Source organism: Taudactylus pleione, unplaced genomic scaffold, assembly GCF_031769625.1.
Source record: "Taudactylus pleione unplaced genomic scaffold, aTauple2 ptg000978l, whole genome shotgun sequence".
Classification (NCBI taxonomy): domain Eukaryota; kingdom Metazoa; phylum Chordata; class Amphibia; order Anura; family Myobatrachidae; genus Taudactylus; species Taudactylus pleione.
The window spans coordinates 1,320,402-1,608,759 of NW_028285379.1; the positions used below are offsets into that span (position 1 = coordinate 1,320,402).

The following is a 288,358-nucleotide window of genomic DNA, read 5'->3' on the forward strand; positions in this document are numbered from 1 at the left end:
TGCACAGTATTCCCTGTACTATACACATACTGTACTGTATTCCCTGTACTATACACATACTGTACTGTATTCCCTGTACTATACACATACTGTACTGTATTCCCTGTACTATACACATACTGTACACACCACTGCTCTGTATTCTGCAGGTATAAACCAAGAAAAATAATTTAGGGTGAAAAACAAATACAAATATATAACGCTGCAAAGTTTGCTCCATCTGGCCGTGCTATGTACATACATGAAAACGCACATATAATGACTACACCGTCACACTCCCCCCAAATACAGACATAGGGGATATTAACTCCTCCATTCCAGCAATTCGTGTAACACCTAATAATACAGTTCAGTGATCAGTGTGATCGCAGATCTCTGGGTCTTCAAATATATCTGTCAAGTTTGTATCCAGCTTTAGTGAGGGGGAGATCATTCACACATAAGCACATTGTGGCTTCTTACCGCAATATAGGATACATCCTCTGGGGCTGAGGAGAAGGCGACTTCGGCCCACAACTGCGTTCCTGTAACAGCTCATTCCTCAGCAAACACCTCCTAACATAGCTATATAAAGCCAGACCCCCCCCCAGAGATGACCCCTTCCACCAGGTACACAATGCTCTGGTCCTGGACTTCCCACCTCATTTATGATTGCAGTCACCTGTGTTCTACTAGTTAAATGATGAATTGTGTTTAAACACAGGTGAGGGCACTGATACATCAGCTGGGAGCAGAGCGTAGTGATACCTGGTGGAAGGGGTCATGTTGGAGGGTGTGTGAAGGTGGCAGCGCCATATTGTGGGGATACTTTTCCTCAGTGGTAGAAGTGAATTATCAGTGGACGGGGCAAAATGCGGGGAGACAGTGCAGGACGACCTGCGTCAGTGCTAGAAAACTAATGGTGCATCCACGCGTAAATCTGGGTACACACGTAAAGATTATCTGTCCAACCGTCCAACTAGCTGATTGGTTGGAATGAGAATCTGGTAATGTATGGGAGTAACTGATGATCAGCGATTTGCTCCTAAATGCCAGAAAACAGATGAAAATGGCGTCAGACAAGTTTGTTAAACAATAGTAAATAACACAGGGAAAAGACAGTCAGCGCTCACATGGAAGGGACAGTTAATACCACTAGATGCTTTCCCGGAAGGTGTCCTAAACTCCCCCAATAGCAGAAAATACAAGAAAAAAGAGAAAAGCGCTCCGTGGTAAAAGGGGAATATAGATGTAAAGATGTGTAAAGGATTTATGGTCTGGGTATTGTGATCTTATTAACCGTAGTGTTTAGTGTGAGTGGACAGTCTAAATTTTATGATAAATATTAGGGGTGTGCACCGGCCACTTTTCGTGTTTTGTGTTTTGGTTTTGGATCTGGATCTTTCTTCGTGTTTTGGATCTGGATTGGTTTTGCCAAAACCACCCTTCCGTGTTTTGGGTTCTGGGTTTTGGGTTTTGGATCTGTATTTTTTTGAAAAAAAGCATAAAAACAGCTAAAATCACAGAATTTGTAGGTTTTTCTGCTCCTATGCTATTATTAACCTCAATAACCTTAATTTCCACTCATTTCCAGTCTATTCTGAACACCTCACACCTCACAATAGTGTTTTTATGTCCAAAAGGTTGCACCGAGGTAGCTGGATGACTATGCTAAGCGACACGAGTGGGCGGCACAAACACGTGACCCATCTAGGAGTGACACTGCAGTGGCAGGCAGGATGGCAGTTAGAAAAACTAGGCCCCAAACTGTACATAATGCAAAGAAAAAAAGAGGTGCAAGATGGAATTGTCCTTGGGCCCTCCCACCCACCCTTATGTTGTATAAACAGGACATGCACACTTTAACAAATCAATCATTTCAGCGCCAGGGTCTGCCACACAACTGTGGCTGAAATGATTGGTTCGTTTGGGCCCCCACAAAACAAGCTGGCAATTAATGTGTCCCTGCACAAACTGGCTCTACGGAGGCAAGATGTCATCCTCATCCTCCTCATCCACCGATTCCTCACCCTCTTCAGTGTGTACATCCTCATCCTCACAAAGTATTAACTCGTCCCCACTTGAATCCACCACCACAGGTCCCTCTGTACCTTCTGGAGGCTGGTCTCCCTGGAAGAGCTGATAATTCATTTTGATGAACATCATCTTCTCCACATTCTGTGGAAGCAACCTCCTACGCCTTTCGCTGACAAGGTTCCCGGCTGCACTAAACACTCTTTCGGAGTACACACTGGAGGGGGGGCAACTCAGGTAAAATAGAGCCAGTTTGTACAGGGGCCTCCAAATTGCCTCTTTTTCCTGCCAGTACAGGTATGGACTGTCTGACATGCCTACTTGGATGCTGTCACCGATGTAATCCTCCACCATTCTGTCAATGGTGACAGTATCATATGCAGTGACAGTAGACATGTCAGAAATTGTTGCCAGGTCCTTCAGTCCGGACCAGATGTCCAAACTTGGTCCTGCCTGCCCTGCATCACCGCCAGCGGGTTGCTTAGGATACCTAAGTTTTTTCCTGGCAGCCCCAGTTGCGGGAGAAAATGAAGAAGGAGCCGTTGACGTGTCACGTTCCGCTTCAGCTGACAGTGTGTTCACCAGCAGGTCTTTGCACCTCTGCAGGCTTGTGTCGGCCGGAAAGAGAGACACCACATAGGCTTTAAACCTAGGATCGAGCACGGTGGCCAAAATGTAGTGGTCTGATTTCAACAGATTGACCACCCTGGAATCCTGGCAAAGCGAATGAAGGGCTTCATCCACAAGTCCCACATGCCGAGCGGAATCGCTCCGTCTTAGCTCCTCCTTCACTTTCTCCAGCTGCTTCTGCAAAAGCCTGATGAGGGGAATGACCTGACTCAAGCTGGCAGTGTCTGAACTGACTTCACGTGTGGCAAGTTCGAAGGGCTGAAGAACCTTGCACAACACGGAAATCATTCTCCACTGCGCTTGAGTCAGGTGCATACCCCCTCCTTTGCCTATGTCATAGGTGGATGTATAGGCTTGTATGGCCTTTTGCTGCTCCTCCATCCTCTGAAGCATATAGAGGGTTGAGTTCCACCGCGTCACAACCTCTTGCTTCAGGTGATGGCGGGGCAGGTTCAAGAGTGTTTGCTGGCGCTCCAGTCTTCGGCACGCAGTCGCTGAATGGCGAAAGTGGCCAGAAATTTTTCGGGCCACCCAAAGCGTCTCCTGCACGCCCCTGTCGCTTTTCAGAAAATTCTGCACCACCAAGTTTATTGTGTGAGCAAAACATGGGACGTGCTGGAATTTGCCCAGATGTAATGCCCGCACAATATTGGTGGCGTTGTCAGATATCACAAATCCCCAGGAGAGTCTAAGTGGGGTAAGCCACTGGGCGATGATTTCCCTCAGTTTCTCTAAGAGGTTGTCGGCGGTGTGCCTCTTACTGAAACCGGTGATACACAGCGTAGCCTGCCTTGTAACGAGCTGGCGTTTCTGAGATGCTGCTACTGGTGACGCTGCTGCTGTTGCTGCGTAAGGTGATACATCTACCCAGTGGGCTGTCACAGTCATATAGTCCTTAGTCTGCCCTGTTCCACTTGTCCACATGTCCGTGGTTAAGTGGACATTGTGTACAACGGCATTTTTCAGGACACTGAGGACACTTTTTCTGACGTTTCTGTACAGTCTCGGTATCGCCTGCCTAGTGAAGTGGAATCTAGACGGGATTTGGAACCGGGGACACACTACCTCCATCAATTGTCTAAATCCCACTGCACTAATGGCGGATACCGGACGCACGTCTAACACCAACATAGCAGTCAAGGCCTCAGTTATACGTTTTGCTTCAGGATGACTGCTGTCGTACTTCATCCTCCTCGCTAAGGACTGTTGGAGGGTCAATTGTTTAGTAAAAGTAGTGGTGTTCCTACTTCCTCTCTGGGATGATGAACGACTCCCAGCAGCAGCAGCAACAGCAGCAGCGGCAGCAGTAGGCGTAGCAATGCAGGATCCTCCGGAGGAATCCCGGATAGGAGAGTCAGTCATGCCAGTGATATGGCCTGCAGGACTACTTCCGATCCTGACTAAGGAGGAAATTGACGAGGAGGGAGTTGACGGTGTGGTTTGCAGGCGCTTGGATACAACAGGACAACGGGATTTAGGTGTCCCTGGACTGCTTACGGTCTGAGCCAAAGTTTCTGAACTTGACAGTAACTTTTTATGAACGCGCTGCAGGTGCCGTATAAGGGAGGATGTTCCTAGGTGGTTGACGTCCCTACCCCTACTTATTTCACCTTTACATATGGTACATATGGCAAGACAGTTGTTGTCCGGATTTGGATAGAAATATTGCCAGACCAAAGAGGTGGAATGTTTGGTCTTCTGCCCAGGCATGACCGTGATGGGCTTTTTCATCCCACGGACAACAACTGTCTCCCCCGGAGCCTGATTTAAACAAACCACATCACCATCAGAATCCTCCTCACCAACTTCCTCCTCAGCGCCAGCTACACCAGTATCCTCATCCTGTTGTACTTCAACAGTGACATCTTCAATTTGCATATCAGCAAGTGGACTGTGGGTGCTCCTTTCAGCACTTGCAGGGGGCGTGCAAATGGTGGAAAGAGCCACCTCTTCCCGTCCAGTGCTGGGAAGGTCAGGCATCGCAACCACCACCACACTTGGACTCTCTTTGGGGATTTGTGATATCTTCTTAGAAAGCACAGTTCTTCGCTGTGCTTTTGCCAGCTTAACTCTTTTGATTTTTTTAGTGGGAGGAGGGCTTCCATCGTCATGTGAAGCTGAACCACTAGTCATGAACATACTAGGGATCGACCTTAGCCGTTCCTTGCCACTCCGTGTCGTAAATGGCATATTGGCAAGTTTACGTTTCTCTTCAGCTGATTTAAATGTCTTTTTCAAGGTCATTTTCCTGAACTTTGCCATTTGGGATTGTATGTGCCCTCTACTATGACATTGGGCATCGGCCTTGGCAGACGACGTTGATGGCATGTTATCGTCTATGTCATGACTAGTGGCAGCAGCTTCAGCACTAGGAGGAAGTGGTTCTTGATCTTTCTCTATTTTATTTTTATCGGAGAAAGTTTGGTCCTCCATTTATGTTATATCGATTTGATATATACGTGCGGCTAAACACAGAAAATAAATTTTTTTTTGGTTCGGACTGGAGTGTACTTTGTGGGTTACAGCACCCTTTAACGGTCAAGCCAGCCGGCCCTTTACTTATGACACAGGCGCACTCTTGGCACTACTTTGTTGATGCACGTGCGGCTACTGCGCACACAATTCACAAACACAGAAAATAATTTTTTTTTTGGTTTGGACTGGAGTGTACTTTCGGGGGTTACAGCACCCTTAACGGTCAAGCCAGCCGGCCCTTTACTTATGACACAGGCGAACGCTTGACACTACTTTGTTGATGCACGTGCGGCTACTGCGCACACAATTCACAAACACAGAAAATAATTTTTTTTTGGTTTGGACTGGAGTGTACTTTCAGGGGTTACAGCACCCTTTAACGGTCAAGCCAGCCGGCCCTTTACTTATGACACAGGCGCACGCTTGGCACTACTTTGTTGATGCACGTGCGGCTACTGCGCACACAATTCACAAACACAGAAAATAATTTTTTTTTGGTTTGGACTGGAGTGTACTTTCGGGGGTTACAGCACCCTTTAACGGTCAAGCCAGCCGGCCCTTTACTTATGACACAGGGGCACTCTTGGCACTACTTTGTTGATGCACGTGCGGCTACTGCGCACACAATTCACAAACACAGAAAATAATTTTTTTTTAGGTTTGGACTGGAGTGTACTTTCGGGGGTTACAGCACCCTTAACGGTCAAGCCAGCCGGCCCTTTACTTATGACACAGGCGCACGCTTGGCACTACTTTGTTGATGCACGTGCGGCTACTGCGCACACAATTAACAAACACAGAAAATAATTTTTTTTTGGTTTGGACTGGAGTGTACTTTCGGGGGTTACAGCACCCTTTAACGGTCAAGCCAGCCGGCCCTTTACTTATGACACAGGCGCACGCTTGGCACTACTTTGTTGATGCACGTGCGGCTACTGCGCACACAATTCACAAACACAGAAAATAATTTTTTTTTAGGTTTGGACTGGAGTGTACTTTCGGGGGTTACAGCACCCTTAACGGTCAAGCCAGCCGGCCCTTTACTTATGACACAGGCGAACGCTTGACACTACTTTGTTGATGCACGTGCGGCTACTGCGCACACAATTCACAAACACAGAAAATAATTTTTTTTTGGTTTGGACTGGAGTGTACTTTCAGGGGTTACAGCACCCTTTAACGGTCAAGCCAGCCGGCCCTTTACTTATGACACAGGCGCACGCTTGGCACTACTTTGTTGATGCACGTGCGGCTACTGCGCACACAATTCACAAACACAGAAAATAATTTTTTTTTGGTTTGGACTGGAGTGTACTTTCGGGGGTTACAGCACCCTTTAACGGTCAAGCCAGCCGGCCCTTTACTTATGACACAGGGGCACTCTTGGCACTACTTTGTTGATGCACGTGCGGCTACTGCGCACACAATTCACAAACACAGAAAATAATTTTTTTTTAGGTTTGGACTGGAGTGTACTTTCGGGGGTTACAGCACCCTTAACGGTCAAGCCAGCCGGCCCTTTACTTATGACACAGGCGCACGCTTGGCACTACTTTGTTGATGCACGTGCGGCTACTGCGCACACAATTAACAAACACAGAAAATAATTTTTTTTTGGTTTGGACTGGAGTGTACTTTCGGGGGTTACAGCACCCTTTAACGGTCAAGCCAGCCGGCCCTTTACTTATGACACAGGCGCACGCTTGGCACTACTTTGTTGATGCACGTGCGGCTACTGCGCACACAATTCACAAACACAGAAAATAATTTTTTTTTAGGTTTGGACTGGAGTGTACTTTCGGGGGTTACAGCACCCTTAACGGTCAAGCCAGCCGGCCCTTTACTTATGACACAGGCGCACGCTTGGCACTACTTTGTTGATGCACGTGCGGCTACTGCGCACACAATTCACAAACACAGAAAATAATTTTTTTTTTGGTTTGGACTGGAGTGTACTTTCGGGGGTTACAGCACCCTTAACGGTCAAGCCAGCCGGCCCTTTACTTATGACACAGGCGCACGCTTGGCACTACTTTGTTGATGCACGTGCGGCTACTGCGCACACAATTCACAAACACAGAAAATATATTATTTTTTTAGCACTTGGGGGGAGCACCCCTGATGGACAGAGCACCCCCTGGACAACACTACAGCACCCCTTTAGGACTGGGACACTGCACAGGACTTTGGAACTGACTGCACAACACAGTCCAGCCAGCCCCTATGGACTTTGAAGTAGTGGACACAGCCCCTATTAACAACAGCAGCACAGCACAACACAGCCAGCCCATATGGACTTTGAAGTAGTGGACAACAGCAGCACTACACTACACTACACTACACAGCACTAACTCCCACCCTCCCTCTTCACTGTCCACAGCCGAGTGAGAAAATGGCGCCGACGCGGGTACCTTATATAGGATCCAAAACCCGCGAGACTCGGAAGGCGGGATGATGACGTTTTGCCTCGATGTCAGATCCGAGTCAGGCGGGAAAAGTCGAGCCTGACTCGGATCGGACTCGGATCGGGGGGGCTCGGGGGGGTTCGGATTTCAGAAATCCGAACCCGCTCACCCCTAATAAATATACACAAATATATACACACACACACACACACACACACACACACACACACACACACACACACACACACACACACACACACACACACATATATATATATATATATATATACAGCTATCATCATAATATTATTACTGTAACATCCAGCCTACAGATTCTGTCTACCTGTATAGCCGGATAGATTGGTAGTATTATATATCAAATACATAAGGTCAGATGGTCCCATTCTCTGGCATTTTATAAGGCCTCTAGTATATCATCCTTTAATTTATAACACCCAGCCTCCAGTTGTTGCCCACCTGTCAGAATCAGAGAGACTGGGCGCTTTAACTATAAGACATTATTCACAATTATCATTGGACAAATTCCTAATTATTTTGTCAACTCCCAGCCTCAAGTTATTGCCCACCTGACGTCATACATCTATTTTTTGGAAGAGAACTATATATATATATATGTGTGTGTTTGTATGTATGTATATATATATATATATATGTGTATGCTTGTGTGTGTATGTATGTATGTATGTATATATATATATATTTGTGTATATTTATCATAAAATTTAGATTGTCCACTCACACTAAACACTACGGTTAATAAGATTACAATACCCAGACCATAAATCCTTACACATCTTTACATCTATATTCCCCTTTTACCACGGAGCGCTTTTCTCTTTTTTCTTGTAAGTTTGTTAAACGTTTGATCTAAACTATTTGTTCAAACAACAGTTTTTCTCCTTTTTCCGGCGTTTGGGAGCAAATTGCTGATCATCAGTTACTCCCATACGTTACCAGATTTTCATTCCAACCTATCACCTAGTTGGCTGGTTGGACAGATAATCTTCACATGTGTACCCAGCTTAATGGGGGGTATCCACTTAAACAAGCGACTGCACGATAACTATGTCGTTATCTTGCAAATCGCGCATGTTTTGGACGGATGCGACCCGCTATGCGAGTGCCCGCAGGTCGCTTCTGACATCGACCGTACATGCAGGTCAACCTGACGATCTCGGATGAGGGATGTGCCGGGACTGAACGAGTGAACATTCAGTCCTAGCACATCACTAGCTATACAAACGACAGCACTATTGCAATGTCGCAATCGTGCGCTCGTTTGTATATCGCTAAGTGGATACCCCCCATAAGGCTTGGGAAAAAGTTCACTTTTCAGCAGGACAATGATCTGAAGGCCAGAGCAACACTGACGTGTGTATAACAAAGAGGTGAGTACGGCCCTATCTGTGTGGAGTTTGTATAGTCTCTCTGTGCTTGCGTGGGTTTCCTCTGGGTGTTCTGGTTTCCTCCAACACTCCAAAAATATACTGGTAGGTTAATTGGGTCCTAACATGTGTGTAAGCATGTGATAGGGAATATAGAGTGTAAGCTCCACTGGGGCAGGGACTGATGTGAATGGCCAAATATTCTCTGTACAGCGCTGTAGAATATGTGTGTGCTATATAAGTAACTGGTAATAAATAAATAGTAAATCACTTGTGAATAGCTTAGTGACCCGGCTTTGTGTCTCTGTATCTTTGTGCAGCCGACACGCCATCCTCATTTCTGATGAGCCCCAATCTCTCCACGGCCCTGGTTGGCGGTTCTCTCCGGGAAGGAAACCATTTTACCACCTGCGTGACATGGGGAGGGTTCCACTTCCGCACTTTTGATGGGAAACACTTTAATTTCCATGGAAACTGCTTGTATAACCTGGCCTCCTCTACCGATGCCAACTGGGCTGTTTATATCTCTGGAGAGCCCTGTTCCAGAGCCGGCTCCTGCCCCAAGGTGAGTACTGGGAGCGTTTACTGACGTGGAGCCACAGGTGTAATAAGTAATACTGAGATATATACAGTATATACCTTGCTGTGTCCCCAGGCTCTCAGGATGGTGTTTGGCTTGGACCAGCTTGTAGTGAAGAGAAGATCGGTGACGGTGAATGATGTTGTTATACCAGATGGAGACCCACATCTGCAGAATGGTGAGCGGCTTTACAGCATATAATAACATTCGTAATAAAACAGTGATATATATAACTATAGAAGTTCTATGTGTTCTTGTAGTCTATAGCAATACAGTTACTGCATAAAATAATATATTTACTGCAGATCCCCAGAGAATACTCCCTTTCTCTGGAGTCCACATCCGTCCCTGTGCCAGGACATATCGGCCAGGCTATACCTGGGCCTCCTGCCCTGGTGGTAGGTGTGAGGACTGGCAGATTACAGCCACATCCATCCCTGTGCCAGGACATATCGGCCAGGCTATACCTGGGCCTCCTGCCCTGGTGGTAGGTGTGAGGACTGCCAGATTACAGCCACATCCATCCCTGTGCCAGGACATATCAGCCAGGCTATACCTGGGCCTCCTGCACTGGTGGTAGGTGTGAGGACTGGCAGATTACAGCCACATCCATCCCTGTGCCAGGACATATCGGCCAGGCTATACCTGGGTCTCCTGCAATGGTGGTAGGTGTGAGGGCTGGCAGATTACAGCCACAGACAGCCCTGTGCCAGGACATATCGGCCAGGCTATACCTGGGCCTCCTGCACTGGTGGTAGGTGTGAGGACTGGCAGATTACAGCCACATCCATCCCTGTGCCAGGACATATCGGCCAGGCTATACCTGGGTCTCCTGCACTGGTGGTAGGTGTGAGGACTGGCAGATTACATCCACATCCATCCCTGTGCCAGGACATATCGGCCAGGCTATACCTGGGCCTCCTGCACTGGTGGTAGGTGTGAGGACTGGCAGATTACAGCCACAGACAGCCCTGTGCCAGGACATATCGGCCAGGCTATACCTGGGCCTCCTGCACTAGTGGTAGGTGTGAGGACTGGCAGATTACATCCACATCCATTCCTGTGCCAGGGCATATCGGCCAGGCTATACCTGGGCCTCCTGCACTGGTGGTAGGTGTGAGGTCTGGCAGATTACAGCCACATCCATCCCTGTGCCAGGACATATCGGCCAGGCTATACCTGGGCCTCCTGCACTGGTGGTAGGTGTGAGGACTTGCAGATTACAGCCACAGACATCCCTGTGCCAGGACATATCGGCCAGGCTATACCTAGGCCTCCTGCACTGGTGGTAGGTGTGAGGACTGGCAGATTACAGTCACATCCATCCCTGTGCCAGGACATATCGGCCAGGCTATACCTGGGTCTCCTGCACTGGTGGTAGGTGTGAGGACTGGCAGATTACATCCACATCCATCCCTGTGCCAGGACATATCGGCCAGGCTATACCTGGGCCTCCTGCACTGGTGGTAGGTGTGAGGACTGGCAGATTACATCCATCCCTGTGCCAGGACATATCGGCCAGGGTATACCTGGGCCTCCTGCACTGGTGGTAGGTGTGAGGACTGGCAGATTACAGCCACATCCATCCCTGTGCCAGGACATATCGGCCAGGCTATACCTGGGTCTCCTGCACTGGTGGTAGGTGTGAGGACTGGCAGATTACATCCACATCCATCCCTGTGCCACGACATATCGGCCAGGCTATACCTGGGCCTCCTGCACTGGTGGTAGGTGTGAGGACTGGCAGATTACAGCCACATCCATCCCTGTGCCAGGACATATCGGCCAGGCTATACCTGGGCCTCCTGCACTGGTGGTAGGTGTGAGGACTGGCAGATTACAGCCTCAGACAGCCCTGTGCCAGGACATATCGGCCAGCCTATACCTGGGCCTCCTGCACTGGTGGTAGGTGTGAGGACTGGCAGATTACAGCCACATCCATCCCTGTGCCAGGACATATCGGCCAGGCTATACCTGGGTCTCCTGCACTGGTGGTAGGTGTGAGGGCTGGCAGATTACAGCCACAGACAGCCCTGTGCCAGGACATATCGGCCAGGCTATACCTGGGCCTCCTGCACTGGTGGTAGGTGTGAGGACTGGCAGATTACAGCCACATCCATCCCTGTGCCAGGACATATCGGCCAGGGTATACCTGGGTCTCCTGCACTGGTGGTAGGTGTGAGGACTGGCAGATTACATCCATCCCTGTGCCAGGACATATCGGCCAGGCTATACCTGGGTCTCCTGCACTGGTGGTAGGTGTGAGGACTGGCAGATTACATCCATCCCTGTGCCAGGACATATCGGCCAGGCTATACCTGGGCCTCCTGCACTGGTGGTAGGTGTGAGGACTGGCAGATTACAGCCACATCCATCCCTGTGCCAGGACATATCGGCCAGGCTATACCTGGGCCTCCTGCACTGGTGGTAGGTGTGAGGACTGGCAGATTACAGCCACAGACATCCCTGTGCCAGGACATATCGGCCAGGCTATACCTAGGCCTCCTGCACTGGTGGTAGGTGTGAGGACTGGCAGATTACAGCCACATCCATCCCTGTGCCAGGACATATCGGCCAGGCTATACCTGGGTCTCCTGCACTGGTGGTAGATGTGAGGACTGGCAGATTACATCCATCCCTGTGCCAGGACATATCGGCCAGGTTATACCTGGGTCTCCTGCACTGGTGGTAGGTGTGAGGACTGGCAGATTACATCCATCCCTGTGCCAGGACATATCGGCCAAGCTATACCTGGGCCTCCTGCACTGGTGGTAGGTGTGAGGACTGGCAGATTACATCCGTCCCTGTGCCAGGACATATTGGCCAGGCTATACCTGGGTCTCCTGCACTGGTGGTAGGTGTGAGGACTGGCAGATTACATCCATCCCTGTGCCACGACATATCGGCCAGGCTATACCTGGGTCTCCTGCACTGGTGGTAGGTGTGAGGACTGGCAGATTACAGCCACATCCATCCCTGTGCCAGGACATATCGGCCAGGCTATACCTGGGTCTCCTGCACTGGTGGTAGGTGTGAGGACAGGCAGATTACAGCCACATCCATCCCTGTGCCAGGACATATCGGCCGGGCTATACCTGGGCCTCCTGCACTGGTGGTAGGTGTGAGGACTGGCAGATTACAGCCACATCCATCCCTGTGCCAGGACATATCGGCCGGGCTATACCTGGGTCTCCGGCACTGGTGGTAGTTGTGAGGACTGGCAGATTACAGCCACATCCATCCCTGTGCCAGGACATATCGGCCAGGCTATACCTGGGCCTCCTGCACTGGTGGTAGGTGTGAGGACTGGCAGATTATAGCCACAGACAGCCCTGTGCCAGGACTTATCGGCCAGACTATACCTGGGTCTCCTGCACTGGTGGTAGGTGTGAAAACTGGCAGATTACAGCCACATCCATCCCTGTGCCAGGACATATCGGCCAGGCTATACCTGGGCCTCCTGCACTGGTGGTAGGTGTGAGGACTGGCAGATTACATCCATCCCTCTGCCAGGACATATCGGCCAGGCTATACCTGGGCCTCCTGCACTGGTGGTAGGTGTGAGGACTGGCAGATTACATCCATCCCTGTGCCAGGACATATCGGCCAGGCTATACCTGGGCCTCCTGCACTGGTGGTAGGTGTGAGGACTGGCAGATTACAGCCATATCCATCCCTGTGCCAGGACATATCGGCTAGGCTATACCTGGGTCTCCTGCACTGGTGGTAGGTGTGAGGACTGGCAGATTACAGCCACATCCATCCCTGTGCCAGGACATATCGGCCAGGCTATACCTGGGCCTCCTGCACTGGTGGTAGGTGTGAGGACTGGCAGATTATAGCCACAGACAGCCCTGTGCCAGGACTTATCGGCCAGGCTATACCTGGGTCTCCTGCACTGGTGGTAGGTGTGAGAACTGGCAGATTACAGCCACATCCATCCCTCTGCCAGGACATATCGGCCAGGCTATACCTGGGTCTCCTGCACTGGTGGTAGGTGTGAGGACTGGCAGATTACAGCCACAGATCCCTGTGCCAGGACATATCGGCCAGGCTATACCTCGGTCTCCTGCACTGGTGGTAGGTGTGAGGACTGGCAGATTACAGCCACATCCATCCCTGTGCCAGGACATATCGGCCAGGCTATAACTGGGTCTCCTGCACTGGTGGTAGGTGTGAGGACTGGCAGATTACATCCATATCCATCCCTGTGCCAGGACATATCGGCCAGGCTATACCTAGGTCTCCTGCACTGGTGGTAGGTGTGAGGACAGGCAGATTACAGCCACAGACAGCCCTGTGCCAGGACATATCGGCCAGGCTATACCTGGGCCTCCTGCACTGGTGGTAGGTGTGAGGACTGGCAGATTACATCCATCCCAGTGCCAGGACATATCGGCCAAGCTATACCTGGGCCTCCTGCACTGGTGGTAGGTGTGAGGACTGGCAGAATACATCCGTCCCTGTGCCAGGACATATTGGCCAGGCTATACCTGGGTCTCCTGCACTGGTGGTAGGTGTGAGGACTGGCAGATTACATCCATCCCTGTGCCACGACATATCGGCCAGGCTATACCTGGGTCTCCTGCACTGGTGGTAGGTGTGAGGACTGGCAGATTACAGCCACATCCATCCCTGTGCCAGGACATATCGGCCAGGCTATACCTGGGTCTCCTGCACTGGTGGTAGGTGTGAGGACAGGCAGATTACAGCCACATCCATCCCTGTGCCAGGACATATCGGCCGGGCTATACCTGGGCCTCCTGCACTGGTGGTAGGTGTGAGGACTGGCAGATTACAGCCACATCCATCCCTGTGCCAGGACATATCGGCCGGGCTATACCTGGGTCTCCGGCACTGGTGGTAGTTGTGAGGACTGGCAGATTACAGCCACATCCATCCCTGTGCCAGGACATATCGGCCAGGCTATACCTGGGCCTCCTGCACTGGTGGTAGGTGTGAGGACTGGCAGATTATAGCCACAGACAGCCCTGTGCCAGGACTTATCGGCCAGACTATACCTGGGTCTCCTGCACTGGTGGTAGGTGTGAAAACTGGCAGATTACAGCCACATCCATCCCTGTGCCAGGACATATCGGCCAGGCTATACCTGGGCCTCCTGCACTGGTGGTAGGTGTGAGGACTGGCAGATTACATCCATCCCTCTGCCAGGACATATCGGCCAGGCTATACCTGGGCCTCCTGCACTGGTGGTAGGTGTGAGGACTGGCAGATTACATCCATCCCTGTGCCAGGACATATCGGCCAGGCTATACCTGGGCCTCCTGCACTGGTGGTAGGTGTGAGGACTGGCAGATTACAGCCATATCCATCCCTGTGCCAGGACATATCGGCTAGGCTATACCTGGGTCTCCTGCACTGGTGGTAGGTGTGAGGACTGGCAGATTACAGCCACATCCATCCCTGTGCCAGGACATATCGGCCAGGCTATACCTGGGCCTCCTGCACTGGTGGTAGGTGTGAGGACTGGCAGATTATAGCCACAGACAGCCCTGTGCCAGGACTTATCGGCCAGGCTATACCTGGGTCTCCTGCACTGGTGGTAGGTGTGAGAACTGGCAGATTACAGCCACATCCATCCCTCTGCCAGGACATATCGGCCAGGCTATACCTGGGTCTCCTGCACTGGTGGTAGGTGTGAGGACTGGCAGATTACAGCCACAGATCCCTGTGCCAGGACATATCGGCCAGGCTATACCTCGGTCTCCTGCACTGGTGGTAGGTGTGAGGACTGGCAGATTACAGCCACATCCATCCCTGTGCCAGGACATATCGGCCAGGCTATAACTGGGTCTCCTGCACTGGTGGTAGGTGTGAGGACTGGCAGATTACATCCATATCCATCCCTGTGCCAGGACATATCGGCCAGGCTATACCTAGGTCTCCTGCACTGGTGGTAGGTGTGAGGACAGGCAGATTACAGCCACAGACAGCCCTGTGCCAGGACATATCGGCCAGGCTATACCTGGGCCTCCTGCACTGGTGGTAGGTGTGAGGACTGGCAGATTACATCCGTCCCTGTGCCAGGACATATTGGCCAGGCTATACCTGGGTCTCCTGCACTGGTGGTAGGTGTGAGGACTGGCAGATTACATCCATCCCTGTGCCAGGACATATCGGCCAAGCTATACCTGGGCCTCCTGCACTGGTGGTAGGTGTGAGGACTGGCAGATTACATCCGTCCCTGTGCCAGGACATATTGGCCAGGCTATACCTGGGTCTCCTGCACTGGTGGTAGGTGTGAGGACTGGCAGATTACATCCATCCCTGTGCCACGACATATCGGCCAGGCTATACCTGGGTCTCCTGCACTGGTGGTAGGTGTGAGGACTGGCAGATTACAGCCACATCCATCCCTGTGCCAGGACATATCGGCCAGGCTATACCTGGGTCTCCTGCACTGGTGGTAGGTGTGAGGACTGGCAGATTACAGCCACATCCATCCCTGTGCCAGGACATATCGGCCGGGCTATACCTGGGCCTCCTGCACTGGTGGTAGGTGTGAGGACTGGCAGATTACAGCCACATCCATCCCTGTGCCAGGACATATCGGCCGGGCTATACCTGGGTCTCCGGCACTGGTGGTAGTTGTGAGGACTGGCAGATTACAGCCACATCCATCCCTGTGCCAGGACATATCGGCCAGGCTATACCTGGGCCTCCTGCACTGGTGGTAGGTGTGAGGACTGGCAGATTATAGCCACAGACAGCCCTGTGCCAGGACTTATCGGCCAGACTATACCTGGGTCTCCTGCACTGGTGGTAGGTGTGAAAACTGGCAGATTACAGCCACATCCATCCCTGTGCCAGGACATATCGGCCAGGCTATACCTGGGCCTCCTGCACTGGTGGTAGGTGTGAGGACTGGCAGATTACATCCATCCCTCTGCCAGGACATATCGGCCAGGCTATACCTGGGCCTCCTGCACTGGTGGTAGGTGTGAGGACTGGCAGATTACATCCATCCCTGTGCCAGGACATATCGGCCAGGCTATACCTGGGCCTCCTGCACTGGTGGTAGGTGTGAGGACTGGCAGATTACAGCCATATCCATCCCTGTGCCAGGACATATCGGCTAGGCTATACCTGGGTCTCCTGCACTGGTGGTAGGTGTGAGGACTGGCAGATTACAGCCACATCCATCCCTGTGCCAGGACATATCGGCCAGGCTATACCTGGGCCTCCTGCACTGGTGGTAGGTGTGAGGACTGGCAGATTATAGCCACAGACAGCCCTGTGCCAGGACATATCGGCCAGGCTATACCTCGGTCTCCTGCACTGGTGGTAGGTGTGAGGACTGGCAGATTACAGCCACATCCATCCCTGTGCCAGGACATATCGGCCAGGCTATAACTGGGTCTCCTGCACTGGTGGTAGGTGTGAGGACTGGCAGATTACATCCACATCCATCCCTGTGCCAGGACATATCGGCCAGGCTATACCTGGGCCTCCTGCACTGGTGGTAGGTGTGAGGACTGGCAGATTACAGCCACATCCATCCCTGTGCCAGGACATATCGGCCAGGCTATACCTGGGCCTCCTGCACTGGTGGTAGGTGTGAGGACTGGCAGATTACAGCCTCAGACAGCCCTGTGCCAGGACATATCGGCCAGCCTATACCTGGGCCTCCTGCACTGGTGGTAGGTGTGAGGACTGGCAGATTACAGCCACATCCATCCCTGTGCCAGAACATATCGGCCAGGCTATACCTGGGTCTCCTGCACTGGTGGTAGGTGTGAGGGCTGGCAGATTACAGCCACAGACAGCCCTGTGCCAGGACATATCGGCCAGGCTATACCTGGGCCTCCTGCACTGGTGGTAGGTGTGAGGACTGGCAGATTACAGCCACATCCATCCCTGTGCCAGGACATATCGGCCAGGGTATACCTGGGTCTCCTGCACTGGTGGTAGGTGTGAGGACTGGCAGATTACATCCATCCCTGTGCCAGGACATATCGGCCAGGCTATACCTGGGTCTCCTGCACTGGTGGTAGGTGTGAGGACTGGCAGATTACATAAATCCCTGTGCCAGGACATATCGACCAGGCTATACCTGGGCCTCCTGCACTGGTGGTAGGTGTGAGGACTGGCAGATTACAGCCACATCCATCCCTGTGCCAGGACATATCGGCCAGGCTATACCTGGGCCTCCTGCACTGGTGGTAGGTGTGAGGACTGGCAGATTACAGCCACAGACATCCCTGTGCCAGGACATATCGGCCAGGCTATACCTAGGCCTCCTGCACTGGTGGTAGGTGTGAGGACTGGCAGATTACAGCCACATCCATCCCTGTGCCAGGACATATCGGCCAGGCTATACCTGGGTCTCCTGCACTGGTGGTAGATGTGAGGACTGGCAGATTACATCCATCCCTGTGCCAGGACATATCGGCCAGGTTATACCTGGGTCTCCTGCACTGGTGGTAGGTGTGAGGACTGGCAGATTACATCCATCCCTGTGCCAGGACATATCGGCCAAGCTATACCTGGGCCTCCTGCACTGGTGGTAGGTGTGAGGACTGGCAGATTACATCCGTCCCTGTGCCAGGACATATTGGCCAGGCTATACCTGGGTCTCCTGCACTGGTGGTAGGTGTGAGGACTGGCAGATTACATCCATCCCTGTGCCACGACATATCGGCCAGGCTATACCTGGGTCTCCTGCACTGGTGGTAGGTGTGAGGACTGGCAGATTACAGCCACATCCATCCCTGTGCCAGGACATATCGGCCAGGCTATACCTGGGTCTCCTGCACTGGTGGTAGGTGTGAGGACTGGCAGATTACAGCCACATCCATCCCTGTGCCAGGACATATCGGCCGGGCTATACCTGGGCCTCCTGCACTGGTGGTAGGTGTGAGGACTGGCAGATTACAGCCACATCCATCCCTGTGCCAGGACATATCGGCCGGGCTATACCTGGGTCTCCGGCACTGGTGGTAGTTGTGAGGACTGGCAGATTACAGCCACATCCATCCCTGTGCCAGGACATATCGGCCAGGCTATACCTGGGCCTCCTGCACTGGTGGTAGGTGTGAGGACTGGCAGATTATAGCCACAGACAGCCCTGTGCCAGGACTTATCGGCCAGACTATACCTGGGTCTCCTGCACTGGTGGTAGGTGTGAAAACTGGCAGATTACAGCCACATCCATCCCTGTGCCAGGACATATCGGCCAGGCTATACCTGGGCCTCCTGCACTGGTGGTAGGTGTGAGGACTGGCAGATTACATCCATCCCTGTGCCAGGACATATCGGCCAGGCTATACCTGGGCCTCCTGCACTGGTGGTAGGTGTGAGGACTGGCAGATTACAGCCATATCCATCCCTGTGCCAGGACATATCGGCTAGGCTATACCTGGGTCTCCTGCACTGGTGGTAGGTGTGAGGACTGGCAGATTACAGCCACATCCATCCCTGTGCCAGGACATATCGGCCAGGCTATACCTGGGCCTCCTGCACTGGTGGTAGGTGTGAGGACTGGCAGATTATAGCCACAGACAGCCCTGTGCCAGGACTTATCGGCCAGGCTATACCTGGGTCTCCTGCACTGGTGGTAGGTGTGAGAACTGGCAGATTACAGCCACATCCATCCCTCTGCCAGGACATATCGGCCAGGCTATACCTGGGTCTCCTGCACTGGTGGTAGGTGTGAGGACTGGCAGATTACAGCCACAGATCCCTGTGCCAGGACATATCGGCCAGGCTATACCTCGGTCTCCTGCACTGGTGGTAGGTGTGAGGACTGGCAGATTACAGCCACATCCATCCCTGTGCCAGGACATATCGGCCAGGCTATAACTGGGTCTCCTGCACTGGTGGTAGGTGTGAGGACTGGCAGATTACATCCATATCCATCCCTGTGCCAGGACATATCGGCCAGGCTATACCTAGGTCTCCTGCACTGGTGGTAGGTGTGAGGACAGGCAGATTACAGCCACAGACAGCCCTGTGCCAGGACATATCGGCCAGGCTATACCTCGGTCTCCTGCACTGGTGGTAGGTGTGAGGACTGGCAGATTACAGCCACATCCATCCCTGTGCCAGGACATATCGGCCAGGCTATAACTGGGTCTCCTGCACTGGTGGTAGGTGTGAGGACTGGCAGATTACATCCATATCCATCCCTGTGCCAGGACATATCGGCCAGGCTATACCTAGGTCTCCTGCACTGGTGGTAGGTGTGAGGACAGGCAGATTACAGCCACAGACAGCCCTGTGCCAGGACATATCGGCCAGGCTATACCTGGGCCTCCTGCACTGGTGGTAGGTGTGAGGACTGGCAGATTACATCCGTCCCTGTGCCAGGACATATTGGCCAGGCTATACCTGGGTCTCCTGCACTGGTGGTAGGTGTGAGGACTGGCAGATTACAGCCACATCCATCCCTGTGCCAGGACATATCGGCCAGGCTATACCTGGGTCTCCTGCACTGGTGGTAGGTGTGAGGACAGGCAGATTACAGCTACAGACAGCCCTGTGCCAGGACATATCGGCCAGGCTATACCTGGGTCTCCTGCACTGGTGGTAGGTGTGAGGACCGGCAGATTACAGCCACATCCATCCCTGTGCCAGGACATATTGGCCAGGCTATACCTGGGTCTCCTGCACTGGTGGTAGGTGTGAGGACTGGCAGATTACATCCATCCCTGTGCCAGGACATATCGGCAAGGCTATACCTGGGCCTCCTGCACTGGTGGTAGGTGTGCGGACTGGCAGATTACAGCCACAGACAGCCCTGTACCAGGACATATCGGCCAGGCTATACCTGGGCCTCCTGCACTGGTGGTAGGTGTGAGGACTGGCAGATTACATCTAGCCCTGTGCCAGGACATATCGGCCAGGCTATACCTGGGTCTCCTGCACTGGTGGTAGGTGTGAGGACTGGCAGATTACAGCCACATCCATCCCTGTGCCAGGACATATCGGCCAGGCTATACCTGGGCCTCCTGCACTGGTGGTAGGTGTGAGGACTGGCAGATTACATCCATCCCTGTGCCAGGACATATCGGCCAGGCTATACCTGGGTCTCCTGCACTGGTGGTAGGTGTGAGGACTGGCAGATTACATCCATCCCTGTGCCAGGACATATCGGCCAGGCTATACCTGGGTCTCCTGCACTGGTGGTAGGTGTGAGGTCTGGCAGATTACAGCCACATCCATCCCTGTGCCAGGACATATCGGCCAGGCTCTACCTGGGCCTCCTGCACTGGTGGTAGGTGTGAGGACTGGCAGATTACAGCCACATCCATCCCTGTGCCAGGACATATCGGCCAGGCTATACCTGGGCCTCCTGCACTGGTGGTAGGTGTGAGGACTGGCAGATTACATCCATCTCTGTGACAGGACATATCGGCCAGGCTATACCAGGGTCTCCTGCACTGGTGGTAGGTGTGAGGACTGGCAGATTACATCGATCCCTGTGCCAGGACATATCGGCCAGGTTATACCTGGGCCTCCTGCACTGGTGGTAGGTGTGAGGACTGGCAGATTACATCCATCCCTGTGCCAGGACATATCGGCCAGGCTATACCTGGGCCTCCTGCACTGGTGGTAGGTGTGAGGACTGGCAGATTACAGCCACAGACAGCCCTGTGCCAGGACATATCGGCCAGGCTATACCTGGGCTTCCTGCACTGGTGGTAGGTGTGAGGACTGGCAGATTACAACCACATCCATCCCTGTGCCAGGACATATCGGCATGGCTATACCTGGGCTTCCTGCACTGGTCGTAGGTGTGAGGACTGGCAGATTACAGCCACATCCATCCCTGTGCCAGGACATATCGGCATGGCTATACCTGGGCCTCCTGCACTGGTGGTAGGTGTGAGGACTGGCAGATTACAGCCACATCCATCCCTGTGCCAGGACATATCGGCAGGGCTGTACTTGGGCCTCCTGCACTGGTGGTAGGTGTGAGGACTGGCAGATTACAGCCACATAAAGCCCTTTGCCAGGACATATCGGCGAAGCTATACCTGGGTCTCCTGCACTGGTGGTAGGTGTGAGGACTGGCAGATTACAGCCACAGCCATCCCTGTGCCAGGACATATCGGCCAGGCTATACCTGGGTCTCCTGCACTGGTGGTAGGTGTGAGGACTGGCAGATTACAGCCACATCCATCCCTGTGCCAGGAAATATCGGCCACGCTATACCTGGGTCTCCTGCACTGGTGGTAGGTGTGAGGACTGGCAGATTACATCCATCCCTGTGCCAGGACATATTGGCCAGGCTGTACCTGGGTCTCCTGCACTGGTGGTAGGTGTGAGGACTGGCAGATTACAGCCATATCCAGCCCTGTGCCAGGACATATCAGCCAGGCTATACCTGGGTCTCCTGCACTGGTGGTAGGTGTGAGGACTGGCAGATTACAGCCATATCCATCCCTGTGCCAGGACATATCGGCCAGGCTATACCTGGGTCTCCTGCACTGGTGGTAGGTGTGAGGTCTGGCAGATTACAGCCACATCCATCCCTGTGCCAGGACATATCGGCCAGGCTATACCTGGTTCTCCTGCACTGGTGGTAGGTGTGAGGACTGGCAGATTACATCCATCCCTGTGCCATGACATATCGGCCAGGCTGTACCTGGGTCTCCTGCACTGGTGGTATGTGGGAGGACTGGCAGATTACAGCCACATCCATCCCTGTGCCAGGACATATCGGCCAGGCTATACCTGGGTCTCCTGCACTGGTGGTTGGTGTGAGGACTGGCAGATTACAGCCACAGACAGCCCTGTGCCAGGACATATCGGCCAGGCTATACCTGGGCCTCCTGCACTGGTGGTAGCTGTGAGGACTGGCAGATTACAGCCACATCCATCCCTGTGCCAGGACATATCGGCCAGGGTATACCTGGGTCTCCTGCACTGGTGGTAGGTGTGAGGACTGGCAGATTACATCCATCCCTGTGCCAGGACATATCGGCCAGGCTATACCTGGGTCTCCTGCTCTGGTGGTAGGTGTGAGGACTGGCAGATTAAATCCGTCCCTGTGCCAGGACATATCGGCAAGGCTATACCTTGGTCTCCTGCACTGGTGGTATGTGTGAGGACTGGCAGATTACAGCCACATCCATCCCTGTGCCAGGACATATCGGCCAGGCTATACCTGGGTCTCCTGCACTGGTGGTAGGTGTGAGGACTGGCAGATTACAGCCACATCCATCCCTGTGCCAGGACATATCGGCCAGGCTATACCTTGGCCTCCTGCACTGGTGGTAGGTGTGAGGACTGGCAGATTACAGCCACATCCATCCCTGTGCCAGGACATATCGGCCAGGCTATACCTGGGCCTCCTGCACTGGTGGTAGGTGTGAGGACTGGCAGATTACATCCATCCCTGTGCCAGGACATATCGGCCAGGCTATACCTGGGCCTCCTGCACTGGTGGTAGGTGTGAGGACTGGCAGATTACAGCCATAGACAGCCCTGTGCCAGGACATATCGGCCAGGCTATACCTGGGCCTCCTGCACTGGTGGTAGGTGTGAGGACTGGCAGATTACAGCCACATCCATCCCTGTGCCAGGACATATCGGCCAGGCTATACCTGGGCCTCCTGCACTGGTGGTATGTGTGAGGACTGGCAGATTACAGCCACATCCATCCCTGTGCCAGGACATATCGGCCAGGCTATACCTCGGTCTCCTGCACTGGTGGTAGGTGTGAGGACTGGCAGATTACATCCATCCCTGTGCCATGACATATCGGCCAGGCTATACCTGGGTCTCCTGCTCTGGAGGTAGGTGTGAGGACTGGCAGATTAAATCCGTCCCTGTGCCAGGACATATCGGCAAGGCTATACCTTGGTCTCCTGCACTGGTGGTAGGTGTGAAAACTGGCAGATTACAGCCACATCCATCCCTGTGCCAGGACATATCTGCCAGGCTATACCTGGGCCTCCTGCACTGGTGGAAGGTGTAAGGACTGGCAGATTACATCCATCCTTCTGCCAGGACATATCGGCCAGGCTATACCTGGGCCTCCTGCACTGGTGGTAGGTGTGAGGACTGGCAGATTACATCCATCCCTGTGCCAGGACATATCGGCCAGGCTATACCTGGGCCTCCTGCACTGGTGGTAGGTGTGAGGACTGGCAGATTACAGCCATATCCATCCCTGTGCCAGGACATATCGGCTAGGCTATACCTGGGTCTCCTGCACTGGTGGTAGGTGTGAGGACTGGCAGATTACCGCCACATCCATCCCTGTGCCAGGACATATCGGCCACGCTATACCTGGGTCTCCTGCACTGGTGGTAGTTGTGAGGACTGGCAGATTACAGCCACATCCATCCCTGTGCCAGGACATATCGGCCAGGCTATACCTGGGCCTCCTGCACTGGTGGTAGGTGTGAGGACTGGCAGATTATAGCCACAGACAGCCCTGTGCCAGGACTTATCGGCCAGGCTATACCTGGGTCTCCTGCACTGGTGGTAGGTGTGAGATCTGGCAGATTACAGCCACATCCATCCCTCTGCCAGGACATATCGGCCAGGCTATACCTGGGTCTACTGCACTGGTGGTAGGTGTGAGGTCTGGCAGATTACAGCCACAGATCCCTGTGCCAGGACATATCGGCCAGGCTATACCTCGGTCTCCTGCACTGGTGGTAGGTGTGAGGACTGGCAGATTACAGCCACATCCATCCCTGTGCCAGGACATATCGGCCAGGCTATAACTGGGTCTCCTGCACTGGTGGTAGGTGTGAGGACTGGCAGATTACATCCATATCCATCCCTGTGCCAGGACATATCGGCCAGGCTATACCTAGGTCTCCTGCACTGGTGGTAGGTGTGAGGACAGGCAGATTACAGCCACAGACAGCCCTGTGCCAGGACATATCGGCCAGGCTATACCTGGGCCTCCTGCACTGGTGGTAGGTGTGAGGACTGGCAGATTACATCCATCCCTGTGCCAGGACATATCGGCCAGGCTATACCTGGGCCTCCTGCACTGGTGGTAGGTGTGAGGACTGGCAGATTACAGCCATATCCATCCCTGTGCCAGGACATATCGGCTAGGCTATACCTGGGTCTCCTGCACTGGTGGTAGGTGTGAGGACTGGCAGATTACCGCCACATCCATCCCTGTGCCAGGACATATCGGCCACGCTATACCTGGGTCTCCTGCACTGGTGGTAGTTGTGAGGACTGGCAGATTACAGCCACATCCATCCCTGTGCCAGGACATATCGGCCAGGCTATACCTGGGCCTCCTGCACTGGTGGTAGGTGTGAGGACTGGCAGATTATAGCCACAGACAGCCCTGTGCCAGGACGTATCGGCCAGGCTATACCTGGGTCTCCTGCACTGGTGGTAGGTGTGAGAACTGGCAGATTACAGCCACATCCATCCCTCTGCCAGGATATATCGGCCAGGCTATACCTGGGTCTACTGCACTGGTGGTAGGTGTGAGGACTGGCAGATTACAGCCACAGATCCCTGTGCCAGGACATATCGGCCAGGCTATACCTCGGTCTCCTGCACTGGTGGTAGGTGTGAGGACTGGCAGATTACAGCCACATCCATCCCTGTGCCAGGACATATCGGCCAGGCTATAACTGGGTCTCCTGCACTGGTGGTAGGTGTGAGGACTGGCAGATTACATCCATATCCATCCCTGTGCCAGGACATATCGGCCAGGCTATACCTAGGTCTCCTGCACTGGTGGTAGGTGTGAGGACAGGCAGATTACAGCCACAGACAGCCCTGTGCCAGGACATATCGGCCAGGCTATACCTGGGCCTCCTGCACTGGTGGTAGGTGTGAGGACTGGCAGATTACATCCGTCCCTGTGCCAGGACATATTGGCCAGGCTATACCTGGGTCTCCTGCACTGGTGGTAGGTGTGAGGACTGGCAGATTACAGCCACATCCATCCCTGTGCCAGGACATATCGGCCAGGCTATACCTGGGTCTCCTGCACTGGTGGTAGGTGTGAGGACAGGCAGATTACAGCTACAGACAGCCCTGTGCCAGAACATATCGGCCAGGCTATACCTGGGTCTCCTGCACTGGTGGTAGGTGTGAGGACTGGCAGATTACAGCCACATCCATCCCTGTGCCAGGACATATTGGCCAGGCTATACCTGGGTCTCCTGCACTGGTGGTAGGTGTGAGGACTGGCAGATTACATCCATCCCTGTGCCAGGACATATCGGCAAGGCTATACCTGGGCCTCCTGCACTGGTGGTAGGTGTGAGGACTGGCAGATTACAGCCACAGACAGCCCTGTACCAGGACATATCGGCCAGGCTATACCTGGGCCTCCTGCACTGGTGGTAGGTGTGAGGACTGGCAGATTACATCTATCCCTGTGCCAGGACATATCGGCCAGGCTATACCTGGGTCTCCTGCACTGGTGGTAGGTGTGAGGACTGGCAGATTACAGCCACATCCATCCCTGTGCCAGGACATATCGGCCAGGCTATACCTGGGCCTCCTGCACTGGTGGTAGGTGTGAGGACTGGCAGATTACAGCCACAGACAGCCCTGTGCCAGGACATATCGGCCAGGCTATACCTGGGCCTCCTGCACTGGTGGTAGGTGTGAGGACTGGCAGATTACATCCATCCCTGTGCCAGGACATATCGGCCAGGCTATACCTGGGTCTCCTGCACTGGTGGTAGGTGTGAGGACTGGCAGATTACATCCATCCCTGTGCCAGGACATATCGGCCAGGCTATACCTGGGTCTCCTGCACTGGTGGTAGGTGTGAGGTCTGGCAGATTACAGCCACATCCATCCCTGTGCCAGGACATATCGGCCAGGCTCTACCTGGGCCTCCTGCACTGGTGGTAGGTGTGAGGACTGGCAGATTACAGCCACATCCATCCCTGTGCCAGGACATATCGGCCAGGTTATACCTGGGCCTCCTGCACTGGTGGTAGGTGTGAGGACTGGCAGATTACATCCATCTCTGTGCCAGGACATATCGGCCAGGCTATACCAGGGTCTCCTGCACTGGTGGTAGGTGTGAGGACTGGCAGATTACATCGATCCCTGTGCCAGGACATATCGGCCAGGTTATACCTGGGCCTCCTGCACTGGTGGTAGGTGTGAGGACTGGCAGATTACATCCATCCCTGTGCCAGGACATATCGGCCAGGCTATACCTGGGCCTCCTGCACTGGTGGTAGGTGTGAGGACTGGCAGATTACAGCCACAGACAGCCCTGTGCCAGGACATATCGGCCAGGCTATACCTGGGCTTCTTGCACTGGTGGTAGGTGTGAGGACTGGCAGATTACAGCCACATCCATCCCTGTGCCAGGACATATCGGCCAGGCTATACCTGGGCCTCCTGCACTGGTGGTAGGTGTGAGGACTGGCAGATTACAGCCACATCCATCCCTGTGCCAGGACATATTGGCCAGGCTGTACTTGGGCTTCCTGCGCTGGTGGTAGGTGTGAGGACTGGCAGATTACAGCCACATCCATCCCTGTGCCAGGACATATCGGCCAGGCTGTACCTGGGCCTCCTGCACTGGTGGTAGGTGTGAGGACTGGCAGATTACAGCCACATAAAGCCCTTGCCAGGACATATCGGCGAAGCTATACCTGGGTCTCCTGCACTGGTGGTAGGTGTGAGGACTGGCAGATTACAGCCACATCCATCCCGGTGCCAGGACATATCGGCCAGGCTATACCTGGGCCTCCTGCACTGGTGGTAGGTGTGAGGACTGGCAGATTACAGCCACATCCATCCCTGTGCCAGGACATATCGGCCAGGCTGTACCTGGGCCTCCTGCGCTGGTGGTAGGTGTGAGGACTGGCAGATTACAGCCACATCCATCCCTGTGCCAGGACATATCGGCCAGGCTGTACCTGGGCCTCCTGCACTGGTGGTAGGTGTGAGGACCTGCAGATTACAGCCACATCCATCCCTGTGCCAGGACATATCGGCCAGGCTATACCTGGGCCTCCTGCACTGGTGGTAGGTGTGAGGACTGGCAGATTACAGCCACATACATCCCTGTGCCAGGACATATCGGCCAGGCTATACCTGGGTCTCCTGCACTGGTGGTAGGTGTGAGGACTGGCAGATTACAGCCACAGCCATCCCTGTGCCAGGACATATTGGCCAGGCTATACCTGGGTCTCCTGCACAGGTGGTAGGTGTGAGGACTGGCAGATTACAGCCACATCCATCCCTGTGCCAGGACATATCGGCCAGGCTATACCTGGGCCTCCTGCAGTGGTGGTAGGTGTGAGGACTGGAAGATTACAGCCACATCCATCCCTGTGCCAGGACATATCGGCCAGGCTATACCTGGGCCTCCTGCACTGGTGGTAGGTGTGAGGACAGGCAGATTACAGCCACAGACTACCCTGTGCCAGGACATATCGGCCAGGCTATACCTGGGGCTCCTGCACTGGTGGTAGGTGTGAGGACTGGCAAATTACAGCCACAAACAGCCCTGTGCCAGGACATATCGGCCAGGCTATACCTGGGTCTCCTGCACTGGTGGTAGGTGTGTGGACTGGCAGATTACATCCATCCCTGTGCCAGGACATATCGGCCAGGCTGTACCTGGGTCTCCTGCACTGGTGGTAGGTGTGAGGACTGGCAGATTACAGCCATATCCAGCCCTGTGCGAGGACATATCAGCCAGGCTATACCTGGGTCTCCTGCACTGGTGGTAGGTGTGAGGACTGGCAGATTACAGCCATATCCATCCCTGTGCCAGGACATATCGGCCAGGCTATACCTGGGTCTCCTGCACTGGTGGTAGGTGTGAGGACTGGCAGATTACAGCCACATCCATCCCTGTGCCTGGACATATCGGCCAGGCTATACCTGGTTCTCCTGCACTGGTGGTAGGTGTGAGGACTGGCAGATTACATCCATCCCTGTGCCATGACATATCAGCCAGGCTGTACCTGGGTCTCCTGCACTGGTGGTATGTGTGAGGACTGGCAGATTACAGCCACATCCATCCCTGTGCCAGGACATATCGGCCAGGCTATACCTGGGTCTCCTGCACTGGTGGTAGGTGTGAGGACTGGCAGATTACAGCCACAGACAGCCCTGTGCCAGGACATATCGGCCAGGCTATACCTGGGCCTCCTGCACTGGTGGTATGTGTGAGAACTGGCAGATTACAGCCACATCCATCCCTGTGCCAGGACATATCGGCCAGGGTATACCTGGGTCTCCTGCACTGGTGGTAGGTGTGAGGACTGGCAGATTACATCCATCCCTGTGCCAGGACATATCGGCCAGGCTATACCTCGGTCTCCTGCACTGGTGGTAGGTGTGAGGACTGGCAGATTACATCCATCCCTGTGGCAGGACATATCGGCCAGGCTATACCTGGGTCTCCTGCTCTGGTGGTAGGTGTGAGGACTGGCAGATTAAATCCGTCCCTGTGCCAGGACATATCGGCAAGGCTATACCTTGGTCTCCTGCACTGGTGGTATGTCTGAGGACTGGCAGATTACAGCCACATCCATCCCTGTGCCAGGACATATCGGCCAGGCTATACCTGAGTCTCCTGCACTGGTGGTAGGTGTGAGGACTGGCAGATTACAGCCACATCCATCCCTGTGCCAGGACATATCGGCCAGGCTATACCTTGGCCTCCTGCACTGGTGGTAGGTGTGAGGACTGGCAGATTACAGCCACATCCATCCCTGTGCCAGGACATATCGGCCAGGCTATACCTGGGCCTCCTGCACTGGTGGTAGGTGTGAGGACTGGCAGATTACATCCATCCCTGTGCCATGACATATCGGCCAGGCTATACCTGGGCCTCCTGCACTGGTGGTAGGTGTGAGGACTGGCAGATTACAGCCATAGACAGCCCTGTGCCAGGACATATCGGCCAGGCTATACCTGGGCCTCCTGCACTGGTGGTAGGTGTGAGGACTGGCAGATTACAGCCACATCCATCCCTGTGCCAGGACATATCGGCCAGGCTATACCTGGGCCTCCTGCACTGGTGGTATGTGTGAGGACTGGCAGATTACAGCCACATCTATCCCTGTGCCAGGACATATCGGCCAGGCTATACCTCGGTCTCCTGCACTGGTGGTAGGTGTGAGGACTGGCAGATTACATCCATCCCTGTGCCAGGACATATCGGCCAGGCTATACCTCGGTCTCCTGCTCTGGTGGTAGGTGTGAGGACTGGCAGATTAAATCCGTCCCTGTGCCAGGACATATCGGCAAGTCTATACCTTGGTCTCCTGCACTGGTTGTATGTGTGAGGACTGGCAGATTACAGCCACATCCATCACTGTGCCAGGACATATCGGCCAGGTTATACCTGGGTCTCCTGCACTGGTGGTAGGTGTGAGGACTGGCAGATTACAGCCACATCCATCCCTGTGCCAGGACATATCGGCCAGGCTATACCTTGGCCTAATGCACTGGTGGTAGGTGTGAGGACTGGCAGATTACAGCCACATCCATCCCTGTGCCAGGACATATCGGCCAGGCTATACCTGGGCCTCCTGCACTGGTGGTAGGTGTGAGGACTGGCAGATTACATCCATCCCTGTGCCAGGACATATTGGCCAGGCTATACCTGGGCCTCCTGCACAGGTGGTAGGTGTGAGGACTGGCAGATTACAGCCATAGACAGCCTTGTGCCAGGACATATCGGCCAGGCTATACCTGGGCCTCCTGCACTGGTGGTAGGTGTGAGGACTGGCAGATTACAGCCACATCCATCCCTGTGCCAGGACATATCGGCCAGGCTATACCTGGGCCTCCTGCACTGGTGGTATGTGTGAGGACTGGCAGATTACAGCCACATCCATCCCTGTGCCAGGACATATCGGCCAGGCTATACCTGGGCCTCCTGCACTGGTGGTAGGTGTGAGGACTGGCAGATTACAGCCACATCCATCCCTGTGCCAGGACATATCGGCCAGGCTATACCTGGGTCTCCTGCACTGGTGGTAGGTGTGAGGACTGGCAGATTACAGCCACATCCATCCCTGTGCCAGGACATATCGGCCAGGCTATACCTGGGCCTCCTGCACTTGTGGTAAGTGTGAGGACTGGCAGATTACAGCCACAGACAGCCCTGTGCCAGGACATATCGGCCAGGGTATACCTGGGCCTCCTGCACTGGTGGTAGGTGTGAGGACTGGCAGATTATAGCCACATCCATCCCTGTGCCAGGACATATCGGCCAGGCTATACCTGGGCCTCCTGCACTGGTGGTAGGTGTGAGGACTGGCAGATTACAGCCACAGACAGCCCTGTGCCAGGACATTTTGGCCAGGCTATACCTGGGCCTCCTGCACTGGTGGTAGGTGTGAGGACTGGCAGATTACAGCCACATACATCCCTGTGCCAGGACATATTGGCCAGGCTATACCTGGGTCTCCTGCACTCGTGGTAGGTGTGAAGACTGGCAGATTACAGCCACAGACTGCCCTGTGCCAGGACATATCGGCCAGGCTATACCTGGGTCTACTGCACTGGTGGTAGGTTTGAGGACTGGCAGATTACAGCCATATCCATCCCTGTGCCAGGACATACCGGCCAGGGTATACCTGGGTCTCCTGCACTGGTGGTAGGTGTGAGGACTGGCAGATTACATCCATCCCTGTGCCAGGACATATCGGCCAGGCTATACCTCGGTCTCCTGCACTGGTGGTAGGTGTGAGGACTGGCAGATTACATCCATCCCTGTGGCAGGACATATCGGCCAGGCTATACCTGGGTCTCCTGCTCTGGTGGTAGGTGTGAGGACTGGCAGATTAAATCCGTCCCTGTGCCAGGACATATCGGCAAGGCTATACCTTGGTCTCCTGCACTGGTGGTATGTCTGAGGACTGGCAGATTACAGCCACATCCATCCCTGTGCCAGGACATATCGGCCAGGCTATACCTGAGTCTCCTGCACTGGTGGTAGGTGTGAGGACTGGCAGATTACAGCCACATCCATCCCTGTGCCAGGACATATCGGCCAGGCTATACCTTGGCCTCCTGCACTGGTGGTAGGTGTGAGGACTGGCAGATTACAGCCACATCCATCCCTGTGCCAGGACATATCGGCCAGGCTATACCTGGGCCTCCTGCACTGGTGGTAGGTGTGAGGACTGGCAGATTACATCCATCCCTGTGCCATGACATATCGGCCAGGCTATACCTGGGCCTCCTGCACTGGTGGTAGGTGTGAGGACTGGCAGATTACAGCCATAGACAGCCCTGTGCCAGGACATATCGGCCAGGCTATACCTGGGCCTCCTGCACTGGTGGTAGGTGTGAGGACTGGCAGATTACAGCCACATCCATCCCTGTGCCAGGACATATCGGCCAGGCTATACCTGGGCCTCCTGCACTGGTGGTATGTGTGAGGACTGGCAGATTACAGCCACATCTATCCCTGTGCCAGGACATATCGGCCAGGCTATACCTCGGTCTCCTGCACTGGTGGTAGGTGTGAGGACTGGCAGATTACATCCATCCCTGTGCCAGGACATATCGGCCAGGCTATACCTGGGTCTCCTGCTCTGGTGGTAGGTGTGAGGACTGGCAGATTAAATCCGTCCCTGTGCCAGGACATATCGGCAAGTCTATACCTTGGTCTCCTGCACTGGTGGTATGTGTGAGGACTGGCAGATTACAGCCACATCCATCACTGTGCCAGGACATATCGGCCAGGTTATACCTGGGTCTCCTGCACTGGTGGTAGGTGTGAGGACTGGCAGATTACAGCCACATCCATCCCTGTGCCAGGACATATCGGCCAGGCTATACCTTGGCCTAATGCACTGGTGGTAGGTGTGAGGACTGGCAGATTACAGCCACATCCATCCCTGTGCCAGGACATATCGGCCAGGCTATACCTGGGCCTCCTGCACTGGTGGTAGGTGTGAGGACTGGCAGATTACATCCATCCCTGTGCCAGGACATATTGGCCAGGCTATACCTGGGCCTCCTGCACAGGTGGTAGGTGTGAGGACTGGCAGATTACAGCCATAGACAGCCTTGTGCCAGGACATATCGGCCAGGCTATACCTGGGCCTCCTGCACTGGTGGTAGGTGTGAGGACTGGCAGATTACAGCCACATCCATCCCTGTGCCAGGACATATCGGCCAGGCTATACCTGGGCCTCCTGCACTGGTGGTATGTGTGAGGACTGGCAGATTACAGCCACATCCATCCCTGTGCCAGGACATATCGGCCAGGCTATACCTGGGCCTCCTGCACTGGTGGTAGGTGTGAGGACTGGCAGATTACAGCCACATCCATCCCTGTGCCAGGACATATCGGCCAGGCTATACCTGGGTCTCCTGCACTGGTGGTAGGTGTGAGGACTGGCAGATTACAGCCACATCCATCCCTGTGCCAGGACATATCGGCCAGGCTATACCTGGGCCTCCTGCACTTGTGGTAAGTGTGAGGACTGGCAGATTACAGCCACAGACAGCCCTGTGCCAGGACATATCGGCCAGGGTATACCTGGGCCTCCTGCACTGGTGGTAGGTGTGAGGACTGGCAGATTATAGCCACATCCATCCCTGTGCCAGGACATATCGGCCAGGCTATACCTGGGCCTCCTGCACTGGTGGTAGGTGTGAGGACTGGCAGATTACAGCCACAGACAGCCCTGTGCCAGGACATTTTGGCCAGGCTATACCTGGGCCTCCTGCACTGGTGGTAGGTGTGAGGACTGGCAGATTACAGCCACATACATCCCTGTGCCAGGACATATTGGCCAGGCTATACCTGGGTCTCCTGCACTCGTGGTAGGTGTGAAGACTGGCAGATTACAGCCACAGACTGCCCTGTGCCAGGACATATCGGCCACGCTATACCTGGGTCTACTGCACTGGTGGTAGGTTTGAGGACTGGCAGATTACAGCCATATCCATCCCTGTGCCAGGACATACCGGCCAGGGTATACCTGGGTCTCCTGCACTGGTGGTAGGTGTGAGGACTGGCAGATTACATCCATCCCTGTGCCAGGACATATCGGCCAGGCTATACCTCGGTCTCCTGCACTGGTGGTAGGTGTGAGGACTGGCAGATTACATCCATCCCTGTGGCAGGACATATCGGCCAGGCTATACCTGGGTCTCCTGCTCTGGTGGTAGGTGTGAGGACTGGCAGATTAAATCCGTCCCTGTGCCAGGACATATCGGCAAGGCTATACCTTGGTCTCCTGCACTGGTGGTATGTCTGAGGACTGCCAGATTACAGCCACATCCATCCCTGTGCCAGGACATATCGGCCAGGCTATACCTGAGTCTCCTGCACTGGTGGTAGGTGTGAGGACTGGCAGATTACAGCCACATCCATCCCTGTGCCAGGACATATCGGCCAGGCTATACCTGGGCCTCCTGCACTGGTGGTAGGTGTGAGGACTGGCAGATTACAGCCATAGACAGCCCTGTGCCAGGACATATCGGCCAGGCTATACCTGGGCCTCCTGCACTGGTGGTAGGTGTGAGGACTGGCAGATTACAGCCACATCCATCCCTGTGCCAGGACATATCGGCCAGGCTATACCTGGGCCTCCTGCACTGGTGGTATGTGTGAGGACTGGCAGATTACAGCCACATCTATCCCTGTGCCAGGACATATCGGCCAGGCTATACCTCGGTCTCCTGCACTGGTGGTAGGTGTGAGGACTGGCAGATTACATCCATCCCTGTGCCAGGACATATCGGCCAGGCTATACCTGGGTCTCCTGCTCTGGTGGTAGGTGTGAGGACTGGCAGATTAAATCCGTCCCTGTGCCAGGACATATCGGCAAGTCTATACCTTGGTCTCCTGCACTGGTGGTATGTGTGAGGACTGGCAGATTACAGCCACATCCATCACTGTGCCAGGACATATCGGCCAGGTTATACCTGGGTCTCCTGCACTGGTGGTAGGTGTGAGGACTGGCAGATTACAGCCACATCCATCCCTGTGCCAGGACATATCGGCCAGGCTATACCTTGGCCTAATGCACTGGTGGTAGGTGTGAGGACTGGCAGATTACAGCCACATCCATCCCTGTGCCAGGACATATCGGCCAGGCTATACCTGGGCCTCCTGCACTGGTGGTAGGTGTGAGGACTGGCAGATTACATCCATCCCTGTGCCAGGACATATTGGCCAGGCTATACCTGGGCCTCCTGCACAGGTGGTAGGTGTGAGGACTGGCAGATTACAGCCATAGACAGCCTTGTGCCAGGACATATCGGCCAGGCTATACCTGGGCCTCCTGCACTGGTGGTAGGTGTGAGGACTGGCAGATTACAGCCACATCCATCCCTGTGCCAGGACATATCAGCCAGGCTATACCTGGGCCTCCTGCACTGGTGGTATGTGTGAGGACTGGCAGATTACAGCCACATCCATCCCTGTGCCAGGACATATCGGCCAGGCTATACCTGGGCCTCCTGCACTGGTGGTAGGTGTGAGGACTGGCAGATTACAGCCACATCCATCCCTGTGCCAGGACATATCGGCCAGGCTATACCTGGGTCTCCTGCACTGGTGGTAGGTGTGAGGACTGGCAGATTACAGCCACATCCATCCCTGTGCCAGGACATATCGGCCAGGCTATACCTGGGCCTCCTGCACTTGTGGTAAGTGTGCGGACTGGCAGATTACAGCCACAGACAGCCCTGTGCCAGGACATATCGGCCAGGGTATACCTGGGCGTCCTGCACTGGTGGTAGGTGTGAGGACTGGCAGATTATAGCCACATCCATCCCTGTGCCAGGACATATCGGCCAGGCTATACCTGGGCCTCCTGCACTGGTGGTAGGTGTGAGGACTGGCAGATTACAGCCACAGACAGCCCTGTGCCAGGACATTTTGGCCAGGCTATACCTGGGCCTCCTGCACTGGTGGTAGGTGTGAGGACTGGCAGATTACAGCCACATACATCCCTGTGCCAGGACATATTGGCCAGGCTATACCTGGGTCTCCTGCACTCGTGGTAGGTGTGAAGACTGGCAGATTACAGCCACAGACTGCCCTGTGCCAGGACATATCGGCCAGGCTATACCTGGGTCTACTGCACTGGTGGTAGGTTTGAGGACTGGCAGATTACAGCCATATCCATCCCTGTGCCAGGACATACCGGCCAGGGTATACCTGGGTCTCCTGCACTGGTGGTAGGTGTGAGGACTGGCAGATTACATCCATCCCTGTGCCAGGACATATCGGCCAGGCTATACCTCGGTCTCCTGCACTGGTGGTAGGTGTGAGGACTGGCAGATTACATCCATCCCTGTGGCAGGACATATCGGCCAGGCTATACCTGGGTCTCCTGCTCTGGTGGTAGGTGTGAGGACTGGCAGATTAAATCCGTCCCTGTGCCAGGACATATCGGCAAGGCTATACCTTGGTCTCCTGCACTGGTGGTATGTGTGAGGACTGGCAGATTACAGCCACATCCATCCCTGTGCCAGGACATATCGGCCAGGTTATACCTGGGTCTCCTGCACTGGTGGTAGGTGTGAGGACTGGCAGATTACAGCCACATCCATCCCTGTGCCAGGACATATCGGCCAGGCTATACCTTGGCCTCCTGCACTGGTGGTAGGTGTGAGGACTGGCAGATTACAGCCACATCCATCCCTGTGCCAGGACATATCGGCCAGGCTATACCTGGGCCTCCTGCACTGGTGGTAGGTGTGAGGACTGGCAGATTACATCCATCCCTGTGCCATGACATATCGGCCAGGCTATACCTGGGCCTCCTGCACTGGTGGTAGGTGTGAGGACTGGCAGATTACAGCCATAGACAGCCCTGTGCCAGGACATATCGGCCAGGCTATACCTGGGCCTCCTGCACTGGTGGTAGGTGTGAGGACTGGCAGATTACAGCCACATCCATCCCTGTGCCAGGACATATCGGCCAGGCTATACCTTGGCCTCCTGCACTGGTGGTATGTGTGAGGACTGGCAGATTACAGCCACATCTATCCCTGTGCCAGGACATATCGGCCAGGCTATACCTCGGTCTCCTGCACTGGTGGTAGGTGTGAGGACTGGCAGATTACATCCATCCCTGTGCCAGGACATATCGGCCAGGCTATACCTGGGTCTCCTGCTCTGGTGGTAGGTGTGAGGACTGGCAGATTAAATCCGTCCCTGTGCCAGGACATATCGGCAAGTCTATACCTTGGTCTCCTGCACTGGTGGTATGTGTGAGGACTGGCAGATTACAGCCACATCCATCACTGTGCCAGGACATATCGGCCAGGCTATACCTGGGTCTCCTGCACTGGTGGTAGGTGTGAGGACTGGCAGATTACAGCCACATCCATCCCTGTGCCAGGACATATCGGCCAGGCTATACCTTGGCCTCCTGCACTGGTGGTAGGTGTGAGGACTGGCAGATTACAGCCACATCCATCCCTGTGCCAGGACATATCGGCCAGGCTATACCTGGGCCTCCTGCACTGGTGGTATGTGTGAGGACTGGCAGATTACAGCCACATCCATCCCTGTGCCAGGACATATCGGCCAGGCTATACCTGGGCCTCCTGCACTGGTGGTAGGTGTGAGGACTGGCAGATTACAGCCACATCCATCCCTGTGCCAGGACATATCGGCCAGGCTATACCTGGGTCTCCTGCACTGGTGGTAGGTGTGAGGACTGGCAGATTACAGCCACATCCATCCCTGTGCCAGGACATATCGGCCAGGCTATACCTGGGCCTCCTGCACTTGTGGTAAGTGTGAGGACTGGCAGATTACAGCCACAGACAGCCCTGTGCCAGGACATATCGGCCAGGGTATACCTGGGCCTCCTGCACTGGTGGTAGGTGTGAGGACTGGCAGATTATAGCCACATCCATCCCTGTGCCAGGACATATCGGCCAGGCTATACCTGGGCCTCCTGCACTGGTGGTAGGTGTGAGGACTGGCAGATTACAGCCACAGACAGCCCTGTGCCAGGACATTTTGGCCAGGCTATACCTGGGCCTCCTGCACTGGTGGTAGGTGTGAGGACTGGCAGATTACAGCCACATACATCCCTGTGCCAGGACATATTGGCCAGGCTATACCTGGGTCTCCTGCACTCGTGGTAGGTGTGAGGACTGGCAGATTACAGCCACAGACTGCCCTGTGCCAGGACATATCGGCCAGGCTATACCTGGGTCTCCTGCACTGGTGGTAGGTTTGAGGACTGGCAGATTACAGCCATATCCATCCCTGTGCCAGGACATACCGGCCAGGCTATACCTGGGTCTCCTGCATTGGTGGTAGGTGTGAGGACTGGCAGATTACAGCCATCCCTGTGCCAGGACATATCGGCCAGGCTATACCTGGGTCTCCTGCACTTGTGGTAGGTGTGAGGACTGGCAGATTACAGCCACAGACAGCCCTGTGCCAGGACATATCGGCCTGGTTATACCTGGGTCTCCTGCACTGGTGGTAAGTGTGAGGGCTGGCAGATTACAGCCACATCTATCCCTGTGCCAGGACATATTGGCCAGGCTATACCTGGGTCTCCTGCACTGGTGGTAGGTGTGAGGACTGGCAGATTACAGCCACATCCATCCCTGTGCCAGGACATATCGGCCAGGCTATACCTGGGCCTCCTGCACTGGTGGTAGGTGTGAGGACTGGCAGATTACAGCCATATCCATCCCTGTGCCAGGACATATCGGCTAGGCTATACCTGGGTCTCCTGCACTGGTGGTAGGTGTGAGGACTGGCAGATTACCGCCACATCCATCCCTGTGCCAGGACATATCGGCCACGCTATACCTGGGTCTCCTGCACTGGTGGTAGTTGTGAGGACTGGCAGATTACAGCCACATCCATCCCTGTGCCAGGACATATCGGCCAGGCTATACCTGGGCCTCCTGCACTGGTGGTAGGTGTGAGGACTGGCAGATTATAGCCACAGACAGCCCTGTGCCAGGATTTATCGGCCAGGCTATACCTGGGTCTCCTGCACTGGTGGTAGGTGTGAGAACTGGCAGATTACAGCCACATCCATCCCTCTGCCAGGACATATCGGCCAGGCTATACCTGGGTCTACTGCACTGGAGGTAGGTGTGAGGACTGGCAGATTACAGCCACAGATCCCTGTGCCAGGACATATCGGCCAGGCTATACCTCGGTCTCCTGCACTGGTGGTAGGTGTGAGGACTGGCAGATTACAGCCACATCCATCCCTGTGCCAGGACATATCGGCCAGGCTATAACTGGGTCTCCTGCACTGGTGGTAGGTGTGAGGACTGGCAGATTACATCCATATCCATCCCTGTGCCAGGACATATCGGCCAGGCTATACCTAGGTCTCCTGCACTGGTGGTAGGTGTGAGGACAGGCAGATTACAGCCACAGACAGCCCTGTGCCAGGACATATCGGCCAGGCTATACCTGGGCCTCCTGCACTGGTGGTAGGTGTGAGGACTGGCAGATTACATCCGTCCCTGTGCCAGGACATATTGGCCAGGCTATACCTGGGTCTCCTGCACTGGTGGTAGGTGTGAGGACTGGCAGATTACAGCCACATCCATCCCTGTGCCAGGACATATCGGCCAGGCTATACCTGGGTCTCCTGCACTGGTGGTAGGTGTGAGGACAGGCAGATTACAGCTACAGACAGCCCTGTGCCAGAACATATCGGCCAGGCTATACCTGGGTCTCCTGCACTGGTGGTAGGTGTGAGGATTGGCAGATTACAGCCACATCCATCCCTGTGCCAGGACATATTGGCCAGGCTATACCTGGGTCTCCTGCACTGGTGGTAGGTGTGAGGACTGGCAGATTACATCCATCCCTGTGCCAGGACATATCGGCAAGGCTATACCTGGGCCTCCTGCACTGGTGGTAGGTGTGAGGACTGGCAGATTACAGCCACAGACAGCCCTGTACCAGGACATATCGGCCAGGCTATACCTGGGCCTCCTGCACTGGTGGTAGGTGTGAGGACTGGCAGATTACATCTATCCCTGTGCCAGGACATATCGGCCAGGCTATACCTGGGTCTCCTGCACTGGTGGTAGGTGTGAGGACTGGCAGATTACAGCCACATCCATCCCTGTGCCAGGACATATCGGCCAGGCTATACCTGGGCCTCCTGCACTGGTGGTAGGTGTGAGGACTGGCAGATTACAGCCACAGACAGCCCTGTGCCAGGACATATCGGCCAGGCTATACCTGGGCCTCCTGCACTGGTGGTAGGTGTGAGGACTGGCAGATTACATCCATCCCTGTGCCAGGACATATCGGCCAGGCTATACCTGGGTCTCCTGCACTGGTGGTAGGTGTGAGGACTGGCAGATTACATCCATCCCTGTGCCAGGACATATCGGCCAGGCTATACCTGGGTCTCCTGCACTGGTGGTAGGTGTGAGGTCTGGCAGATTACAGCCACATCCATCCCTGTGCCAGGACATATCGGCCAGGCTCTACCTGGGCCTCCTGCACTGGTGGTAGGTGTGAGGACTGGCAGATTACAGCCACATCCATCCCTGTGCCAGGACATATCGGCCAGGCTATACCTGGGCCTCCTGCACTGGTGGTAGGTGTGAGGACTGGCAGATTACATCCATCTCTGTGCCAGGACATATCGGCCAGGCTATACCAGGGTCTCCTGCACTGGTGGTAGGTGTGAGGACTGGCAGATTACATCGATCCCTGTGCCAGGACATAGCGGCCAGGTTATACCTGGGCCTCCTGCACTGGTGGTAGGTGTAAGGACTGGCAGATTACATCCATCCCTGTGCCAGGACATATCGGCCAGGCTATACCTGGGCCTCCTGCACTGGTGGTAGGTGTGAGGACTGGCAGATTACAGCCACAGACAGCCCTGTGCCAGGACATATCGGCCAGGCTATACCTGGGCTTCTTGCACTGGTGGTAGGTGTGAGGACTGGCAGATTACAGCCACATCCATCCCTGTGCCAGGACATATCGGCCAGGCTATACCTGGGCCTCCTGCACTGGTGGTAGGTGTGAGGACTGGCAGATTACAGCCACATCCATCCCTGTGCCAGGACATATCGGCCAGGCTGTACTTGGGCTTCCTGCGCTGGTGGTAGGTGTGAGGACTGGCAGATTACAGCCACATCCATCCCTGTGCCAGGACATATCGGCCAGGCTGTACCTGGGCCTCCTGCACTGGTGGTAGGTGTGAGGACTGGCAGATTACAGCCACATAAAGCCCTTGCCAGGACATATCGGCGAAGCTATACCTGGGTCTCCTGCACTGGTGGTAGGTGTGAGGACTGGCAGATTACAGCCACATCCATCCCGGTGCCAGGACATATCGGCCAGGCTATACCTGGGCCTCCTGCACTGGTGGTAGGTGTGAGGACTGGCAGATTACAGCCACATCCATCCCTGTGCCAGGACATATCGGCCAGGCTGTACCTGGGCCTCCTGCGCTGGTGGTAGGTGTGAGGACTGGCAGATTACAGCCACATCCATCCCTGTGCCAGGACATATCGGCCAGGCTGTACCTGGGCCTCCTGCACTGGTGGTAGGTGTGAGGACCTGCAGATTACAGCCACAGACAGCCCTGTGCCAGGACATATCGGCCAGGCTATACCTGGGCCTCCTGCACTGGTGGTAGGTGTGAGGACTGGCAGATTACAGCCACATACATCCCTGTGCCAGGACATATCGGCCAGGCTATACCTGGGTCTCCTGCACTGGTGGTAGGTGTGAGGACTGGCAGATTACAGCCACAGCCATCCCTGTGCCAGGACATATTGGCCAGGCTATACCTGGGTCTCCTGCACAGGTGGTAGGTGTGAGGACTGGCAGATTACAGCCACATCCATCCCTGTGCCAGGACATATCGGCCAGGCTATACCTGGGCCTCCTGCAGTGGTGGTAGGTGTGAGGACTGGAAGATTACAGCCACATCCATCCCTGTGCCAGGACATATCGGCCAGGCTATACCTGGGCCTCCTGCACTGGTGGTAGGTGTGAGGACAGGCAGATTACAGCCACAGACTGCCCTGTGCCAGGACATATCGGCCAGGCTATACCTGGGGCTCCTGCACTGGTGGTAGGTGTGAGGACTGGCAAATTACAGCCACAAACAGCCCTGTGCCAGGACATATCGGCCAGGCTATACCTGGGTCTCCTGCACTGGTGGTAGGTGTGAGGACTGGCAGATTACAGCCACATCCATCCCTGTGCCAGGAAATATCGGCCAGGCTATACCTGGGTCTCCTGCACTGGTGGTAGGTGTGAGGACTGGCAGATTACATCCATCCCTGTGCCAGGACATATCGGCCAGGCTATACCTCGGTCTCCTGCACTGGTGGTAGGTGTGAGGACTGGCAGATTACATCCATCCCTGTGGCAGGACATATCGGCCAGGCTATACCTGGGTCTCCTCCTCTGGTGGTAGGTGTGAGGACTGGCAGATTAAATCCGTCCCTGTGCCAGGACATATCGGCAAGGCTATACCTTGGTCTCCTGCACTGGTGGTATGTGTGAGGACTGGCAGATTACAGCCACATCCATCCCTGTGCCAGGACATATCGGCCAGGCTATACCTGGGTCTCCTGCACTGCTGGTAGGTGTGAGGACTGGCAGATTACAGCCACATCCATCCCTGTGCCAGGACATATCGGCCAGGCTATACCTTGGCCTCCTGCACTGGTGGTAGGTGTGAGGACTGGCAGATTACAGCCACATCCATCCCTGTGCCAGGACATATTGGCCAGGCTATACCTGGGCCTCCTGCACTGGTGGTAGGTGTGAGGACTGGCAGATTACATCCATCCCTGTGCCATGACATATGGGCCAGGCTATACCTGGGCCTCCTGCACTGGTGGTAGGTGTGAGGACTGGCAGATTACAGCCATAGACAGCCCTGTGCCAGGACATATCGGCCAGGCTATACCTGGGCCTCCTGCACTGGTGGTAGGTGTGAGGACTGGCAGATTACAGCCACATCCATCCCTGTGCCAGGACATATCGGCCAGGCTATACCTGGGCCTCCTGCACTGGTGGTATGTGTGAGGACTGGCAGATTACAGCCACATCTATCCCTGTGCCAGGACATATCGGCCAGGCTATACCTCGGTCTCCTGCACTGGTGGTAGGTGTGAGGACTGGCAGATTACATCCATCCCTGTGCCAGGACATATCGGCCAGGCTATACCTTGGCCTCCTGCACTGGTGGTAGGTGTGAGGACTGGCAGATTACAGCCACATCCATCCCTGTGCCAGGACATATCGGCCAGGCTATACCTGGGCCTCCTGCACTGGTGGTAGGTGTGAGGACTGGCAGATTACATCCATCCCTGTGCCAGGACATATTGGCCAGGCTATACCTGGGCCTCCTGCACTGGTGGTAGGTGTGAGGACTGGCAGATTACAGCCATAGACAGCCTTGTGCCAGGACATATCGGCCAGGCTATACCTGGGCCTCCTGCTCTGGTGGTAGGTGTGAGGACTGGCAGATTACAGCCACATCCATCCCTGTGCCAGGACATATCGGCCAGGCTATACCTGGGCCTCCTGCACTGGTGGTATGTGTGAGGACTGGCAGATTACAGCCACATCCATCCCTGTGCCAGGACATATCGGCCAGGCTATACCTGGGCCTCCTGCACTGGTGGTAGGTGTGAGGACTGGCAGATTACAGCCACATCCATCCCTGTGCCAGGACATATCGGCCAGGCTATACCTGGGTCTCCTGCACTGGTGGTAGGTGTGAGGACTGGCAGATTACAGCCACATCCATCCCTGTGCCAGGACATATCGGCCAGGCTATACCTGGGCCTCCTGCACTTGTGGTAAGTGTGAGGACTGGCAGATTACAGCCACAGACAGACCTGTGCCAGGACATATCGGCCAGGGTATACCTGGGCCTCTTGCACTGGTGGTAGGTGTGAGGACTGGCAGATTATAGCCACATCCATCCCTGTGCCAGGACATATCGGCCAGGCTATACCTGGGCCTCCTGCACTGGTGGTAGGTGTGAGGACTGGCAGATTACAGCCACAGACAGCCCTGTGCCAGGACATTTTGGCCAGGCTATACCTGGGCCTCCTGCACTGGTGGTAGGTGTGAGGACTGGCAGATTACCGCCACATACATCCCTGTGCCAGGACATATTGGCCAGGCTATACCTGGGTCTCCTGCACTCGTGGTAGGTGTGAGGACTGGCAGATTACAGCCACAGACTGCCCTGTGCCAGGACATATCGGCCAGGCTATACCTGGGTCTCCTGCACTGGTGGTAGGTTTGAGGACTGGCAGATTACAGCCATATCCATCCCTGTGCCAGGACATACCGGCCAGGCTATACCTGGGTCTCCTGCACTGGTGGTTGGTGTGAGGACTGGCAGATTACAGCCATCCCTGTGCCAGGACATATCGGCCAGGCTATACCTGGGTCTCCTGCACTTGTGGTAGGTGTGATGACTGGCAGATTACAGCCACAGACAGCCCTGTGCCAGGACATATCGGCCTGGTTATACCTGGGTCTCCTGCACTGGTGGTAAGTGTGAGGGCTGGCAGATTACAGCCACATCTCTCCCTGTGCCAGGACATATTGGCCAGGCTATACCTGGGTCTCCTGCACTGGTGGTAGGTGTGAGGACTGGCAGATTACAGCCACATCCATCCCTGTGCCAGGACATATCGGCCAGGCTATACCTGGGCCTCCTGCACTGGTGGTAGGTGTGAGGACTGGCAGATTACAGCCACATCCATCCCTGTGCCAGGACATATCGGCCAGGCTATACCTGGGTCTCCTGCACTGGTGGTAGGTGTGAGGACTGGCAGATTACAGCCACATCCATCCCTGTGCCAGGACATATCGGCTAGGCTATACCTGGGCCTCCTGCACTTGTGGTAAGTGTGAGGACTGGCAGATTACAGCCACAGACAGCCCTGTGCCAGGACATATCGGCCAGGGAATACCTGGGCCTCCTGCACTGGTGGTAGGTGTGAGGACTGGCAGATTATAGCCACATCCATCCCTGTGCCAGGACATATCGGCCAGGCTATACCTGGGCCTCCTGCACTGGTGGTAGGTGTGAGGACTGGCAGATTACAGCCACAGACAGCCCTGTGCCAGGACATATTGGCAAGGCTATACCTGGGCCTCCTGCACTGGTGGTAGGTGTGAGGACTGGCAGATTACAGCCACATACATCCCTGTGCCAGGACATATTGGCCAGGCTATACCTGGGTCTCCTGCACTCATGCTGGTGTGAGGACTGGCAGATTACAGCCACAGACAGCCCTGTGCCAGGACATATCGGCCAGGCTATACCTGGGTCTCCTGCACTGGTGGTAGGTGTGAGGACTGGCAGATTACAGCCATATCCATCCCTGTGCCAGGACATATCGGCCAGGCTATACCTGGGTCTCCTGCACTGGTGGTAGGTGTGAGGACTGGCAGATTACAGCCATCCCTGTGCCAGGACATATCGGCCAGGCTATACCTGGGTCTCCTGCACTTGTGGTAGGTGTGAGGACTGGCAGATTACAGCCACAGACAGCCCTGTGCCAGGACATATCGGCCAGGTTATACCTGGGTCTCCTGCACTGGTGGTAAGTGTGAGGGCTGGCAGATTACAGCCACATCTATCCCTGTGCCAGGACATATCGGCCAGGCTATACCTGGGCCTCCAGCACTGGTGGTAGGTGTGAGGGCTTGCAGATTACAGTCACATACAGCCCTGTGCCAGGACATATTGGCCAGGCTATACCTGGGCCTCCTGCACTGGTGATAGGTGTGAGGACTGGCAGATTACATCCATCCCTGTGCCAGGACATATCGGCCAGGCTATACCTGTGTCTCCTGCACTGGTGGTAGGTGTGAGGACTCGCAGATTACAGCCACATCCATCCCTGTGCCAGGACATATCGGCCAGGCTATACCTGGGCCTCCTGCACTGGTGGTAGGTGTGAGGACTGGTAGATTACAGCCATAGACAGCCCTGTGCCAGGACATATCGGCCAGGCTCTACCTGGGCCTCCTGCACTGGTGGTAGGTGTGAGGACTGGCAGATTACAGCCACATCCATCCCTGTGCCAGGACATATCGGCCAGGCTATACCTGGGCCTCCTGCACTGGTGGTAGGTGTGAGGACTGGCAGATTACAGCCACAGACAGCCCTGTGCCAGAACATATCGGCCAGGCTATACCTGGGCCTCCTGCACTGGTGGTAGGTGTGAGGACTGGCAGATTACAGCCACAGACAGCCCTGTGCCAGGACATATCGGCCAGGCTATACCTGGGCCTCCTGCACTGGTGGTAGGTGTGAGGACAGGCAGATTACAGCCACAGACTGCCCTGTGCCAGGACATATCGGCCAGGCTATACCTGGGCATCCTGCACTGGTGGTAGGTGTGAGGACTGGCAAATTACAGCCACAAACAGCCCTGTGCCAGGATATATCGGCCAGGCTATACCTGGGTCTCCTGCACTGGTGGTAGGTGTGAGGACTGGCAGATTACAGCCACATCCATCCCTGTACCAGGACATATCGGCCAGGCTATACCTGGGTCTCCTGCACTGTTGGTAGGTGTGAGGACTGGCAGATTACATCCATCCCTGGGCCAGGACATATCGGCCAGGCTGTACCTGGGTCTCCTGCACTGGTGGTAGGTGTGAGGACTGGCAGATTACAGCCATATCCAGCCCTGTGCCAGGACATATCGGCCAGGCTATACCTGGGTCTCCTGCACTGGTGGTAGGTGTGAGGACTGGCAGATTACAGCCATATCCATCCCTGTGCCAGGACATATCGGCCAGGCTATACCTGGGTCTCCTGCACTGGTGGTAGGTGTGAGGACTGGCAGATTACAGCCACATCCATCCCTGTGCCAGGACATATCGGCCAGGCTATACCTGGGTCTCCTGCACTGGTGGTAGGTGTGAGGACTGGCAGATTACATCCATCCCTGTGCCAGGACATATCGGCCAGGCTGTACCTGGGTCTCCTGCACTGGTGGTATGTGTGAGGACTGGCAGATTACAGACACATCGATCCCTGTGCCAGGACATATCGGCCAGGCTATACCTGGGTCTCCTGCACTGGTGGTAGGTGTGAGGACTGGCAGATTACAGCCACAGACAGCCCTGTGCCAGGACATATCGGCCAGGCTATACCTGGGCCTCCTGCACTGGTGGTATGTGTGAGGACTGGCAGATTACAGCCACATCCATCCCTGTGCCAGGACATATCGGCCAGGGTATACCTGGGTCTCCTCCACTGGTGGTAGGTGTGAGGACTGGCAGATTACATCCATCCCTGTGCCAGGACATATCGGCCAGGCAATACCTGGGTCTCCTGCACTGCTGGTAGGTGTGAGGACTGGCAGATTAAATCTGTCCCTGTGCCAGGACATATCGGCAAGGCTATACCTTGGTCTCCTGCACTGGTGGTATGTGTGAGGACTGGCAGATTACAGCCACATCCATCCCTGTGCCAGGACATATCGGCCAGGCTATACCTGGGTCTCCTGCACTGGTGGTAGTTGTGAGGACTGGCAGATTACAGCCACATCCATCCCTGTGCCAGGACATATCGGCCAGGCTCTACCTGGGCCTCCTGCACTGGTGGTAGGTGTGAGGACTGGCAGATTACAGCCACATCCATCCCTGTGCCAGGACATATCGGCCAGGCTATACCTGGGCCTCCTGCACTGGTGGTAGGTGTGAGGACTGGCAGATTACATCCATCCCTGTGCCAGGACATATCGGCCAGGCTATACCTGGGCCTCCTGCACTGGTGGTAGGTGTGAGGACTGGCAGATTACAGCCATAGACAGCCCTGTGCCAGGACATATTGGCCAGGCTATACCTGGGTCTCCTGCACTCGTGGTAGGTGTGAGGACTGGCAGATTACAGCCACAGACAGCCCTGTGCCAGGACATATCGGCCAGGCTATAGCTGGGTCTCCTGCACTGGTGGTAGGTGTGAGGACTGGCAGATTACAGCCATATCCATCCCTGTGCCAGGACATATCGGCCAGGCTATACCTGGGTCTCCTGCACTGGTGGTAGGTGTGAGGACTGGCAGATTACAGCCATCCCTGTGCCAGGACATATCGGCCAGGCTATACCTGGGTCTCCTGCACTTGTGGTAGGTGTGAGGACTGGCAGATTACAGCCACATCCATCCCTGTGCCAGGACATATCGGCCAGGCTATACCTGCTCCTCCTGCACTGGTGATAGGTGTGAGGACTGGCAGATTACAGCCACATCCATCCCTGTGCCAGGACATATCGGCCAGGCTATACCTGGGTCTCCTGCACTGGTGGTAGGTGTGAGGACTGGCAGATTACAGCCACATCCATCCCTGTGCCAGGACATATCGGCCAGGCTATACCTGGGCCTCCTGCACTTGTGGTAGGTGTGAGGACTGGCAGATTACAGCCATCCCTGTGCCAGGACATATCGGCCAGGCTATACCTGGGTCTCCTGCACTGGTGGTATGTGTGAGGACTGGCAGATTACAGCCACATCCATCCCTGTGCCAGGACATATCGGCCAGGCTATACCTGGGTCTCCTGCACTGGTGGTAGGTGTGAGGACTGGCAGATTACAGCCACATCCATCCCTGTGCCAGGACATATCGGCCAGGCTATACCTGGGCCTCCTGGTGGTAGGTGTGAGGACTGGCAGATTACAGCCACATACATCCCTGTGCCAGGACATATTGGCCAGGCTATACCTGGGTCTCCTGCACTCGTGGTAGGTGTGAGGACTGGTAGATTACAGCCATAGACAGCCCTGTGCCAGGACATATCGGCCAGGCTCTACCTGGGCCTCCTGCACTGGTGGTAGGTGTGAGGACTGGCAGATTACAGCCACATCCATCCCTGTGCCAGGACATATCGGCCAGGCTATACCTGTGTCTCCTGCACTGGTGGTAGGTGTGAGGACTGGCAGATTACAGCCACATCCATCCCTGTGCCAGGACATATCGGCCAGGCTATACCTGGGCCTCCTGCACTGGTGGTAGGTGTGAGGACTGGTAGATTACAGCCATAGACAGCCCTGTGCCAGGACATATCGGCCAGGCTCTACCTGGGCCTCCTGCACTGGTGGTAGGTGTGAGGACTGGCAGATTACAGCCACATCCATCCCTGTGCCAGGACATATCGGCCAGGCTATACCTGGGCCTCCTGCACTGGTGGTAGGTGTGAGGACTGGCAGATTACAGCCACAGACAGCCCTGTGCCAGAACATATCGGCCAGGCTATACCTGGGCCTCCTGCACTGGTGGTAGGTGTGAGGACTGGCAGATTACAGCCACAGACAGCCCTGTGCCAGGACATATCGGCCAGGCTATACCTGGGCCTCCTGCACTGGTGGTAGGTGTGAGGACAGGCAGATTACAGCCACAGACTGCCCTGTGCCAGGACATATCGGCCAGGCTATACCTGGGCATCCTGCACTGGTGGTAGGTGTGAGGACTGGCAAATTACAGCCACAAACAGCCCTGTGCCAGGATATATCGGCCAGGCTATACCTGGGTCTCCTGCACTGGTGGTAGGTGTGAGGACTGGCAGATTACAGCCACATCCATCCCTGTACCAGGACATATCGGCCAGGCTATACCTGGGTCTCCTGCACTGTTGGTAGGTGTGAGGACTGGCAGATTACATCCATCCCTGGGCCAGGACATATCGGCCAGGCTGTACCTGGGTCTCCTGCACTGGTGGTAGGTGTGAGGACTGGCAGATTACAGCCATATCCAGCCCTGTGCCAGGACATATCGGCCAGGCTATACCTGGGTCTCCTGCACTGGTGGTAGGTGTGAGGACTGGCAGATTACAGCCATATCCATCCCTGTGCCAGGACATATCGGCCAGGCTATACCTGGGTCTCCTGCACTGGTGGTAGGTGTGAGGACTGGCAGATTACAGCCACATCCATCCCTGTGCCAGGACATATCGGCCAGGCTATACCTGGGTCTCCTGCACTGGTGGTAGGTGTGAGGACTGGCAGATTACATCCATCCCTGTGCCAGGACATATCGGCCAGGCTGTACCTGGGTCTCCTGCACTGGTGGTATGTGTGAGGACTGGCAGATTACAGACACATCGATCCCTGTGCCAGGACATATCGGCCAGGCTATACCTGGGTCTCCTGCACTGGTGGTAGGTGTGAGGACTGGCAGATTACAGCCACAGACAGCCCTGTGCCAGGACATATCGGCCAGGCTATACCTGGGCCTCCTGCACTGGTGGTATGTGTGAGGACTGGCAGATTACAGCCACATCCATCCCTGTGCCAGGACATATCGGCCAGGGTATACCTGGGTCTCCTCCACTGGTGGTAGGTGTGAGGACTGGCAGATTACATCCATCCCTGTGCCAGGACATATCGGCCAGGCAATACCTGGGTCTCCTGCACTGCTGGTAGGTGTGAGGACTGGCAGATTAAATCTGTCCCTGTGCCAGGACATATCGGCAAGGCTATACCTTGGTCTCCTGCACTGGTGGTATGTGTGAGGACTGGCAGATTACAGCCACATCCATCCCTGTGCCAGGACATATCGGCCAGGCTATACCTGGGTCTCCTGCACTGGTGGTAGTTGTGAGGACTGGCAGATTACAGCCACATCCATCCCTGTGCCAGGACATATCGGCCAGGCTCTACCTGGGCCTCCTGCACTGGTGGTAGGTGTGAGGACTGGCAGATTACAGCCACATCCATCCCTGTGCCAGGACATATCGGCCAGGCTATACCTGGGCCTCCTGCACTGGTGGTAGGTGTGAGGACTGGCAGATTACATCCATCCCTGTGCCAGGACATATCGGCCAGGCTATACCTGGGCCTCCTGCACTGGTGGTAGGTGTGAGGACTGGCAGATTACAGCCATAGACAGCCCTGTGCCAGGACATATTGGCCAGGCTATACCTGGGTCTCCTGCACTCGTGGTAGGTGTGAGGACTGGCAGATTACAGCCACAGACAGCCCTGTGCCAGGACATATCGGCCAGGCTATAGCTGGGTCTCCTGCACTGGTGGTAGGTGTGAGGACTGGCAGATTACAGCCATATCCATCCCTGTGCCAGGACATATCGGCCAGGCTATACCTGGGTCTCCTGCACTGGTGGTAGGTGTGAGGACTGGCAGATTACAGCCATCCCTGTGCCAGGACATATCGGCCAGGCTATACCTGGGTCTCCTGCACTTGTGGTAGGTGTGAGGACTGGCAGATTACAGCCACATCCATCCCTGTGCCAGGACATATCGGCCAGGCTATACCTGCTCCTCCTGCACTGGTGATAGGTGTGAGGACTGGCAGATTACAGCCACATCCATCCCTGTGCCAGGACATATCGGCCAGGCTATACCTGGGTCTCCTGCACTGGTGGTAGGTGTGAGGACTGGCAGATTACAGCCACATCCATCCCTGTGCCAGGACATATCGGCCAGGCTATACCTGGGCCTCCTGCACTTGTGGTAGGTGTGAGGACTGGCAGATTACAGCCATCCCTGTGCCAGGACATATCGGCCAGGCTATACCTGGGTCTCCTGCACTGGTGGTATGTGTGAGGACTGGCAGATTACAGCCACATCCATCCCTGTGCCAGGACATATCGGCCAGGCTATACCTGGGTCTCCTGCACTGGTGGTAGGTGTGAGGACTGGCAGATTACAGCCACATCCATCCCTGTGCCAGGACATATCGGCCAGGCTATACCTGGGCCTCCTGGTGGTAGGTGTGAGGACTGGCAGATTACAGCCACATACATCCCTGTGCCAGGACATATTGGCCAGGCTATACCTGGGTCTCCTGCACTCGTGGTAGGTGTGAGGACTGGCAGATTACAGCCACAGACAGCCCTGTGCCAGGACATATCGGCCAGGCTATAGCTGGGTCTCCTGCACTGGTGGTAGGTGTGAGGACTGGCAGATTACAGCCATATCCATCCCTGTGCCAGGACATATCGGCCAGGCTATACCTGGGTCTCCTGCACTGGTGGTAGGTGTGAGGACTGGCAGATTACAGCCATCCCTGTGCCAGGACATATCGGCCAGGCTATACCTGGGTCTCCTGCACTTGTGGTAGGTGTGAGGACTGGCAGATTACAGCCACAGACAGCCCTGTGCCAGGACATATCGGCCAGGTTACACCTGGGTCTCCTGCACTGGTGGTAAGTGTGAGGGCTGGCAGATTACAGCCACATCTATCCCTGTGCCAGGACATATCGGCCAGGCTATACCTGGGCCTCCTGCACTGGTGGTAGGTGTGAGGGCTGGCAGATTACAGTCACATACAGCCCTGTGCCAGGACATATTGGCCAGGCTATACCTGGGCCTCCTGCACTGGTGGTAGGTGTGAGGACTGGCAGATTACAGCCACATCCATCCCTGTGCCAGGACATATCGGCCAGGCTATACCTGGGCCTCCTGCACTGGTGGTAGGTGTGAGGACTGGCAGATTACATCCATTCCTGTGCCAGGACATATCGGCCAGGCTATACCTGGGTCTCCTGCACTGGTGGTAGGTGTGAGGACTGGCAGATTACAGCCACATCCATCCCTGTGCCAGGACATATCGGCCAGGCTATACCTGGGCCTCCTGCACTGGTGGTAGGTGTGAGGACTGGCAGATTACAGCCATAGACAGCCCTGTGCCAGGACATATCGGCCAGGGTATACCTGGGCCTCCTGCACTGGTGGTAGGTGTGAGGACTGGCAGATTACAGCCACATCCATCCCTGTGCCAGGACATATCGGGCAGGCTATACCTGGGTCTCCTACACTGGTGGTAGATGCGAGGACTGGCAGATTACAGCCACATCCATCCCTGTGCCAGGACATATCGGCCAGGCTATACCTGGGTCTCCTGCACTGGTGGTAGGTGTGAGGACTGGCAGATTACATCCATCCCTGTGCCAGGACATATCAGCCAGGCTATAACTGGGCCTCCTGCACTGGTGGTAGGTGTGAGGACTGGCAGATTACAGCCACATCCATCCCTGTGCCAGGACATATCGGCCGGGCTGTACCTGGGCCTCCTGCACTGGTGGTAGGTGTGAGGACTGGCAGATTACAGCCATAGACAGCCCTGTGCCAGGACATATCGGCCAGGGTATACCTGGGCCTCCTGCACTGGTGGTAGGTGTGAGGACTGGCAGATTACAGCCACATTCATCCCTGTGCCAGGACATATCGGCCAGACTATACCTGGGTCTTCTGCACTGGTGGTAGGTGTGAGGACTGGCAGATTACAGCCACATACAGCCCTGTGCCAGGACATATCGGCCAGGCTATACCTGGGTCTCCTGCGCTGGTGGTAGGTGTGAGGACTGGCAGATTACAGCCACATAAATCCCTGTGCCAGGACATATCGGACAGAATATACCTGGGCCTCCTGCATTGGTGGTAGGTGTGATGACTGGCAGATTACATTACAGCCATAGACAGCCCTGTGCCAGGACATATCGGCCAGGGTATACCTGGGCCTCCTGCACTGGTGGTAGGTGTGAGGACTGGCAGATTACAGCCACATTCATCCCTGTGCCAGGACATATCGGCCAGACTATACCTGGGTCTTCTGCACTGGTGGTAGGTGTGAGGACTGGCAGATTACAGCCACATACAGCCCTGTGCCAGGACATATCGGCCAGGCTATACCTGGGTCTCCTGCGCTGGTGGTAGGTGTGAGGACTGGCAGATTACAGCCACATAAATCCCTGTGCCAGGACATATCGGACAGAATATACCTGGGCCTCCTGCATTGGTGGTAGGTGTGAGGACTGGCAGATTACATCCATCCTTGTGCCAGGACATATCGGCCAGGCTACACCTGGGCCTCCTGCACTGGTGGTAGGTGTGAGGACTGGCAGATTACAGCCATAGACAGCCCTGTGCCAGGACATATCGGCCAGGCTATACCTGGGCCTCCTGCACTGGTGGTAGGTGTGAGGACTGGCAGATTACAGCCGCATCCATCCCTGTGCCAGGACATATCAGCCAGGCTATACCTGGGCCTCTTGCACTGGTGGTAGGTGTGATGACTGGCAGATTACATTACAGCCATAGACAGCCCTGTGCCAGGACATATCGGCCAGGGTATACCTGGGCCTCCTGCACTGGTGGTAGGTGTGAGGACTGGCAGATTACAGCCACATCCATCCCTGTGCCAGGACATATCGGCCAGGCTAAACCTGGGTCTCCTGCACTGGTGGTAGGTGTGAGGACTGGCAGATTACAGCCACATCCATCCCTGTGCCAGGACATATTTTCCAGGCTATACCTGGGTCTTCTGCACTGGTGGTAGGTGTGAGGACTGGCAGATTACAGCCACATCCATCCCTGTGCCAGGACATATCGGCCAGGCTATACCTGGGTCTCCTGCACTGGTGGAAGGTGTGAGGGCTGGCAGATTACAGCCACAGACAGCCCTGTGCCAGGACATATCGGCCAGACTATACCTGGGCCTCCTGCACTGGTGGTAGGTGTGAGGACTGGCAGATTACATCCATCCCTGTGCCAGGACATATTGGCCAGGCTATTCCTGGGCCTCCTGCACTGGTGGTAGGTGTGAGGACTGGTAGATTACAGCCATAGACAGCCCTGTGCCAGGACATATCGGCCAGGCTATACCTGGGCCTCCTGCACTGGTGGTAGGTGTGAGGACTGGTAGATTACAGCCATAGACAGCCCTGTGCCAGGACATATCGGCCAGGCTATACCTGGGCCTCCTGCACTGGTGGTAGGTGTGAGGACTGGCAGATTACATCCATCCCTGTGCCAGGACATATCGGCCAGGCTATACCTGGGCCTCCTGTACTGGTGGTAGGTGTGAGGACTGGCAGATTACAGCCACATCCATCCCTGTGCCAGGACATATCGGCCGGGCTGTACCTGGGCCTCCTGCACTGGTGGTAGGTGTGAGGACTGGCAGATTACAGCCATAGACAGCCCTGTGCCAGGACATATCGGCCAGGGTATACCTGGGCCTCCTGCACTGGTGGTAGGTGTGAGGACTGGCAGATTACAGCCACATTCATCCCTGTGCCAGGACATATCGGCCAGACTATACCTGGGTCTTCTGCACTGGTGGTAGGTGTGAGGACTGGCAGATTACAGCCACATACAGCCCTGTGCCAGGACATATCGGCCAGGCTATACCTGGGTCTCCTGCGCTGGTGGTAGGTGTGAGGACTGGCAGATTACAGCCATAGACAGCCCTGTGCCAGGACATATCGGCCAGGCTATACCTGGGCCTCCTGCACTGGTGGTAGGTGTGAGGACTGGCAGATTACAGCCGCATCCATCCCTGTGCCAGGACATATCAGCCAGGCTATACCTGGGCCTCTTGCACTGGTGGTAGGTGTGATGACTGGCAGATTACATTACAGCCATAGACAGCCCTGTGCCAGGACATATCGGCCAGGGTATACCTGGGCCTCCTGCACTGGTGGTAGGTGTGAGGACTGGCAGATTACAGCCACATCCATCCCTGTGCCAGGACATATCGGCCAGGCTAAACCTGGGCCTCCTGCACTGGTGGTAGGTGTGAGGACAAGCAGATTACATCCATCCCTGTGCCAGGACATATCGGCCAGGCTATACCTGGGTCTCCTGCACTGGTGGTAGGTGTGAGGACTGGCAGATTACAGCCACATCCATCCCTGTGCCAGGACATATTTTCCAGGCTATACCTGGGTCTTCTGCACTGGTGGTAGGTGTGAGGACTGGCAGATTACAGCCACATCCATCCCTGTGCCAGGACATATCGGCCAGGCTATACCTGGGTCTCCTGCACTGGTGGTAGGTGTGAGGGCTGGCAGATTACAGCCACAGACAGCCCTGTGCCAGGACATATTGGCCAGACTATACCTGGGCCTCCTGCACTGGTGGTAGGTGTGAGGACTGGCAGATTACATCCATCCCTGTGCCAGGACATATTGGCCAGGCTATTCCTGGGCCTCCTGCACTGGTGGTAGGTGTGAGGACTGGTAGATTACAGCCATAGACAGCCCTGTGCCAGGACATATCGGCCAGGCTATACCTGGGCCTCCTGCACTGGTGGTAGGTGTGAGGACTGGTAGATTACAGCCATAGACAGCCCTGTGCCAGGACATATCGGCCAGGCTATACCTGGGCCTCCTGCACTGGTGGTAGGTGTGAGGACTGGCAGATTACATCCATCCCTGTGCCAGGACATATCGGCCAGGCTATACCTGGGCCTCCTGTACTGGTGGTAGGTGTGAGGACTGGCAGATTACAGCCACATCCATCCCTGTGCCAGGACATATCGGCCGGGCTGTACCTGGGCCTCCTGCACTGGTGGTAGGTGTGAGGACTGGCAGATTACAGCCATAGACAGCCCTGTGCCAGGACATATCGGCCAGGGTATACCTGGGCCTCCTGCACTGGTGGTAGGTGTGAGGACTGGCAGATTACAGCCACATTCATCCCTGTGCCAGGACATATCGGCCAGACTATACCTGGGTCTTCTGCACTGGTGGTAGGTGTGAGGACTGGCAGATTACAGCCACATACAGCCCTGTGCCAGGACATATCGGCCAGGCTATACCTGGATCTCCTGCGCTGGTGGTAGGTGTGAGGACTGGCAGATTACAGCCATAGACAGCCCTGTGCCAGGACATATCGGCCAGGCTATACCTGGGCCTCCTGCACTGGTGGTAGGTGTGAGGACTGGCAGATTACAGCCGCATCCATCCCTGTGCCAGGACATATCAGCCAGGCTATACCTGGGCCTCTTGCACTGGTGGTAGGTGTGATGACTGGCAGATTACATTACAGCCATAGACAGCCCTGTGCCAGGACATATCGGCCAGGGTATACCTGGGCCTCCTGCACTGGTGGTAGGTGTGAGGACTGGCAGATTACAGCCACATCCATCCCTGTGCCAGGACATATCGGCCAGGCTAAACCTGGGCCTCCTGCACTGGTGGTAGGTGTGAGGACAAGCAGATTACATCCATCCCTGTGCCAGGACATATCGGCCAGGCTATACCTGGGTCTCCTGCACTGGTGGTAGGTGTGAGGACTGGCAGATTACAGCCACATCCATCCCTGTGCCAGGACATATTTTCCAGGCTATACCTGGGTCTTCTGCACTGGTGGTAGGTGTGAGGACTGGCAGATTACAGCCACATCCATCCCTGTGCCAGGACATATCGGCCAGGCTATACCTGGGTCTCCTGCACTGGTGGTAGGTGTGAGGGCTGGCAGATTACAGCCACAGACAGCCCTGTGCCAGGACATATTGGCCAGACTATACCTGGGCCTCCTGCACTGGTGGTAGGTGTGAGGACTGGCAGATTACATCCATCCCTGTGCCAGGACATATTGGCCAGGCTATTCCTGGGCCTCCTGCACTGGTGGTAGGTGTGAGGACTGGTAGATTACAGCCATAGACAGCCCTGTGCCAGGACATATCGGCCAGGCTATACCTGGGCCTCCTGCACTGGTGGTAGGTGTGAGGACTGGTAGATTACAGCCATAGACAGCCCTGTGCCAGGACATATCGGCCAGGCTATACCTGGGCCTCCTGCACTGGTGGTAGGTGTGAGGACTGGCAGATTACATCCATCCCTGTGCCAGGACATATCGGCCAGGCTATACCTGGGCCTCCTGTACTGGTGGTAGGTGTGAGGACTGGCAGATTACAGCCACAGACAGCCCTGTGCCTGGACATATCGGCCAGGCTATACCTGGGCCTCCTGCACTGGTGGTAGGTGTGATGACTGGCAGATTACAGCCACATACATCCCTGTGCCAGGACATATCGGCCAGGATATACCTGGTCCTCCTGCACTGGTGGTAGGTGTGAGGACTGGCAGATTACAGCCACATCCATCCCTGTGCAAGGACATATCGGCCAGGCTATACCTGGGTCTCCTGCACTGGTGGTAGGTGTGAGGACTGGCAGATTACAGCCACATCCATCCCTGTGCCAGGACATATCGGCCAGAAAATACCTGGGTCTCCTGCACTGGTGGTAGGTGTGAGGACTGGCAGATTACAGCCACAGACATCCCTGTGCCAGGACATATCGGCCAGGCTATACCTGGGTCTCCTGCACTGGTGGTAGGTGTGAGGACTGGCAGATTACAGCCACAGACAGCCCTGTGCCAGGAAATATTGGCCAGGCTATACCTGGGTCTCCTGCACTGGTGGTTGGTGTGAGGACTGGCAGATTACAACCACATCCATCCCTGTGCCAGGACATATCGGCCAGGCTATACCTGGGTCTCCTGCACTGGTGGTAGGTGTGAGGACTGGCAGATTACATCCATCCCTGTGCCAGGACATATCGGCCAGGCTATACCTGGGCCTCCTGCACTGGTGGTAGGTGTGAGGACTGGCAGATTACAGCCACAGACATCCCTGTGCCAGGACATATCGGCCAGGCTATACCTGGGCCTCCTGCACTGGTGGTATGTGTGAGGACTGGCAGATTACATCCATCCCTGTGCCAGGACATATCGGCCAGGCTATACCTGGGTCTCCTGCACTGGTGGTAGGTGTGAGGACTGGCAGATTACATCCATCCCTGTGCCAGGACATATCGGCCAGGCTATACCTGGGCTTCCTGCACTGGTGGTAGGTGTGAGGACTGGCAGATTACATCCATCCCTGTGCCAGGACATATCGGCCAGGCTATACCTGGGTCTCCTGTACTGGTGGTAGGTGTGAGGACTGGCAGATTACAGCCACAGACAGCCCTGTGCCTGGACATATCGGCCAGGCTATACCTGGGCCTCCTGCACTGGTGGTAGGTGTGAGGACTGGCAGATTACATCCATCCCTGTGCCAGGACATATTGGCCAGGCTATACCTGGGCCTTCTGCACTGGTGGTAGGTTTGAGGACTGGTAGATTACAGCCATAGACAGCCCTGTGCCAGGACATATCGGCCAGGCTATACCTGGGCCTCCTGCACTGGTGGTAGGTGTGAGGACTGGTAGATTACAGCCATAGACAGCCCTGTGCCAGGACATATCAGCCAGGCTATACCTGGGCCTCCTGCACTGGTGGTAGGTGTGAGGACTGGCAGATTACATCCATCCCTGTGCCAGGACATATCGGCCAGGCTATACCTGGGCTTCCTGCACTGGTGGTAGGTGTGAGGACTGGCAGATTACATCCATCCCTGCGCCAGGACATATCGGCCAGGCTATACCTGGGTCTCCTGTACTGGTGGTAGGTGTGAGGACTGGCAGATTACAGCGACAGACAGCCCTGTGCCAGGACATATCGGCCAGGCTATACCTGGGCCTCCTGCACTGGTGGTAGGTGTGAGGACTGGCAGATTACATCCATCCCTGTGCCAGGACATATTGGCCAGGCTATACCTGGGCCTCCTGCACTGGTGGTAGGCGTGAGGACTGGTAGATTACAGCCATAGACAGCCCTGTGCCAGGACATATCGGCCAGGCTATACCTGGGCCTCCTGCACTGGTGGTAGGTGTGAGGACTGGTAGATTACAGCCATAGACAGCCCTGTGCCAGGACATATCGGCCAGGCTATACCTGGGCCTCCTGCACTGGTGGTAGGTGTGAGGACTGGCAGATTACAGCCACATCCATCCCTGTGCCAGGACATATCGGCCAGGCTATACCTAGGTCACCTGCACTGGTGGTAGGTGTGAGGACTGGCAGATTACATCCATCCCTGTGCCAGGACATATCGGCCAGGCTATACCTGGGCCTCCTGTACTGGTGGTAGGTGTGAGGACTGGCAGATTACAGCCACAGACAGCCCTGTGCCTGGACATATCGGCCAGGCTATACCGGGGCCTCCTGCACTGGTGGTAGGTGTGAGGACTGGCAGAGAACAGCCACATACATCCCTGTGCCAGGACATATCGGCCAGGGTATACCTGGGCCTCCTGCACTGGTGGTAGGTGTGAGGACTGGCAGATTACAGCCACATCCATCCCTGTGCAAGGACATATCGGCCAGGCTATACCTGGGTCTCCTGCACTGGTGGTAGGTGTGAGGACTGGCAGATTACAGCCACATCCATCCCTGTGCCAGGACATATCGGCCAGGCTATACCTGGGTCTCCTGCACTGGTGGTACATGTGAGGACTGGCAGATTACAGCCACAGACAGCCCTGTGCCAGGACATATCGGCCAGGCTATACCTGGGTCTCCTGCACTGGTGGTAGGTGTGAGGACTGGCAGATTACAGCCACAGACAGCCCTGTGCCAGGACATATTGGCCAGGCTATTCCTGGGTCTCCTGCACTGGTGGTTGGTGTGAGGACTGGCAGATTATAGCCACATCCATCCCTGTGCCAGGACATATCGGCCAGGCTTTACCTGGGTCTCCTGCACTGGTGGTAGGTGTGAGGACTGGCAGATTACATCCATCCCTGTGCCAGGACATATCGGCCAGGCTATACCTGGGCCTCCTGCACTGGTGGTAGGTGTGAGGACTGGCAGATTACAGCCACATCCATCCCTGTGCCAGGACATATCGGCCAGGCTATACCTGGGTCTCCTGCACTTGTGGTAGGTGTGAGGGCTGGCAGATTACAGCCACAGACAGCCCTGTGCCAGGACATATCGGCCAGGCTATACCTGGGCCTCTTGCACTGGTGGTAGGTGTGAGGACTGGCAGATTACAGCCACAGACAGCCCTAGTGGGGAGAAGTGGACGTACAGTAAGTGGCTCCTGGTAGGAGTAGGTGGAGAGTTAATCATTTGTGCAGAGCTCCATAGGGAGGGACCAATAATGGCTTCGCCTGGAGACGCGTCTCCCTCCATCCCCAGATGTCCATCTGGCACTTTGGGGCTCAGTCAATTTGCACAATAAAAATACTTTTGACTGTAATTCAGGAGTTTAACAACTTAAAACCAGGTTTATGTATTCTGTATATTTTGTGAGCCCCGGACCTAGGATACGGTGTAGGAGTAATTCCGGGTGACACTGCTGCTCTTTCTGCTCATCCTACAGGTATTAGCATCCTCTGGCTGGGAGACTTCGTCTTCATAGAGAGCGGGCTGGGGGTGCGGGTGAAATTTGATGGAGGAAACAATGTGTATGTGACAGTGACCTCTGACCTCCAGAGAAGAACCAATGGACTGTGCGGGACCTACAACCAGGACACGGAGGGTAACTGCGTAATGTCACGTATTGGGCACCAGGTCTATGGGCTGATTATAGTGTTATCCCCAATGATTATTTATTATACCTTCTCGCTTTTAACCTCTCTCTCTCTCCCTCCTCTCCTCTACTTCCGAAGGCCACCATCACTAAGCGTAACATTGAGGCTATCAATGCCGTTTCTTTATCTTCCCTGCTTGACTCTCTTCTCTCCCATATCCTTTCTCTCTCCTGCTGAACAAGCTGCTTCCCTATACAATGCCTCCCTCACTTCTGCTCTGGACTCTGTTGCCCTGGCGATCACTACTCACCCTCGCAGATCCACACTACAACCCTGGCAATCCAAATGCACCAGATATCTGCAAAAGTGTTCAAGAACTGCCGAGCGACAGTGGAGAAGATCACGCTCTAAGGCAGATTTTCTCCACTTCAAATTTATGCTCTCATCCTACAGTGTTGCCCTTTCCCTCTCTAAACAGTCATATTTCAAGAACCTCATTTCCTCCCAGTCCTCAAATCCTCAGCGTCTCTTCACCACCTTCAACTCCCTCCTCTGTCCATCCCCTCCCCGCCTCCCCTCCTCATTCACTGCCATTGACTTTGCTACCTACTTTACATCCAAAATCGATTCCATACGTCAGGACATCACATCCCACCAGTCCCCCTGCTCTACACTTCCTTATTTCCCTGATCACCCATCTCCATCCATTTCACCGACTCTGACAGCCTTCTCCCCTGTATCTGGAGAGGAAGTCATGGCTCTCATCCGGTCCTCCCCCCTTTCTACCTCCCCCCTTGACCCTATCCCTTCACGTCTCCTCCGCTACCTCTCTCCTTGTGCCTTTTCCCATCTTGCCCACCTTCTCAATCTCTCCCTCTCATCTGGCACTGTCCCTTCTGCATTCAAACATGCGATAGTCTCCCCCATTCTTAAAAAAACCTACCCTTGATCCCAACACTCTCTCCAACTACCGTCCCATCTCTCTCCTCCCTTTTGCCTCTAAGATCCTTGAGCGTGTTGTTTACAAACGCCTTACCACCTTTCTTTCCTCCCACTCCCTCCTTGATCCTTTTCAGTCTGGCTTCCGTTCTCTCCACTCCACTGAAACTGCCCTCACAAAAGTCAGCAATGACCTCCTTGCTACCAAATCCAAGGGCCACTACTCTCTGCTTATTCTCCTTGACCTCTCTGCTGCCTTCGACACTGTTGACCACCCTCTCCTGCTGCAAATCCTTCACTCCCTTGGTTTACGTGACACTGCTCTCTCCTTGCTGTCGTCCTACCTCTCAGACCGGTCCTTCTCTGTCTCTTCTCATGACTCCTCTTCCCCACCACAGCCTCTTACAGTAGGTGTTCCCCCAAGGTTCCGTTCTTGGAACTCTACTTTTCTCCCTCTATACGTCCTCTCTAGGTGAACTCATCAGCTCATTTGACCTCCATTATCATCTCTATGCTGATGATACTCAGATCTACCTTTCCTCCCCTGACCTCTCCCCCTCTTTCCTCACTCGTATCTCCAACTGTCTCTCTGCTATTTCTTCCTGGATGTCACAGCGATTTCTTAAACTTAATATGTCTAAGACTGAGCTGATCATTTTTCCACCCTCCAACATCACCTCACTTCCTGCTATTTCTTTAACAATTGATGGCACAACTATCTCTTCTAGCCCCAAAGTGCGCTGTCTTGGAGTTATCCTGGACTCCTCCCTCTCCTACAAACCACATATCCAGAACCTTTCACAGTCCTGTCGCTTCCATCTCAAAAATATTTCCAAGATTAGACCCTTTCTCACCCAGGATGCCACCAAAACCCTCATACACTCACTGGTCATATCCAGATTGGACTACTGTAACCCTCTCCTATCTGGCCTCCCCAACTCCCATCTCTCACCTCTCCAGTCTGTCCTCAATGCTGCTGCTCGACTCATCTTCCTCTCCAAACGCTCTACATCTGCCTCCCCTCTCCTACAAGTCCTCCACTGGCTCCCCTTCCCTTTTAGAACCCAATTCAAGGTTCTCACACTTGCTTACAAAGCCCTCACTCATTCCTCTCCCATTTACATCTCTGAACTCATCTCCTTCCACTCTCCTGGCCGCCCCCTTCGATCAACCAATGCACACCGCCTCTCATGCCAACTGATTACTTCCTCCCACTCCCGCCTCCAAGATTTTGCCCGTGCTGCTCCCGACCTTTGGAACTCTCTCCCTCTCCCCGTCAGACTCTCCTCCTCTTTACAATCCTTCAAATGGGCTCTCAAGACCCACTACTTCATCATAGCCTTCCAGCTCTCATCCTAACTTGCTGCAACATGCTCCTTCCTCCGTTTAACCCATCTGTGTCACACCTGTTTGTCTGCCCCTACCGTTTAGAATGTAAGCTCTTACGAGCAGGGCCTCTACCCTATTGTGCTTCTCCTTACTTTACTTTCGCCTACTTCTTACCCCCCTCCAGGGCACCTAACACTTGGTTGCTTACGCTCTGTTGCATATCTAGGTGTTATGGTCACTTATGTATCAATGTATATTATCCATGTCCTTGTCCTATTTTGTACTGTAAGTCAGTTGTCAAATTATTTGTTTATGTACTTTGTAAGGCGCTGCGGAACAATTGTGGCGCCATATAAATAAAGGATAATAATAATAATAATAATACTGTATGTAATCTAACACCACTATATACTGTAGGTCCTAAGAGTGTAATTATATGCTAATGAGTGCTAGGACACGCCCCTTTCGCAGCTGCAGAGTGGGCCCTATATACACCCTGTGGTGGGACCATGGGCCTGATTCAGAGCTGAACGCTCTGACCAGAGCGCTCGCTCTGAATCAGGGCCCTCCTCCATGAAAATGGAGCGGCCTCCTGGACGCTCGCATAGCTGTGGGTGACCACCCACAGCATATGCGAGTGGCCAAAAAGATGGTCACAATGGTCTTGACCATCGCGACCATCGGACTTGCGACAGAGACCCTGCGGTAGGACAAAAGTGTGAGGGGATATTTATTGCTTAATAGGCCCCCGTGTCACCCCAACCAATCTCTACTCCTTACCACACTATGTACATGTTCCTATGTAACCCACACGTGTGTAGCTCGGTCATGGTCCCCATCTCTGATTGTTACATGGGGCAGTATGTATGTACTAAGGGCAAAAATGCGGCCAAAACTCAGAAAATGCAGTTTTGGCCGCCAGGGACGTGTTAAGAGAGGAGGGGGCCCGATTTCACTCCCCGTCAGGGGTCCCCTCCTCTCTACCGGCTGCCGTCAGCGAAGTGACAGCAGCGGTAGACTCCGACACTAGAGTGTGCCCAAGTCTACTGTGCATGCGCAGATCACCGGGAAAATGGCGCTGCAGACATTTTCCCGGTGATTTATTACTGCTCATGGGCAAAACTCTGGGAAAATGGCCACGACGGTCGTTTTCCAGGCATTTTTACTGTGGTGCTACTCTGTAGGATATCTGAGAAGCATAGAAAAAAAAAGTATGGGGTAGGGTGTGCGGCGTGGGCCCCACCTGGACCCATTATACATACGCCCCTGTTGGCCGCATTTCCATAAGTACCAAGCTTCGGAATACAATACATTCTGCAGCTTGGACCCGGTGGGTAACACCATCTTTAAATCGTGTTACCCAGTACAAGCCTATGGGCTTCCTTCAGCATTTTTCTCTCAGCGGGATCCAATCAGATCCCTTCCAGCACTCCAAGCGGCGCAGAGGGACTTCCGGGTAATAAACCTGGTATTCGCTCTATCACAAAGGACAGTTATTATCGGGAACGGCGATTAGAATCACAATTCTAGGTACATACTGGCGTTAACCCCGGTAGGTACCCGATAAGTGGCGGAATATAACGCATCATTGATGTGTTGCTTAGTACATCCCACCCGCTGTCTTCTACAAACATCCCACTCAATATGTATAGAGAGAAAGTACCAACCAATCAGCTCCTAACTGTCATTTTTCAAACACTGTCTATTATGGCAGTTAGGAGCTGGTTGGTAGTTTATCACTTTGCACTTTATCCCTCTCCGAGCTTTGATAAATCTCCCCCTGTGTTTCTGCATGTGCAGCACTTTGCAGGGATAAAGACTATTATTTGCTAGGGAGCCCAACACAGCGCTATTCCCTGACTCCTCCCCCCTTACCTACCTATTGGCTGCCTCCGTTTGGCCGACACGAGGGCCGGCTCCCAGCCTGGTGGTTTATTCCACCTTAGATCTCCTACTTGCTGATATTCTCACTAACCATCCTGTATGAAATCCTTTCCTGTCTAGATGACTTCACCCAGGCTCGGGGCAGTGTCTCCCCCAACGCCGCTGCATTTGGGAATTCCTGGAGGGTCCGGGATATCGGCACTGAGGTGAGCATGAAACGGCCGGACAGACCTGATGTGAGATTGATCGGACCATACAGCGACAATTACTATATGACCCCTGTATGGCCGCATAGAGGACAGAATCACCAGAACACACAGAATTAGGTGCTGGGGGCAGAAACCGTGCTGGGGGGGCAGATGGGGAATGTGCATAGAGGTTTATAGCTGGTAGAGGGTGTCCTAACATGATTCTAAATAGTAGTGTAAGAATAAAGCTGTCCAGCATTTGTGGGTTACATGCAAAAGCAGCCGGTATTTACCCTGCCCCCCTTATATTGTGGCATGGCTTGTTCTAGGCACAAATTGCCCTTTTCTAATTTGCTCTTACACCTAACTGTGAATAAGCCCCGCTGTGAGGCCACGCGTTCTGCCATGCTCACATGCCCACAAACGCAGGTAGACTGGATCTGTGCAGCATGATATGGTGGCACAAGTCACCTCCTCATTCCCTCTGTGATGGGCAATGTAGCTCTGGTGCTGCGGGTGAGATGTGGGTGAGATCATTGGCTCCCCCCGGCCAGGACCCATTTTCCTTCTCTCTTCCTGATGTCTGCTCTGTCCTCTCCCGTCCCTCACGTTCACGCTGTAACAGATTTCCTCCCCCGCTCACCCGTGAAATCCCTTAGCCATGCCCTTCCCATCTCCCACTTGGACTATTGTTACCTGCGGTGGCGCCATATGTAATAATCATGCTCTAATAAAGCTGAAATAAAGATTGTTACATAAATAATGTAAGAACTCGCTTTGTTTCTTGTGTTCTACTATATTATATTTGCGTAATGGAGGCCACAGAAGGTAACAGAGGATGACAGATTGGGTGGGGGGCTGGTATTAGAGCTCCCGCAGTGAGGTTATTGCCGGTTTCCTCTCCCCCAGCAATCCTGCCAGGATGTCCCCGAGTTGGGGCACAGCTGTGAGCAGCCCGGACAAGATGCCATCAGGATGGAGGCCGAATCCGTGTGCAGGAAGCTCCTCAGCAGCCCGTTCAGTCACTGTCACCCCAAGGTAACCTCTGGGGCTTATTCAGCATGGTGCTGGAGAGTAACGCCAGCCCACAGCCACATACCGGGCGGATGCACTAGGGATAGGATTTCCTTCGTCTGGGTGCCCAGGGTGCTGGTAACAAAACACCAGAGATTTTTTGCAACCGTGCGTATAACTCTGACATTTTCTACGGCCCAGGCAATATACACAAAGGCGCTGTTGCGATCGGGTCAGACGGTAACAATAAGGTGGTGGAAAAATGATAGGCGTTCCTGGGTGGTGACTGGGAGATAGCTAGAAACGCCCGCTAACATTGCCCGTTCAGTGGGCGTGTCAGGGGAGGGCAGTGGGCGTGTCAGGGGAGTGTAGTAGGTGTGTTAGGGGAGTGTAGTGGGCGTGTTAAGGGCATGTCAGGGAGGGTAGTTGGCGTGACGGGGAGGGTAGTGGGCGTGTCAGGGGAGGGTAGTGGGCGTGTTAAGGGCATGTCAGGGAGGGTAGTTGGCGTGACGGGGAGGGTAGTGGGCGTGTCAGGGGAGGGTAGTGGGCGTGTTAAGGGCATGTCAGGGAGGGTAGTTGGCGTGACGGGGAGGGTAGTGGGCGTGTCAGGGGAGGGTAGTGGGTGTGTCAGGGGAGGGTAGTGGGTGTGTCACTGCCAGCAGCTTACGTTCCCAGATGCACAGGAGGTAACAGTCTTATTGAGCAGCTGCACCTGCCATTGGGTGGGAACAAGTTTCGATGCCATGTTGGGGAACCATGTTCTTCTACAATGTGCGCAGTCAGACATAACAGAGAATTGAGGGCCTGATTCAGGTTGGATCGCAAGGCTGCGGACGCACGCAACCGGTTGATGTTTGCATTCTGCACATGCGTATATGCATCGCAATGCACGTGCGCAAGCCGACCACTGCGATCAGGTATGTGAACAGACAGGAAGTGCCGTTTGGGGCTGGAGAGGGGGGGTAGTGGTGGAAGGAACGCAGGCGCGCCTGTGCGATTGAACGCCGTTACAGGGCGTGCATAATTAAGCCCCTGCGATGGCATACACAGCCTGAGGTCTACATGGCGACAGGAAGTTTCGCAGTCTGTGAGTCAGGGTCAGCTCAACCACAACTGTGCATATGGGTCCGATGTTTTCGCTGACTTGCGGATGTATGTAATGGGAAGTGGGCGGCTTTATACGGTGGTGGGCGGCTTGGTCTAGCACTGCGATCGCATTAATTCGCATATTTTCACAGCGTGCGGGTGCGTGCGATTGCAGACTTGCAATCCGAGCTGAATGGGGCCCCTGTGTCTGTGGCCCTTATTTCATTTTCTGTCCTGTGCGCCTGCGATGTATAGCGAAATACTTCACTGTACTGTGCGGTAACTCCCATCATCCTCAGTTTGGGTGTCAGGGATAATTGGCGCTGTTGGTGGGTGTGAAGTCCCCGCGATATAGCTGTTCTGACCGCGCTTTACAGCTTTCCCCGCTAACTGATTCGCACCCTATCCGTCTTCCCTGCCTTATACTCTGTGCTCATGTATTTACCACATTCGTATGACTGCGTTCTCTGTCTCGCTGCCAGGTGGACCCAAGTGGCTACTATGACACATGTCTGTACACATACTGCCAGGGCACAGGGCCAACGCGTAACAGACTTTCCTCCGTCTGCCAAACATTCACCAGCTACACCCGGGAATGTGCCCAGCAGAAGATCACCATCACCTGGCGAAAGGCCGGCTTCTGCGGTCAGTATCGGGAGAGCTAATTTTGTTCGTAGGTCTTGTTACGTGTACAGTTCTTAGTAAATGTCATAATTACACATGAACGCTCTCAGATGCCCATTCCTGCTTGTGTCTGCTGATGTAATGTTGCTCAGATAATGCCAGCCCCAACGTTTCCCAGACTCCAGCCTGCTGCTGGGCCCTCAGTTACTAATAAGAGCTGTCTGGATGTAGGAGAGTTTCTGATGGTCAGTGTCCTCCCTAGAGAAGGAATGCCTAATGGGCAAGCAGTACTCAGACTGTGTGTCCGCCTGTCCGGCCAGCTGCGCCTCTGTGGGGAGCTATGAGGATGGCCAATGCCGGGATGAGTGTGTTAGCGGCTGTGAGTGCCCAGCGGGTCTGTACCTGGAGGATGGACTCTGCGTGAAGGAGGAGGACTGTCCATGTTATTACCGAAGACAAAGATACTCTCCAGGAGAGACCATCAATCAGAGATGCAACCAATGGTGAGATGTTCTCCTGCCTCATCACCTGAAAATCAGATACATCCTGAACATGAAACTTGGCATCAGTTACTATGGGCATAACTCCACTTACTGACATCTTTACATTCCCACTCTAGTGTGTGCCAGGGTGGGCATTGGCGATGCTCCCAGGAGAAATGTGCAGCTGAATGCTCCGCCGTGGGTGACTCTCACTATGTGACGTTTGATCGCAAGAGATATTCTTATCATGGGCTCTGTGATTATATCTTGGTCAAGGTAATCAATAATGGTGGTGGCTCGGTGGAACTGTGTGTATATATTGGTGGTCTGCCAGTGGTACAGTGGGTATAATCTAATGGTTGGTCAGTGGTAATATTCTGGTGGTGGGTCAGTGATACAGTGGGTATGGTCTGGTGGTGGTACAGTGGGGATAATCTAGTGGTTGGTCAGTGGTACAGTGGGTATATTCTAGTGGTTGGTCAGTGGTACAGTGGGTATGGGCTGGTGGTGGGTCAGTGCTAAAATGGGTATGGGCTGGTGGTGGGGCGGTGGTACAGTGGGTATAATCTGGTGCTGATTCTATGGTACAGTCGGAGTAATCTGGTGGTGGGTAAATGGTATAATGTCTGTGTGATCTGGTGGCTGGCCAGTGGTACAGTTTGTATAATCTGGTAGTGGGTCAGTGGTAAATTGGTATGATCTGGAGTTGGGTCAGTGGTACAGTGTGTGTGATCCGGTGGTGGGTCAGTGATGTAGTGTGTATGGTCTTGTGGTGGGTCAGTGGTACAGTTGGTATGGGGTAGTGGGAGGCTGGTGGTACAGTGGATGTAATGTGGTGGTGAGTCAGGGTGAAGTTGGTATAATCTTGTAGTGGCTGTGTGATACAGTGGGTGTAATCTAGTGGTGGTACTGTGGGTATGATCTGTTGGTTGGTGTTCAGTGGGTGTAATGTTAGTGGGTCAGTGGTACAGTTGGTATGATCTGGTGGTGAGTCAGTGGTACAGTTGGTATGATCTGGTGTTGGGTCAGTGGTACAGTGTGTGTGATCCGGTGGTGGGTCAGTGGTACAGTTGGTATGATCTGGTGTTGGGTCAGTGGTACAGTGTGTGTGATCCGGTGGTGGGTCAGTGATATAGTGTATATGGTCTTGTGGTGAGTCAGTGGTACAGTTGGTATGGGTTAGTGGGGGGCTGGTGGTACAGTGGATGTAATGTGGTGGTGAGTCAGGGTGAAGTTGGTATAATCTGGTATAATCTAGTACAGTGGCTGTAATGTGGTGGTGGGCTCGGTGGTACAGTGGGTATGATCCGGTGGTGGGTCAGTGGTACTGTCGGTATGGTCTGGTGGTGGACTGTTGGTACAGTGGGTGTAATCTGATGGTGGGTCAGTGGTACAGTCGGTATGGTCTGGTGGTGAGTCAGTGGTACAATCGGGATGATCTGGTGTTGGGTTGATGGTAAAGTTGGTATGGTCTGGTGGTGGGTTAGTTGTACAGTGGGTATGGTGGTGGGCTCAGTGATCTGGTGGTGAATCAGTTGGTATGGTCTGGTGAATTGGTGGCACAGTTGGTGTAATCTGGTAGTGGAGTCGGTGTTATAGTGGGTTTAGTCTGGTGGTGAGCTCAGTGGTACGGTGGGTAAGGCCTAGGAGAATTCTAAGTTACAGATGTAGTATGTCAGGTTACAGGAGCATGTGCAGTGACAGGAGACCCTTCTATACACAAGCTGTACATTATCACTGCTGCCCCTCAGTGTCCAGGCTCTTATTCTCCCCATCCTCTTACTTCAGGACTATGTGGATGGAAAACTCCTCATCACTGGGGAGAACGAAGCCTGTGGCAGCACGCGCTCTGTAACCTGCCTCCGAACCATCACTGTCACTGCCCACAGGACAATGGTCACACTCCGAGATACAGGTACTGCCACTGGCACCAGGAGATGTGAGCAGTAGTGTAATACCCAAAGACTTGTATATAAGGACACGTTGTATCTTCTGGTCTGATGGATCCTGTCCTCTTTATGCCATGTTGTAATTCCAGGGAAACCCACAGTGAATGGACATGAGGTGACGCTGCCCTTCCTCAGCCCTGACCTGTCTGTGAGACGTGTGTCCTCATCCTTCCTTCTTCTTCAGACCTTCGGCGCCCACGTCCTGTGGAACATGGAGTTTCCAGCAGCTTATATCACTCTGCAGCCGGCATTTGCCAACAAGGTAACCACATTTATTCACCAACCATCTCCAGTGGTAATTATAAGCAATGTTACGTATAGCTAGTAATAAACAGAGCTAGTAATAAACAGAGCTAGTAATAAAACAGAGCTAGTAATAAACAGAGCAAGTAATAAACAGAGCTAGTAATAAACAGAGCTAGTAATACATAAATACTGTAATACTAGTGAAATTAGAGACAGAACTACTATAGGTACTGTACTTACATATAGAAACATATGAGAGTACTATTTCCGCAGCAACTTACAGTAAATGTAATAATAAGTATATACTGTAGATAGTTATATCTGGTTAGTATTTTGGAAACGTTTAAACTCATGCAGCGTACACACAGAGGTGCTAGAAAGTTTATAATGGGTTCTAATTTGATCTATTGTCCCCAATTGGGTTTTGCTGTTAGAAATGTACAATTTCTATCAAATAATAATTAATTGTTTTCTGCCTGAGCCTAAATGGCAAATTTATAGCATAGTATGTTTTATAGTATTGAATGGTTTAGTGTATAGTATAGTATGTTTTATAGTATGCTTTGTAGTACTATATAGTATGTTTTATAGTATGGTTTGTCGTATAGTATGTTTTATAGTATAATATATATTTTATAGTATAATATGGTATAACATGCACTGTTTAGTAGTATAGGTGTTTTTGTAGCATATTATGTTTTATAGTATAATATGGTATAATATGCACTGTTTAGTAGTATAGGTGTGTTTGTAGCATATTATGTTTTGTAGTATAATACAGTATGTTTTATAGTATAGGATGGTTTGTAGTATGGTATGTTTTACATAGTAGTATAGAATAGTATTTGTTTGCAGTATAATATGTTTTCTAGTATATAACTATGTTTTGTTTGTAGTATGTTTTATGGTATAATATAGTATGGTTTGTAGTATAATATATGTTTTATAGTATATAATCGTATGTGTTGTATAGTATGTTTTATAGTATATATTGGTTTGTAGTATAGTATGTTGTATATAACAGTATGTTTTGTAGTTTAGTATGTTTTATAGCATAATATATTATGGTTAGTAGTTTAGTATGTTTTATAGTATAGAATAGTATGTTTTGTATAGTATAAAATAGTATGTTTTGTAGTATAATATACAGTATGATTTGTAGTATAGTATGTTTTGTTGTATAGTTTGTCATATAGTATATCATGGTATATTTTGTAGCATATTATGTTTTATAGTATAATATATATTTTATAGTATAATATGGTATAACATGCACTGTTTAGTAGTATAGGTGTTTTTGTATCATATTATGTTTTATAGTATAATATGTTATAACATGCACTGTTTAGTAGTATAGGTGTTTTGTAGTATGGTATATACTGTAGTATGGTGTGTGTTTGTAATATACAGGTAGTGTATATTGTAGCATAGTATTTGTGTATTACAGTATGTTATCTTTGTGTTTTGTAGCATAGTGTATTTTGTGGTATAGTATGTTTTGTAGTATAGGTGTTTTGTAGCATGGGGCAGTATTCAATTAGTTTCACGTTCACGATAAAGTTTCGCCTGCCGGACTTTTCGCCTACATCGCATATTTTAGCTGCGGAAACTTATCGTGTGCGTACCCGCTGTGTGCCCTATTCAGTGGTGTCAGGATCGGGGAAACCAGCATGATTCTTTCCTCCTCCCCCCCCCCCCCCCCCGAAAAAGATGCATAAACATTGGGGATCAATGCAGTAGTGCCCGATTAGCCCTAATAAAGCTATTTGGGGTACTTAAGTTCGCACAATTGCCTCTAATTAGCGTCTTTGCACAAGTGGTGAAGAATGGCATAAGGCAGGATTTTTGGAGAAAATAACTAGTCCTGTCATTGAGGTACCTGATAATGGGCGCTAGCATATTTCAATATCTCTAATGTGAAGGTTTAATGAAAGTGAAATCCCTCATACAAGCACCTGCAATCCCAAAAACACTTGGCCCCTTCTTAGTGCACCCCCAGAACCTTATTTTGCAAACTTGTCCCCCCACTTTGTGCTTCACTTTTTTTTAAGGGATTTTGGGACGCAGTTATCCTTTGGGGGGCTGTCCCAGCGGTTCTCAGAGGTTTCCCCACTTTTGCACCCCTAAATAAAAATTTGAACTTCTTTTCTCCTGCTATTCAGAGGTGAATCTTTTTTGCCTATTACATTGAGGTGACTTTACGTGAACGCGAAAAGCGGATGGAATTGAATACGGAGATAAGTTTCCGACAGGCGAAAAGTTGCAATCGTCGATACTTTCTTGCGGATCTCGGCATTTCGCTTCTAATTGAATATGGCTCATAGTACGCTTTGCAGTATGTTATGTTCTGTAGTATAGTGTGTTTTGTAGTATGGTATGTTCTGTAGTATAGTGTGTTTTGTAGTATGGTATGTTCTGTAGTATAGTATACTTTGTAGTATGGTATGTTCTGTAGTATAGTGTGTTTTGCAGTATGTTATGTTTTGTAGTATGGTGTGTTTTGTAGTATAGTATGCTTTTAGAGCATGGTATGTTGGGTAGTAAAGTGTGTTTTGTAGTATGGTATGTTCTGTAGTATAGTATGTTCTGTAGTATAGTATGCTTTGTAGCATGGTATGTTCTGTAGTATAGTGTGTTCTGTAGTATGGTGTGTTTTGTAGTATGGTATGTTGGGTAGTATAGTGTGTTTTGTAGTATGGTATGTTCTGTAGTATAGTGTGTTTCGTAGTATGGTGTGTTCTGTAGTATAGTATGCTTTGTAGTATGGTATGTTTTGTAGTATAGTGTGTTTTGTAGTATGGTATGCTTTGTAGTATGGTATGTTCTGTAGTATAGAATACTTTGTAGTATGGTATGTTCTGTAGTATAGTGTGTTTTGTAGTATAGTATGATTTGTAGTATGGTGTGTTTTGTAGTATGGTGTGCTTTGTAGTATGGTATGTTCTGTAGTATAGTGTGTTTTGTAGTATAGAGTGTTTTGTAGTATGGTGTGTTTTGTAGTATGGTATGTTGGGTAGTATACTGTGTTTTGTAGTATGGTATGGTCTGTAGTATGGTGTGTTTTGTAGTATGGTATGTTCTGTAGTATAGTATGCTTTGTAGCATGGTATGTTGGGTAGTATAGTGTCTGTTATAGCATGGTATGTTGGGTAATATAGTGTGCTTTGTAGTATGGTATGTTCTATAGTATGCTTTTTTAGCATGGTATGTTGGGTAGTATAGTGTGTTTTGTAGTATAGTATGCTTTGTAGTATGGTATGTTCTGTAGTATAGTATGCTTTGTAGCATCGTATGTTGGGTAGTATAGTGTGCTTTGTATTATGGTTTGTTCTTTTGTATAGTGTGCTTTGTAGTATGGTATGTTGGGTAGTATAGTGTGCTTTGTAGTATGGTATGTTTTGTAGTATAGTGTGTTCTGTAGTATGGTATGTTCTCTAGTATGGTGTGTTTTGTAGTAAGGTATGTTGGGTAGTATAGTGTGTCTTGTAGTATGGTATGTTCTGTAGTATGGTATGCTTTGTAGTATGGTATGTTCTGTAGCATGGTATGTTGGGTAGTATAGTGTGTTTTGTAGTATGGTATGTTCTGTAGTGTAGTGTGCTTTTAGTATGGTATGTTCTGTAGTATAGTATGCTTTTAAAGCATGGTATGTTCGGTAGTATAGTGTGTGTAGTATGGTATGTTCTGTAGTATAGTATGCTTTGTAGTATAGTATGCTTTGTAGTATGGTATGTTTTGTAGTATAGTGTGTTTTGTAGTATAGTATACTTTGTAGTATGGTATGTTGGGTAGTATAGTGTGTTTTGTAGTATAGTGTGTTTTGTAGTATAGTATACTTTGTAGTATGGTATGTTGGGTAGTATAGTGTCTGTTATAGCATGGTATGTTGGGTAATATAGTGTGCTTTGTAGTATGGTATGTTCTATAGTATGCTTTTTTAGCATGGTATGTTGGGTAGTATAGTGTGTTTTGTAGTATAGTATGCTTTGTAGTATGGTATGTTCTGTAGTATAGTATGCTTTGTAGCATCGTATGTTGGGTAGTAGTGTGCTTTGTAGTATGGTTTGTTCTTTTGTATAGTGTGCTTTGTAGTATGGTATGTTGGGTAGTATAGTGTGCTTTGTAGTATGGTATGTTTTGTAGTATAGTGTGTTCTGTAGTATGGTATGTTCTGTAGTATGGTGTGTTTTGTAGTAAGGTATGTTGGGTAGTATAGTGTGTCTTGTAGTATGGTATGTTCTGTAGTATGGTATGCTTTGTAGTATGGTATGTTCTGTAGCATGGTATGTTGGGTAGTATAGTGTGTTTTGTAGTATGGTATGTTCTGTAGTGTAGTGTGCTTTTAGTATGGTATGTTCTGTAGTATAGTATGCTTTTAAAGCATGGTATGTTCGGTAGTATAGTGTGTTTTGTAGTATGGTATGTTCTGTAGTATAGTATGCTTTGTAGTATAGTATGCTTTGTAGTATGGTATGTTTTGTAGTATAGTGTGTTTTGTAGTATAGTGTGTTTTGTAGTATAGTATACTTTGTAGTATGGTATGTTGGGTAGTATAGTGTGTTTTGTAGTATAGTGTGTTTTGTAGTATAGTATACTTTGTAGTATGGTATGTTGGGTAGTATAGTGTGTTTTGTAGTATGGTATGTTCTGTAGTATGGTATGCTTTGTAGTATGGTTTGTTCTGTAGCATGGTATGTTGGGTAGTATAGTGTGTTTTGTAGTATGGTATGTTCTGTAATATAGTATGCTTTTATAGCATGGTATGTTGGGTAGTATGGTATGTTTTGTAGTATAGTATGCTTTGTACTATGGTATGTTCTGTAGTATAGTATAGTATGCTTTGTAGCATGGTATGTTCTGTAGTATAGTATGTTCTGTCGTATAGTATGTATAGTGTTCTTTGTAGTATGGTATGTTTTGTAGTATAGTGTGTTCTGTAGTATGGTATGTTCTGTAGTATGGTGTGTTTTGTAGTATGGTATGTTCTGTAGTTTAGTGTGTTTTGTAGTGTGGCATGTTTTGTAGTATGGTATGTTCTGTAGTATAGTGTGTTTAGTAGTATAGGTGTTTTTGTAGCATATTATGTTTTATAGTATAATATGTTATAACATGCACTGTTTAGTAGTATAGGTAGTTTGTAGTATGGTATGTACTGTTGTATGGTGTGTGTTTGTAATATACAGGTAGTGTATATTGTAGCATAGTATTTGTGTATTACAGTATGTTATCTTTGTGTTTTGTAGCATAGTGTATTTTGTGGTATAGTATGTTTTGTAGTATAGGTGTTTTGTAGCATGGGGCAGTATTCAATTAGTTTCACGTTCACGATAAAGTTTCGCCTGCCGGACTTATCGCCCACATCGCATATTTTAGCTGCGGAAACTTATCGTGTGCGTCCCCCCTCGAAAAAGCTGCATAAACATTGGGGATCAATGCAGTAGTGCCCGTTTAGCCCTAATAAAGCTATTTGGGGTACTTAAGTTCGCACAATTGCCTCTAATTAGCGTCTTTGCACAAGTGGTGAAGAATGGCATAAAGCAGGATTTTTGGAGAAAATAACTAGTCCTGTCATTGAGGTACCTGATAATGGGCGCTAGCATATTTCAATATCTCTAATGTGAAAGTTTAATGAAAGTGAAATCCCTCATACAAGCACCTGCAATCCCAAAAACACTTGGCCCCTTCTTAGTGCACCCCCAGAACCTTATTTTGCAAACTTGTCCCCCCACTTTGTGCTTCACTTTTTTTTAAGGGATTTTGTGACGCAGTTATCCTTTGGGGGGCTGTCCCAGGGGTTCTCGGAGGTTTCCCCACTTTTGCACCCCTAAATAAAAATTTGCACTTCTTTTCTCCTGCTATTCAGAGGTGAATCTTTTTTGCCTATTACATTGAGGTGACTTTCCGAGAACGCGAAAAGCGGATGGAATTGAATACGGAGATAAGTTTCCGACAGGCGAAAAGTTGCAATCGTCGATACTTTCTTGCGGATCTCGGCATTTCGCTTCTAATTGAATATGGCTCATAGTACGCTTTGCAGTATGTTATGTTCTGTACTATAGTGTGTTTTGTAGTATGGTATATTCTGTAGTATAGTGTGTTTTGTAGTATGGTATGTTCTGTAGTACAGTATACTTTGTAGTATGGTATGTTCTGTAGTATAGTGTGTTTTGTAGTATGGTATGTTCTGTAGTATAGTATACTTTGTAGTATGGTATGTTCTGTAGTATAGTGTGTTTTGCAGTATGTTATGTTCTGTAGTATAGTGTGTTTTGTAGTATGGTGTGTTTTGTAGTATGGTATGCTTTGTAGTATGGTATGTTGGGTAGTATAGTGTGTTTTGTAGTATGGTATGTTCTTTAGTATAGTGTGCTTTGTAGTATGGTATTTTCTGTAGTATAGTATGCTTTTAGAGCATGGTATGTTGGGTAGTAAAGTGTGTTTTGTAGTATGGTATGTTCTGTAGTATAGTATGTTCTGTAGTATAGTATGCTTTGTAGCATGGTATGTTCTGTAGTATAGTGTGTTCTGTAGTATGGTGTGTTTTGTAGTATGGTATGTTGGGTAGTATAGTGTGTTTTGTAGTATGGTATGTTCTGTAGTATAGTGTGTTTTGTAGTATGGTGTGTTCTGTAGTATAGTATGCTTTGTAGTATGGTATGTTTTGTAGTATAGTGTGTTTTGTAGTATGGTATGCTTTGTAGTATGGTATGTTCTGTAGTATAGTGTGTTTTGTAGTATAGTATGATTTGTAGTATGGTGTGTTTTGTAGTATGGTGTGCTTTGTAGTATGGTGTGCTTTGTAGTATGGTATGTTCTGTAGTATAGTGTGTTTTTTTAGTATAGAGTGTTTTGTAGTATGGTGTGTTTTGTAGTATGGTAGTTTTGTAGTATGGTGTGTTTTGTAGTATGGTATGTTCTGTAGTATAGTGTGTTTTGTAGTATGGTATGTTCTGTAGTATAGTGTGTTTTGTAGAATGGTATGTTCTGTAGTATAGTGTGTTTTGTTGTATGGTATGTTCTGTAGTATGGTATGTTCTGTAGTATGGTGTGTTTTGTAGTATGGTAAGTTGGGTAGTATGGTAAGTTGGGTAGTATGGTATGTTCTGTAGCATGGTATGTTGGGTAGTATAGTGTGTTTTGTAGTATGGTATGTTCTTTAGTATAGTGTGCTTTGTAGTATGGTATGTTCTGTAGTATAGTATGCTTTTATAGCATGGTATGTTGGGTAGTATAGTGTGTTTTGTAGTATGGTATGTTCTGTAGTATAGTATGCTTTGTAGTATGGTACGTTTTGTAGTATAGTGTGTTTTGTAGTATGGTACGTTCTGTAGTATAGTGTGTTTTGTAGTATAGTGTGCTTTGTAATATGGTATGTTCTGTAATATAGTATGCTTTTATAGCATGGTATTTTGGGTAGTATAGTGTGCTTTGTAGTATGGTATGTTCTGTAGTATAGTATGCTTTGTAGTATGGTACGTTTTGTAGTATAGTGTGTTTTGTAGTATGGTATGTTCTGTAGTATAGTGTGTTTTGTAGTATGGTATGTTCTGTAGTATAGTGTGTTTTGTAGTATGGTATGTTCTGTAGTATAGTGTGTTTTGTTGTATGGTATGTTCTGTAGTATGGTATGTTCTGTAGTATGGTATGTTCTGTAGTATGGTATGTTCTGTAGTATGGTGTGTTTTGTAGTATGGTAAGTTGGGAAGTATGGTATGTTCTGTAGCATGGTATGTTGGGTAGTATAGTGTGTTTTGTAGTATGGTATGTTCTTTAGTATAGTGTGCTTTGTAGTATGGTATGTTCTGTAATATAGTATGCTTTTATAGCATGGTATTTTGGGTAGTATAGTGTGCTTTGTAGTATGGTATGTTCTGTAGTATAGTATGCTTTGTAGTATGGTACGTTTTGTAGTATAGTGTGTTTTGTAGTATGGTATGTTCTGTAGTATAGTGTGTTTTGTAGTATAGTGTGTTTTGTAGTATGGTATGTTCTGTAGTATAGTGTGTTTTGTAGTATGGTATGTTTTGTAGTATGGTATGTTCTGTAGTATAGTGTGCTTTGTAGTATGGTATGTTCTGTAGTATAGTATGTTTTGTAGCATGGTATGTTGGGTAGTATAGTGTGTTTTGTAGTATGGTATGTTCTGTAGAATAGTGTGTTCTGTAGCATGGTATGTTCTATAGTATAGTGTGCTTTGTAGTGTGGTATGTTCTGTAGTATAGTGTGTTTTGTAGTTTGGTATGTTTTGTAGTTTGGTATGTTTTGTAGTATGGTATGTTCTGTAGTATGGTATGCTTTGTAGTATGGTATGTTCTGTAGTATAGTGTGCTTTGTAGTATGGTATGTTCTGTAGTATAGTATGCTTTTATAGCATGGTATGTTGGGTAGTATAGAGTGCTTTGTAGTATGGTATGTTCTCTAATATGGTATGCTTTTATAGCATGGTATGTTGGGTAGTATAGTGAGCTTTGTAGTATGGTATGTTCTGTAGTATAGTATGCTTTGTAGTATGGTATGTTTTGTAGTATAGTGTGTTTTGTAGTATGGTATGTTCTGTAGTATAGTGTGTTTTGTAGTATGGTAAGTTCAGTAGTTTGGTATGATTTGTAGTATGGTATGTTCTGTAGTATAGTGTGTTCTGTAGTATAGTATGTTTTGTAGCATGGTATGTTGGGTAGTATAGTGTCTTTTGTAGTATGTTATGTTCTGTAGTCTAGTGTCTTTTGTAGTATGGTATGTTCTGTAGTATGGTATGCTTTGTAGTATTGTATGTTCTGTTGTATTGTATACTTTGTAGTATGGTATGTTCTGTAGTATAGTGTGTTTTGTAGTATGATATGTTTTGTAGTTTGGTATGTTTTGTAGTATGGTATGTTCTGTAGTATGGTATGTTCTGTAGTATGGTATGCTTTGTAGTATTGTATGTTCTGTAGTATAGTATACTTTGTAGTATGGTATGTTCTGTAGTATAGTGTGCTTTGTAGTATGGTATGTTCTGTAGTATAGTATTCTTTGTAGTATGGTATGTTCTGTAGTATAGTGTGTTTTGTAGTATGGTATGTTTTGCAGTTTAGTATGTTTTGTAGTAAGGTATGTTCTGTGGTATGGTATGTTCTGTAGTATGGTATGCTTTGTAGTATTGTATGTTCTGTAGTATAGTATACTTTGTAGTATGGTATGTTCTGTAGTATAGTGTGCTTTGTAGTATGGTATGTTCTGTAGTATGGTATGCTTTGTAGTATTGTATGTTCTGTAGTATAGTATACTTTGTAGTATGGTATGTTCTGTAGTATAGTGTGCTTTGTAGTATGGTATGTTCTGTAGTATGGTATGCTTTGTAGTATTGTATGTTCTGTAGTATAGTATACTTTGTAGTATGGTATGTTCTGTAGTATAGTGTGCTTTGTAGTATGGTATGTTCTGTAGTATGGTATGCTTTGTAGTATGGTATGTTCTGTAGTATAGTATACTTTGTAGTATGGTATGTTCTGTAGTATAGTGTGCTTTGTAGTATGGTATGTTCTGTAGTATAGTATGCTTTTATAGCATGGTATGTTGGGTAGTATAGTGTGATTTGTAGTATGGTATGTTCTGTAATATAGTATGCTTTTATAGCATGGTATTTTGGGTAGTATAGTGTGCTTTGTAGTATGGTATGTTCTGTAGTATGGTACTTTTTGTAGTATAGTGTGCTTTGTAGTGTGGTATGTTATGTAGTATAGTATGTTTTGTAGCATGGTATGTTGGGTAGTATAGTGTGTTTTGTAGTATGGTATGTTCTGTAGTATGGTGTTTTGTAGTATGGTTTTTTGGGTAGTATAGTATGCTTTGTAGTATGGTATGTTCTGTAGTATAGTGTGCTTTGTAGAGTATGGTATGTTCTGTAGTATGGTATGTTCTGTAGTATGGTATGCTTTGTAGTATTGTATGTTCTGTAGTATAGTATACTTAGTAGTATGGTATGTTCTGTAGTATAGTGTGCTTTGTAGTATGGTACGTTTTGTAGTATAGTGTGTTTTGTAGTATGGTATGTTCTGTAGCATAGTGTGTTTTGTAGTATGGTATGTTCTGTAGTATAGTGTGTTTTGTAGTATAGTGTGTTTTGTAGTATGGTATGTTCTGTAGTATAGTGTGCTTTGTAGTATGGTATGTTCTGTAGTATAGTATGTTTTGTAGCATGGTATGTTGGGTAGTATAGTGTGTTTTGTAGTATGGTATGTTCTGTAGAATAGTGTGTTCTGTAGCATGGTATGTTCTGTAGTATAGTGTCCTTTGTAGTATGGTATGTTCTGTAGTATAGTGTGTTTTGTAGTTTGGTATGTTTTGTAGTTTGGTATGTTTTGTAGTATGGTATGTTCTGTAGTATGGTATGCTTTGTAGTATGGTATGTTCTGTAGTATAGTGTGCTTTGTAGTATGGTATGTTCTGTAGTATAGTATGCTTTTATAGCATGGTATGTTGGGTAGTATAGTGTGCTTTGTAGTATGGTATGTTCTGTAATATAGTATGCTTTTATAGCATGGTATGTTGGGTAGTATAGTGTGTTTTGTAGTATAGTGTGTTATGTAGTATGGTATGTTCTGTAGTATAGTGTGCTTTGTAGTATGGTATGTTTTGTAGTATGGTATGTTTTGTAGTATGGTATGTTTTGTAGTATGGTATGTTTTGTAGTATTGTATGTTCTGTAGTATAGTGTGCTTTGTAGTATGGTATGTTCTGTAGTATAGTATGTTTTGTAGCATGGTATGTTGGGTAGTATAGTGTGTTTTGTAGTATGGTATGTTCTGTAGAATAGTGTGTTCTGTAGCATGGTATGTTCTGTAGTATAGTGTGTTTTGTAGTATGGCATGTTCTGTAGTATAGTGTGTTTTGTAGTATGGTATGTTCTGTAGTATAGAGTGTTTTGTAGTATAGAGTGTTTTGTAGTATAGGTTGTTTTGTAGTATAGGTTGTTTTGTAGTATAGTTTGCTTTGTAGTATGGTACGTTTTGTAGTATAGTGTGTTTTGTAGTATGGTATGTTCTGTAGTATAGAGTGCTTTGTAGTATGGTATGTTCTGTAGTATAGTGTGTTTTGTAGTATGGCATGTTCTGTAGTATAGTGTGTTTTGTAGTATGGTATGTTCTGTAGTATAGTATGTTTTGTAGCATGGTATGTTGGGTAGTATAGTGTGCTTTGTAGTATGGTATGTTCTGTAGTATAGTGTGTTTTGTAGTTTGGTATGTTTTGTAGTTTGGTATGTTTTGTAGTATGGTATGTTCTGTAGTATGGTATGCTTTGTAGTATGGTATGTTCTGTAGTATATAGTGTGCTTTGTAGTATGGTATGTTCTGTAGTATAGTATGCTTTTATAGCATGGTATGTTGGGTAGTATAGTGTGCTTTGTAGTATGGTATGTTCTGTAATATAGTATGCTTTTATAGCATGGTATGTTGGGTAGTATAGTGTGTTTTGTAGTATAGTGTGTTATGTAGTATGGTATGTTCTGTAGTATAGTGTGCTTTGTAGTATGGTATGTTTTGTAGTATGGTATGTTCTGTAGTATAGTGTGCTTTGTAGTATGGTATGTTCTGTAGTATAGTATGTTTTGTAGCATGGTATGTTGGGTAGTATTGTGTGTTTTGTAGTATGGTATGCTCTGTAGAATAGTGTGTTCTGTAGCATGGTATGTTCTGTAGTATAGTGTGTTCTGTAGTATAGTATGTTTTGTAGCATGGTATGTTGGGTAGTATAGTGTCTTTTGTAGTATGTTATGTTCTGTAGTCTAGTGTCTTTTGTAGTATGGTATGTTCTGTAGTATGGTATGCTTTGTAGTATTGTATGTTCTGTTGTATTGTATACTTTGTAGTATGGTATGTTCTGTAGTATAGTGTGTTTTGTAGTATGATATGTTTTGTAGTTTGGTATGTTTTGTAGTATGGTATGTTCTGTAGTATGGTATGTTCTGTAGTATGGTATGCTTTGTAGTATTGTATGTTCTGTAGTATAGTATACTTTGTAGTATGGTATGTTCTGTAGTATAGTGTGCTTTGTAGTATGGTATGTTCTGTAGTATAGTATTCTTTGTAGTATGGTATGTTCTGTAGTATAGTGTGTTTTGTAGTATGGTATGTTTTGCAGTTTAGTATGTTTTGTAGTAAGGTATGTTCTGTGGTATGGTATGTTCTGTAGTATGGTATGCTTTGTAGTATTGTATGTTCTGTAGTATAGTATACTTTGTAGTATGGTATGTTCTGTAGTATAGTGTGCTTTGTAGTATGGTATGTTCTGTAGTATGGTATGCTTTGTAGTATTGTATGTTCTGTAGTATAGTATACTTTGTAGTATGGTATGTTCTGTAGTATAGTGTGCTTTGTAGTATGGTATGTTCTGTAGTATGGTATGCTTTGTAGTATTGTATGTTCTGTAGTATAGTATACTTTGTAGTATGGTATGTTCTGTAGTATAGTGTGCTTTGTAGTATGGTATGTTCTGTAGTATGGTATGCTTTGTAGTATGGTATGTTCTGTAGTATAGTATACTTTGTAGTATGGTATGTTCTGTAGTATAGTGTGCTTTGTAGTATGGTATGTTCTGTAGTATAGTATGCTTTTATAGCATGGTATGTTGGGTAGTATAGTGTGATTTGTAGTATGGTATGTTCTGTAATATAGTATGCTTTTATAGCATGGTATTTTGGGTAGTATAGTGTGCTTTGTAGTATGGTATGTTCTGTAGTATGGTACTTTTTGTAGTATAGTGTGCTTTGTAGTGTGGTATGTTATGTAGTATAGTATGTTTTGTAGCATGGTATGTTGGGTAGTATAGTGTGTTTTGTAGTATGGTATGTTCTGTAGTATGGTGTTTTGTAGTATGGTTTTTTGGGTAGTATAGTATGCTTTGTAGTATGGTATGTTCTGTAGTATAGTGTGCTTTGTAGAGTATGGTATGTTCTGTAGTATGGTATGTTCTGTAGTATGGTATGCTTTGTAGTATTGTATGTTCTGTAGTATAGTATACTTAGTAGTATGGTATGTTCTGTAGTATAGTGTGCTTTGTAGTATGGTACGTTTTGTAGTATAGTGTGTTTTGTAGTATGGTATGTTCTGTAGCATAGTGTGTTTTGTAGTATGGTATGTTCTGTAGTATAGTGTGTTTTGTAGTATAGTGTGTTTTGTAGTATGGTATGTTCTGTAGTATAGTGTGCTTTGTAGTATGGTATGTTCTGTAGTATAGTATGTTTTGTAGCATGGTATGTTGGGTAGTATAGTGTGTTTTGTAGTATGGTATGTTCTGTAGAATAGTGTGTTCTGTAGCATGGTATGTTCTGTAGTATAGTGTCCTTTGTAGTATGGTATGTTCTGTAGTATAGTGTGTTTTGTAGTTTGGTATGTTTTGTAGTTTGGTATGTTTTGTAGTATGGTATGTTCTGTAGTATGGTATGCTTTGTAGTATGGTATGTTCTGTAGTATAGTGTGCTTTGTAGTATGGTATGTTCTGTAGTATAGTATGCTTTTATAGCATGGTATGTTGGGTAGTATAGTGTGCTTTGTAGTATGGTATGTTCTGTAATATAGTATGCTTTTATAGCATGGTATGTTGGGTAGTATAGTGTGTTTTGTAGTATAGTGTGTTATGTAGTATGGTATGTTCTGTAGTATAGTGTGCTTTGTAGTATGGTATGTTTTGTAGTATGGTATGTTTTGTAGTATGGTATGTTTTGTAGTATGGTATGTTTTGTAGTATTGTATGTTCTGTAGTATAGTGTGCTTTGTAGTATGGTATGTTCTGTAGTATAGTATGTTTTGTAGCATGGTATGTTGGGTAGTATAGTGTGTTTTGTAGTATGGTATGTTCTGTAGAATAGTGTGTTCTGTAGCATGGTATGTTCTGTAGTATAGTGTGTTTTGTAGTATGGCATGTTCTGTAGTATAGTGTGTTTTGTAGTATGGTATGTTCTGTAGTATAGAGTGTTTTGTAGTATAGAGTGTTTTGTAGTATAGGTTGTTTTGTAGTATAGGTTGTTTTGTAGTATAGTTTGCTTTGTAGTATGGTACGTTTTGTAGTATAGTGTGTTTTGTAGTATGGTATGTTCTGTAGTATAGAGTGCTTTGTAGTATGGTATGTTCTGTAGTATAGTGTGTTTTGTAGTATGGCATGTTCTGTAGTATAGTGTGTTTTGTAGTATGGTATGTTCTGTAGTATAGTATGTTTTGTAGCATGGTATGTTGGGTAGTATAGTGTGCTTTGTAGTATGGTATGTTCTGTAGTATAGTGTGTTTTGTAGTTTGGTATGTTTTGTAGTTTGGTATGTTTTGTAGTATGGTATGTTCTGTAGTATGGTATGCTTTGTAGTATGGTATGTTCTGTAGTATATAGTGTGCTTTGTAGTATGGTATGTTCTGTAGTATAGTATGCTTTTATAGCATGGTATGTTGGGTAGTATAGTGTGCTTTGTAGTATGGTATGTTCTGTAATATAGTATGCTTTTATAGCATGGTATGTTGGGTAGTATAGTGTGTTTTGTAGTATAGTGTGTTATGTAGTATGGTATGTTCTGTAGTATAGTGTGCTTTGTAGTATGGTATGTTTTGTAGTATGGTATGTTCTGTAGTATAGTGTGCTTTGTAGTATGGTATGTTCTGTAGTATAGTATGTTTTGTAGCATGGTATGTTGGGTAGTATTGTGTGTTTTGTAGTATGGTATGCTCTGTAGAATAGTGTGTTCTGTAGCATGGTATGTTCTGTAGTATAGTGTGCTTTGTAGTATGGTATGTTCTGTAGTATAGTGTGTTTTGTAGTATGGCATGTTCTGTACTATAGTGTGTTTTGTAGTATGGTATGTTCTGTAGTATAGAGTGTTTTGTAGTATAGAGTGTTTTGTAGTATAGGTTGTTTTGTAGTATAGAGTGTTTTGTAGTATAGTTTGCTTTGTAGTATGGTACGTTTTGTAGTATAGTGTGTTTTGTAGTATGGTATGTTCTGTAGTATAGTGTGCTTTGTAGTATGGTATGTTCTGTAGTATTGTATACTTTGTAGTATGGTATGTTCTGTAGTATAGTGTGTTTTGTAGTTTGGTATGTTTTGTAGTATGGTATGTTCTGTAGTATGGTATGCTTTGTAGTATGGTATGTTCTGTAGTATAGTATACTTTGTAGTATGGTATGTTCTGTAGTATAGTATGCTTTGTAGTATGGTACGTTTTGTAGTATAGTGTGTTTTGTAGTATGGTATGTTCTGTAGTATAGTGTGTTTTGTAGTATAGTGTGTTTTGTAGTATGGTATGTTCTGTAGTATAGTGTGTTTTGTAGTATGGTATGTTTTGTAGTATGGTATGTTCTGTAGTATAGTGTGCTTTGTAGTATGGTATGTTCTGTAGTATAGTGTGTTTTGTAGCATGGTATGTTGGGTAGTATAGTGTGTTTTGTAGTATGGTATGTTCTGTAGTATAGTATGTTTTGTAGCATGGTATGTTGGGTAGTATAGTGTGTTTTGTAGTATGGTATGTTCTGTAGAATAGTGTGTTCTGTAGCATGGTATGTTCTGTAGTATAGTGTCCTTTGTAGTATGGTATGTTCTGTAGTATAGTGTGTTTTGTAGTTTGGTATGTTTTGTAGTTTGGTATGTTTTGTAGTATGGTATGTTCTGTAGTATGGTATGCTTTGTAGTATGGTATGTTCTGTAGTATAGTGTGCTTTGTAGTATGGTATGTTCTGTAGTATAGTATGCTTTTATAGCATGGTATGTTGGGTAGTATAGTGTGCTTTGTAGTATGGTATGTTCTGTAATATAGTATGCTTTTATAGCATGGTATGTTGGGTAGTATAGTGTGTTTTGTAGTATAGTGTGTTATGTAGTATGGTATGTTCTGTAGTATAGTGTGCTTTGTAGTATGGTATGTTTTGTAGTATGGTATGTTTTGTAGTATGGTATGTTTTGTAGTATGGTATGTTTTGTAGTATTGTATGTTCTGTAGTATAGTGTGCTTTGTAGTATGGTATGTTCTGTAGTATAGTATGTTTTGTAGCATGGTATGTTGGGTAGTATAGTGTGTTTTGTAGTATGGTATGTTCTGTAGAATAGTGTGTTCTGTAGCATGGTATGTTCTGTAGTATAGTGTGTTTTGTAGTATGGCATGTTCTGTAGTATAGTGTGTTTTGTAGTATGGTATGTTCTGTAGTATAGAGTGTTTTGTAGTATAGAGTGTTTTGTAGTATAGGTTGTTTTGTAGTATAGGTTGTTTTGTAGTATAGTTTGCTTTGTAGTATGGTACGTTTTGTAGTATAGTGTGTGTTGTAGTATGGTATGTTCTGTAGTATAGAGTGCTTTGTAGTATGGTATGTTCTGTAGTATAGTGTGTTTTGTAGTATGGCATGTTCTGTAGTATAGTGTGCTTTGTAGTATGGTATGTTCTGTAGTATAGTATGTTTTGTAGCATGGTATGTTGGGTAGTATTGTGTGTTTTGTAGTATGGTATGCTCTGTAGAATAGTGTGTTCTGTAGCATGGTATGTTCTGTAGTATAGTGTGCTTTGTAGTATGGTATGTTCTGTAGTATAGTGTGTTTTGTAGTATGGCATGTTCTGTACTATAGTGTGTTTTGTAGTATGGTATGTTCTGTAGTATAGAGTGTTTTGTAGTATAGAGTGTTTTGTAGTATAGGTTGTTTTGTAGTATAGAGTGTTTTGTAGTATAGTTTGCTTTGTAGTATGGTACGTTTTGTAGTATAGTGTGTTTTGTAGTATGGTATGTTCTGTAGTATAGTGTGCTTTGTAGTATGGTATGTTCTGTAGTATTGTATACTTTGTAGTATGGTATGTTCTGTAGTATAGTGTGTTTTGTAGTTTGGTATGTTTTGTAGTATGGTATGTTCTGTAGTATGGTATGCTTTGTAGTATGGTATGTTCTGTAGTATAGTATACTTTGTAGTATGGTATGTTCTGTAGTATAGTGTGCTTTGTTGTATGGTATGTTCTGTAGTATAGTATACTTTGTAGTATGGTACGTTTTGTAGTATAGTGTGTTTTGTAGTATGGTATGTTCTGTAGTATAGTGTGTTCTGTAGTATGGTATGTTGGGTAGAATGGTATGTTCTGTAGTATAGTATACTTTGTAGTATGGTATGTTCTGTAGTATAGTGTGCTTTGTTGTATGGTATGTTCTGTAGTATAGTATACTTTGTAGTATGGTACGTTTTGTAGTATAGTGTGTTTTGTAGTATGGTATGTTCTGTAGTATAGTGTGTTTTGTAGTATGGTATGTTCTGTAGTATAGTGTGCTTTGTAGTATGGTATGTTTTGTAGTATGGTATGTTTTGTAGTATGATATGTTCTGTAGTATAGTATGTTTTGTAGCATGGTATGTTGGGTAGTATAGTGTTTTGTAGTATGGTATGTTCTGTAGTATGGTGTGTTTTGTAGTATGGTATTTTGGGTAGTATAGTGTCTTTTGTAGTATGTTATGTTCTGTAGTCTAGTGTGTTTTGTAGTATGGTATGTTCTGTTGTATTTGTATACTTTGTAGTATGGTATGTTCTGTAGTATAGTGTGCTTTGTAGTATGGTATGTTCTGTAGTATTGTGTGTTTTGTAGTATTGTATGTTTTGTAGTTTGGTATGTTCTCTAGTATGGTATGCTTTGTAGTATGGTATGTTCTGTAGTATAGTATGCTTTTATAGCATGGTATGTTGGGTAGTATAGTGTGCTTTGTTGTATGGTATGTTCTGTAATATAGTATGCTTTTATAGCATGGTATTTTGGGTAGTATAGTGTGCTTTGTAGTATGGTATGTTCTGTAGTATGGTACCTTTTGTAGTATAGTGTGTTTTGTAGTATGGTATGTTCTGTAGAATAGTGTGTTCTGTAGCATGGTATGTTCTGTAGTATAGTGTGCTTTGTAGTATGGTATGTTCTGTAGTATAGTGTGTTTTGTAGTATGGTATGTTCTGTAGTATAGAGTGTTTTGTAGTATAGATTGTTTTGTAGTATAGAGTGTTTTGTAGTATAGAGTGTTTTGTAGTATAGTTTGCTTTGTAGTATGGTATGTTTTGCAGCATGGTATGCTTTGTAGTATAGAGTGTTTTGTAGTGTAGTATGCTTTGTAGTATAGTATGCTTTGTAGTATAGAGTGTTTTGTAGTATAGTATGTTTTGTAGCATGGTATGCTTTGTAGTATACTGTGTTTTCTAGTGTAGTGTTTTTTTTTGTAGTATAGTATGCTTTCTTGTATAGTGTGTTTTGTAGTATAGTTTTATACAGTATTATAGTATTTTTACATCCGTGCTGCTATGGGCTCTTGATGTATTTATATCAGCAGAGCAGATTTGTGTCAGATACAAGGGCACAGAAATGAGCAATAGACATTGCAGAAGGATAACAATGTAATTAATGAAGGTTGCAGAGGGATATGATGAAGCCAGTGAATAAATGCCCTAATTTAGTGGTCAGGTGTGAGGGCCTGGCATCCCGGGGTACCAGATTCGCTGGACCTGGAGAGCAGAAAGTTGTGAATAATGAAGAAGTTGCTGTAACGTACTATGAGAACAATAACGGATTTCGGTTTGTATATGACCTGTAATCTCCCATAAATTCAGGTACGGGGTCTTTGTGGGACTTATAACTGGAACCAGAATGATGATTTCACTACGCCCGAGGGCGACGTTGAGACCAGCTCCTCCGCTTTCTCTAATGCGTTCAAGGCATCTGGAGATTGTCCGGAAGGGGGAGGCCTGACCTCTGACCCCTGTGGGACATACACGCAGCGGAGAGGTTTCGCAGAGGATGTCTGCGCTGTGCTCGCCAGCTCTGTGTTTCAGGTACGCGCTCCTTGGTTCCTTAGATGTAATAACTGTGGTTTACATAATATTTTACCAAGAAATTCTATAAAAACCTGAAGCTAGAGAAGAAATATAAATGTTTAATGTTCTATTTAGTGATTGATAAATTCATTTAATAACGATTTGTTAATGGATTTGCTGAGTATAGATGTACAGTATTGCTCCCATGCTGTAAATCATTCCATGAGCTGAACTGAGGAATACCTGTCACAGAGGGGGCGCAGTCAGGAAGCCGACGGTCGAAATGCCAACTGCCGGATCCCTCACAGAGACCAATTGACCATTATAGTCTGTATGTTAGGGAGCTCCAAGTGGAAGGGACAGGTACGAAGTAATGGGGAGTGTTCAAAGAGGTCACCATGGCGTGGCCACGCCCCCTTCTGCATCACACTGCATTGTAGGGGCCCAGAATTCACAATTTAGCCTGGCCACACCTCCACACAGTGTGGACACTCCCCATCAGCATTATACTGCCTTGTAGGAGCCTAGAATTCATAATGTGGCCTGGCCACACCTCCATATAGTGTGGCCACGCCCCTTCAGCATTGTACTGCATTATTCACGATGTGGCCTGGCCACACCTCCACACAGTGTAGTCACACCCCCCTCATACTGGGGCCCAGCATTTCTCTTGGCGGCCTTGTGTATATTTCACATATTACTGTCAATTCGTCTCTGGATAGCCCAGTGTCATACACTGCTGTCCTCCAGCTTCCACCCTACAGACACCTCTATAATAACATGACAGCTGCGATCAGTTATGAGACCAATCTTTTCCCTTCCTCCCTGAGTAGACTTCACTTTCCAATGTTCCTGTGTGCGTTATATTTGCCTGTTCCCCTCAGTTGTGCCATGACGCGGTGGAGTGGGAGCCGTTTCACCAGGTCTGCCTGTACGACCTCTGCAGCTGTCCATCAGGGCAGGACTGTCGTTGTAGTGCTATGGCAGCCTATGCCAGGCAATGTGCCCAAGAGGGAGCCGTGGTGTCCTGGAGGAATGAGTCTTTATGCCGTAAGTCTCACACTCAACCAGCAATGTCCTTTCCCTATTGTGCTCTGGTCCCTCATTGGTCTGCAGACGTATAAATCCTTGTTTTCCTCCCCAGCTGCTCAGTGCACAGGAGGACAGGTGTACATGGAGTGTTCTGCTCCCTGCAAGAACACATGTGCCGATCTACGCTTAGCAGAAGCCGGATCCTGCCGCGAGCTGGGGGGCTGTGTGGCTGGGTGCAATTGTCCAGAGAACCTGGTGCTGGATGACAGTGGACAATGTGTCCCCCCTACAATGTGTCCATGCTATCATGGAGGACAGACGTATCAGCCGGGGAGCACAATAAAACAGAAATGTAAAAACTGGTAAGTTGCACATGATTGGTGATAAATAACCTGGTGACGATTGCACATCTAGTGCTCAGCTCCGCAGATTCCTGCCCCTGGATGTGGTGGTGGAAGATGTCTAATGATAAAATCCTATAACCAAAAGACATCTGGGCTGCTGATATATATTTATGGGACCCCCTACCCATGGATGTGGTGATGGGAGATGTCTAATGAAACCACCCTATGACCCAGAGACGTCTCAGCTGCTGGATCATATCTCAGGAACCTCCTGCCCATAGATGTGGTGGTGGGAGATGTCTGATGAAATCGCCCTATGACCCAGAGACATCTCAGCTGCCGGATCATATCTGGAACCTCCTGCCCATGGATGGGGTGGTGGGAGATGTCTGATGAAACCACCCTATGACCAATAGACATCTCGACCTCCAGATTGCATATCTGGAACCTCCTGCCCATGGATGTGGTGGTGGGAGATGTCTGATGAGACATCTCGACCTCCAGATTGCATATAAGGAAACTCCTACCCATGGATATGGTGGTGGGAGATATCTGATGAAACCACCCTATGACCCAGAGCCATCTCAACCTCCAGATTGCATATCTGGAACCTCTTACCCATGGATGTGGTTGTGGGAGATGTCTGATGAAACCACCCTATGACCAAGAGACATCTCAGCTGCTGGATCATATCTGGAACCTCCTGCCCATGGATGGGGTGGTGGGAGATGTCTGATGAAACCACCCTATGACCAAGAGACATCGCGACCTCCAGATTGCATATCTGGAACCTCCTGCCCATGGATGTGGTGGTGGGAGATGTCTGATGAAATCACCCTATGACCTGTTTCATCTGCCTCACAGGATAGGTTGATTTCATTGAATGTCTTGACCACGTGACAACTTCTAATAGGCTGAAATACCCCACATGACCTCAGCAGACAGCACATAAATGGGGATAGTCTACTCTTCCAAACTGTGGACACGTACTCTCTGGCCCAGCCAGAAACAGTGTAGTGATAGCCACTGAATAGCTGCAATGCAGTTTGTAGTAATTCTGGCCTGGGACATACAGCTCTCATTATATATAAGTAATGAGATTGATCATTGCCTTATCTTACAGCCGTGTTAGGTAATGTGTCCATCTTGTGATATTGTCCAGAGGATTAACTACCAGCCTCATGTGTTTCTCTCTTGTATCAGTGTCTGTGTGAATGGCGTATGGAACTGTACGGAGAACAGCTGCCCGGAAGAGGCATTTTGTCCCGGTGATCTGGTTTATAAGATTGGTACCTGTCTGCTCACCTGCGACAACTTGGAGCTAAACGAGACCTGCTCTGACACTGAGGATGGCTGTGTGTGTCCGGCGGGCACCGTCCTTCTGGTCAGTCTGTGGTTATTCAGAGTCACACATAGATAGGAATCCATGTTCCTGCTGTAATGACACATGTATTCCTGTAACAGAAGGACCGATGCGTCCCCCCAGAGGAGTGTCCTTGTCATCACCATGGGAGACACTATCACCCAAACCAGACCATTGCCAAAGATTGCAACACCTGGTAAGAAGAGCCAGAAACATCCGCAGGGCACTTTATATGATGGGAACTCCATCCAGAATGTTAAATGAAATAGCAGGTGGAGGTCGCTAAGATAAATGGCATTGTACCTGGGGGAATGATTCCTCGGGTCAGATTGGTGCCCACAGCATCCAGTGCCTTAGCATTGATAGAGTTGGCCTGATTGAAACAAGTAGAGGCGCTGTCAATGCTTTGCCCTCATCTGTGCTCAGCTGGCACACATTGGGAAGCCCCCAGTGCCAGCGGTATTATATAAGGGATCTCCATCCAATCGAGTCTAAGGGGCCTTTCTAAAGTAACATGGGGCTTTGCCAAAAAGCAACACTGTGCAAGTGCAAGAAATGGGGGGTGACCGGTGCAACCGGGTTATGGAGGAAAATGGGAGTTTTCATTCATCAGAGGGCGCAGTCTAATACATCTAGCATAAGAGCCCCATAAATACACAACACTCAGGGTATGAGACAGGGAGGAGGATTGTATGGGCACAAGTGTGACGTTAATCCTGCCTCATGTTACTACATGAGAGTCAGGGACAGGCCCAGCATGTGTCAGGGGGCACTCCTATCTCTGAGTGTAGGTATTGCTGCATGTGTCAGGGGGCACTCCTATATCTGAGTGTAGTTATTGCTGCATATCTGTGTGTTCCTATAGCTGTTGCTCCTATCTGTGTGCTCCTATAGCTGTTGCTCCTATCTGTGTGCTCCTATAGCTGTTGCTCCTATCTATCTCTGTGTGCTCCTATCTCTGTGTGCTCCTGTAGATGTGTGCTCCTGTAGATGTGTGCTCCTGTAGATGTGTGCTCCTGTCTCTGTGTGCTCCTGTCTCTGTGTGCTCCTATCTCTGTGTGCTCCTGTAGCTGTTGCTCCTGTAGCTGTTGCTGTTCTCTTGCAGTGTGTGTAAGGAGCGGAGGTGGCACTGCACCGATCAGCAGTGTGCCGGGATCTGCACAGCCACCGGGGACCCTCATTACATCACCTTTGATGGTCGCTCCTTCACCTTCCTAGGAGATTGCCAGTATGTTGTATCCAGAGAGAACACCGGGCTATTCACCGTCACCGCTGAGAATGTGCCTTGCGGTAGCAGCGGGATCACCTGCACCAAGTCTGTTGTGGTGATGATCGGAAACACGATTGTTCATCTGCTGAGAGGTCGGTGAGAGTGAGGGGTCCTGGGGGGAACCATAAGGCATAGTGCTGAGGGGCTATGCTGGTTGTACCAGGGCTATGTGACGTCACATGTGGGTGGCAGTGATGTGTGGGCAGGGGGGCAGAGACTTTCCTCTCATATGGTCAGCCCTCTGAAGTAATAAGTATATGGGAGGTGAGGCGCTGCCTCCCGTCTACATTCTCCGCACATCACTGATCCAAAACTCACCAAATTACCAGCACTATATACTGCTGCACCTGTGTATAATGCCCACATGTAACCTCGGGTTCATATATGTATGTGTATATCTGGCTGTGATACTAACCAGTGGCCACACCCTGTGCACATGACTGATTGACCTTACATGTTGGTGCCCATCCCCCTGGCACTGTGATTGACCGCACACGTTGGTGCCCATCCCCCTGGCACTGTGACTGATTGACCTCACATGTTGGTGCCCATCCCCCTGGCACTGTGATTGACCCCACACGTTGGTGCCCTTCCCCCTGGCACTGTGACTGATTGACCCCACACATTGGTGCCCATCCCCCTGGCACTGTGACTGATTGACCCCACACGTTGGTGCCCATCCTTCTGGCACTGTGACTGATTGACCCCACACGTTGGTGCCCATCCCCCTGGCACTGTGACTGATTGAACTGACACATGGGTGCCCATCCTCCTGGCACTGTGACCGTTACCCTAGGCAGGATACTGGATCAGGGTCACCCTTACCCTCAGTCTGCTTTTGTCAGTAATAGAGTTTTTCCTCAATGATAAATCTGCCTCTGGCTCTGCGATGAGGGATCCCTGTGCGGCATTTGGTGCCCGTTCAGCTGGTGAATAAGACACATATAATATACTGTCATGTGTTCTGTTCCTTCTCCCATTCTCACTGAGCTACTGAATAGGAAACAAGGAGAGAGGGAAAGTGGTTGGTGAGAGTAGAAGAGCAAAGTAATATGATAAGTGTGGTGAAGAGAGGCAGACAGACAAAGGGGAGAAAGACAGGACAGACCCCCCCCCCACAATACTGAGATGGGGGGAAGGGGGGGCAAAGAAAGACCGAGGTGCACATACAAATATAAGGACAGACACACAGAGAGGGACGGATAGACACACACACATATGGGGGAGAGAGATGTACACAGGGAAAACTCACTGACAATAGCTGAGGAATAAAAAAGTCGCTAAAGATTTATAAACCTCCAAAGTGACGCCATCAATGCCGGGCGCCGAATGATTGGGGAACTCTGGACGGGCACAGTCACACTCCTCACCCATAAAAGAGGACTCCAAATAGTACACAGTCTCCTGAGAAAGTCTTGGGATAAATTTACGAAGCGTTGGTTTTCGGGTTTTGGACGATTTTCCATTGGTGTTAAAAACCGACCATTCATTAACGGCAAAGGCTCTATTTACTATCATTATTTGTACTAAAATAAAGTGATAAAGGCTGTTTTGTGTTGTCACACCCTTGTCACATTATGTTAGTATCACCTATAGTTATTACAGGGCAATTGGAGGAGAATTCGTAAAATTCTACTCCAACCCCTAACTATGACTTATTTGTAGTAATCCGATCACATTTCCCATAACTGTAATGGGAAATGTGATCCGACCATAGTTACTAACAATAAAATGTAAAAAAAATACCGGGGAAAGACCTGTGATAATAACGTCACCTGGAGGTAACGTTATCCAGGGTCTCCCCCGGTTACTGGACTTCTGCTCCGCTCTAATGGGGAGAGCAGAGCCCGGAGTCGGTCCCAGTAATCAGCTGTGTGGTCTACACACACCGCACACTGATCACTGCTACACACACCGCACACTGATCACTGCTACACACACCGCACACTGATCACTGCTACACACACCGCACACTGATCACTGCTACACACACCGCACACTGATCACTGCTACACACACCGCACACTGATCACTGCTACACACACCGCACACTGATCACTGCTACACACACCGCACACTGATCACTGCTACACACACCGCACACTGATCACTGCTACACACACCGCACACTGATCACTGCTACACACACCGCACACTGATCACTGCTACACACACCGCACACTGATCACTGCTACACACACCGCACACTGATCACTGCTACACACACCGCACACTGATCACTGCTACACACACCGCACACTGATCACTGCTACACACACCGCACACTGATCACTGCTACACACACCGCACACTGATCACTGCTACACACACCGCACACTGATCACTGCTACACACACCGCACACTGATCACTGCTACACACACCGCACACTGATCACTGCTACACACACCGCACACTGATCACTGCTACACACACCGCACACTGATCACTGCTACACACACCGCACACTGATCACTGCTACACACACCACACACTGATCACTGCTACACACACCACACACTGATCACTGCTACACACACCGCACACTGATCACTGCTACACACACCGCACACTGATCACTGCTACACACACCGCACACTGATCACTGCTACACACACCGCACACTGATCACTGCTACACACACCGCACACTGATCACTGCTACACACACCACACACTGATCACTGCTACACACACCACACACTGATCACTGCTACACACACCACACACTGATCACTGCTACACACACCGCACGCCGATCACTGCTACACACACCACACGCCGATCACTGCTACACACACCACACGCTGATCATTGCTACACACACCACACGCCAATCACTGCTACACACACCACACGCTGATCACTGCTACACACACACCACACGCTGATCTCTGTTACACACACCACACGGTGATCACTGCTACACACACCACACGCTGATCTCTGCTACACACACCACACGCTGATCACTGCTACACACACACACCACACGCTGATCACTGCTACACACACCGCACGCTGATCTCTGTTACACACACCACACGCTGATCACTGCTACACACACCGCACGCTGATCACTGCTACACACACCACACGCTGATCACTGCTACACACACCACACGCCAATCACTGCTACACACACCACACGCCAATCACTGCTACACACACCACACGCTGATCACTGCTACACACACCGCACGCTGATCACTGCTACACACACCACACGCCAATCACTGCTACACACACCACACGCCAATCACTGCTACACACCTATCAGAGCCAAAATCACTCCCACTGACATCACTAGTGATGTCAATGGGGCCGGCCCCAGGTGGTAGGCGTTCCCATAACGCCTCCTTCTGGGCAGCAACGCCTCAGATTTACTAATGATTGGTTTCAAAAGCAACCAAAAACTGACTGTAAAACTACGGCAAACCTGCCCAAACAATAGTGTGGCAGGCGAGTTTGGGAGAAGTACTGCACGGATCACTATGATCAGTACAGGCTTTGTTAAGCTTAAAAGATAGAAATGATAAATAAAACGTGTCTCTCCACCCCCCCCCCACAAATAAACAACCAGCCCTGGACCTCTGGGACTGACGGTCTGACGTGCTACGAGTGGGAAGCCCAACTGTGCACGGACTGAGGGACTAATGTGGTGGATGTTACTGGATATACTGTAATATGATGCCCAGTCCCTCGTATTTTTGGGTGTGGTATTGGTCTAATCTAGGGATGGGAAACGTCAGGCCCGGGGGCCGTATACGGCCCCTGGAATCATCTGGTTTGCCCTCTCTATGCTAGCTTCATCTGGCTATCAGGGTGCCTAGAATGGTCCCCTGCAGCCAGAATCTATGCAGCAGTGTCGCCTGGAGCCTCCTTAGGAAGCTTCAGTCAGTCTCACCACTGCCCTTACTGCTCCCCAGAGCATCCTCAGGATGCTCCAGGCATTGCTGTAATCACCGATTGTGGCCCGCCCCCTTGTGACATAACACGGAGAGGGCGTGGCCTGCACTAGGCCTGCGAATAATGTTCTATATATGTCAAAATGGCCCTGGGCAGTAAAAAGTTTCCCCACCCCTGGAGTAATCTGTCAGGGTCACCTGGTGAAGAGACGGCCTGTGTATAACATTACTGTCAGCTGCTATAATCCTCCTCTCTCCTCAGGAAAAGAGGTAACAGTGAATGGCGTAGCCGTGCGGCTCCCCAAAATGTACAGTGGGAATGGGATTATCCTGGAACAGGCCGGATTGTTCACCATCCTCATCGCGCAGCTGGGACTCAGCGTTCTGTGGGATGGAGGTGAGTGGTCAAATAAATACAGGCTGAGTCTCCCATATCCAAAATGCTGGGACCACGGGTAATTTGTATATGTGCATACCATAATGAGAATGGGACCCAAATCTAATCACACAATGTATTTATGTACTATATACACCTTATATACACAGAATGCATTTATGTTCTATATACACCTTATACACAGAATGTATTTATGTTCTATATACACCTTATACATACAGACTGCATTTATGTTCTATATACACCTTATACACAGAATGTATTTATGTTCTATATACACCTTATACATACAGACTGCATTTATGTTCTATATACACCTTATACACAGAATGTATTTATGTTCTATATACACCTTATACATACAGACTGCATTTATGTTCTATATACACCTTATACACAGAATGCATTTATGTTCTATATACACCTTATATACACAGAATACATTTATGTTCTATATACACCTTATATACACAGAATGTATTTATGTTCTATATACACCTTATATACACAGAATGTATTTATGTTCTATATACACCTTATATACACAGAATGCATTTATGTTCTATATACACCTTATATACACAGAATGTATTTATTTATTATATACACTTTATACACAGAATGCATTTATGTTCTATATACACCTTATACACAGAATGTATTTATGTTCTATATACACCTTATATACACAGAATGTATTTATGTGCTATATACACCTTATATACACAGAATACATTTATGTTCTATATACACCTTATATACACAGAATGCATTTATGTTCTATATACACCTTATATACACAGAATGCATTTATGTACTATATACACCTTATACACACAGAATGCATTTATGTGCTATATACACCTTATATACACAGAATACATTTATGTTCTATATACACCTTATATACACAGAATACATTTATGTTCTATATACACCTTATACACACAGAATGCATTTATGTGCTATATACACCTTATATACACAGAATACATTTATGTTCTATATACACCTTATATACACAGACTGCATTTATGTTCTATATACACCTTATACACACAGAATGTATTTATGTACTATATACACCTTATATACACAGAATGCATTTATGTGCTATATACACCTTATATACACAGAATGCATTTATGTTCTATATACACCTTATATACACAGAATGCATTTATGTGCTATATACACAGACTGCATTTATGTTCTATATACACCTTATACACACAGACTGCATTTATGTGCTATATACAACTTATACACACAGAATGTATTTATGTTCTATATACACCTTATATACACAGACTGCATTTATGTTCTATATACACCTTATATACACAGAATGCATTTATGTTCTATATCCACCTTATATACACAGAATGCATTTATGTTCTATATACACCTTATATACACACTAATGCATTTATGTTCTATATACACCTTATACACACAGAATGTATTTATGTTCTATATACACCTTATATACACAGAATGCATTTATGTTCTATATACACCTTATATACACAGAATGTATTTATGTTCTATATACACCTTATATACACAGAATGTATTTATGTTCTATATACACCTTATACACACAGAATGTATTTATGTTCTATATACACCTTATATACACAGATTACATTTATGTTCTATATACACCTTATATACACAGATTACATTTATGTTCTATATACACCTTATATACACAGAATGTATTTATGTTCTATATACACCTTATATACACAGAATGCATTTATGTTCTATATACACCTTATATACACAGACTGCATTTATGTTCTATATACACCTTATATACACAGAATGCATTTATGTGCTATATACACCTTATATACACAGAATGTATTTATGTTCTATATACACCTTATATACACAGACTGTATTTATGTTCTATATACACCTTATATACACAGAATGCATTTATGTTCTATATACACCTTATATACACAGAATGCATTTATGTTCTATATACACCTTATATACACAGAATGCATTTATGTTCTATATACACCTTATATACACAGAATGTATTTATGTTCTATATACACCTTATATACACAGAATGCATTTATGTTCTATATACACCTTATATACACAGACTGCATTTATGTTCTATATACACCTTATATACACAGAATACATTTATGTTCTATATACACCTTATACACAGAATACATTTATGTTCTATATACACCTTATACACACAGAATGTATTTATGTTCTATATACACCTTATATACACAGAATGCATTTATGTTCTATATACACCTTATATACACAGAATGCATTTATGTTCTATATGCACCTTATATACACAGAATGCATTTATGTTCTATATACACCTTATACACACAGAATGTATTTATGTTCTATATAAACCTTATACACACAGAATGCATTTATGTACTATATACACCTTATATACACAGAATGTATTTATGTACTATATACACCTTATATACACAGACTGCATTTATGTTCTATATACACCTTATATACACAGAATGTATTTATGTTCTATATACACCTTATATACACAGAATGTATTTATGTTCTATATACACCTTATATACACAGAATGTATTTATGTTCTATATACACCTTATACACAGAATGTATTTATGTTCTATATACACCTTATATACACAGAATGTATTTATGTACTATATACACCTTATATACACAGACTGCATTTATGTTCTATATACACCTTATATACACAGAATGTATTTATGTTCTATATACACCTTATATACACAGAATGTATTTATGTTCTATATACACCTTATATACACAGAATGCATGTATGTATTATATACACCTTATACACACAGAATGTATTTATCTTCTATATACACCTTATATACACACAGACTGCATTTATGTTCTATATACACCTTATATACACAGAATGCATTTATGTTCTATATACACCTTATATACACAGAATGCATTTATGTTCTATATACACCTTATATACACAGAATGTATTTATGTTCTATATATACCTTATATACACACAGAATGCATTTATGTATTATATACACAGAATGCATTTATGTTCTATATACACCTTATATACACAGAATGTATTTATGTTCTATATACACCTTATATACACAGAATGCATTTATGTTCTATATACACCTTATATACACAGAATGTATTTATGTTCTATATACACCTTATACACACAGAATGCATTTATGTTCTATATACACCTTATATACACAGAATGCATTTATGTTCTATATACACCTTATATACACAGAATGTATTTATGTTCTATATACACCTTATATACACAGAATGTATTTATGTTCTATATACACCTTATATACACAGAATGTATTTATGTTCTATATACACAGAATGTATTTATGTTCTATATACACCTTATATACACAGAATGTATTTATGTTCTATATACACCTTATACACACAGAATACATTTATGTTCTATATACACCTTATATACACAGAATGTATTTGTTCTATATACACCTTATACACACAGAATGTATTTATGTTCTATATACACCTTATATACACAGAATGTATTTGTTCTATATACACCTTATACACACAGAATGTATTTATGTTCTATATACACCTTATACACACAGAATGTATTTATGTTCTATATACACCTTATACACACAGAATGTATTTATGTATTATATACACCTTATATACACAGAATGCATTTATGTTCTATATACACCTTATATACACACAGAATGTATTTATGTTCTATATACACCTTATATACACAGAATGTATTTATGTTCTATATACACCTTATATACACAGAATGCATTTATGTTCTATATACACCTTATATACACAGAATGTATTTATGTTCTATATACACCTTATATACACAGAATGTATTTATGTTCTATATACACCTTATATACACAGAATGTATTTATGTTCTATATACACCTTATATACACAGAATGTATTTATGTTCTATATACACCTTATACACACAGACTGCATTTATGTTCTATATACACCTTATATACACAGAATGTATTTATGTATTATATACACCTTATATACACAGAATGCATTTATGTTCTATATACACCTTATATACATATACACAGAATGCATTTATGTTCTATATACACCTTATATACACAGAATGCATTTATGTTCTATATACACCTTATATACACAGAATGTATTTATGTTCTATATACACCTTATATACACAGACTGCATTTATGTATTATATACACCTTATATACACAGAATACATTTATGTATTATATACACCTTATATACACAGAATGTATTTATGTTCTATATACACCTTATATACACAGAATGTATTTATGTTCTATATACACCTTATATACACAGACTGCATTTATGTTCTATATACACCTTATATACACAGAATGTATTTATGTTCTATATACACCTTATATACACAGACTGCATTTATGTACTATATTCACCTTATACACACAGAATGCATTTATGTTCTATATACACCTTATATACACAGAATGCATTTATGTTCTATATACACCTTATATACACAGACTGCATTTATGTTCTATATACACCTTATATACACAGAATGTATTTATGTTCTATATACACCTTATATACACAGACTGCATTTATGTATTATATACACCTTATATACACAGAATGTATTTATGTTCTATATACACCTTATATACACAGACTGCATTTATGTTCTATATACACCTTATATACACAGAATGCATTTATGTACTATATACACCTTATATACACAGAATGTATTTATGTTCTATATACACCTTATATACACAGAATGTATTTATGTTCTATATACACCTTATATACACAGAATGTATTTATGTTCTATATACACCTTATATACACAGAATGTATTTATGTTCTATATACACCTTATATACACAGAATGTATTTATGTTCTATATACACCTTATATACACAGAATGTATTTATGTTCTATATACACCTTATATACACAGACTGCAGTTATGTTCTATATACACCTTATATACACAGAATGCTTTTATGTTCTATATACACCTTATATACACAGACTGCATTTATGTTCTATATACACCTTATATACACAGAATGCATTTATGTTCTATATACACCTTATATACACAGAATGCATTTATGTTCTATATACACCTTATATACACAGAATACATTTATGTTCTATATACACCTTATATACACAGAATGTATTTATGTATTATATACACCTTATATACACAGAATGTATTTATGTATTATATACACCTTATATACACAGAATGCATTTATGTTCTATATACACCTTATATACACAGAATGTATTTATGTTCTATATACACCTTATATACACAGAATGTATTTATGTATTATATACACCTTATATACACAGAATGTATTTATGTATTATATACACCTTATATACACAGAATGTATTTATGTTCTATATACACCTTATATACACAGAATGCATTTATGTTCTATATACACCTTATATACACAGAATGTATTTATGTTCTATATACACCTTATATACACAGAATGTATTTATGTTCTATATACACCTTATATACACAGACTGCATTTATGTTCTATATACACCTTATATACACAGAATGTATTTATGTTCTATATACACCTTATACACACAGAATGCATTTATGTTCTATATACACCTTATACACACAGAATGCATTTATGTTCTATATACACCTTATACACACAGAATGCATTTATGTTCTATATACACCTTATACACACAGAATGCATTTATGTTCTATATACACCTTATATACACAGAATGTATTTATGTTCTATATACACCTTATACACACAGAATGCATTTATGTATTATATACACCTTATATACACAGAATGTATTTATCTTCTATATACACCTTATATACACAGACTGCATTTATGTGCTATATACACCTTATATACACAGAATGTATTTATGTTCTATATACACCTTATATACACAGAATGTATTTATCTTCTATATACACCTTATATACACAGACTGCATTTATGTTCTATATACACCTTATATACACAGAATGCATTTATGTTCTATATACACCTTATGTACACAGAATGCATTTATGTTCTATATACACCTTATGTACACAGAATGCATTTATGTTCTATATACACCTTATATACACAGAATGTATTTATCTTCTATATACACCTTATATACACAGACTGCATTTATGTTCTATATACACCTTATATACACAGAATGCATTTATGTTCTATATACACCTTATATACACAGACTGCATTTATGTTCTATATACACCTTATATACACAGAATGCTTTTATGTTCTATATACACCTTATATACACAGAATGTATTTATGTTCTATATACACCTTATATACACAGAATGTATTTATGTTCTATATACACCTTATATACACAGAATGCATTTATGTACTATATACACCTTATATACACATAATGTATTTATGTTCTATATACACCTTATATACACAGAATGCATTTATGTTCTATATACACCTTATATACACAGAATGCATTTATGTTCTATATACACCTTATACATACAGAATACATTTATGTTCTATATACACCTTATATACACAGAATGCATTTATGTTCTATATACACCTTATATACACAGAATACATTTATGTTCTATATACACCTTATATACACAGAATGTATTTATGTTCTATATACACCTTATATACACAGAATACATTTATGTTCTATATACACCTTATATACACAGAATGTATTTATGTTCTATATACACCTTATATACACAGAATGCATTTATGTTCTATATACACCTTATATACACAGAATGCATTTATGTTCTATATACACCTTATATACACAGAATGCATTTATGTATTATATACACCTTATATACACAGAATGCATTCATGTTCTATATACACCTTATATACACAGAATGCATTTATGTTCTATATCCACCTTATATACACAGAATGCATTCATGTTCTATATACACCTTATATACACAGAATGCATTTATGTATTATATACACCTTATACACACAGAATGTATTTATGTTCTATATACACCTTATACACAGAATGCATTTATGTTCTATATACACCTTATATACACAGAATGCATTTATGTTCTATATACACCTTATACACACAGAATGTATTTATGTTCTATATACACCTTATATACACAGAATGTATTTATGTTCTATATCCACCTTATATACACAGAATGTATTTATGTTCTATATACACCTTATATACACAGAATGTATTTATGTTCTATATACACCTTATACACACAGAATGTATTTATGTTCTATATACACCTTATATACACAGAATGCATTCATGTTCTATATCCACCTTATATACACAGAATGCATTTATGTTCTATATACACCTTATATACACAGACTGCATTTATGTTCTATATACACCTTATATACACAGAATGTATTTATCTTCTATATACACCTTATGTACACAGAATGCATTTATGTATTATATACACCTTATATACACAGAATGTATTTATCTTCTATATACACCTTATATACACAGAATGCATTTATGTTCTATATACACCTTATGTACACAGAATGCATTTATGTTCTATATACACCTTATATACACAGAATGTATTTATCTTCTATATACACCTTATATACACAGACTGCATTTATGTTCTATATACACCTTATATACACAGAATGCATTTATGTTCTATATACACCTTATATACACAGAATGCATTTATGTTCTATATACACCTTATATACACAAAATGTATTTATGTTCTATATACACCTTATATACACAGACTGCATTTATGTTCTATAAACACCTTATATACACAGAATGCATTTATGTTCTATATACACCTTATATACACAGACTGCATTTATGTTCTATATACACCTTATATACACAGAATGCATTTATGTTCTATATACACCTTATACATACAGAATACATTTATGTTCTATATACACCTTATATACACAGAATGCATTTATGTTCTATATACACCTTATATACACAGAATACATTTATGTTCTATATACACCTTATATACACAGAATGTATTTATGTTCTATATACACCTTATATACACAGAATACATTTATGTTCTATATACACCTTATATACACAGAATGTATTTATGTTCTATATACACCTTATATACACAGAATGCATTTATGTTCTATATACACCTTATATACACAGAATGCATTTATGTTCTATATACACCTTATATACACAGAATGCATTTATGTTCTATATACACCTTATATACACAGAATGCATTTATGTATTATATACACCTTATATACACAGAATGCATTCATGTTCTATATACACCTTATATACACAGAATGCATTTATGTATTATATACACCTTATACACACAGAATGTATTTATGTTCTATATACACCTTATACACAGAATGCATTCATGTTCTATATACACCTTATATACACAGCCTGCATTTATGTTCTATATACACCTTATATACACAGAATGCATTTATGTTCTATATACACCTTATACACACAGAATGTATTTATGTTCTATATACACCTTATATACACAGAATGTATTTATGTTCTATATCCACCTTATATACACAGAATGTATTTATGTTCTATATACACCTTATATACACAGAATGTATTTATGTTCTATATACACCTTATACACACAGAATGTATTTATGTTCTATATACACCTTATATACACAGAATGCATTCATGTTCTATATCCACCTTATATACACAGAATGCATTTATGTTCTATATACACCTTATATACACAGAATGTATTTATGTTCTATATCCACCTTATATACACAGAATGTATTTATGTTCTATATACACCTTATATACACAGAATGCATTCATGTTCTATATACACCTTATATACACAGAATGTATTTATGTTCTATATCCACCTTATATACACAGAATGTATTTATGTTCTATATACACCTTATACATACATAATGTATTTATGTTCTATATACACCTTATATACACAGACTGTATTTATGTTCTATATACACCTTATACACAGACTGTATTTATGTACTATATACACCTTATATACACAGAATGCATTTATGTTCTATATACACCTTATATACACAGACTGCATTTATGTTCTATATACACCTTATATACACAGAATGTATTTATCTTCTATATACACCTTATGTACACAGAATGCATTTATGTATTATATACACCTTATATACACAGAATGTATTTATCTTCTATATACACCTTATATACACAGAATGTATTTATGTTCTATATACACCTTATATACACAGACTGCATTTATGTTCTATATACACCTTATATACACAGAATGTATTTATGTTCTATATACACCTTATACACAGAATGCATTTATGTACTATATACACCTTATACACACAGAATGCATTTATGTTCTATATACACCTTATACACACAGAATGTACTTATGTTCTATATACACCTCATACACACAGACTGCATTTATGTTCTATATACACCTTATATACACAGAATGCATTTATGTACTATATACACCTTATATACACATAATGTATTTATGTTCTATATACACCTTATATACACAGAATGCATTTATGTTCTATATACACCTTATATACACAGAATGCATTTATGTTCTATATACACCTTATATACACAGAATGTATTTATGTTCTATATACACCTTTTATACACAGAATGCATTTATGTTCTATATACACCTTATATACACAGAATGTATTTATGTTCTATATACACCTTATATACACAGAATGTATTTATGTTCTATATACACCTTATATACACAGAATGCATTTATGTACTATATACACCTTATATACACAGAATGTATTTATGTTCTATATACACCTTATATACACAGAATGTATTTATGTTCTATATACACCTTATATACACAGAATGTATTTATGTTCTATATACACCTTATATACACAGACTGCATTTATGTTCTATATACACCTTATATACACAGAATACATTTATGTTCTATATACACCTTATATACACAGAATGTATTTATGTATTATATACACCTTATATACACAGAATGTATTTATGTATTATATACACCTTATATACACAGAATGCATTTATGTTCTATATACACCTTATATACACAGAATGTATTTATGTTCTATATACACCTTATATACACAGAATGTATTTATGTATTATATACACCTTATATACACAGAATGTATTTATGTATTATATACACCTTATATACACAGAATGTATTTATGTTCTATATACACCTTATATACACAGAATGCATTTATGTTCTATATACACCTTATATACACAGAATGTATTTATGTTCTATATACACCTTATATACACAGAATGTATTTATGTTCTATATACACCTTATATACACAGACTGCATTTATGTTCTATATACACCTTATATACACAGAATGTATTTATGTTCTATATACACCTTATATACACAGAATGTATTTATGTTCTATATACACCTTATACACACAGAATGCATTTATGTATTATATACACCTTATACACACAGAATGTATTTATCTTCTATATACACCTTATATACACAGACTGCATTTATGTGCTATATACACCTTATATACACAGAATGTATTTATGTTCTATATACACCTTATATACACAGAATGTATTTATCTTCTATATACACCTTATATACACAGACTGCATTTATGTTCTATATACACCTTATGTACACAGACTGCATTTATGTTCTATATACACCTTATGTACACAGAATGCATTTATGTTCTATATACACCTTATATACACAGAATGTATTTATCTTCTATATACACCTTATATACACAGACTGCATTTATGTTCTATATACACCTTATATACACAGAATGCATTTATGTTCTATATACACCTTATATACACAGACTGCATTTATGTTCTATATACACCTTATATACACAGAATGCTTTTATGTTCTATATACACCTTATATACACAGAATGTATTTATGTTCTATATACACCTTATATACACAGAATGTATTTATGTTCTATATACACCTTATACACAGAATGTATTTATGTTCTATATACACCTTATATACACAGAATGTATTTATGTATTATATACACCTTATATACACAGAATGTATTTATGTATTATATCCACCTTATATACACAGAATGTATTTATGTTCTATATACACCTTATGTACACAGAATGCATTTATGTTCTATATACACCTTATATACACAGAATGTATTTATGTTCTATATACACCTTATACACACAGAATGTATTTATCTTCTATATACACCTTATATACACAGACTGCATTTATGTTCTATATACACCTTATATACACAGAATGTATTTATGTTCTATATACACCTTATACACACAGAATGTATTTATGTTCTATATACACCTTATATACACAGACTGCATTTATGTTCTATATACACCTTATATACACAGAATGCTTTTATGTTCTATATACACCTTATATACACAAAATGTATTTATGTTCTATATACACCTTATATACACAGACTGCATTTATGTTCTATATACACCTTATATACACAGAATGCATTTATGTTCTATATACACCTTATATACACAGACTGCATTTATGTTCTATATACACCTTATATACACAGAATGCATTTATGTTCTATATACACCTTATATACACAGAATGTATTTATGTTCTATATACACCTTATACATACAGAATACATTTATGTTCTATATACACCTTATATACACAGAATGCATTTATGTTCTATATACACCTTATATACACAGAATACATTTATGTTCTATATACACCTTATATACACAGAATGTATTTATGTTCTATATACACCTTATATACACAGAATACATTTATGTTCTATATACACCTTATATACACAGAATGTATTTATGTTCTATATACACCTTATATACACATAATGCATTTATGTTCTATATACACCTTATATACACAGAATGTATTTATGTTCTATATACACCTTATATACACAGAATGCATTCATGTTCTATATACACCTTATATACACAGAATGCATTTATGTATTATATACACCTTATATACACAGAATGCATTTATGTTCTATATACACCTTATACACACAGAATGCATTTATGTTCTATATACACCTTATATACACAGAATGCATTTATGTATTATATACACCTTATATACACAGAATGCATTCATGTTCTATATACACCTTATATACACAGAATGCATTTATGTTCTATATCCACCTTATATACACAGAATGCATTCATGTTCTATATACACCTTATATACACAGAATGCATTTATGTATTATATACACCTTATATACACAGAATGCATTCATGTTCTATATACACCTTATATACACAGAATGCATTTATGTTCTATATACACCTTATATACACAGAATGCATTTATGTATTATATACACCTTATATACACAGAATGCATTCATGTTCTATATACACCTTATATACACAGAATGCATTTATGTTCTATATCCACCTTATATACACAGAATGCATTCATGTTCTATATACACCTTATATACACAGAATGCATTTATGTATTATATACACCTTATATACACAGAATGCATTCATGTTCTATATACACCTTATATACACAGAATGCATTTATGTATTATATACACCTTATATACACAGAATGCATTCATGTTCTATATACACCTTATATACACAGAATGCATTCATGTTCTATATACACCTTATATACACAGCCTGCATTTATGTTCTATATACACCTTATATACAGAGAATGCATTCATGTTCTATATACACCTTATACACACAGAATGCATTTATGTTCTATATCCACCTTATATACACATAATGTATTTATGTTCTATATACACCTTATACACACAGACTGCATTTATGTTCTATATACACCTTATACACACAGAATGTATTTATGTTCTATATACACCTTATATACACAGAATGCATTTATGTTCTATATACACCTTATATACACAGAATGTATTTATGTTCTATATCCACCTTATATACACAGAATGTATTTATGTTCTATATACACCTTATACATACATAATGTATTTATGTTCTATATACACCTTATATACACAGACTGTATTTATGTTCTATATACACCTTATACACAGACTGTATTTATGTACTATATACACCTTATATACACAGAATGCATTTATGTTCTATATACACCTTATACACACAGACTGCATTTATGTTCTATATACACCTTATACACACAGAATGTATTTATGTTCTATATACACCTTATATACACAGACTGCATTTATGTTCTATATACACCTTATATACACAGAATGTATTTATGTGCTATATACACCTTATATACACAGAATACATTTATGTACTATATACACCTTATACACACAGAATGCATTTATGTTCTATATACACCTTATACACACAGAATGTATTTATGTTCTATATACACCTCATACACACAGACTGCATTTATGTTCTATATACACCTTATACACACAGAATGCATTTATGTTCTATATACACCTTATATACACAGAATGTATTTATGTTCTATATACACCTTATATACACAGAATGTATTTATGTTCTATATACACCTTATACACAGAATGTATTTATGTTCTATATCCACCTTATATACACAGACTGCATTTATGTTCTATATACACCTTATATACACAGAATGCATTTATGTACTATATACACCTTATATACACAGAATGCATTTATGTTCTATATACACCTTATATACACAGAATGCATTTATGTTCTATATACACCTTATACACAGAATGCATTTATGTTCTATATACACCTTATATACACAGAATGCATTTATGTTCTATATACACCTTATATACACAGAATGTATTTATGTTCTATATCCACCTTATATACACAGAATGTATTTATGTTCTATATACACCTTATACATACATAATGTATTTATGTTCTATATACACCTTATATACACAGACTGTATTTATGTTCTATATACACCTTATACACAGACTGTATTTATGTACTATATACACCTTATATACACAGAATGCATTTATGTTCTATATACACCTTATACACACAGACTGCATTTATGTTCTATATACACCTTATACACACAGAATGTATTTATGTTCTATATACACCTTATATACACAGACTGCATTTATGTTCTATATACACCTTATATACACAGAATGTATTTATGTGCTATATACACCTTATATACACAGAATACATTTATGTACTATATACACCTTATACACACAGAATGCATTTATGTTCTATATACACCTTATACACACAGAATGTATTTATGTTCTATATACACCTCATACACACAGACTGCATTTATGTTCTATATACACCTTATACACACAGAATGCATTTATGTTCTATATACACCTTATATACACAGAATGTATTTATGTTCTATATACACCTTATATACACAGAATGTATTTATGTTCTATATACACCTTATACACAGAATGTATTTATGTTCTATATCCACCTTATATACACAGACTGCATTTATGTTCTATATACACCTTATATACACAGAATGCATTTATGTACTATATACACCTTATATACACAGAATGCATTTATGTTCTATATACACCTTATATACACAGAATGCATTTATGTTCTATATACACCTTATACACAGAATGCATTTATGTTCTATATACACCTTATATACACAGAATGCATTTATGTTCTATATACACCTTATACACAGAATGTATTTATGTTCTATATACACCTTATATACACAGAATGCATTTATGTTCTATATACACCTTATATACACAGCCTGTATTTATGTACTATATACACCTTATATACACAGAATGTATTTATGTTCTATATACACCTTATACACAGAATGCATTTATGTTCTATATACACCTTATATACACAGAATGCATTTATGTTCTATATACACCTTATATACACAGAATGCATTTATGTACTATATACACCTTATATACACAGAATGCATTTATGTTCTATATACACCTTATATACACAGAATGTATTTATGTTCTATATACACCTTATATACACAGAATGTATTTATGTTCTATATACACCTTATATACACAGAATGCATTTATGTTCTATATACACCTTATATACACAGAATGCATTTATGTTCTATATACACCTTATATACACAGAATGCATTTATGTTCTATATACACCTTATATACACAGAATGTATTTATGTTCTATATACACCTTATATACACAGAATACATTTATGTTCTATATACACCTTATATACACAGAATGCATTTATGTTCTATATACACCTTATATACACAGAATGCATTTATGTTCTATATCCACCTTATATACACAGAATGTATTTATGTTCTATATACACCTTATATACACAGAATGTATTTATGTATTATATACACCTTATATACACAGAATGCATTTATGTTCTATATACACCTTATATACACAGAATGTATTTATGTTCTATATACACCTTATATACACAGAATGCATTTATGTTCTATATACACCTTATACACACAGACTGTATTTATGTTCTATATCCACCTTATACACAGACTGCATTTATGTTCTATATACACCTTATATACACAGAATGTATTTATGTTCTATATACACCTTATATACACAGAATACATTTATGTTCTATATACACCTTATATACACAGAATGTATTTATGTTCTATATACACCTTATATACACAGAATGCATTTATGTTCTATATACACCTTATATACACAGAATGTATTTATGTTCTATATACACCTTATATACACAGAATGCATTCATGTTCTATATACACCTTATATACACAGAATGCATTTATGTATTATATACACCTTATATACACAGAATGCATTTATGTTCTATATACACCTTATACACACAGAATGCATTTATGTTCTATATACACCTTATATACACAGAATGCATTTATGTATTATATACACCTTATATACACAGAATGCATTCATGTTCTATATACACCTTATATACACAGAATGCATTTATGTTCTATATCCACCTTATATACACAGAATGCATTCATGTTCTATATACACCTTATATACACAGAATGCATTTATGTATTATATACACCTTATATACACAGAATGCATTCATGTTCTATATACACCTTATATACACAGAATGCATTTATGTTCTATATACACCTTATATACACAGAATGCATTTATGTTCTATATACACCTTATATACACAGAATGCATTTATGTATTATATACACCTTATATACACAGAATGCATTCATGTTCTATATACACCTTATATACACAGAATGCATTTATGTTCTATATCCACCTTATATACACAGAATGCATTCATGTTCTATATACACCTTATATACACAGAATGCATTTATGTATTATATACACCTTATATACACAGAATGCATTCATGTTCTATATACACCTTATATACACAGAATGCATTCATGTTCTATATACACCTTATATACACAGCCTGCATTTATGTTCTATATACACCTTATATACAGAGAATGCATTCATGTTCTATATACACCTTATACACACAGAATGCATTTATGTTCTATATCCACCTTATATACACATAATGTATTTATGTTCTATATACACCTTATACACACAGAATGTATTTATGTTCTATATACACCTTATATACACAGAATGCATTTATGTTCTATATACACCTCATATACACAGAATGTATTTATGTTCTATATCCACCTTATATACACAGAATGTATTTATGTTCTATATACACCTTATACATACATAATGTATTTATGTTCTATATACACCTTATATACACAGACTGTATTTATGTTCTATATACACCTTATATACACAGAATGCATTTATGTTCTATATACACCTTATACACACAGACTGCATTTATGTTCTATATACACCTTATACACACAGAATGTATTTATGTTCTATATACACCTTATATACACAGACTGCATTTATGTTCTATATACACCTTATATACACAGAATGTATTTATGTGCTATATACACCTTATATACACAGAATGCATTTATGTTCTATATACACCTTATATACACAGAATGTATTTATGTTCTATATACACCTTATACACAGAATGTATTTATGTTCTATATCCACCTTATATACACAGACTGCATTTATGTTCTATATACACCTTATATACACAGAATGCATTTATGTACTATATACACCTTATATACACAGAATGCATTTATGTTCTATATACACCTTATATACACAGAATGCATTTATGTTCTATATACACCTTATACACAGAATGCATTTATGTACTATATACACCTTATATACACAGAATGCATTTATGTTCTATATACACCTTATATACACAGAATGTATTTATGTTCTATATACACCTTATATACACAGAATGTATTTATGTTCTATATACACCTTATATACACAGAATGCATTTATGTTCTATATACACCTTATATACACAGAATGCATTTATGTTCTATATACACCTTATATACACAGAATGCATTTATGTTCTATATACACCTTATATACACAGAATGTATTTATGTTCTATATACACCTTATATACACAGAATACATTTATGTTCTATATACACCTTATATACACAGAATGCATTTATGTTCTATATACACCTTATATACACAGAATGTATTTATGTTCTATATCCACCTTATATACACAGAATGTATTTATGTTCTATATCCACCTTATATACACAGAATGTATTTATGTTCTATATACACCTTATATACACAGAATGTATTTATGTATTATATACACCTTATATACACAGAATGCATTTATGTTCTATATACACCTTATATACACAGAATGTATTTATGTTCTATATACACCTTATATACACAGAATGCATTTATGTTCTATATACACCTTATACACACAGACTGTATTTATGTTCTATATCCACCTTATACACAGACTGCATTTATGTTCTATATACACCTTATACACACAGAATGTATTTATGTACTATATACACCTTATATACACAGAATGCATTTATGTTCTATATACACCTTATACACACAGAATGTATTTATGTACTATATACACCTTATATACACAGAATGCATTTATGTTCTATATACACCTTATATACACAGAATGCATTTATGTTCTATATACACCTTATATACACAGACTGCATTTATTTATTATATACACTTTATATAGACAGCCTGAAGGTAATTGTATACAATATTTGTAATAATTGCGTGCCTTAGACAAAGTTTGTGTACATTGAACCATCGGAAAGCAAAGGTGTCACTATCTCAGTCATGCTAAAAAAAAATCTATTTCCAAACTTTCCTTATTTCCGAATGTTTGGATATGGGAGACGTTATATAATAGAACACCATAGCTTATATTAACTGGACATAGGACACTGCACATTCTACAGTATATACTGAGCAGAGGACACTACACGTTCTATATACTGTACTGAGCACAGGACAATATACATTCTATATACTGAGCACAGGACACTATACATTCTATATACTGAGCACAGGACACTATACATTCTATATACTGAGCACAGGACAATATACATTATATGTACTGAGCATAAGACACTATACAGTCTATATACTGAGCAGAGGACACTATACATTCTATATACTGAGCACAGGACACTATACATTCTATATACTGAGCACAGGACAATATACATTATATGTACTGAGCATAAGACACTATACAGTCTATATACTGAGCAGAGGACACTATACATTCTATATACTGAGCACAGGACACTATACATTCTATATACTGAGCACAGGACACTATACATTCTATATACTGAGCACAGGACACTATACATTCTATATACTGAGCACAGGACACTATACATTCTATATACTGAGCACAGGACACTCTACATTCTATATGCTGAGCAGCAGACGCTATACAGTATATATACTGACATTATGGCCCTCATTCAGAGCCGCTCGCTAGCGGCCGTACGCTCGTTCCGAGCGATGTTCGCACATCTGCGCATGCGTACGGTTTTTAGTACGCATGCGCGAACCAGTCAGTGCGGCCGAAAATCGTTTGTACGCTGTATAGCGAGTGCCTGCTATTTTGAGTGACAGAATGAGGCGTATGTGGGTGGTAACAGGGGAAGGTGCTTGGAAACGGGGGAGTGGAATTCGAACGCAGGCGTGCTTAAAGGTCAAAACGGGCGTTTTAAGGGAGTGCATAATTAATACAGCAGCGTCATTGACCACGTCACTTGGTTTTTTTTAACTCAGAACTGCTCGCAAAATAGCGGTTGAAAAAACCAACCACAAGAATAGCGAGCAGTTCATGCGCTGTACGATGTACTTGATTAATCTAATAAATAGCGGACATGACGTATGGTGCGAGCGGCCAGGGGGCGTTTTTATCAAATAAACGAGCGTATGTTTTGCTCGCTCGTTCAGACTGCAATTTGCGAACAAATCATTTGAATAGCCACCCCTTGTTTTTGAACGAACGACCGCAAATAGCGAACGGCTCTGAATCAGGCCCAGAATCCATATTTCGGAATATCCTGTAATCCGAATGTTTGGATATGTCAGTGGTAGTGGTGATGATAATGTCGGTGGTAGTGGTGGTGATGATGATAATGTTGGAGGTATTGATGATGATGATGATGATGATGTTGGTGTTAGTGGTGATGATAATGGTGGTAGTGATGATGATAATGTTGGTGGTAGTGGTGATTATGATAATGTTGGTGGTAGTGGTGATGATGATAATGTTGGTGGTTGTGGTGATGATAATGTCGGTGGTAGTGGTGATGATGATGTCGGTGGTAGTGATGGTGAAAATGTCGGTGGTAGTAGTGATGATGTTGATTCCGGTGGTAGTGGTGCTGATTATAATGGTGGTAGTGGTGATGATGTGGTGGTGATGATGATGGTGGTAGTGGTGGTGAAGATGATAATGTTGGTGGTAGTGATGATGATAATGTTGGTGGTAGCGGTGATGATGATGTCGGGGGTGATGATGATAATGGTGGTGGTAGTGATGATGATGGTGGTAGTGGTGATGATAATGTTGGTGGTGATGATGATAATGTTGGTGGTAGTGGGGATGATGATAATTTCGGTGATGATGTCGATGGTAGTGGTGATGATGATAGTGGTGGAGATGGTGATGTTGGTGGTAGTGATGATATCGATGGTAGTGGTGGAGATGGTGATGTTGGTGGTAGTGATGATATCGGTGGTAGTGGTGATGCTGATAGTGGTGGAGATGGTGATGTCGGTGGTAGTGATGATGTTGGTGGTAGTGATGATGATGTTGGTGGAGATGGTGATTATATTAATACTCTGGTTGAGGTTTGACCCATCCAGCTAAGAGTAGAGTACTTCATTCTAAGGCATTGCGTCTATGTCACACCAACGCCGTGTGTCTCTTTCACGTTTTCTACTACCACTAACATGTATGTCATAGTCATAGATGCATCAAAGTGTAAATGAGGCCCATAAACATTGTGTAAATATCGTTGGCCGGTATACATGTGCATCTGGCAGCATAATGTTTGTGCCCCCCCTTCCCTTGTTGCAAGTTATGGACCCCCACATGTTCTGGACATGGAGCAGCGTCTGAAGCATGTAGATAATACTATAACGCACATGTCTAGAAGGTACTGTGCATTCATGTCACCGTGGTTCCACTGCCTCCCAGCATCATGGTTTCTATTCTGACAGCGGCACTATCTGTGTTGAGTTTGTATGTTCTCCCCATGTTCACGTGGATTTCCTCTCACAGGACCTCATTCAGAGTTGGTCATACATGCAAATTATGTTTACACTTGCGGGTCTATTTCAATTGCGCTTTGACGACTCGCCCAAATTTTACACTTACATGAGTTTTATTTTTTATTTTTTTATATTTTGTTTCTTGCACATTTAATGGATGAATACACATGCATGGGATAGACATAAGGATATCCTTCAGAAGAAGTAAGGATCAATAAGGGTTAAGGTAAAAATATGTTTAAAAATGGGCAGAATAGATGGAGTAAGTGGTTCTTATCTGCCGTCACATTCTATGTTTCTATGGACATTGCATTATAGGAATGGTATATGATAATATATTTATATAATAGGTCCGCCTGTTGGGGAGCCCTTACTAGACTCATGTCTGCCGTCACATTCTATGTTTCTATGGACATTGCATTATAGGAATGGTATATGATAATATATTTATATAATAGGTCCGCTTGTTGGGGAGCCCTTACTAGACTCATGTCTGCCGTCACATTCTATGTTTCTATGGACATTGCATTATAGGAATGGTGTATGATAATAATATATTTATATAATAGGTCTGCTTGTTGGGGAGCCCTTACTAGACTCATGTCTGCCGTCACATTCTATGTTTCTATGGACATTGCATTATAGGAATGGTATATGATAATATATTTATATAATAGGTCCGCTTGTTGGGGAGCCCTTACTAGACTCATGTCTGCCGTCACATTCTATGTTTCTATGGACATTGCATTATAGGAATGGTATATGATAATATATTTATATAATAGGTCCGCTTGTTGGGGAGCCCTTACTAGACTCATGTCTGCCGTCACATTCTATGTTTCTATGGACATTGCATTATAGGAATGGTGTATGATAATATATTTATATAATAGGTCCGCTTGTTGGGGAGCCCTTACTAGACTCATGTCTGCCGTCACATTCTATGTTTCTATGGACATTGCATTATAGGAACTGTATATGATAATATATTTATATAATAGGTCCGCTTGTTGGGGAGCCCTTACTAGACTCATGTCTGCCGTCACATTCTATGTTTCTATGGACATTGCATTATAGGAACTGTATATGATAATATATTTATATAATAGGTCCGCCTGTTGGGGAGCCCTTACTAGACTCATGTCTGCCGTCACATTCTATGTTTCTATGGACATTGCATTATAGGAATGGTATATGATAATATATTTATATAATAGGTCTGCTTGTTGGGGAGCCCTTACTAGACTCATGTCTGCCGTCACATTCTATGTTTCTATGGACATTGCATTATAGGAATTGTATATGATAATATATTTATATAATAGGTCCGCCTGTTGGGGAGCCCTTACTAGACTCATGTCTGCCGTCACATTCTATGTTTCTATGGACATTGCATTATAGGAATGGTATATGATAATATATTTATATAATAGGTCCGCTTGTTGGGGAGCCCTTACTAGACTCATGTCTGCCGTCACATTCTATGTTTCTATGGACATTGCATTATAGGAATGGTATATGATAATATATTTATATAATAGGTCCGCTTGTTGGGGAGCCCTTACTAGACTCATGTCTGCCGTCACATTCTATGTTTCTATGGACATTGCATTATAGGAATGGTATATGATAATATATTTATATAATAGGTCCGCTTGTTGGGGAGCCCTTACTAGACTCATGTCTGCCGTCACATTCTATGTTTCTATGGACATTGCATTATAGGAATGGTATATGATAATATATTTATATAATAGGTCCGCCTGTTGGGGAGCCCTTACTAGACTCATGTCTGCCGTCACATTCTATGTTTCTATGGACATTGCATTATAGGAACTGTATATGATAATATATTTATATAATAGGTCCGCTTGTTGGGGAGCCCTTACTAGACTCATGTCTGCCGTCACATTCTATGTTTCTATGGACATTGCATTATAGGAATTGTATATGATAATATATTTATATAATAGGTCCGCCTGTTGGGGAGCCCTTACTAGACTCATGCCTGCCGTCACATTCTAAGTTTCTATGGACATTGCATTATAGGAACTGTATATGATAATATATTTATATAATAGGTCCGCTTGTTGGGGAGCCCTTACTAGACTCATGTCTGCCTCACATTTAGCAATGTTCTTACCGTACTTGTCGCACCTTCTAGGAACCCGCGTTTATGTCAAACTGGAACCAGCATTCCGAGGCCGTGTCAGTGGCTTATGCGGGAACTTTGATGGGGACACGGAGAATGACTTCACAAGCCGTCAGGGGATTATTGAGCCCACTGCAGACCTGTTTGGAAACAGCTGGAGAATGAGCCTCTTGTGCCCTGAGGTTCATAGTGAAGACTTTGAGCACCCGTGCACGGTATGACCATCGCTTGTCCATTACTAGCTCCCATATATATCTCCCACCTCTGACAGCTTGTCATTATGTTATGAGGGACCCAAGCCAAAGGGGATTTATATAATTAATACATAATAATATATGCGTATATGAGGGGGCTTGTGCACAGTTGGTGGTTCCTGCATATCCCAGACCATCAATGTAGGGTAAACAGAGATAAATAGAGACACTGGTTTATACAGTACAGGGGGCCTGATTCAGAGCCGCTCGTTCGCTCTGAGCGATGTTTGCCCAACTGCGCGTGCGTACGGATCGTAATACACATGCGCGAACCAGTCAGTGCGGCCGAAAATCGTTTGTTCGCTAAATAGCGAATGCCTGCTATTTTGAGTGACAGAATGAGGCGTATGTGGGTGGTAACAGGGGAAGGTGCTTGAAAACGGGGAGTGGAGATCCGAACGCAGGCGTGCTTAAAGGTCAGAACGGGCGTTTTAAGGGTGTGCATAATTAAGACAGCAGCGTCATTGACCACGTCACTGGGTTATTTTATAGCCAGAACTGCTCGCAAGATTGTGGTAACAAAAACCAACCCCAAGAATAGCGAGCAGTTCATACGCTGGTCGATGTACTCGATTAATCTAATAAATAGCGGACATGACGTAGGATGCGAGCGGCCAGGGGGCGTAATTTTCAAAAAAACGACCGCAAGTTTTGTTCGCTCGTTCAGACCTAGAAGCGTAAACAGACCGCAAAGAGCGAACGGTTCATTTGAATAGCCACCCCTACTTTCTGGACGAGCGATCGCTAATTACGTCCGGCTCTGAATCAGGCCCAGAGTCCAGTATATACAGTACAGAGATAAATAGAGACACTGATATATACAGTACAGATACTAGTATATACAGTACATAGATAAATAGAGACACTGATGTATACAGTAAAGATACTAGTATATACAGTACAGAGATAAATAGAGACACTGGTTTATACAGTACAGTATATATAGTACAGAATGATAGTATATACAGTATCAAGATAAATAGAGACACTGGTTTCTACAGTACAGTATATATAGTACAGAATGATACTAGTATATACAGTACAGAGATAAATGGAGAGACTGTATTATACGGTACAGAGACTGGGATACATGGTACAGAGACTGTATTATACAGTACAGAGACTGGGAAACACGGTACAGAGACTGTATTATACAGTACAGAGACTGGGATACATGGTACAGAGACTGTATTATACAGTACAGAGACTGGGAAACACGGTACAGAGACTGTATTATACAGTACAGAGACTGGGATACACGGTACAGAGACTGTATTATACAGTACAGAGACTGGGATACACGGTATAGAGACTGTATTATACAGTACAGAGACTGGGATACATGGTACAGAGACTGTATTATACAGTACAGAGACTGTATTATACGGTACAGAGACTGGGATACACGGTACAGAGACTGTATTATACAGTACAGAGACTGGGATACATGGTACAGAGACTGTATTATACAGTACAGAGACTGGGAAACACGGTACAGAGACTGTATTATACGGTACAGAGACTGGGATACATGGTACAGAGACTGTATTATACAGTACAGAGACTGGGAAACACGGTACAGAGACTGTATTATACAGTACAGAGACTGGGATACATGGTACAGAGACTGTATTATACGGTACAGAGACTGGGATACACGGTACAGAGACTGTATTATACAGTACAGAGACTGGGAAACACGGTACAGAGACTGTATTATACGGTACAGAGACTGTATTATACGGTACAGAGACTGTATTATACGGTACAGAGACTGGGAAACACGGTACAGAGACTGTATTATACAGTACAGAGACTGGGAAACACGGTACAGAGACTGTATTATACGGTACAGAGACTGGGATACACGGTACAGAGACTGTATTATACAGTACAGAGACTGGGAAACACGGTACAGAGACTGTATTATACGGTACAGAGACTGTATTATACGGTACAGAGACTGTATTATACGGTACAGAGACTGGGATACACGGTACAGAGACTGGGATACACGGTACAGAGACTGGGAAACACGGTACAGAGACTGTATTATACGGTACAGAGACTGTATTATACGGTACAGAGACTGTATTATACAGTACAGAGACTGGGAAACACGGTACAGAGACTGTATTATACGGTACAGAGACTGGGATACATGGTACAGAGACTGTATTATACGGTACAGAGACTGGGATACACGGTACAGAGACTGTATTATACGGTACAGAGACTGGGATACACGGTACAGAGACTGTATCCCATTCTCTGTACTGTATACTACGGTCTCTGTACCATGTATCCCATTCTCTATACTGTATACTGCAGTCTCTGTACTGTGTATCCCATTCTCTATACTGTATACTACACAGTACAGGGACTGGGAAACACGGTACAGAGACTGTATTATACAGTACAGGGACTGGGAAACACGGTACAGAGACTGTATTATACAGTATTAAGACTGGGAAACATGATACAGAGACTGTATTATACAGTATTAAGACTGGGAAACATGATACAGAGACTGTATTATACAGTATTAAGACTGGGAAACACGGCACAGAGACTGTATTATACAGTACAGGGACTGGGAAACACGGTACAGAGACTGTATTATACAGTACAGAGACTGTGGAAACACGGTACAGAGACTGTATTATACAGTACAGAGACTGTGGAAACAGGGCACAGAGACTGTATTATACAGTACAGGGACTGGGAAACACGGTACAGAGACTGTATTATACAGTACAGGGACTGGGAAACACGGTACAGAGACTGTATTATACAGTACAGAGACTGTGGAAACACGGTACAGAGACTGTATTATACAGTACAGAGACTGTGGAAACACGGTACAGAGACTGTATTATACAGTACAGGGACTGGGAAACACGGTACAGAGACTGTATTATACAGTACAGGGACTGGGAAACACGGTACAGAGACTGTATTATACAGTACAGAGACTATTATACAGTACAAAGACTGGGAAACACGGCACAGAGACTGTATTATACAGTACAGAGACTGGGAAACACGGTACAGAGACTGTATTATACAGTACAGAAACTGGGAAACACGGTACAGAGACTGTATTATACAGTATAGAGACTGGGAAACACTGTACAGAGACTGTATTATACAGTACAGGGACTGGGAAACACGGCACAGAGACTGTATTATACAGTACAGGGACTGGGAAACACGGCACAGAGACTGGAATATAGAGTTCAGAGGGGATGGGTAAGGGGCACCGGCGCTTGGGACGGTGAAAATCCTGATGTCAGCATCCCGACAGGGTTAGGATACCCACCGACAAGTGTCGGTATCCTAAGTCTCCCCCTCTCCCTAACTTATCCCTAACCCCCTAGTGCCTAAACATAACCCTCTCCCCGTAGTGCCTTACCCTAACCTCCCACTCCCCGCATTCTAAATCTAACCCTCTCCCCGTAGTGCCTTACCCTAATCTCCCACTCCCCGCATTCTAAACCTAACCCTCTCCCCGTATTGCCTTACCCTAACCTCCCACTCCCCGCATTCTAAACCTAACCCTCTCCCCGTAGTGCCTTACCCTAACCTCCCACTCCCCGCATTCTAAACCTAACCCTCTCCCCGTAGCACCTTACCCTAACCTCCCACTCCCCGCATTCTACACCTAACCCTCTCCCCGTAGTGCCTTACCCTAACCTCCCTCTCCCCGCATTCTACACCTAACCCTCTCCCCGTAGTGCCTTACCCTAACCTCCCTCTCCCCGCATTCTAAACCTAACCCTCTCCCGGGTAGTGCCTTACCCTAACCTCCCACTCCCCGCATTCTAAACCTAAACCTCTCCCCGTAGTGTCTTACCCTAACCTCCCTCTCCCCGCATTCTACACCTAACCCTCTCCTCGTAGTGCCTTACCCTAACCTCCCTCTCCCCGCATTCTAAACCTAACCCTCTCCCCGTAGTGCCTTACCCTAACCTCCCTCTCCCCGCATTCTAAACCTAACCCTCTCCCCGTAGTGCCTTACCCTAACCTCCCACTCCCCGCATTCTAAACCTAAACCTCTCCCCGGTAGTGCCTTACCCTAACCTCCCTCTCCCCGCATTCTAAACCTAACCCTCTCCCCGTAGTGCCTTACCCTAACCTCCCACTCCCTGCATTCTAAACATAACCCTCTCCCCGGTAGTGCCTTACCCTAACCTCCCACTCCCCGCATTCTAAACCTAACCCTCTCCCCGTAGTGCCTTACCCTAACCTCCCACTCCCCGCATTCTAAACCTAACCCTCTCCCCATAGTGCCTTACCCTAACCTCCCTCTCCCCGCATTTTACACCTAACCCTCTCCCTGTAGTGCCTTACCCTAACCTCCCACTCCCCGCATTCTAAACCTAACCCTATCCCCGTAGTGCCTTACCCTAAACTCCCTCTCCCCGCATTCTACACCTAACCCTCTCCCCGTAGTGCCTTACCCTAACCTCCCACTCCCCGCATTCTAAACCTAACCCCCTCCCCGTAGTGCCTTACCCTAACCTCCCTCTCCCCGCATTCTACACCTAACCCTCTCCTCGTAGTGCCTTACCCTAACCTCCCTCTCCCCGCATTCTAAACCTAACCCTCTCCCCGTAGTGCCTTACCCTAACCTCCCTCTCCCCGCATTCTAAACCTAACCCTCTCCCCGGTAGTGCCTTACCCTAACCTCCCACTCCCCGCATTCTAAACCTAAACCTCTCCCCGGTAGTGCCTTACCCTAACCTCCCACTCCCTGCATTCTAAACATAACCCTCTCCCCGTAGTGCCTTACCCTAACCTCCCACTCCCCGCATTCTAAACCTAACCCTCTCCCCGTAGTGCCTTACCCTAACCTCCCACTCCCCGCATTCTAAACCTAACCCTCTCCCCGTAGTGCCTTACCCTAACCTCCCTCTCCCCGCATTTTACACCTAACCCTCTCCCTGTAGTGCCTTACCCTAACCTCCCACTCCCCGCATTCTAAACCTAACCCTTTCCCCATAGTGCCTTACCCTAAACTCCCTCTCCCCGCATTCTACACCTAACCCTCTCCCCGTAGTGCCTTACCCTAACCTCCCACTCCCCGCATTCTAAACCTAACCCTCTCCCCGGTAGTGCCTTACCCTAACCTCCCTCTCCCCGCATTCTAAACCTAACCCTCTCCCCGTATTGCCTTACCCTAACCTCCCTCTCCCCGCATTCTAAACCTAACCCTCTCCCCGTAGTGCCTTACCCTAACCTCCCTCTCCCCGCATTTTACACCTAACCCTCTCCCTGTAGTGCCTTACCCTAAACTCCCTCTCCCCGCATTCTACACCTAACCCTCTCCCCGTAGTGCCTTACCCTAACCTCCCACTCCCCGCATTCTAAACCTAACCCTCTCCCCGGTAGTGCCTTACCCTAACCTCCCTCTCCCCGCATTCTAAACCTACCCCTCTCCCCGTAGTGCCTTACACTAACCTCCCACTCCCCGCATTCTAAACCTAACCCTCTCCCCGTAGTGCCTTACCCTAACCTCCCTCTCCCCGCATTCTAAACCTAACCCTCTCCCCGTATTGCCTTACCCTAACCTCCCTCTCCCCGCATTCTAAACCTAACCCTCTCCCCGTAGTGCCTTACCCTAACCTCCCACTCCCTGCATTCTAAACCTAAGCCTCTCCCTGTAGTGCCTACAATAACCTCCCACTCCCCGCATTCCACACCTAACCCTCTGCCCGTAGTGCCTTACCCTAACCTCCCTCTCCCCGCATTCTAAACCTAACCCTCTCCCCGTAGTGCCTTACCCTAACCTCCCTCTCCCCACATTCTAAACCTAACCCTCTGCCCGTAGTGCCTTACCCTAACCTCCCACTCCCCGCATTCTAAACCTAACCCTTTCCCCATAGTGCCTTACCCTAACCTCCCTCTCCCCGCATTCTACACCTAACCCTCTCCTCGTAGTGCCTTACCCTAACCTCCCTCTCCCCGCATTCTAAACCTAACCCTCTCCCCGGTAGTGCCTTACCCTAACCTCAAACTCCCCGCATTCTAAACCTAACCCTCTCCCCGTAGTGCCTTACCCTAACCTCCCACTCCCCGCATTCTAAACCTAACCCTCTCCCCGTAGTGCCTTACCCTAACCTCCCTCTCCCCGCATTTTACACCTAACCCTCTCCCTGTAGTGCCTTACCCTAACCTCCCACTCCCCGCATTCTAAACCTAACCCTTTCCCCATAGTGCCTTACCCTAAACTCCCTCTCCCCGCATTCTACACCTAATCCTCTCCCCGTAGTGCCTTACCCTAACCTCCCACTCCCCGCATTCTAAACCTAACCCTCTCCCCGGTAGTGCCTTACCCTAACCTCCCTCTCCCCGCATTCTAAACCTAACCCTCTCCCCGTATTGCCTTACCCTAACCTCCCTCTCCCCGCATTCTAAACCTAACCCTCTCCCCGTAGTGCCTTACCCTAACCTCCCTCTCCCCGCATTTTACACCTAACCCTCTCCCTGTAGTGCCTTACCCTAAACTCCCTCTCCCCGCATTCTACACCTAACCCTCTCCCCGTAGTGCCTTACCCTAACCTCCCACTCCCCGCATTCTAAACCTAACCCTCTCCCCGGTAGTGCCTTACCCTAACCTCCCTCTCCCCGCATTCTAAACCTACCCCTCTCCCCGTAGTGCCTTACACTAACCTCCCACTCCCCGCATTCTAAACCTAACCCTCTCCCCGTAGTGCCTTACCCTAACCTCCCTCTCGCCGCATTCTAAACCTAACCCTCTCCCCGTATTGCCTTACCCTAACCTCCCTCTCCCCGCATTCTAAACCTAACCCTCTCCCCGTAGTGCCTTACCCTAACCTCCCACTCCCTGCATTCTAAACCTAAGCCTCTCCCTGTAGTGCCTACAATAACCTCCCACTCCCCGCATTCCACACCTAACCCTCTGCCCGTAGTGCCTTACCCTAACCTCCCTCTCCCCGCATTCTAAACCTAACCCTCTCCCCGTAGTGCCTTACCCTAACCTCCCTCTCCCCACATTCTAAACCTAACCCTCTGCCCGTAGTGCCTTACCCTAACCTCCCACTCCCCGCATTCTAAACCTAACCCTTTCCCCATAGTGCCTTACCCTAACCTCCCTCTCCCCGCATTCTACACCTAACCCTCTCCTCGTAGTGCCTTACCCTAACCTCCCTCTCCCCGCATTCTAAACCTAACCCTCTCCCCGGTAGTGCCTTACCCTAACCTCAAACTCCCCGCATTCTAAACCTAACCCTCTCCCCGTAGTGCCTTACCCTAACCTCCCTCTCCCCACATTCTAAACCTAACCCTCTGCCCGTAGTGCCTTACCCTAACCTCCCACTCCCCGCATTCTACACCTAACCCTCTCCCCGTAGTGCCTTACCCTAACCTCCCTCTCCCCACATTCTAAACCTAACCCTCTGCCCGTAGTGCCTTACCCTAACCTCCCTCTCCCCACATTCTAAACCTAACCCTCTCCCCGTAGTGCCTTGCCCTAACCTCCCTCTCCCCACATTCTAAACCTAACCCTCTGCCCGTAGTGCCTTACCCTAACCTCCCTCTCCCCACATTCTAAACCTAACCCTCTCCCCGGTAGTGCCTTACCCTAACCTCCCTCTCCCCACATTCTAAACCTAACCCTCTCCCCGTAGTGCCTTACCCTAACCTCCCTCTCCCCGCATTCCACACCTAACCCTCTGCCCGTAGTGCCTTACCCTAACCTCCCTCTCCCCGCATTCTAAACCTAACCCTCTCCCCGTAGTGCCTTACCCTAACCTCCCTCTCCCCACATTCTAAACCTAACCCTCTGCCCGTAGTGCCTTACCCTAACCTCCCACTCCCCGCATTCTAAACCTAACCCTTTCCCCATAGTGCCTTACCCTAACCTCCCTCTCCCCGCATTCTACACCTAACCCTCTCCTCGTAGTGCCTTACCCTAACCTCCCTCTCCCCGCATTCTAAACCTAACCCTCTCCCCGGTAGTGCCTTACCCTAACCTCCCTCTCCCCGCATTCTACACCTAACCCTCTCCTCGTAGTGCCTTACCCTAACCTCCCTCTCCCCGCATTCTAAACCTAACCCTCTCCCTGTAGTGCCTTACCCTAACCTCCCTCTCCCCGCATTCTAAACCTAACCCTCTCCCCGTAGTGCCTTACCCTAACCTCAAACTCCCCGCATTCTAAACCTAACCCTCTCCCCGGTAGTGCCTTACCCTAACCTCCCACTCCCCGCATTCTAAACCTAACCCTCCCCCCGTAGTGCCTACAATAACCTCCCACTCCCCGCATTCCACACCTAACCCTCTCCCCGTAGTGCCTTACCCTAACCTCCCACTCCCCGCATTCTAAACCTAACCCTCTCCCCGTAGTGCCTTACCCTAACCTCCCTCTCCCCGCATTCCACACCTAACCCTCTCCCCGTAGTGCCTACAATAACCTCCCACTCCCCGCATTCCACACCTAACCCTCTCCCCGTAGTGCCTACAATAACCTCCCACTCCCCGCATTCCACACCTAACCCTCTCCCCGTAGTGCCTTACCCTAACCTCCCACTCCCCGCATTCTAAACCTAACCCTCTGCCCGTAGTGCCTTACCCTAACCTCCCTCTCCCCGCATTCCACACCTAACCCTCTCCCCGTAGTGCCTACAATAACCTCCCACTCCCCGCATTCCACACCTAACCCTCTCCCCGTAGTGCCTTACCCTAACCTCCCTCTCCCCACATTCTACACCTAACCCTCTCCCCGTAGTGCCTTACCCTAACCTCCCTCTCCCCGCATTCCACACCTAACCCTCTCCCCGTAGTGCCTTACCCTAACCTCCCTCTCCCCGCATTCTAAACCTAACCCTCTCCCCGTAGTGCCTTACCCTAACCTCAAACTCCCCGCATTCTAAACCTAACCCTCTCCCCGGTAGTGCCTTACCCTAACCTCCCACTCCCCGCATTCTAAACCTAACCCTCTCCCCGTAGTGCCTACAATAACCTCCCACTCCCCGCATTCCACACCTAACCCTCTCCCCGTAGTGCCTTACCCTAACCTCCCACTCCCCGCATTCTAAACCTAACCCTCTCCCCGTAGTGCCTTACCCTAACCTCCCTCTCCCCGCATTCCACACCTAACCCTCTCCCCGTAGTGCCTACAATAACCTCCCACTCCCCGCATTCCACACCTAACCCTCTCCCCGTAGTGCCTACAATAACCTCCCACTCCCCGCATTCCACACCTAACCCTCTCCCCGTAGTGCCTTACCCTAACCTCCCACTCCCCGCATTCTAAACCTAACCCTCTCCCCGTAGTGCCTTACCCTAACCTCCCTCTCCCCGCATTCCACACCTAACCCTCTCCCCGTAGTGCCTACAATAACCTCCCACTCCCCGCATTCCACACCTAACCCTCTCCCCGTAGTGCCTACAATAACCTCCCACTCCCCGCATTCCACACCTAACCCTCTCCCCGTAGTGCCTTACCCTAACCTCCCACTCCCCGCATTCTAAACCTAACCCTCTGCCCGTAGTGCCTTACTCTAACCTCCCTCTCCCCGCATTCCACACCTAACCCTCTCCCCGTAGTGCCTACAATAACCTCCCACTCCCCGCATTCCACACCTAACCCTCTCCCCGTAGTGCCTTACCCTAACCTCCCTCTCCCCACATTCTACACCTAACCCTCTCCCCATAGTGCCTTACCCTAACCTCCCTCTCCCCGCATTCCACACCTAACCCTCTCCCCGTAGTGCCTTACCCTAACCTCCCTCTCCCCGCATTCTAAACCTAACCCTCTCCCCGTAGTGCCTTACCCTAACCTCAAACTCCCCGCATTCTAAACCTAACCCTCTCCCCGGTAGTGCCTTACCCTAACCTCCCACTCCCCGCATTCTAAACCTAACCCTCTCCCCGTAGTGCCTACAATAACCTCCCACTCCCCGCATTCCACACCTAACCCTCTCCCCGTAGTGCCTTACCCTAAACTCCCACTCCCCGCATTCTAAACCTAACCCTCTCCCCGTAGTGCCTTACCCTAACCTCCCTCTCCCCGCATTCCACACCTAACCCTCTCCCCGTATTGCCTTACTCTAACCTCCCTCTCCCCGCATTCTAAACCTAACCCTCTCCCCGTAGCACCTTACCCTCACCTCCCACTCCCCGCATTCCACACCTAACCCTCTCCCCGTAGTGCCTACAATAACCTCCCACTCCCCGCATTCCACACCTAACCCTCTCCCCGTAGTGCCTTACCCTAACCTCCCACTCCCCGCATTCTAAACCTAATCCTCTCCCCGTAGCACCTTACCCTCACCTCCCACTCCCCGCATTCCACACCTAACCCTCTCCCCGTAGTGCCTACAATAACCTCCCACTCTCCGCATTCCACACCTAACCCTCTCCCCGTAGTGCCTTACCCTAACCTCGCACTCCCCACATTCTACACCTAACCCTCTCCCCGTAGTGCCTTACCCTAACCTCCCTCTCCCCGCATTCTAAACCTAACCCTCTGCCCGTAGTGCCTTACCCTAACCTCCCTCTCCCCGCATTCCACACCTAACCCTCTCCCCGTAGTGCCTACAATAACCTCCCACTCCCCGCATTCCACACCTAACCCTCTCCCCGTAGTGCCTTACCCTAACCTCCCTCTCCCCACATTCTACACCTAACCCTCTCCCCGTAGTGCCTTACCCTAACCTCCCTCTCCCCGCATTCCACACCTAACCCTCTCCCCGTAGTGCCTTACCCTAACCTCCCTCTCCCCGCATTCCACACCTAACCCTCTCCCCGTAGCACCTTACCCTCACCTCCCACTCCCCGCATTCCACACCTAACCCTCTCCCCGTAGTGCCTACAATAACCTCCCACTCCCCGCATTCCACACCTAACCCTCTCCCCGTAGTGCCTTACCCTAACCTCCCACTCCCCGCATTCTAAACCTAACCATCTCCCCGTAGCACCTTACCCTCACCTCCCACTCCCCGCATTCCACACCTAACCCTCTCCCCGTAGTGCCTACAATAACCTCCCACTCCCCGCATTCCACACCTAACCCTCTCCCCGTAGTGCCTTACCCTAACCTCCCACTCCCCACATTCTACACCTAACCCTCTCCCCGTAGTGCCTTACCCTAACCTCCCTCTCCCCGCATTCTAAACCTAACCCTCTGCCCGTAGTGCCTTACCCTAACCTCCCTCTCCCCGCATTCCACACCTAACCCTCTCCCCGTAGTGCCTTACCCTAACCTCCCTCTCCCCGCATTCCACACCTAACCCTCTCCCCGTAGTGCCTTACCCTAACCTCCCTCTCCCCGCATTCCACACCTAACCCTCTCCCCGTAGCACCTTACCCTCACCTCCCACTCCCCGCATTCCACACCTAACCCTCTCCCCGTAGTGCCTACAATAACCTCCCACTCCCCGCATTCCACACCTAACCCTCTCCCCGTAGTGCCTTACCCTAACCTCCCACTCCCCGCATTCTAAACCTAACCCTCTCCCCGTAGCACCTTACCCTCACCTCCCACTCCCCGCATTCCACACCTAACCCTCTCCCCGTAGTGCCTACAATAACCTCCCACTCCCCGCATTCCACACCTAACCCTCTCCCCGTAGTGCCTTACCCTAACCTCCCACTCCCCACATTCTACACCTAACCCTCTCCCCGTAGTGCCTTACCCTAACCTCCCTCTCCCCGCATTCTAAACCTAACCCTCTGCCCGTAGTGCCTTACCCTAACCTCCCTCTCCCCGCATTCCACACCTAACCCTCTCCCCGTAGTGCCTACAATAACCTCCCACTCCCCGCATTCCACACCTAACCCTCTCCCCGTAGTGCCTTACCCTAACCTCCCTCTCCCCACATTCTACACCTAACCCTCTCCCCGTAGTGCCTTACCCTAACCTCCCTCTCCCCGCATTCCACACCTAACCCTCTCCCCGTAGTGCCTTACCCTAACCTCAAACTCCCCGCATTCTAAACCTAACCCTCTCCCCGTAGTGCCTACAATAACCTCCCACTCCCCGCATTCTAAACCTAACCCTCTCCCCGTAGTGCCTTACCCTAACCTCCCTCTCCCCGCATTCCACACCTAACCCTCTCCCCGTAGTGCCTTACCCTAACCTCCCACTCCCCGCATTCTAAACCTAACCCTCTCCCCGTAGTGCCTTACCCTAACCTCCCACTCCCCGCATTCCACACCTACCCCTCTCCCCGTAGTGCCTTACCCTAACCTCCCACTCCCCGCATTCCACACCTAACCCTCTCCCCGTAGTGCCTTACCCTAACCTCCCACTCCCCGTATTCTAAACCTAACCCTCTCCCCGTAGTGCCTTACCCTAACCTCCCACTCCCCGCATTCCACACCTAACCCTCTCCCCGTAGTGCCTACAATAACCTCCCACTCCCCGCATTCCACACCTAACCCTCTCCCCGTAGTGCCTTACCCTAACCTCCCTCTCCCCACATTCTACACCTAACCCTCTCCCCGTAGTGCCTTACCCTAACCTCCCTCTCCCCGCATTCCACACCTAACCCTCTCCCCGTAGTGCCTTACCCTAACCTCCCTCTCCCCGCATTCTAAACCTAACCCTCTCCCCGTAGTGCCTTACCCTAACCTCAAACTCCCCGCATTCTAAACCTAACCCTCTCCCCGGTAGTGCCTTACCCTAACCTCCCACTCCCCGCATTCTAAACCTAACCCTCTCCCCGTAGTGCCTACAATAACCTCCCACTCCCCGCATTCCACACCTAACCCTCTCCCCGTAGTGCCTTACCCTAACCTCCCACTCCCCGCATTCTAAACCTAACCCTCTCCCCGTAGTGCCTTACCCTAACCTCCCTCTCCCCGCATTCCACACCTAACCCTCTCCCCGTATTGCCTTACTCTAACCTCCCTCTCCCCGCATTCTAAACCTAACCCTCTCCCCGTAGCACCTTACCCTCACCTCCCACTCCCCGCATTCCACACCTAACCCTCTCCCCGTAGTGCCTACAATAACCTCCCACTCCCCGCATTCCACACCTAACCCTCTCCCCGTAGTGCCTTACCCTAACCTCCCACTCCCCGCATTCTAAACCTAACCCTCTCCCCGTAGCACCTTACCCTCACCTCCCACTCCCCGCATTCCACACCTAACCCTCTCCCCGTAGTGCCTACAATAACCTCCCACTCCCCGCATTCCACACCTAACCCTCTCCCCGTAGTGCCTTACCCTAACCTCCCACTCCCCACATTCTACACCTAACCCTCTCCCCGTAGTGCCTTACCCTAACCTCCCTCTCCCCGCATTCTAAACCTAACCCTCTGCCCGTAGTGCCTTACCCTAACCTCCCTCTCCCCGCATTCCACACCTAACCCTCTCCCCGTAGTGCCTACAATAACCTCCCACTCCCCGCATTCCACACCTAACCCTCTCCCCGTAGTGCCTTACCCTAACCTCCCTCTCCCCACATTCTACACCTAACCCTCTCCCCGTAGTGCCTTACCCTAACCTCCCTCTCCCCGCATTCCACACCTAACCCTCTCCCCGTAGTGCCTTACCCTAACCTCCCTCTCCCCGCATTCTAAACCTAACCCTCTCCCCGTAGCACCTTACCCTCACCTCCCACTCCCCGCATTCCACACCTAACCCTCTCCCCGTAGTGCCTACAATAACCTCCCACTCTCCGCATTCCACACCTAACCCTCTCCCCGTAGTGCCTTACCCTAACCTCCCACTCCCCGCATTCTAAACCTAACCCTCTCCCCGTAGCACCTTACCCTCACCTCCCACTCCCCGCATTCCACACCTAACCCTCTCCCCGTAGTGCCTACAATAACCTCCCACTCCCCGCATTCCACACCTAACCCTCTCCCCGTAGTGCCTTACCCTAACCTCCCACTCCCCACATTCTACACCTAACCCTCTCCCCGTAGTGCCTTACCCTAACCTCCCTCTCCCCGCATTCTAAACCTAACCCTCTGCCCGTAGTGCCTTACCCTAACCTCCCTCTCCCCGCATTCCACACCTAACCCTCTCCCCGTAGTGCCTTACCCTAACCTCCCACTCCCCACATTCTACACCTAACCCTCTCCCCGTAGTGCCTTACCCTAACCTCCCTCTCCCCGCATTCTAAACCTAACCCTCTGCCCGTAGTGCCTTACCCTAACCTCCCACTCCCCGCATTCCACACCTAACCCTCTCCCCGTAGTGCCTTACCCTAACCTCCCTCTCCCCACATTCTACACCTAACCCTCTCCCCGTAGTGCCTTACCCTAACCTCCCTCTCCCCGCATTCCACACCTAACCCTCTCCCCGTAGTGCCTTACCCTAACCTCCCACTCCCCGCATTCTAAACCTAACCCTCTCCCCGTAGTGCCTTACCCTAACCTCAAACTCCCCGCATTCTAAACCTAACCCTCTCCCCGTAGTGCCTACAATAACCTCCCACTCCCCGCATTCCACACCTAACCCTCTCCCCGTAGTGCCTTACCCTAACCTCCCACTCCCCGCATTCTAAACCTAACCCTCTCCCCGTAGTGCCTTACCCTAACCTCCCACTCCCCGCATTCTAAACCTAACCCTCTCCCCGTAGTGCCTTACCCTAACCTCCCACTCCCCGCATTCTAAACCTAACCCTCTCCCCGTAGTGCCTTACCCTAACCTCCCACTCCCCGCATTCTAAACCTAACCCTCTCCCCGTAGTGCCTTACCCTAACCTCCCACTCCCCGCATTCTAAACCTAACCCTCTCCCCGTAGTGCCTTACCCTAACCTCCCACTCCCCGCATTCCACACCTTACCCTCTCCCCGTAGTGCCTTACCCTAACCTCCCACTCCCCACATTCCACACCTACCCCTCTGCCCGTAGTGCCTTACCCTCACCACGTCCTGTACAGATACCACAGAAGACAGGAGCAGGTTATTGGACTGGTGTTATTATTCTCCAAATATAAGTGATGACATCACTACTAACTAAATATAAGGATGTATTTAACAAGTTGACATTACCTACAATGCTCCAAATAAAATAAGTTTACAAGATATTTTACATATACAGTATTTGTCACTCTGTATTATTGTGAATTAAGTGGGAGTTATCAGTATCATTGTCACTAGTCATCATAGGTAATAATATGTGTCAGTACAGTGTCCATGTTAGGACATTCCTCCTACAGTACATGCCTGACCGTGACTGACTGGAGAAGAGACCTCATACAGAGCACTGCCCTTATACAATTCCTGTATAAAACACACCCACCCGCCAACTTCACTGAAATACCACCATCACCCACATGGCCCTTTCACCCACCCACTGTCTGGATTCTGCCTGGGATCGGCTGTTACTTACCGCAGCGCCGGCTTCCCCTCATTAGCGAGAGCAGTGAGACGTCAGGAGCAGCGGTGGGTGACTTGCTGAGTATTCTCCCCGGGGCCCAGGTGACTGTCACACAATCCTCCATATCGGAGTTCCTGCAGCAATGGTCATGGGTGCAGCCATCTTGGCTGAATCACCTGATGGATCCTTATCCAGTGGTAGCTGTGTCAGTTCTCAGCTGACTTCCTCATCCAATGGACATCTACCTGGGGGTATAAACAGGACTCCAGGTGATTGCCTGATCTACTTTGTTATTCCCAGATGGTTGCTGTTTGCTTCATCCAGGCTTCACATGCAATCTTCTTCCCAGTGGTATTTCCAGTATATGCTCTGTACATCTCCTATGTACTGAGCCTAGTGATTATTTACAAAGTGCCATATCCTTGTGCAGCAGTCTCAGTGTTGTCCCCAGGCTGTTTTCTGCGGCGCATCACCCGGCACTGGTGTCTTTCTCTATCCCCACTGTCAGGGCCGCAACTAGGGGGGGGGCTAGAGGTGCACGTGCACCGGGTGCCGGGAATGCAGGGGGTGAAAGGTCTGACTTACGGTTGCTTGGGAGCTGCAGATTCAGAAAACGGCCATCCAAAAATGGCCGCCACCAAGGAGGAGACAGATGCTAGAGGTCCTTACTGGACCTCTAGGGTCTGTCTCCTCCTTGGCGGCGGCCATTTTTGGATGGCCTTTTTCAGCAGATTCCATGCAGACGAGCATGTAACCCCTGGCAACGAGCATAAACCTCATTGCAAAGAGCATGTAACCCCTGGCAACTAGCATAAACCCATAGCAACGAGCATGAAAAATCCTGGCAATGAGCATGAAACCCCCTAGCAAGGAGCATGAAAGCCCAGGCAACGAGCATGAAACCCTGTAGCAAGGAGCATGAAAGCCCAGGCAACGAGCATGTAACCCATGGCAACGAGCATGTAACCCCTGGCAACTAGTATAAACCCATAGCAACGAGCATGAAACCCCCTGGCAACGAGCATGAAACCCCCTAGCAAGGAGCATGAAACCCCTGGCAACGAGCATAAACCCCATGCAACGAGCATGTAACCCCTGGCAACTAGAGATGAGCGAGTTCGGATTTACTCTGTTCTTTTCGCCTCTTTACCACAAGTTTGGATTAGTTCGGATTTATTTTATTGGCTATCCAAAACACGTGATAGGCGATAGCCAATAAAATGCTGTTTTGAGATCCGAGTAAATCGGAACCCGCTCATCTCTACTGGCAACGAGCATGAAACTCCCTGGCAATGAGCATGAAACCCCCCGGCAACGAGCATGGAACCCTTGGTAATGAGCATAAAACCTCTGACAACGAGCAGGTAATTTTAAAGTAATTAGAAGCCTTACTGTGGGGCTTAAAATGGTGTCGGGCAAATATGTAAGTGGCACTTTGGTAAAAGGCATTACAGTGTGTGGCATAATGTGTAATGGGCATTATGGTGTGTGGAATAATGTAAGTCACTATACCAGGGACATTTAACTTCTGCACTGCCTTATGGAGGAGCAAGTACAAAATCCAGGTACAGGAAGGGAGGGGACGCAAAATTGCTGCCTTGCATCGGGTGACAGATATCCTAGTTTCGGCCCTGCCCACTGTCATCGGATCCCTGATCTGGGGACCGCGCCCTGCTTGCCGGGTGCAGCTGAAACCCATATCCCACTTGGAGGGGTCACTGGTGAACACCTCCCGGCAGGTTAGACTCCGCACCCTAGGACAGGTCTCACCAACATCCGATGCTTGTGGACGAGGAGACTGAACATCCAGGCCCCGCGCTCCTGACTCCTTCATTGACCCGGAACCACAACTTCCAGCCCCTTAGTAGGGGACTCCAGGATGCTAAACGTGACACCCACTGTCTTCTTCCTTCCAACAAATTCTTCCACCATCTTCATCTACCCGCCAACTTCACCGACATACCACCATCACCCACATGGCCCTATCACCAACCCACCACCTTCTCCTACCCCCCACATTCATCCATCTGCCAACTTCACCGACATACCACCATCACCCACATGGCCCTATCACCAACCCTCCACCTTCTCCTACCCCCCCCCACATTCATCCATCCACCTGCCAACTTCACCAACATATCACCATCACCCACATGGCCCTATCACCAACCCTCCACCTTCTCCTACACCCCCCACATTTATCCATCCACCTGCCAACTTCACCAACATATCACCATCACCCACATGGCCCTATCACCAACCCTCCACCTTGTCCTACCACCCCACATTCATCCATCCACCTGCCAACTTCACCAACATATCACCATCACCCACATGGCCCTATCACCAACCCTCCACCTTCTCCTACCCCCCACATTCATCCATCCACCTGCCAACTTCACCAACATATCACCATCACCCACATGGCCCTATCACCAACCCTCCACCTTCTCCTACCCCCCACATTCATCCATCCACCTGCCAACTTCACCAACATACCACCATCACCCACATGGCCCTATCACCAACCCTCCACCTTCTCCTACCCCCCCACATTCATCCATCCACCTGCCAACTTCACCAACATACCACCATCACCCACATGGCCCTATCACCAACCCTCCAACTTCTCCTACCCCCCCCACATTCATCCATCCACCTGCCAACTTCACCGACATATCACCATCACCCACCCTCCACCTTCTATCTCCCACCTGCCACTTTCTTCCTTCATACACCTGCCACCTTCACACAGCCGCCACCTTCAAGCACCTGGCCCTTTCACCCACTTGCCACCTTCATCCATCCATCTTCATCCATCCACCATCTTCACCCACCGACCAACTTCACCCACCGACCAACTTCACCAACCTACCACCATCACCGACATGGCCCTTTCACCCACCCCGCCATCTTCATCTACCAAGTAAATATCATTACATAAATGTAATGATATTTAATACAAAAATATACCAGTCATAGCCATCAGGCCATGTAGATGTTTTGCTGGTTTGTTTAATAACAATATCATTTTAATTTTGCACTCTGACATGTTAAAATTTAATAACGTGCATCAACAAAATACAATTTATTTTTCCCTATGTGTGGTAATTGTTGCATTATCATATAGTCAGTGATAGCACACTGCACCTCTTATAATAATTAAACCGTATCTATACATATATTAGGGGTTACTCTCAATTTATTAGTCCTAAAATATATATATATGTATATTAATAATAATAATAATAATAATAATATATATATGTATAATAATAATAATATATATGTATAATAATAATAATATATATGTATCAGTGTGGACGGGACCTTGTGGTGTCAGCTGGGTGTGATTAGGAATTTCCTGTTCCCCTCAGGAGAACAGCCATCGGGTCACCTGGGCGAGGAAGACTTGTGGGCTTCTCATGCAGCCGCTGTTTGCCCCATGCCACCAGGAGGTGCCCTGCCAGCAGTACTACGACTGGTGTGTGTATGACGCCTGCGGGTAGGTGATGACGCTAAATGTCGGCCATATTCCTCTGTTACCATCTGCGGGTGCGAGTTCATCTCTTTACTGTCTCTCAGGTGTGACTCTGGCGGAGACTGCGAGTGTCTATGCACGGCCATCGCCACGTACGTGGAGGAGTGTAACCAGCACGGAGTGTACATCCGCTGGAGGTCCCAGGACCTGTGCCGTGCGTATCGCTTCCTATTAATCAGCCATGTCTGGAGCTCTCCCGTGACTTTCATATTCATATCTGGGACAAAAATGTGACATGAAATCTGCCCTGGCCAAACCCCCCACTGCCCCCCACTCCTTCCGATGGGTGCCCTCATACTGTATACCTACCCCCTATATGCCATACAGCGCGAGACGCCCGGCACGAATTAGCCGCTGCGAGAGAAGTAACGTACCATAGTTTTCTCTCATTTTGCGGCTCATTCATAATCGCAGACGCAGTTACGCACCAGTCACAGTGTACTACAGACGCAGTTACGCTCCAGTCACAGTGTACTACAGACGCAGTTACGCTCCAGTCACAGTGTACTACAGACGCAGTTACGCGCCAGTCACAGTGTACTACAGACGCAGTTACGCGCCAGTCACAGTGTACTACAGACGCAGTTACGCGCCAGTCACAGTGTACTACAGACGCAGTTACGCGCCAGTCACAGTGTACTACAGACGCAGTTACGCACCAGTCACAGTGTACTACAGACGCAGTTACGCACCAGTCACAGTGTACTACAGACGCAGTTACGCACCAGTCACAGTGTTCTACAGACGCAGTTACGCACCAGTCACAGTGTACTACAGACGCAGTTACGCGCCAGTCACAGTGTTCTACAGACGCAGTTACGCACCAGTCCCAGTGTACTACAGACGCAGTTACGCACCAGTCACAGTGTTCTACAGACGCAGTTACGCACCAGTCCCAGTGTACTACAGACGCAGTTACGCACCAGTCACAGTGTACTACAGACGCAGTTACGCACCAGTCACAGTGTACTACAGACGCAGTTACGCACCAGTCACAGTGTACTACAGACGCAGTTACGCGCCAGTCACAGTGTACTACAGACGCAGTTACGCGCCAGTCACAGTGTACTACAGACGCAGTTACGCGCCAGTCACAATGTACTACAGACACAGTTACGCACCAGTCCCAGTGTTCTACAGACGCAGTTACGCACCAGTCCCAGTGTACTACAGACGCAGTTACGCACCAGTCCCAGTGTACTACAGACGCAGTTACGCACCAGTCACAGTGTACTACAGACGCAGTTACGCGCCAGTCACAGTGTACTACAGACGCAGTTACGCGCCAGTCACAGTGTACTACAGACGCAGTTACGCGCCAGTCACAGTGTACTACAGACGCAGTTACGCGCCAGTCACAGTGTACTACAGACGCAGTTACGCGCCAGTCACAGTGTACTACAGACGCAGTTACGCGCCAGTCACAGTGTACTACAGACGCAGTTACGCGCCAGTCACAGTGTACTACAGACGCAGTTACGCGCCAGTCACAGTGTACTACAGACGCAGTTACGCGCCAGTCACAGTGTACTACAGACGCAGTTAGACGCACCAGTCACAGTGTACTACAGACGCAGTTACGCACCAGTCACAGTGTACTACAGACGCAGTTACGCACCAGTCACAGTGTACTACAGACGCAGTTACGCACCAGTCACAGTGTACTACAGGCGCAGTTACGCACCAGCCACAGTATTCTACAGACGCAGTTACGCACCAGTCACAGTGTACTACAGACGCAGTTACGCGCCAGTCACAGTGTACTACAGACGCAGTTACGCGCCAGTCACAGTGTACTACAGACGCAGTTACGCGCCAGTCACAGTGTACTACAGGCGCAGTTACGCACCAGTCACAGTGTACTACAGACGCAGTTACGCACCAGTCACAGTGTACTACAGACGCAGTTACGCACCAGTCACAGTGTACTACAGACGCAGTTACGCACCAGTCACAGTGTACTACAGACGCAGTTACGCACCAGTCACAGTGTACTACAGACGCAGTTACGCACCAGTCACAGTGTACTACAGAAGCAGTTACACGCTCACAGTGTACTACAGACGCAGTTACGCACCAGTCACAGTGTACTACAGAAGCAGTTACACGCTCACAGTGTACTACAGACGCAGTTACGCACCAGTCACAGTGTACTACAGGCGCAGTTATGCACCAGTCTCAGTGTACTACAGGCGCAGTTACGCACCAGTCACAGTGTACTACAGACGCAGTTACGCACCAGTCACAGTGTACTACAGACGCAGTTACGCACCAGTCACAGTGTACTACAGAAGCAGTTACGCACCAGTCACAGTGTACTACAGGCGCAGTTACGCACCAGTCACAGTGTACTACAGACGCAGTTACGCACCAGTCACAGTGTACTACAGACGCAGTTACGCACCAGTCACAGTGTACTACAGACGCAGTTACGCACCAGTCACAGTGTACTACAGACGCAGTTACGCGCCAGTCACAGTGTACTACAGACGCAGTTACGCACCAGTCACACTGTACTACAGACACAGTTACGCACCAGTCACAGTGTACTACAGACGCAGTTACGCACCAGTCACACTGTACTACAGACGCAGTTATGCACCAGTCACACTGTACTACAGACACAGTTACGCACCAGTCAGTGTACTACAGACGCAGTTACGCACCAGTCACACTGTACTACAGACGCAGTTACGCACCAGTCACACTGTACTACAGATGCTGTGCTACGACCATAACCACACAGGAATTAGATTTAAAGATATACAAAGTTGCAGATAAAGAGCCACAGAGCTTGGAATGAGAAAAAAGCTCGGCTTGAGCCCTTTGTATACAGATTGGGGCTGTGTCGCACGCAGGTGTATACAGGTGCCGCACGAAGGTGTATACAGGTGCCGCACGCAGGTGTATACAGGTGCCGCACGCAGGTGTATACAGGTGCCGCACGCAGGTGTATACAGGTGCCGCACGCAGGTGTATACAGGTGCCGCACGCAGGTGTATACAGGTGCCGCACGCAGGTGTATACAGGTGCCGCACGCAGGTGTATACAGGTGCCGCACGCAGGTGTATACAGGTGCCGCACGCAGGTGTATACAGGTGCCACACGCAGGTGTATACAGGTGCCACACGCAGATGTATACAGGTGTCGCACGCAGATGTATACAGGTGTCGCACGCAGATGTATACAGGTGTCGCACGCAGATGTATACAGGTGTCGCACCCAGGTGTATACAGGTGTCGCACCCAGGTGTATACAGGTGCCGCACACCAGTGTATGAGGTCACATCTGTAGATGAACCTTTTCCCTTATCCTCATAAGCTGAGAGAATCCGTATCATGTTTACCTCACTGGAACAAAAGTACTGTGATGGAACGTATGGGAATATAAAATATATATATATATTATGCCTTGTGCGTGTGTGTGTATATATATGTTATAAATAATATATATACACAGTAAGAGCAGCTCTCCCTAACCACGGTATGATGGCTTACTGTCCCCTTCCTCTGTACAGCCATGCAGTGTGACAATGGGCTGGTGTATGAGGCCTGTGGACCCCCGTGTGCTCAGACCTGCAAGACCACGGGACTGGGCCCTGATCCACACTGCGCCTCTCTTTCCTGCGTGGAGGGATGCTTCTGTCCTCAGGAGAAGGTCCTGCATGGTAAGCGGACATTGTACGGACAATATTATCATAGTACAATCCATGGCAGCCTCTAATGTACAGACCTACTATTCTATTACAGGTCTTCTCCTCCCTCACCACTAGGGGTCCTCACAGTGAGGGGCAGCTCTGCAGGAACGGCTGACCTGTGACACTGAGCACATGTAGGAGCCGGTCAGACCCCTTTCACACTGGCAGCTGGACCCGGATTATTCCCAGGTCCAGCCATTCACACCAGACTGGGTCTTCCGACGTCACAGTATACGCTTGGAGATAAAGGGGTCTATTTACTAAGCTGTGTTAGGAGATAAAGTGAAATGAGATAAGGTACCAGCCAATCAGCTCCTAACTGCCATGCCACAGGCTGTGTTTGAAAAATGACAGGAGCTGATTGGCTGGTACCTTATCTCTGTTCGCTTTATCTCCTAACACAGCTTAGTAAATAGAGCCCTATGTCATCTCCAAGCACCTACTGAAGGCAGCCAATCGGGTCATTTGAGGCTTCACCTGGGTCGTCATGACCCAGGTTGCACCATTTACACAGCACCCTCACCAGGGTCTTTTTCAGGTAACCTTTTCCACTGAGCCGTCACCCGGGTGATTGCTGCAGTGGTAGAGGGTACATGGAGACCTATGTTGTAGCTTACGCTGATCATTATAACTCAGCAGCTTTGGGAGTTGCAGGATTGTAGGAACCTCTCTGCCTGTTCCTCTAATGCAGCCCTGGCCGACCTGTGGCTCTTCAGCAGTGACGTGCGGTGAGGTGAATGGCTGGGGAGGCACACATGGAGATGGGTCTCACCCCCTACTCACTGTAACTCTCCCCTCACTACACGAAGCTTCAGTGTCCATTCATTCTCCTGCCTGCATCACTGTGTCCTCTCTGCTGCTGCTGCTGCTATCGATCTCTAAACACTGCAGGGCACTTCCTGGTCACATGACACTCTCCTAGCTCCGATCTCTAAACACTGCAGGGCACTTCCTGGTCACATGACACTCTCCTAGCTCCGATCTCTAAACACTGCAGGGCACTTCCTGGTCACATGGCACTCTCCTAGCTCCGATCTCTAAACACTGCAGGGCACTTCCTGGTCACATGACACTCTCCTAGCTCCGATCTCTAAACACTGCAGGGCACTTCCTGGTCACATGGCACTCTCCTAGCTCCGATCTCTAAACACTGCAGGGCACTTCCTGGTCACATGACACTCTCCAAGCTCCGATCTAACACTGCAGGGCACTTCCTGGTCACATGGCACTCTCCTAGCTCCGATCTCTAAACACTGCAGGGCACTTCCTGGTCACATGGCACTCTCCTAGCTCCGATCTCTAAACACTGCAGGGCACTTCCTGGTCACATCACACTCCTAGCTCAGATCTCTAAACATTGCAGGGCACCTCCTGGTCACATGACACTCTCCTAGCTCCGATCTCTAAACACTGCAGGGCACTTCCTGGTCACATGGCACTCTCCTAGCTCCGATCTCTAAACACTGCAGGGTACTTCCTGGTCACATGACACTCTCCTAGCTCCGATCTCTAAACACTGCAGGGTGTACTTCCTGGTCACATGACACTCTCCTAGCTCCGATCTCTAAACACTGCAGGGCACTTCCTGGTCACATCACACTCCTAGCTCAGATCTCTAAACATTGCAGGGCACCTCCTGGTCACATGACACTCTCCTAGCTCCGATCTCTAAACACTGCAGGGCACTTCCTGGTCACATGACACTCTCCTAGCTCCGATCTCTAAACACAGCAGGGCACTTCCTGGTCACATGACACATCCAAGGTGTCCATCAGTGCTCAAGGCATGCCCCCCCCATACTCAGAGGCATGCCTCTATTAGCTCTCTTTCTGTGCAGCTTACTGCACATGGTGTGGCCCCACCCCCAGCTCTGAAAGCAGTGGCTGACTATACAGAAGTGAGGCTGAGCTGTTGCTGCCTCGTCTCCCTGCAGTCACAGGGAGCTCCACAAAGCTGGTGAGTGTGAACTATAAAACTGATTACAATAAACAAAGATGTTTATAAGTTATAAATATCTTATTTGTATTATTCTAATCATGTTTTTTATATCAAATCTCAGGAGTATGACAGGGGAGGCTCTGCCTAGCCTAACTGCACGTCCCTGCCCTCCAGCTGTTGTGAAACAATAAGTCCCAGCATGCCCTGCCGCAGTTTTGCTAGTAGGGAATGCTAAAACTATGGCAGGGCATGCTGGGATGTGTAGTTTAACAACAGCTTGAGAGACACAGGTGGACCAGGCCTGCTCTAATGAATATTGTCTGTCAGTGTGGTGTGCATTGCCCTGAATTACAGGATATTAAATGTCTCTTACACCAGTAATAATCATCCTTCCATGATTTAGATGGGAGCTGTATCATCCCTTCAGAGTGCCCGTGTTACTGGGAGAATCTGCCGTTCCCAGCTGGTGCCATGGTGAAGCAAGGCTGCCACAACTGGTAGGTGTCGTGGTTTCCTGCCACCAGGATAGGTTATACAAATACATGATATAATACGGGTTGTCTCTTTTGACCCATATACCAATGTTGTCTGGGGTGGTCACGTATAAAGCACAACACATCCACAATGGGTAATGCCCCATTGCCACAGAGTGCCCGGGGTTTGCTGAGTAAGATGTTGGGTTTGTGATGGGCAGGAGTTTGCCCTGGGTGAGGTGAGGTGTAGGAGGGCGCACCTTGTGGGGTGTAAGTGCAGCAGTCGCCTGATTGGGCAGGGCAGTCCATTATCATATGGATAAAGGGGTGGGGAAGGTTATTTTTTTTAGGGTAACTCCTTGCAGTGTACAAAGGGACGGGCGCAGGAATGAACGTAAGTCTGTTTGCGGAGCATGTGAGCCTGTTTGCGGAGCGTATCTTGTGTGTGTTATTGCAGTGTGGTACCAGGCATGCCCAAGTGGGCTGTGCGGAGGCATATATCCCCATGTATGATAGGAAGCGCTTAGCTGGGGTGTAGAAGGTAATTTCACGTAGCTGAGATCCCTGGGGGCACGTGCTAGGAATTGCAGGCTACAGAGAGATCCGTACGTGGCAGGAATTGCAGGCTACAGAGAGATCCGCACGTGGCAGGATTAGCAGGCTACAGAGAGATCCGTACGTGGCAGGAATTGCAGGTTACAGAGAGATCCGTACGTGGCAGGATTAGCAGGCTACAGAGAGAGCCGTACGTGGCAGGATTAGCAGGCTACAGAGAGATCCGCACGTGGCAGGATTAGCAGGCTACAGAGAGATCCGTACGTGGCAGGAATTGCAGGCTACAGAGAGATCCGTACGTGGCAGGAATTGCAGGCTACAGAGAGATCCGTACGTGGCAGGAATTGCAGGCTACAGAGAGATCCGTACGTGGCAGGAATTGCAGGCTACAGAGAGATCCGTACGTGGCAGGAATTGCAGGCTACAGAGAGATCCGTACGTGGCAGGAATTGCAGGCTACAGAGAGATCCGTACGTGGCAGGATTAGCAGGCTACAGAGAGATCCGCACGTGGCAGGCATTGCAGGCTACAGAGAGATCCGTACGCGGCAGGAATTGCAGGCTACAGAGAGATCCGTACGTGGCAGGAATTGCAGGCTACAGAGAGATCCGTACGTGGCAGGAATTGCAGGCTACAGAGAGATCCGTACGTGGCAGGAATTGCAGGCTACAGAGAGATCCGTACGTGGCAGGAATTGCAGGCTACAGAGAGATCCGTACGCGGCAGGAATTGCAGGCTACAGAGAGTTCCGTACGCGGCAGGAATTGCAGGCTACAGAGAGTTCCGTACGCGGCAGGAATTGCAGGCTACAGAGAGTTCCGTACGCGGCAGGAATTGCAGGCTACAGAGAGATCCGCACGCGGCAGGAATTCCAGGCTACAGAGAGATCCGCACGTGGCAGGAAGTACAGGCTATAGACAGATCCGCACGTGGCAGGAATTACAGGCTACAGAGAGATCCGCACGTGGCAGGATTTGCAGGAGACAGAGATATTATCCTTTATTTATATGGCGCCACAAAGGTTCCGCAGCGCCTTACACAGTACATAAATGAGCACAGAAGAAAATCAGTTAATAGTAATATACAGGACAAGGACATGGTTTATACTTTATACACATAGCTGCATAACACAAGCAGCGGGGCCTCAGCAACCAATTGTTAGGTGCCAATTGGGGAGTTAGGAGTAAAAGATACTATGAGTAGGGGGAGGAGACGCACATTTGGGATGAGGGCCCTGCTCATGAGAGCTTTACATTTTAAACGTCAGGGGCAGACAGACAGGGGTGACACAGATAGGGTAGATAGTGAGGAAGGAGCATGGAGCAGGGGGTTAGGATATGAGCTGTGGAATGTGAGGGGCAGACAGACAGGGGTGACACAGATGGGGTAGATAGTGAGGAAGGAGCATGGAGCAGGGGGTTAGGATATGTGCTGTGGAATGTGAGGGACAGACAGACAGGGGTGACACAGAGGGGTAGATAGTGAGGAAGGAGCATGGAGCAGGGGGTTAGGATATGTGCTGTGGAATGTGAGGGGCAGACAGACAGGGGTGACACAGATGGGGTAGATAGTGAGGAAGGAGCATGGAGCAGGGGGTTAGGATATGAGCTGTGGAATGTGAGGGGCAGACAGACAGGGGTGACACAGATGGGGTAGATAGTGAGGAAGGAGCATGGAGCAGGGGGTTAGGATATGTGCTGGGGAATGTGAGGGACAGACAGACAGGGGTGACACAGATGGGGTAGATAGTGAGGAAGGAGCATGGAGCAGGGGGTTAGGATATGAGCTGTGGAATGTGAGGGGCAGACAGACAGTGGTGACACAGATGGGGTAGATAGTGAGGAAGGAGCATGGAGCAGGGGGTTAGGATATGAGCTGTGGAATGTGAGGGGCAGACAGACAGGGGTGACACAGATGGGGTAGATAGTGAGGAAGGAGCATGGAGCAGGGGGTTAGGATATGTGCTGGGGAATGTGAGGGACAGACAGACAGGGGTGACACAGATGGGGTAGATAGTGAGGAAGGAGCATGGAGCAGGGGGTTAGGATATGTGCTGTGGAATGTGAGGGACAGACAGACAGGGGTGACACAGATGGGGTAGATAGTGAGGAAGGAGCATGGAGCAGGGGGTTAGGATATGTGCTGTGGAATGTGAGGGACAGACAGACAGGGGTGACACAGATGGGGTAGATAGTGAGGAAGGAGCATGGAGCAGGGGGTTAGGATATGAGCTGTGGAATGTGAGGGGCAGACAGACGGGTGACACAGATGGGGTAGATAGTGAGGAAGGAGCATGGAGCAGGGGGTTAGGATATGTGCTGTGGAATGTGAGGGGCAGACAGACAGGGGTGACACAGATGGGGTAGATAGTGAGGAAGGAGCATGGAGCAGGGGGTTAGGATATGAGCTGTGGAATGTGAGGGGCAGACAGACAGATGGGGTAGATAGTGAGGAAGGAGCATGGAGCAGGGGGTTAGGATATGAGCTGTGGAATGTGAGGCGCAGACAGACAGGGGTGACACAGATGGGGTAGATAGTGAGGAAGGAGCATGGAGCAGGGGGTTAGGATATGTGCTGGGGAATGTGAGGGGCAGACAGACAGGGGTGACACAGATGGGGTAGATAGTGAGGATGGAGCAGGGGGTTAGGATATGAGCTGTGGAACGTCAGGGGCAGACACACAGGGGTGACACAGATGGGGTAGATAGTGAGGAAGGAGCAGGGGGTTAGGATATGTGCTGTGGAATGTGAGGGGTAGACAGACAGGGGTGACACAGATGGGGTAGATAGTGAGGAAGGAGCATGGAGCAGGGGGTTAGGATATGTGCTGTGGAATGTGAGGAGCAGACAGACAGGGGTGACACAGATGGGGTAGATAGTGAGGAAGGAGCATGGAGCAGGGGGTTAGGATATGAGCTGTGGAATGTGTGTGTATAAGATGACCCGATGTTATGTCATACTTGCCTACCCTCCCGATTTGTTCGGGAGCTTCCCGAAAATCGGGTGCCGCTCCCGACCTCCCGGCCCCCGACGATGTGCCCGCACCCCCCTGCGCTTTTAAATCACAAACCCCGGCAGCGGGGGGGCCGGTGACGCGATTCGCGCTGAATCGCGTCATTGTGGCTCCGCCACCGGCATTGTGAAGAGGGGGCGGGGCAACGATGACGCAATCGTGCTGTCACGCCCCCATGCTCCGCCCCCCAATGCTTCGTCATGTGCCTGGCCCCGCCCCCTTTGGGCGTGTCACGCCCCCTGCCCTGTAAGCCCGACAGCTCCCTCCCGGAAGGAAGGAGCTAAATGTCGGCAAGCGTGTGTTATGTCAAAGTTAAGTCCTTCATACATCTGTCTCTATGATAGAAAATAGATTGTTTATGTTATTTACATGAGATGTACAAAATACAGTTGTAGCACTTTAATTATTGTGTGTTACATTATAGCATCTAAATACATCCCGCTAAAAATGCAGCTATTATGGGACTGTCCCGCCATCCTAATAGTGACTACTCGTGTCCCAGCTGCTGGGTGCCATGCCATGCTCCTGTGAGTGCGTGCTATGCCATGCTCCTGTGAGTGGGTGCATCTCACATGTTAGACCCACTCACAAATGGGTGCAGCCATCTCCAAAATGCTGTGGTCCCACAGGATGTTGCTATACCTGGGCCCAGAATTTCTCTTGGCAGCCCTGGAGGTGACAGGCAGAACCAGGAGGGAATGGGGCTTAGTGGTGGGATAACAAGGCCATGGAGGGAGGGAGGGAGGTGACAGGCAGAACCAGGAGGGAATGGGGCTTAGTGGTGGGATAACAAGGCCATGGAGGGAGATAGGTGACAGGCAGAGACAGGTGAGAATGGGGCTTAGTGGTGGGGGTAACAAGGCCATGGAGGGAGATAGGGGACAGGCAGAGACAGGTGAGAATGGGGCTTAGTGGTGGGGGTAACAAGGCCATGGAGGGAGGGAGGTGACAGGCAGAGAAAGGAGGGAATGGGGCTTAGTGGTGGGGGTAACAAGGCCATGGAGGGAGGTAGGTGACAGGCAGAGACAGGAGGGAAAGGGGCTTAGTGGTGGGATAACAAGGCCATGGAGGGAGATAGGTGACAGGCAGAGACAGGTGGGAATGGGGCTTAGTGGTGGGGGTAACAAGGCCATGGAGGGAGGGAGGTGACAGGCAGAGGCAGGAGGGAATGGGGCTTAGTGGTGGGGTAACAAGGCCATGGAGTGAGATAGGTGACAGGCAGAGACAGGTGGGAATGGGGCTTATTGGTGGGGTAACATGGCCATGGAGGGAGGGAGGTGACAGGCAGAGGCAGGAGGGAATGGGGCTTAGTGGTGGGGGTAACAAGGCCATGGAGGGAGATAGGTGACAGGCAGAGACAGGTGGGAATGGGGCTTAGTGGTGGGGGTAACAAGGCCATGGAGGGAGATAGGTGACAGGCAGAGACAGGTGGGAATGGGGCTTAGTGGTGGGGGTAACAAGGCCATGGAGGGAGGGAGGTGACAGGCAGAACCAGGAGGGAATGGGGCTTAGTGATGGGGTAACAAGGCCATGGAGGGAGGTAGGTGGCAGGCAGTACCAGGAGGGAATGGGGCTTAGTGGTGGGGTAACAAGGCCATGGAGGGAGGGAGGTGACAGGAAGAGACAGGAGGGAATGGGGCTTAGTGGTGGGGTAACAAGGGAAGGGAGGGAGGGAGGTGACCAGCAGAGACAGGAGGGAATGGGGCTTAGTGGTGGGGTAACAAGGCCATGGAGGGAGGGAGGTGACAGGCAGAACCAGGAGGGAATGGGGCTTAGTGGTGGGGTAACAAGGCCATGGAGGGAGGGAGGTGGCAGGCAGTACCAGGAGGGAATGGGGCTTAGTGGTGGGGTAACAAGGCCATGGAGGGAGGGAGGTGACAGGCAGAGACAGGAGGGAATGGGGCTTAGTGGTGGGGGTAACAAGGCCATGGAGGGAGGTGACAGACAGAGACAGGAGGGAATGGGGCTCAGTGGTGGGGGTAACAAGGCCATGGAGGGAGGGAGGTGACAGGCAGAGACAGGAGGGAATGGGGCTTAGTGGTGGGGGTAACAAGGCCATGGAGGGATGGAGGTGACAGGCAGAACCAGGAGGTAATGGGGCTTTTTGGTGGGGTAACATGGCCATGGAGGGAGGGAGGTGACAGGCAGAGGCAGGAGGGAATGGGGCTTAGTGGTGGGGGTAACAAGGCCATGGAGGGAGATAGGTGACAGGCAGAGACAGGTGGGAATGGGGCTTGGTGGTGGGGGTAACAAGGCCATGGAGGGAGGGAGGTGACAGGCAGAGACAGGAGGGAATGGGGCTTAGTGGTGGGGTAACAAGGCCATAGAGGGAGGTAGGTGACAGGCAGAGACAGGAGGGAATGGGGCTTAGTGGTGGGGTAACAAGGCCATGGAGTGAGGTAGGTGACAGGCAGAGACAGGAGGGAATGGGGCTTAGTGGTGGGGTAACAAGGCCAGGGAGGGAGGGAGGAGACAGGCAGAGACAGGAGGGAATGGGGCTTAGTGGTGGGGTAACAAGGCCATGGAGTTAGGTAGGTGACAGGCAGAGACAGGAGGGAATGGGGCTTAGTAGTGGGGTAACAAGGCCATGGAGGGAGGGAGGAGACAGGCAGAGACAGGAGGGAATGGGGCTTAGTGGTGGGGTAACAAGGCCATGGAGTGAGGTAGGTGACAGGCAGAGACAGGAGGGAATGGGGCTTAGTGGTGGGGTAACAAGGCCATGGAGGGAGGTAGGTGACAGGCAGAGACAGGAGGGAATGGGGCTTAGTGGTGGGGTAACAAGGACATGGAGGGAGGGAGTTGACAGGCAGAGACAGGAGGGAATGGAGATTAGTGGTGGGGATAACAAGGCCATGGAGGGAGGGAGGTGACAAGCAGAACCAGGAGGGAATGGGGCTTAGTGATGGGGTAACAAGGCCATGGAGGGAGGGAGGTGATAGGAAGAGACAGGAGGGAATGGGGCTTAGTGGTCGGGTAACAAGGGAATGGAGGGAGGGAGGTGACCAGCAGAGACAGGAGGGAATGGGGCTTAGTGGTGGGGTAACAAGGCCATGGAGGTTGGGAGGTGACAGGCAGTACCAGGAGGGAATGGGGCTTAGTGGTGGGGTAACAAGGCCGTGGGGGGAGGGAGGTGACAGGCAGAGACAGGAGGGAGTGGGGCTTAGTGGTGGGGTAACAAGGCCAAGGGGGGATATACAGATTCCTGGATATACATACAGCAGCAGATAGGGGAGTACCTGCAATGTACAAGCAGTGAGTGCAGTGAGGAGTTTCCTGGATATACATACAGCAGCAGATAGGGGAGTACCTGCAATGTACAAGCAGCGAGTGCAGTGAGGAGTTTCCTGGATATACATACAGCAGCAGATAGGGGAGTACCTGCAATGTACAAGCAGTGAGTGCAGTGAGGAGTTTCCTGGATATACATATAGCAGCAGATAGGGGAGTACCTGCAATGTACAAGCAGCGAGTGCAATGATGAGATTACTGGATATACATACAGCAGCAGATAGGGGAGTACCTGCAATGTACAAGCAGCGAGTGCAGTGAGGAGATTCCTTGATATACATACAGCAGCAGATAGGGGAGTACCTGCAATGTACAAGCAGCGAGTGCAGTGAGGAGATTCCAGGATATACATACAGCAGCAGATAGGGGAGTACCTGCAATGTACAAGCAGTGAGTGCAGTAAGGAGATACCTGGATATACATACAGCAGCAGATAGGGGAGTAATGCAATGTACAAGCAGTGAGTGCAGTAAGGAGATTCCTAGATATACATACAGCAGCAGATTGGGGAGTACCTGCAATGTACAAGCAGTGAGTGCAGTAAGGAGCTTCCTGGATATACATACAGCAGCAGATAGGGGAGTACATGCAATGTGCAAGCAGTGAGTGCAGTGAGGAGATTCCTGGATATACATACAGCAGCAGATAGGGGAGTACCTGCAATGTGCAAGCAGTGAGTGCAGTGAGGAGATTCCTGGATATACATACAGCAGCAGATAGGGGAGTACAAGCAGCGAGTGCAGTGAGGAGATTCCTGGATATACATACAGCAGCAGATAGGGGAGTACCTGCAATGTACAAGCAGCGAGTGCAGTAAGGAGATTCCTGGATATACATACAGCAGCAGATAGGGGAGTACCTGCAATGTACAAGCAGCGAGTGCAGTAAGGAGATTCCTGGATATACATAGAGCAGCAGATAGGGGAGTACCTGCAATGTACAAGCAGTGAGTGCAGTAAGGAGATTCCTGGATATACATACAGCAGCAGATAGGGGAGTACCTGCAATGTACAAGCAGTGAGTGCAGTAAGGAGATTCCTGGATATACATACAGCAGCAGATAGAGGAGTACCTGCAATGTACAAGCAGTGAGTGCAGTAAGGAGATTCCTGGATATACATACAGCAGCAGATAGGGGAGTACATGCAATGTACAAGCAGTGAGTGCAGTAAGGAGATTCCTGGATATACATACAGCAGCAGATAGGGGAGTACCTGCAATGTAAAAGCAGTGAGTGCAGTAAGGAGATTCCTGGATATACATACAGCAGCAGATAGGGGAGTACCTGCAATGTACAAGCAGCGAGTGCAGTAAGGAGGTTCCTGGATATACATACAGCAGCAGATAGGGGAGTACCTGCAATGTGCAAGCAGTGAGTGCAGTGAGGAGATTCCTGGATATACATACAGCAGCAGATAGGGGAGTACATGCAATGTACAAGCAGTGAGTGCAGTAAGGAGATTCCTGGATATACATACAGCAGCAGATAGGGGAGTACCTGCAATGTAAAAGCAGTGAGTGCAGTAAGGAGATTCCTGGATATACATACAGCAGCAGATAGGGGAGTACCTGCAATGTACAAGCAGCGAGTGCAGTAAGGAGGTTCCTGGATATACATACAGCAGCAGATAGGGGAGTACCTGCAATGTGCAAGCAGTGAGTGCAGTGAGGAGATTCCTGGATATACATACAGCAGCTGATGGTGAATTTGTTAATTCACATAAGTATGTTGCTTGTTGTCGTCCCAAGTGTGTTCTGGTTTTGAGGATGTTTTCCCTCAGTTTTCTTCCAGCTTCACTCCAGGATATAACTCCGTCTTAGATTATAAGTGTCATTATTTTTTGATAACTAACACTTTGCATCTAAAACTAAATATTGCAGCCTACATCTATGCAGCCTTACTGATCACTAATAATGAAGGTTACAAACATCTCTCTCTGTGCTCACTGATTGGGACCCCTCCCCCTGTGCTCAACACACACTAAATTGGGATGCAATAAAGTCTAAGATAAACTATTTGTGAGAAGGGTGTAGAACGCCGATTCACAGTACATTCCAAACTTACTATATTGAAAATGCTCCTAATATAAAAGTGGAGACAATTTACCTAAATAATATTTCAAAGCTGTGATTATACATTCAATATAACAGCATCTGATGGGAGCAGTGGTACAATTTACCTGCAATTCAGAGAGAGAGAGAGAGAGAAGTCCCATCAGTCTTTGCCTGGTGTACATATGGCTAATTAGAACTCCGGTGTAACTCTGTCTTAGATTATAAGTGTAATTACAATTTGATAACTAACACTTTGAGTCTAAAACTAACTATTGCAGCCTACGTCTAAGCAGCCTTACTGATCACTAAAGATATCCGCACGTGGCAGGGATTGCAGGCTACATAGATATTCGCAGGGCTAAATCCGCCTATTTTCAGACATGTGCCCCAAGGACAGGGCAGGTGCTCATTGATGATGATAGCTATGAAAGCAAGCGTACGATTGATTGGTTTATCTATGTACAGAGGTTACTGTCTGACATGATTTTGTCTGGTCTCCGTCTGACTGCCCCCTCTCCATTTGCAGCACCTGCGGAGCCGGCCGGTGGCGGTGCCCTGATGAGCCTTGTTCTCCCCCCTCCCGCTGTGGAGGTGATGAATTTGCCTGTCACCTGAGTGAGCGCTGTGTTCCCAATGCCTGGGTCTGTGACAACGAGGATGACTGCGGAGATGGCTCAGATGAGATCTGCTCGCTGACCTGTGCGCCACAAGAGCACCGATGTGCCAACGGGCAGTGCGTTGCCCTGGCTCACCGCTGTGATGGCCAAGCTGACTGCGTGGATCATTCAGATGAATGGGGCTGCCCAGTTCCGGCCTGCAGCACTGCGGAGTTCCGCTGCTCCAACGGCCACTGCATCCCGCTCTCCCATGTCTGCGATGGTGATCTTGACTGTGGATTTGCTGACGACTCTGATGAAGCCGGTGAGTGCATTACATGGGATGGAGACCTGTAGCGTCTGGTAGTCTGGTGAGGGCATTACATTGGATGGAGACCTGTAGCCTCTGGTAGTCTGGTGAGGGCATTACATGGGATGGAGGCCTGTAGCCTCTGATAGTCTGGTGAGGGCATTACATGGGATGGAGACCTGTAGCCTCTGATAGTCTGGTGAGAGCATTACATGGGATGGAGACGTGTAGCCTCTGATAGTGTGGTGAGGGCATTACATGGGATGGAGGCCTGTAGCCTCTGGTAGTCTGGTGAGGGCATTACATGGGATAGAGACCTGTAGCCTCTGATAGTCTGGTGAGGGCATTACATGGGATGGAGACCTGTAGCCTCTGGTAGTCTGGTGAGGGCATTACATGGGATGGAGACCTGTAGCCTCTGGTAGTCTGGTGAGGGCATTACATGGTACGGAGGCCTGTAGCCTCTGATAGTCTGGTGAGGGCATTACATGGGATGGAGACCTGTAGCCTCTGATAGTTTGGTGAGAGCATTACATGGGAGGGAGACCTGTAGCCTCTGATAGTCTGGTGAGGGCATTACATGGGATGGAGACCTGTAGCCTCTGGTAGTCTGGTGAGGGCATTACATGGTACGGAGGCCTGTAGCCTCTGATAGTCTGGTGAGGGCATTACATGGGATGGAGACCTGTAGCCTCTGATAGTTTGGTGAGAGCATTACATGGGAGGGAGACCTGTAGCCTCTGATAGTCTGGTGAGGGCATTACATGGGATGGAGACCTGTAGCCTCTGATAGTCTGGTGAGAGCATTACATGGGATGGAGACCTGTAGCCTCTGATAGTCTGGTGAGGGCATTACATGGGATGGAGGCCTGTAGCCCCTGATAGTCTGGTGAGGGCATTACATGGGATGGAGGCCTGTAGCCTCTGGTAGTCTGGTGAGGGCATTACATGGGATGGAGACCTGTAACTTCTGATAGTCTGGTGAGGGCATTACATGGGATGGAGACCTGTACCCTCTGACAGTCTGGTGAGGGCATTACATGGGATGGAGACCTGTACCCTCTGACAGTCTGGTGAGGGCATTGCAGAGTACTTGGCCACGCTAGATGTCGCCACCTGTTGACCCCATGATTTCTCCGTGCAGGCTGTTCTGCTGGGTGCAGTTCCGCTCACTTCCGCTGCTCCCTGGGAAGATGTGTGCCCTATATTCACCGCTGCGATGGGCACGACGACTGTGGTGATTACAGTGATGAGAGGGTCTGCGTCTGCCAGTCCCATGAGTTCCAGTGTCCGGATGGGCTGTGTGTGCGGAAGGAAAAAGTGTGCGACGGAGAAAGCGACTGCGCCACTGGGACGGATGAGACGGTCTGCTCAGGTAACCACGTGGCCGGCGGCTGAATCTCCGTACAGTCTGCAAAGGGAACCGCGGAGCGATCTGCTCTGTACATGGGAAGGACTAATAATATACACAAACTCATGACATCGTTGTATTAGATCATAGATGAGAAGAATAATGTTCCCCCTACTGTACATTATCAGGAAATTATAATAAAATGAGGGGTTCCATATTTATACAGGTGACAGAGTTACAGTGTGACAGCCGGCATAGGGAGGGCGGCGCCATATGCAAACTACAAATGCGCTGAGGGGAAGGATATCCGTGTCGGTCTCCGCATGTGCCCTCTTAGCGCGCTCACGGGTGATCATTAGACACTGCCAGGGCCACATCCTGCTCACTGGGGGTTGACCGCGCCCTTGCGTGCGGCAGGTTACGTGCTCTGCGAGTAGAAGCAAGTTGTCGGTGCGGTACGTGGCTGTAGAAAGCGCTCCTGCAGTGGTTGCAGTAAGTCAGGTAATATAATGTCTGGGCCGTGACCTTAGTGGGGGTGAGCAGCACAATCCAAAGCTAAAGCTGAGTGCACACTATGTGATAACGTCTGCTGTTCCCACAGATTGGGCACAATATATCGCTAAGTACAGCCGGTATGTCTGGGAATAACGTCTTTCCCAAGTAGGTCGCCATGCAGCACATCTACTTGTGTATACAGGCGGCCCACCGGCCGCAGCATCCCGCTAACAATGACATCACTGCTATTCCTGAGGCCAGGCATGATTGGTAAGTGTGTATGCATGATTCGTTTGTGCAGAACACTTACTAAATTGTTGGATCGGTCGTCCGTCCCATTGCAAGGTGCAGCTCTTATCGGGAATAATCCTGCATGTGGCATTAATAAACGCTGCTATACGTACAATAAGCTTAGAGATAACAGGATGGGCAGGCGATCCAGCAGCAACGTTATTATCCATCTTTACTTGTCTATATGATGTAATGGTGGTTACTGTAATGACGAGTGTCTGGCTGATCTGTATGGTGGTGACATCATACATGTGGTCAGTATGTACGGTATAATGGGCAGTCTGTCTGTATTGTCACAGGGTTAGGAGCGTGTCCCCCGGAGCTCTGGGTCTGTGGGGACGGATCGTGTATCAGGAGGGAGAAGCTGTGTGACGGGTTATCTGACTGCGCAGATGGATCAGACGAGGACCCACCTCAATGTGCGTCACCACCCCCGGATAATGCCATGATACCGACTACAGGTGAGTAATTACATATAGTTATCACTAGTTACCTCAGGACGTCACCACCCCCGCATAACGCCATGACACTCCTTCCGACTACAGGTGTGTAATTACATATAGCTATCAGTAGTTACCTCAGGACGTAACCCCCCCGGATAACACCAAGACACTCCCTCCGACTACAGGTGTGTAATTATATATAGTTATCACTAGTTACCTCAGGACGTCACCACCCCCGGATAACGCCATGACACTCCCTCCGACTACAGGTGTGTAATTATATATAGTTATCACTAGTTACCTCAGGACGTCACCACTCCCTGATAACACCAAGACACTCCCTCCGACTACAGGTGAGTAATTACATATAGTTATCACTAGTTACCTCAGGACGTCACCACCCCCGGATAACACCAAGACACTCCCTCCGACTACAGGTGTGTAATTACATATAGTTATCACTAGTTACCTCAGGGCGTCACCATCCCCGGATAACACCAAGACACTCCCTCTGACTACAGGTGAGTAATTACATATAGTTATCACTAGTTACCTCAGGACGTCACCACCCCCGCATAACGCCATGACACTCCTTCCGACTACAGGTGAGTAATTACATATAGTTATCACTAGTTACCTCAGGACGTCACCACCCCCGGATAACACCAAGACACTCCCTCCGACTACAGGTGTGTAATTACATATAGTTATCACTAGTTACCTCAGGGCGTCACCACCCCCGGATAACACCAAGACACTCCCTCCGACTACAGGTGAGTAATTACATATAGTTATCACTAGTTACCTCAGGACGTCACCACCCCCGCATAACGCCATGACACTCCTTCCGACTACAGGTGTGTAATTACATATAGCTATCAGTAGTTACCTCAGGACGTAACCCCCCCGGATAACACCAAGACACTCCCTCCGACTACAGGTGTGTAATTATATATAGTTATCACTAGTTACCTCAGGACGTCACCACCCCCGGATAACGCCATGACACTCCCTCCGACTACAGGTGTGTAATTATATATAGTTATCACTAGTTACCTCAGGACGTCACCACCCCCTGATAACACCAAGACACTCCCTCCGACTACAGGTGAGTAATTACATATAGTTATCACTAGTTACCTCAGGACGTCACCACCCCCGGATAACACCAAGACACTCCCTCCGACTACAGGTGTGTAATTATATATAGTTATCATTAGTTACCTCAGGACGTCACCACCCCCGGATAACACCAAGACAGTCCCTCCGACTACAGGTGTATAATTACATATAGTTATCACTAGTTACCTCAGGACGTTACCACCCCCGGATAACGCCATGACAGTCCCTCAGACTACAGGTGTGTAATTACATATAGTTATCACTAGTTACCTCAGGGCGTCACCATCCCCGGATAACACCAAGACACTCCCTCTGACTACAGGTGAGTAATTACATATAGTTATCACTAGTTACCTCAGGACGTCACCACCCCTGGATAACACCAAGACACTTCCTCCGACTACAGGTGTGTAATTACATATAGCTATCAGTAGTTACCTCAGGACGTCACCACTCCCGGATAACACCAAGACACTCCCTCCGACTACAGGTGTGTAATTACATATAGTTATCACTAGTTACCTCAGGACAATGTAAACAAAATACATTTTTCCACTAAGTGTGGACTGTGGACGTTACATTAATAATATCATTAAGACATATTATATTCCTGCATACTGTATGCATCGGTGGCACTAAAGCAGCGATTCTGACTGCAGGGGGCCATTCCATCCACCTGCTAACCAGACACAGGGGCTGTGGTTGGCAGCGGTGCCGCCCACAGGGCACTGCACACAGCACCTCTGGCACACCACTTGTTAAGGCACATGTACTCAGCTCTTATTCAGTTGTATTCACTCACCCTGGATCACTCTCCTCTTTCTATGCTCACCCTGGATCACTCTCCTCTTTCTATGCTCACTCTGGATCACTCTCCTCTTTCTATGCTCACCCTGGATCACTCTCCTCTTTCTATGCTCACCCTGGATCACTCTCCTCTTTCTATGCTCACTCTGGATCACTCTCCTCTTTCTATGCTCACTCTGGATCACTCTCCTCTTTCTATGCTCACTATGGATCACTCTCCTCTTTCTATGCTCACTCTGGATCACTCTCCTCTTTCTATGCTCACCCTGGATCACTCTCCTCTTTCTATGCTCACTCTGGATCACTCTCCTCTTTCTATGCTCACTCTGGGTCACTCTCTTCTTTCTATGCTCACTCTGGATCACTCTCCTCTTTCTATGCTCATTCTGGATCACTCTCCTCTTTCTATGCTCACTCTGGGTCACTCTCTTCTTTCTATGCTCACTCTGGATCACTCTCCTCTTTCTATGCTCACTCTGGATCACTCTCCTCTTTCTATGCTCACTCTGGATCACTCTCCTCTTTCTATGCTCACTCTGGATCACTCTCCTCTTTCTATGCTCACCCTGGATCACTCTCCTCTGTCTATGCTCACCCTGGATCACTCTCTTCTTTCTATGCTCACCCTGGATCACTCTCCTCTTTCTATGCTCACTCTGGATCACTCTCCTCTTTCTATGCTCACTCTGGATCACTCTCCTCTTTCTATGCTCACTCTGGATCACTCTCCTCTTTCTATGCTCACTCTAGATCACTCTCTTCTTTCTATGCTCACCCTGGATCACTCTCCTCTTTCTATGCTCACTCTGGGTCACTCTCCTATTTCTATGCTCACTCTGGATCACTCTCTTCTTTCTATGCTCACTCTGGGTCACTCTCCTCTTTCTATGCTCACTCTGGATCACTCTCTTCTTTCTATGCTCACTCTGGATCACTCTCCTCTTTCTATGCTCACCCTGGATCACTCTCCTCTTTCTATGCTCACCCTGGATCACTCTCCTCTTTCTATGCTCACTCTGGATCACTCTCCTCTTTCTATGCTCACTCTGGATCACTCTCCTCTTTCTATGCTCACTATGGATCACTCTCCTCTTTCTATGCTCACTCTGGATCACTCTCCTCTTTCTATGCTCACTCTGGATCACTCTCTTCTTTCTATGCTCACCCTGGATCACTCTCCTCTGTCTATGCTCACTCTGGATCACTCTCTTCTTTCTATGCTCACCCTGGATCACTCTCCTCTTTCTATGCTCACTCTGGATCACTCTCTTCTTTCTATGCTCACCCTGGATCACTCTCCTCTTTCTATGCTCACCCTGGGTCACTCTCCTCTTTCTATGCTCACTCTGGATCACTCTCCTCTTTCTATGCTCACCCTGGATCACTCTCCTCTTTCTATGCTCACTCTGGATCACTCTCTTCTTTCTATGCTCACTCTGGATCACTCTCCTCTTTCTATGCTCACTCTGGATCACTCTCCTCTTTCTATGCTCACCCTGGATCACTCTCCTCTTTCTATGCTCACTCTGGATCACTCTCCTCTTTCTATGCTCACCCTGGATCACTCTCCTCTTTCTATGCTCACTATGGATCATTCTCCTCTTTCTATGCTCACTCTGGATCACTCTCTTCTTTCTATGCTCACCCTGGATCACTCCCCTCTGTCTATGCTCACTCTGGATCACTCTCTTCTTTCTTTGCTCACTCTGGGTCACTCTCCTCTTTCTATGCTCACCCTGGATCACTCTCCTCTTTCTATGCTCACCCTGGATCACTCTCCTCTTTCTATGCTCACTCTGGATCACTCTCTTCTTTCTATGCTCACCCTGGGTCACTCTCCTCTTTCTATGCTCACTCTGGGTCACTCTCTTCTTTCTATGCTCACTCTGGGTCACTCTCCTCTTTCTATGCTCACTCTGGATCACTCTCTTCTTTCTATGCTCACTCTGGATCACTCTCCTCTTTCTATGCTCACTCTGGATCACTCTCCTCTTTCTATGCTCACTCTGGATAACTCTCCTCTTTCTATGCTCACTCTGGATCACTCTCTTCTTTCTATGCTCACCCTGGATCACTCTCCTCTTTCTATGCTCACCCTGGATCACTCTCCTCTTTCTATGCTCACCCTGGGTCACTCTCCTCTTTCTATGCTCACTCTGGATCACTCTCCTCTTTCTATGCTCACCCTGGATCACTCTCCTCTTTCTATGCTCACTCTGGATCACTCTCTTCTTTCTATGCTCACCCTGGATCACTCTCCTCTTTCTATGCTCACCCTGGATCACTCTCTTCTTTCTATGCTCACCCTGGATCACTCTCCTCTTTCTATGCTCACCCTGGGTCACTCTCCTCTTTCTATGCTCACTCTGGATCACTCTCCTCTTTTTATGCTCACCCTGGATCACTCTCCTCTTTCTATGCTCACTCTGGATCACTCTCTTCTTTCTATGCTCACTCTGGATCACTCTCCACTTTCTATGCTCACTCTGGACCACTCTCCTCTTTCTATGCTCACCCTGGATCACTCTCCTCTTTCTATGCTCACTCTGGATCACTCTCCTCTTTCTATGCTCACTATGGATCACTCTCCTCTTTCTATGCTCACTCTGGATCACTCTCCTCTTTCTATGCTCACTCTGGATCACTCTCCTCTTTCTATGCTCACCCTGGATCACTCTCCTCTGTCTATGCTCACTCTGGATCACTCTCTTCTTTCTATGCTCACTCTGGATCACTCTCCTCTTTCTATGCTCACTCTGGATCACTCTCCTCTTTCTATGCTCACTCTGGATCACTATCTTCTTTCTATGCTCACCCTGGATCACTCTCCTCTTTCTATGCTCACTCTGGATCACTCTCTTCTTTCTATGCTCACTCTGGATCACTCTCCTCTTTCTATGCTCACTCTGGATCACTCTCCTCTTTCTATGCTCACTCTGGATCACTCTCCTCTTTCTATGCTCACTCTGGATCACTCTCTTCTTTCTATGCTCACCCTGGATCACTCTCCTCTTTCTATGCTCACCCTGGATCACTCTCCTCTTTCTATGCTCTCCCTGGATCACTCTCTTCTTTCTATGCTCACCCTGGATCACTCTCCTCTTTCTATGCTCACTCTGGATCACTCTCCTCTTTCTATGCTCACTCTGGATCACTCTCCTCTTTCTATGCTCACTCTGGATCACTCTCCTCTTTCTATGCTCACTCTGGATCACTCTCCTCTTTCTATGCTCACTCTGGATCACTCTCCTCTTTCTATGCTCACTCTGGATCACTCTCCTCTCTCTATGCTCACTCTGGATCACTCTCCTCTTTCTATGCTCACCCTGGATCACTCTCCTCTTTCTATGTTCACCCTGGATCACTCTCCTCTTTCTATGCTCACTCTGGATCACTCTCCTCTTTCTATGCTCACTCTGGATCACTCTCTTCTTTCTATGCTCACTCTGGATCACTCTCTTCTTTCTATGCTCACTCTGGATCACTCTCCTCTTTCTATGCTCACCCTGGATCACTCTCCTCTTTCTATGCTCACTCTGGATCACTCTCTTCTTTCTATGCTCACTCTGGATCACTCTCTTCTTTCTATGCTCACTCTGGATCACTCTCCTCTTTCTATGCTCACTCTGGATCACTCTCCTCTTTCTATGCGTGCTCACCCTGGATCACTCTCCTCTGTCTATGCTCACTCTGGATCACTCTCTTCTTTCTATGCTCACTCTGGATCACTCTCTTCTTTCTATGCTCACTCTGGATCACTCTCCTCTTTCTATGCTCACCCTGGATCACTCTCCTCTTTCTATGCTCACTCTGGATCACTCTCCTCTTTCTATGCTCACTCTGGATCACTCTCCTCTTTCTATGCTCACTCTGGATCACTCTCCTCTTTCTATGCTCACTCTGGATCACTCTCCTCTTTCTATGCTCACGCTGGATCACTCTCCTCTGTCTATGCTCACCCTGGATCACTCTCTTCTTTCTATGCTCACTCTGGATCACTCTCCTCTTTCTATGCTCACTCTGGATCACTCTCTTCTTTCTATGCTCACCCTGGATCACTCTCTTCTTTCTATGCTCACCCTGGATCACTCTCCTCTGTCTATGCTCACCCTGGATCACTCTCTTCTTTCTATGCTCACTCTGGATCACTCTCCTCTTTCTATGCGTGCTCACCCTGGATCACTCTCCTCTGTCTATGCTCACTCTGGATCACTCTCTTCTTTCTATGCTCACTCTGGATCACTCTCCTCTTTCTATGCTCACTCTGGATCACTCTCCTCTTTCTATGCTCACGCTGGATCACTCTCCTCTGTCTATGCTCACTCTGGATCACTCTCCTCTGTCTATGCTCACTCTGGGTCACTCTCTTCTTTCTATGCTCACTCTGGGTCACTCTCTTCTTTCTATGCTCACTCTGGGTCACTCTCCTCTTTCTATGCTCACTCTGGGTCACTCTCTTCTTTCTATGCTCACCCTGGATCACTCTCCTCTTTCTATGCTCACTCTGGGTCACTCTCCTCTTTCTATGCTCACTCTGGATCACTTTCCTCTTTCTATGCTCACTCTGGATCCCTCTCCTCTTTCTATGCTCACTCTGGATCACTCTCCTCTTTCTATGCTCACTCTGGATCACTCTCTTCTTTCTATGCTCACTCTGGATCACTCTCCTCTTTCTATGCTCACTCTGGATAACTCTCCTCTTTCTATGCTCACTCTGGATCACTCTCCTCTTTCTATGCTCACTCTGGATCACTCTCCTCTTTCTATGCTCACTCTGGATCACTCTCCTCTTTCTATGCTCACTCTGGATCACTCTCCTCTTTCTATGCTCACTCTGGATCACTCTCCTCTTTCTATGCTCACTCTGGATCACTCTCCTCTTTCTATGCTCACTCTGGATCACTCTCCTCTTTCTATGCTCTCCCTGGATCACTCTCCTCTTTCTATGCTCACTCTGGATCACTCTTCTCTTTCTATTGCACCAGCCCTATGTGGGTGTGAGAGATCCATCAGGAACAGATTTCCTTTCCCGTATGCATGGAGCTGTAGATACTCGCCCAGACACTACCACGATTCAGGACCGATCACATTGTCACTGCCAGGTGTCCACCCCAAAACACCCAATTTCACGGAAAGACAGACCCTCTGTATGCAATGACGCACCGTTTGCGTCTGTGCGCAGAGATCTGTGTGACTCTGCATCAGCCCCTGTATCTCCATCTTCTGTCACTCCTGACCCCCGTGTCCTAGTCTCATCCCTGTCTTCCTCAGGGCTAGTGACTACCTCCCATATCAATGTGTTCTCCCGGCTCATTCCTATCACTAATCTCAGATTGGTTACATTAGGGTCTGTCTCCTCTCTCTGCACCCCGTCCCCCCTCCCTTGTGTGGAGACAAATCCCTGTGTCCCATCCATGCTGTGTATTTATGCTTTAGTGGGTGCTCCGGGCAGCAGCTGTGGCCGCTACGAGTTTCAGTGCCGGAGTGGCGAGTGCAGACCCCGGGGGTGGCTGTGTGACAATGAAGTGGATTGTATGGACGCCAGCGATGAACTCGACTGTAACAGAACCTGTGACCTCAACCAGTTCAAATGCACTATGAGTGGGGAATGCATTGACTATAGCCAGCTGTGCGACGGGATGCCCCACTGCCGTGACCAATCAGATGAGAGCATGGACAACTGTGGTAAGAGCTCTATCGCTGTGTGTTATAGGAGTGCGGTGTCCTCGGGTCACCAGCTATAATGCAGATGAGAGGTTATTACTTGTGCTAGGGCCCTCAGTCTGTGAGTAACATGGCGGCGGCTGATCGCCTCTGCTCCATGTGCTTATTACAGATTGCAATAACTTTGTGTGATCGCTCTTCACAGGTTCTACACAAATCCCCCCCTGCCCCGGGCACTTCATCTGCGCCAACCGGATGTGTGTGAACATCTCTCTGATATGTGATGGAGCTCCAGACTGCCCACAGGGAGAGGACGAGAGGACATGTGGTGAGATATGGGCGGGTCACAGTTATTCTCATGATGCTATTTGTCTATCTGGTGGACCAAGGCTTCAGATATTACAGGCACCTTGTAGATGGGTGACTGGGCTGAGCAGACTCCTCTTAGGGTACTTTATGGGCAGGGTGGGTGAGATGCAACAGACAGGTTCTCCCCATACCCTCAGATTGCTCCTACTGTAGGGTGGACGGGGCATAACCATGCTCTTACTGAGCCTCAGGACACCAGGAGACAGTAGGACTTCTCCTAAATATGGCCTCAGCCTGTCTATTATTACAGCTCAGGCTCCTTAAATATACAGTGAGACCACCCTAACCTACAGTTTGCATCCCTTGTAGAGAGAAGCTCTGGAACCATATCCCCCTCCAAACAAAGGAACCAGACGGCTTCGGTATGTCCCGAGTATTCCTGCCCAGATGGACATTGTCTGATGTTTAAACAGGTATATGAACAAGGAGGACATAGGCATAGAATCTCCCATGAGATCTTGCCGCCTTCTGTTATCTGGGCTTTATTCTGTGTCTGCAGGTCTGTAACGGGATTCCTGATTGCGGTGATGACACCTCGGGCTGGGTGGCATCGGACGAGAGGGAGTGTGGTTTCTGGAGCCCGTGGGGCAGATGGAGTGACTGCAGACAATCCTGTGGGACCGGTGTACAAACCAGACGACGTGTGTGTACCAATCCGACCAGTGATATCCTCAGGCAGTGCCGGGGAGAGGAGACTGAGGCCCAGCAATGCTTCTCCGTGTCCTGCCCAGGTGAGGGGACTTTCCATCACCTCCGTCAGAGTCAGCATTACTGTAGGATCACACATTATCTTACATGAGTATAAGTCAGGCAGCAGACCATGCCTCATCCGCCCAGACCAAAAAGGCCTACAGTTCCAGGTGCTGGGAGCTGGGTCATGAGACGGAAGGCTTGTAACAACCATATAATGAATATGATCCAGAAGTGCTCTTCCAGCTTTGCCATAATTACTGAAAGGTGCCACACCAGCCCCTGGCATTAAAGCCGATCACAGAACATGACAGTAATGGACCAGAAGACACCTGAAAGAAGTAGAACTTTCTAGAGATGACAATGATTGGGTGCGAGTCGTGCGACATCCCAGCATATCTTGGTCCTATCACACGTCTTCTGCTCAATAAATAGCTTCATCCAATCCCATTAGTGACCTGTTTCAAGAGAGCCGCCCCCCACCTCCTCCCCCCTCCCTACCATTCCGGTACTGATTCTGACAATCTGCATGTTAGGGGGTCACATAATGTCTGTAGGACACTTTACACTCTAGATCGTGTTCGCAGTGTTTAGAAGAATTAGGCTGATGTGTCATAACCACGTTATCTCTTCTCAGTCGATGGCTTTTGGACACCGTGGACAACATGGTCAAACTGCACCCAAGATTGCACTGGGATGGTAATTCATCGGAGGGAGTGCACCCCACCACAGAACGGGGGACGGCACTGTTCTGACCTACCAGGCTCTTCCTCTTCGTACCTTGAGATTGGTAAGTGTGGTCAGATGCTCTTCTAAGGAGGACACCATTAATGGTGGCTTGGGGTGGTAAGAGAGAATTTTGTGGGATCGTCATTTGGATTTGAAAAGGATACAAGCCTTTTATTTACCAGTATTGTCCTACTGTATATAATAAACCCAGTGTGGATCCTGTCTGCCTTTCCCCATATAGATGTGTGTCGCCAGGATGGCTGCCCCATCACCCCATCGTGTCCTGCTGAGCTGGAGTATAACAGCTGTGCCCCGTGTCCCCTGTCCTGCTCTGACCTGACCAACAAGAGGATCTGCCAAGATGATCAGCCCTGCGTCTCGGGTAAGAGAGAGGGGGCTACAGAATCACTGTGGGTACATGGCTCACTGCCCGTACTATGCTGCAATCCTCCTATGTATCAGTAGGCAGTCCTCCAAAAATGTCCGTCATGGGAGGATATCCGCTAAATGCAGTGTCCTCTTAATGTGTAATACGGGGTGTCAGTAATACAGCAGATATCGGATGCAGTCCGTCTTCATTCACAAAAGCAGATCCTATTGGCTTCTTTCTATGGTGCAAGGTAAGATCTGAATCACGCAAAGGTCCGGAAAGCGTCTACTTTCTGCCATCTTTAGATTGCGTCAGCCAGTGTATACTACGGGCTACATTATCACATATTATACGGCAGAGGTAATGTCAGGTTACAAATGTAATGGGTGTAATAGATGGTGTCAGCCAGTGTATACTACGGGCTACATTATCACTTATTATACGGCAGAGGTAATGTCAGGTTACACATGTAATGGGTGTAATAGATGGTGTCAGCCAGTGTATACTATGGGCTACATTATCACATATTATATGGCAGAGGTAATGTCAGGTTACACATGTAATGGGTGTAATAGATGGTGTCAGCCATTGTATACTATGGGCTACATTATCACATATTATACGGCAGAGGTAATGTCAGGTTACACATGTAATGGGTGTAATAGATGGTGTCAGCCAGTGTATACTATGGGCTACATTATCACATATTATATGGCAGAGGTAATGTCAGGTTACACATGTAATGGGTGTAATAGATGGTGTCAGCCAGTGTATACTATAGGCTACATTATCACTTATTATACGGCAGAGGTAATGTCAGGTTACACATGTAATGGGTGTGATAGATGGTGTCAGCCAGTGTATACTATGGGCTACATTATCACATATTATACGGCAGAGGTAATGTCAGGTTACACATGTAATGGGTGTAATAGATGGTGTCAGCCATTGTATACTATGGGCTACATTATCACATATTATACGGCAGAGGTAATGTCAGGTTACACATGTAATGGGTGTAATAGATGGTGTTAGCCATTGTATACTATGGGCTACATTATCACATATTATATGGCAGAGGTAATGTCAGGTTACACATGTAATGGGTGTAATAGATGGTGTCAGCCTTTGTATACTATGGGCTACATTATCACATATTATACGGCAGAGGTAATGTCAGGTTACACATGTAATGGGTGTAATAAATGGTGTCAGCCATTGTATACTATGGGCTACATTATCACATATTATACGGCAGAGGTAATGTCAGGTTACACATGAACAGTAATGGGTGTAATATATGGTTTCAGCCATTGTATACTATAGGCTACATTATCACTTATTATACGGCAGAGGTAATGTCAGGTTACACATGTAATGGGTGTAATAGATGGTGTCAGCCAGTGTATACTATGGGCTACATTATCACATATTATACGGCAGAGGTAATGTCAGGTTACACATGTAATGGGTGTAATAGATGGTGTCAGCCAGTGTATACTATGGGCTACATTATCACATATTATACGGCAGAGGTAATGTCAGGTTACACATGTAATGGGTGTAATAGATGGTGTCAGCCAGTGTATACTATGGGCTACATTATCACATATTATACGGCAGAGGTAATGTCAGGTTACACATGTAATGGGTGTAATAGATGGTGTTAGCCATTGTATACTATGGGCTACATTATCACATATTATATGGCAGAGGTAATGTCAGGTTACACATGTAATGGGTGTAATAGATGGTGTCAGCCTTTGTATACTATGGGCTACATTATCACATATTATACGGCAGAGGTAATGTCAGGTTACACATGTAATGGGTGTAATAAATGGTGTCAGCCATTGTATACTATGGGCTACATTATCACATATTATACGGCAGAGGTAATGTCAGGTTACACATGAACAGTAATGGGTGTAATATATGGTTTCAGCCATTGTATACTATAGGCTACATTATCACTTATTATACGGCAGAGGTAATGTCAGGTTACACATGTAATGGGTGTAATAGATGGTGTCAGCCAGTGTATACTATGGGCTACATTATCACATATTATACGGCAGAGGTAATGTCAGGTTACACATGTAATGGGTGTAATAGATGGTGTCAGCCAGTGTATACTATGGGCTACATTATCACATATTATACGGCAGAGGTAATGTCAGGTTACACATGTAATGGGTGTAATAGATGGTGTCAGCCAGTGTATACTATGGGCTACATTATCACATATTATACGGCAGAGGTAATGTCAGGTTACACATGTAATGGGGGTAATAGATGGTGCCAGCCATTGTATACTATAGGTTACATTATCACATATTATACGGCAGAGGTAATGTCAGGTTACACATGTAATGGGTGTAATAGATGGTGTCAGCCAGTGTATACTATGGGCTACATTATCACATATTATACGGCAGAGGTAATGTCAGGTTACACATGTAATGGGTGTAATAGATAGTGTCAGCCTTTGTATACTATGGGCTACATTATCACATATTATACGGCAGAGGTAATGTCAGGTTACACATGTAGTGGGTGTAATAGATGGTGTCAGCCAGTGTATACTATGGGCTACATTATCACATATTATATGGCAGAGGTAATGTCAGGTTACACATGTAATGGGTGTAATAATGGTGTCAGCCATTGTATACTATGGGTTACATTATCACATATTATATGGCAGAGGTAATGTCAGGTTACACATGTAATGGGTGTAATAGATGGTGTCAGCCATTGTATACTATGGGCTATATTATCACATATTATATGGCAGAGGTAATGTCAGGTTACACATGTAATGGGTGTAATAGATGGTGTCAGCCAGTGTATACTATTGGCTACATTATCACATATTATATGGCAGAGGTAATGTAAGGTTACACATGTAATGGGTGTAATAATGGTGTCAGCCATTGTATACTATGGGCTACATTATCACATATTATATGGCAGAGGTAATGTCAGGTTACACATGTAATGGGTGTAATAGATGGTTTCTGCCAGTGTATACTATGGGCTGCATTATCACATATTATACGGCAGAGGTAATGTCAGGTTACACATGTAATGGGTGTGATAGATGGTGTCAGCCAGTGTATACTATGGGCTACATTATCACATATTATACGGCAGAGGTAATGTCAGGTTACACATGTAATGGGTGTAATAGATGGTGTCAGCCATTGTATACTATGGGCTACATTATCACTTATTATACGGCAGAGGTAATGTCAGGTTACACATGTAATGGGTGTAATAGATGGTGTCAGCCATTGTATACTATGGGCTACATTATCACATATTATACGGCAGAGGTAATGTCAGGTTACACATGTAATGGGTGTAATAGATGGTGTCAGCCATTGTATACTATGGGCTACATTATCACATATTATATGGCAGAGGTAATGTCAGGTTACACATGTAATGGGTGTAATAGATGGTGTCAGCCATTGTATACTATGGGCTACATTATCACATATTATACGGCAGAGGTAATGTCAGGTTACACATGTAATGGGTGTAATAAATGGTGTCAGCCATTGTATACTATGGGCTACATTATCACATATTATACGGCAGAGGTAATGTCAGGTTACACATGTAATGGGTATAATAGATGGTGTCAGCCAGTGTATACTATGGGCTACATTATCACATATTATACGGCAGAGGTAATGTCAGGTTACACATGTAATGGGTGTAATAGATGGTGTCAGCCAGTGTATACTATGGGCTACATTATCACATATTATACGGCAGAGGTAATGTCAGGTTACACATGTAATGGGTGTAATAGATGGTGTCAGCCATTGTATACTATAGGTTACATTATCACATATTATACGGCAGAGGTACTGTCAGGTTACACATGTAATGGGTGTAATAGATAGTGTCAGCCTTTGTATACTATGGGCTACATTATCACATATTATACGGCAGAGGTAATGTCAGGTTACACATGTAGTGGGTGTAATAGATGGTGTCAGCCATTTTATACTATGGGCTACATTATCACCTATTATACGGCAGAGGTAATGTCAGGTTACACATGTAATGGGTGTAATAGATGGTGTCAGCCATTGTATACTATGGGCTACATTATCACATATTATACGGCAGAGGTAATGTCAGGTTACACATGTAATGGGTGTAATAGATAGTGTCAGCCATTGTATACTATGGGCTACATTATCACTTATTATACGGCAGAGGTAATGTCAGGTTACACATGTAATGGGTGTAATAGATGGTGTCAGCCATTGTATACTATGGGCTACATTATCACATATTATACGGCAGAGGTAATGTCAGGTTACACATGTAATGGGTGTAATAGATAGTGTCAGCCATTGTATACTATGGGCTACATTATCACATATTATACGGCAGAGGTAATGTCAGGTTACACATGTAATGGGTGTAATAGATGGTGTCAGCCATTGTATACTATGGGCTACATTATCACCTATTATACGGCAGAGGTAATGTCAGGTTACACATGTAATGGGTGTAATAGATGGTGTCAGCCATTGTAGAATATGGGCTACATTATCACATATTATATGGCAGAGGTAATGTCAGGTTACACATGTAATGGGTTTAATATATGGTTTCAGCCGTTGTATACTATGGGCTACATTATCACTTATTATATGGCAGAGGTAATGTCAGGTTACACATGTAATGGGTTTAATATATGGTTTCAGCCGTTGTATACTATGGGCTACATTATCACTTATTATATGGCAGAGGTAATGTCAGGTTACACATGTACAGTAATGGGTGTATGTCTGTGACGTGTGCATAATGTGTTTCTGATGTGTGTACAATGTATGCCTGTGTGACGTGTCTGATGTGTATACAATGTATGTATGTGTGTCTGATGTGTGCACAATGTATGTCTGTGATGTGTGCATAATGTGTATGATGTATGTACAATGTATGTGTGTGACGTGTGCATAATGTCTGTGTGATGTGTGTACAATGTATGTCTGTGTGACATGTGCATAATGTGGTATGGGTCCTTGCATTGCAGTACACACATCTAATGGGCTCTATGATAGGTAAGCCCTAGATAAATTAATTAGTGTGTTAGTATTAGAGATGTTAGGGGCCCACATGTATAAGGTTCACCGTGACGTGGTAGGTGGGCAAACATCTTTGGCCAAACATGTACTAAGAAACCTTATATTTAAAACCATGTTAATTATTGCAGTCTATTATAGATATTTTGATCATTTGTATTCTTAGTGCTTATAGTGTGCACCTGCTCCCCCCCCCTCTCCTTTTTGCTGTATGTGCATAATGTGTGTCTGATACTGTACGTGTACAATGTATGTCTGTGTGACGTGTCTGATGTGTGTACAATGTATGTCTGTGTGACGTCTCTGATGTGTGTACAATGTATGTCTGTGTGACGTCTCTGATGTGTGTACAATGTATGTGTTTGTGACGTGTGCATAATGTGTGTGTGTGACGTGTGCATAATATGTGTGTGATCTGATGTGTGTACAATGTGTGTCTATGTGAAGTGTGCATATTATGTGTGTGTCTGATGTGTACAATGTATGTCTGTGTGACGTGTGCATAATGTGTGTCTGATGTGTGTACAATGTATGTGTGTGTGAAGTGCGTACAATGTATGCCTGTGTGATGTGCATAATATGTGTCTGTGATGTGAGTGTATGACGTGTGCATAATATGTGTCTGTGATGTGAGTGTGTGACGTGTGCATAATATGTGTCTGTGATGTGAGTGAGTGACGTGTGCATAATATGTGTCTGTGATGTCTGCGTGACGTGTGCATAATATGTGTCTGTGATGTGAGTGTGTGACGTGTGCATAATATGTGTCTGTGATGTGAGTGTGTGACGTGTGCATAATATGTGTCTGTGATGTGAGTGTATGACGTGTGCATAATATGTGTCTGTGATGTGAGTGTGTGACGTGTGCATAATATGTGTCTGTGATGTGAGTGTGTGACGTGTGCATAATATGTGTCTGTGATGTGAGTGTGTGACGTGTGCATAATATGTGTCTGTGATGTGAGTGTGTGACGTGTGCATAATATGTGTCTGTGATGTGAGTGTATGACGTGTGCATAATATGTGTCTGTGATGTGAGTGTGTGACGTGTGCATAATATGTGTCTGTGATGTGAGTGTGTGATGTGTGCATAATATGTGTCTGTGATGTGAGTGTATGACGTGTGCATAAGATGTGTCTGTGATGTCTGTGTGATGTGTGCATAAGATGTGTCTGTGTTGTGCGTGTGTGACGTGTGCATAATATTTGTCTGTGATGTGAGTGTGTGACGTGTGCATAATATGTGTCTGTGATGTGAGTGTGTGACGTGTGCATAATATGTGTCTGTGATGTGAGTGTGTGACGTGTGCATAATATGTGTCTGTGATGTGAGTGTGTGACGTGTGCATAATATGTGTCTGTGATGTGAGTGTGTGACGGGTGCATAACATGTGTCTGTGATGTGAGTGTGTGACGTGTGCATAATATGTGTCTGTGATGTGAGTGTGTGACGTGTGCATAATATGTGTCTGTGATGTGAGTGTGTGACGTGTGCATAATATGTGTCTGTGATGTGAGTGTGTGACGTGTGCATAATATGTGTCTGTGATGTGAGTGTGTGACGTGTGCATATTATGTGTCTGTGATGAGTGTGTGACGTGTGCATAATATGTGTCTGTGATGTGAGTGTGTGACGTGTGCATAATATGTGTCTGTGATGTGAGTGTGTGACGTGTGCATAATATGTGTCTGTGATGTGAGTGTGTGACGTGTGCATAATATGTGTCTGTGATGTGATTTTGTGACGTGTGCATAATATGTGTCTGTGATGTGAGTGTGACGTGTGCATAATGTGTCTGTGATGTGAGTGTGTGACGTGTGCATAATATGAGTCTGTGATGTGTGTGACATGTGCATAATATGTGTCTGTGATGTGAGTGTGTGACGTGTGCATAATATGTGTCTGTGATGTGAGTGTGTGACGTGTGCATAATATGTCTGTGATGTCTGTGTGACGTGTGCATAATATGTGTCTGTGATGTGAGTGTGTGATGTGCATAATATGTGTCTGTGATGTGAGTGTGTGACGTGTGCATAATATGTGTCTGTGATGTGAGTGTGTGACGTGTGCATAATATGTGTCTGTGATGTGAGTGTGTGACGTGTGCATAATATGTGTCTGTGATGTGAGTGTGTGACATGTGCATAATATGTGTCTGTGATGTGAGTGTGTGACGTGTGCATAATATGTGTCTGTGATGTGAGTGTGTGACGTGTGCATAATATGTGTCTGTGATGTGAGTGTGTGACGTGTGCATACTATGTGTCTGTGATGTGAGTGTATGACGTGTGCATAATATGTGTCTGTGATGTGAGTGTGTGACGTGTGCATAATATGTGTCTGTGATGTGAGTGTATGACGTGTGCATAATATGTGTCTGTGATGTCTGTGTGACGTGTGCATAATATGTGTCTGTGATGTGAGTGTGTGACGTGTGCATAATATGTGTCTGATGTGAGTGTGTGACATGTGCATAATATGTGTCTGTGATGTGATTGTATTACGTGTGCATAATATGTGTCTGTGATGTGAGTGTGTGGCGTGTGCATAATATGTGTCTGTGATGTGAGTGTGTGACGTGTGTATAATATGTGTCTGTGATGTGAGTGTGTGACGTGTGCATAATATGTGTCTGTTATGTGAGTGTGTGACATGTGCATAATATGTGTCTGTGATGTGAGTGTATGACGTGTGCATAATATGTGTCTGTGATGTGAGTGTGTGACGTGTGCATAATATGTGTCTGTGATGTGAGTGTGTGACGTGTGTATAATATGTGTCTGTGATGTGAGTGTGTGACGTGTGCATAATATGTGTCTGTGATGTCTGTGTGTGACGTGTGCATAATATGTGTCTGTGATGTGAGTGTGTGACGTGTGCATAATATGTGTCTGTGATGTGAGTGTGTGACGTGTGCATAATATGTGTCTGTGATGTGAGTGTGTGACGTGTGCATAATATGTGTCTGTGATGTGAGTGTGTGACGTGTGCATAATATGTGTCTGTGATGTGAGTGTGTGACGTGTGCATAATATGTGTCTGTGATGTGAGTGTGTGACGTGTGCATAATATGTGTCTGTGATGTGTGTGTGTGACGTGTGCATAATATGTGTCTGTGATGTGAGTGTGTGACGTGTGCATAATATGTGTCTGTGATGTGAGTGTGTGACGTGTGCATAATATGTGTCTGTGATGTGAGTGTGTGACGTGTGCATAATATGTGTCTGTGATGTGAGTGTGTGACGTGTGCATAATATGTGTCTGTGATGTGAGTGTGTGACGTGTGCATAATATGTGTCTGTGATGTGAGTGACGTGTGCATAATGTGTGTCTGTGATGTGAGTGTGTGACGTGTGCATAATATGTGTCTGTGATGTGAGTGTGTGACGTGTGCATAATATGTGTCTGTGATGTGAGTGTGTGACATGTGCATAATATGTGTCTGTGATGTGAGTGTATGACGTGTGCATAATATGTGTCTGTGATGTGAGTGTGTGACGTGTGCATAATATGTGTCTGTGATGTGAGTGTGTGACGTGTGCATAATATGTGTCTGTGATGTGAGTGTGTGACGTGTGCATAATATGTGTCTGTGATGTGAGTCTGTGAGGTGTGCATAATATGTGTCTGTGATGTGAGTGTGTGATGTGCGCATAATATGTGTCTGTGATGTGAGTGTATGACGTGTGCATAATATGTGTCTGTGATGTGAGTGTGTGACGTGTGCATAATATGTGTCTGTGATGTGAGTGTATGACGTGTGCATAATATGTGTCTGTGATGTGAGTGTGTGACGTGTGCATAATATGTGTCTGTGATGTCTGTGTGTGACGTGTGCATAATATGTGTCTGTGATGTGAGTGTGTGACGTGTGCATAATATGTGTCTGTGATGTGAGTGTGTGACTTGTGCATAATATGTGTCTGTGATGTGAGTGTGTGACCTGTGCATAATATGTGTCTGTGATGTGAGTGTGTGACGTGTGCATAATATGTGTCTGTGATGTGAGTGTGAGACTTGTGCATAATATGTGTGTGTGACGTGTGCATAATATGTGTCTGTGATGTGAGTGTGTGACGTGGGCATAATATGTGTCTGTGATGTGAGTGTGTGACGTGTGCATAATATGTGTCTGTGATGTGAGTGTGTGACGTGTGCATAATATGTGTCTGTGATGTGAGTGTGTGATGTGTGCATAATATGTGTCTGTGATGTGAGTGTGTGATGTGTGCATAATATGTGTCTGTGATGTGAGTGTGTGACGTGTGCATAATATGTCTGTGATGTGAGTGTGTGACGTGTGCATAATATGTGTCTGTGATGTGAGTGTATGACGTGTGCATAATATGTGTCTGTGATGTCTGTGTGACATGTGCATAATATGTGTCTGTGATGTGAGTGTGTGACGTGTGCATAATATGTGTCTGTGATGTGAGTGTATGACGTGTGCATAATATGTGTCTGTGATGTCTGTGTGACGTGTGCATAATATGTGTCTGTGATGTGAGTGTGTGACGTGTGCATAATATGTGTCTGTGATGTGAGTGAGTGATGTGTGCATAATATGTGTCTGTGATATGAGTGTGTGACATGTGCATAATATGTGTCTGTGATGTGAGTGTGTGACGTGTGCATAATGTGTCTGTGATGTGAGTGTGTGACGTGGGCATAATATGTGTCTGTGATGTGAGTGTGTGACGTGTGCATAATATGTGTCTGTGATGTGAGTGTGTGATGTGTGCATAATATGTGTCTGTGATGTGAGTGTATGACATGTGCATAATATGTGTCTGTGATGTGAGTGTGTGACGTGTGCATAATATGTGTCTGTGATGTGAGTGTGTGACGTGTGCATAATATGTGTCTGTGATGTGAGTGTGTGACGTGTGCATAATATGTGTCTGTGATGTGAGTGTGTGACGTGTGCATAATATGTGTCTGTGATGTGAGTGTGTGACGTGTGCATAATATGTGTCTGTGATGTGAGTGTGTGACGTGTGCATAATATGTGTCTGTGATGTGAGTGTATGACGTGTGCATAATATGTGTCTGTGATGTGAGTGTATGACGTGCATAATATGTGTCTGTGATGTGAGTGTGTGACGTGTGCATAATATGTGTCTGTGATGTGAGTGTGTGACGTGTGCATAATATGTGTCTGTGATGTGAGTGTGTGACGTGTGCATAATATGTGTCTGTGATGTGAGTGTGTGACGTGTGCATAATATGTGTCTGTGATGTGAGTGTGTGACGTGTGCAGAATATGTGTCTGTGATGTGAGTGTGTGACGTGTGCATAATATGTGTCTGTGATGTGAGTGTGTGACGTGTGCATAATATGTGTCTGTGATGTGAGTGTGTGACGTGTGCATAATATGTGTCTGTGATGTGAGTGTGTGACGTGTGCATAATATGTGTCTGTGATGTGAGTGTGTGACGTGTGCATAATATGTGTCTGTGATGTGAGTGTGTGATGTGTGCATAATATGTGTCTGTGATGTGAGTGTATGACATGTGCATAATATGTGTCTGTGATGTGAGTGTGTGACGTGTGCATAATATGTGTCTGTGATGTGAGTGTGTGACGTGTGCATAATATGTGTCTGTGATGTGAGTGTGTGACGTGTGCATAATATGTGTCTGTGATGTCTGTGTGTGACGTGTGCATAATATGTGTCTGTGATGTGAGTGTGTGACGTGTGCATAATATGTGTCTGTGATGTCTGTGTGACGTGTGCATAATATGTGTCTGTGATGTGAGTGTATGACATGTGCATAATATGTGTCTGTGATGTGAGTGTGTGACGTGTGCATAATATGTGTCTGTGATGTGAGTGTGTGACGTGTGCATAATATGTGTCTGTGATGTGAGTGTGTGACGTGTGCATAATATGTGTCTGTGATGTCTGTGTGTGACGTGTGCATAATATGTGTCTGTGATGTGAGTGTGTGACGTGTGCATAATATGTGTCTGTGATGTCTGTGTGACGTGTGCCTAATATGTGTCTGTGATGTCTGTGTGACGTGTGCATAATATGTGTCTGTGATGTGAGTGTGTGACGTGTGCATAATATGTGCCTGTGATGTGACGTGTGCATAATATGTGTCTGTGATGTGAGTGTGTGACGTGTGCATAATATGTGTCTGTGATGTGAGTGTATGACGTGTGCATAATATGTGTCTGTGATGTGAGTGTGTGACATGTGCATAATATGTGTCTGTGATGTGAGTATGTGACGTGTGCATAATATGTGTCTGTGATGTGAGTGTGTGACTTGCATAATATGTGTCTGTGATGTGAGTATGTGACGTGTGCATAATATGTGTCTGTGATGTGAGTGTGTGACATGTGCATAATATGTGTCTGTGATGTGAGTGTGTGACGTGTGCATAATATGTGTCTGATGTGTGTGTGACGTGTGCATAATATGTGTCTGTGATGTGAGTGTGTGACGTGTGCATAATATGTGTCTGTGATGTGAGTGTGTGACGTGTGCATAATATGTGTCTGTGATGTGAGTGTGTGACGTCTGCATAATATGTGTCTGTGATGTGAGTGTGTGACGTGTGCATAATATGTGTCTGTGATGTGAGTGTGTGATGTGTGCATAATATGTGTCTGTGATGTGAGTGTATGACGTGTGCATAATATGTGTCTGTGATGTGAGTGTGTGACGTGTGCATAATATGTGTCTGTGATGTGAGTGTGTGACGTGTGCATAATATGTGTCTGTGATGTGAGTGTGTGACGTGTGCATAATATGTGTCTGTGATGTCTGTGTGACGTGTGCCTAATATGTGTCTGTGATGTCTGTGTGACGTGTGCATAATATGTGTCTGTGATGTGAGTGTGTGACGTGTGCATAATATGTGCCTGTGATGTGACGTGTGCATAATATGTGTCTGTGATGTGAGTGTGTGACGTGTGCATAATATGTGTCTGTGATGTGAGTGTATGACGTGTGCATAATATGTGTCTGTGATGTGAGTGTGAGACATGTGCTTAATATGTGTCTGAGATGTGAGTGTGTGACGTGTGCATAATATGTGTCTGTGATGTGAGTGTGTGACATGTGCATAATATGTGTCTGTGATGTGAGTATGTGACGTGTGCATAATATGTGTCTGTGATGTGAGTGTGTGACGTGTGCATAATATGTGTCTGTGATGTGAGTGTGTGACGTGTGCATAATATGTGTCTGTGATGTGAGTGTGTGACCTGTGCATAATATGTGTCTGTGATGTGAGTGTATGACGTGTGCATAATTTGTGTCTGTGATGTGAGTGTGTGACGTGTGCATAATATGTGTCTGTGAGTGTGTGTGTGATGTGCGCATAATATGTGTCTGTGATGTGAGTGTGTGACGTGTGCATAATATGTGTCTGTGATGTGAGTGTGTGACGTGTGCATAATATGTGTCTGTGATGTGTGTGTGTGACGTGTGCATAATATGTGTCTGTGATGTGAGTGTGTGACGTCTGCATAATATGTGTCTGTGATGTCTGTGTGTATGGCTGTGAGTCTATTATGTGTTCGTATATGCCAGTATATATTATGCACCCGTGTAACCAGTCACAGGATATACGTGTTTGTCTCTTACCTCTCTGTCACTGGCAGGGTGCTGGTGTCCGGTCGGGCTCCTGTTAGACAGCAGGAATCACTGTGTACACCCTGAGGACTGTCCCTGCGAGGTGGACGGGGTCACTTACTGGCCTGGTCAGCTGGTCAAAGCAAACTGCCAAATCTGCACCTGTCAGGAGGGTCAAATGAGGCAATGCCGACCGAACCCCGAATGCACAGGTCAGTGCCTATGACCCCAAATGTAACAGTCAGTGCCTAGGACCCCAAATGTATCAGTCACTGCCTAGGACCCCAAATGTATCAGTCACTGCCTAGGACCCCAAATGTATCAGTCACTGCCTAGGACCCCAAATGTATCAGTCAGTGCATAGAACCCAGAATGTATCAGTCAGTGCCTAGAACCCAAAATGTATCAATCAGTGACTAGGACCCCAAATGTATCAGTCAGTGACTAGGATCCCAAATGTATCAGTCAGTACATAGAACCCAGAATGTATCAGTCAGTGCCTAGGATCCCAAATGTATCAGTCAGTGACTAGGACCCCAAATGTATCAGTCAGTGACTAGGACCCCAAATGTATCAGTCAGTGCCTAGAACCCAGAAAGTATCAGTCAGTGCCTAAAACCCAGAATGTATCCGTCAGTGCCTAGGATCCCAAATGTATCAGTCAGTGCCTAGGACCCCAAATGTATCAGTCAGTGCCTAGGACCCCAAATGTATCAGTCAGTGCCTAGGACCCCAAAAGTATCAGTCAGTGCCTAGGAGCCCAAATGTATCAGTCAGTGCATAGAACCCAGTATGTATCAGTCAGTGCCTAGAACCCAAAATGTATCAATCAGTGACTAGGACCCCAAATGTATCAGTCAGTGACTAGGACCCCAAATGTATCAGTCAGTGCCTAGGACCCCAAATGTATTAGTCAGTGCCTAGAACCCAAAATGTATCAGTCAGTGACTAGGACCCCAAATATATCAGTCAGTGCCTAGGATCCCAAATATATCAGTCAGTGCCTAGGATCCCAAATGTATCAGTCAGTGCCTAGAACCCAAAATGTATCAGTCAGTGACTAGGATCCCAAATGTATCAGTCAGTACATAGAACCCAGAATGTATCAGTCAGTGCCTAGGATCCCAAATGTATCAGTCAGTGACTAGGACCCCAAATGTATCAGTCAGTGCCTAGAACCCAAAATGTATCAGTCAGTGACTAGGTGCCCAAATGTATCAGTCAGTGCCTAGAACCCAGAATGTATCAGTCAGTGACTAGGATCCCAAATGTATCAGTCAGTGCCTAGGTGACCAAATGTATCAGTCAGTGCCTAGGAGCCCAAATGTATCAGTCAGTGCATAGAACCCAGAATGTATCAGTTAGTGACTAGGTGCCCAAATTTATCAGTCAGTGCATAGAACCCAGAATGTATCAGTCAGTGCCTAGAACCTAGAATGTATCAGTCAGTGCCTAGGAGCGCAAATGTATCAGTCAGTGCCTAGGAGCCCAAATGTATCAGTCAGTGCCTAGGAGCCTAAATGTATCAGTCAGTGCCTAGGAGCCCAAATGTATCAGTCAGTGCCTAGGACCCCAAATGTATCAGTCAGTGCCTAGGAGCCCAAATGTATCAGTCATTGCATAGAACCCAGTATGTATCAGTCAGTGCCTAGAACCCAAAATGTATCAATCAGTGACTAGGACCCCAAATGTATCAGTCAGTGACTAGGACCCCAAATGTATCAGTCAGTGCCTAGGACCCCAAATGTATCAGTCAGTGCCTAGAACCCAAAATGTATCAGTCAGTGACTAGGACCCCAAATATATCAGTCAGTGCCTAGGATCCCAAATGTATCAGTCAGTGCATAGAACCCAGAATGTATCAGTCAGTGCCTAGAACCCAGAATGTATCAGTCAGTGACTAGGATCCCAAATGTATCAGTCAGTGCCTAGGTGACCAAATGTATCAGTTAGTGCCTAGGACCCCAAATGTATCAGTCAGTGCCTAGGAGCCCAAATGTATCAGTCAGTGCATAGAACCCAGAATGTATCAGTTAGTGACTAGGTGCCCAAATGTATCAGTCAGTGCATAGAACCCAGAATGTATCAGTCAGTGCCTAGAACCTAGAATGTATCAGTCAGTGCCTAGAACCTAGAATGTATCAGTCAGTGCCTAGGATCACAAATGTATCAGTCAGTGCCTAGGAGCCCAAATGTATCAGTCAGTGCCTAGGAGCCCAAATGTATCAGTCAGTGACTAGGACCCCAAATGTATCAGTCAGTGCCTAGAACCCAAAATGTATCAGTCAGTGCCTAGAACCCAAAATGTATCAGTCAGTGCCTAGAACCCAAAATGTATCAGTCAGTGACTAGGTGCCCAAATGTATCAGTCAGTGCATAGAACCCAGAATGTATCAGTCAGTGCCTAAAACCCAGAATGTATCAGTCAGTGCCTAGGATCCCAAATGTATCAGTCAGTGCATAGAACCCAGAATGTATCAGTCAGTGACTAGGACCCCAAATGTATCAGTCAGTGCCTAGGTGCCCAAATGTATCAGTCAGTGCCTAGAACCCAGAATGTATCAGTCAGTGACTAGAATGTATCAGTCAGTGCATAGAACCCAGAATGTATCAGTCAGTGACTAGGATCCCAGAATGTATCAGTGTATATGGTTATGATATAAATCAAAATATATAAATATATGTGATATAAACCTGGCCTGTGCTTGCAGTGCACTGCGGCTGGTCTGCCTGGTCCCCCTGGGGGGAGTGTTTGGGTCCATGTGGGGTGCAGAGTATACAGTGGTCTTTCCGTAGTCCCAATAACCCCAGCAAACATGGTAATGGGAAGCAGTGCCGGGGAATCTACCGCAAGGCTCGCAGGTAACGGAGATTAATACTACGCTCTAACACTGATCTCTGATATTCCTCCCTTTGTCTTTATATGTCTCTAGAAATTAGATTGTAAGCTCCATGGGACAATGTGTTTAATCTTTGTGAGCACTGGTTATTCTCAGGTGTCAGACGGAGCCGTGTGAAGCCTGTGCCCATCAGGGGAAGACGCACAGCATCGGTGAGCGCTGGAGATCCGGAGAGTGCCAGGTTTGCCAGTGTTTGCCTAATCTCACCGTACAGTGCTCCCACTTCTGCCAGTTCACCAATCTGGGGTGCCCCGAGGTGAGTGACGTCTCACTAATTGCTGGCACTATTTTCCATCACTATCTATATACAGTAATAAGGTTATTAAAGTAAGTTTGAGATCAGTGTTATTATAAGGGAGGGGTCTGAGTAATTAGAACCACCCCCTACAGAACGGCAGTGGTCAATGTTCTCCATCCAGTGTACATAAGAGGCCAAAATGTGTGTCTGATCCTCTCCATCTCCCCCAGGGGCAGGTCCTGGTGCCAGGTTCCGGGGACACCTGCTGCTACTGCTCCGAGACAACAGGTCAGTCTGCAAGAGGAGAAAGTAACTGTAAATGTCTGTGCCCCATTGTATAATGATAAAGGGACCTGCTCGGTGCCTCTATAAAGTCACACACCACCATGGTCATACACACCTCCATATACACCACCATGGTCATACACACCTCCATACACACCACCATTGTCATACACACCTCCATACACACCACCATAGTCATACACACCTCCATATACACCACCATGGTCATAAACACCTCCATACACACCACCATGGTCATACACACCTCCATACACACCTCCATGGTCATACACACCTCCATATACACCACCATGGTCATACACACCTCCATATACACCACCATGGTCATAAACACCTCCATACACACCACCATGGTCATACACATTTCCATACACACCACCATGGTCATACACACCTCCATGCACACCACCATGGTCATACACACCTCCATATACACCACCATGGTCATACACACCTCCATACACACCACCATGGTCATACACACCTCCATACACACCACCATGGTCATAAACACCTCCATACACACCACCATGGTCATACACACCTCCATACACACCACCATGGTCATACACATTTCCATACACACCACCATGGTCATACACACCTCCATACACACCACCATGGTCATACACACCTCCATACACACCACCATGGTCATAAACACCTCCATACACACCACCATGGTCATACACACCTCCATACACACCACCATGGTCATAAACACCTCCATATACACCACCATGGTCATACACACCTCCATATACACCACCATGGTCATACACACCTCCATACACACCACCATGGTCATAAACACCTCCATATACACCACCATGGTCATACACACCTCCATACATACCACCATGGTCATACACATTTCTATACACACCACCATGGTCATACACACCTCCATACACACCACCATGGTCATACACCCCTCCATACACACTACCATGGTCATAAACACCTCCATACACACCACCATGGTCATACACACCTCCATACACACCACCATGGTCATACACATTTCCATACACACCACCATAGTCATACACACCTCCATACACACCACCATGGTAATACACATTTCCATACACACCACCATAGTCATACACACCACCATGGTCATACACATTTCCATACACACCACCATAGTAATACACACCTCCATGGTCATACACACCTCCATGGTCATACACACCACCATGGTCTCACACACCTCCATGGTCACACACACCACCATACACACCTCCATGGTCACACACACCACCATACACACCTCCATGGTTACACACACCTCCATGGTCACACACACCTCCATGGTCACACACACCACCATGGTCATACACACCACCATACACACCTCCATGGTCATACACACCACCATACACACCTCCATGGTCATACACATTTCCATACACACCTCCGTGGTCATACACACCTCCATGGTCACACACACCACCATGGTCATACACACCTCCATACACACCACCATGGTCATACACATTTCCATACACACCTCCATGGTCATACACACCTCCATGGTCATACACACAACCATACACACCTCCATGGTCATACACACCTCCATACACACCACCATGGTCATACACATTTCCATACACACCTCCATGGTCATACACACCTCCATACACACCACCATGGTCATACACACCTCCATACACACCACCATGGTCATAAACACCTCCATACACACCACCATGGTCATACACACCTCCATACACACCACCATGGTCATAAACACCTCCATACACACCACCATGGTCATACACACCTCCATACACACCACCATGGTCATAAACACCTCCATATACACCACCATGGTCATACACACCTCCATATACACCACCATGGTCATACACACTTCCATACACACCACCATGGTCATAAACACCTCCATATACACCACCATGGTCATACACACCTCCATACATACCACCATGGTCATACACATTTCTATACACACCACCATGGTCATACACACCTCCATACACACCACCATGGTCATACACCCCTCCATACACACTACCATGGTCATAAACACCTCCATACACACCACCATGGTCATACACACCTCCATACACACCACCATGGTCATACACATTTCCATACACACCACCATAGTCATACACACCTCCATACACACCACCATGGTAATACACATTTCCATACACACCACCATAGTCATACACACCACCATGGTCATACACATTTCCATACACACCACCATAGTAATACACACCTCCATGGTCATACACACCTCCATGGTCATACACACCACCATGGTCTCACACACCTCCATGGTCACACACACCACCATACACACCTCCATGGTCACACACACCACCATACACACCTCCATGGTTACACACACCTCCATGGTCACACACACCTCCATGGTCACACACACCACCATGGTCATACACACCACCATACACACCTCCATGGTCATACACACCACCATACACACCTCCATGGTCATACACATTTCCATACACACCTCCGTGGTCATACACACCTCCATGGTCACACACACCACCATGGTCATACACACCTCCATACACACCACCATGGTCATACACATTTCCATACACACCTCCATGGTCATACACACCTCCATGGTCATACACACAACCATACACACCTCCATGGTCATACACACCTCCATACACACCACCATGGTCATACACATTTCCATACACACCTCCATGGTCATACACACCTCCATGGTCATACACACCTCCATGGTCACACACACCTCCATGGTCACACACACTTCCATGGTCATACACACCTCCATGGTCATACACACCACCATACACACCACCATACACACCTCCATGGTCATACACACCACCATACACACCACCATGGTCACACACACCACCATGGTCATGCACAATACCATACACACCATTATAGTCATTCACACCATTATAGTCATACACACCATTATAGTCACACACACCATTATAGTCACACACACCACCATGGTCATACACACCTCCATGGTCATACACACTACCATACACACCACCATGGTCATACACACCACCATGGTCATACACACTACCATACACACCATTATAGAGACACAGACCACCATGGTCACACAGACCACCATGGTCATACACAATACCATACACACCACCATGGTCATATACACACTATTATAGTCATACACACCACCATGGTCACACACACACCGCCATAGTCACACACACCACCATGGTCATACACAATACCACCATGGTAATACACAATACCACACACACCATTATAGTCACACACACCATTAAAGTCATACACACCACCATGGCCAGTTATGTTATTAGTTACAGTATTTTATATACAGTCATTGTATCGTCATACTAGAGTTGTGCGGTTCTATTACCTGAAATACAAACACACCCAGCTTTGGGGTTCCGAGTTGAACAGAGTCCCGGCTCTGGTCTGCAGTCAAATACCGAACACTGGATTTGCATTGCATGTAAACAAATCCAAGGGGCTTATTTATTAATGATCACAATTACAATGTGATCTGGGCGCGATATTAGCGCCCATAATCACATTGCAACCCAGATGTAAGAAAAAGCACACGCAGAAACAGGGGCTCAGAAATGATCCCTTCCCTGCTGCGAGTGAGGTGACCGCGCCCATTGCCGGGGGAGGGTTCTCATGGATGTGATGTGTAGTGTATGTGCTGGGGGTGATGACTGTGCCCATTGCCGGGGGACGGTTCCCGTGGATGTGATGTGTAGTGTATGTGCTGGGAGTGAGGTGACAGCGCCCATTGCCGGGGGAGGGTTCCCATGGATGTGATGTGTAGTGTATGTGCTGGAGGTGAGGTGACCGCGCCCATTCCCGGGGGAGGGTTCCCCTGGATGTGATGTGTAGTGTATGTGCTGGGAGTGAGGTGACTGCGCCCATTGCCGGGGGAGGGTTCCCCTTGATGTGATGTGTAGTGTATGTGCTGGGAGTGAGGTGACCGCGCCCATTGCCGGGGGAGGGTTCCCATGGATGTGATGTGTAGTGTATGTGCTGGGAGTGATGACCGCGCCCATTGCCGGGGGAGGGTTCCCATGGATGTGATGTGTAGTGTATGTGCTGGGAGTGAGGTGACCGCGCCCATTGCCGGGGGAGGTTTCCCGTGGATGTGATGTGTAGTGTATCTGCTCGGAGTGATGACCGCGCCCATTGCCGGGGGAGGGTTCCCCTGGATGTGATGTGTAGTGTATGTGCTGGGAGTGATGACTGCGCCCATTGCCGGGGGAGGGTTCCCGTGGATGTGATGTGTAGTGTATGTGCTGGGAGTGATGTGACCGCGCCCATTGCCGGGGGTGGGTTCCCATGGATGTGATGTGTAGTGTATGTGCTGGGAGTGAGGTGACCGCGCCCATTGCCGGGGGAGGGTTCCCGTGGATGTGATGTATAGTGTATGTGCTGGGAGTGATGACCGCGCCCGTTGCCGGGGGAGGTTCCCGTGGATGTGATGTGTAGTGTATGAGCTGGGAGTGATGACTGCGCCCATTGCCGGGGGAGGGTTCCCATGGATGTGATGTGTAGTGTATGTGCTGGGGGTGATGACCGCGCCCATTGCCGGGGGAGGGTTCCCCTGGATGTGATGTGTAGTGTATGTGCTGGGAGTGATGTGACCGCGCCCATTGCCGGGGGAGGGTTCCCGTGGTTGTGATGTGTAGTGTATGTGCTGGGAGTGATGTGACCGCGCCCATTGCCGGGGGAGGGTTCCCATGGATGTGATGTGTAGTGTATGTGCTGGGAGTGAGGTGACTGTGCCCATTGCCGGGGGAGGGTTCCCGTGGATGTGATGTGTAGTGTATGTGCTGGGGGTGATGACTGCGCCCATTGCCGGGGGAGGGTTCCCATGGATGTGATGTGTAGTGTATGTGCTGGGAGTGAGGTGACCGCGCCCATTGCCGGGGGAGGGTTCCCGTGGATGTGATGTGTAGTGTATGTGCTGGGAGTGATGACCGCGCCCATTGCCGGGGGAGGGTTCCCGTGGATGTGATGTGTAGTGTATGTGCTGGGGGTGATGACTGTGCCCATTGCCGGGGGAGGGTTCCTGTGGATGTGATGTGTAGTGTATGTGCTAGGAGTGATGTGACCGCGCCCATTGCCGGGGGAGGGTTCCCGTGGATGTGATGTGTAGTGTATGAGCTGGGAGTGATGACTGCCCCCATTGCCGGGGGAGGGTTCCCGTGGATGTGATGTGTAGTGTATGTGCTCGGAGTGATGACCGCGCCCATTGCCGGGGGAGGGTTCCCATGGATGTGATGTGTAGTGTATGTGCTGGGGGTGATGACTGCGCCCATTGCCGGGGGAGGGTTCCCATGGATGTGATGTGTAGTATATGTGCTGGGGGTGATGACTGCGCCCATTGCCGGGGGAAGGTTCCCATGGATGTGATGTGTAGTGTATGTGCTGGGAGTGATGTGACCGCGCCCATTGCCGGGGGAGGGTTCCCATGGATGTGATGTGTAGTGTATGTGCTGGGAGTGATGTGACCGCGCCCATTGCCGGGGGAGGGTTCCCATGGATGTGATGTGTAGTGTATGTGCTGGGAGTGATGTGACCGCGCCCATTGCCGGGGGAGGGTTCCCGTGGATGTGATGTGTAGTGTATGTGCTGGGGGTGATGACTGTGCCCATTGCCGGGGGAGGGTTCCCGTGGATGTGATGTGTAGTGTATGTGCTGGGAGTGAGGTGACTGCGCCCATTGCCAGGGGAGGGTTCCCATGGATGTGATGTGTAGTGTATGTGCTGGGAGTGATGACCGCGCCCATTGCCGGGTGAGGGTTCCCGTGGATGTGATATGTAGTGTATGTGCTGGGAGTGATGTGACTGTGCCCATTGCCGGGGGAGGGTTCCCGTGGATGTGATGTGTAGTGTATGTGCTGGGAGTGAGGTGACTGCGCCCATTGCCGGGGGAGGGTTCCCATGGATGTGAAGTGTAGTGTATGTGCTGGGAGTGAGGTGACTGCGCCCATTGCCGGGGGATGGTTCCCATGGATGTGATGTGTAGTGTATGTGCTGGGAGTGAGGTGACCGCGCCCATTGCCGGGGGAGGGTTCCCGTGGATGTGATGTGTAGTGTATGTGCTGGGAGTGATGTGACCGCGCCCATTGCCGGGGGAGGGTTCCCATGGATGTGATGTGTAGTGTATGTGCTGGGAGTGATGTGACCGCGCCCATTGCCGGGGGAGGGTTCCCGTGGATGTGATGTGTAGTGTATGTGCTGGGGGTGATGACTGTGCCCATTGCCGGGGGAGGGTTCCCGTGGATGTGATGTGTAGTGTATGTGCTGGGAGTGAGGTGACTGCGCCCATTGCCAGGGGAGGGTTCCCATGGATGTGATGTGTAGTGTATGTGCTGGGAGTGATGACCGCGCCCATTGCCGGGTGAGGGTTCCCGTGGATGTGATATGTAGTGTATGTGCTGGGAGTGATGTGACTGTGCCCATTGCCGGGGGAGGGTTCCCGTGGATGTGATGTGTAGTGTATGTGCTGGGAGTGAGGTGACTGCGCCCATTGCCGGGGGAGGGTTCCCATGGATGTGAAGTGTAGTGTATGTGCTGGGAGTGAGGTGACTGCGCCCATTGCCGGGGGATGGTTCCCATGGATGTGATGTGTAGTGTATGTGCTGGGAGTGAGGTGACCGCGCCCATTGCCGGGGGAGGGTTCCCGTGGATGTGATGTGTAGTGTATGTGCTGGGAGTGATGACCGCGCCCATTGCCGGGGAAGGTTCACCTGGATGTGATGTGTAGTGTATGTGCCGGGGGAGGGTTCCCGTGTATGTGATGTGTAGTGTATGTGCTGGGAGTGATGACCGCGCCCATTGCCGGGGGAGGGTTCCCGTGGATGTGATGTGTAGTGTATGAGCTGGGAGTGATGACCGCGCCCATTGCCGGGGGAGGTTTCCCATGGATGTGATGTGTAGTGTATGTGCTGGGAGTGATGTGACCGCGCCCATTGCCGGGGGAGGGTTCCCGTGGATGTGATGTGTAGTGTATGTGCTGGGAGTGATGACCGCGCCCATTGCCGGGGGAGGGTTCCCGTGGATGTGATGTGTAGTGTATGTGCTGGGAGTGATGACTGCGCCCATTGCCGGGGGAGGGTTCCCCTGGATGTGATGTGTAGTGTATGTGCTGGGAGTGAAGACTGCGCCCATTGCCGGGGGAGGGTTCCCATGGATGTGATGTGTAGTGTATGTGCTGGGAGTGAGGTGACCACGCCCATTGCCGGGGGAGGGTTCCCATGGATGTGATGTGTAGTGTATGTGCTGGGAGTGATGACCGCGCCCATTGCCGGGGGAGGGTTCCCGTGGATGTGATGTGTAGTGTATGTGCTGGGAGTGATGTGACTGCGCCCATTGCCGGGGGAGGGTTCCCATGGATGTGATGTGTAGTGTATGTGCTGGGAGTGATGTGACCGCGCCCATTGCCGGGTGAGGGTTCCCGTGGATGTGATGTGTAGTGTATGTGCTGGGAGTGATGTGACTGTGCCCATTGCCGGGGGAGGGTTCCCGTGGATGTGATGTGTAGTGTATGTGCTGGGAGTGAGGTGACTGCGCCCTATGCCGGGGGAGGGTTCCCATGGATGTGAAGTGAAGTGTATGTGCTGGGAGTGAGGTGACTGCGCCCATTGCCGGGGGATGGTTCCCATGGATGTGATGTGTAGTGTATGTGCTGGGAGTGAGGTGACCGCGCCCATTGCCGGGGGAGGGTTCCCGTGGATGTGATGTGTAGTGTATGTGCTGGGAGTGAGGTGACCGCGCCCATTGCCGGGGGAGGGTTCCCGTGGATGTGATGTGTAGTGTCTGTGCCGGGTGAGGATTCCCGTGGATGTGATGTGTAGTGTATGTGCTGGGAGTGATGACCGCGCCCATTGCCGTGGGTGGGTTCCCGTGGATGTGATGTGTAGTGTATGTGCTGGGAGTGATGTGACCGCGCCCATTGCCGGGGGAGGGTTCCCGTGGATGTGATGTGTAGTGTATGAGCTGGGAGTGATGACTGCGCCCATTGCCGGGGGAGGGTTCCCATGGATGTGATGTGTAGTGTATGTGCTGGGAGTGATGTGACCGCGCCCATTGCCGGGGGAGGGTTCCCATGGATGTGATGTGTAGTGTATGTGCTGGGAGTGATGTGACCGCGCCCATTGCCGGGGGAGGGTTCCCATGGATGTGATGTGTAGTGTATGTGCTGGGGGTGATGACTGCGCCCATTGCCGGGGGAGGGTTCCCATGGATGTGATGTGTAGTGTATGTGCTGGGAGTGATGTGACCGCGCCCATTGCCGGGGGAGGGTTCCCACGGATGTGATGTGTAGTCTATGTGCTGGGGGTGATGACTGCGCCCATTGCCGGGGGAGGGTTCCCGTGGATGTGATGTGAGGTGTATGTGCTGGGAGTGAGGTGACCGCGCCCATTGCCGGGGGAGGGTTCCCATGGATGTGATGTGTAGTGTATGTGCTGGGAGTGATGACCGCGCCCATTGCCGGGGGAGGGTTCCCGTGGATGTGATGTGTAGTGTATGTGCTGGGAGTGATGTGACTGCGCCCATTGCCGGGTGGAGGGTTCCCATGGATGTGATGTGTAGTGTATGTGCTGGGAGTGATGTGACCGCGCCCATTGCCGGGTGAGGGTTCCCGTGGATGTGATGTGTAGTGTATGTGCTGGGAGTGATGTGACTGTGCCCATTGCCGGGGGAGGGTTCCCGTGGATGTGATGTGTAGTGTATGTGCTGGGAGTGAGGTGACTGCGCCCATTGCCGGGGGAGGGTTCCCATGGATGTGAAGTGTAGTGTATGTGCTGGGAGTGAGGTGACTGCGCCCATTGCCGGGGGAGGGTTCCCGTGGATGTGATGTGTAGTGTATGTGCTGGGAGTGAGGTGACCGCGCCCATTGCCGGGGGAGGGTTCCCGTGGATGTGATGTGTAGTGTATGTTCTGGGAGTGATGACCGCGCCCATTACCGGGGAAGGTTCCCCTAGATGTGATGTGTAGTGTATGTGCTGGGAGTGATGACTGTGCCCATTGCCGGGGGAGGGTTCCCGTGGATGTGATGTGTAGTGTCTGTGCCGGGGGAGGGTTCCCGTGGATGTGATGTGTATTGTATGTGCTGGGAGTGATGACTGCGCCCATTGCCGGGGGAGGGTTCCCATGGATGTGATGTGTAGTGTATGTGCTGGGGGTGATGACCGCGCCCATTGCCAGGGGAGGGTTCCCGTGGATGTGATGTGTAGTGTATGTGCTGGGAGTGAGGTGACTGCGCCCATTGTCGGGGGAGGGTTCCCGTGGATGTGATGTGTAGTGTATGTGCTGGGAGTGATGACCGCGCCCATTGCCGGGGAAGGTTCCCCTGGATGTGATGTGTAGTGTATGTGCTGGGAGTGATGACCGAGCCCATTGCCGGGGGAGGGTTCCCGTGGATGTGATGTGTAGTGTCTGTGCCGGGGGAGGGTTCCCGTGGATGTGATGTGTAGTGTATGTGCTGGGAGTGATGACCGCGCCCATTGCCGTGGGAGGGTTCCCGTGGATGTGATGTGTAGTGTATGTGCTGAGAGTGAGGTGACTGCGTCCATTGCCGGGGGAGGGTTCCCGTGGATGTGATGTGTAGTGTATGTGCTGGGAGTGATGTGACTGTGCCCATTGCCGGGGGAGGGTTCCCGTGGATGTGATGTGTAGTGTATGTGCTCGGAGTGAGGTGACTGCGCCCATTGCCGGGGGAGGGTTCCCATGGATGTGATGTGTAGTGTATGTGCTGGGAGTGATGTGACCGCGCCCATTGCCGGGGGAGGGTTCCCGTGGATGTGATGTGTTGTGTATGAGCTGGGAGTGATGACCGCGCCCATTGCCGGGGGAGGGTTCCCATGGATGTGATGTGTAGTGTATGTGCTGGGAGTGATGACCGCGCCCATTGCCGGGGGAGGGTTCCCGTGGATGTGATGTGTAGTGTATGTGCTAGGAGTGATGACCGCGCCCATTGCCGGGGGAGGGTTCCCGTGGATGTGATGTGTAGTGTATGTGCTAGGAGTGATGACCGCGCCCATTGCCGGGGGAGGGTTCCCATGGATGTGATGTGTAGTGTATGTGCTGGGAGTGATGTGACCGCGCCCATTGCCGGGGGAGGGTTCCCATGGATGTGATGTGTAGTGTATGTGCTGGGGGTGATGACTGCGCCCATTGCCGGGGGAGGGTTCCCATGGATGTGATGTGTAGTGTATGTGCTGGGAGTGATGTGACCGCGCCCATTGCCGGGGGAGGGTTCCCATGGATGTGATGTGTAGTGTATGTGCTGGGGGTGATGACTGCGCCCATTGCCGGGGGAGGGTTCCCGTGGATGTGATGTGTAGTGTATGTGCTGGGAGTGAGGTGACCGCGCCCATTGCCGGGGGAGGGTTCCCATGGATGTGATGTGTAGTGTATGTGCTGGGAGTGATGACCGCGCCCATTGCCGGGGGAGGGTTCCCGTGGATGTGATGTGTAGTGTATGTGCTGGGAGTGATGTGACTGCGCCCATTGCCGGGGGAGGGTTCCCATGGATGTGATGTGTAGTGTATGTGCTGGGAGTGATGACCGCGCCCATTGCCGGGGAAGGTTCCCCTGGATGTGATGTGTAGTGTATGTGCTGGGAGTGATGACCGAGCCCATTGCCGGGGGAGGGTTCCCGTGGATGTGATGTGTAGTGTCTGTGCCGGGGGAGGGTTCCCGTGGATGTGATGTGTAGTGTATGTGCTGGGAGTGATGACCGCGCCCATTGCCGTGGGAGGGTTCCCGTGGATGTGATGTGTAGTGTATGTGCTGAGAGTGAGGTGACTGCGTCCATTGCCGGGGGAGGGTTCCCGTGGATGTGATGTGTAGTGTATGTGCTGGGAGTGATGTGACTGTGCCCATTGCCGGGGGAGGGTTCCCGTGGATGTGATGTGTAGTGTATGTGCTCGGAGTGAGGTGACTGCGCCCATTGCCGGGGGAGGGTTCCCATGGATGTGATGTGTAGTGTATGTGCTGGGAGTGATGTGACCGCGCCCATTGCCGGGGGAGGGTTCCCGTGGATGTGATGTGTTGTGTATGAGCTGGGAGTGATGACCGCGCCCATTGCCGGGGGAGGGTTCCCATGGATGTGATGTGTAGTGTATGTGCTGGGAGTGATGACCGCGCCCATTGCCGGGGGAGGGTTCCCGTGGATGTGATGTGTAGTGTATGTGCTAGGAGTGATGACCGCGCCCATTGCCGGGGGAGGGTTCCCGTGGATGTGATGTGTAGTGTATGTGCTAGGAGTGATGACCGCGCCCATTGCCGGGGGAGGGTTCCCATGGATGTGATGTGTAGTGTATGTGCTGGGAGTGATGTGACCGCGCCCATTGCCGGGGGAGGGTTCCCATGGATGTGATGTGTAGTGTATGTGCTGGGGGTGATGACTGCGCCCATTGCCGGGGGAGGGTTCCCATGGATGTGATGTGTAGTGTATGTGCTGGGAGTGATGTGACCGCGCCCATTGCCGGGGGAGGGTTCCCATGGATGTGATGTGTAGTGTATGTGCTGGGGGTGATGACTGCGCCCATTGCCGGGGGAGGGTTCCCGTGGATGTGATGTGTAGTGTATGTGCTGGGAGTGAGGTGACCGCGCCCATTGCCGGGGGAGGGTTCCCATGGATGTGATGTGTAGTGTATGTGCTGGGAGTGATGACCGCGCCCATTGCCGGGGGAGGGTTCCCGTGGATGTGATGTGTAGTGTATGTGCTGGGAGTGATGTGACTGCGCCCATTGCCGGGGGAGGGTTCCCATGGATGTGATGTGTAGTGTATGTGCTGGGAGTGATGTGACCGCGCCCATTGCCGGGTGAGGGTTCCCGTGGATGTGATGTGTAGTGTATGTGCTGGGAGTGATGTGACTGTGCCCATTGCCGGGGGAGGGTTCCCGTGGATGTGATGTGTAGTGTATGTGCTGGGAGTGAGGTGACTGCGCCCATTGCCGGGGGAGGGTTCCCCTGGATGTGAAGTGTAGTGTATGTGCTGGGAGTGAGGTGACTGCGCCCATTGCCGGGGGATGGTTCCCATGGCTGTGATGTGTAGTGTATGTGCTGGGAGTGAGGTGACCGCGCCCATTGCCGGGGGAGGGTTCCCGTGGATGTGATGTGTAGTGTATGTGCTGGGAGTGAGGTGACCGCGCCCATTGCCGGGGGAGGGTTCCCGTGGATGTGATGTGTAGTGTATGTGCTGGGAGTGATGACCGCGCCCATTGCCGGGGAAGGTTCCCCTGGATGTAATGTGTAGTGTATGTGCTGGGAGTGATGACTGTGCCCATTGCCGGGGGAGGGTTCCCGTGGATGTGATGTGTAGTGTCTGTGCCGGGGGAGGGTTCCCGTGGATGTGATGTGTAGTGTATGTGCTGGGAGTGATGACCGCGCCCATTGCCGTGGGAGGGTTCCCGTGGATGTGATGTGTAGTGTATGTGCTGGGAGTGATGTGACCGCGCCCATTGCCGGGGGAGGGTTCCCGTGGATGTGATGTGTAGTGTATGAGCTGGGAGTGATGACTGCGCCCATTGCCGGGGGAGGGTTCCCATGGATGTGATGTGTAGTGTATGTGCTGGGAGTGATGTGAACGCGCCCATTGCCGGGGGAGGGTTCCCGTGTATGAGCTGGGAGTGATGACCGCGCCCATTGCCGGGGGAGGGTTCCCATGGATGTGATGTGTAGTGTATGTGCTGGGAGTGATGACCGCGCCCATTGCCGGGGGAGGGTTCCCGTGGATGTGATGTGTACTGTATGTGCTAGGAGTGATGACCGCGCCCATTGCCGGGGGAGGGTTCCCGTGGATGTGATGTGTAGTGTATGTGCTCGGAGTGATGACTGCGCCCATTGCCGGGGGAGGGTCCCCCTGGATGTGATGTGTAGCGTATGTGCTGGGAGTGATGACTGCGCCCATTGCCGGGGGAGGGTTCCCATGGATGTGATGTGTAGTGTATGTGCTGGGGGTGATGTCCGCGCCCATTGCCAGGGGAGGGGTCCCGTGGATGTGATGTGTAGTGTATGTGCTGGGAGTGAGGTGACCGCGCCCATTGCCGGGGGAGGGTTCCCATGGATGTGATGTGTAGTGTATGTGCTGGGAGTGAGGTGACTGCGCCCATTGTCGGGCGAGGGTTCCCGTGGATGTGATGTGTAGTGTATGTGCTGGGAGTGATGTGACCGCGCCCATTGCCGGGTGAGGGTTCCCGTGGATGTGATGTGTAGTGTATGTGCTGGGAGTGATGTGACTGTGCCCATTGCCGGGGGAGGGTTCCCGTGGATGTGATGTGTAGTGTATGTGCTGGGAGTGAGGTGACTGCGCCCATTGCCGGGGGAGGGTTCCCATGGATGTGATGTGTAGTGTATGTGCTGGGAGTAAGGTGACCGCGCCCATTGCCTGGGGAGGGTTCCCATGGATGTGATGTGTAATGTATGTGCTGGGAGTGAGGTGACCGGGCCCATTGCCGGGGGAGGGTTCCCGTGGATGTGATGTGTAGTGTATGTGCTGGGAGTGAGGTGACCGCGCCCATTGCCGGGGGAGGGTTCCCGTGGATGTGATGTGTAGTGTATGTGCTGGGAGTGATGACCGCGCCCATTGCCGGGGAAGGTTCCCCTGGATGTGATGTGTAGTGTATGTGCTGGGAGTGATGACCGCGCCCATTGCTGGGGGAGGGTTCCCGTGGATGTGATGTGTAGTGTCTGTGCCGGGGGAGGGTTCCCGTGGATGTGATGTGTAGTGTATGTGCTGGGAGTGATGACTGTGCCCATTGCCGGGGGAGGGTTCCCGTGGTTGTGATGTGTAGTGTCTGTGCCGGGGGAGGGTTCCCGTGGATGTGATGTGTAGTGTATGTGCTGGGAGTGATGACCGCGCCCATTGCCGTGGGAGGGTTCCCGTGGATGTGATGTGTATTGTATGTGCTGAGAGTGAGGTGACTGCGTCCATTGCCGGGGGAGGGTTCCCGTGGATGTGATGTGTAGTGTATGTGCTGGGAGTGAGGTGACCGCGCCTATTGCCGGGGGAGGGTTCCCATGGATGTGATGTGTAGTGTATGTACTGGGAGTGATGTGACCGCGCCCATTGCCGGGGGAGGGTTCCCGTGGATGTGATGTGTAGTCTATGAGCTGGGAGTGATGACCGCGCCCATTGCCGGGGGAGGGTTCCCATGGATGTGATGTGTAGTGTATGTGCTGGGAGTGATGACCGCGCCCATTGCCGGGGGAGGGTTCCCGTGGATGTGATGTGTAGTGTATGTGCTAGGAGTGATGACCGCGCCCATTGCCGGGGGAGGGTTCCCGTGGATGTGATGTGTAGTGTATGTGCTCGGAGTGATGACTGCGCCCATTGCCGGGGGAGGGTTCCCCTGGATGTGATGTGTAGTGTATGTGCTGGGAGTGATGACTGCGCCCATTGCCGGGAGAGGGTTCCCATGGATGTGATGTGTAGTGTATGTGCTGGGGGTTGTGACCGCGCCCATTGCCAGGGGAGGGTTCCCGTGGATGTGATGTGTAGTGTATGTGCTGGGAGTGAGGTGACCGCGCCCATTGCCGGGGGAGGGTTCCCGTGGATGTGATGTGTAATGTATGTGCTGGGAGTGAGGTGACTGCGCCCATTGCCGGGGGAGGGTTCCCGTGGATGTGATGTGTAGTGTATGTGCTGGGAGTGAGGTGACCGCGCCCATTGCCGGGGGAGGGTTCCCGTGGATGTGATGTGTAGTGTATGTGCTGGGAGTGATGTGACTGCGCCCATTGTCGGGGGAGGGTTCCCGTGGATGTGATGTGTAGTGTATGTGCTGGGAGTAAGGTGACCGCGCCCATTGCCGGGGGAGGGTTCCCGTGGATGTGATGTGTAGTGTATGTGCTGGGAGTGAGTTGACCGGGCCATTGCCGGGGGAGGGTTCCCATGGATGTGGTGTGTAGTGTATGTGCTGGGAGTGAGGTGACCGCGCCCATTGCCGGGGGAGGGTTCCCATGGATGTGATGTGTAGTGTATGTGCTGGGAGTGAGGTGACTGCGCCCATTGCCGGGGGAGGGTTCCCATGGATTTGATGTGTAGTGTATGTGCTGGAGGTGATGACTGTGCCCATTGCCGGGGGAGGGTTCCCATGGATGTGATGTGTAGTGTATGTGCTGGGAGTGAGGTGACCGCACCCATTGCCGGGGGAGGGTTCCCATGGATGTGATGTGTAGTGTATGTGCTGGGAGTGAGGTGACTGCGCCCATTGCCGGGGGAGGGTTCCCATGGATTTGATGTGTAGTGTATGTGCTGGAGGTGATGACTGCGCCCATTGCCGGGGGAGGGTTCCCATTGATGTGATGTGTAGTGTATGTGCTGGAGGTGATGACCGCGCCCATTGCCGGGGGATGGTTCCCATGGATGTGATGTGTGGTCTATGTGCTGGGAGTGAGGTGACTGCGCCCATTGCCGGGGGAGGGTTCCCATGGATGTGATGTGTAGTGTATGTGCTGGGAGTGATGACTGCGCCCATTGCCGGGGGAGGGTTCCCATGGATGTGATGTGTAGTGTATGTGCTGGGAGTGAGGTGACCGCGCCCATTGCCGGGGGAGGTTCCCGTGGATGTGATGTGTAGTGTATGTGCTGGGAGTGAGGTGACTGCTCCCATTGCCGGGGGAGGGTTCCCGTGGATGTGATGTGTAGTGTATGTGCTGGGAGTGAGGTGACCGCGCCCATTGCCGGGGGAGGGTTCCCGTGGATTTGATGTGTAGTGTATGTGCTGGGAGTGATGACTGCGCCCATTGCCGGGGGAGGGTTCCCATGTATGTGATGTGTAGTGTATGTGCTGGGAGTGAGGTGACCGCGCCCATTGCCGGGGGACGGTTCCCGTTGATGTGATGTGTAGTGTATGTGCTGGGAGTGAGGTGACCGCGCCCATTGCCGGGGGAGGGTTCCCGTGGATGTGATGTGTAGTGTATGTGCTGGGAGTAAGGTGACCACGCCCATTGCCGGGGGAGGGTTCCCGTGGATGTGATGTGTAGTGTATGTGCTGGGAGTGAGGTGACCGCGCCCATTGCCGGGGGACGGTTCCCGTTGATGTGATGTGTAGTGTATGTGCTGGGAGTGAGGTGACCACGCCCTTTGCCGGGGGAGGGCTCCCGTGGATGTGATGTGTAGTGTATGTGCTGGGAGTAAGGTGACCGCGCCCATTGCCGGGGGAGGGTTCCCATGGATGTGATGTGTAGTGTATGTGCTGGGGGTGATGACTGCGCCCATTGCCGGGGGAGGGTTCCCATGGATGTGATGTGTAGTGTATGTGCTGGGGGTGATGACCGGGTCCATTGCCGGGGGAGGGTTCCCCTGGATGTGATGTGTAGTGTATGTGCTGGGGGTGATGACTGCGCCCATTGCCGGGGAAGGGTTCCCGTGGATGTGATGTGTAGTGTATGTGCTGGGAGTGAGGTGACCGCGCCCATTGCCGGAGAAGGGTTCCCGTGGATTTGATGTGTAGTGTATGTGCTGGGAGTGAGGTGACCACGCCCATTGCCGTGGGAGGGTTCCCATGGATGTGATGTGTAGTGTATGTGCTGGGAGTGAGGTGACAGCGCCCATTGCTGGGGGAGGGTTCCCATGGATGAGATGTGTAATGTATAGGCTACAGCGGCTATCGCTATCTTCAGATATCATCGGCTGTTTGGGCCAATCTCCGGAATGCACCACATTACGGAAGTTGGTAAATATGGCAGCATCGCATCCCCCGTAGTAACTTATGGTGGTTGCTGGGAATGGACGGATCCCATTATGTATCGGAGATCTCTGTTGCGCTCCCACTGTCATACATTCAAGGATTTCTATTACTTATTGATAATTGGGCCCTCAAATAATATAATTTTAGCTGTTTTATTGATTTTTTTTTTTAATTATTTTTTACGCAATTTTTAAGAATTCCAAAACCCAATACATAGCAAAACACAATGATGAATTTGAGCATAGCTGCACCCACTCTGCTCTCCTGCAGGCTCTGTACTGCAGGGGAGAGTAAGGAGGATTTATCTCAGGATGGATTATGTGTGAGGTGCTATCAGTTGCCTGGCCCTTCAAACCACACAACGATGGGACAGGATCTCCCGTGGGCGTTTTGTTCTCAGGTCCTGGCCTCTATTTTTGGTTGCCTGGCGGTCCCGGGTGTTTTACCCCATATGGGGTTACCTCAACAAACCATCCTTTCTTCTCAGGGTATCCCGCATTGTTTGCAGTCTACTCCTGTATCACAGTCTGTCTCTCCCTACCAGGGGTTACTGCAATATATGCAATCCCCTCCGGTACCGTAACAGTCTGTCATTCCCTTCCAGGGACTTCCACAAGCTGTGCAACCACCCTGGGTGGATGTTTTATCTCATTCGGTGTACAGTTTGGCAGCTTCATCTACGGCCTTTCAGACCATGTTGCGGAATGAAAAACCTAAGAAGGCATCTAAACGACCTGTAATGTCATCCCAGTCTACACAACTATCAGACACAGAAGTGCCGTCAGATGATGGGGAAGTGCCTGAGGTGTCTGATTCGGATTCTCCTGCATAGGAGGTGGAGCCTAAAACCGCCATTAATATTCCAGCTTTGGTGCGGGCGGTCCGATCCATACTAGATATAGAAGAGGACGAGCCTGCCCCTAAATCCAAATACCCTGAGTTTAAACAGGTCAAGGTGACTTCGGCAGTTTTTCCTCTTTATGACCATATGGCGGAGGCTTGGCAAGCACCTCATAAGAGGTTTCAGCCGCAAAAGCGTTTGGCTTCCTGTTATGAGGGGCACTGTAAGAAGTGTGAATCGCCTCCTGCTGTGGAGTCTCATGTTACTTGCTTAATAAAAAGTGCCATGCTACCCATGCCTTCCATTTCCTCCTTGAAGGATTCCATGGATAGGAAGTTGGAGATGTGCCTAAAATCTATTCACTCTCTCTCAGGAGCAGTTGTCCGTCCGTCCATGGCTATCTCATGTGTGGCTATAGAAGGTTGGGCAAATGTCCTGGAGGACACGTTACCTGAGGAGGCTCCTGAAGCTCAGAGGTCTTTGGTGGGCCACATTAGAGATGCAGCTGCTTATATTAGTGAGGCTTCTTTGGATGCCAGTCTGCTGACCTCTAGAGTCTCGGTCGTGGCTGTGTCTGCTCGCCGCTCCCTTTGGCTACGCTACTGGAGGGCGGATGCTGCTTTAGAAAAGGGCCTAGAGGCCTTGCCCTTCAGTGGGGAGATATTAATTGGCCCGGACTTGGACAAAATTGTAGACACACTGGCAAAATCTAAATCAGCATTTCTGCCATCAGCATCTGCATCTACCAAGGCTAGAACCTCTTCCTTTCTGTCCTTTTGTCCGCAAAGAAAACACAAAAGACGGTCTTTCCCTCTAGACAATCAGCGACCAAATCTACCACCAAGCCGAAGAAACAGTCCTGGAACGCAAGTCTGAAGATAAACCCTCAGCCTGATGGGACCGGCCTCCCTCTAGGGGATACCAGAGTGGGAGGCTGACTTCTTCAGTTCGCCCAGTGCTAGTGTCAAACCACCAAGGAAGCGTGGGTAAAAGAAGTGGTTCTCAGGGGTATGCTCTCTCATTTTGGCAAAGACCTCCCCAACAATTTTTCTGCAAAGGCCCTCCTTCCAACAAGAACAAGGCCTTGCAGATCCAGGAAGCCACAGAGTCATTGCTGAAAGCTGGAGTAATTGTACCAGTTCCACTATCTCAACGTGGGACTGGTGGTTATTCTACGGTTTCTGGTTCAGAAGCCGAATAGGTCTTATCAGCCTATCAACCTCAAATCTCTGAACAAGTTCCTCAGAGTGCCCAAGTTCAGATTGGAAACTTTACATTTCATCATACTGGCTATGGAACCTGGGGATTACATGGTATCCATGGACATTCAGGATGTTTACCTGCATATCCCCATAACGTCCTCTCACCAGCATTATCTATGATTTGCTATTCTGCACCAACACTTCCAGTTTCAAGCACTGCTCTTTGCCCTATCCACGGCTCCAAGGGTCTGTACGAACGTAATAGCTGTCATGGCAGCCCATCTGCAGAGTCAGGGTATACGACTTTTGCCATACCTGGATGACCTCCTCTTGCTGGTGGGTTCTCCAGAGGTGCTTCAACACCACGTACACCTGACAAATCGCTTGTTTACAAGTTCATGGGGGGGGCTAATCAATCGGAAAAAGTCCTCCCTGATTCCCTCACATTTGGGAGCCTTTCTGGATTCTCACAGCAGACAATCTTCCTAACTCCAGAAAAGATCTCCTCGCTGCAACTACGAGTGCGCAGATTCCTCCGCAGTCGTCGGGTGTCGGTACACTCGCGATGCAGGTTCTGGGGTCCAAGGTGTCCATATTCGACATGGTGGAATATGCTCAGTTTCATTCAAGCGCTCTGCAGGGGCTGATCCTTTCCAAATGGAACAGCTTAGCCCACCGGATCAAGGCTAAGACTATGGTGTTTTCTCCGGAGGTGCGCCTGTCTCTGTCTTGGTGGCTCCTGACACCTCATCTCACCAACGATCGCCCCTTTTGGGTCTCGGACTGGGTTTTTCTTACGACGGACGACAGTCTCCGGGGCTGGGGTGCAGTGACTGGTCCGCACTCAGGGCCTGATTCAGACCCGCTCGCGAGCGCAGGACGCTCGCAAGCGGGACGATGGTGCCCTACTGCGCATGCGCACGACGGAGGGAGCTCCGTTGTGCACATGCGCGAGACCCGGCTAGCGACGGGGTAGCCGTCGCTCCGGGTCTCGCATCAAAGTGGGCGTGCTGTCGATGTAGAGTGATAGCACGCCCCCTTTGGTGGGCATGCCGGGGGCATGGCTGCCAGATGGAGGCGTTCCCTACCGCAGGGTCTCCGTCGCAAGCCCGATGGTCGCGATGGTCTTGTCCATCGCGACCATCATCATGGATGCTCGCTATAGCTGTGGGTGGTCACCCACAGCTATGCGAGCGTCCAGGAGGCCGCTCCATTTTCATGTAGGAGGGCCCTGATTCAGAGCAAGCGTCCGGCTCTGAATCAGGCCCTCAATTCAGGGCCGTTGGACAGCAGTCGAAGTAGTCCTGCCCATCAACATATTGGAACTTCGGGCCATGTACAGGGCCCTCAGGATGGCAAGTCACATTCTTCACAGAAAATCTGTTCAGGTTCAGTCCAACAATGCCACCACAGTGGCTTACATCAACCATCAAGGAGGCACTCTAAGTCGGGCAGCAATGACAGAAGTGTCACTCATTCTGACGTGGGCGGAGTGCCACCTCCCGGCAATTTTGCCAGTTTTCATTCCAGGAGTTCTCAATTGGGAAGCGGACTTCCTCAGCCATCACGACATGCATCCAGGGGATTGGTGTCTTTACCAAGAGGTGTTTCAACTCCTAGTGGACAAATGGGGTCTCCCGGAGGTGTATCTCATGGAATCCAGACACAATCATAAGTTACCAATGTATGGGTCCAGAACAAGTAATGTCGAAGCAAGCCTGGTGGAAGCTCTGTCAGTAAAGTGGGTCTTCCAGTTTGCGTACCTCTTTCCTCCAATATCCCTGCTTCCTCGGGTTCTTCAGAAGTTCAAGCAAGTCGGAGGCACAGTCCTGCTGGTGGCTCCAGCTTGGCCCAGATGTCATTGGTACTCGGATCTTTGAAGTCTCTCCATCAACACTACGTTTCTGCCTCAATGTCCAAACCAGTTGTCTCAGGGTCCTTGCCTTTACCCGGACGTGGAACGTCTGTCTTTGACGGCGTGGCTCTTGAGACATCCATCCTAGGGGCCAAGGGATTCTCTAGCTCAGTCATTGGCACGATGCTTAGAGCACGTAAGCTTGTTTCGGCCTGAATATACCACAGGGTGTAGCATACATATTTCCAGTGGTGTCACTCTCGGGATTATGACCCTTAGGTGTTTTGTGTTTCCAGGATTCTGGCATTCCTTCAAGCAGGATTGGACCTTGGCCTTCACCTGGCTTCATTGAAAGTACATGTCTCTGCACTGTCAGTGTGGTTCCAACGAAGGATAGCTCCACTCCCGGATATCCACACCTTTCTATAGGGTGTTCTCTGGATTCAACCTCCCTTTGTCCCACCTGTGGCTCCTTGGGATTTGGCGGTTGTTCTTCAGGACTCTCCAGGGTCCTCTATTTGAGCCACTAGATTTGGTTGATTTCTCTTTCTCCTGGCAATTGGTTCTGACAGGAGGGTGTCAGAATTGGGGGCGCTCTCCTGTCGTCCTGATATATCACCTGGACAGGGCTGTGCTTCGCACCTGCCCTGAATTTCTTCCTAAAGTGGTTTCTAATTTCCATATTAATCAGGAAATTATTGAACCAGCTTTTCAGTCACCTGATCTCTCGGTAGGTGAGGCCTCATTGGATGTGGTCCGCGCTCTTCGGATTTATGTGCACCGGACCAGTTCTCTTCGGAAATCAGACTCCTTATTTGTGCTCTATGGATTTCACAAGAAGGGATGGCCAGCCACTAAACAAACATTGACCAGATGGCTTCGTATGACTATCTCAGAGGCTTACACACATGCAGGCTTGCCTGTTCCGGCTTCTGTTACTACTCATTCTACTCTGTCTGTGAGTCCCACGTGGGCAGCTCACAGTGTCGCCTCGTCTGTTCAGCTTTGCAAGGCGGCCACGTAGTCTTCTGTCCAGACCTTTCTAAGATACCTCTCAGGATGCTTCATTTGGGCGCCGGATTCTCCTCTCAGTGCAGGATCGTCCCCACCCTTAAGAGGACTGCTTTGGGACATCCCCCAAGGTCTCTCTGTGGAGCCTATGGACCCTGAAGAAGAAGAAAATGAGAGTTATTGTAAGAACTTACCTTTTGTTAACTCTCTTTCTTCGAAGTCCATAGGGTCTACAGAGCACCCACCCTGACGCACCTGGCTTCATATGGGCTATGGGGCTGGTCACCGGTTTTCCGTCTCCTTCTATGTGAGTGTGATCCTCGAGTGTTCCAGTCTTCCTTCTCTCTTATCCTCCGCCGGTTTTTGGTTACTTACCATCTGCTGCTAATCAGCCCCCCTGCGTAAACAGTGACCCGACTTTGGCCGGGCACCAACTTAAAGTGAGGTGGCTCGGGGGGCGGGGTATAGGGAGGATTGAACAGTGCATCCTGGGAGCAAATCTTTTAACTGCGTGCTGCCCGGTATCCAGATCGAGCTATACCCCCAAGGTCTCCCTGTGGACCCTATGGACTTCGAAAAACAAGAGAGTTAACAAAGGTAAGTTCTTACCATAACTCTTTTTACCATCACAGTCATCATCTAAAGATATTTCCATGAGAGGCAGGTTAATGAGTAAATGAGACTAACTCTCTGCACATTGTACATCTGCCCCCTGCAGTACAGCACGGTGTTACCCAGGGGCACAGTTACTGGCACTATCAGAGTCAGGGTATCACACATGCTGGGCAGCTTTATCCTTACACTGTAATGTAGCTCTGAGCTAGGACACGTCCCTCCCACATCTAACTCTCTGCACATTGTACATCTGCCCCCTGCAGTGCAGCATGGTGTTACCCAGGGGCACAGTTACTGGCTCTATCAGAGTCAGGGTATCACACATGCTGGGCAGCTTTATCCTCACACTGTAATGTAGCTCTGAGCTAGGACACGTCCCTCCCACATCTAACTCTCTGCACATTGTACATCTGCCCCCTGCAGTGCAGCATGGTGTTACCCAGGGGCACAGTTACTGGCACTATCAGAGTCAGGGTATGACACATGCTGGGCAGCTTTATCCTTACACTGTAATGTAGCTCTGAGTTAGGACACGTCCCTCCCACATCTAACTCTCTGCACATTGTACATCTGCCCCCTGCAGTGCAGCATGGTGTTACCCAGGGGCACAGTTACTGGCTCTATCAGAGTCAGGGTATCACACATGCTGGGCAGCTTTATCCTTACACTGTAATGTAGCTCTGAGCTAGGACACGTCCCTCCCACATCTAACTCTCTGCACATTATACATCTGCCCCCTGCAGTGCAGCACGGTGTTACCCAGGGGCACAGTTACTGGCTCTATCAGAGTCAGGGTATCACACATGCTGGGCAGCTTTATCCTTACACTGTAATGTAGCTCTGAGCTAGGACATGTCCCTCCCACATCTAACTCTCTGCACATTGTACATCTGCCCCCTGCAGTGCAGCACGGTGTTACCCAGGGGCACAGTTACTGGCACTATCAGAGTCAGAGTATCACACATGCTGGGCAGCTTTATCCTTACACTGTAATGTAGCTCTGAGCTAGGACACGTCCCTCCCACATCTATCTCTCTGCACATTGTACATCTGCCCCCTGCAGTGCAGCACGGTGTTACCCAGGGGCACAGTTACTGGCACTATCAGAGTCAGGGTATCACACATGCTGGGCAGCTTTATCCTTACACTGTAATGTAGTTCTGAGCTAGGACACGTCCCTCCCACATAGAACTCTCTGCATATTGTACATCTGCCCCCTGCAGTGCAGCATGGTGTTACCCAGGGGCACAGTTACTGGCACTATCAGAGTCAGGGTATCACACATGCTGGGCAGCTTTATCCTTACACTGTAATGTAGCTCTGAGCTAGGACACGTCCCTCCCACATCTAACTCTCTGCACATTGTACATCTGCCCGCTGCAGTGCAGCATGGTGTTACCCAGGGGCACAGTTACTGGCACTATCAGAGTCAGGGTATCACACATGCTGGGCAGCTTTATCCTTACACTGTAATGTAGCTCTGAGCTAGGACACGTCCCTCCCACATCTAACTCTCTGCACATTATACATCTGCCCCCTGCAGTGCAGCATGGTGTTACCCAGGGGCACAGTTACTGGCACTATCTTACACTGTGCGTTTGAACGCCGTTACAGGGGCGTGTATAATTAAGCCTCAGCGACTGTATACGCAGCCAGAGCTCTACATGGTGACAGGAAGCTTTGCAGGTTGAGTCCGATGTTACCGCTGACTTGCAGATGTATGTAATGGGAAGTGGGCGGCTTTATAAGCTGGTGGGCATCTTGGTATAGTGCTGCGATCACGATGCAATCATAATAATTTGCATATTTTTGCAACTTGCGGGTGTTGGTGATTGCACACCCTAAGCACAATGGGCCTGATTCAGACCCGCTCGCTCCCAGAGTATGCAAATTCGGCTAAGTGACGTCAAGGCAGGCGATCGCACGGCAAGGTATAAACACGTTCACTATGTCTTGGCGTGCGATCACTTTGTGTCTGCCAACGCCCACCAGCCTGTCTTAAGATGCCCACTTGTGCACGTCATCTCCAGGAAGTGTATGCAGGAATCGGTACATCGGGTAACATCGGATGCGATTGCAGCGCTTGTGGCAGACCATACCCTACCGCAAGCACTTCAGTGTAAAAACCAGCCAGATTACTTGTTCTATGACGCTGGCTGTTATTATGCACGCCTCTGTAACGGCGTTTAGATTGTCAGACAGGCCTGCGTTTGCACCTCCACTCACCCGTTTCCAGTGGCCTACCCCTGTTACCACCCACAGACGGCCATGCCTGTCAGTCAACTATCGGGAGTCACTTCCTGCTCGCAGTCCGTATGAGAAACCGAAAATCTGCTCGCAAGGACTCGGTCGCACATGCACATAACGGACCATATGCATGCGTGGTCGCAGAACATCCGCTGCGTACGAGCGAGCGGCCGCTTGCGAGAGGTGAGATGCTACCTGCTGAGACTTGTAGTGCTGCAAGCAAAAAAGAGAAAAAAAATTAAATGCACCCTCTAACCATACTAACCCTAATAATAATACTGCTATATTGCATCCAAGAGGTTCTTAGCATAATAATGGCCATAATTATAGGCCTGTCCACCGCGTCCAGGTGACCTCTATCAGGCAGGTCCCTAACACTACTATGAAATTATTACAGTGCACCGGACCCCCCCCAGGCCAACCCAGCAGGACCGCCCCACGGCGTCACACTAGTGCCAGATTACAAGTTTTGGTTAAAGAAATATAAAGAAACTCCTATGTGTGACGTCTTATATAAGTAAGAGGTTATAATTATAAGTGTGAGAAGTGCTACATATATAAAAAACAAACTAAAGAAGTGAAAGTCTATATTGTGATGCCATGAAACAGTCCAGCCCAGAGAGCCCCGCTCCCCAATACCAGCCCAGAGAGCCCCGCTCCCCAATACCAGCCCAGAGAGCCCCGCTCCCCAATACCAGCCCAGAGAGCCCCGCTCCCCAATACCAGCCCAGAGAGCCCCGCTCCCCAATACCAGCCCAGAGAGCCCCGCTCCCCAATACCAGCCCAGAGAGCCCCGCTCCCCAATACCAGCCCAGAGAGCCCCGCTCCCCAATACCAGCCCAGAGAGCCCAACGCCCCAATACCAGCCCAGAGAGCCCCGCGCCCCAATACCAGCCCAGAGAGCCCCGCTCCCCAATACCAGCCCAGAGAGCCCCGCTCCCCAATACCAGCCCAGAGAGCCCCGCTCCCCAATACCAGCCCAGAGAGCCCCGCTCCCCAATACCAGCCCAGAGAGCCCCACGCCCCAATACCAGCCCAGAGAGCCCCGCTCCCCAATACCAGCCCAGAGAGCCCCGCTCCCCAATACCAGCCCAGAGAGCCCCACGCCCCAATACCAGCCCAGAGAGCCCCGCTCCCCAATACCAGCCCAGAGAGCCCCACGCCCCAATACCAGCCCAGAGAGCCCCGCTCCCCAATACCAGCCCAGAGAGCCCCGCTCCCCAATACCAGCCCAGAGAGCCCCACGCCCCAATACCAGCCCAGAGAGCCCCGCTCCCCAATACCAGCCCAGAGAGCCCCACGCCCCAATACCAGCCCAGAGAGCTCCACGCCCCAATACCAGTCCCAAAACCGACACACAGCATATACAGTATATATACACTTATAATTATAACCTCTTACTTATATAAGATGTCACACATAGGAGTTTCTTTATGTATCACTTGGCCTGGGGGGGGTCCCGTGCTCGGTACTTATTCCATAGTAGTGTTAGGGACCTGCCTGATAGAGGTCACCTGGACGCGGTGCCCATAATTATGGCCATTACTATGCTAAGAACCTCTTGGATGCAATGTAGCAGTATTATTATTAGGGTTAGTATGGTTAGAGTCTGCACCTGCATTTTTCCCCTGTTTTGCTTGCAGACTTGCGATCCAAGCTTAATGATGCCCATATTCCCAAATGTGACTCATGCCCAATGTGTACCCAGCTTAGGTGTAAACTCTCCCACTCTGTGACCCTCAGTGTCCAGGGAATGGAGAAACCCCAGAATGACCGGAGGGTAAGGATACGTATAATAAGATAATTGGGAAACTGGAATCCTCCTAGAACACTTCCAGGGCTATTAGAGGGTAATTATTGGGCTGTATATTCTGTGTACATACAATAATACCAACTAAAAAGTGATGTATTCATCTCCTCAGCTCCAAACACAACAGAAGCCTCCATCCCTCGTCCTACAGGCCTCGCGGCCAGCACGCACCTGCCGGGCCTAGTCACCTACCCGCTGCCTACAGCAGTAGGTAAGTACCACAGGGTGTGTGGCACAGAGGGTGTAGGGTTTGTGTGATCTGTATGTGAATGTATTCCTCCTATAGTACAGAGGGTGTAGGGTTTGTATGATCTGTATGTGAATGTATTCCTCGTATAGTACAGGGAGTGTGGCACAGAGGGTGTAGGGTTTGTGTGATCTGTATGCGAATGTATTCCTCCTATAGTACAGGGTGTGTGGCACAGAGGGTGTAGGGTTTGTGTGATCTGTATGTGAATGTATTCCTTCTATAGTACAGGGAGTGTGGCACAGAGGGTGTAGGGTTTGTGTGATCTGTATATGAATGTATTCCTCCTATAGTACAGGGTGTGTGGCACAGAGGGTGTAGGGTTTGTGTGATCTGTATGTGAATGTATTCCTCCTATAGTACAGAGGGTGTAGGGTTTGTATGATCTGTATGTGAATGTATTCCTCGTATAGTACAGGGAGTGTGGCACAGAGGGTGTAGGGTTTGTGTGATCTGTATGTGAATGTATTCCTCCTATAGTACAGGGTGTGTGGCACAGAGGGTGTAGGGTTTGTGTGATCTGTATGTGAATGTATTCCTTCTATAGTACAGGGAGTGTGGCACAGAGGGTGTAGGGTTTGTGTGATCTGTATATGAATGTATTCCTCCTATAGTACAGGGTGTGTGGCACAGAGGGTGTAAGGTTTGTGTGATCTGTATGTGAATGTATTCCTCCTATAGTACAGGGTGTGTGGCACAGAGGGTGTAGGGTTTGTGTGATCTGTATGTGAATGTATTCCACCTATAGTACAGGGTGTGTGGCACAGAGGGTGTAGGGTTTGTGTGATCTGTATGTGAATGTATTCCTCCTATAGTACAGGGTGTGTGGCACAGAGGGTGTAGGGTTTGTGTGATCTGTATGTGAATGTATTCCTTCTATAGTACAGGGAGTGTGGCACAGAGGGTGTAGGGTTTGTGTGATCTGTATATGAATGTATTCCTCCTATAGTACAGGGTGTGTGGCACAGAGGGTGTAAGGTTTGTGTGATCTGTATGTGAATGTATTCCTCCTATAGTACAGGGTGTGTGGCACAGAGGGTGTAGGGTTTGTGTGATCTGTATGTGAATGTATTCCACCTATAGTACAGGGTGTGTGGCACAGAGGGTGTAGGATTTGTGTGATCTGTATGTGAATGTATTCCTCCTATAGAACAGGGTGTGTGGCACAGAGCGTGTAGGGTTTGTGTGATCTGTATGTGAATGTATTCCTCCTATAGTACAGGGTGTGTGGCACAGAGGGTGTAGGGTTTGCGTGATCTGTGTGTGAATGTATTCCTCCTATAGTACAGGGTGTGAGGCACAGAGCGTGTAGGGTTTGTGTGATCTGTATGTGAATGTATTCCTCCTATAGTACAGGGTGTGTGGCACAGAGGGTGTAGGGTTTGTTCTGATCTGTATGTGAATGTATTCCTCCTATAGTACAGAGGGTGTAGGGTTTGTATGATCTGTATGTGAATGTATTCCTCGTATAGTACAGGGAGTGTGGCACAGAGGGTGTAGGGTTTGTGTGATCTGTATGTGAATGTATTCCTCCTATAGTACAGGGTGTGTGGCACAGAGGGTGTAGGGTTTGTGTGATCTGTATGTGAATGTATTCCTTCTATAGTACAGGGAGTGTGGCACAGAGGGTGTAGGGTTTGTGTGATCTGTATATGAATGTATTCCTCCTATAGTACAGGGTGTGTGGCACAGAGGGTGTAGGGTTTGTGTGATCTGTATGTGAATGTATTCCTCCTATAGTACAGGGTGTGAGGCACAGAGCGTGTAGGGTTTGTGTGATCTGTATGTGAATGTATTCCTCCTATAGTACAGGGTGTGTGGCACAGAGGGTGTAGGGTTTGTTCTGATCTGTATGTGAATGTATTCCTCCTATAGTACAGAGGGTGTAGGGTTTGTATGATCTGTATGTGAATGTATTCCTCGTATAGTACAGGGAGTGTGGCACAGAGGGTGTAGGGTTTGTGTGATCTGTATGTGAATGTATTCCTCCTATAGTACAGGGTGTGTGGCACAGAGGGTGTAGGGTTTGTGTGATCTGTATGTGAATGTATTCCTTCTATAGTACAGGGAGTGTGGCACAGAGGGTGTAGGGTTTGTGTGATCTGTATATGAATGTATTCCTCCTATAGTACAGGGTGTGTGGCACAGAGGGTGTAGGGTTTGTGTGATCTGTATGTGAATGTATTCCTCCTATAGTACAGGGTGTGTGGCACAGAGGGTGTAGGGTTTGTGTGATCTGTATGTGAATGTATTCCTCCTATAGTACAGGGTGTGTGGCACAGAGGGTGTAAGGTTTGCGTGATCTGTGTGTGAATGTATTCCTCCTATAGTACAGGGTGTGAGGCACAGAGCGTGTAGGGTTTGCGTGATCTGTATGTGAATGTATTCCTCCTATAGTACAGGGTGTGTGGCACAGAGGGTGTAGGGTTTGTGTGATCTGTATGTGAATGTATTCCTCCTATAGTACAGAGGGTGTAGGGTTTGTATGATCTGTATGTGAATGTATTCCTCGTATAGTACAGGGAGTGTGGCACAGAGGGTGTAGGGTTTGTGTGATCTGTATGTGAATGTATTCCTCCTATAGTACAGGGTGTGTGGCACAGAGGGTGTAGGGTTTGTGTGATCTGTATGTGAATGTATTCCTTCTATAGTACAGGGAGTGTGGCACAGAGGGTGTAGGGTTTGTGTGATCTGTATATGAATGTATTCCTCCTATAGTACAGGGTGTGTGGCACAGAGGGTGTAGGGTTTGTGTGATCTGTATGTGAATGTATTCCTCCTATAGTACAGGGTGTGTGGCACAGAGGGTGTAGGGTTTGTGTGATCTGTATGTGAATGTATTCCACCTATAGTACAGGGTGTGAGGCACAGAGGGTGTAGGGTTTGTGTGATCTTTATGTGAATATATTCCTCCTATAGTACAGGGTGTGTGGCACAGAGGGCGTAGGATTTGTGTGATCTGTATATGAATGTATTCCTCCTATAGTACAGGGTGTGTGGCACAGAGGGTGTAGGGTTTGCGTGATCTGTGTGTGAATGTATTCCTCCTATAGTACAGGGTGTGAGGCACAGAGCATGTAGGGTTTGCGTGATCTGTATGTGAATGTATTCCTCCTACAGTACAGGGTGTGTGGCACAGAGGGTGTAGGGTTTGTGTGATCTGTATGTGAATGTATTCCTCCTATAGTACAGGGTGTGTGGCACAGAGGGTGTAGGGTTTGTGTGATCTGTGTGTGAATGTATTCCTCCTATAGTACAGGGTGTGAGGCAAGAGCGTGTAGGGTTTGCGTGATCTGTATGTGAATGTATTCCTCCTATAGTACAGGGTGTGTGGCACAGAGGGTGTAGGGTTTGCGTGATCTGTGTGTGAATGTATTCCTCCTATAGTACAGGGTGTGTGGCACAGGGGGTGTAGGGTTTGTGTGATCTGTATGTGAATGTATTCCTCCTATAGTACAGGGTGTGTGGCACAGAGGGTGTAGGGTTTGTGTGATCTGTATGTGAATGTATTCCTCCTATAGTACAGGGTGTGTGGCACAGAGGGTGTAGGGTTTGTGTGATCTGTATGTGAATGTATTCCTTCTATAGTACAGGGAGTGTGGCACAGAGGGTGTAGGGTTTGTGTGATCTGTATATGAATGTATTCCTCCTATAGTACATGGGTGTGTGGCACAGAGGGTGTAGGGTTTGTGTGATCTGTATGTGAATGTATTCCTCCTATAGTACAGGGTGTGTGGCACAGAGGGTGTAGGGTTTGTGTGATCTGTATGTGAATGTATTCCACCTATAGTACAGGGTGTGTGGCACAGAGGGTGTAGGGTTTGTGTGATCGTTATGTGAATATATTCCTCCTATAGTACAGGGTGTGTGGCACAGAGGGTGTAGGGTTTGTGTGATCTGTATATGAATGTATTCCTCCTATAGTACAGGGTGTGTGGCACAGAGGGTGTAGGGTTTGTGTGATCTGTATGTGAATGTATTCCTCCTATAGTACAGGGTGTGTGGCACAGAGGGTGTAAGGTTTGCGTGATCTGTGTGTGAATGTATTCCTCCTATAGTACAGGGTGTGAGGCACAGAGCGTGTAGGGTTTGCGTGATCTGTATGTGAATGTATTCCTCCTATAGTACAGGGTGTGTGGCACAGAGGGTGTAGGGTTTGTGTGATCTGTATGTGAATGTATTCCTCCTATAGTACAGAGGGTGTAGGGTTTGTATGATCTGTATGTGAATGTATTCCTCCTATAGTACAGGGTGTGTGGCACAGAGGGTGTAGGGTTTGTGTGATCTGTATGTGAATGTATTCCTCCTATAGTACAGGGTGTGTGGCACAGAGCGTGTAGGGTTTGTGTGATCTGTATGTGAATGTATTCCTCCTATAGTACAGGGTGTGTGGCACAGAGGGTGTAGGGTTTGTGTGATCTGTATGTGAATGTATTCCTCCTATAGTACAGGGTGTGTGGCACAGAGGGTGTAGGGTTTGTGTGATCTGTGTGTGAATGTATTCCTCCTATAGCACAGGGTGTGAGGCACAGAGCGTGTAGGGTTTGTGTGATCTGTGTGTGAATGTATTCCTCCTATAGCACAGGGTGTGAGGCACAGAGCGTGTAGGGTTTGTGTGATCTGTATGTGAATGTATTCCTCCTATAGTACAGGGTGTGCTGCACAGAGGGTGTAGCGTTTGTGTGATCTGTGTGTGAATGTATTCCTCCTATAGCACAGCGTGTGAGGCACAGAGCATGTAGGGTTTGTGTGATCTGTGTGTGAATGTATTCCTCCTATAGTACAGGGTGTGTGGCACAGGGGGTGTAGGGTTTGCGTGATCTGTATGTGAATGTATTCCTCCTATAGTACAGGGTGTGTGGCACAGAGGGTGTAGGGTTTGTGTGATCTGTATGTGAATGTATTCCTCCTATAGTACAGGGTGTGTGGCACAGAGCGTGTAGGGTTTGTGTGATCTGTATGTGAATGTATTCCTCCTATAGTACAGGGTGTGTGGCACAGAGGGTGTAGGGTTTGTGTGATCTGTATGTGAATGTATTCCTCCTATAGTACAGGGTGTGTGGCACAGAGGGTGTAGGGTTTGTGTGATCTGTATGTGAATGTATTCCTCCTATAGTACAGGGTGTGTGGCACAGAGGGTGTAGGATTTGTGTGATCTGTATGTGAATGTATTCCTCCTATAGAACAGGGTGTGTGGCACAGAGCATGTAGGGTTTGTGTGATCTGTATGTGAATGTATTCCTCCTATAGTACAGGGTGTGTGGCACAGAGGGTGTAGGGTTTGCGTGATCTGTGTGTGAATGTATTCCTCCTATAGTACAGGGTGTGAGGCACAGAGCGTGTAGGGTTTGCGTGATCTGTATGTGAATGTATTCCTCCTATAGTACAGAGGGTGTAGGGTTTGTATGATCTGTATGTGAATGTATTCCTCGTATAGTACAGGGAGTGTGGCACAGAGGGTGTAGGGTTTGTGTGATCTGTATGTGAATGTATTCCTCCTATAGTACAGGGTGTGTGGCACAGAGGGTGTAGGGTTTGTGTGATCTGTATGTGAATGTATTCCTTCTATAGTACAGGGAGTGTGGCACAGAGGGTGTAGGGTTTGTGTGATCTGTATATGAATGTATTCCTCCTATAGTACAGGGTGTGTGGCACAGAGGGTGTAGGGTTTGTGTGATCTGTATGTGAATGTATTCCTCCTATAGTACAGGGTGTGTGGCACAGAGGGTGTAGGGTTTGTGTGATCTGTATGTGAATGTATTCCACCTATAGTACAGGGTGTGTGGCACAGAGGGTGTAGGGTTTGTGTGATCTTTATGTGAATATATTCCTCCTATAGTACAGGGTGTGTGGCACAGAGGGTGTAGGGTTTGTGTGATCTGTATATGAATGTATTCCTCCTATAGTACAGGGTGTGTGGCACAGAGGGTGTAGGGTTTGTGTGATCTGTATGTGAATGTATTCCTCCTATAGTACAGGGTGTGTGGCACAGAGGGTGTAGGATTTGTGTGATCTGTATGTGAATGTATTCCTCCTATAGTACAGGGTGTGTGGCACAGAGCGTGTAGGGTTTGTGTGATCTGTATGTGAATGTATTCCTCCTATAGTACAGGATGTGTGGCACAGAGGGTGTAGGGTTTGTGTGATCTGTGTGTGAATGTATTCCTCCTATAGTACAGGGTGTGAGGCACAGAGCGTGTAGGGTTTGCGTGATCTGTATGTGAATGTATTCCTCCTATAGTACAGGGTGTGTGGCACAGAGGGTGTAGGGTTTGCATGATCTGTGTGTGAATGTATTCCTCCTATAGTACAGGGTGTGTGGCACAGGGGGTGTAGGGTTTGTGAGATCTGTATGTGAATGTATTCCTCCTATAGTACAGGGTGTGTGGCACAGAGGGTGTAGGGTTTGTGTGATCTGTATGTGAATGTATTCCTCCTATAGTACAGGGTGTGTGGCACAGAGCGTGTAGGGTTTGTGTGATCTGTATGTGAATGTATTCCTCCTATAGTACAGGGTGTGTGGCACAGAGGGTGTAGGGTTTGTGTGATCTATATGTGAATGTATTTCTCCTATAGTACAGGGTGTGTGGCACAGAGGGTGTAGGGTTTGTGTGATCTGTGTGTGAATGTATTCCTCCTATAGCACAGGGTGTGTGGCACAGAGGGTGTAGGGTTTGTGTGATCTGTGTGTGAATGTATTCCTCCTATAGCACAGGGTGTGAGGCACAGAGCGTGTAGGGTTTGTGTGATCTGTATGTGAATGTATTCCTCGTATAGTACAGGGTGTGCGGCACAGAGGGTGTAGGGTTTGTGTGATCTGTATGTGAATGTTTTCCTCCTATAGTACAGGGTGTGTGGCACAGAGGGTGTAGGGTTTGTGTGATCTGTGTGTGAATGTATTCCTCCTATAGTACAGGGTGTGAGGCACAGAGCGTGTAGGGTTTGCGTGATCTGTATGTGAATGTATTCCTCCTATAGTACAGGGTGTGTGGCACAGAGGGTGTAGGGTTTGTGTGATCTGTATGTGAATGTATTCCTCCTATAGTACAGGGTGTGTGGCACAGAGGGTGTAGGGTTTGCGTGATCTGTGTGTGAATGTATTCCTCCTATAGTACAGGGTGTGAGGCACAGAGCGTGTAGGGTTTGCGTGATCTGTATGTGAATGTATTCCTCCTATAGTACAGGGTGTGTGGCACAGAGGGTGTAGGGTTTGCGTGATCTGTGTGTGAATGTATTCCTCCTATAGTACAGGGTGTGTGGCACAGGGGGTGTAGGGTTTGTGTGATCTGTATGTGAATGTATTCCTCCTATAGTACAGGGTGTGTGGCACAGAGGGTGTAGGGTTTGTGTGATCTGTATGTGAATGTATTCCTCCTATAGTACAGGGTGTGTGGCACAGAGCGTGTAGGGTTTGTGTGATCTGTATGTGAATGTATTCCTCCTATAGTACAGGGTGTGTGGCACAGAGGGTGTAGGGTTTGTGTGATCTGTATGTGAATGTATTCCTCCTATAGTACAGGGTGTGTGGCACAGAGGGTGAAGGGTTTGTGTGATCTGTGTGTGAATGTATTCCTCCTATAGCACAGGGTGTGAGGCACAGAGCGTGTAGGGTTTGTGTGATCTGTGTGTGAATGTATTCCTCCTATAGCACAGGGTGTGAGGCACAGAGCGTGTAGGGTTTGTGTGATCTGTATGTGAATGTATTCCTCCTATAGTACAGGGTGTGCTGCACAGAGGGTGTAGCGTTTGTGTGATCTGTGTGTGAATGTATTCCTCCTATAGCACAGGGTGTGAGGCACAGAGCATGTAGGGTTTGTGTGATCTGTATGTGAATGTATTCCTCCTATAGTACAGGGTGTGTGGCACAGAGGGTGTAGGGTTTGTGTGATCTGTATGTGAATGTATTCCTCCTATAGTACAGGGTGTGTGGCACAGAGGGTGTAGGGTTTGTGTGATCTGTGTGTGAATGTATTCCTCCTATAGCACAGGGTGTGAGGCACAGAGCATGTAGGGTTTGCGTGATCTCTATGTGAATGTATTCCTCCTATATTACAGGGTGTGTGGCACAGAGGGTGTAGGGTTTGCATGATCTGTGTGTGAATGTATTCCTCCTATAGTACAGGGTGTGTGGCACAGGGGGTGTAGGGTTTGCGTGATCTGTATGTGAATGTATTCCTCCTATAGTACAGGGTGTGTGGCACAGAGGGTGTAGGGTTTGTGTGATCTGTATGTGAATGTATTCCTCCTATAGTACAGGGTGTGTGGCACAGAGCGTGTAGGGTTTGTGTGATCTGTATGTGAATGTATTCCTCCTATAGTACAGGGTGTGTGGCACAGAGGGTGTAGGGTTTGTGTGATCTGTATGTGAATGTATTCCTCCTATAGTACAGGGTGTGTGGCACAGAGGGTGTAGGGTTTGTGTGATCTGTATGTGAATGTATTCCTCCTATAGTACAGGGTGTGTGGCACAGAGGGTGTGGGGTTTGTGTGATCTGTGTGTGAATGTATTCCTCCTGTAGCACAGGGTGTGTGGCACAGAGGGTGTAGGGTTTGTGTGATCTGTATGTGAATGTATTCCTCCTATAGTACAGGGTGTGTGGCACAGAGGGTGTAGGGTTTGTGTGATCTGTGTGTGAATGTATTCCACCTATAGCACAGGGTGTGAGGCACAGAGCGTGTAGGGTTTGTGTGATCTGTATGTGAATGTATTCCTCCTATAGTACAGGATGTGTGGCACAGGGGGTGTAGGGTTTGTGTGATCTGTATGTGAATGTATTCCTCCTATAGTACAGGGTGTGTGGCACAGAGGGTGTAGGGTTTGTGTGATCTGTATGTGAATGTATTCCTCCTATAGTACAGGGTGTGTGGCACAGAGCGTGTAGGGTTTGTGTGATCTGTATGTGAATGTAGTCCTCCTATAGTACAGGGTGTGTGGCACAGAGGGTGTAGGGTTTGTGTGATCTGTATGTGAATGTATTCCTCCTATAGTACAGGGTGTGTGGCACAGAGGGTGTAGGGTTTGTGTGATCTGTGTTTGAATGTATTCCTCCTATTGCACAGGGTGTGTGGCACAGAGGGTGTAGGGTTTGTGTGATCTGTATGTGAATGTATTCCTCCTATAGTACAGGGTGTGTGGCACAGAGGGTGTAGGGTTTGTGTGATCTGTGTGTGAATGTATTCCTCCTATAGCACAAGGTGTGAGGCACAGAGCGTGTAGGGTTTGTGTGATCTATATGTGAATGTATTCCTCCTATAGTACAGGGTGTGTGGCACAGAGGGTGTAGGGTTTGTGTGATCTGTGTGTGAATGTATTCCTCCTATAGCACAGGGTGTGAGGCACAGAGCGTGTATTGTTTGTGTGATCTGTATGTGAATGTATTCCTCCTATAGTACAGGGTTTGTGGCACAGATATTGTAGGGTTTGTGTAATCTGTATGTGAATGTATTCCTCCTATAGTACAGGGTGTGTGGCACAGAGGGTGTAGGGTTTGTGTGATCTGTGTGTGAATGTATTCCTCCTATAGCACAGGTTGCAGTGGTCACTAGTAATCACTGGAGCCAGAGCTGTAAGTGGTAGCCGGACAGCCCGCCTCTTGATCACTGAGGCAGCTGATGGGGTAGTTGTGTGGGGAGAACAAGCAATCAGTGACCCCCCCCATGTACTCTGTCTCCGGTGCCCGGGGCAGCAGGACACCAATCAGTGACCCCGCATGTACTCTGTCTCCGGTGCCCAGGGCAGCAGGACGCCAATCAGTGACCCCCCATGTACTCTGTCTCCGGTGCCCGGGGCAGCAGGCCGCCAATCAGTGACCCCCCATGTACTCTGTCTCCGGTGCCCGGGGCAGCAGGACGCCAATCTGTGACCCCGCATGTACTCTGTCTCCGGTGCCCGGGGCAGCAGGATGCCATTCAGCGCCCCCCCATGTACTCTGTCTTTGGTGCCCGGGGCAGCAGGATGCCATTCAGCGCCCCCCCATGTACTCTGTCTCTGGTGCCCGGGGCAGCAGGACGCCAATCAGCGCTCCCCCATGTACTCTGTCTCCGGTGCCCGGGGCAGCAGGACGCCAATCAGTGACCCCCCATGTACTCTGTCTCCGGTGCCCGGAGCAGCAGGACGCCAATCAGCGCCCCCCCCATGTACTCTGTCTCCGGTGCCCGGGGCAGCAGGACGACAATCAGTGACCCCACATGTACTCTGTCTCCGGTGCCCGGGGCAGCAGGACGCCAATCAGTGACCCCCCATGTACTCTGTCTCCGGTGCCCGGTGCAGCAGGACGACAATCAGCGCCCCCCCATGTACTCTATCTCCGGTGCCCGGGGCAGCAGGACGCCAATCAGCGCCCCCCCATGTACTCTGTCTCTGGTGCACGGGGCAGCAGGATGCCAATCAGTGACCCCCCATGTACTCTGTCTCCAGTGCCCGGGGCAGCAGGATGCCAATCAGCGCCCCCCCATGTACTCTGTCTCTGGTGCCCGGGGCAGCATGACGACAATCAGCGCCCCCCCATGTACTCTGTCTCCGGTGCCCGGGGCAGCAGGACGCCAATCAGTGACCCCGCATGTACTCTGTCTCTGGTGCCCGGGGCAGCAGGACGACAATCAGCGCCCCCCCATGTACTCTGTCTGTGGTGCCCGGGGCAGCAGGATGCCATTCAGCGCCCCCCCCATGTACTCTGTCTCCGGTGCCCGGGGCAGCAGGACGCCAATCAGCGCTCCCCCATGTACTCTGTCTCCGGTGCCCGGGGCAGCAGGATGCCAATCAGTGACCCCCATGTACTCTGTCTCCGGTGCCCGGGGCAGCAGGATGACAATCAGCGCCCCCCCATGTACTCTGTCTCTGGTGCCCGGGGCAGCAGGATGCCAATCAGTGACCCCCCATGTACTCTGTCTCCAGTGCCCGGGGCAGCAGGATGCCAATCAGCGCCCCCCCATGTACTCTGTCTCTGGTGCCCGGGGCAGCAGGACGACAATCAGCGCCCCCCCATGTACTCTGTCTCCGGTGCCCGGAGCAGCAGGACGCCAATCAGCGCCCCCCCCATGTACTCTGTCTCCGGTGCCCGGGGCAGCAGGACGACAATCAGTGACCCCACATGTACTCTGTCTCCGGTGCCCGGGGCAGCAGGACGCCAATCAGTGACCCCCCATGTACTCTGTCTCCGGTGCCCGGGGCAGCAGGACGACAATCAGCGCCCCCCCATGTACTCTATCTACGGTGCCCGGGGCAGCAGGACGCCAATCAGCACCCCCCATGTACTCTGTCTCTGGTGCCCGGGGCAGCAGGATGCCAATCAGTGACCCCCCATGTACTCTGTCTCCAGTGCCCGGGGCAGCAGGATGCCAATCAGCGCCCCCCCATGTACTCTGTCTCTGGTGCCCGGGGCAGCAGGACGACAATCAGCGCCCCCCCATGTACTCTGTCTCCGGTGCCCGGGGCAGCAGGACGTCAATCAGGGCCCCCCCATGTACTCTGTCTCTGGTGCCCGGGGCAGCATTACGCCAATCAGCGCCCCCACATGTACTCTGTCTCCGGTGCCCGGGGCAGCAGGACGCCAATCAGCGCCCCCCCATGTACTCTGTCTCCGGTGCCCAGGGCAGCAGGACGCTGACATGTGACCTCCCCCATGTACTCTGTCTCCGGTGCCCGGGGCAGCAGGACGCCAATCAGTGACCCCCCATGTACTCTGTCTCCGGTGCCCGGGGCAGCAGGACGACAATCAGCGCCCCCCCCATGTACTCTGTCTCCGGTGCCCGGGGCAGCAGGACGACAATCAGCGCCCCCCCATGTACTCTGTCTCCGGTGCCCGGGGCAGCAGGACGCCAATCAGTGACCCCCATGTACTCTGTCTCCAGTGCCCGGGGCAGCAGGATGCCAATCAGCGCCCCCCCCATGTACTCTGTCTCCGGTGCCCGGGGCAGCAGGACGCCAATCAGCGCCCCCCCATGTACTCTGTCTCTGGTGCCCTGGGCAGCAGGATGCCAATCAGTGATCCCCCATGTACTCTGTCTCCAGTGCCCGGGGCAGCAGGATGCCCATCAGCGCCCCCCCATGTACTCTGTCTCCGGTGCCCGGGGCAGCAGGACGACAATCAGCGCCCCCCCCCCCATGTACTCTGTCTCCGGTGCCCGGGGCAGCAGGACGTCAATCAGCGCCCCCCCCATATACTCTGTCTCCGGTGCCCGGGGCAGCAGGATGCCAATCAGCGCCCCCCCCATGTACTCTGTCTCCGGTGCCCAGGGCAGCAGGACGCTGACATGTGACCTCCTCCATCTTATCTCTCTCACACAGATGATTGTTACAAACCTCTGAGGACGACACAGCTACCACCCAGCAGCTTCACCGCCTCCTCTGCGCTCGCTGAGCACCCGCCACACACTGCGCAACTCAACCGCGTCTCTCCCAAGACCGACCTTCAGGGATGGAGCCCGGAGGCCAGTGATTATCCTGAGCTTCCCTCCGAGGCGCCGTATCTCCAGATAGACCTCCAGAAGCCCAGGAATCTCACAGGTACCAACCACGGTTCATGTCACTCAGGGATGGCCGCCAATGCCGCGAGGGCGCCAATTTGTACGCAGCAGCTATGTGAAAATGTGCAAATGTTGCAGCCGCCAGCGGCGTCATAAATCCAAGCAACTGCGTAAAAAGACGCAGATCAGTCGATTACAGGACTTCTCGGTAACCCTATGCTCGCGCAAAATGACCGTCTGAACTGAGACACTGGAGCCATTTTGTGTCACGTCTGAGTCCCCACCTCCCCTGTTCCCGCCCACAAAGGGCCCCTGTCTGTCAATCACTTTGTGGATAAATCCTCACTAAGAGCGACATCGATAATGAAACCTGACTCAGATCACTGATTGCGGCGTAAACATGGGCGTTGCGTCCATCTCTGTGTGCGCTCAGCGTACAGCACTGCGTAATGTGCCGGCACTTTATAAATAAAGGTGGGAGATCAGCTTTGTAAATAGCGTTGGTTGTGTGTCACTGTGAGACAACTCTGACGATAAATAGACCCAATGTCTACATTTTACTGTCTAAGACTCAGCTAAGTCTGTATAAAGGTCATATACATCCCCCGGGTCTCCGACATTGTGTGTGTGTGTGTGTGCTGCACGTAGTCATATTACAGTCATTGTGTTACTGGATTGCGGTGGTGTGTGTTGTGGTGATAATGTGTCATTCTTTCATGTTGTGTAGTTTGTGATGTTATTGTATGTTGTGGTGATAATGTGTCATTGTTTCATGTTGTGTAGTTTGTGATGTTATTGTGTGTTGTGGTGATAATGTGTCATTGTTTCATGTTGTGTAGTTTGTGATGTTATTGTGTGTTGTGGTGATAATGTGTCATTGTTTCATGTTGTGTAGTTTGTGATGTTATTGTGTGTTGTGGTGATAATGTGTCATTGTTTCATGTTGTGTAGTTTGTGATGTTATTGTATGTTGTGGTGATAATGTGTCATTGTTTCATGTTGTGTAGTTTGTGATGTTATTGTGTGTTGTGGTGATAATGTGTCATTGTTTCATGTTGTGTAGTTTGTGATGTTATTGTGTGTTGTGGTGATAATGTGTCATTCTTTCATGTTGTGTAGTTTGTGATGTTATTGTATGTTGTGGTGATAATGTGTCATTGTTTCATGTTGTGTAGTTTGTGATGTTATTGTGTGTTGTGGTGATAATGTGTCATTGTTTCATGTTGTGAAGTTTGTGATGTTATTGTGTGTTGTGGTGATAATGTGTCATTCTTTCATGTTGTGTAGTTTGTGATGTTATTGTATGTTGTGGTGATAATGTGTCATTGTTTCATGTTGTGTAGTTTGTGATGTTATTGTGTGTTGTGATAATGTGTCATTGTTTCATGTTGTGTAGTTTGTGATGTTATTGTGTGTTGTGGTGATAATGTGTCATTGTTTCATGTTGTGTAGTTTGTGATGTTATTGTATGTTGTGGTGATAATGTGTCATTGTTTCATGTTGTGTAGTTTGTGATGTTATTGTGTGTTGTGGTGATAATGTGTCATTGTTTCATGTTGTGTAGTTTGTGATGTTATTGTGTGTTGTGGTGATAATGTGTCATTGTTTCATGTTGTGTAGTTTGTGATGTTATTGTGTGTTGTGGTGATAATGTGTCATTGTTTCATGTTGTGTAGTTTGTGATGTTATTGTATGTTGTGGTGATAATGTGTCATTGTTTCATGTTGTGTAGTTTGTGATGTTATTGTGTGTTGTGGTGATAATGTGTCATTGTTTCATGTTGTGTAGTTTGTGATGTTATTGTGTGTTGTGGTGATAATGTGTCATTGTTTCATGTTGTGTAGTTTGTGATGTTATTGTGTGTTGTGGTGATAATGTGTCATTGTTTCATGTTGTGTAGTTTGTGATGTTATTGTGTGTTGTGGTGATAATGTGTCATTCTTTCATGTTGTGTAGTTTGTGATGTTATTGTATGTTGTGGTGATAATGTGTCATTGTTTCATGTTGTGTAGTTTGTGATGTTATTGTGTTGTGGTGATAATGTGTCATTGTTTCATGTTGTGTAGTTTGTGATGTTATTGTGTGTTGTGGTGATAATGTGTCATTGTTTCATGTTGTGTAGTTTGTGATGTTGTGTGTTGTGGTGATAATGTGTCATTGTTTCATGTTGTGTAGTTTGTGATGTTATTGTGTGTTGTGGTGATAATGTGTCATTGTTTCATGTTGTGTAGTTTGTGATGTTATTGTGTGTTGTGGTGATAATGTGTCATTCTTTCATGTTGTGTAGTTTGTGATGTTATTGTATGTTGTGGTGATAATGTGTCATTGTTTCATGTTGTGTAGTTTGTGATGTTATTGTGTGTTGTGGTGATAATGTGTCATTGTTTCATGTTGTGTAGTTTGTGATGTTATTGTGTGTTGTGGTGATAATGTGTCATTCTTTCATGTTGTGTAGTTTGTGATGTTATTGTATGTTGTGGTGATAATGTGTCATTGTTTCATGTTGTGTAGTTTGTGATGTTATTGTGTGTTGTGATAATGTGTCATTGTTTCATGTTGTGTAGTTTGTGATGTTATTGTGTGTTGTGGTGATAATGTGTCATTGTTTCATGTTGTGTAGTTTGTGATGTTATTGTATGTTGTGGTGATAATGTGTCATTGTTTCATGTTGTGTAGTTTGTGATGTTATTGTGTGTTGTGGTGATAATGTGTCATTGTTTCATGTTGTGTAGTTTGTAATGTTATTGTGTGTTGTGGTGATAATGTGTCATTGTTTCATGTTGTGTAGTTTGTGATGTTATTGTATGTTGTGGTGATAATGTGTCATTGTTTCATGTTGTGTAGTTTGATGATGTGGTTATAATGTGTCATTGTTTCATGTTGTGTAGTTTGATGTTATTGTATGTTGTGGTGATAATGTGTCATTGTTTCATGTTGTGTAGTTTGTGATGTTATTGTGTGTTGTGGTGATAATGTGTCATTGTTTCATGTTGTGCCTTAAATATGCACACCCCCTATAATGGCGTCACCACCCACAAATGGCACTTCCTGTCAATGAATATCGGAAGGGTCTGCGTACACACTGCGTGTAGTCTCCGCACCCTTACCCGATTGCACTGGCTAGTTGGCGCATGCTGAGTGCGTGTGTTCTCTCATTTGCGTTCCTTGCTGAATCAGGCCCATTGTTTCATGTTGTGTAGTTTGTGATTAATCTAAATCAATAATTGAGCATAAACATGGTAAGGAAAATAACACATTATAAATAAGAACAATGATGATGATGATGATATTATTATATAGAAAAAAATATTTTTTAAAAAGATGATTGATATGAATATTGTCAGGAATCAGGAATGTGCTGTATCCCTGAAGTCGGTTAGTAGGTCAGGATAAACATTGTCAATTGCAACAAATATCGACAATCGCAACAACAAAAGATATTTAAAAAATAGCAGCAGTGAGTTCACCGTAGTGAAACATAGTAACCATTAAATGTCCCAATTTGCTGGATAACGTGGAGCTTGTAAAAAGATCGGCAAGTGCCGTTGTACCTCAATGTGGCAGAGTAATTCCCCGTCGGGCGCCACAGAAGTGGGTCTTTAGAATGGACAGAAGCAGCGCCGGCAAGCGTGTAGATCTCCGGCCAGTGGTCACAATCCGGCAGCAGCGGTTCTCTGCTGGGGAAGTTTTGCTGGTCCAGCGTGTGTGTAATAAGCGCGGCCGCGTCTTATACAAAGGTTCCTTACGTCAGCAGACAGGGTGGCAAGCACTGGATACAAGGTGGCAGCATGTTTGCAAGGTGTCTGGTAACAGCACAACCAATGGGCAGCAACGCGTTTCGTCCTGATCCTGGGACTTTTTCAAGCTCAAAAAATATTTATTTTTATTTTTTTTCTATATATATCATCATCATTGTTCTTATTTCTAATTTTTTATTTTCCTTTCCATGTTTATGCTCAATTATTGATTTAGATTAATTATAACAATATTTATTTGATATCTGTGTTTTTACTTTATTATATCTATTTTATTACAATATTTGCCAGCGCAATATATCCCTGTTCTTTCATATTTGTGTGGGGTTGCAGTTTTTTCCCCTGTTGCTTAATATCGCTGCAGGCTTAGTGTACGACATTGTGTCCAGGCGCACAGGTGTTCTCTGTTTTTCTTTCTGTGCAGTTTGTGACATGATTGTGTATTGTGGGGTGTGACATGATTGTGTGTTGTGGGGTGTGACGTTGCTTCATGTTGTGTCGTTTGTGACATGATTGTGTGTTGTGGGGTGTGACATGATTGTGTGTTGTGGGGTGTGACATGATTGTGTGTTGTGGGGTGTGACATTGCATCATGTTGTGTAGTTTGTGACATGATTGTGTGTTGTGGGGTGTGACATGATTGTGTGTTGTGGGGTGTGACATTGCATCATGTTGTGTAGTTTGTGACATGATTGTGTGTTGTGGGGTGTGACATGATTGTGTGTTGTGGGGTGTGACATTGCATCATGTTGTGTAGTTTGTGACATGATTGTGTGTTGTGGGGTGTGACATGATTGTGTGTTGTGGGGTGTGACATTGCTTAATGTTGTGTAGTTTGTGACATGATTGTGTGTTGTGGGGTGTGACATGATTGTGTGTTGTGGGGTGTGACATGATTGTGTGTTGTGGGGTGTGACATTGCATCATGTTGTGTCGTTTGTGACATGATTGTGTGTTGTGGGGTGTGACATGATTGTGTGTTGTGGGGTGTGACATTGCATCATGTTGTGTAGTTTGTGACATGATTGTGTGTTGTGGGGTGTGACATGATTGTGTGTTGTAGGGTGTGACATTGCATCATGTTGTGTAGTTTGTGACATGATTGTGTGTTGTGGGGTGTGACATGATTGTGTGTTGTGGGGTGTGACATTGCTTAATGTTGTGTAGTTTGTGACATGATTGTGTGTTGTGGGGTGTGACATGATTGTGTGTTGTGGGGTGTGACATGATTGTGTGTTGTGGGGTGTGACATTGCTTCATGTTGTGTCGTTTGTGACATGATTGTGTGTGTTGTGGGGTGTGACATGATTGTGTGTTGTGGGGTGTGACATTGCATCATGTTGTGTAGTTTGTGACATGATTGTGTGTTGTGGGGTGTGACATTGCTTCATGTTGTGTCATTTGTGACATGATTGTGTGTTGTGGGGTGTGACATGATTGTGTGTTGTGGGGTGTGACATGATTGTGTGTTGTGGGGTGTGACATTGCTTCATGTTGTGTTGTTTGTGACATGATTGTGTGTTGTGGAGTGTGACATTGCATCATGTTGTGTAATTTGTGACATGATTGTGTGTTGCAGGAATTGTAGTCCAGGGCGCTGGGTCCTCGGACTTCTACGTCACCAGTTTTGCTGTACAGCTCAGTGAGGACCAGGGGACCTGGCACAATTACAGCGACATGTCCGGTGACGCCAATACCAAGGTAATTGTGGCGACGGCCTTCATGGTCACTATTCCAGGGAAAGATCATTATATTACTCTATGGAATGGACGGATGGTGGGCTGTCTTAGCTATAGAATGGACGGATGGTGGGTTGTCTTAGCTATAGAATGGACGGGTGGCGGGCTGTCTTAGCTATAGAATGGACGGATGGCGGGCTGTCTTAGCTATGGAATGGACGGATGGCGGGCTGTCTTAGCTATGGAATGGACGGATGGCGGGCTGTCTTAGCTATGGAATGGACAGATGGCGGGCTCTCTTAGCTATTGAATAAACGGATGACGGGCTGTCTTAACTATGGAATGAACGGATGGCGGGCTGTCTTAGCTATGGAGTGGACGGATGGCGGGCTGTCTTAGCTATGGAATGGATGGATGGCGGGCTGTCTTAGCTATGGAATGGACGGATGGCGGGCTCTCTTAGCTATGGAATAAACAGATGACGGGCTGTCTTAGCTATGGAATGGATGGATGGCGGGCTGTCTTAGCTATGGAATGAACGGATGGCAGGCTGTCTTAGCTATGGAGTGGACGGATGGCGGGCTGTCTTAGAAATGGAATGGATGGATGGCAGGCTGTCTTAGCTATGGAATGGATGGATGGCGGGCTGTCTTAGCTATGGAATGGACGGATGGCGGGCTGTCTTAGCGCTAGATCATTGTTACCCATCCCATACTGCTTTCCTTACACATTATGCCCCACGCCTTTCCCGCGCCCGGCCCATCGCCTGTTCAGATGCTCTGTGTTCTTTCTCTGTGTAGATTTTCCGGGGGAACGGTGATGGCTCCACGCCAGTGGCCAGGAGCTTTGACAGGATGGTGAGCGCTCAGTATGTCCGCATCCTGCCGCTAGATTATCACCGGAGAATATTCCTGCGCGCCGAGCTACTGGGCTGCGGAGAAGGTACAAGTTAATGATGGAATATGTCAGATGTAAAATGAATTTATCGTTGAGTTATAACGTTTTTAGTTACAGGAAATGACGTAGCAGTGAGTAGCCTGCGCCATTCTGATAAACGCAGACCTCAAACTATTATCTCAGGTTACATCCAATAACTGTGTCCCTGAAGCCCCATAAAGCATCACATCTCTGAGGCCGGAGAATGTGTCAGGTGCACAGAGCAGGCGTCAGGCCCAGCCTGTTTGTGCAATGCTCTGCGTGGCTTCATGGTGTCTGTGGTCAGATGTTACAGCTCCCATAATAATAACGGGGCAGTCCCAGGGACTGGGGATGGTCCATCAGAAACCTTTAGTACATGTTTGAAACGTGAGTCATGGAGGCACGAGGCGCAGCATATGAGGTTTGCAGCCATCCGCCGGACACATATCTGGCATAACCATATGGGATGATAGGGATGGGTGCTGGAATGATTCGGGGCTGTGCGGCCGCATAGATGTGCTCAGTCTGAATGCAGGCGAAGCTACGCATCTGTTTTTGAGCTCACACTGTGGCCGCACCTGAGACAGACTGTGACCCTGGCCTGCTGAGGGCACACAGTGTATTATGTCAGATATGGGCTATACAGGAAAATCCTGACAGGATGCCAATCTCCTTGTCACTGAGACAGACTGTGACCCTGGCCTGCTGAGGGCACACACAGTGTATTATGTCAGATATGGGCTATACAGGAAAATCCTGACAGGATGCTAATCTCATTGTCACTGAGACAGACTGTGACCTAGGGCTGCTGAGGGCACACACAGTGTATTATGTCAGATATGGGCTATACAGGAAAATCCTGACAGGATGCCAATCTCATTGTCACTGAGACAGACTGTGACCTAGGGCTGCTGAGGGCACACACAGTGTATTATGTCAGATATGGGCTATACAGGAAAATCCTGACAGGATGCCAATCTCATTGTCACTGAGACAGACTGTGACCCAGGGCTGCTGAGGGCACACACAGTGTATTATGTCAGATATGGGCTAAGGCAGGAAAATCCTGACAGGATGCCAATCTCATTGTCACTGTCCTTGTTCCCTCCATACAGTGTCTGCTAGACCCACTCCCCCCACTCAGGGAGACCTGTGCCGGACGGGGCAGTTCCAGTGTGGCAACGGTCACTGCGTCCTCGCCGGACCCCATGGAGTCGTGTGCAATGGAATCAATGACTGTGGCGACCAATCCGATGAGATTTACTGTGGTAATGTCACTGTACTGGTCAGGGCAGGTGACCTCCGCTGATGGATTGTCCTCTAGGTGGCGCTGAGGGACAATTACCCCCAAAATATAAATTTCTTCACAGTAAACAATCATTCAGTATTACAGCTTCACACACCAACATTGTTATCACGTAACGTGTGACGGAAGAAATGCTGGGGGCGTTATGGTGTTATCCCAGAAATATAGATAAATGATTTACCAGGACTGTGTTCCCTGCCACGTGTTCCATGTATCCATTGCTGAGAGCAGAGAGTGCCCTGTCCCTGAGTGCGGGTACCAGGCTGGTGAGTAACGGTGTCTCTGTCCCCTGGCATCACAGGCACGGCTGCAGCCCCTCTCTCCCCTATGCCATGGGGCTGCCATCAGTCTCAGTTTTACTGTAAGTCCTCCGGGAGCTGCATAGAGGCGTCTCAGCGATGTGATGGCGCCCAGGACTGCTCGGACGGAGCGGATGAATTTGGCTGCGTGCCCTGGACTCACGGCACCGCGCAGCCCAGCAGCACCTGGAGGTGAGACGAGAGGAGGGGGTATTGGATGAGGTCTGGGGGTAGGAGACGACTACGTGTAACGTGATTAGAGACAGGGGGCCGGAGTCTGAGAAACCGCGCATGCGCCAAAGTAAGAAATCTGCTTCTTCCTATGCGCCGGTCAGGCATACGCACATGGATTAATTTGGTTATTAATGGACCACAATTTCCATGAAATGGGCATTTCTGGGCAGTTACTGGGCATCTACCATGCAAACAAGCGGAACCGTTCCATCTGGAAGCAAAGTCATGGGCGTGTACTAGAAGTCGTAGCACGTAGACCGCGATTAGACGCCTGTTTCAGACGATTGTTTTGCACCCGGCATTGGGTGGATTAAAGTCCAAGTACTAATGAAAGCGGCTGCAGACTGACACATGTCTATCCGCGGGTCCTCGCCATACGTGGGCGGCTTCTCGCATTAGCATGAGGTAGTAAGTAGCCTTCCGCGGTCGCTCTTCTGTATGGGGCATGTAACTCAGAATCCGGTCAGAGTCGGCAGAAGTCAGGTGCCGGGTACAAGTGCAAAGTTGCGGAACATAGGACCTCATTCAGAGTCGGTCGAAGCGGCCGCACGGTCGTACGCCACCGATGTTCGCTATACTGCGCATGCGTAAAGTTCGCAATGCGCGTGCGCAAACTACCCACTACGATCAGAAATTTCTCTCTCCTTGAACACAGCCAGGTCGGTAGTTTGAGTGACAGAATGAGGCGTTTGTGGGTGGTAACAGGGGAAGGTGCTTGAAAACGGGGGAGTGGAGATCCGAACGCAGGCGTGCCTAATTATGCAAACAGCGTTTTATGGGAGTGCATACGGATTATGGGAGTGCATAATTAACAAAGTAGTGTCATGGAACATGTGACATGGGAGGTTTTTACACTGACATGATCGTAGAGCTTAAGAGAGGGTATGGTCAACCTTAAGCTCTACGACCAGTTCCGATGGTTCCCGATGGTCTCGATTAATCCTTATATGCCCGGAGATGACGTGTAATGCATACGAGAAGGGGGCGTATTTTTTTGTCTTCCGACTGCTTCCTCCCCTTGGTCGGCCAACTACCGATCAGAACTTAGGGACGCAACTTGCGAGGGAATCATTTGAATATCCGGCCCCTTTTTCCGTACGACCGTGCGGCCGCTTCGACCGACTCTGAATGAGGTCCATAATCAATAAACCCCACCAGACGGAATCCATCATGGTAGGGCTGCCGTTACCCTCAGACTTGTCATTTCCACCTCTGTCTCATTGCTCTCCAGCGTGGAAGACCAGAACAGCCTTGGGGTCAGCCCATCAGGAGCAGTAGGTCCTCCTTGGACACATGTAGCCACCCCGATGACTGGAACTGTGGAAGAGGGTCCACGACAGGTGAGTCAGGACTTGTGGATTGTGATATAGAGCTTGTGCCTGGAGCAGGACCCTCTGCAAGGTACCGGTGAGGCCACTAAACCACGTCCCTCAGTTAGTGCAATCTATACACCGGAGTGAGACCACGTCCCTCAGTGTGTACAATGTATACACCGGAGAGAGACCACGTCCCTCAGTGTGTACAATGTATACACCGGAGTGAGACCATGTCCCTCAGTGTGTACAATCTATACACCGGAGTAAGACCACGTCCCTCAGTGTGTACAATGTATACACCGGAGTGAGACCACGTCCCTCAGTGTGTACAATCTATACACCGGAGTGAGACCACATCCCTCAGTGTGTACAATCTATACATCGGAGTGAGATCACGTCCCTCAGTGTGTACAATGTATACACCGGAGTGAGACCACGTCCCTCAGTGTGTACAATCTATACACCGGAGTGAAACCTCGTCCCTCAGTGTGTACAATGTATAGACCGGAGTGAGACCACATCTCTGTGTGTACAATGTATACACCGGAGTGAGACCACGTCTCTGTGTGTACAATGTATACACTGGAGTGAGACCACGTCTCTGTGTGTACAATGTATACAACGGAGTGAGACCACGTCTCTGTGTGTACAATCTATACATCGGAGTGAGACCACGTCCCTCAGTGTGTGTACAATGTATACACCGGAGTGAGACCACATCCCTCAGTGTGTACAATGTATACACCGGAGTGAGACCACGTCTCTGTGTGTACAGTGTATACACCGGAGTGAGACCACGTCTCTCAGTGCGTACAATGTATACACCGGAGTGAAACCTCGTCCCTCAGTGTGTACAATGTATAGACCGGAGTGAGACCACGTCTCTGTGTGTACAGTGTATACACCGGAGTGAGACCACGTCTCTCAGTGTGTACAATCTATACACCAGAGTGAGACCACGTCCCTCAGTGTGTACAATGTATACACCGGAGTGAGACCACGTCCCTCAGTGCGTACAATGTATACACCGGAGTGAGACCACATCTCTGTGTGTACAGTGTATACACCGGAGTGAGACCACGTCTCTCATTGCGTACAATGTATACACCGGAGTGAAACCTCGTCCCTCAGTGTGTACAATGTATAGACCGAAGTGAGACCACGTCTCAGTGTGTACAATGTATACACCGGAGTGAGACCACGTCTCTGACCAATCAGTCATCGTCTTACCTTATATTCTCATCTGTATGACAATGATCCCTTTGGTTTGTGTGGGGTATAGCGATCGCACACGTTGTGGTATTGGGCTCACCCCTATATGTCCCCATCATTGCACATTTCCCCAGGTCTCTCCTGCTGCGGGATCAGTAAGTCATCGGCATGTATTACACTTTAAAGTGTTTCTTCTCCTTTTCCAGGAACCTTCAGGAAGTGATCAGCCTACGTTCCCGGAGATCTCTCTTCCAACAGGTACATTAAGTGTTTATACCAGGAATGATCTTCATACATGTTGTGTGAATTGGCTTGTCCTGATCCATGGTTCCTATCCATGTGTTTAATGTGTGGTCCGCCCCCTGTAGGTCCATGTGAAGTGTCCCTCGGGCTGGAAGATGGCCGGGTACATTACAAGCAGCTCACTGCGTCCTCCTACAAGGAGAATAATACGCCAGATGCCGGACGCCTGAACATCGTACCAAACATGTCAGTGCTAGAGCTCATTATACAGCGCTGGGCTGGGAGTTATTATCCGGGTCCATTAGGTTTCGGGCTGGTGACACAACCAGGAGAAATGAATTTACACTTTTATTCCTCATCTTCCTCCTCAGCCTAAACATTGTCCCTGGCTGGAGCCCCCAGGACACCGATAAGCAGCCGTTCTTCCAAGTAGACTTCCTGCGTCTCACCTTCATCTCTGCTATCGTCACCCAGGGGGGGCGACAGTCCGGGGGCTACGTCACCAAATACCGGCTCATGTACAGCAGTGATGGGATTCTCTACCATAACTACACCGGACGAGTAGCTGGTTCCCCGAGGGACCCACAGGTAAAGCCATGCGTTGGGTAACTGGGGTCACCAGCATTATCCGGGGACCTTTCGCCACATCTCTCGCTGGCGTGTAACAGTCTCGATTTGATTAATCTCTGATGAGAATGTGGTTTATCTCTCTGCGTAATATCATTGTAATAAATAATGATTAGAGCCCCTCGGCCCCTTGTCCTTCTCATCCATCCTCCTACTGCACCGAGTCTAATAACACGATGTCTCTGGTAATGGAATCTCTATGTTTGTTGAACAGATCTTTGACGGCAACACTAATAGTAACACTGCGGTGAGACGGGAGCTGAGCCGCACTTTACTGACGCGTTTCCTGCGTATCTACCCTGTGATGTATCACAAAGCGATCTACCTGCGCTGCGAAATCATCGGATGCTCCTATGGTGAGTTTCTACCTCCTGTGTTTCATGGTATACACTATGCTGTAAGGAATGGGACGCCGGGCACACATTATGCCACATACTGTACCATGCGGCTGCCTCCACCCAGCTGTCCTCACCCATGGGTGCTTGAGAAGGCGGTAGCTGTGGCGTACGGAGGTAACAGCTGGGGGAGAGCATGGTGCAGCCACCAGCAGATACATGAGGGGCGTTCTCCCCCGGACACCTCAGGGTTTATGCTTAGTGTATATGTCCCATGTGACAGGTCCTCTGTAGTTCGTGCAGACACCAAATAGTTATGGTAAGTAGAACATGGTTATCAGGTTAACTAGGTATTTGAAGGCCCCAGAGCAAAAGTTTGAAAGGGCCCCTATGTATCACCCAATGGTAAAAATTTAATTTTGGGTCCCCCTCAGCTCTGGGCGCTATAGCAGCTGCACCCCTTACACCTATGGTAGTTACACCCATGTGACAAGGAAGATGGCCCCTCAGCTCTGGGCCCTATAGCAGTTTGCACCCCTTACACCTATGGTAGTTAAACCCATGTGACAAGGAAGATGGCCCCTCAGCTCTGGGCCCTATAGCAGCTGACACCTTACACCTATGGTAGTTACACCCATGTGACAAGGAAGATGGACCCCTCAGCTCTGGGCCCTATAGCAGCTGCACCCCTTACACCTATGGTAGTTACACCCATTTGACAAGGAAATTGGGCCCCTCAGCTCTGGGCCCTATAGCAGTTGCCCCCTTACACCTATGGTAGTTACACCCATGTGACAAGGAAGATGGGCCCTCAGCTCTGGGCCCTATAGCAGCTGCACCCCTTACACCTATGGTAGTTACACCCATGTGACAAGGAAGATGGTCCCTCAGCTCTGGGCCCTATAGCAGCTGCTCTCCTTACACCAATGGTAGTTACACCCATGTGACAAGGAAGATGGTCCCTCAGCTCTGGGCCCTATAGCAGCGGCACCCCTTACACCTATGGTAGTTACACCCATGTGATAAGGAAGATGGCCCCCTCAGCTCTGGGCCCTATAGCAGCTGCACCCCTTACACCTATGGTAGTCACACCCATGTGACAAGGAAGATGGTCCCCTCAGCTCAGGGCCCTATAGCAGCTGCACACCTTACACCTATGGTAGTTACACCCATGTGACAAGGAAGATGGCCCCCTCAGCTCTTGGCCCTATAGAAGCTGCTCCCATACACCTATGGTAGTCACACCCATGTGACAAGGAAGATGGGCCCTCAGCTCTGGGCCCTATAGCAGCTGCCCCCTTACACCTATGGTAGTTACACCCATGTCACAAGGAAGATGGCCCCCTCAGCTCTGGGCCCTATAGCAGCTGCTCCCCTTACACCAATGGTAGTTACACCCATGTGACAAGGAAGATGGTCCCTCAGCTCTGGGCCCTATAGCAGCTGCACCCCTTACTCCTATGGTAGTTACACCCATGTGATAAGGAAGATGGCCCCCTCAGCTCTGGGCCCTATAGCAGCTGCACCCCTTACACCTATGGTAGTCACACCCATGTGACAAGGAAGATGGGCCCCTCAGCTCAGGGCCCTATAGCAGCTGCACCCCTTACACCTATGGTAGTTACACCCATGTGACAAGGAAGATGGCCCCTTCAGCTCTGTGCCCTATAGCAGCTGCTCCCCTTACACCTATGGTAGTTACACCCATGTCACAAGGAAGATGGCCCCCTCAGCTCTGGGCCCTATAGCAGCTGCACCCCTTACACCTATGGTAGTTACACCCATGTGACAAGGAAGATGGGCCCCTCAGCTCTGGGCCCTATAGCAGCTGCACCCTTACACCTATGGTAGTTACACCCATGTGACAAGGAAGATGGCCCCTCAGCTCTGGGCCCTATAGCAGCTGCACCCTTACACCTATGGTAGTTACACCCATGTGACAAGGAAGATGGGCCCCTCAGCTCTGGGCCCTATATCAGCTGCACCCCTTACACCAATGGTAGTTACACCCATGTGATAAGGAAGATGGCCCACTCAGCTCTGGGCCCTAGAGCAGCTGCACCCCTTACACCTATGGTAGTTAAACCCATGTGACAAGGAAGATGGCCCCTCAGCTCTGGGCCCTATAGCAGCTGCACCCCTTACACCTATGGTAGTTACACCCATGTGACAAGGAAGTGGTCCCTCAGCTCTGGGCCCTATAGCAGCTGCTCTCCTTACACCAATGGTAGTTACACCCATGTGACAAGGAAGATGGTCCCTCAGCTCTGGGCCCTATAGCAGCGGCACCCCTTACACCTATGGTAGTTACACCCATGTGATAAGGAAGATGGCCCCCTCAGCTCTGGGCCCTATAGCAGCTGCACCCCTTACACCTATGGTAGTCACACCCATGTGACAAGGAAGATGGTCCCCTCAGCTCAGGGCCCTATAGCAGCTGCACACCTTACACCTATGGTAGTTACACCCATGTGACAAGGAAGATGGCCCCCTCAGCTCTTGGCCCTATAGCAGCTGCTCCCTTACACCTATGGTAGTCACACCCATGTGACAATGAAGATGGGCCCTCAGCTCTGGGCCCTATAGCAGCTGCCCCCTTACACCTATGGTAGTTACACCCATGTCACAAGGAAGGCCCCCTCAGCTCTGGGCCCTATAGCAGCTGCTCCCCTTACACCAATGGTAGTTACACCCATGTGACAAGGAAGATGGTCCCTCAGCTCAGGGCCCTATAGCAGCTGCACCCCTTACTCCTATGGTAGTTACACCCATGTGATAAGGAAGATGGCCCCCTCAGCTCTGGGCCCTATAGCAGCTGCACCCCTTACACCTATGGTAGTCACACCCATGTGACAAGGAAGATGGGCCCCTCAGCTCAGGGCCCTATAGCAGCTGCACCCCTTACACCTATGGTAGTTACACCCATGTGACAAGGAAGATGGCCCCTTCAGCTCTGTGCCCTATAGCAGCTGCTCCCCTTACACCTATGGTAGTTACACCCATGTCACAAGGAAGATGGCCCCCTCAGCTCTGGGCCCTATAGCAGCTGCACCCCTTACACGTATGGTAGTTACACCCATGTGACAAGGAAGATGGGCCCCTCAGCTCTGGGCCCTATAGCAGCTGCACCCTTACACCTATGGTAGTTACACCCATGTGACAAGGAAGATGGCCCCTCAGCTCTGGGCCCTATAGCAGCTGCACCCTTACACCTATGGTAGTTACACCCATGTGACAAGGAAGATGGCCCCTCAGCTCTGGGCCCTATAGCAGCTGCTCCCCTTACACCTATGGTAGTTACACCCATGTGACAAGGAAGATGGGGCCCTCAGCTCTGGGCCCTATAGCAGCTGCCCCCCTTACACCTATGGTAGTTACACCCATGTGACAAGGAAGATGGCTCCTCAGCTCTGGGCCCCATAGCAGCTGCCCCCTTACACCTATGGTAGTTACACCCATGTGACAAGGAAGACGGCCCCCTCAGCTCTGGGCCCTATAGCAGCTACACACCTTACACCTATGGTAGTTACACCCATGTGACAAGGAAGATGGCCCCTCAGCTCTGGGCCCTATATCAGCTGCACCCCTTACACCAATGGTAGTTACACCCATGTGATAAGGAAGATGGCCCACTCAGCTCTGGTTCCTATAGCAGCTGCTCCCTTACACCTATGGTAGTTACACCCATGTGACAAGGAAAATGGGCCCCTCAGCTCTGGGCCCTATAGCAGCTGCACCCTTACACCTATGGTAGTTACACCCATGTGACAAGGAAGATGGTCCCTCAGCTCTGGGCCCTATAGCAGCTGCTCCCCTTACACCAATGGTAGTTACACCCATGTGATAAGGAAGATGGCCCCCTCAGCTCTGGGCCCTATAGCAGCTGCACCCCTTACACCTATGGTAGTTACACCCATGTGACAAGGAAGATGGGCCCCTCAGCTCTGGGCCCTATGGCAGCTGCACCCCTTACACCTATGGTAGTTACACCCATGTGAAAAGGAAGATGGGCCCCTCAGCTCTGGGCCCTATAGCAGCTGCACCCTTACACCTATGGTAGTTACACCCATGTGACAAGGAAGATGGCCCCTCAGCTCTGGGCCTTATAGCAGCTGTACCCCTTACACCTATGGTAGTTACACCCATGTGACAAGGAAGATCGCCACTCAGCTCTGGGCCCTATAGCAGCTGCACCCCTTACACCTATGGTAGTTACACCCATGTGACAAGGAAGATGGCCCCCTCAGCTCTGGGCCCTATATAAGCTGCTCCCCTTACACCTATGGTAGTTACATCCATGTGACAAGGAAGATGGCCCCTTCAGCTCTGGGCCCTATAACAGCTGCACCCCTTACACCTATGGTAGTTACACCCATGTGATAAGGAAGATGGCCCACTCAGCTCTGGTTCCTATAGCAGCTGCTCCCTTACACCTATGGTAGTTACACCCATGTGACAAGGAAAATGGGCCCCTCAGCTCTGGGCCCTATAGCAGCTGCACCCTTACACCTATGGTAGTTACACCCATGTGACAAGGAAGATGGTCCCTCAGCTCTGGGCCCTATAGCAGCTGCTCCCCTTACACCAATGGTAGTTACACCCATGTGATAAGGAAGATGGCCCCCTCAGCTCTGGGCCCTATAGCAGCTGCACCCCTTACACCTATGGTAGTTACACCCATGTGACAAGGAAGATGGGCCCCTCAGCTCTGGGCCCTATGGCAGCTGCACCCCTTACACCTATGGTAGTTACACCCATGTGAAAAGGAAGATGGGCCCCTCAGCTCTGGGCCCTATAGCAGCTGCACCCTTACACCTATGGTAGTTACACCCATGTGACAAGGAAGATGGCCCCTCAGCTCTGGGCCTTATAGCAGCTGTACCCCTTACACCTATGGTAGTTACACCCATGTGACAAGGAAGATCGCCACTCAGCTCTGGGCCCTATAGCAGCTGCACCCCTTACACCTATGGTAGTTACACCCATGTGACAAGGAAGATGGCCCCCTCAGCTCTGGGCCCTATATAAGCTGCTCCCCTTACACCTATGGTAGTTACATCCATGTGACAAGGAAGATGGCCCCTTCAGCTCTGGGCCCTATAACAGCTGCACCCCTTACACCTATGGTAGTTACACCCATGTGACAAGGAAGATGGCCCCCTCTGCTCTGGGCCCTATATAAGCTGCTCCCCTTACTCCTATGGAAGTTATACCCATGTAACAAGGAAGATGGTCCCCTCAGCTCTGGGCCCTATAGCAGCTGCACCCTTACACCTATGGTAGTTACACCCATGTGACATGGAAGACTGCCTCCTCAGCTCTGGGCCCTAAAGCAGCTGCACCCCTTACACCTATGGTAGTTACACCCATGTGACAAGGAAGATGTCCCCCTCTGCTCTGGGCCCTATATAAGCTGCTCCCTTTACACCTATGGTAGTTACACCCATGTGACAAGGAAGATGGCCCCATCAGCTCTGGGCCCTATAGCAGCTGCCCACTTACACCTATGGTACTTACACCCATGTGACAAGGAAGATGGCCCCTCAGCTCTGTGCTCTATAGCAGCTGCTCCCTTACACCTATGGTAGTTAAACCCATGAGACAAGGAAGATGACCCCCTCAGCTCTGGGCCCTATAGCAGCTGCTCCCCTTACACCTATGGTGGTTACACCCATGTGACAAGGAAGATGGCCCCTCAGCTCTCGGCCCTATAGCAGCTGCCCCCCTTACACCTATGGTAGTTACACCCTTGTGACAAGGAAGATGGCCCCTCAGCTCTCGGCCCTATAGCAGCTGCACCCCTTACACCTATGGTAGTTACACCCATGTGACAAGGAAGATAGCCCCTCAGCTCTGGGCCCTAGAGCAGCTATACACCTTACACCTATGGTAGTTACACCCATGTGACAAGGAAGATGGGTTCCCTCAGCTCTGGGCCCTATAGCAGCTGCACCACTTACACCTATGGTAGTTACACTCAAGTGACAAGGAAGATGGGCCCCTCAGCTCTGGTCCTATAGCATCTGCTCCCCTTACACCTATGGTAGTTACACCCATGTGACAAGGAAGATGGCCCCTCAGCTCTGGGCCATATAGCAGCTGCTCCCTTACACCTATGGTAGTCACACCCATGTGACAAGGAAGATGGGCCCTCAGCTCTGGGCCCTATAGCAGCTGCCCCCTTACACCTATGGTAGTTACACCCATGTCACAAGGAAGATGGCCCCCTCAGCTCTGGGCCCTATAGCAGCTGCACCCCTTACACCTATGGTAGTTACACCCATGTGACAAGGAAGATGAGCCCCTCAGCTCTGGGCCCTATAGCAGCTGCACCCTTACACCTATGGTAGTTACACCCATGTGACAAGGAAGATGGCCCCTCAGCTCTGGGCCCTATATCAGCTGCACCCCTTACACCTATGGTAGTTACAGCCATGTGACAAGGAAGATGGCCCCCTCAGCTCTGGGCCCTATAGCAGCTGCACCCCTTACACCTGTGGTAGTTAAACCCATGTGACAAGGAAAATGGATGCCCCTCAGCTCTGGGCCCTATAGCTGCTGCTCCTTTACACCTATGGTAGTTACACCCATGTGACAAGGAAGAAGGCCCCTCAGCTCTGGCCCCTTTAGCAGCTGTACCCCTTACACCTATGGCAGTTACACCCATGTGACAAGGAAGATGGCCCCTCAGCTCTTGGCCCTATAGCAGCTGCACCCCTTACACCTATGGTAGTTACACCCATGTGACAAGGAAGATGGCCCTCTCAGCTCTGGGCCCTATATAAGCTGCTCCCCTTACACCTATGGTAGATACATCCATGTGACAAGGAAGATGGCCCCTCAGCTCTGGGCCCTATAGCAGCTGCACCCCTTACACCTATGGTAGTTACACCCATGTGACAAGGAAGATGGCCCCCTCTGCTCTGGGCCCTATATAAGCTGCTCCCCTTAGTCCTATTGAAGTTACACCCATGTGACAAGGAAGATGACCCCTCAGCTCTGGGCCCTATAGCAGCTGCTCCCCTTACACCTATGGTAGTTACACCCATGTGACAAGGAAGACAGCCCCCTCAGCTCTGGGCCCTATAGCAGCTGCACCCTTACACCTATGGTAGTTACACCCATGTGACAAGGAAGATGGCCCCTCAGCTCTGGGCCCTATATCAGCTGCATCCCTTACACCAATGGTAGTTACACCCATGTGATAAGGAAGATGGCCCCCTCAGCTCTGGGCCCTATAGCAGCTGCACCCCTTACACCTATGGTAGTTAAACCCATGTGACAAGGATGATGGCCCCCTCAGCTCTGGGCCCTATATAAGCTGCTCCCCTTACACCTATGGTAGTTACATCCATGTGACAAGGAAGATGGCCCCTTCAGCTCTGGGCCCTATAGCAGCTGCACCCCTTACACCTATGGTAGTTACACCCATGTGACAAGGAAGATGGCCCCCTCTGCTCTGGGCCCTATATAAGCAGCTCCCCTTACTCCTATGGAAGTTATACCCATGTAACAACGAAGATGGTCCCCTCAGCTCTGGGCCCTATAGCAGCTGCATCCTTACACCTATGGTCGTTACACCCATGTGACAAGGAAGACTGCCCCCTCAGCTCTGGGCCCTATAGCAGCTGCACCCCTTACACCTATGGTAGTTACACCCATGTGACAAGGAAGATGTCCCCCTCTGCTCTGGGCCCTATATAAGCTGCTCCCCTTACACCTATGGTAGTTACACCCATGTGACAAGGAAGATGGCCCCTCAGCTCTGGGCTCTATAGCAGCTGCTCCCCTTACACCTATGGTAGTTACACCCATGTGACAAGGAAGATGGCCCCCTCAGCTCTGCAGCTGCCCCCTTACACCTATGGTAGTTACACGCATGTGACAAGGAAGATGGCCCCTCAGCTCTGTGCTCTATAGCAGCTGCACCCTTATACCTATGGTAGTTAAACCCATGAGACAAAGAAGATGGCCCCCTCAGCTCTGGGCCCTATAGCAGCTGCTCCCCTTACACCTATGGTGGTTACACCCATGTGACAAAGAAGATGGCCCCTCAGCTCTGGGCCCTATAGCAGCTGCCCCCCTACACCTATGGTGGTTACACCCTTGTGACAAGGAAGATGGCCCCTCAGCCCTGGGCCCTATAGCAGCTGCACCCCTTACACCTATGGTAGTTACACCCATGTGACAAGGAAGATGGCCCCTCAGCTCTCGGCCCTATAGCAGCTGCTCCCCTTACACCTATGGTAGCTACACCCATGTGACAAGGAAGATAGCCCCTATGCTCTGGGCCCTATAGCAGCTATACCCCTTACAACTATGGTAGTTACACCCATGTGACAAGGAAGATGGGTCCCCTCATCTCTGGGCCCTATAGCAGCTGCACCACTTACACCTATGGTAGTTACACTCATGTGACAAGGAAGATGGGCCTCTCAGCTCTGGGCCTATAGCATCTGCTCCCCTTACACCTATGGCAGTTACACCCATGTGACAAGGAAGATGGCCCCTCAGCTCTGGGCCATATAGCAGCTGCTCCCTTACACCTATGGTAGTCACACCCATGTGACAAGGAAGATGGGCCCTCAGCTCTGGTCCCTATAGCAGCTGCCCCCTTACACCTATGGTAGTTACACCCATGTGACAAGGAAGATGGCCCCCTCAGCTCTGGGCCCTATAGCAGCTACACCCCTTACACCTATGGTAGTTACACCCATGTGACAAGGAAGATGGGCCCCTCAGCTCTGGGCCCTATAGCAGCTGCACCCTTACACCTATGGTAGTTACACCCATGTGACAAGGAAGATGGCCCCTAAGCTCTGGGCCCTATATCAGCTGCACCCCTTACACCAATGGTAGTTACACCCATGTGATAAGGAAGATGGCCCCTCAGCTCTGGGCCCTATAGCAGCTGCACCCCTTACACCTATGGTAGTTACAGCCATGTGACAAGGAAGATGGCCCACTCAGCTCTGGGCCCTATAGCAGCTGCACCCCTTACACCTATGGTAGTTAAACCCATGTGACAAGGAAGATGGATGCCCCACAGCTCTGGGCCCTATTGCTGCTGCTCCCTTACACCTATGGTAGTTACACCCATGTGACAAGGAAAATGGGCCCCTCAGCTCTGGGCCCTATAGCAGCTGCACCCTTACACCTATGGTAGTTACACCCATGTGACAAGGAAGATGGCCCCTCAGCTCTGGGCCCTATAGCAGCTGCACCCTTACACCTATGGTAGTTACACCCATGAGACAAGGAAGATGGCCCCTCAGCTCTGGGCCCTATAGCAGCTGCACCCTTACACCTATGGTAGTTACACCCATGTGACAAGGAAGATGGCCCCTCAGCTCTGGGCCCTATAGCAGCTGCACCCTTTACACCTAAGGTAGTTAAACCCATGTTACAAGGAAGATGGATGCCCCTCAGCTCTGGGCCCTATAGCAGCTGCACCCCTTACACCTATGGTAGTTACACCCATGTGACAAGGAAGATGTCCCCCTCTGCTCTGGGCCCTATATAAGCTGCTCCCCTTACACCTATGGTAGTTACACCCATGTGACAAGGAAGATGGCCCCTCAGCTCTGGGCCCTATAGCAGCTGCTCCCCTTACACCTATGGTAGTTACACCTATGTGACAAGGAAGATGGCCCCCTCAGCTCTGGGCCCTATAGCAGCTGCCCCCTTACACCTATGGTAGTTACACCAATGTGACAAGGAAGATGGCCCCTCAGCTCTGGGCCATATAGCAGCTGCTCCCTTACACCTATGGTAGTTAAACCCATGAGACAAGGAAGATGGCCCCCTCAGCTCTGGGCCCTATAGCAGCTGCACCCTTACACCTATGGTAGTTACACCCATGTGACAAGGAAGATGGCCCCCTCAGCTCTGGGCCCTATAGCAGCTGCACCCCTTACACCTATGGTAGTTACACCCATGTGACAGGGAAGATGGGCCCCTCAGCTCTGGGCCCTATAGCAGCTGCACCCTTACACCTATGTTAGTTACACCCATGTGACAAGGAAGATGGCCCCTCAGCTCTGGGCCCTATATCAGCTGCACCCCTTACACCAATGTTAGTTACACCCATGTGATAAGGAAGATGGCCCCTCAGCTCTGGGCCCTATAGCAGATGCACCCCTTACACCTATGGTAGTTACAGCCATGTGACAAGGAAGATGGCCCCCTCAGCTCTGGGCCCTATAGCAGCTGCACCCCTTACACCTATGGTAGTTAAACCCATGTGACAAGGAAGATGGATGCCCCTCAGCTCTGGGCCCTATAGCTGCTGCTCCCTTACACCTATGGTAGTTACACCCATGTGACAAGGAAAATGGGCCCCTCAGCTCTGGGCCCTATAGCAGCTGCACCCTTACACCTATGGTAGTTACTCCCATGTGACAAGGAAGATGGCCCCTCAGCTCTGGGCCCTATAGCAGCTGCACCCTTACACCTATGGTAGTTACACCCATGTGACAAGGAAGATGGTCCCTCAGCTCTGGGCCCTATAGCGGCTGCACCCTTACACCTATGGTAGTTACACCCATGTGACAAGGAAGAAGGCCCCTCAGCTCTGTGCCCTATATCAGCTGCACCCCTTACACCAATGGTAGTTACACCCATGTGATAAGGAAGATGGGCCCCTCAGCTCTGGGCCCTATAGCAGCTGCACCCCTTACACCTATGGTAGTTAAACCCAAGTGACAAGGAAGATGGGCCCCTCAGCTCTGGGCCCTATAGCAGCTGCTCCCTTACACCTATGGTAGTTACACCCATGTGACAAGGAAAATGGGCCCCTCAGCTCTGGGCCCTATAGCAGCTGCACCCCTTACACCTATGGTAGTTACACCCATGTGACAAGGAAGATGGTCCCTCAGCTCTGGGCCCTATGGCAGCTACACCCCTTACAGCTATGGTAGTTACACCCATGTGACAAGGAAGATGGGCCCCTCAGCTCTGGGCCCTATGGCAGCTGCACCCCTTACACCTATGGTAGTTACACCCATGTGACAAGGAAGATGGGCCCCTCAGCTCTGGGCCCTATAGCAGCTGCACCCTTACACCTATGGTAGTTACACCCATGTGACAAGGAAGATGGCCCCTCAGCTCTGGGCCCTATAGCAGCTGTACCCCTTACACCTATGGTAGTTACACCCATGTGACATGGAAGATGGCCCCTCAGCTCTGGGCCCTATAGCAGCTGCACCCCTTACACCTATGGTAGTTACACCCATGTCACAAGGAAGATGGCCCCCTCAGCTCTGGGCCCTATAGCAGCTGCACTCTTACACCTATGGTAGTTACACCCATGTGACAAGGAAGATGGTCCCTCAGCTCTGGGCCCTATAGCAGCTGCTCCCCTTACACCAATGGTAGTTACACCCTTGTGACAAGGAAGATGGGCCCCTCAGCTCTGGGCCCTATAGCAGCTGCAACCCTTACACCTATGGTAGTTACACCCATGTGACAAGGAAGATGGGCCCCTCAGCTCTGGGCCCTATGGTAGCTGCACCCCTTACACCTATGGTAGTTACACCCTTGTGACAAGGAAGATGGGCCCCTCAGCTCTGGGCCCTATAGCAGCTGCACCCTTACACCTATGGTAGTTACACCCATGTGACAAGGAAGAAGGCGCCTCAGCTCTGGGCCCTATAGCAGCTGTAACCCTTACACCTATGGTAGTTACACCCATGTGACAAGGAAGATGGCCCCTCAGCTCTGAGCCCTATAGCAGCTGCACCCCTTACACCTATGGTAGTTACACCCATGTGACAAGGAAGATGGCCCCCTCAGCTCTGGGCCCTATATAAGCTGCTCCCCTTACACCTATGGTAGTTACATCCATGTGACAAAGAAGATGGCCCCTTCAGCTCTGGGCCCTATAGCAGCTGCACCCCTTACACCTATGGTAGTTACACCCATGTGACAAGGAAGATGGCCCCCTCTGCTCTGGGCCCTATATAAGCTGCTCCCCTTACTCCTATGGAAGTTATACCCATGTAACAACGAAGATGGTCCCCTCAGCTCTGGGCCCTATAGCAGCTGCATCCTTACACCTATGGTCGTTACACCCATGTGACAAGGAAGACTGCCCCCTCAGCTCTGGGCCCTATACCAGCTGCACCCTTACACCTATGGTAGTTACTCCCATGTGACAAGGAAGATGGCCCCTCAGCTCTGGGCCCTATAGCAGCTGCACCCTTACACCTATGGTAGTTACACCCATGTGACAAGGAAGATGGTCCCTCAGCTCTGGGCCCTATAGCGGCTGCACCCTTACACCTATGGTAGTTACACCCATGTGACAAGGAAGAAGGCCCCTCAGCTCTGTGCCCTATATCAGCTGCACCCCTTACACCAATGGTAGTTACACCCATGTGATAAGGAAGATGGGCCCCTCAGCTCTGGGCCCTATAGCAGCTGCACCCCTTACACCTATGGTAGTTAAACCCAAGTGACAAGGAAGATGGGCCCCTCAGCTCTGGGCCCTATAGCAGCTGCTCCCTTACACCTATGGTAGTTACACCCATGTGACAAGGAAAATGGGCCCCTCAGCTCTGGGCCCTATAGCAGCTGCACCCCTTACACCTATGGTAGTTACACCCATGTGACAAGGAAGATGGTCCCTCAGCTCTGGGCCCTATGGCAGCTACACCCCTTACAGCTATGGTAGTTACACCCATGTGACAAGGAAGATGGGCCCCTCAGCTCTGGGCCCTATGGCAGCTGCACCCCTTACACCTATGGTAGTTACACCCATGTGACAAGGAAGATGGGCCCCTCAGCTCTGGGCCCTATAGCAGCTGCACCCTTACACCTATGGTAGTTACACCCATGTGACAAGGAAGATGGCCCCTCAGCTCTGGGCCCTATAGCAGCTGTACCCCTTACACCTATGGTAGTTACACCCATGTGACATGGAAGATGGCCCCTCAGCTCTGGGCCCTATAGCAGCTGCACCCCTTACACCTATGGTAGTTACACCCATGTCACAAGGAAGATGGCCCCCTCAGCTCTGGGCCCTATAGCAGCTGCACTCTTACACCTATGGTAGTTACACCCATGTGACAAGGAAGATGGTCCCTCAGCTCTGGGCCCTATAGCAGCTGCTCCCCTTACACCAATGGTAGTTACACCCTTGTGACAAGGAAGATGGGCCCCTCAGCTCTGGGCCCTATAGCAGCTGCAACCCTTACACCTATGGTAGTTACACCCATGTGACAAGGAAGATGGGCCCCTCAGCTCTGGGCCCTATGGTAGCTGCACCCCTTACACCTATGGTAGTTACACCCTTGTGACAAGGAAGATGGGCCCCTCAGCTCTGGGCCCTATAGCAGCTGCACCCTTACACCTATGGTAGTTACACCCATGTGACAAGGAAGAAGGCGCCTCAGCTCTGGGCCCTATAGCAGCTGTAACCCTTACACCTATGGTAGTTACACCCATGTGACAAGGAAGATGGCCCCTCAGCTCTGAGCCCTATAGCAGCTGCACCCCTTACACCTATGGTAGTTACACCCATGTGACAAGGAAGATGGCCCCCTCAGCTCTGGGCCCTATATAAGCTGCTCCCCTTACACCTATGGTAGTTACATCCATGTGACAAGGAAGATGGCCCCTTCAGCTCTGGGCCCTATAGCAGCTGCACCCCTTACACCTATGGTAGTTACACCCATGTGACAAGGAAGATGGCCCCCTCTGCTCTGGGCCCTATATAAGCTGCTCCCCTTACTCCTATGGAAGTTATACCCATGTAACAACGAAGATGGTCCCCTCAGCTCTGGGCCCTATAGCAGCTGCATCCTTACACCTATGGTCGTTACACCCATGTGACAAGGAAGACTGCCCCCTCAGCTCTGGGCCCTATACCAGCTGCACCCCTTACACCTATGGTAGTTACACCCATGTGACAAGGAAGATGTCCCCCTCTGCTCTGGGCCCTATATAAGCTGCTCCCCTTACACCTATGGTAGTTACACCCATGTGACAAGGAAGATGGCCCCTCAGCTCTGGGCTCTATAGCAGCTGCTCCCCTTACACCTATGGTAGTTACACCCATGTGACAAGGAAGATGGCCCCCTCAGCTCTGGGCCCTATAGCAGCTGCCCCCTTACACCTATGGTAGTTACACCCATGTGACAAGGAAGATGGCCCCTCAGCTCTGTGCTCTATAGCAGCTGCACCCTTATACCTATGGTAGTTAAACCCATGAGACAAAGAAGATGGCCCCCTCAGCTCTGGGCCCTATAGCAGCTGCTCCCCTTACACCTATGGTGGTTACACCCATGTGACAAGGAAGATGGCCCCTCAGCTCTGGGCCCTATAGCAGCTGCCCCCCTACACCTATGGTGGTTACACCCTTGTGACAAGGAAGATGGCCCCTCAGCCCTGGGCCCTATAGCAGCTGCACCCCTTACACCTATGGTAGTTACACCCATGTGACAAGGAAGATGGCCCCTCAGCTCTCGGCCCTATAGCAGCTGCTCCCCTTACACCTATGGTAGCTACACCCATGTGACAAGGAAGATAGCCCCTATGCTCTGGGCCCTATAGCAGCTATACCCCTTACACCTATGGTAGTTACACCCATGTGACAAGGAAGATGGGTCCCCTCATCTCTGGGCCCTATAGCAGCTGCACCACTTACACCTATGGTAGTTACACTCATGTGACAAGGAAGATGGGCCTCTCAGCTCTGGGCCTATAGCATCTGCTCCCCTTACACCTATGGCAGTTACACCCATGTGACAAGGAAGATGGCCCCTCAGCTCTGGGCCATATAGCAGCTGCTCCCTTACACCTATGGTAGTCACACCCATGTGACAAGGAAGATGGGCCCTCAGCTCTGGTCCCTATAGCAGCTGCCCCCTTACACCTATGGTAGTTACACCCATGTGACAAGGAAGATGGCCCCCTCAGCTCTGGGCCCTATAGCAGCTACACCCCTTACACCTATGGTAGTTACACCCAGGTGACAAGGAAGATGGGCCCCTCAGCTCTGGGCCCTATAGCAGCTGCACCCTTACACCTATGGTAGTTACACCCATGTGACAAGGAAGATGGCCCCTAAGCTCTGGGCCCTATATCAGCTGCACCCCTTACACCAATGGTAGTTACACCCATGTGATAAGGAAGATGGCCCCTCAGCTCTGGGCCCTATAGCAGCTGCACCCCTTACACCTATGGTAGTTACAGCCATGTGACAAGGAAGATGGCCCACTCAGCTCTGGGCCCTATAGCAGCTGCACCCCTTACACCTATGGTAGTTAAACCCATGTGACAAGGAAGATGGATGCCCCACAGCTCTGGGCCCTATTGCTGCTGCTCCCTTACACCTATGGTAGTTACACCCATGTGACAAGGAAAATGGGCCCCTCAGCTCTGGGCCCTATAGCAGCTGCACCCTTACACCTATGGTAGTTACACCCATGTGACAAGGAAGATGGCCCCTCAGCTCTGGGCCCTATAGCAGCTGCACCCTTACACCTATGGTAGTTACACCCATGAGACAAGGAAGATGGCCCCTCAGCTCTGGGCCCTATAGCAGCTGCACCCTTACACCTATGGTAGTTACACCCATGTGACAAGGAAGATGGCCCCTCAGCTCTGGGCCCTATAGCAGCTGCACCCTTTACACCTAAGGTAGTTAAACCCATGTTACAAGGAAGATGGATGCCCCTCAGCTCTGGGCCCTATAGCAGCTGCACCCCTTACACCTATGGTAGCTACACCCATGTGATAAGGAAGATGGGCCCTCAGCTCTGGGCCCTATAGCAGCTGCACCCCTTACACCTATGGTAGTTACACCCATGTGACAAGGAAAATGGGCCCCTCAGCTCTGGGCCCTATAGCAGCTGCTCCCTTACACCTATGGTAGTTACACCCATGTGACAAGGAAAGTGGGCCCCCTCTGCTCTGGGCCCTATATAAGCTGCTCCCCTTACTCCTATGGTAGTTACACCCATGTGACAAGGAAGATGGCCCCCTCAGCTCTGGGCCATATATAAGCTGCTCCCCTTACACCTATGGTAGTTACATCCATGTGACAAGGAAGATGGCCCCTTCAGCTCTGGGCCCTATATAAGCTGCACCCCTTACACCTATGGTAGTTACACCCATGTGACAAGGAAGATGGCCCCCTCTGCTCTGGGCCCTATATTAGCTGCTCCCCTTACTCCTATGGAAGTTATACCCATGTAACAAGGAAGATGGTCCCCTCAGCTCTGGGCCCTATAGCAGCTGCTCCCCTTACACCTATGGTAGTTACTCCCATGTGACAAGGAAGACTGCCCCCTCAGCTCTGGGCCCTATAGCAGCTGCACCCCTTACACCTATGGTAGTTACACCCATGTGACAAGGAAGATGTCCCCCTCTGCTCTGGGCCCTATATAAGCTGCTCCCCTTACACCTATGGTAGTTACACCCATGTGACAAGGAAGATGGCCCCTCAGCTCTGGGCCCTATAGCAGCTGCTCCCCTTACACCTATGGTAGTTACACCTATGTGACAAGGAAGATGGCCCCCTCAGCTCTGGGCCCTATAGCAGCTGCCCCCTTACACCTATGGTAGTTACACCAATGTGACAAGGAAGATGGCCCCTCAGCTCTGGGCCATATAGCAGCTGCTCCCTTACACCTATGGTAGTTAAACCCATGAGACAAGGAAGATGGCCCCCTCAGCTCTGGGCCCCATAGCAGCTGCTCCCTTACACCTATGGTAGTTACACCCATGTGACAAGGAAGATGGCCCCCTCAGCTCTGGGCCCTATAGCAGCTGCACCCCTTACACCTATGGTAGTTACACCCATGTGACAGGGAAGATGGGCCCCTCAGCTCTGGGCCCTATAGCAGCTGCACCCTTACACCTATGTTAGTTACACCCATGTGACAAGGAAGATGGCCCCTCAGCTCTGGGCCCTATATCAGCTGCACCCCTTACACCAATGTTAGTTACACCCATGTGATAAGGAAGATGGCCCCTCAGCTCTGGGCTCTATAGCAGCTGCACCCCTTACACCTATGGTAGTTACAGCCATGTGACAAGGAAGACGGCCCCCTCAGCTCTGGGCCCTATAGCAGCTGCACCCCTTACACCTATGGTAGTTAAACTCATGTGACAAGGAAGATGGATGCCCCTCAGCTCTGGGCCCTATAGCTGCTGCTCCTTACACCTATGGTAGTTACACCCATGTGACAAGGAAAATGGGCCCCTCAGCTCTGGGCCCTATAGCAGCTGCACCCTTACACCTATGGTAGTTACTCCCATGTGACAAGGAAGATGGCCCCTCAGCTCTGGGCCCTATAGCAGCTGCACCCTTACACCTATGGTAGTTACACCCATGTAACAAGGAAGATGGTCCCTCAGCTCTGGGCCCTATAGCGGCTGCACCCTTACACCTATGGTAGTTACACCCATGTGACAAGGAAGAAGGCCCCTCAGCTCTGTGCCCTATATCAGCTGCACCCCTTACACCAATGGTAGTTACACCCATGTGATAAGGAAGATGGCCCCCTCAGCTCTGGGCCCTATAGCAGCTGCACCCCTTACACCTATGGTAGTTAAACCCAAGTGACAAGGAAGATGGGCCCCTCAGCTCTGGGCCCTATAGCAGCTGCTCCCTTACACCTATGGTAGTTACACCCATGTGACAAGGAAAATGGGCCCCTCAGCTCTGGGCCCTATAGCAGCTGCACCCCTTACACCTATGGTAGTTACACCCATGTGACAAGGAAGATGGTCCCTCAGCTCTGGGCCCTATGGCAGCTACACCCCTTACAGCTATGGTAGTTACACCCATGTGACAAGGAAGATGGGCCCCTCAGCTCTGGGCCCTATGGCAGCTGCACCCCTTACACCTATGGTAGTTACACCCATGTGACAAGGAAGATGGGCCCCTCAGCTCTGGGCCCTATAGCAGCTGCACCCTTACACCTATGGTAGTTACACCCATGTGACAAGGAAGATGGCCCCTCAGCTCTGGGCCCTATAGCAGCTGTACCCCTTACACCTATGGTAGTTACACCCATGTGACATGGAAGATGGCCCCTCAGCTCTGGGCCCTATAGCAGCTGCACCCCTTACACCTATGGTAGTTACACCCATGTCACAAGGAAGATGGCCCCCTCAGCTCTGGGCCCTATAGCAGCTGCACCCCTTACACCTATGGTAGTTACACCCATGTGACAAGGAAGATGGGCCCCTCAGCTCTGGGCCCTATAGCAGCTGCCCCCTTACACCTATAGTAGTTACACCCATGTCACAAGGAAGATGCCCCCCTCAGCTCTGGGCCCTATAGCAGCTGCACCCCTTACACCTATGGTAGTTACACCCATGTGACAAGGAAGATGGCCCCTCAGCTCTGGGCCCTATATCAGCTGCACCCCTTACACCTATGGTAGTTACACCCATGTGACAAGGAAGATGGCCCCTCAGCTCTGGGCCCTATATCAGCTGCACCCCTTACACCTATGGTAGTTACAGCCATGTGACATGGAAGATGGCCCCCTCAGCTCTGGGCCCTATAGCAGCTGCACCCCTTACACCTATGGTAGTTAAACCCATGTGACAAAGAAAATGGATGCCCCTCAGCTCTGGGCCCTATAGCTGCTGCTCCCTTACACCTATGGTAGTTACACCCATGTGACAAGGAAAATGGGCCCCTCAGCTCTGGGCCCTATAGCAGCTGCACCCTTACACCTATGGTAGTTACACCCATGTGACAAGGAAGATGGCCCCTCAGTTCTGGCCCCTATAGCAGCTGTACCCCTTACACCTATGGTAGTTACACCCATGTGACAAGGAAGATGGCCCCTCAGCTCTGGGCCCTATAGCAGCTGCACCCCTTGCACCTATGGTAGTTACACCCATGTGACAAGGAAGTTGGCCCCCTCAGCTCTGGTCCCTATATAAGCTGCTCCCCTTACACCTATGGTAGTTACATCCATGTGACAAGGAAGATGGCCCCTCAGCTCTGGGCCCTATAGCAGCTGCACCCCTTACACCTATGGTAGTTACACCCATGTGACAAGGAAGATGGCCCCCTCTGCTCTGGGCCCTATAGCAGCTGCACCCCTTACACCTATGGTAGTTACACCCATGTGACAAGGAAGATGGCCCCCTCTGCTCTGGGCCCTATATAAGCTGCTCCCCTTACTCCTATTGAAGTTTCACCCATGTGACAAGGAAGATGACCCCTCAGCTCTGGGCCCTATAGCAGCTGCTCCCCTTACACCTATGGTAGTTACACCCATGTGACAAGGAAGATGGCCCCCTCAGCTCTGGGCCCTATATAAGCTGCTCCCCTTACACCTATGGTAGTTACATCCATGTGACAAGGAAGATGGCCCCTCAGCTCTGGGCCCTATAGCAGCTGCACCCCTTACACCTTTGGTAGTTACACCCATGTGACAAAGAAGATGGCCCCCTCTGCTCTGGGCCCTATAGCAGCTGCACCCCTTACACCTATGGTAGTTAAACCCATGTGACAAGGAAAATGGATGCCCCTCAGCTCTGGGCCCTATAGCTGCTGCTCCCTTACACCTATGGTAGTTACACCCATGTGACAAGGAAGATGGGCCCCTCAGCTCTGGGCCCTATAGCAGCTGCACCCTTACACCTATGGTAGTTACACCCATGTGACAAGGAAGATGGCCCCTCAGCTCTGGCCCCTATAGCAGCTGTACCCCTTACACCTATGGTAGTTACACCCATGTGACAAGGAAGATGGCCCCTCAGCTCTGGGCCCTATAGCAGCTGCACCCCTTACACCTATGGTAGTTACACCCATGTGACAAGGAAGTTGGCCCCCTCAGCTCTGGGCCCTATATAAGCTGCTCCCCTTACACCTATGGTAGTTACATCCATGTGACAAGGAAGATGGCCCCCTCTGCTCTGGGCCTTATATAAGCTGCTCCCCTTACTCCTATTGAAGTTTCACCCATGTGACAAGGAATATGACCCCTCAGCTCTGGGCCCTATAGCAGCTGCTCCCCTTACACCTATGGTAGTTACACCCATGTGACAAGGAAGACGGCCCCCTCAGCTCTGGGCCCTATAGCAGCTGCACCCTTACACCTATGGTAGTTACACCCATGTGACAAGGAAGATGGCCCCTCAGCTCTGGGCCCTATATCAGCTGCACCCTTACACCTATGGTAGTTACACCCATGTGATAAGGAAGATGGCCCCCTCAGCTCTGGCCCCTATAGCAGTTGCACCCCTTACACCTATGGTAGTTAAACCCATGTGACAAGGAAGATGGATGCCCCTCAGCTCTGGGCCCTATAGCAGCTGCTCCCTTACACCTATGGTAGTTACACCCATGTGACAAGGAAAGTGGGCCCCTCAGCTCTGGGCCCTATAGCAGCTGCTCCCTTACACCTATTGTAGTTACACCCATGTGATAAGGAAGATGGCCCCCTCAGCTCTGGGCCCTATAGCAGCTGCACCCCTTACACCTATGGTAGTTAAACCCATGTGACAAGGAAGATGGAAGCCCCTCAGCTCTGGGCCCTATAGCAGCTGCTCCCTTACACCTATGGTAGTTACACCCATGTGACAAGGAAGATGGGCCCCTCAGCTCTGGGCCCTATAGCAGCTGCACCCTTACACCTATGGTAGTTACACCCATGTGACAAGGAAGATGGTCCCTCAGCTCTGGGCCCTATAGCAGCTGCTCCCCTTACACCAATGGTAGTTACACCCATGTGATAAGGAAGATGGCCCCCTCAGCTCTGGGCCCTATAGCAGCTGCACCCCTTACACCTATGGTAGTTACACCCATGTGACAATGAAGATGGGCCCCTCAGCTCTGGGCCCTATGGTAGCTGCACCCCTTACACCTATGGTAGTTACACCCATGTGACAAGGAAGATGGGCCCCTCAGCTCTGGGCCCTATAGCAGCTGCACCCTTACACCTATGGTAGTTACACCCATGTGACAAGGAAGATGGCCCTTCAGCTCTGGGCCCTATAGAAGCTGTACCTCTTACACCTATGGTAGTTACACCCATGTGACAAGGAAGATGGCCCCTCAGCTCTGGGCCCTATAGCAGCTGCACCCCTTACACCTATGGTAGTTACACCCATGTGACAAGGAAGATGGCCCCCTCAGCTCTGGGCCTTATATAAGCTGCTCCCCTTACACCTATGGTAGTTACATCCATGTGACAAGGAAGATGGCCCCTCAGCTCTGGGCCCTATAGCAGCTGCACCCCTTACACCTATGGTAGTTACACCCATGTGACAAGGAAGATGGCCCCTCAGCTCTGGGCCCTATAGCAGCTGCACCCCTTACACCTATGGTAGTTACACCCATGTGACAAGGAAGATGGCCCCTCAGCTCTGGGCCCTATAGCAGCTGCACCCCTTACACCTATGGTAGTTACACCCATGTCACAAGGAAGATGGCCCCCTCAGCTCTGGGCCCTATAGCAGCTGCACCCCTTACACCTATGGTAGTTACACCCATGTGACAAGGAAGATGGGCCCCTCAGCTCTGGGCCCTATAGCAGCTGCCCCCTTACACCTATGGTAGTTACACCCATGTCACAAGGAAGATGGCCCCCTCAGCTCTGGGCCCTATAGCAGCTGCACCCCTTACACCTATGGTAGTTACACCCATATGACAAGGAAGATGGGCCCCTCAGCTCTGGGCCCTATAGCAGCTGCACCCTTACACCTATGGTAGTTACACCCATGTGACAAGGAAGATGGCCCCTCAGCTCTGCGCCCTATATCAGCTGCACCCCTTACACCTATGGTAGTTACAGCCATGTGACAAGGAAGATGGCCCCCTCAGCTCTGTGCGCTATAGCAGCTGCACCCCTTACACCTATGGTAGTTAAACCCATGTGACAAGGAAAATGGATGCCCCTCAGCTCTGGGCCCTATAGCTGCTGCTCCCTTACACCTATGGTAGTTACACCCATGTGACAAGGAAAATGGGCCCCTCAGCTCTGGGCCCTATAGCAGCTGCACCCTTACACCTATGGTAGTTACACCCATGTGACAAGGAAGATGGCCCCTCAGCTCTGGCCCCTATAGCAGCTGTACCCCTTACACCTATGGTAGTTACACCCATGTGACAAGGAAGATGGCCCCTCAGCTCTGGGCCCTATAGCAGCTGCACCCCTTACACCTATGGTAGTTACACCTATGTGACAAGGAAGATGGCCCCCTCAGCTCTGGGCCCTATAGCAGCTGCACCCCTTACACCTATGGTAGTTACACCCATGTGACAAGGAAGATGGCCCCCTCTGCTCTTGGCCCTATATAAGCAGCTCCCCTTACTCCTATTGAAGTTATACCCATGTGACAAGGAAGATGACCCCTCAGCTCTGGGCCCTATAGCAGCTGCTCCCCTTAAACCTATGGTAGTTACACCCATGTGACAAGGAAGATGGCCCCCTCAGCTCTGGGCCCTATAGCAGCTGCACCCTTACACCTATGGTAGTTACACCCATGTGACAAGGAAGATGGCCCCTCAGCTCTGGGCCCTATATCAGCTGTACCCCTTACACCAATGGTAGTTACACCCATGTGATAAGGAAGATGGCCCCCTCAGCTCTGGGCCCTATAGCAGCTGCACCCCTTACACCTATGGTAGTTAAACCCATGTGACAAGGAAGATGGATGCCCCTCAGCTCTGGGCCCTATAGCAGCTGCTCCCTTACACCTATGGTAGTTACACCCATGTGACAAGGAAAGTGGGCCCCTCAGCTCTGGGCCCTATAGCAGCTGCTCCCTTACACCTATGGTAGTTACACCCATGTGATAAGGAAGATGGCCCTCTCAGCTCTGGGCCCTATAGCAGCTGCACCCCTTACACCTATGGTAGTTAAAACCCATGTGACAAGGAAGATGGATGCCCCTCAGCTCTGGGCCCTATAGCAGCTGCTCCCTTACACCTATGGTAGTTACACCCATGTGACAAGGAAGATGGTCCCTCAGCTCTGGGCCCTATAGCAGCTGCTCCCTTACACCTATGGTAGTTACACCCATGTGATAAGGAAGATGGCCCCCTCAGCTCTGGGCCCTATAGCAGCTGCACCCCTTACACCTATGGTAGTTAAACCCATGTGACAAGGAAGATGGATGCCCCTCAGCTCTGGGCCCTATAGCAGCTGCTCCCTTAAACCTACGGTAGTTACACCCATGTGACAAGGAAGATGGGCCCCTCAGCTCGGGGCCCTATAGCAGCTGCACCCTTACACCTATGGTAGTTACACCCATGTGACAAGGAAGATGGTCCCTCAGCTCTGGGATCCTATAGCAGCTGCTCCCCTTACACCAATGGTAGTTACACCCATGTGATAAGGAAGATGGCCCCCTTAGCTCTGGGCCCTATAGCAGCTGCACCCCTTACACCTATGGTAGTTACACCCATGTGACAAGGAAGATGGGCCCCTCAGCTCTGGGCCCTATGGTAGCTGCACCCCTTACACCTATGGTAGTTACACCCATGTGACAAGGAAGATGGGCCCCTCAGCTCTGGGCCCTATAGCAGCTGCACCCTTACACCTATGGTAGTTACACCCATGTGACAAGGAAGATGGCCCCTCAGCTCTGGGCCCTATAGCAGCTGTACCCCTTACACCTATGGTAGTTACACCCATGTGACAAGGAAGATGGCCCCTCAGCTCTGGGCCCTATATCAGCTGCTCCCCTTACACCAATGGTAGTTACACCCATGTGATAAGGAAGATGGCCCCCTCAGCTCTGGGCCCTATAGCAGCTGCACCCCTTACTCCTATGGAAGTTACACCCATGTGACAAGGAAGATGGCCACTCAGCTCTGGGCCCTATAGCAGCTACTCCCCTTACACCTATGGTAGTTACACCCATGTGACAAGGAAGATGGCCCCCTCTGCTCTGGGCCCTATAGCAGCTGCACCCTTACACCTATGGTAGTTACACCCATGTGACAAGGAAGATGGCCCCTCAGCTCTGGGCTCTATAGCAGCAGCACCCCTTACACCTATGGTAGTTACACCCATGTGACAAGGAAGATGGGCCCCTCAGCTCTGGGCCCTATAGCAGCTGCTCCCCTTACACCTATGGTAGTTACACCCATGTGACAAGGAAGATGGATGCCCCTCAGCTCTGGGCCCTGTAGCAGCTGCACCCCTTACACCTATGGTAGTTACACCCATGTGACAAGGATGATGTCCCCCTCTGCTCTGGGCCCTATATAAGCTGCTCCCCTTACACCTATGGTAGTTACACCCATGTGACAAGGAAGATGGCCCCTCAGCTCTGGGCTCTATAGCAGCTGCACCCCTTACACCTATGGTAGTTACACCCATGTGACAAGGAAGATGGGCCCCTCAGCTCTGGGCTCTATAGCAGCTGCACCCCTTACACCTATGGTAGTTACACCCATGTGACAAGGAAGATGGTCCCTCAGCTCTGGGCCCTATATCAGCTGCTCCCCTTACACCAATGGTAGTTACACCCATGTGATAAGGAAGATGGCCCCCTCAGCTCTGGGCCCTATAGCAGCTGCACCCCTTACTCCTATGGAAGTTACACCCATGTGACAAGGAAGATGGCCACTCAGCTCTGGGCCCTATAGCAGCTACTCCCCTTACACCTATGGTAGTTACACCCATGTGACAAGGAAGATGGCCCCCTCTGCTCTGGGCCCTATAGCAGCTGCACCCTTACACCTATGGTAGTTACACCCATGTGACAAGGAAGATGGCCCCTCAGCTCTGGGCTCTATAGCAGCAGCACCCCTTACACCTATGGTAGTTACACCCATGTGACAAGGAAGATGGGCCCCTCAGCTCTGGGCTCTATAGCAGCTGCACCCCTTACACCTATGGTAGTTACACCCATGTGACAAGGAAGATGGTCCCTCAGCTCTGGGCCCTATATCAGCTGCTCCCCTTACACCAATGGTAGTTACACCCATGTGATAAGGAAGATGGCCCCCTCAGCTCTGGGCCCTATAGCAGCTGCACCCCTTACTCCTATGGAAGTTACACCCATGTGACAAGGAAGATGGCCCCTCAGCTCTGGGCCCTATAGCAGCTGCTCCCCTTACACCTATGGTAGTTACACCCATGTGACAAGGAAGACGGCCCCCTCAGCTCTGGGCCCTATAGCAGCTGCACCCCTTACACCTATGGTAGTTACACCCATGTGACAAGGATGATGTCCCCCTCTGCTCTGGGCACTATATAAGCTGCTCCCCTTACACCTATGGTAGTTACACCCATGTGACAAGGAAGATGGCCCCTCAGCTCTGTGCGCTATAGCAGCTGCTCCCCTTACACCTATGGTAGTTACACCCATGTGACAAGGAAGATGGCCCCTCAGCTCTGGGCCCTATAGCAGCTGCACCCCTTACACCTATGGTAGTTACACCCATGTGACAAGGAAGATGTCCCCCTCTGCTCTGAGCCCTATATAAGCTGCACCCCTTACACCTATGGTAGTTACACCCATGTGACAAGGAAGATGTCCCCCTCTGCTCTGGGCCCTATATAAGCTGCACCCCTTACACCTATGGTAGTTACACCCATGTGACAAGGAAGATGGCCCCTCAGCTCTGGGCCCTATAGCAGCTGCACCCCTTACACCTATGGTAGTTACACCCATGTGATAAGAAAGATGGCCCCTCAGCTCTGGGCTCTATAGCAGCTGCACCCTTACACCTATGGTAGTTACACTCATGTGACAAGGAAGATGGCCCCTCAGCTCTCGGCCCTATAGCAGCTGCTGCCCTTACACCTATGGTAGCTACACCCATGTGACAAGGAAGATAGCCCCTCAGCTCTGGGCCCTATAGCAGCTATACCCCTTACACCTATGGTAGTTACACCCATGTGACAAGGAAGATGGGTCCCCTCAGCTCTCGGCCATATAGCAGCTGCACCACTTACACCTATGGTAGTTACACTCATGTGACAAGGAAGATGGTCCCCTCAGCTCTGGGCCTATAGCATCTGCTCCCCTTACACCTATGGTAGTTACACCCATGTGACAAGGAAGATGGTCCCCTCAGCTCTGGGCCATATAGCAGCAGCTGCACCACTTACACCTATGGCAGTTACACCCATGTGACAAGGAAGATGGCCCCTCAGCTCTGGGCCCTATAGCAGCTGCTCCCCTTACACCTATGGTAGTTACACCCATGTGACAAGGAAGATGGCCGCCTCTGCTCTGGGCCCTATATAAGCTGCTCCCCTTACACCTATGGTAGTTACATCCATGTGACAAGGAAGATGGCCCCTCAGCTCTGGGCCCTATAGCAGCTGCACCTCCCTCTTACACCTATGGTAGTTACACCCATGTGACAAGGAAGATGGCCCCCTCTGCTCTGGGCCCTATATAAGCCTTTCCCCTTACTCCTATGGAAGTTACACCCATGTGACAAGGAAGATGGCCCCTCAGCTCTGGGCCCTATAGCAGCTGCTCCCCTAACACCTATGGTAGTTACACCCATGTGACAAGGAAGATGTCCCCCTCTGCTCTTGGCCCTATATAAGCTGCTCTCCTTACACCTATGGTAGTCAGGGCCAGATTAACAATGGGGCGGATGGAGCTACAGCTCCAGGCCTCCACATAAAAATAGGCCTATTAACATGACAGCAAGATTACCAGCTGTATTTATTTAAAAAGTTTTTCTAGTCCCCACCACCCCCAATAAAATTATGCAATTTTTCTAATTCTTTCTAGTCAGTGTTCATAGTGTAGGGGATGTACACAACAAGGTGACTCTGAACACACTCACACAGCATCGATCACAGCTCTTCCCCTTCTCAGTACAGGCCTTTGAACATTTTCAGCTCCAGGCCCATGTGGGCCTTAATCCGGCCCTGATGGTAGTTACACCCATGTGACAAGGAAGATGTCCCCTCAGCTCTGTGCCCTATAGCAGCTGCTCCGCTTACACCTATGGTAGTTACACCCATGTGACAAGGAAGATGGCCCCCTCAGCTCTGGGCCCTATAGCAGCTGCCCCCTTACACCTATGGTAGTTACACCCATGTGACAAGGAAGATGGCCCCCTCTGCTCTGGGCCCTATATAAGCTGCTCCCCTTACTCCTATGGAAGTTATACCCATGTAACAACGAAGATGGTCCCCTCAGCTCTGGGTCCTGTAGCAGCTGCACCCTTACACCTATGGTAGGTACACCCATGTGACAATGAAGACTGCCCCCTCAGCTCTGGGCCCTATAGCAGCTGCACCCCTTACACCTATGGTAGTTACAGCCATGTGACAAGGAAGATGGCCCCCTCAGCTCTGGGCCCTATAGCAGCTGCTCCCCTTACACCTATGGTAGTTACACCCATGTGACAAGGAAGATGGATGCCCCTCAGCTCTGGGCCCTATAGCTGCTGCTCCCTTACACCTATGGTAGTTACACCCATGTGACAAGGAAAATAGGCCCCTCAGCTCTGGGCCCTATAGCAGCTGCACCCTTACACCTATGGTAGTTACACCCATGTGACAAGGAAGATGGCCCCTCAGCTCTGGGCCCTATAGCAGCTGCACCCTTACAGCTATGGTAGTTAAACCCATGTGACAAGGAAGATGGATGCCCCTCAGCTCTGGGCCCTATAGCTGCTGCTCCCTTACACCTATGGTAGTTACACCCATGTGACAAGGAAAATAGGCCCCTCAGCTCTGGGCCCTATAGCAGCTGCACCCCTTACACCAATGGTAGTAACACCCATGAGATAAGGAAGATGGCCCCCTCAGCTCTGGGCCCTATAGCAGCTGCTCCCCTTACACCAATGGTAGTTACACCCATGTGACAAGGAAGATGGCCCCTCAGCTCTGGGCCCTATAGCAGCTGCACCCCTTACACCTAAGGTAGTTAAACCCATGTGACAAGGAAGTTGGATGCCCCTCAGCTCTGGGCCCTATAGCAGCTGCACCCCTTACACCTATGGTAGCTACACCCATGTGATAAGGAAGATGGGCCCTCAGCTCTGGGCCCTATAGCAGCTGCACCCCTCACACCTATGGTAGTTACACCCATGTGACAAGGAAAATGGGCCCCTCAGCTCTGGGCCCTATAGCAGCTACACCCCTTACACCTATGGTAGTTACACCCATGTGACAAGGAAGATGGCCCCCTCTGCTCTGGGCCCTATATAAGCTGCTCCCCTTAATCCTATGGAAGTTACACCCATGTGACAAGGAAGATGGCCCCTCAGCTCTGGGCCCTATAGCAGCTACTCCCCTTACACCTATGGTAGTTACACCCATGTGACAAGGAAGATGGCCCCCTCTGCTCTGGGCCCTATAGCAGCTGCACCCTTACACCTATGGTAGTTACACCCATGTGACAAGGAAGATGGCCCCTCAGCTCTGGGCTCTATAGCAGCTGCACCCCTTACACCTATGGTAGTTACACCCATGTGACAAGGAAGATGGGCCCCTCAGCTCTGGGCTCTATAGCAGCTGCACCCCTTACACCTATGGTAGTTACACCCATGTGACAAGGAAGATGGTCCCTCAGCTCTGGGCCCTATATCAGCTGCTCCCCTTACACCAATGGTAGTTAAACCCATGTGATAAGGAAGATGGCCCCCTCAGCTCTGGGCCCTATAGCAGCTGCACCCCTTACTCCTATGGAAGTTACACCCATGTGACAAGGAAGATGGCCCCTCAGCTCTGGGCCCTATAGCAGCTACTCCCCTTACACCTATGGTAGTTACACCCATGTGACAAGGAAGATGGCCCCCTCTGCTCTGGGCCCTATAGCAGCTGCACCCTTACACCTATGGTAGTTACACCCATGTGACAAGGAAGATGGCCCCTCAGCTCTGGGCTCTATAGCAGCTGCACCCCTTACACCTATGGTAGTTACACCCATGTGACAAGGAAGATGGGCCCCTCAGCTCTGGGCTCTATAGCAGCTGCACCCCTTACACCTATGGTAGTTACACCCATGTGACAAGGAAGATGGTCCCTCAGCTCTGGGCCCTATATCAGCTGCTCCCCTTACACCAATGGTAGTTACACCCATGTGATAAGGAAGATGGCCCCCTCAGCTCTGGGCCCTATAGCAGCAGCACCCCTTACTCCTATGGAAGTTACACCCATGTGACAAGGAAGATGGCCCCTCAGCTCTGGGCCCTATAGCAGCTGCTCCCCTTACACCTATGGTAGTTACACCCATGTGACAAGGAAGACGGCCCCCTCAGCTCTGGGCCCTATAGCAGCTGCACCCCTTACACCTATGGTAGTTACACCCATGTGACAAGGATGATGTCCCCCTCTGCTCTGGGCCCTATATAAGCTGCTCCCCTTACACCTATGGTAGTTACACCCATGTGACAAGGAAGATGGCCCCTCAGCTCTGGGCTCTATAGCAGCTGCACCCCTTACACCTATGGTAGTTACACCCATGTGACAAGGAAGATGGGCCCCTCAGCTCTGGGCTCTATAGCAGCTGCACCCCTTACACCTATGGTAGTTACACCCATGTGACAAGGAAGATGGTCCCTCAGCTCTGGGCCCTATATCAGCTGCTCCCCTTACACCAATGGTAGTTACACCCATGTGATAAGGAAGATGGCCCCCTCAGCTCTGGGCCCTATAGCAGCTGCACCCCTTACTCCTATGGAAGTTACACCCATGTGACAAGGAAGATGGCCCCTCAGCTCTGGGCCCTATAGCAGCTACTCCCCTTACACCTATGGTAGTTACACCCATGTGACAAGGAAGATGGCCCCCTCTGCTCTGGGCCCTATAGCAGCTGCACCCTTACACCTATGGTAGTTACACCCATGTGACAAGGAAGATGGCCCCTCAGCTCTGGGCTCTATAGCAGCAGCACCCCTTACACCTATGGTAGTTACACCCATGTGACAAGGAAGATGGGCCCCTCAGCTCTGGGCTCTATAGCAGCTGCACCCCTTACACCTATGGTAGTTACACCCATGTGACAAGGAAGATGGTCCCTCAGCTCTGGGCCCTATATCAGCTGCTCCCCTTACACCAATGGTAGTTACACCCATGTGATAAGGAAGATGGCCCCCTCAGCTCTGGGCCCTATAGCAGCTGCACCCCTTACTCCTATGGAAGTTACACCCATGTGACAAGGAAGATGGCCCCTCAGCTCTGGGCCCTATAGCAGCTGCTCCCCTTACACCTATGGTAGTTACACCCATGTGACAAGGAAGACGGCCCCCTCAGCTCTGGGCCCTATAGCAGCTGCACCCCTTACACCTATGGTAGTTACACCCATGTGACAAGGATGATGTCCCCCTCTGCTCTGGGCACTATATAAGCTGCTCCCCTTACACCTATGGTAGTTACACCCATGTGACAAGGAAGATGGCCCCTCAGCTCTGTGCGCTATAGCAGCTGCTCCCCTTACACCTATGGTAGTTACACCCATGTGACAAGGAAGATGGCCCCTCAGCTCTGGGCCCTATAGCAGCTGCACCCCTTACACCTATGGTAGTTACACCCATGTGACAAGGAAGATGTCCCCCTCTGCTCTGAGCCCTATATAAGCTGCACCCCTTACACCTATGGTAGTTACACCCATGTGACAAGGAAGATGTCCCCCTCTGCTCTGGGCCCTATATAAGCTGCACCCCTTACACCTATGGTAGTTACACCCATGTGACAAGGAAGATGGCCCCTCAGCTCTGGGCCCTATAGCAGCTGCACCCCTTACACCTATGGTAGTTACACCCATGTGATAAGAAAGATGGCCCCTCAGCTCTGGGCTCTATAGCAGCTGCACCCTTACACCTATGGTAGTTACACTCATGTGACAAGGAAGATGGCCCCTCAGCTCTCGGCCCTATAGCAGCTGCTGCCCTTACACCTATGGTAGCTACACCCATGTGACAAGGAAGATAGCCCCTCAGCTCTGGGCCCTATAGCAGCTATACCCCTTACACCTATGGTAGTTACACCCATGTGACAAGGAAGATGGGTCCCCTCAGCTCTCGGCCATATAGCAGCTGCACCACTTACACCTATGGTAGTTACACTCATGTGACAAGGAAGATGGTCCCCTCAGCTCTGGGCCTATAGCATCTGCTCCCCTTACACCTATGGTAGTTACACCCATGTGACAAGGAAGATGGTCCCCTCAGCTCTGGGCCATATAGCAGCAGCTGCACCACTTACACCTATGGCAGTTACACCCATGTGACAAGGAAGATGGCCCCTCAGCTCTGGGCCCTATAGCAGCTGCTCCCCTTACACCTATGGTAGTTACACCCATGTGACAAGGAAGATGGCCGCCTCTGCTCTGGGCCCTATATAAGCTGCTCCCCTTACACCTATGGTAGTTACATCCATGTGACAAGGAAGATGGCCCCTCAGCTCTGGGCCCTATAGCAGCTGCACCTCCCTCTTACACCTATGGTAGTTACACCCATGTGACAAGGAAGATGGCCCCCTCTGCTCTGGGCCCTATATAAGCCTTTCCCCTTACTCCTATGGAAGTTACACCCATGTGACAAGGAAGATGGCCCCTCAGCTCTGGGCCCTATAGCAGCTGCTCCCCTAACACCTATGGTAGTTACACCCATGTGACAAGGAAGATGTCCCCCTCTGCTCTTGGCCCTATATAAGCTGCTCTCCTTACACCTATGGTAGTCAGGGCCAGATTAACAATGGGGCGGATGGAGCTACAGCTCCAGGCCTCCACATAAAAATAGGCCTATTAACATGACAGCAAGATTACCAGCTGTATTTATTTAAAAAGTTTTTCTAGTCCCCACCACCCCCAATAAAATTATGCAATTTTTCTAATTCTTTCTAGTCAGTGTTCATAGTGTAGGGGATGTACACAACAAGGTGACTCTGAACACACTCACACAGCATCGATCACAGCTCTTCCCCTTCTCAGTACAGGCCTTTGAACATTTTCAGCTCCAGGCCCATGTGGGCCTTAATCCGGCCCTGATGGTAGTTACACCCATGTGACAAGGAAGATGTCCCCTCAGCTCTGTGCCCTATAGCAGCTGCTCCGCTTACACCTATGGTAGTTACACCCATGTGACAAGGAAGATGGCCCCCTCAGCTCTGGGCCCTATAGCAGCTGCCCCCTTACACCTATGGTAGTTACACCCATGTGACAAGGAAGATGGCCCCCTCTGCTCTGGGCCCTATATAAGCTGCTCCCCTTACTCCTATGGAAGTTATACCCATGTAACAACGAAGATGGTCCCCTCAGCTCTGGGTCCTGTAGCAGCTGCACCCTTACACCTATGGTAGGTACACCCATGTGACAATGAAGACTGCCCCCTCAGCTCTGGGCCCTATAGCAGCTGCACCCCTTACACCTATGGTAGTTACAGCCATGTGACAAGGAAGATGGCCCCCTCAGCTCTGGGCCCTATAGCAGCTGCTCCCCTTACACCTATGGTAGTTACACCCATGTGACAAGGAAGATGGATGCCCCTCAGCTCTGGGCCCTATAGCTGCTGCTCCCTTACACCTATGGTAGTTACACCCATGTGACAAGGAAAATAGGCCCCTCAGCTCTGGGCCCTATAGCAGCTGCACCCTTACACCTATGGTAGTTACACCCATGTGACAAGGAAGATGGCCCCTCAGCTCTGGGCCCTATAGCAGCTGCACCCTTACAGCTATGGTAGTTACACCCATGTGACAAGGAAGATGGATGCCCCTCAGCTCTGGGCCCTATAGCTGCTGCTCCCTTACACCTATGGTAGTTACACCCATGTGACAAGGAAAATAGGCCCCTCAGCTCTGGGCCCTATAGCAGCTGCACCCCTTACACCAATGGTAGTAACACCCATGAGATAAGGAAGATGGCCCCCTCAGCTCTGGGCCCTATAGCAGCTGCTCCCCTTACACCAATGGTAGTTACACCCATGTGACAAGGAAGATGGCCCCTCAGCTCTGGGCCCTATAGCAGCTGCACCCCTTACACCTAAGGTAGTTAAACCCATGTGACAAGGAAGTTGGATGCCCCTCAGCTCTGGGCCCTATAGCAGCTGCACCCCTTACACCTATGGTAGCTACACCCATGTGATAAGGAAGATGGGCCCTCAGCTCTGGGCCCTATAGCAGCTGCACCCCTCACACCTATGGTAGTTACACCCATGTGACAAGGAAAATGGGCCCCTCAGCTCTGGGCCCTATAGCAGCTACACCCCTTACACCTATGGTAGTTACACCCATGTGACAAGGAAGATGGCCCCCTCTGCTCTGGGCCCTATATAAGCTGCTCCCCTTAATCCTATGGAAGTTACACCCATGTGACAAGGAAGATGGCCCCTCAGCTCTGGGCCCTATAGCAGCTACTCCCCTTACACCTATGGTAGTTACACCCATGTGACAAGGAAGATGGCCCCCTCTGCTCTGGGCCCTATAGCAGCTGCACCCTTACACCTATGGTAGTTACACCCATGTGACAAGGAAGATGGCCCCTCAGCTCTGGGCTCTATAGCAGCTGCACCCCTTACACCTATGGTAGTTACACCCATGTGACAAGGAAGATGGGCCCCTCAGCTCTGGGCTCTATAGCAGCTGCACCCCTTACACCTATGGTAGTTACACCCATGTGACAAGGAAGATGGTCCCTCAGCTCTGGGCCCTATATCAGCTGCTCCCCTTACACCAATGGTAGTTAAACCCATGTGATAAGGAAGATGGCCCCCTCAGCTCTGGGCCCTATAGCAGCTGCACCCCTTACTCCTATGGAAGTTACACCCATGTGACAAGGAAGATGGCCCCTCAGCTCTGGGCCCTATAGCAGCTACTCCCCTTACACCTATGGTAGTTACACCCATGTGACAAGGAAGATGGCCCCCTCTGCTCTGGGCCCTATAGCAGCTGCACCCTTACACCTATGGTAGTTACACCCATGTGACAAGGAAGATGGCCCCTCAGCTCTGGGCTCTATAGCAGCTGCACCCCTTACACCTATGGTAGTTACACCCATGTGACAAGGAAGATGGGCCCCTCAGCTCTGGGCTCTATAGCAGCTGCACCCCTTACACCTATGGTAGTTACACCCATGTGACAAGGAAGATGGTCCCTCAGCTCTGGGCCCTATATCAGCTGCTCCCCTTACACCAATGGTAGTTACACCCATGTGATAAGGAAGATGGCCCCCTCAGCTCTGGGCCCTATAGCAGCAGCACCCCTTACTCCTATGGAAGTTACACCCATGTGACAAGGAAGATGGCCCCTCAGCTCTGGGCCCTATAGCAGCTGCTCCCCTTACACCTATGGTAGTTACACCCATGTGACAAGGAAGACGGCCCCCTCAGCTCTGGGCCCTATAGCAGCTGCACCCCTTACACCTATGGTAGTTACACCCATGTGACAAGGATGATGTCCCCCTCTGCTCTGGGCCCTATATAAGCTGCTCCCCTTACACCTATGGTAGTTACACCCATGTGACAAGGAAGATGGCCCCTCAGCTCTGGGCTCTATAGCAGCTGCACCCCTTACACCTATGGTAGTTACACCCATGTGACAAGGAAGATGGGCCCCTCAGCTCTGGGCTCTATAGCAGCTGCACCCCTTACACCTATGGTAGTTACACCCATGTGACAAGGAAGATGGTCCCTCAGCTCTGGGCCCTATATCAGCTGCTCCCCTTACACCAATGGTAGTTACACCCATGTGATAAGGAAGATGGCCCCCTCAGCTCTGGGCCCTATAGCAGCTGCACCCCTTACTCCTATGGAAGTTACACCCATGTGACAAGGAAGATGGCCCCTCAGCTCTGGGCCCTATAGCAGCTACTCCCCTTACACCTATGGTAGTTACACCCATGTGACAAGGAAGATGGCCCCCTCTGCTCTGGGCCCTATAGCAGCTGCACCCTTACACCTATGGTAGTTACACCCATGTGACAAGGAAGATGGCCCCTCAGCTCTGGGCTCTATAGCAGCAGCACCCCTTACACCTATGGTAGTTACACCCATGTGACAAGGAAGATGGGCCCCTCAGCTCTGGGCTCTATAGCAGCTGCACCCCTTACACCTATGGTAGTTACACCCATGTGACAAGGAAGATGGTCCCTCAGCTCTGGGCCCTATATCAGCTGCTCCCCTTACACCAATGGTAGTTACACCCATGTGATAAGGAAGATGGCCCCCTCAGCTCTGGGCCCTATAGCAGCTGCACCCCTTACTCCTATGGAAGTTACACCCATGTGACAAGGAAGATGGCCCCTCAGCTCTGGGCCCTATAGCAGCTGCTCCCCTTACACCTATGGTAGTTACACCCATGTGACAAGGAAGACGGCCCCCTCAGCTCTGGGCCCTATAGCAGCTGCACCCCTTACACCTATGGTAGTTACACCCATGTGACAAGGATGATGTCCCCCTCTGCTCTGGGCACTATATAAGCTGCTCCCCTTACACCTATGGTAGTTACACCCATGTGACAAGGAAGATGGCCCCTCAGCTCTGTGCGCTATAGCAGCTGCTCCCCTTACACCTATGGTAGTTACACCCATGTGACAAGGAAGATGGCCCCTCAGCTCTGGGCCCTATAGCAGCTGCACCCCTTACACCTATGGTAGTTACACCCATGTGACAAGGAAGATGTCCCCCTCTGCTCTGAGCCCTATATAAGCTGCACCCCTTACACCTATGGTAGTTACACCCATGTGACAAGGAAGATGTCCCCCTCTGCTCTGGGCCCTATATAAGCTGCACCCCTTACACCTATGGTAGTTACACCCATGTGACAAGGAAGATGGCCCCTCAGCTCTGGGCCCTATAGCAGCTGCACCCCTTACACCTATGGTAGTTACACCCATGTGATAAGAAAGATGGCCCCTCAGCTCTGGGCTCTATAGCAGCTGCACCCTTACACCTATGGTAGTTACACTCATGTGACAAGGAAGATGGCCCCTCAGCTCTCGGCCCTATAGCAGCTGCTGCCCTTACACCTATGGTAGCTACACCCATGTGACAAGGAAGATAGCCCCTCAGCTCTGGGCCCTATAGCAGCTATACCCCTTACACCTATGGTAGTTACACCCATGTGACAAGGAAGATGGGTCCCCTCAGCTCTCGGCCATATAGCAGCTGCACCACTTACACCTATGGTAGTTACACTCATGTGACAAGGAAGATGGTCCCCTCAGCTCTGGGCCTATAGCATCTGCTCCCCTTACACCTATGGTAGTTACACCCATGTGACAAGGAAGATGGTCCCCTCAGCTCTGGGCCATATAGCAGCAGCTGCACCACTTACACCTATGGCAGTTACACCCATGTGACAAGGAAGATGGCCCCTCAGCTCTGGGCCCTATAGCAGCTGCTCCCCTTACACCTATGGTAGTTACACCCATGTGACAAGGAAGATGGCCGCCTCTGCTCTGGGCCCTATATAAGCTGCTCCCCTTACACCTATGGTAGTTACATCCATGTGACAAGGAAGATGGCCCCTCAGCTCTGGGCCCTATAGCAGCTGCACCTCCCTCTTACACCTATGGTAGTTACACCCATGTGACAAGGAAGATGGCCCCCTCTGCTCTGGGCCCTATATAAGCCTTTCCCCTTACTCCTATGGAAGTTACACCCATGTGACAAGGAAGATGGCCCCTCAGCTCTGGGCCCTATAGCAGCTGCTCCCCTAACACCTATGGTAGTTACACCCATGTGACAAGGAAGATGTCCCCCTCTGCTCTTGGCCCTATATAAGCTGCTCCCCTTACACCTATGGTAGTCAGGGCCAGATTAACAATGGGGCGGATGGAGCTACAGCTCCAGGCCTCCACATAAAAATAGGCCTATTAACATGACAGCAAGATTACCAGCTGTATTTATTTAAAAAGTTTTTCTAGTCCCCACCACCCCCAATAAAATTATGCAATTTTTCTAATTCTTTCTAGTCAGTGTTCATAGTGTAGGGGATGTACACAACAAGGTGACTCTGAACACACTCACACAGCATCGATCACAGCTCTTCCCCTTCTCAGTACAGGCCTTTGAACATTTTCAGCTCCAGGCCCATGTGGGCCTTAATCCGGCCCTGATGGTAGTTACACCCATGTGACAAGGAAGATGTCCCCTCAGCTCTGTGCCCTATAGCAGCTGCTCCGCTTACACCTATGGTAGTTACACCCATGTGACAAGGAAGATGGCCCCCTCAGCTCTGGGCCCTATAGCAGCTGCCCCCTTACACCTATGGTAGTTACACCCATGTGACAAGGAAGATGGCCCCTCAGCTCTGTGCTCTATAGCAGCTGCACCCTTACACCTATGGTAGTTACACCCATGTGACAAGGAAGATGGACCCTCAGCTCTGGCCCCTATAGCAGCTGTACCCCTTACACCTATGGTAGTTACACCCATGTGACAAGGAAGATGGCCCCTCAGCTCTGGGCCCTATAGCAGCTGCACCCCTTACACCTATGGTAGTTACACCCATGTGACAAGGAAGATGGCCCCCTCAGCTCTGGGCCCTATATAAGCTGCTCCCCTTACACCTATGGTAGTTACATCCATGTGACAAGGAAGATGGCCCCCTCAGCTCTGTGCTCTATAGCAGCTGCACCCTTACACCTATGGTAGTTAAACCCATGTGACAAGGAAGATGGCCCCCTCAGCCCTGGGCCCTATAGCAGCTGCACCCCTTACATCTATGGTAGTTACACCCATGTGACAAGGAAGATAGCCCCTCAACTATGGGCCCTATAGCAGCTGCCCACTTTACACTTATGGTAATTACACCCATGTGACAAGGAAGATGGGCCCCTCAGCTCTGGGCCCTATAGCAGCTGCACCCCTTACACCTATGGTAGTTACAGCCATGTGACAAGGAAAATGGTCCCCTCAGCTCTTGGCACTATAGCAGCTGCTCCCCTTACACCTATGGTAGTTACACCCATGTGACAAGGAAGATGGGCCCCTCAGCTCTGGGCCCTATAGCAGCTGAACCCTTACACCTATGGTAGTTACACCCATGTGACAAGGAAGATGGCCCCCTCAGCTCTGGGCCCTATAGCAGCTGCTCCCCTTACACCTATGGTAGCTACACCCATGTGACAACTAAGATGGGCCCCTCAGCTCTGTGCCCTATAGCAGCTGCACCCCTTACACCTATGGTAGTTATACCTATGTGACAAGGAAGATGGCCCCTCAGCTATGGGCCCTATAGCAGCTATACCACTTACACCTATGGTAGTTACACCCATGTGACAAGGAAGATGGGTCCCCTCAGCTCTGGGCCCTATAGCAGCTGCACCACTTACACCTATGGTAGTTACACCCATGTGACAAGGAAGATGGCCCCTCAGCTCTGGGCCATATAGCAGCTGCACCACTTACACCTAAGGTAGTTACACCCATGTGACAAGGAAGATGTCCCCTCAGCTCTGTGCCCTATAGCAGCTGCTCCGCTTACACCTATGGTAGTTACACCCATGTGACAAGGAAGATGGCCCCCTCAGCTCTGGGCCCTATAGCAGCTGCCCCCTTACACCTATGGTAGTTACACCCATGTGACAAGGAAGATGGCCCCTCAGCTCTGTGCTCTATAGCAGCTGCACCCTTACACCTATGGTAGTTAAACCCATGTGACAAGGAAGATGGCCCCCTCAGCCCTGGGCCCTATAGCAGCTGCACCCCTTACATCTATGGTAGTTACACCCATGTGACAAGGAAGATAGCCCCTCAACTATGGGCCCTATAGCAGCTGCCCACTTTACACCTATGGTAATTACACCCATGTGACAAGGAAGATGGGCCCCTCAGCTCTGGGCCCTATAGCAGCTGCACCCCTTACACCTATGGTAGTTACAGCCATGTGACAAGGAAAATGGTCCCCTCAGCTCTTGGCACTATAGCAGCTGCTCCCCTTACACCTATGGTAGTTACACCCATGTGACAAGGAAGATGGGCCCCTCAGCTCTGGGCCCTATAGCAGCTGAACCCTTACACCTATGGTAGTTACACCCATGTGACAAGGAAGATGGCCCCCTCAGGTCTGGGCCCTATAGCAGCTGCCCCCTTACACCTATGGTAGTTACACCCATGTGACAAGGAAGATGGCCCCTCAGCTCTGTGCTCTATAGCAGCTGCACCCCTTACACTTATGGTAGTTAAACCCATGTGACAAGGAAGATGGCCCCCTCAGCTCTGGGCCCTATAGCAGCTGCACCCCTTACATCTATGGTAGTTACACCCATGTGACAAGGAAGATGGCCCCTCAGCTCTGGGCCCTATAGCAGCTGCTCCCCTTACACCTATGGTAGCTACACCCATGTGACAACTAAGATGGGCCCCTCAGCTCTGTGCCCTATAGCAGCTGCACCCCTTACACCTATGGTAGTTATACCTATGTGACAAGGAAGATGGCCCCTCAGCTATGGGCCCTATAGCAGCTATACCACTTACACCTATGGTAGTTACACCCATGTGACAAGGAAGATGGGTCCCCTCAGCTCTGGGCCCTATAGCAGCTGCACCACTTACACCTATGGTAGTTACACCCATGTGACAAGGAAGATGGCCCCTCAGCTCTGGGCCATATAGCAGCTGCACCACTTACACCTAAGGTAGTTACACCCATGTGACAAGGAAGATGGCCCCTCAGCTCTGGGCCCTATAGCAGCTGCACCACTTACATCTATGGTAGTTACACCCATGTGACAAGGAAGATGGCCCCTCAGCTCTGTGCCCTATAGCAGCTGCCCCCTTACACCTATGGTAATTACACCCATGTGACAAGGAAGATGGGCCCCTCAGCTCTGGGCCCTATAGCAGCTGCACCCCTTACACCTATGGTAGTTACACCCATGTGACAAGGAAAATGGTCCCCTCAGCTCTTGGCACTATAGCAGCTGCTCCCCTTACACCTATGGTACTTACACCCATGTGACAAGGAAGATGGGCCCCTCAGCTCTGGGCCTTATAGCAGCTGAACCCCTTACACCTATGGTAGTTACACCCATGTGACAAGGAAGATTGGCCCCTCAGCTCTGGGCCTTATAGCAGCTGAACCCTTACACCTATGGTAGTTACACCCATAGGTGTAACATTCCTCAGAATGTGTTTGAGGAATGTATCTCCTCAGACACATTCTCTTGGGCTGATTGATAAACAATTACTGGCCATCATTACATGACATCGCGGGTACAGCGCATAATTCATATGTTTCTCAGATTGTGAGGTTATAGGGACATTGTCTTTTAGAGGGACCCAGAGTATTGCCTGTCACAAGGAGCCCAGGTGCCGTCACGCTCCCTGGAGAGGTATCCCACTGCAAGCCTGGGGAGTTCCAGTGCCGCAGCGGAGGGTGTGTGAACGCGTCCAGGTCTCTGTGCGATGGGAGAGCTGACTGTGGCGACTTCTCCGATGAGGAAGGATGCGGTAAGATGTCATTACAGTGTCTATTCTGTGCTTCGGTCTGGGCATGCTCACTGTGTGTTATTTTGCTAATGACTATGTGTCTACCCCTCAGTGTGTCCGCCAAGGGGATTCCGCATCCACTTAGTGTCTCTCATTCGTGACTAGCACCGAATGCCTTCATCTGACACCAAAGTGCCTATATGGCCCACCCTGCGCACGCCATGTGCGGCCCTTTATTCTGCACATTCTGGATACACCGCAGCAAACTAATGCCCCTAAATATGCAGAGACAGAAAAATCTGATGATAAAATGTCAAAGTCCAACCTCCTCCCACAGGCTGATCGCTGCTCTGTCTCCTCATTACATAGATCACCCACAGGCTGATCGCTGCTCAGTCTCCCCATTACATAGATCACCCAAAGGCTGATCGCTGCTCAGTCTCCCCATTACATAGATCACCCACAGGCTGATCGCTGCTCAGTCTCCCCATTACATAGATCACACACAGGCTGATCGCTGCTCAGTCTCCCCATTACGTAGATCACCCACAGGCTGATCACTGCTCAGTCTCCCCATTACATAGATCACCCATAGGCTAATTGCTGCTCAGTCTCCCCATTACATAGACCACCCACAGGCTAATTGCTGCTCAGTCACCCCATTACATAGACCACCCACAGGCTAATTGCTGCTCAGTCTCCCCATTACATATATCATCACCCACAGGCTAATTGCTGCTCAGTCTCCCCATTACATAGATCACCCATAGGCGAATTGCTGCTCAGTCTCCCCATTACATAGATCACCCACAGGCTGATCACTGCTCAGTCTCCCCATTACATAGATAATATGTCAAAGTACAACCTCCTCCCACAGGCTGATCGCTCCTCTGTCTCCCCATTACATAGATCACCCACAGGCTGATCGCTGCTCAGTCTCCCCATTACATAGGTCACCCACAGGCTGATCGCTGCTCAGTCTCCCCATTACATAGATAATATGTCAAAGTACAACCTCCTCCCACAGGCTGATCGCTCCTCTGTCTCCCCATTACATAGATCACCCACTGGCTAATTGCTGCTCAGTCTCCTCATTACATAGATCACCCACAGGCTAATTGCTGCTCAGTCTCCTCATTACATAGATCACCCACTGGCTAATTGCTGCTCAGTCTCCTCATTACATAGATCACCGACAGGCTGATCGCTACTCTGTCTCCCCATTACATAGATCACCCACTGGCTAATTGCTGCTCAGTCTCCCCATTACATATATCATCACCCACAGGCTAATTGCTGCTCAGTCTCCCCATTACATAGATCACCCATAGGCGAATTGCTGCTCAGTCTCCCCATTACATAGATCACCCACAGGCTGATCACTGCTCAGTCTCCCCATTACATAGATAATATGTCAAAGTCCAACCTCCTCCCACAGGCTGATCGCTGCTCAGTCTTCCCATTACATAGATCACCCACAGGCTGATCGCTGCTCAGTCTCCCCATTACATAGGTCACCCACAGGCTGATCGCTGCTCAGTCTCCCCATTACATAGATAATATGTCAAAGTCCAACCTCCTCACACAGGCTGATCGCTGCTCAGTCTTCCCATTACATAGATCACCCACAGGCTGATCGCTGCTCAGTCTCCCCATTACATAGATTACCCACAGGTTAATTGCTGCTCAGTCTCCCCATTACATATATCATCACCCACAGGCTAATTGCTGCTCAGTCTCCCCATTACATAGATTACCCACAGGCTGATCACTGCTCAGTCTCCCCATTACATAGATCACCCACAGGCTGATCGCTGCTCAGTTTCCCCATTACATAGATCACCCACGGGCTAATTGCTGCTCAGTCTCCCCATTACATAGATCACCCATAGGCTAATTGCTGCTCAGCCTCCCCATTACGTAAATCACCCACAGGCTGATCGCTGCTCAGTCTCCCCATTACATAGATCACCCACAGGCTGATCGCTGCTCAGTCTCCCCATTACATAGATCACACACAGGCTGATCGCTGCTCAGTCTCCCCATTACATAGATCACCCATAGGCTAATTGCTGCTCAGTCTCCCCATTAAGTAGATCACCCACAGGCTAATTGCTGCTCAGTCTCCCCATTACATAGATCACCCACAGGCTGATTGCTGCTCAGTCTCCCCATTACATAGATCACCCACAGGCTGATTGCTGCTTAGTCTCCCCATTACATAGATCACCCACAGGCTGATCGCTGCTTAGTCTTCCCATTACATAGAAACTGCACCCACTGGCTGATGACTGCTTAGTCTCCTAACCGCAGCCTGAATTTCCCACTTGCATGGGTCTGCTTGTCAGGGGTGGTAATATTAGGGTGCAGGAGACCTTTTCCATAGTGTCACAAGCAATAAGGTCCATCAGTAGCAGACGTTGGAGCCAGTAGTAGCGGGACCTTAACATGTTTCTCAGCTGTTCCCTGGTGGTTTCCTCAGAAGGAAATCTTCGGTGTAATTGAAGTGACTGGTGAAGCACTTCTTGGCTAAAAGATGGACGGTTTCTATTGAAATATCCGCTGAGAGGGGCTGGTTATGGATTTAGGGGGCTTACCCAGATTATTTCTAAAATTCCATTTCATAACTGTTTACAATAACGAAGCCAGCACAGGTCACACTGATCCAAGCAGTGCTTCTCTTTGGACGTTGTATTTTCACTTCTATTTGACATCGGTTTTGAACTTGAAAGATCAAAGCCTACGACATTTACAGCTGCAAAATCCAACTGACGTCGCCGTCTGGTGTTAATTGAAGCTGAAACCCAGCGGATGATAAATATGTGGATTTTACTCTTCTAAACCTCTTTGATGTCCGTCGTTGACCTTGTAATATTAGGTCCTGGGACCCCGCAGCTCTACCTGGGGGTAGTAATTGTGACATTATTATTGGTAGATCGTTGTTGTCACAAGATTAATGGAGTTGGCACATTTTTATTACTAGTTCTAATGCATTAATATCATTGGTTAGGACAGGAACGTAGTACTCAGGGTTCACAGTCAGTCCAGCACAGGAAACCTAAATATAATAACTGTGTTATATGACTGCAATCATTCTAACCTATATCTTCTCAATCAGGTTTTACTGGTCCTCCCGGGTTGGACACTTCCCAGGCAGGTGAGTAATGAATCCAGCAATATAACCAGCTGCCATAGCGGGAGCCACACTAAACAAGGCGCCACCAACACACACACACACAATTGTGTACCACACATGGACCCCCGCGGTCAGTAGATCAGAGTAGCGGCACTGCACTGTGACATCACAGCTCCACGTATCGCTGACATTGAGGAACAGCAGCCGACATGCTCTAGGCACCCCCTAACACCTAGTGCTCTACACTGCCACCTAGTGACCCCTAACGGTAACCTCATCTCATCCAGCTGTGCATTACTAGTGCTACTGTGCACACATCTCTTATTATTATATACTAACCACTAGTGCTCTACACTGCCACCTAGTGACCCCTAACCGTAACCTCATCTCATCCAGCTGTGCATTACTAGTGCTACTGTGCACACATCTCTTATTATTATGTACTATCCCCTAGTGCTCTACACTGCCACCTAGTGACCCCTAACTGTAACCTCATCTCATCCAGCTGTACATTACTAGTGCTACTGTGCACATGTCTCTTATTATTATGTACTAACCACTAGTACTCTACACAGCCACCTAGTGACACCTAACGGTACCCTCATCTCACCCAGCTGTTTATTACTAGTGCTACTGTGCACACGTCTCTTATTATTATATACTAACCACTAGTGCTCTACACTGCCACCTAGTGACACCTAACGGTACCCTCATCTCATCCAGCTGTGCATTACTAGTGCTACTGTGCACACGTCTCTTATTATTTTGTACTAACCAGTAGTGCTCTACACAGCCACCTAGTGACACCTAACGGTAATCTCATCTCATCCAGCTGTGCATTACTAGTGCTACTGTGCACACATCTCTTATTATTATGTACTAACCACTAGTGCTCTACACTGCCACCTAGTGACACCTAACGGTACCCTCATCTCATCCAGCTGTGTATTACTAGTGCTACTGTGCACACGTCTCTTATTATTATGTACTAACCACTAGTACTCTACACTGCCACCTAGTGACACCTAACGGTAACCTCATCTCATCCAGCTGTGTATTACTAGTGCTACTGTGCACACGTCTCTTATTATTATATACTAAACACTAGTGCTCAACACAGCCACCTAGTGACCCCTAACTGTAACCTCATCTCATCCAGCTGTGCATTACTAGTGCTACTGTGCACACGTCTCTTATTATTATGTACTAACCACTAGTGCTTTACACTGCCACCTAGTGACACCTAACTGTAACCTCATCTCATCCAGCTGTGCATTACTAGTGCTACTGTGCACACGTCTCTTATTATTATGTACTAACAACTAGTGTTCTACACAGCCACCTAGTGACACCTAACGGTACCCTCATCTCACCCAGCTGTTTATTACTAGTGCTACTGTGCACACATCTCTTATTATTATGTACTAACCACTAGTACTCTACACTGCCACCTAGTGACACCTAACTGTAACCTCATTTCATCCAGCTGTGCATTACTAGTGCTACTGTGCACACGTCTATTATTATTATGTACTAACCACTAGTGCTCTACACTGCCACCTAGTGACACCTAACAGTACCCTCATCTCACCCAGCTGTGCATTACTAGTGCTCTACACAGCCACCTAGTGACAGCTAACTGTAACCTCATCTCATCCAGTTGTGCATTACTAGTGCTACTTTGCACACTTCTCTTATTATTATATACTACCCTGTAGTGCTCTACACAGCCACCTAGTCACACCTAATGGTAACCTCATCTCATCCAGCTGTGCATTACTAGTGCTACTGTGCACACGTCTCTTATTATTATGTACTAACCACTAGAACTCTACACAGCCACCTAGTGACACCTAACGGTAACCTCATCTCATCCAGCTGTGCATTACTAGTGCTACTGTGCACATGTCTCTTATTATTATGTACTAACCACTAGTGCTCAACACTGCCACCTAGTGACACCTAACTGTAACCTCATCTCATCCAGCTGTGCATTACTAGTGCTACTGTGCACACGTCTCTTATTATTATGTACTAACCACTAGTGCTCTACACAGCCACCTAGTGACCCCTAACGGTAACCTCATCTCATCCAGTTGTGCATTACTAGTGCTACTGTGCACACATCTCTTATTATTATGTACTAACCACTAGTACTCTACACTGCCACCTAGTGACACCTAACTGTAACCTCATTTCATCCAGCTGTGCATTACTAGTGCTACTGTGCACACATCTCTTATTATTATGTACTAACCACTAGTACTCTACACTGCCACCTAGTGACACCTAACTGTAACCTCATTTCATCCAGCTGTGCATTACTAGTGCTACTGTGCAAACGTCTATTATTATTATGTACTAACCACTAGTGCTCTACACTGCCACCCAGTGACACCTAACAGTACCCTCATCTCACCCAGCTGTGCATTACTAGTGCTCTACACAGCCACCTAGTGACAGCTAACGGTAACCTCATCTCATCCAGTTGTGCATTACTAGTGCTACTTTGCACACTTCTCTTATTATTATATACTACCCTGTAGTGCTCTACACAGCCACCTAGTCACACCTAATGGTAACCTCATCTCATCCAGCTGTGCATTACTAGTGCTACTGTGCACACGTCTCTTATTATTATGTACTATCCACTAGTACTCTACACAGCCACCTAGTGACACCTAACGGTAACCTCATCTCATCCAGCTGTGCATTACTAGTGCTACTGTGCACACGTCTCTTACTATTATGTACTAACCACTAGTGCTCTACACTGCCACCTAGTGACACCTAACTGTAACCTCATCTCATCCAGCTGTGCATTACTAGTGCTACTGTGCACATGTCTCTTATTATTATGTACTAACCACTAGTGCTCTACACTGCCACCTAGTGACACCTAACTGTAACCTCATCTCATCCAGCTGTGCATTACTAGTGCTACTGTGCACACGTCTCTTACTATTATGTACTAACCACTAGTGCTCTACACTGCCACCTAGTGACCCCTAACGGTAACCTCATCTCATCCAGTTGTGCATTACTAGTGCTACTTTGCACACTTCTCTTATTATTATATACTAACCACTAGTACTCTACACTGCCACCTAGTGACAGCTAACGGTAACCTCATCTCATCCAGTTGTGCATTACTAGTGCTACTGTGCACACATCTCTTATTATTATGTACTAACCACTAGTGCTCTACACAGCTACCTAGTGACACCTAACGGTAACCTCATGTCATCCAGCTGTGCATTACTAGTGCTACTGTGCACATGTCTCTTATTATTATGTACTAACCACTAGTGCTCTACACTGCCACCTAGTGACACCTAACGGTAACCTCATCTCATCCAGCTGTGCATTACTAGTGCTACTGTGCACACGTCTCTTATTATGATGTACTAACCCCTAGTGCTCTACACTGCCACCTAGTGACTCCTAACGGTAACCTCATCTCATCTAGATGTGCATTACTAGTGCTACTGTGCACACGTCTCTTATTATTATGTACTAACCCCTAGTGCTCTACACTGCCACCTAGTGACTCCTAAAGGTAACCTCATCTCATCCAGCTGTGCATTACTAGTGCTACTGTGCACACGTCTCTTATTATTATGTACTAACCCCTAGTGCTCTACACTGCCACCTAGTGACTCCTAACGGTAACCTCATCTCATCTAGCTGTGCATTACTAGTGCTACTGTGCATACGTCTCTTATTATTATGTACTAACCACTAGTGCTCTACACAGCCACCTAGTGACACCTAACGGTAACCTCATCTCATCCAGCTGTGCATTACTAGTGCTACTGTGCATACGTCTCTTATTATTATGTACTAACCACTAGTGCTCTACACTGCCACCTAGTGACACCTAACGGTAACCTCATCTCATCCAGCTGTGCATTACTAGTGCTCTACACTGCCACCTAGTGACCCCTATCGGTAACCTCATCTCATCCAGCTGTGCATTACTATTGCTACTGTGCACACGTCTCTTATTATTATGTACTAACCACTAGTGCTCTACACAGCCACCTAGTGACACCTAACGGTAACCTCATCTCATCCAGCTGTGCATTACTAGTGCTACTGTGCACACGTCTCTTACTATTATGTACTAACCACTAGTGCTCTACACAGCCACCTAGTGACACCTAACTGTAACCTCATCTCATCCAGCTGTGCATTACTAGTGCTACTGTGCACATGTCTCTTATTATTATGTACTAACCACTAGTGCTCTACACTGCCACCTAGTGACACCTAACTGTAACCTCATCTCATCCAGCTGTGCATTACTAGTGCTACTGTGCACACGTCTCTTACTATTATGTACTAACCACTAGTGCTCTACACTGCCACCTAGTGACCCCTAACGGTAACCTCATCTCATCCAGTTGTGCATTACTAGTGCTACTTTGCACACTTCTCTTATTATTATATACTAACCACTAGTACTCTACACTGCCACCTAGTGACAGCTAACGGTAACCTCATCTCATCCAGTTGTGCATTACTAGTGCTACTGTGCACACATCTCTTATTATTATGTACTAACCACTAGTGCTCTACACAGCTACCTAGTGACACCTAACGGTAACCTCATGTCATCCAGCTGTGCATTACTAGTGCTACTGTGCACATGTCTCTTATTATTATGTACTAACCACTAGTGCTCTACACTGCCACCTAGTGACACATAACGGTAACCTCATCTCATCCAGCTGTGCATTACTAGTGCTACTGTGCACACGTCTCTTATTATGATGTACTAACCCCTAGTGCTCTACACTGCCACCTAGTGACTCCTAACGGTAACCTCATCTCATCTAGATGTGCATTACTAGTGCTACTGTGCACACGTCTCTTATTATTATGTACTAACCCCTAGTGCTCTACACTGCCACCTAGTGACTCCTAAAGGTAACCTCATCTCATCCAGCTGTGCATTACTAGTGCTACTGTGCACACGTCTCTTATTATTATGTACTAACCCCTAGTGCTCTACACTGCCACCTAGTGACTCCTAACGGTAACCTCATCTCATCTAGCTGTGCATTTCTAGTGCTACTGTGCATACGTCTCTTATTATTATGTACTAACCACTAGTGCTCTACACAGCCACCTAGTGACACCTAACGGTAACCTCATCTCATCCAGCTGTGCATTACTAGTGCTACTGTGCATACGTCTCTTATTATTATGTACTAACCACTAGTGCTCTACACTGCCACCTAGTGACACCTAACGGTAACCTCATCTCATCCAGCTGTGCATTACTAGTGCTCTACACTGCCACCTAGTGACCCCTATCGGTAACCTCATCTCATCCAGCTGTGCATTACTATTGCTACTGTGCACACGTCTCTTATTATTATGTACTAACCACTAGTGCTCTACACAGCCACCTAGTGACACCTAACGGTAACCTCATCTCATCCAGCTGTGCATTACTAGTGCTCTACACTGCCACCTAGTGACCCCTATCGGTAACCTCATCTCATCCAGCTGTGCATTACTATTGCTACTGTGCACACGTCTCTTATTATTATGTACTAACCACTAGTGCTCTACACAGCCACCTAGTGACCCCTAACTGTAACCTCATCTCATCCAGCTGTGCATTACTAGTGCTCTACACTGCCACCTAGTGACCCCTATCGGTAACCTCATCTCATCCAGCTGTGCATTACTAGTGCTACTGTGCACACATCTCTTATTATTATGTACTAACCACTAGTGCTCTACACAGCCACCTAGTGACACCTAACTGTAACCTAATCACATCCAGCTGTGCATTACTAGTGCTACTGTGCACACGTCTCTTATTATTATGTACTAACCACAAGTGCTCTACACAGCCACCTAGTGACACCTAACGGTAACCTCATCTCATCCAGCTGTGTATTACTAGTGCTACTGTGCACATGTCTCTTATTATTATGTACTAACCACTAGTGCTCTACACTGCCACCTAGTGACACCTAACGGTAACCTCATGTCATCCAGCTGTACATTACTAGTGCTACTGTGCACATGTCTCTTATTATTATGTACTAACCACTAGTACTCTACACTGCCACCTAGTGACACTAACGGTAACCTCATCTCATCCAGCTGTGTATTACTAGTGCTACTGTGCACACGTCTCTTATTATTATGTACTATCCCCTAGTGCTCTACACTGCCACCTAGTGACCCCTAACTGTAACCTCATCTCATCCAGCTGTACATTACTAGTGCTACTGTGCACATGTCTCTTATTATTATGTACTAACCACTAGTACTCTACACAGCCACCTAGTGACACCTAACGGTACCCTCATCTCACCCAGCTGCTTATTACTAGTGCTACTGTGCACACATCTCTTATTATTATGTACTAACCACTAGTACTCTACACTGCCACCTAGTGACACCTAACGGTAACCTCATCTCATCCAGCTGTACATTACTAGTGCTACTGTGCACATGTCTCTTATTATTATGTACTAACCACTAGTACTCTACACTGCCACCTAGTGACACTAACGGTAACCTCATCTCATCCAGCTGTGTATTACTAGTGCTACTGTGCACACGTCTCTTATTATTATATGTACTATCCCCTAGTGCTCTACACTGCCACCTAGTGACCCCTAACTGTAACCTCATCTCATCCAGCTGTACATTACTAGTGCTACTGTGCACATGTCTCTTATTATTATGTACTAACCACTAGTACTCTACACAGCCACCTAGTGACACCTAACGGTAACCTCATCTCATCCAGCTGTGCATTACTAGTGCTACTGTGCACAAATCTCTTATTATTATGTACTAACCACTAGTGCTCTACACTGCCACCTAGTGACACCTAACGGTACCCTCATCTCATCCAGCTGTGCATTACTAGTGCTACTGTGCACACGTCTCTTATTATTTTGTACTAACCAGTAGTGCTCTACACAGCCACCTAGTGACACCTAACGGTAATCTCATCTCATCCAGCTGTGCATTACTAGTGCTACTGTGCACACATCTCTTATTATTATGTACTAACCACTAGTGCTCTACACTGCCACCTAGTGACACCTAACGGTACCCTCATCTCATCCAGCTGTGTATTACTAGTGCTACTGTGCACACGTCTCTTATTATTATGTACTAACCACTAGTGCTCTACACTGCCACCTAGTGACACCTAACGGTAACCTCATCTCATCCAGCTGTGCATTACTAGTGTTACTGTGCACACGTCTCTTATTATTATATACTAAACACTAGTGCTCAACACAGCCACCTAGTGACCCCTAACTGTAACCTCATCTCATCCAGCTGTGCATTACTAGTGCTACTGTGTACACGTCTCTTATTATTATGTACTAACCACTAGTGCTTTACACTGCCACCTAGTGACACCTAACTGTAACCTCATCTCATCCAGCTGTGCATTACTAGTGCTACTGTGCACACGTCTCTTATTATTATGTACTAACAACTAGTGTTCTACACAGCCACCTAGTGACACCTAACGGTACCCTCATCTCATCTAGCTGTGCATTACTAGTGCTACTGTGCACACGTCTCTTATTATTATGTACTAACCACAAGTGCTCTACACTGCCACCTAGTGACACCTAACTGTAACCTCATTTCATCCAGCTGTGCATTACTAGTGCTACTGTGCACACATCTCTTATTATTATGTACTAACCACTAGTACTCTACACTGCCACCTAGTGACACCTAACGGTAACCTCATCTCATCCAGCTGTGCATTACTAGTGCTACTGTGCACACGTCTCTTATTATTATGTACTAACCACTAGTACTCTACACTGCCACCTAGTGACACCTAACGGTAACCTCATCTCATCCAGCTGTGTATTACTAGTGCTACTGTGCATACGTCTCTTATTATTATATACTAACCACTAGTGCTCTACACTGCAACCTAGTGACACCTAACGGTAACCTCATTTCATCCAGCTGTGCATTACTAGTGCTACTGTGCACACGTCTATTATTATTATGTACTAACCACTAGTGCTCTACACTGCCACCTAGTGACACCTAACAGTACCCTCATCTCACCCAGCTGTGCATTACTAGTGCTCTACACAGCCACCTAGTGACAGCTAACTGTAACCTCATCTCATCCAGTTGTGCATTACTAGTGCTACTTTGCACACTTCTCTTATTATCATATACTACTCTGTAGTGCTCTACACAGCCACCTAGTCACACCTAATGGTAACCTCATCTCATCCAGCTGTGCATTACTAGTGCTACTGTGCACACGTCTCTTATTATTATGTACTAACCACTAGTACTCTACACAGCCACCTAGTGACACCTAACGGTAACCTCATCTCATCCAGCTGTGCATTACTAGTGCTCTACACAGCCACCTAGTGACAGCTAACTGTAACCTCATCTCATCCAGTTGTGCATTACTAGTGCTACTTTGCACACTTCTCTTATTATTATATACTACTCTGTAGTGCTCTACACAGCCACCTAGTCACACCTAATGGTAACCTCATCTCATCCAGCTGTGCATTACTAGTGCTACTGTGCACACGTCTCTTATTATTATGTACTAACCACTAGTACTCTACACAGCCACCTAGTGACACCTAACGGTAACCTCATCTCATCCAGCTGTGCATTACTAGTGCTACTGTGCACATGTCTCTTATTATTATGTACTAACCACTAGTGCTCTACACTGCCACCTAGTGACACCTAACTGTAACCTCATCTCATCCAGCTGTGCATTACTAGTGCTACTGTGCACACGTCTCTTATTATTATGTACTAACCACTAGTGCTCTACACAGCCACCTAGTGACCCCTAACGGTAACCTCATCTCATCCAGTTGTGCATTACTAGTGCTACTGTGCACACATCTCTTATTATTATGTACTAACCACTAGTACTCTACACTGCCACCTAGTGACACCTAACTGTAACCTCATTTCATCCAGCTGTGCATTACTAGTGCTACTGTGCACACATCTCTTATTATTATGTACTAACCACTAGTACTCTACACTGCCACCTAGTGACACCTAACTGTAACCTCATTTCATCCAGCTGTGCATTACTAGTGCTACTGTGCACACGTCTATTATTATTATGTACTAACCACTAGTGCTCTACACTGCCACCTAGTGACACCTAACAGTACCCTCATCTCACCCAGCTGTGCATTACTAGTGCTCTACACAGCCACCTAGTGACAGCTAACTGTAACCTCATCTCATCCAGTTGTGCATTACTAGTGCTACTTTGCACACTTCTCTTATTATTATGGACTAACCACTAGTGCTCTACACAGCTACCTAGTGACACCTAACGGTAACCTCATGTCATCCAGCTGTGCATTACTAGTGCTACTGTGCACATGTCTCTTATTATTATGTACTAACCACTAGTGCTCTACACTGCCACCTAGTGACACCTAACGGTAACCTCATCTCATCCAGCTGTGCATTACTAGTGCTACTGTGCACACGTCTCTTATTATGATGTACTAACCCCTAGTGCTCTACACTGCCACCTAGTGACTCCTAACGGTAACCTCATCTCATCTAGCTGTGCATTACTAGTGCTACTGTGCACACGTCTCTTATTATTATGTACTAACCCCTAGTGCTCTACACTGCCACCTAGTGACTCCTAAAGGTAACCTCATCTCATCCAGCTGTGCATTACTAGTGCTACTGTGCACACGTCTCTTATTATTATGTACTAACCCCTAGTGCTCTACACTGCCACCTAGTGACTCCTAACGGTAACCTCATCTCATCTAGCTGTGCATTTCTAGTGCTACTGTGCATACGTCTCTTATTATTATGTACTAACCACTAGTGCTCTACACAGCCACCTAGTGACACCTAACGGTAACCTCATCTCATCCAGCTGTGCATTACTAGTGCTACTGTGCATACGTCTCTTATTATTATGTACTAACCACTAGTGCTCTACACTGCCACCTAGTGACACCTAACGGTAACCTCATCTCATCCAGCTGTGCATTACTAGT

At 48.8% G+C, this 288,358-nt stretch overlaps 2 protein-coding genes across 2 annotated transcripts; both read left to right on the top strand.

The window, feature by feature from the left end:
* The first annotated feature begins 9,272 nt into the window (after positions 1-9,272).
* On the top strand, positions 9,273-156,868 carry LOC148454570 (SCO-spondin-like). The gene is made up of 24 exons (XM_088460772.1): positions 9,273-9,494; positions 9,585-9,687; positions 60,357-60,515; positions 64,780-64,865; positions 65,757-65,885; positions 67,430-67,592; positions 67,834-68,074; positions 68,191-68,329; positions 69,842-69,968; positions 70,092-70,264; positions 88,819-89,040; positions 89,907-90,072; positions 90,167-90,416; positions 91,602-91,782; positions 91,863-91,957; positions 92,867-93,123; positions 97,200-97,334; positions 120,461-120,663; positions 139,382-139,488; positions 139,590-139,699; positions 143,063-143,212; positions 145,584-145,677; positions 155,091-155,485; positions 156,615-156,868. The coding sequence occupies exons 1-24, from the start codon at positions 9,273-9,275 to the stop codon at positions 156,866-156,868; spliced, it is 4,161 nt and encodes a 1,386-aa protein (XP_088316898.1).
* A 26,450-nt stretch (positions 156,869-183,318) lies between these two features.
* On the top strand, positions 183,319-210,457 carry LOC148454571 (uncharacterized). The gene is made up of 4 exons (XM_088460771.1): positions 183,319-183,363; positions 183,498-183,657; positions 183,870-183,927; positions 210,377-210,457. The coding sequence occupies exons 1-4, from the start codon at positions 183,324-183,326 to the stop codon at positions 210,446-210,448; spliced, it is 330 nt and encodes a 109-aa protein (XP_088316897.1). The 5' UTR covers positions 183,319-183,323; the 3' UTR covers positions 210,449-210,457.
* Positions 210,458-288,358: the final 77,901 nt, after the last annotated feature.

What these genes read in the sequence shown, in the direction of transcription:
- LOC148454570 (XM_088460772.1), top strand. Translation starts at nt 9,273, where the DNA reads ATGAGCCCCAATCTCTCCACGGCCCTGGTTGGCGGTTCTCTCCGGGAA. An exon ending in AATCAGAGATGCAACCAATG is followed by an intron (nt 68,075 to 68,190) that starts GTGAGATGTTCT and finishes TTCCCACTCTAG; the next exon opens with TGTGTGCCAGGGTGGGCATT. An exon ending in CAGCGTTCTGTGGGATGGAG is followed by an intron (nt 97,335 to 120,460) that starts GTGAGTGGTCAA and finishes CGCACCTTCTAG; the next exon opens with GAACCCGCGTTTATGTCAAA.
- LOC148454571 (XM_088460771.1), top strand. Translation starts at nt 183,324, where the DNA reads ATGGGAAGCAGTGCCGGGGAATCTACCGCAAGGCTCGCAG. An exon ending in ATCTACCGCAAGGCTCGCAG is followed by an intron (nt 183,364 to 183,497) that starts GTAACGGAGATT and finishes GGTTATTCTCAG; the next exon opens with GTGTCAGACGGAGCCGTGTG. An exon ending in CTACTGCTCCGAGACAACAG is followed by an intron (nt 183,928 to 210,376) that starts GTCAGTCTGCAA and finishes TCATCTCCTCAG; the next exon opens with CTCCAAACACAACAGAAGCC.